A 268,272-nucleotide genomic window follows, 5' to 3' on the forward strand; every position below is an offset into this window, starting at 1 on the left:
GTCAGCACTGTGCAGCTGGCAAACTACATATGTCAGGATACTTCGAATGGAGCAACGATAGAACGACACCAAGGAACTGTTATTGGTGAGAACTCTCAGAAAGTACCGTCTCTGTTGTGCTTTCTTGATGGTGGTTGTGATGTTAATGTTCCAAGTTAAGTCCTCCTATATGTGCACACCGAGAAACCGGAAAATCTGTTACCCTCTCCTCCGATAAATAGGGGTTGAGTGTTTGGGCTCTCCTCTGTGAAGCGTGTGACCGGGTCCTTGGTCTTGGTTCAGAACAAGGTTGTCTGAGCACTGCATTGACAGCTGCTCCACCTCGTCCCGCTAAGCCGACCCGTCTCCCCCAGAGATGAGCCCCACAACCGTGGTATCATCAGCAAACGGGCGATGGCGTTGCATGAGTGTGCAGGGGTTCAGTCTTGCATGTAGAGGGTTTAGAGTACCGGTAAATGAAGAGCTAGACATGTCTGAATGTTATTGTTTATTCCATTATCATGAGGTCACTCAGATACAGCAACTATTTGTAATGACATGACCAATAGTGGAAAGTTACAACCCAGAGTGAAATCACCTTATGAGTAGTTGGTTCACACACGTTTATTGATGTTGTTACAGCAAGTAGTTTTAGGTCGTAGGAGCTTAAACATTTCTACAACACATGAATGGATTATAAAGGAGCTAGCTATTATTCAAGAGAGTATTGAACACCTCGGATCATCTTTTACTTAAAAACTGTTAACAGTCGTTCCACTGTGTTCTTACTCAACTGAACAACAGTTTTTACGTCATTTGTTGATACCAGCCTGGTTGTTCCTCTGACCAGCGACCTAACTGGTATCGTCTCAAAACTATAGCAGCTTAATTACTTGAGAAACTTCCCTCCTTTTCCTAGTTTCTTTAAAACTACATTTCATAATCTGATTTGGGCTTCACGTATTTATTTTAAAGGACTTCTGACTGTCGAGGGGATTTTGCAGTATAGAAGCACATAAGAGCTGTATTGTCTTTCAATATTAAAAAGTGGTGTTTTCATTTTGTTTGATGCTACTACAAAAAAAAAAGATTTATATGAGAAGAGCACTTGCTGCTTTGAGGGTAACTGTATTCTCTACATCGATTTTGCATCGATTCCCATCAAAGAGGTTACTGACATTCACATGATGGCAAATATTCAACAAATAAATAAATCAGCTGTTTAAATTTCCTTGCTGCACAGATTAGCTGTGTTTGTCTTATGATTACTATCATAAAACAAGAGTCCAAGAAACAACATGGCAGGTGCTGCCATGTTTCAAAACAAAGAGAGATTTTTGGTAGAAATGTGTCTTTTTAACAAATACCATAATGTTTCACAATGAATGAAGCACAATGGTTGTGGAAAGATGTGCCAAAACTGCTAATAAAATTTAAATTCATTATATTTTGACATCTCATTCAAGTCACCACATAAATCACATTATGCGGTGTTGTTATGCGCTGATAAAACACAGTGATCCTGACGAAAGGTTTATTTACAGAAATACTCAAGTAGCACAGCCTTTATTACCTGATCAGTCACAGATGTTACAGAATAAGCTCCAGCCACAGCCACACGCAGGTTTCTGGCTCGTGTCTGCTGTTGAACTTGCTCAAGTCAAGAACTGGAAAGACTTACTACATCTTTTGACACATCCAGTCTTTTCGGACTCCGTAAGTAGCAATCAAGCTTTCACAGTTTTAGTCCAAGTGTCTGTAACACAGCACTGAGATGCTGGTGTCCTCCTGCTGCTGAATTACTCCTCTTTGGGTTTCTGTTCCTTGCGAGCGCGAGAGGCCATGAGCTTGAAGAAGAGTGCAGGCCACAGCGTGCGGAGGTAGACGGCCACGGTGGGCAGCGATCCAGCCAAAACCACGTCTTTGCTTCTCTGACAGACAGCCTTTAGGACTGCATGAGCTACAACTGTGGGGTCTTCACCTGTCACTGTGGTTTTATCCAAAACTGAACCAAGACAAGAGACAACAAAGACAGGAAAATCCTTATTAACAAGTGTTATTTTACTTATACGAGTTGTATTAAAGATCCCCTTTTGAGTTCTCATGAAAAGCAATTAGAATTTCCTAGTAATGAAAAGTCTTTGTTCAACAAACTTCAAAACTAATTTTAAATGATTTTCTATAAAATGGATAAGGTACATTTCCTGAATAAAACAGCCCTTCCGCTATGAGCAAAACTATGCTTAAAAAAGAACATTTGCAGATGCTTTCAAGACTTTCACATTTTTTTGTGTGAAGCTTATTTTATATTGGATGTGGGTAGTCTTTTTTTTTTTCTCCACAATTCTTGACTCAGTGCTCCACACCAGCAAAGACAAACATGTTTTGTTTGGAGTGCTTTGTAAATTTGCTTGGAGACAAAAATGGAAATGTCTCATTTACATAAGTATTCAGGCTCTTCACTGCTTAGTTGAAGCACATCTGGCAGCAATGACAGCACCGAGTCTCAGAGTTATCAATCACTGTGCAATAACAATAACAATAATAATAATAATAATAACCACAATCATATGCTGTAACAGCGTACCTCCCAATAAACATGTCTACCTCATACTGCTGCACCTTTCACTTTTTTTAAAATTGTATATATGTTAAAAAGAGCCATTTTGTCTATTTTCTGTTTGCAACTATTTAAATCCGGGTACAGTGAGCGAAATAACTGGAGTCAAATGTTCAAACTTGGCCAATAAAGCTGATTCTGATCCTGATCCTGATTCTGAGTAGTTCTGAGTTTGCAAACAAGCTAAGCAGACTGTTTATTAGGATGTTACCCCAGAAGTTTCACAGTTTCCTAGAAACCTACCCAGTATTTTCCTGCCAATATGTCTTGGGCTGTGCCTCCCAAAAATGCAAAACTTGTTTCTCATCCTGAGATCACTAAAACTCTGGAAAAGATTTTGACTCACGATGACACAATTTTTTTTTTAAATTCATCATTCATTCTACGGGTTGTTAATTGGTCTCTCAGCCTCTTTTGCAGAGAAACTTCCTGCAGAAAAAAACTGCTATTATCCTGTATCACTGTATCATCACTGATGCTCCACATACCGTCTGGAATTGTGTCGTGATACTTGAAATTCCCTGTCATGTGTCTTTTAAGGTTTCACTGATGGAGTGCTAGACTCATGGTATTTCTCTGAACGGTTCTTCTGTCTCACAACATAAACCCATGATCCCATTCTTAGCAAACATTGGTTTGTTGGTTACATGTCTAACATGTGACATTCATCCAGTTACTGTTTGCTCAGGCATTAGATCTAGACTAACATGGGGTTTTAGAATAATGGGGATCATTTTAAGCTTTTTCTTTTATCATTCACCAGGGGCCTCAAAAAGTGTGGGGGACAAAAACATGATTTTGAAAAGTGGGGGGGACATGTCCCCCCTGTCCCCAGTGGAAATTCTGCGTGGCAGTCACGGCGTTTAGCGCAGCAACTACGTGCTGCCACTCACTCGCTTTATTTTATACTATTTATATCCTTTTTCTACTTTTACTGTGACCACCAAATAATGTAGTTTTCCTGTCCTCCAACTCATCCACAACATCTGGATCTCAGTCTCCGTGAAATTTAGTGGGACCGTGGCTCGACACGTCTCAATTATCCTGACGCCCAAACAGGCTGCAGGAAGCCGCTGCGCATGCTCAGCAGGCTCATTCACATGCAAATACTACTTTGCATTGCCCATTTATGGTATGAAGTGGGCGTGTAGAGGGCGGGGTATGAGGCGGATTCACCTGCACAACCTTCCAGCTGGACTGTGATTTATAAAGCGAACATTGCGTGCAAATGTGCGTGCACGCGGTTTTATAGATCCGGATTTTTTTTTGCGCCCGCCATTTTCGGCTTTTGGGTTTACGTGCACTTTTAGTATGGATCCTACACACTCTTTTATAAATAAGGCCCCAGATCTGTACCTTGACAAAAAACACATATCTGCAGACCATACTCTCAACCACATGAGTTATGACCTGTGACACTATCAGGTATGTGTTTTTCTTAGTTATGAATTCAGTTGGCAAAGGTAAACTCAAATCAATTTCCAGAAGGATCAAAAATACCAGTGATTCACCAATGACCTGTTGAGTGATCTCACATGGTCTAAACAGTTATAGAAACAAATAAATAAATAAACAAATAAATAAATAAATACATTTAAACTTTCATTACACCTACTTAAATTAAAGTTATTCTCTTAATAGGTCACCTCACCTCCATACTTGGATCCATCTCCGGTGACGGCGTTGAGTGACAGGTTGGTTCGGATGTACCCGGGACTAATCACCGTCACTGGGATCCCGTAGCGGTCGACCTCTGCCCGTAAGCAGTCGAAGTAGGCCTGGGTGGCGTGCTTGGAGGCTGCATCTGCACACATAGGAAACTAAAATTACTATTGATTATTAACCTGGCACTAAAAAAAACCTTGATTGTAGTGCCCAGTAAAGACAACTTACAGGCTGATCTGTAAGGAATGGCTATCTTCCCCTGTACACTGCTGATAACCACGACATGGCCACTGCGTCTCTGAACCATGTCAGGCAGGAGGGCTGAGCAGAGAGCAAAGAGATAATGACTCGGGAGAACCTGGAGCATTTTTGACACACATTTGACAATCATAGCAAAAGAATAAATACAAATGACATTGGCACCCCTTAATTAAATGGTCCATTCTGTTCTCCTCACTAACTGTACTTACTGGACAGAAAAATGAAGTGAGCCACTGACTTGAGTAAGTGAATCTGAGGAAGGTAGCTCACTTTGATTACCTGGTAAACTGCTCAAAAAGCCTGTACTGACCAGTTCTTCAATGCCGACACTCACGTGTGCAATAAATCTCTGGCACAAGTCATTGTTCCACCTCGCCTACTACGACTAATACTACTGTCATTTAGCAGACGCTTTTATCCAAAGTGACTTTAGACTTAGACATCAGAGAGAACAAATAAAACATACCACTTTGCCTGGGGAGCAATTAGGGTTAAGGGCCTTGCTCAGGGGCCCAAGGTGGGTCGTCTTGGCTGCCATTCCGGGGCTTGAACCTGCTTGGTCCTCCCACCTCCGCCACTAGACTACCAACCCCCTGAAACTAGAAATCATCTGAATCCCCAAGAAAGCCACCACTGGCAGTGTAATGATTAAAGGCAACGTGGACTCACACCAATACTGTGCTCTGAGAGATGGATAAATAACAACCTCCAAACCAGTCACCTAATACCAGTTTGCCTGTAGATGGGGTACGTCCATGCAGGATACCTTTGGCACAGCACCACAATCATCACGCAACCACCCGGAAAACAACACAAGAATCTTCTTCATCAACTACAGCTACAGATTAAACACAATCATCCTGAAAACACTGTTCACTAAACTGTCCTGCCTTGGCATTTTCATTTACACAGTCACCTGGTTTAAAGACTTTCTAACCAAACACTCAAAGACCATCAGGCCTGGATGCCGTTTCTCCTCATCTTTCCTCACCATCACACTGAGCACTGGATCATCACAACACTGTTGAGCCCCACACTGCATTTATGGTATACACCTGGCTACCAGCCCATTATAATATAATAATATTTGTAAATTATACTGTAGAAGCTCATATTATGATAAGATGAGGCACCACACAAGGATGAGGTCCAGAAATTGGTGAGATGGTGATCAGACAATAATATAACACTAAACACAAAGAAAACTAAGGAACTCTCAGAACAAACTGTCAAATGCTATTTATAAATGGTGACCATATGGAAAAGGTCTTGAGCTTCAAATGTCTAGGCGCCACATTACAGACAACCTAACATGGTGTGTTACTGGTAATACTTCAGATGTGATGACAAAGGCTCAACGACACGTACACTTCAGGAAAAGGAACAGTCTAAGTGCACAGTTGCTGGTGATAGTCTACTCTTCTTCTGCTGATAGCAGCCTAGTGTACAGCACGTGTGTGATATGCATTATACACAGACTCAAATACAAGTGATGGATGTTTTACCGTTAGTACTGTTACCATACATGTGCACCACAGTAATAGCTGATTCTTTAAATTTGTACTCACTTTTTACTTGTATTACCATTTGGGTCTGAATGTGTACGGACTAAAGTGAACATATGTGGAGAAAGTATTTAAACAAGTAAAATCTTGATAGAATTATGCTCCAAATGTTGTTGTGTGAAATTAAATGCTTTGTGATTCTGAACCTTGTGTAAGAGCAATGGGTCCAAAGTAATTTGTTTCCATAACGTCCCGTTGAACAGAGATGTGGGTGTCCAGTATGTTGCCACGGTAACTGACTCCAGCATTGTTAATGAGGACATCCACTTGTCCGTAACACTTCAGGATCTCCTCTGCAGCTCTGCCCACCGCGTCTGCATTTGCCAGATCGAAGACAACAGTGCTGGGAGTGAAAGTCTGTTGGATAAGCAAAACAGAGCCGTTATGTTCAGTCTTCATTCATTTCAAAATCTTTAACTCTATAATGTTAGTAGGGAGGTACTGGTTGAAAAGCAGAGTGTAGTTTAAGTTATGTCTTCCATGAAGTGAATATTCTGGTGTGAATTTTTCCCACTCGTTTAACTGGTTAAATGATGAGAGAAAAGTTCTACATTTTACATTTATTATTAGAAAGTAAAGCAAAATATGTCATAGAACCATGTCCTATGGGTGTATCTTGATTGTGTGTGTGTGTGTTTTACATGCCTGCAGCTGCAAGCCTGCTGAACTCTCTGAAAGCTCCTGGACCACCTGTTGCAGTCGGCTTGCATCTCTTCCACACAGTACAAGTCGAGCGCCTGCAGCATGGAAGACTCGTGCACACTCTACAACACAAAATACCCTTCAGTATGGGAAATATCTATGATAAAAAATGATTAAAAAAATCTACCTGTAAGCTTAAGTGAAACATAAATGAATGTGAGACCGACCTTTTCCAAGACCGGAGCTGGCTCCTGTTATGACCACGACAGAACCTTGCACAGAAACTCCTTTTCTGAGACGGACAAGTATCCGGTACAACAGCAAGACTCCCACGCTTGTTAAAACCAGTGGAAGCATTCCTCCTCCCAGGACACGCTCCATGGCTGTCACTAACTCTGCTCAAAACGAAAAACCACAAAACCAAATAAAATCTACTAAAGGTTTTCAGTCAAGTCTTTAAATATAAAAGGCTCAAATCTACTCATGAAGTTTACATTAATAAACCTCATGTTTGAGTATATCTATACCTATCCCCTTTTCTGGACTAATTAAACAGCAAAATCTGTTTATTTGCATCTGTGTTTGTGTTTAATAGTTCTTATTTTTTATTTTGTTTTTCAGTCTGTTTGATTATTTCAGTAATTTTTGAAAGTTTTGAAAAACGTGTTAGTTTAGTTTTGTTTTCGTCTTAGTTTTGAGGAATTGACAAAAAAATCTTGGATGAAATCCTATCAACAATGTCATACAGTACAAAAATTATTTATTATTTCCTTCCAAGTTATGAGAATTAGGAAAAAAAGAAGAATTAGTTATTTAAAAAAAATGACATTCCCAATATACTGTATATATATATATATATATATATATATATATATATATATATATATAAGGCTTGACTCCAGTAATGTAGTTTCGTCTGCTTCATCAAGCGTCATTCCCAATTTATCTGTAAAACTTAAATAAATATAATATATATATATATATATATATATAATATATATAAAATATAATAAATGTAATGTAAAGACAAGACATGTTTAAAATAATAATTTAAGTGTCAACAGGTAGCTCTTACTAATGTTCTCACATTTTGCTGTAAACCTGGATTTGGTGCATTGTCCACACCTCAAATGAGAAACTCTTCATATAATCAATACTGAACTTCTTGCTTATTTATGCCATAAAAGGCTAGGCCAAAAAAAAATTCCCTCTTTGTGTGTTTGTGAAATAATCTCATGTGTTCCTTCTTGCAGCTGTGAATGCTCTGAGAATGAATCAAGGACCTACAAGGCAAACCTTGAACACAACTTTCTCATTTTGTGTATTCATTTCTGCATCAGTTCAAATGGTTTTTTAAGCCACTTTGAAAATAGAAAACGTTTGAAACTTAAATGAATCAATCAGCAAACTGAATCCAATGGTCGTGAAAATAAACACCCAGTTCAATATGTTATGTCAATTCTTTAAAAATATCAGAAAATCGATATATCCGTATGTTTAGACGTCGTATTTACTGGTTTGTTCTGCACTTGAGTGAATGGGATGAAAGCTAATGACCCTAATGCTAACATCTGCTAGCATTGGAATGTAAAGAGTAGACAATTTATACACGGGAGCTGTTTTTAAACCACCTAAAATGCTCACCTGAATTGTGTCTTGTACTATAGAGATGTGGTGTATATCTGTAAAGAATAAACAGACGTAGTAGTTCCGGGGACCGAGTGACAGAAACCAAAGTGTGTCTCCTCTACTGCCTGTCATCGTCGCAAGGGATTATGGGAATTGGAGTTCTCTTAACCATTGACGTTCACAAGGCAATTTTAAATGTCTTGTAAATGTTTTTATTTATTTTTTTGTTATAAGCTCAATCCTGTGACCAATCAGTTACATACCCAAACGGTGCTTTATTTACTGGACTGCGCTTTATGTTTTGGGATTTACCAGGCTGTTTACTTGGTTTGACAATCTAAAGGCTTAATAAGATTACGGTAATGCAAATGAAAAACATCAGGTGGCCTATAGCATGACAGTCACTTGAGAGCAGTCCTATTATTCTAATTATACACGTGATTTCTGGGATATACCTGTACCAAAAGACCAAATAGAGCCTCCCGAAAGTTGTTGACGGAGAGCAAAATTCCTGTGGGACACGATAGTTTCAGCAGTCGCCCCTAAACATAACTTGTTTTTGCAACAAATCAGCATTTTGACAATGTGTTATCCCCAGCCCATATGATCAATATACTCTGGAGATGAAGTAGCAGGGTGAGGTACTGACATACAGTTTTCATAAAGGTGTTTTATTTATTCAAATTTTATAGAGGCCAAGATGCAAACACTTCCAAAAAACTGCATACCTGTGGTTTTCTGCATCCTACTCACAAGCTGAGCCTGGAACATTTTAATTTCAACTTATGTAAATACCTAACCAAAATTAAAACATGGTTATACATTTCAAGAGATACCAGTGTCAACAGCTAAATATTCTATAACTCTTCTCTCAAGTCATGTTTTAAAAATAAAACATACCAACACCTGTTTGTCAATGATTTCTGACAAAGATTATTATTCACGCAAAACTTTCTTCAGATGTGAGCTGTCAGCTTTCACTGTGAACAGTTTGAAACAAACTGAGATGAATGGCAACACTTGTTCTGCTGACAATTTACAAAGGAACTATTTTTAAATTAGTGTCTGTAACATGAGTGCCGTCACCGACTACTCCACAAATTCACCTCTGGATTCCACTTTATTTTCCAGTTGTTATAATTTTTTTGATATATCACAACACATCCTTCATTTCATCTTGACGTATTTTTTCCCCCATCACTGATGGAGAAACCAATTATAAAGAATATGTCAATTACTTGTGTTTTTTTCTGTAGCACTGAACAATTTCTACGAGTCGATTGTCTTTATGCTAATGTGTACACATGTTTCGAAGACATGGAGCTACAACACTGTCTCATATAAACTCACATGGAATCATTAAAACCAGACTTTCAACTTAAACAGTCTCAAAAACAAAACGTGGCTCTTTTCTGAATGTCCCGTTGAATCCATGTAAAAGTAAAATAAAATACAGAAAAAGTGAGTTTGAAATATCCTAATGTTTAATGAAACAATGATGTACTGATCAGCAAGAAAGGGGTACAGTAAAACTACAAGGGAAAGGGGAAAGAGCGTGGTACACAAAACATATTTGTCCCATTTCAACTCCAACTCGATTCAGTCCACAGGAACTGCTGCCATACCCTTTTGCACTAACTTGTGTTTTGGGGATGCAAGTGGGGGGAGCAGGGAAGGAGGCGCAAGAATACTATGGAGATAAGTTTTCTATTGATGTCATATAGAACGAAGGGGGGGGGGGGGGACAATTCCTTCTAGTTTTAACTATAACCCTCTGATCAAAGTTCAAAATGGAAGCACCCACCACCCACGGGGATATCCGCTGGGCCTGATCTTGACTTCCAGTTTTCTTATATTGGGGGTGGATAGGTTCTGTTGTTTTTGTGTTTGTTTTCCTTTTTCTCGTCTTCTTCAGTGCACTCATACCGCATAGAGTTCATAGATCTTCTTGGCACAATATGCCAGGGCAGCTAGTGCTATCGTGTTATGGAGTCTCTTTCTGTGGACATCATCCCTGCGTACCAAAACCACGGGCGTCGAGGAGGTCAGCGTATGCAGTGGCAGCCGCGAGAGTTTTTGGCTGTCATATTCCACCTGGTATTTGCAGCAGGGATCGAACTGCCACGAAATCCCGTAGAGGGCGGCACAGGCCACACTGAGGGCACCAGCGGGCAACGCCACATAACGCGAGTATTCGACGGGAAGTGAAAGTGGAGTCAGGAGGCATGCAGCGCCTGATAACACAGCCGTCTTATGCAGGCAGTTTCCCACCGTAATCCAACGGGCCGTTTCGTCTCCGATCCGTGTGGGCTCAATGACAATGTATTTATACTGGGCCTCCAGTGCCTGCTCCAGCTCATACTCAAACTGGTCTTGCGCATTCTCCCCATTGTAGATTTCGTGCACAATGTAGCAGTCTGACGCTGCCATCACTCCCCTGTACCGAGAAAAAGAGGTAAGAAAAAATAAATACAAAAGGTTAAATAAAGCAGGATAACAGAAAAATGCAAGACTTTATCTCATATCTAATTCAGCTGATGATTTTAGTCTTGGTTTAGACATTTGTCCGTTTTTCACACAGCACTGAAACACTCTTATTATATGACCATCTGACTATTAATTCAAAGACATTACTAGTTTTGAAGCATCCCATTCGGTTTTTTCCCCCCCATGTAAAATTATAGCCATCATTTGATTATTTCCACCTCACATACTCAACTAACTACATTCCAATCAACTCTGATTTGATTATGGTGGACTTAATGGCATGTAGAAAGACCAAAGCACTGCTTTGGGATCAAATAAAAAAATGGAAACCATATATGCAGATCATTTGCTGAAAACAATGGCTTGCAAACCACTTTTGTCAATCTAAAAGGGCATACACAAATATATCAGCCCATCCGTCCCACGGCTGATCTCAGATCTCTCAACTGAAGTCTACTTTAACAGGAAAGGGAAATACAACAGTTTCAAATATCTGTTATCAAAAGCTGTCAATAGCTCTACTTCCAGTGTTGTTTGCAGATTGTCAAACAATTACGGTATTAATTTAAAATAACAACTTTAGAACTGAAGACTTTGGTGGAACAAAAAAATACATTTAAAAAAAAAAAAAAGGGGTTAGCAACTTCTTTACAATGAATGATAAACTATTTATATGTATGAACCAGACAGTTTTCAGAAATATTGCTTATTTATTAGATGGTATTTTTGTACACAAGCCTTTGCAAACTAGTAGTTAAAGCCAGAGGTGTCAAGTAACGAAGTACAAATACTTTGTTACCTTACTTAAGTAGAAATTTTGGTTATCTATAATTCACTGGAGTAATTATTTTTCAGACGACTTTTTACTTTTACTCCTTACATTTTCACGCAATTATCTGTACTTTTTACTCCTTACATTTTAAAAACAGCCTTATTACTCTATTTCATTTCGGCCTTTAAAAAAAACTATCCAGTTAAATTGCTCCATCCGGATAGAGTGAATTTGGTTGTGGTTGTTTCAGATGTTCTTGTCCAGTTTTGTTCTTACATCCGTTCCCTCAGATTCCTGCAACTAAACTTGGATGTACATTCCAATAAAGGTTAGGATAAATGATAACATGCCTCTGAAGTTTGACTTTTTGCACCATTACAATACTTATAGGCAACTAGTCATCATATCTCCTGCTCTCTGAAACACATGTTAATGCTCAATAGAACACATATATGGTTCTTTAATATATTTACATTATACTAAGATGTATTCATTTTCAATGGCTTTTGTTCTTAATGGCTTTTTCCCCCTTACATTACTTTTACTTTTATACTTTAAGTAGTTTTGAAACCAGTACTTTTATACTTGAGTACTTGAGTAAAAAACTTGAGTTGATAGGAAGAATGAAAAGAAGGAATGAATGAATGAATGAATGAATGAAGGGACAAAAGAAGGAAGGAAGGAAGGAAGGAAGGAAGGAAGGAAGGAAGGAAGGAAGGAAGGAAGGAAGGAAGAATGAAATGAAGGAAGGAAGTAGGTCTGGGCGATTTTGGACAAAAATAAAATCCTGATTTTTTTCTCTGAAAACCCGATTTCGATTTTTTTGGTAAAACTACAAAAGACAATGGAATAAATTGTTTCAAATATTTTATCTTTATTTTTAAAGAAAAATAGCAAACAAATTTCCCTATTGGGAATGAAGTGCAACTAAAAGATACTGTAAACCCCCCTTGAGTTTAGTAAAGTGACATTTACAATTTTCTTGACCAAACAAAGATGACTAGACGAGCTCTGTCTGTAATGCAGACAGCTCTCTTCTTCTTTTCCAGCTATATGAAAAAGAGAGAGGAAAATCGATTTTCCTTTTTTTAACATCGTCTTGACTAATAAATCCGATTTAGATTTAAAAATCGATTAATCGCACAGCCCTAGAAGGAAGGGAGAAAAGGAAGGGAGAAAAGAAGGAAAGGAAGGAAGGAAGGAAGGAAGGAAGGGAGAAAAGAAGGAAGGAAGGAAGAAAGAATGAAAAGAAGGAAAGGAGGAAGGAAGGGAGAAAAGAAGGAAGAAAGAATGAAAAGAAGGAAAGAAGGAAGAAAGAATGAAAAGAAGGAAGGATCGGAGAAAAGGAAGGGAGAAAAGAAGGCAGGAAGGAATTCATTTTCAATGGCTTTTGTCCTTCATGAGTTTTTTCCCCCTTACATTACTTTTATACTTTAAGTAGTTTTGAAACCAGTACTTTTATACATTTACTTGAGTAAAAAAACTTGAGATGATACTTCAACTTGTACAGGAGTATTTTTAAACTCTAGTAAACTTCTATCTGAGTAATGAATGTGAATACTTTTGACAGTTCTGGTTCAACAAACACAGATATGGATCAGGCTCGGCGAGGCCTCGGGTTAACACCGACCAGGCGGATAAAACACAGCCCGATGAGAGCGGGATATTGGTACTGGGCGTGTGGGGAAAGTAATAACTAAATAAAACAGTCTATGTCTGCGAGCCGAGGTCATGATGTTCACGGGTGAAAACACGGAGACTGAAGTTGGACTCTAAGTTCAGGTCGTCTCCCAGGCCCAGATGTGAGTGATACATAACAGTCCAGACGGAACATCCCCGGCCTTCACAGGGAAAACACCCCCCCAGCAGTTCTGCGACCTGTGTGAACATTTACAACAACATCGCCCCAGCAGCGAGTTTGTTTCTGCTAACATTAGCTGCTAACAGGAGCTAACCGTGGAGCAAAATCCCCACTTCTTTTGTCGGCTCCAAACTTTGATTTGTAAATGATATGAATTTTCAGAAACCACCATATGTTGACATTGCCAAAATGGTTTGGCCTAGAGAAATATATTTTGCTTAATGGCCCAAATGTGGAGTAACTGACCTCTCCCTGCTTACTGGGACACCGCGCCTCCTTCCCAGCGACGCCATGTTGGAGATGTACAAGTGATTGCATGTGACGTTTCAGAGCGCTTAGCATTCTGGGTATTGTAGTGTCCAAACGTTTTCATTTTATGAGTACGGCGCCTGTGCGGACTACAATTCCCGTGATTCTATGAAGTCAGTGTACCTGCCGTATGTATTTTGTAATAGCACATATAAGTTTGAGAGGTCAGACAACATTCTGTGTGAATGTAGCAAAATGTATGAAGCTGTGTTTGCTTCAGTTATGACAAGGAAGACATTACAACACATTCGAAAGGAAAATAAACGCACAATTCATTTAAGTGTGATATCATTAACTGTGTAAATACACTGTATCCATGTTTACCTCCGTTGCAATATGCCATAAATGTAAAATACAATAGTATAATCCTGCTTTTTTTGTCTAGTGTGGTGATTTCCTGTGTGGACGTCTAGGTACTCACCCATATTGTGCCCTCGCGTCTCTGCGTCCGTGGGTTGATGTGTATAGAGCCCTTTATTTATATGACTGTCCGGTAATCTGACGCGTTGGAGGAACAGCGATAATGGCTCCGTCAGGAATGTGATCTACTGAAACCACACTATGCCAGGGACAATAATGTCAGACTGGGCACGACGCGTGCATCAATACGAAACACACAAACAACCATGCAGCTATTGTGATATAGAAAATATTATTTCTGGGAGGTATTATGTATTTGATTGCCCCTCACAACTTTGATTATGTTTGCATATTTCTTCTGGGAACTAGTTTGCATTGATATACTGTTCAGTGTAATAAAATGCTACAAAAAAAGGAAATGTAGCAAGTAATTTCCCCCCCAAATAATAATGATTACAATGACGATGGTAAAATCTTTCGCTGACTGGCAGCAATAATCTTTGCCTCCCCGCTACACTGAAATAGCCTGATAATGTAATACTTCATACTGCCACCAGATGGCGCCAAAGTAAGGCCTTTTGCAGATCCTGAACGTATTCTCAAATAAAAAAAACAGAGTGACGAATGAATTTGACAGGTGGCATTGGTGTGTAGATGGCATCCAAATAAAGTAAAAACTACTAACTATTTTCAATTAAATACAAACTTTGAAAGATATACCACAGTCCATCATGGACTCTTATTCTTTGAATGAATTCTACATTTATATTCCCATTTTGATATAAACACACTTTTTAATTATCTGGTGCCATCATCTTTATTAGAAGAAATACAGAGAAAAAATATCATGTATAAAACAGTGTAATAAGAATTTCAACATTTGAATGCCTTTTTTATAGTTGTATGCTTAAAACTTACATCAGGCATTGTTTCCTTTTAACAAAAGACAAGCATATTAAAACACCCAAAAAAGACAGAAAAGACAAAATGACTTTGTCCATCTTTAGCTGCGTGCCATCTGAAGAAAAGTTTTTTCCTTATAATAATTATTGCAATAATCAGAAAGTCACCAGAGCAGATAGTTTGCACCAGGGTCTGTTGTGTAGCCTGAGCAAATGTTCTCTTAAACACTGAAGATTGTCAACAGCAGAATTTCCAAAGCTTTTTATTTTTTCCAATAAGAGTGAAATTTTTCTCATGTCATTTTTTATCAGCTAGGCAAAAAAGCCTTGTAGTTATAGTACTTTAAAAAAATCAATTTACAAAAAAGGAAAGCCCAGAATCAACAACTTAATATAACTTTCCTAAATAAGATAATAAAAATCACCACATCAAAGAACACTAATGCCCTTAGTATAATAGTTTGGTTTTTGTTGCTGGTTTAAGCCAAGCTATTTATTGATAAAGAAGTGTTAGACCGCACATTGAAAGACATAAAATCTGATTTGTGATAAGAGTCAGCAGCATTTAAGATGAACTAAGGAGAACCAGAGTTTATCTTCTCAGTTTGGACATACCGGTTTGTGTTGTGTCAATTACAGATCTCTGCACCTTTGATCCATCAATGAATCAATCGAGGACTCCAATAATAGACCACAGGATTTTGTTACAGGGAAAAATGGAGTACACTTTGAGACACATCACTCTTTGGGAGGATAATCATTTTCAAAATGTTAATTTATTTAACTATTATTACCGATAGAAAAAAAAATAAAATCACACTTTTGTATCTTGGCAATAATGTATATTGAACGCTGAGTTTTTAAGATGCATTTGTAATACACTACCTTCTACGCTAGCATTTCAGCACTAGCGAACAGTCACCACATGTGGAAGCAAGATAATGGCCAACATTTGAGGGGGGACACAGAAAAAAAGACAAATATCAAAAGGGATTGCAATATAAAAGTAAATATAATCTGAGTTTATTTAGAGCCCTGGAGCATTGCTTTTCATCCAAACCACCACGTGGAAAGGAGGACGCGATTGGCTACCTTGTAGCTCACAATCAGCTGAAATAAACTGTGGGATTTCACTTGCATGTGTCCTCATTACACGTCTAACCATCGCTTCACCTTTCAGTTGCTTCACCTTACTGAGTCGGGACCATGTTACCGCTGTGGACATAAATGAACCATCGATCCGATATTCATGATCTCACACCCTGCTGTGAGGTCACGTGTCTCTGGATTCACTCAGTGTCACATTTAACGATGCTTGGAAGGTCCTTTGATGAATTTCATCATGTGGCTCCAAAGCATTCTGTCACAGAGCATTTCTCTCCTGAGAGTCCTTTTCTTTGTCTCCTTCTGGTGTCATGCAGGGTCATTGATAGATATGTTCAAAGTACTGAGGCTGAGGATTCTCTTTGACATATTTTTGAATGTACCAGCAGGTCAAGTGAGCTTTCAGGTCCTCTTCCACCACAAAGTCCATGGCCGCCTGCCATCACACAATGCACAAAAACATCTTAATTGATCAGACTGTAACTGAATATACATATGTCTATAACAATAAACTTGTCAAGTTTGCAAGAAATCATCTCACCAGATACATTAATGAGGGGGAATTTTATTTACTTAAGGTGTTACTTTTTTCCATATTAAATAATGTTTGATTTTAAATGCACTTCAGAAGATTGGATCAATAATTTACAATGTTTAAATCAACATTAAAATTTATAATTTTGAAAAAACACAATGTATGTCAATCATGAAATGACCCCCCCTAAATAAATGTCTTATAAATAAGATATTTATATTTGACTACATTTAGTAACCATGTAAATCAAAGAAATATAGAACAAAGGGTAATGTTTGACATGAAAATTACTTACAGACTAAGATGAGTATGATAAAAGATGCAATAAATAATTATTTTGAAACTGATTCCTGAACTGTCAGATTTTGCAGCTTTAGTTAAAACATTGATTCTTTTAAGACTACATTTGAAAGAATCGGCCCATAAATATTTACCTTGGCCAAGTGTTTGGCAATTCCTCTCCCTCTATAGGCATCTGGAACTTCTGTGTGTTGTAAGTCCACCGTCCTCTTTCCAACATATTCATACAGTAGAACTGCGCGATCGTGAGATCCTGGGAACAGACACGGTAGTTGTAACCCAAATATCCCAAGAACTTTACCCCACCTTTCTAAGAGACACACATAATACTTAGAAATTAAGTGTAACAACATGACAATTGACAACCACCTGTAGAATGACATTGAGCTCTTGCAAGCACAAACTGTCTGAACGTTTCAGCAATTAAAACTCAATGAAAATTCAAGAAGCAACTTGAAACTGATACATATGGCTGCAACATGACTACACAATAAGGTAAATATACTTATACCCCTAGATGTTTCTTAAAGACAGTCGTTGGATGAAATAAAATTGATAAAAAAGGTTTTCATTAATAACAATGGAAACAGTGGTTTGCACCATTTTCTTTAAACACATCTCACACAATTAACACTGGAAACAGAAGTGAAATGCTGCATCCATCTGACTTATAGCACATTATCAACCCCCACCAGGAAATGAAAACAGGAGGATGGGATGGGTAGGAAGAGGTTAGGATGTGTGTATTTGAATCTGTGTACCACTTAAAGTTCCACATCTTTCCTCCCAGGAAAGGAGAGATGAAGGAAGTTATACAAGAGGGAACTGCAGCTTTCACCATGATGCTGACTCTTGCCCCAGTTTCTGACAAGAAATGTCGGTCATTCTGACTGTGTGAGCTGAACCAACGCAGCTGTGCCTGAAATGGCAGCTGGATTTCCCCGTCAGGTAACGACTGCGATGTTAGCACTAACGACAGCTAACGTGACAAGCCCGAGCTAACCAGCATTAAGGTTCACAGGTTTACAGCACCCACCATTCAGCCTGATTACAAACTGCCGCCGCCTCTTATCGTGCTCCACCTGGATCTGGGAGCTGCTCGCGTCAAACACGTTCGCCTGTGCTGCTTGTGCCATGGTGCGAGCAGGCGTGAACAATGATTGTAGTGCTGCTGGACAGAAATGGCTACACGAGACGGTGATGAGGAATCGGAGCAAAACACTCCATCCAACCGAATCAGCTGTGAGGTCACGTGACCCGCAGCCAATCAGCGCCGGCGGTGTCAGCGCGGAGAAAACAGTAAATATGGAAATAAAAGAACGAATTAACTTTGGAAAATACTGCTCAACATAGGAGAATCGACAGTTACAGTAAATTCAAACGCTTGTTAAGAAATTACATAATATAAATATGTATTTTGAAAAACAGTTATGGAGGATTTTTTGTGCCAAAATTAAATAAATAAATACATCATTAATTAATTAAAATGGGAATGAAATATATCATTAACTAATTAAACGTGTCAATAATTAATTGCAGTTTTACATTTCATGATTCACACGCAACACGAAATCATTAATTAAATGTGTAATTAATTAATTAAATGCTGAAATAATAAATATATTTTTTTACTTAAAATGAATTGTATTTTAATTGATTAATGACATATTTAATTCTAATTTTAATTAATTAATTACACATTTAATTAATTAATGATATATTTCATTCATATTTTAATTAATTAATGATTTATTTATTTATTTATTTAATTTTGGCACAAAAAATCCTCCAGAAAACAGTAGCCTACTCGAGTTGTAAAAAAGAAATCAGGGGGGATGGATGGTGGATTTTATCATATAGGGACAGATAATTTGTGCTGATTACAAATAATATAAAATATTACAAATAATAGCACTGACCAAAACACCTGCAGAAATACTGCAGGAATGACATAGCAGCAGTTAAATGCAGCATTCTGTAAGCTTTAAATATCCACTGGGTTTACATCAAATACATCAAAACACAAAAATAAAAACTGTTTTCTGAACTTATCAATATGCTTCTGTCCTTCACAGGATATGTAAAATGGATCACTGCAAAAACTCAAAATCTTAACAAGAATATTTGTCCTATTTCTAGTTAAAATGTCTCATTTTAGTAAAAAAAATCTCATTACACTTAAAACAAGACTCATCACTGGAAAAAACAACAATTTTCACCTGTTTCAAGTAGATTTTCACTTGAAATAAGTAGAAAAATCTGCCAGTGGAACAAGATTTTTTGCATGTAATAAGAAGATAAATCTTGTCCCACTGGCAGATTTTTCTACATATTTCAAGTGAAAATTTACTTGAAACAGGTGAAAATTGTCAAATAAGTAATTTTTCTGGTGTTATTTTTCTGGTGATGACTCTAAACGTTGAAATAGCAGTAATACCACATTAATTGATGAAATGACATAAGGGATGGAAAGGGGGGATGGCAGTTTTACAGGGGGGATGATTTTGACCGTTTTCATTTCAGGGGGGGATGCCAACCCCCCTCATCCCCCCTCAACTCCAGTACTGGTAGTAAAACAGACAATTCATCATGTTAAAGCAACGCTATCAGGATATTTTGCGTTAACTCTATCAACATAGTTTTTATTTACTTTTTTGTGAAATTCCAGAAATGCATTTTTGTCAATTTGTTAACAGAAACACTAATTTTGTTTGAGCATGTAATAATAGCAATAAGAGATATGATTTAAAAAATACCAAGGGGGTAAATTGCTTTGCTGTTTGCAGGACATGATTGTACTGTCTCTCCATGTTAAGAATAGGAAGCTACAGTATACCACCTTTCCAAGTGAAACTGTGAGCAATCAAATGTCCTATTGAAAGTGTAGACATAAGAGCTATTTGACTTTCTGAACATAAACATGTAGGGTGAGTTCACTGTGACTTTCACGGTAATGTTGAATGTAGCTATTCAATGTCACACTGTTACTGGGACTCATTATGTCGTGCATATGTATAGGCTACTACATGCATATACAGTGCTTTGCGAAAGTATTTGCCCCCCTTGAACTTTGTTACATTTTGCCGCATTTCAGACTTCAAACATAAAGATATAAAACTGCAAATTTTTGTGAAGAATCAACAACAAGTGGAACACAATCATGAAGTGGAACGAAATGTATTGGATATTTCAAACTTTTTTAACAAATAAAAAACTGAAAAGGTGTGCGTGCAAAATTATTCAGCCCCTTTACTTTCAGTGCAGCAAACTCTGTCCAGAAGTTCAGTGAGGATCTCTGAATGATCCAGTGTTGACCTAAATGACTAATGATGATAAATGGAATCCACCAGTGTGTAATCACGTCTCCGTATAAATGCACCTGCACTGTGATCGTCTCAGAGGTCCGTTTAAAGTGCAGAGAGCATCATGAAGAACAAGGAACACACCGGGCAGGTCCCAGATACTGTTGTGGAGAAGTTTAAAGCTGGATTTGGATACAAAAAGGTTTCCCAAGCTTTAAACATCCCAAGGAGCACTGTGCAAGTGATTATATTGAAATTGAAGGAGTATCAGACCACTGCAAATCTACCAAGACCTGGTCGTCCCTCTACACTTTCAGCTCATACAAGGAGAAGACTGATCAGAGATGCAGCCAAGAGGCCCATGATCACTCTGGATGAACTGCAGAGCTCTACAGCTGAGGTGAGAGACTCTGTCCATACGACAACAATCAGTCGTGTACTGCACAATTATGGCCTTTATGGAAGAGTGGCAAGAAGAAAGCCATTTCTTAAAGATATCCATATAAATTGTCGTTTAAAGTTTGCCACAAGCCACCTGGGAGACACCCCAAACATGTGGAAGAAGGTGCTCTGGTCAGATCAGACCAAAATCAAACTTTTTGGCAACAATGCAAGACGTTGTGTTTGGCGTAAAAGCAACACATCTCATCCCCCTCAACACACCATCCCCACTGTCAAACATGGTGGTGGCAGCATCATGGTTTGGGCCTGGTTTTCTTCAGCAGGGACAGGGAAGATGGTTAAAATTGATGGGAAGATGGATGGAGCCAAATACAGAACCATTCTGGAAGAAAACCTGATGGAGTCTGCAAAAGACCTGAGACTGGGACGGAGATTTGTCTTCCAACAAGACAATGATCCAAAATATAAAGCAAAATCTACAATGGAATGGTTCACAAAAAACATATCCAGGTGTTAGAATGGCCAAGTCAAAGTCCAGACCTGAATCCAATCGGGAATTTGTGGAAAGAACTGAAAACTGCTGTTCACAAACGCTCTTCATCCAACCTCACTGAGCTCCAGCTGTTTTGCAAGCAGGAATGGGCAAAAATTTCATTCTCTCGATGTGCAAAACTGATAGAGACATACGCCAAGTGACTTACAGCTGTAATCGCAGCAAAAGGTGGCGCTACAAAATATTAACTTAAGGGGGAGTGAATAATTTTGCACGCCCAATTTTTCAATTTTTTATTTGTTAAAAAAGTTTGAAATATCCAATACATTTCATTCCACTTCATGATTGTGTCCCACTTGTTGTTGATTCTTCACAAAAAATTACAGTTTTATATCTTTATGTTTGAAGCCTGAAATGTGGCAAAAGGTCACAAAGTTCAAGGGGGCCAAATACTTTCGCAAGGCACTGTATTTTGTCATGATCCTACTAAAATTACAAGAGTAGTATTACCTGCATGACGTTACATTATCATTATTATTATTACTATTACCTTACATTTGTGCAATAAAGCTCCAGGTATGAACATCCCAAGTGGTTGAATTAAAGGCAGCTGGGCTTCCTTTAGTTGGTTCCTAAAGATATTCCCTGTTTCATCAATAAGGCTTTGTCAAGTGACACAAAATCAAAGAAAAAGAGGAAGTTCATTTGCCTTTGAGAATTACGATCACCTGGAGAATTTACGTCAGTCCTAGGTTCCTATTTTACATTTCTTATTACTGGACACATTTTAATTTGCTACAGCTATTTCATTTATACAACTTTTATAGTGTTTTGCTGAAGTGGGATTTTCTTATCAATTTAATATATTATGTTTAAAAAAAAAGGTTGTGAGTTGTCAGTTGTTTTTCCCCCTTGCTGTTAAGTTTATTTATTTTTGTATAGCTTTTATTGATTTGATTTTCAAATCACATAAACAAACAACCGCTAACGACCAAACAAAAGTGCTACCAGACTGGTCGATATAAGAAAAAGAAATGTAAAGATCAATAAATCAATGAGATAATATATCAAACCCTCAGACATTTGTGGTAACAAATATCAACCGGTGCACCACCTGAGTTCATTGTTTTCAATTCAAATGCCAGTTCCTCATCACGTGTGTTCAAATCCAAATCATAGTCAAATTCCTCAAACTTCCAGTGGCTTCGTCCATTTCTGAAGAAAAAGATGCGGTTTTCCACAGTTACAACCTCTGAGATAACTGATTTCAACATTGAAACAGACGGAGCTTCATCCCCAATTCATTCAACCATCATGGCTTTCCCTGCTAGCATTAGAAGTGATTGAATCACATCCTCATTTTTAAAAAGAGGGATAGGAACCCTCCCAGCAGATAAAGAATTTAGTCCGCTAATCACCTGTTGATCCACGGCTATCCAAATATCTATGCACACATCCTTCCAAAACATTTATATCTTTTTGGCATTCCCACAAACAACACAGCCTGGTATTGATGAATAAGTCTTACAACTCGGGCAGTTAGGTGAGATTCCTGTTTTGTACTTATTGTAAATATATGAAGATATGGAAATATGATGTTGTGTTGCAGTTTTTTATATCTGTTGCAAATGGATGTCAGTCTTAACATCTCATTTTATGCAGCATCATCATAACCTTGCCATAAAGTGGAGATTTGTTCACAAATACGTGTAGTAGCTGAAATGTTTTTCTTTTTTTTCACCTTTCAGGACAGGTCAGAGCTCACAGATTTACAGTGACAGCTGTGTTTGTTGCTGTGTGTCCTCAGACGAACAAGCAGTCTGCATATGTTAGACAACATTACTCTTGGAGTTTCTACTAGTCAGCTGTAAAAAGTATTAACGTGAAAGTAGAAGTAGGAGCATATTGAATCTGTGGGTCGGTACTTCAAGTTTGCTAAAATGACTGTGTGGTAATCCGGTTGAGCTGGTGGCCTAATCCCGCAAAACTCTGCATGGGATTATTTGTGGGTGAGTCTCCGTGTGTGTTTTTCTTTGGGACGTGTCAGGTTTAACAGTTTGTGATTTGACCCGTCTGGTTTTTGCTCGACTGTCTGGCTCCTTCTGCAGATGGATATAGCCGTATCAGATAGAAGGTTTCACTTTTATGTTAACAAGCTTCTACCCATTGTATAGCTTAAAATGATGTCCAAAACACACAGGTAAGTCAACATTTACAATCATTTGATTTTACTATTGTGCAGTCAAAATTGAAGATTACACATTTGTTAAAGTCCAGTGTAAGGCAGAAATTTACTAAAGTAGATTTTTTTTTCAGATTCTTTCTTTCTTTCTTTCTTTCTTTCTTTCTTTCTTTCTTTCTTTCTTTCTTTCTTTCTTTCTTTCTTTCTTTCTTTCTTTCTTTCTTTCTTTCTTTCTTTCTTTCTTTCTTTCTTTCTTTCTTTCTTTCTTTCTTTCTTTCTTTCTTTATCACCTATACACACAAGCTATTAATTAGCTGTCTGAGAAATAGATGAAAATAATAATTGAATTTCTTTTTACCTGTTGTGAAAAATGTCCTAATATGACAGAAGACTGTATGGAAAAGTAAAATCGTAACGATGTTAAATATCAAAATGAACCCAATTTGCAATGTTACAAAGGTAGTTTGTAAAATTGCACTTATGTGAAGATGTCTTAACTACAGCAGTTGGCAGGAGACTCGGGTAAACACGAAAAGCAACAATCCTGTGCAGAAGATCAGCAGAAAGGTAAGCACCAACACCTGACCTGAAATTGCTGGTGAGGTCACTTAGTTTGGCCTGTAGTGTTAAGCCACGGATATCTAAATAAAGATCTCTGTGGGTCTTCTTCCACGATTCATGAATGATCTGCATTTTTGTGATTTATCTTTTTTTTGTAAATATGAATGTGTTCATGCACTAATTAAGGGAACAACATGATATATATGAAAAAGCATTTGCTAAATGTCAGAATTGTTGCTCATTTGTGCAGAAATACTCATGTTAAACACATAGAGCATCCTCGATCACAATGATTGGAGCGCAAGTAAATTCAGATTGATCCCTGGCGTATTTTTTGTGAGCTGTGCACTCGGTGTGATTTATGTAGACGTTAATGGCTAAAGATCAAGTCAGTGCAGTTACCATTTGCACAAATCGCTAAGTCAGGACTCCTCAGGCTCCTTCTAATTGATTTCTCTGTCGGTGGAGCCATAAATTCATTGGTTCTGCAGTTGTTGAGGTTGAACTACCGAGACTGGAATAGACCATCTTCATCTGACGGCTCTCCAACGCACAAGTGTGATTAAGTTTAAAGTGTGTGTTTGTGCATGTGGTGATCTGTGGTTGCAGTCTCGGTCAGATGGCTCTTAAGCAAATTAAGAGTACTTGTCAGGATTAAAAGGTTCTCTCCAGGGGGTGATTGGATTGCATGTGTCAAGGAGCCTAAGTTGGGTTTGGGGTGAGCATGAGATGAGCTGTTTGACATATGAAAATGGTCATCTTCAAAAACTTCAATCCTATTTGTCACAGATTTTCTGTAATGCTCACCAAGCCCTTGCTGTCTTGTCTTTTCTTCCTTAAAAGGACTTTGCAACCTCAACAGTACCTGCGTGTGATGGAGCTAAAGCGAGTGCCAGCAGTGCTTCTAAAGCCAGTGTGATTTGCAGAAGGAGCAGCAGTCTCAGCAGTAGAGGAGACGACTCGACAGCCAGCGGCAGTAAAATTAGTGGCAGTAGTGGCATCCTCAGCTACCAAGGTGGCATTGGTCCACAGGCTAAGAGACAAGCATCCCACCCAGCCAGACCACCTCCACGCTGGCATAGCAGCCGAAGCTTTTCATCCCTCCAACCCACCTCTCTCCCTGTTGCTCCATTTAAGAGAAGCAGCCACTCTCTCAGCAGACTTGACCAAAGACCTCCCGGTAAATGCATGTATTTCTAAATGCATGTTTTTTTTTATCATTTTTTACTCCCCTGAACATTTTTAAATGAAAAAGTATGCTGACTAAAGTAAAAAAAAACTCAAGGGCGGTTTTACATTCATCTGTTTTTTCGCTGCTGTCAGCTAAAGATTCAGGTCGAGCAGGTGCAAGTTCACAAGCAAAAAAGGGACAAGCCAACGGCAGGAGGCTGTCATCCTCTTTGGAGCAGATCAGGTTAGTTATAGTTAGTTATTATTGTGATCTAAGATTTCTTGTGCATTTTCCTCTTAAATTCAGTGTGGTAAAGTCAAATCTTTTCCTGCAGCTCCTCCCTGGTTTCTTCAAATGTGTATCATCATCACAACAACAAAGGAAAGAAAGAGGTACTTCTAAAATTAAGATTTTACTTGTGAAGACATCATAGTTTTCTATTTGAACATGAATGTACTTGCAGGCAAAAGATATCTAGAGGTTCCTTTGACAATATACTAAATTTCTCCTCTGCAATGTAGTGGGTTGAAAAAGATTTTGTGTTGGCTGTTATTTTATTGCAAGAATATTTTCTTTTTAACATTTGCATAATTAAAACACTTTTTTGTTCATTTTGATCATTTGGCCACTGAGAAAGTACCAAGCTGATATAATAAGATCTATAACTTTTGGCTCTTTATTGAATTGATTTTAATAAAACATAACTCTAAAACTTGCAAATACAGAAAGTATTATGTCTGTTAACTTATTGCTCAAAGAAAATGTTTCAGTTTTACTTTATATTCTAAATCAAATGTATTTTAACAAATACAATAAAAAAGAAGAAAGAGCAATAAATCACAAAATGCTCAAGTTAAGACTCATGTGATACATAGAAATGAATGAACAAAATTTTTTTCCCACGTTCCCCAGCAAATAACCTACTTATAAATTCATTGTTTCCTCGAAATAGTAAACAGGGTAAAGAATGCAGCACAGGATGTTAAAGGAAATGATCACAATATGTTGGAAAAAAGTCTGATGACTCATTTGCAATAGTTCCTGTTTTGGTCTTTGTATTTTCTTTATGTATTCTATGTAAGCTGCTGTTGGAAGATATAGTTGAATGTTTGTTATGTTAATCTGTGGTGCTAGATGCCTTCTGTAGCCCAAAGATTATGTTTCAGGGCTGAGTGACTGAGATCATGTTTTTGCACTGCACCCACAAACTGATCTTTATTATCTCTATGATATCCTTTTTTAATGTCATAACTGCACAAACTAGTCTTACCCTCTTTTGCACATCTATTCTAGTCACACGTGTTTACTCATTTAAATAGCAAATGCCATTATAGACAAATATTTTGATGTCTTAAGTCATAATGTTTTCAGGAGTATGAAGCAGTTAGATGGGACAATGGAAAGAACTAAAAAAAATTATTGTTGTGTTTACGCCCCAGGGGTCTGTGTTTTTTTCCTTTTGAGACAAACTACCTCCCATCCACCAGTTTTCTTATTGTATCATATTGCTTTCTATTCATATACCACTAGTAAGCTATTATTTATTTACTAGTAAGTTAAAAGTGTGTCACTGAACAGTATTTCTGGTTCTGCAGACCAGAGAACCCTCTGGGATAAAAGGCAGCTGGGTCCAAACAGTTTTGAAGAACGTGCGGTCAAGGTAGACTTTCATGGAAATTTCATGGAATTGGATTCATGGAAGGGTCTTCCTTTTAAGTTTACTCTTCACATAAAGACGTTTTTCTTCTTTGCAGCTCTCTTTCAGAGCAGAAGGCAGAGCAGCTGAAAGAGCAGATCAGAGCCGAGTGGACAGAAGATTCACATCAACTGCAGCATGAGCAGACAACCAAAGAGCCAGGAGAGCAAAGCTCAGTCGCTTTAGACTCTCCATACCCTCATCTACATCTTTCTAATACTACCAATACTCCATACCTGGTGGAAGAGGATAAAAGTGCTCATCATTCAGACCTCCTTAGTGGAAGCACTCAAACTGGTGAGTTGTCAATGAAACTGACATTAATGAGGTGTAGTTCAGTTTTGCTGTAAGTGATCTGAAAACAAACAGTCCAGATTTACAATGTATGCAGGGTCCTGTTATGTTAATATGTAGTTTTGTGACCTTTATCTATATGCATGTTCCTTTGAGCTCCAGATGTGACAGATGCATCCTGGGCTGATGGATATCAAAGTGACAGCTCCGCTTCCACAGTAGTCCTGTTGTCAAATGATGAAAATGTAGAGGAACAATCAGACAATGACAGTACAACTGAGCAGAATCAGCAGCAATCTGAAATCGCAACGCAGACAGAGGAACAGCAGGAGTCCAATAACACCCGTGAATGCTCAAAGTACAAGGAAAAGCTCCCAAATGAGCACCAGACTGTCCAACTCGTCAGAGAGGTGAGAATATTCCTGCAATGCCTCCCAATAGAGAAAGGAAAGAGGCAGTCTACATGTTTTCTGGTATAAATATAATAAAGTGTCACAAATAGAAAATAGCAACCTACTTACACAAATCTCTCATGTGCATTTGAATAAACACAAGTATGAAAACATTTTGCTTGATTTTGTCCACAGTTGGAACAGATACAGAAGGAGCTGTCCAGAGTTCAACAGCTAAACGGGAATCTGCAGGAAGAGCTCCAACAAGAGAGAGAAAGTCATTTGAAGAAGCTGCTTGTTCTACAGGTATGAGAAGTAGTGCTGGGAAGTTTAAATATCATTTGGCATGTTGGATATTTTCCCTTAAATAAAACCCTAAACATTAGATTTTCAACCAAGCCATGAAAGAGCACACACAGAGCCCAATTAAACAAATGAGAGAACATTTTTAAATTGGCTATTTATTTAATGTAGGACATTATCATCATTTTTGTAGCTAAACCTACAAGACATTTTTTTTAAATCAAATGACAGATGGGCAACAAAAGTCTCTGGAGAGCGGTGGCTTTCTCCTTACAGCACTAACAGGCGCACTAACTTTAGTAGAATATTATCCTGAGAACATGCAGGACTCATGTGCAGTACTATACTTTATTTAAACGAATCAATCATTCACACATGATTAGCCCCTGCTTGTTTCACTGGAACACGTATAGCAGTGGCGGCCTCATTTTTGCAGTCGCTGCTGGAGTTTGCTCTTCCAGCCAGGCTCTGCCGCTGACCGTTGTGATTGCAAACCTTAGCCTAACGTTAGCTTGCTTGTCACTTCGGCTTTGTCTCTTTAGTAGCTGCATTCTTGAAGCTTTTTGGCCAAGTATTCTAGCCAAAAGACAATGGGCCATCTCTTACTATCCTCATCATGCATCGACTGTTTGAGTTCATCCTCTGCAGGCTCTTTGCACGACCCTGTTATCCCTTGCCAAATCAGCATTTCACAGTGCTTGTTTTTTGTCTGTTGTGTCTCTGCCACGGCCTCCCAAACTGTCACAGAAGTGTAAGAACGGTGGAACAAAAACCTTAAGATCAAACTTTTCATAGTGATGGATTTATAATTTATGATTTAATTTATAATTTTATTTTAAATCCAAATAGGATGATGCTTCTGACATCATATTGCTGAAACTGCCGACTCTGGATTCTGCAGCTTCATGATACTTGATTTGATATGATGAAAAACATTGGTTTTCCTAATTATTGCTTTTTGTCTTGTAGAACGGCACCAATTCGTCTTCAGAACAACTGCAGAAAGTAAACCACAAACTCAGAATGGAGCTGGAGGTGCTGGAGCGGAGTCTGGAGGAGGCCAAAGAAGCTGAGCTACGGCGAAGGGTAGACTTCCTAGCTCAACAAGCACAGTTGCTGGTTACAGGTGATGCCACAGCACTTGCTCAACTTCAACTGAAGCAAGATCGCCAGCTGTTTCAGGAGCAGCAGCTGGAGTGGGAGCGTTGTGTGGCCTCCTTAAAGTCCCAGCTGAACGTCAGCGAGGAGAAGAGGAGGGACACTGAGTCCCATTTGACACAGATCCAGCAGGAATTACAGAGTCAACACAGTCTCCAACAGGAAGCCGAGCAGCTGCGGAAGAATCTCCAAGAAATGTCGGCTCAGCTTCGAACTTACGAGGACGCACAGGCTGAAAAGGAGGTTCGTCTGCAGAAGCACCTCATGCTGCTTCAAGCGAGTCAAGAGAGAGAGCGAAGGAGCTTGGCTGCTAGCCTAGTTAAGGCTGAACAACACTCGCAAGACCTGCAGGACAAACTGGACAGGACCGAGGAGCAGTTGGAGGACTTTAACAGGAGTCAGGCATTGACCAGAGAGATTGAGGAGGCCCAACAACAGCTGCAGGAAGAGTTGGCGTGCACCGTATCAGCCGTGCAGCAACTCCAGGAGGAAAGAGAGCAGCTCAACCATCTCTGTCATGAGCTGCAGAACCAGTTATCAGAGACAGACAGCGAGACGAGCAGACTACAGGACCGCCTGAATACAGAAGAAACCCACTATTACAATTTGGAGCACTCATACGAGAGAGCTTGTGAAGAACTCCAGGTGGCGTTAGGCAAGGTGAAGCAAAGGGAGACTGAAACACAGGACATACGAGAAGACTACGAGAGACTGCTCGACAGGAAGGAGCAAGAGCTCTGTGAAATTTTGTTAAAGATGGAAGTCTTAGGTAACAGCTTGGAAGAGACAGAAGGCAAACTGGGTGAAATGATGAAAGTTTGCACCTGTGCTCCTTCTCAGATGGAGCCTGTTGAGCAGAAGGAGAGAAAACAGTTTCCTGTTGAACCGTTCACTGTAGACGAGAGCAGGACAAATGCAGCAGACACTTCACAGTTGTCCCATAGCTCAAACATGACTCTGGTAAGTGGCGCTGATCCTCATGAATATAAAAGGCGGCGTTCTTGCTCAGTGGATGCATCATGCCAGTACATTGCCACAGTAGGAGATGATCCAGAAAAGTTCATGTCTACAATCCAGCTGCTGGAAACCAAGCTGTTTGCAACAGAGGAGAAACTGAGGGCTATTACGCAGCGACTCGAGGAGCAGCAGAGCCACATCAGCTGCCAGGATCCCCACCTCTGTTCACAGCTCACACAAAGCCGAGCCACCTCCCAGCACCTCAGCCTCCTGCTGCACAGCCAGGCCAAGCAGAGCCAATGCTTCGCCCAGGAGACAGAGAACCGCTGCAGGATGTTGGTGGGCAGGTTTCAGCTATCTCTGAACATTGTGCGAGCCTGCAGAGAGAGGATTCAATCAACCGCCGTCAATATTCCCGACATTGAGAGGCAGCTGGCCACTGTTGCTGCCTGCCTTCAGCAAGGGGAGAGAGATGCAGAAAGAGTCCAGCATGAGTCACATAATGCAAGCAAAGAAGATGGAAAGATCCTCAGCAAGATGGAGTTAGATGGATCTGAGAGGGACGCTGCTCCTAAACCCACTAATACACACTCCTTACGTGTGGTGCCAAGTGTCGAGAACTGTTTGCTCAGGGAACTGTTCATAGTAGAAAAAATGCTGTCTGTCCTTCAGACTCCAAGTAGTGTTTATCAGATAGATACAGTTTCAAGAGAGGACGAAAGGGATGTGGTGCAGCGTTACAAAAGCATGATCTCCCAAAGACTAGCCTTAAAAATAGAGGAAAGGTTTGAGTCTGGGAGACTAGACTGTTGCACTCGTGAACCCTTAGAAAGCATAATTGGAAGAGTCTGTGCTGAAGCAGAGCTCATTTATGCTGGATTAAAACTCCAGCAACAGCATGAGAGCAGGAGCCACACGGACGGTCAAGAGGTGGGGAATCAAAGGGAAGGTCGGGCTGATATAAGTCTCTCCGAATTAGCTCATGGTGGAGAGCAAATGAAGGCAGGGAGCAGAGGTGCAGATGAACCTGCAAAACTGGTTGAAAAAGAGCCATCTGAAGGCAAAAAGATAAAAGCAGAGAAAGAACAAAGCTGGTTAGGGAGACTTGTGTCTCAGCTGCAAAGAAGGGCTCAGTTCTTACGCCAAGTCTGCCATGAAATGACTGAAAATGACGGACCGCTAAGTGAAGCTAGTCTGGACCTCGCTGGGGACGGTGCGTCTGTAGATGACCTCAATTGTATTCAAGAACAAGTTAAGTTAATTTATTTGTCAGACAGGCTTTATGTTGATTTAGAGCAAGAGTTTCAGCAAAGTGAAGTATTTCAGAGTAAACTTCAAGCTTTATGCAAAGTGCAAGACACAAAGTTAACCGATGAACAGGAAGATTTAAATCATACCTTATATCAGCTTCAGGAGGACAACAGTGTGCTAAGAGAGGAACTAGAACAAGCCGAACAAAAGATAATATCTGTAGAAACGGGGAACCAAAAACTCCTGGAAGACATACAAAAAATTGAGGATTATCACAAGGAACGGATGCAAAAACTGGAGTCAGAGTTTCGAGAGAAGATAGAGGAACTGCAGCAGATCCACGAGGAGGAGATGAAACACTTACACGGCTACTATATTAAGTCTGGTGTTTCAAGAGAGAAACAAGGCAAACCCTGCATGGAAGCTACTTCTCCTCCACCAGAGCAGGCTGTCACAGTAGGAAAACCCCAAGAGGACGTCCAGATAGGTATGCTGGGAGCTGATGCATCTGCAATGAGAGAGGCTTACCTGAAAGATCTGGAAAAACTTCAGGTGAAGACTGTATGTCAATTGTAGTATATAGATTATTTTACATATGTGTGCGTTTACTGTAGCATATAACAAAATAACAGTTTCCTAATCTAAAAACAGGCATCCTGTGATCAGGGGGTTTCTGCCATGGAGGAAATGCACAGGAAGCTGATAGGAGACCTGCAACAGCAGCATCAGAAGCAGGTAGCTGAACTTCTGAAAGAGAAAGACCAGCTCCTGCAAGAGGAGACAGCTGCCACCCTGGCTGGTAAATATATCTTAATTTAATTATTTTGATGAAGACATTAATCGAGACATTGCTGTAATATCAACCCAGTTTTACAAGAAAGCTTGTAATAGGTATATTTGTTCACGTGTCCAAAATGTGGTCGCACCACAATCAAGACATACAGACTATGAAGTGTTACTCTTTTACTTTAGCAGTTGTTATAATGTGGGGTCATTTACACCTCTTACATGTTAATACTCTGTATTTATTTATTCATTATTTTTATTTCTGACCCCATGCTTGTCCCTATCTAACTGTGACTGTCAGTGAAGTTGTAAAGTGAAACATCCAAAGTTTCGCATAGCTTGCATATAAACTCATTATTTGACATGACCATCCAGGGTGTATTGCCACCTTCCACACACTTTTACCTTCTTATAAGTATTTTATAGCACTTTTGTTAAATATCTTATTGGTTACAGTTTCACATTATGTAGAAAAACATTTATGCACGCATTGAGTTAAAACCACTCTGTTTAGCAATATCACTTTTGTCCACATGGGGATATTGATGTACTGCGTTGACAAAAAGCTGCTCCCACTACCTAATAATGCTGTGCTAATGAGTGGGGATATCAGTATTATAGCAAGGATGCTGAGACTGTAGTCCTGAATCTGCAGGTCCAGCTCTGCAGCTCTGCAGCTGCCAGAGGCTGACAAAGATTTATTGTATTATGTTGCCCCCATGTGGCCAGACGTGGTATTGCTACACAAAGGGTTTTTAAAATGCTCAATAATTAGATATTGGGGACTAAAATATTAGTGCTTACGCAGGAAAAGAAAGAAATTGAGAATAAGGAAAAACAAAGACATTTTCCACCATTTATGTGTTTATGTATTTTTTATTACAGTGTATAGTCCAGAAAATGGTCTGATGTCCATGCTATGTTGCAGTATTTGTTTTCTTTAATCATATACAGGGGTTTGGTTGTGGTAATGCTCTTAAATTCATGAGCATGTATAAAATGCTCAGAAAACAAATGTTTCATTTTCACATTAGTACTTATGACCATTCGAAGAGAAAAAAAAATCTATCATGAGAAGTCAGATGAATGTGAGTTTTACTTTTACAGCCATTGTAGCAATGAGAAGAGCACATAAACAGGAACTGGAGAGAAGCAGACAAACCCGGCTCATCAAGGACAGTGGTGACCTCACAGAACTCCACATAGAGTATGAGTAAGTGACCTGTGGTCTTTGCTGATATATGTCTGCATCTTTATACTGTAGGATTTATTGCAGAGCTGTTGTATTGTATCACATAATGATTTTAAGTTCATAAAGTCAAACCTGTAACAGAGTTTTTGGGCCATGTGAGTGGTTGAGGACAGCAATGTTTGCAGCCATTAATTGGTCTATTAATCTCCAAAAACAGCACTTAAAACAGGCCTGTTTTGCTAAGATATAATCAGTGAAGCAGGATTACTTCTCTAATGAACTCTCTGAATGCAGTTAGCAGATCATTATATTAGAAAATGTACAGATCGACAAAAATTATGTTTGTGTGTTTCCTTTTCCTTGTAAAAAAAAAGACTTTTCGTTAATCTTCATTTTTCCTATGACCGGAAGTACTTTCCAAACTGAATGACTTTCCTGCTTTCTATTTATAGATTTATTAATCTCTTATCTGCCACTTACTCCTAACACGATTTCCTCTAAGTTCATGTCACTGTTCAGCCATCCTTTTGCTTTGTCATCACAGGAAGGAGATTCGATTATTGCACCGAGAGCTCGAGGCACTGTCGGCTCAGCACACTGAGAAATGTCTGGAAAACTCTCAGCTCAGCCAGGAGCTGCAGGACGGGAGGAAATCAGTGATGCAGTACCAGAAAGAAAACCAGGAGCTCAGAAAGAAGCAGGTGTGGAGCATCTTTTTCTCACTGATGTTTCTCAGCCAGCGCAACTCAGTGTCCCAGAGCTGTTTTCAATATCTCACTAGTTTATAAGACATCTAACATGCACTGTCTTTGTTTTTCCTGTTATCTTTTAAGACGAAGGCAGATGAGATGTCTCAGCTTCATGAGAAACAGTCACATGCTGCTCCTCAGCTGAACAACCCGTACCAGATGGAAGTACGTGTCTTCCAAAAACACTCAACCTGAGCGTAGGCTTTGTTTAAATTCTGCATCTCCATCCATCCAACCTATGTATCCATCCATCAATCCATCCAGTTTATCCTTTGTCTGAATAGTGTTTTTGAGTTGTTTCTTCATATTTCGTCAAATGTGCTTGTCTGTGCTGCTTTATTATCCTGGACCAGTGCAGATATATTTTCATCATTGCAGATGATTCTGAGGCCTATAGATGCAGAAATCCAGATCCTCAAACAACAAGCCTGTTCTCTCAGAGATGAGATGGAGATTGCTCAAAAAAAAATACTGAAATGTATAGAAAGCTTGTTTTGATTCAATAAGAGTTTAAAGTTTACTTTAATTCCTTTGATTTTATGTATAAAAAATAATGAACAAATTTAAACAAAATAATAAGCAAATATGAAATGCCAACACTTTCAGTTTGGTATTCTTCAGGTGTCGGTTCAGTATTTAAGTGAAGATTGTGTGTGTTGCAGGACAAATTTTTATTGGAGAAAAAGCAGAAGACATTTGGCGCTAACAACCACAACGAAGCCCACCAGCAAGGAAACAAAGATTCAAAGTTCGCCACCTGGTCCACTAACAGGGACACTTCTGCACACAATGTCGGTGAGGCACATTTACCCTTCTGTCTACATATATACATATATCTTTAGTAGCCTACCATGATTTGGTAAGAACCTTTTTCAGTGAAATATAGGTATGTGTGTGTGTGTGTGTGTGTGTGTGTGTGTGTGTGTGTGTGTGTGTGTGTGTGTGTGTGTGTGTGTGTGTGTGTGTGTGTGTTGTTTTTTTTACTTTCTGTGCCGCCTGTCCTGATGTAAATGTTGATTTACATTCCTCATGAGCGTCTCATTCTTTCCTGTTTCCACAGATGATTCCGTAAAATCGAAGAGTAACCCTGCTTTTCCAAAGAAAACAGACAGATCTTTCTTCATGCGTCAAATACGAGGAATTAGATCGAAGGTAAAATAGTGTCGCATGGACATTTCAATAATTCAATCTTTTAAAGAAAAATTTCAATCATTAAAATAAACATAGCCTGTCCAACCTGAAAGGATTTGAATGATGTACATGATTCATCTAAACGTGTCATCCTTATCTCAACTGCTAATCAATGCTAAATGACAAAATGTGCTTTGTATAAAATCACCTCAAACCCCTGTCCACTATCCCTCTCATTTCGTATCTGGTTTGTCCCTTTATTTCTATCTTCCAGAGCTTAAAAGATGGCCTTTCTCTCCAAGAAAAAATGAAGTTGTTTGAGTCGTTTTGATTCAAAGAAGATGAATTGTTGGTATCTATAAAACTTCTGCTGCTTCAGATCAGTTGAAGACATTTAATTATGTATATTGACACCATATTTTGTTATTTGCCTGCGCACTATTATGTTTAACTTTTTACTGTATAAAAAAACGTGTTGGGTGTTTGGAGCAGAACTGTCACGACTTCAAAGCATCAGATCGCCACTAGAGGGCGCAAAAAACACATGATGGTCTAGTCCGATTATGTTATTGTTTACAGTTGAATAGTTTGTGCAGGGATTTTGTAACTCATAGAAATACTGTTTGTGTTTTCAATAAAGTGGTGTATTGCATAATTTTCACAAGTCATTGACCTGTAGATAAAGCACAATGCAATATTTCCTCTCCTTGCAGGAACAGATTTAAACAACGGTGATTTCACTTCACTTTTATCAACATCAAAACTTTAAAATCTGTTCATCGTGGACATGAAGCTCTTTTTCACCTGAATTGTTTATTTAAATTTAAACGTAATCTTTGTGTGTAGTAATTTCCACACTATGACACAATTTCCCGAGTAGGCTACATGTTTTTTTTTTTTTTTTTTTTTTTTTTTTTAACAACCTAATTTTGTTAACTTTAAGGTTCATCTACCCACTCTAATTTTACTACGAACCTATTGCATTACTTAATCTGCTTTGGTCAAAGGTGCAGCCTGCGGTCTGAGTTATAACAGAGGGTTTTCTAATTTTGAATGTAGCCTTCCTAATAAATTACACCAACTACACTTATTTAATCAGAATAGAATAATGAAAGTTAAAAGAAAATCAACTTACTTGTCTGATCTTTCAAAGAGGTGACAAACCCATTGCTTAGACCCCCAGAAATAATAGTACGTTTTGTACTTTTTAAGAACATTGAAAAAATACGATTACTGATTTAATCTCAAGCAATGCATTTTATTTTAATACATTGTGCAGCAAAACAACTTCTTCTAGCTCTCCCTTTTGTAGAGCTCACTTTTGGTGAAATGCTGCTAAGGTTAAATCTGGCTGCAGTTCATGTGTGGGCTGTGCAAAAGAAATGCTAGAACAATATCTAGAAATCTATAAAAAACACTATTTCACTGAAATATAGTGAGGCTGAAGAAGAGAAATTGGATTTGCAACACACATCTGTTTAAAGCCTCTCCACGTAGCAATACCACCTTTGACCAGTTGGGGGCAACACAGAGAAGCTATCGTAGTCATCACTCATTAGCACAATAGATGATTCCACGTCAAATGTTAGAATTACACTATTTGCTCCTCATCTGATTTTAAGGTCAAATTAACAGTGTTTTAATAGCTAATAAAATAATGATCTAAATTGAAGTGACGTAAAATGACACCAAACTACAGATGCCCTAAAGTGTGCTTCATTACACATAGTTTAATAAGTATATTTTACAAAATAGTAGTAATGAGAAATACAATTTTAAGAAAGAGAGAGGCTCAGGGTTTTATTTAAATGCAGTGGTTTAGGCCTACTCTCATATGCCTCAGTGTAGGTCTTGACTTTTATTGCTGTCGCCCTCAGGCAACTGGCCTCATGTTTCCTGACTAGTGCGCTACATGTTAATAATACCAGAATAGTTTAATACGCACACAGGGAGCTGGCAGTCGATGTCTTTCTCAGCTATTAGTGGCCAGCTGCCGTCATGCTGTGCAGGATCTTCACACACTACTGCAGATAGACAGATGAGTGCTATCCCACGGTTGCATGAATCAGAAACACTGGGCAGTGTTTCCCCTGAACCTTTGCTCCACCTTTGACCTGCAGACAGTCACCACATGGACGCTCACATGTAGCTCTCACTGCGCCGGTAAGAATACGGTGTGAAAAATGAGCCAAACAGGAACCAAAACCTCCCCCTGCTGTGTGAGTTTATGTGCACTCACTGACATATTCCAAATCTTTTGCGATCCCATTTAAATGACTTCCTTATTGAATAATGCTACTTCATGCTGTCTTTTAAAACTACTGGAACACACTTCACATTCCTAGAGGTATGATGCAAACTGCCTCAGATAATCATCATAGCTAATCCTAAACTTAAGATGAGCTTCTATGGGTGTCTTATTATAGTGTAGAGTCTTTTCAGATTTATTTTACTGAAACACAGGCCCAAAATTTCTGAGTACATGAATCATAGGTCTCAGTTGTGTTCAGAGGACATACGTTGCTGTGTTCCTTGGAGTCAGATTTCTAAGGAGGAACATCGCGCCTCATTAAAACCCAACACTCATCTTTCTTCCCCTGCGACTCCTGGGGGTAAAGCTCCAGTCATGTGAGCTGACACTTTGAGAGTGCAAAGCTGATTCTTGACGCTATCCATGGGTACAATTCTGCACCTGTGAACTTTTGTGGTGTGTGATGGAAGAAATGACATAAGCACCAATTCTGCATTGGTTCATGGCTTTTACCATGATGATTAGAAAACATCTCTTTCCATCCTACAACTCAGGAATGTATATTTTGACCCATGAAAATAATTGACACAGTGTCCGATTAAAACTCAGAAGCTGTGTTCCTTATCTAACCCTATAAGTTGACACTTTACATACCGCAGACTTTTATACTGAGGTATTCATCATAATTATTATGCAGAGATTTTATTTCGTGAATTGAATCAAATCTATAGGGGTCAGTGGATACTGAAACATCAGCATTGTGGGATCTGCTTCTAAATTAGTCAGATCAGACACGTTACCAGCAGAGTGCAGTGTAATCCTCCTGAGAATAAAGTTTCTGATGTACAGTAAAGCAAACAAACAAAGCCAAAGTAGCTACTATTAGAGATCATAATTTCATAATGATTTATAATTGAACTATCATGTCCCATATTCTCATAGTTCCACTTTTTAAAATGAATTAAGAAATGAAGCAAAATTGTTTTCGTGTGAGTTTGTGTGTGTGTTTTACAGTTGCAGGTTGGGTTTTTTTTCCTATTGGAGCTGCCTTATAAACCAGGTCCTCATGACTGATCAGCGGCTGGTGTAAAAACACCAATGCACCTGCTCCGGTTGCAAAAATAAGTGGCCCATTTAGTCAAGCAAAGATCAATTACTGCAAGGCTGCTGTGTTCTGCGAGCGCGGTTTCCTTCTCCCCTGATACACTCGAGCTGTGTTTACACTGTAGCTGACAGGAAACTTAGTGGGGTGAATTTTCCTCTGGCATGTGACATAAGTCTGTGTCAGTCTTTTTTTTCTCTTCTCTTTTCTTTTGCATCCTGGTTTCAACTACAGTGTTGCAAAATCAGGTCTAGGGCTCTGGCCTACATGTAACTTATTTGCTCAAACTCAAATTTGCCAGTGTTTCCATGACAATGGATATATCCTACATTATTTACTTGACACAAATTTAGCACCAGTGTGGGGATTGGCCTAGCAGCTCAAAAATAGAAGACGATGAGGCGTTTAGATAGTCGGGTAAAGATAATGAGAATAGTGTGAAGGTACAAACAATCATGCCGTCAAATCTGGACATCTTCGAGACATCATTTCTAATCTGTAATCAAATCACATTTGTGTTTTAATATGAACTGGTGACCTGCCCAGGGTGTACCCCCGCCCTATCGTCCAAAGACAGCTGAAATAGTTATTGATGGATGTTTCAAGAACAAACCTGCCATACAGAGTACACAGCTGAGGACATTATCTGCTGTTTATTTTCCACAAAACTGGATCACAACAAGCTCATGACAGATACAGAAGAATGACAATTAGAAAAAATGTTCTTTATCAAAAATTACCTATATATTTTCACTATTTGTTTGAAAGGAGCAAATATCGTAAATATTGCATTTTTTTTTTAAGTGAGTGCAGCTGTCGCCTCACAGCAAGAGTGACCTGGATTCAACTTCCAGTCGTTTCTGTGCAGTGCTCGAAAAGCACAAGGTGTACTTGCCTTATTATTATGAGGTAAGGTATTTATTAGGCCTGTCCAGCACAGATTCACTAACTGGAGCAAGAAGGTTATGGAACAGCTCCACAAAAAACTTATATTTCTTGTTTGCAGCATATTTTTTTGGGGGGTTGGTACAAGACGGCCTTTTTCTCTCTCTCACTGTGTTGCTGCCAACAGAGAACATTTCAGTGAGGATTCAGAAGCACTTTGAAAGCGTCTGCTGTATGAAAAGATAATAACCAATAAATATGGCAGTACTGGTTTACCTTGGTGATGTTACTAATGTTTAATTAGGTTAAAATAGGGCATGGAAACGATGGTTTATACATCAATACTAAAATAATAAAAGGTTAACAATTTGCTTAGTATTATTAGTATTATTATTTCCTTTCTGTCAATCATTTGAACATAAAACATAGAAACCTTTCAGAAAGCAAAAACAAAAGAAAAAAAATAAAGAAACAAAATACAGTCATCATTTTGTATAGGTCTGAGATGATTCTAAAATGTGATTTAAGAGTTGACAGATGTGCAGTTTGTTATTCATATTTATTTTATAAGATTTAATAACATTTCTGTGTGTTTTTGGGGATATATAACTTTTAATGGTATTATTTAATATTTATTTTCATTTATATGGAATAGTTGTATTCAAGCTCGAGTTATTCTTTAATTCAAGCTGCATGATGGTGTAACAGTTGTCTCAGCCGCACCTTTTTATCCTGTTTCCCTCTGTTACCACCCTACCAGTAAAATGAACAGAATGTTTTTACTTCTCAGATAGTAGATCACAATTTAATAAAGGCATGATAATAAATGAATAACCATTTGACTGGACAAACCACCTTAACACCTCCTGTATTAATTTAAGAAATGTAATTCCAAAACTTAAACAAAAACTTATTGCTATAAAACTTAATTGAGAGTTAGCTGCTGGAGACCCGCCGCCACTAAACTCAACAGCTTTTCTAATATCTTACTGAGCTACAAATAAACTCACTGTGAGGTCACCAAAACACGGCTTTGCACCTGTACGAAAGCCACATTCTGTTGGTTTAGAGTTAGCTGATAATTTAATGTGATCAAATGTTTCCGTTTGTCATCTCCCTAGAGTAGTTGAGCCTGGCCCACTTTGTCCTGCCGCAGTGAGGAGGCCTTTAAATAACTCGCTGGTACGAGGCAGCCAGCGGGCTGTGGGCTTCCTCTGTGAAGATGAAACATCCACATCTGATCCCCCATCCCCGAACTGAACCCATAACCCATTTACAGGTGTGACATCATAGTGACGGTGGAGATGGAATCACACGTAAAGGGTCATATTTAGTCCTGTTTGATACCCTGTCAACACCCATATCAAAAGTGTATTTTTGAAAGATTTTTAAGTGTTTAAAACCTGTAGTGAGCTGTGTCCTCCTTCCTGACAAGTACTCAAACGTTTATAGTTATATATGGATTTTAATCTTCATCAACATTAATGTTTCTTCATATTTTAGCCCTATATACTGTATGTGTGCACATCATGTGATGCACATCAGTCCATTGACATCAAAAACCATTGAGCAGTGGTGGCCGGTTTTCAGGAACCAGACCAAAGTGTGTTGTCTTTGCACTGGAATATTATCATTAAGTATGTATTTTTAAATTTACGTCTGCACCACTTTTGCATCACACAGGTAATATTCTCACTACATTTTCTTTACAGCAGAATGTTCACAATATAACGAGGTCTATATTCCTTGCAACACAGTAAATGCCGCAATATGGGCAGAAATATGTGCCACTAGAAACTGAATTTGAATAATTTATATTTGAATTTGAATTGCTCAACTTGAATAATTGCATTAAAAAACAGAATCTGAATCACATAATTTGAATTTTTATTGTTTAATTTGAATCATTGCATTGAAAAACTAAATCTACATTCAGTTCTCACAATTCAAATTCAGTTCTTGCAATTCAATTTAAATTTCACTGTGCCAGACATGCAGGTCTTCAGGAGGAACAGCAATCGAATGCAGATACAAAGAACTCCTTTTCACGTAGCCTACTATAACCTCTATTTTCTTTCAACGATATAAACGACCAATAGGAGCTAGATATTTCGAAACCTATTGTGTTTTCTCCATTCTGTGTAAAAAGTGTAGATTTATATCTTGCTGTTTTGTAGAAAAATGTCTGTTTCTAGTGGCACATATTTCTGCCCATACCGCAACACTGAACTGTAAAATAGCTGGTACCATAACCCAACTATCTTATGAAATAATCACATGATATAAAACTTCCATGATAGAATATTTACTTAAACTCCCATGAAATATGTGATGTCTGAGTTCTTCTATGTAGATTATAAAAGAGTAGGTCCCCCGCTGTTATTTTAACTAGCTGCTAGCCCGGGTACCCAACAGAGTTCAACCCTGATTCTCTGCTCTGTGACCTGCTGCAGCTAAGACACCAACTACTTAACAAGTAAGTAAATACGCCTTCAAAAAGGGTATATTTAGCTTTGGATCTTTCTATCCATTAATTATTCGATCTATTTACTGCACCTATTTCAATTCTATTCAGGGTCACAGAGGGACTGGAGCCCACCCAGCAGTCAGCGGGTGCCATTTGGGTTACACCCTGGACAGAAATCTACGCACTACGTCTATGTTGTATCAGATATATCTGCACCAGCAACACTCTTGCACTGTTCACTTGTTGCAATACTGACATGGTGCACTCGATCTATGTCATAGTGACCTATTCCTTTGTGTGTGTATTTGTATGCATGCAGGTGAGTGTTGAATAAGCTACTGGATGTGAAGTCAGCTGGAATGCTCTCACCTTATATCAGTCACAGTTGGCTATTTTAGCTCAGCTGACATAGTTTATGCTAATCTATTATGCCAATTCATGTCAATTTACATTGATTCTTATCAAATCCACACATTTTTATTCCACATCTGAATTGAGTGCTTCCCGAGCTGAAACGAGGACAAGCAGAGCTCGCTGGACCCCGCGGTCACATGACCAGCCACTGCAGGTCTTGCAGACTCATTGACCGTTGGTTTCATTAAGCGTCCACTTGGCGCGGCCCTGAGAGGATCTGCCACGGCTCCTGGCTGATCCTGAGCTACGGAGCTGCCGGCAAATATTTGCAACAGGATCCCCCATTTCAAATCTTGTTTCAGTGGCGAAATCAGTCATAACCGCTGCATTTAGCCAACACTTAGTTAGCACAAGATGCCTATTCTTAGCTTAGTTTCATCCATGGAGCCTTCCAGGCCAACCCACAACCAGTCACTGTCTTCTGTTAGGACAATTTAACAGCACAACCTAACATATTATGGTTCTATAAATGTGAACACTAAAATTCTGCTAGGTTCTAAGTCACAGCTCAGTACAAAACGCTAAGTAGCAAAAGTAATAACAGCTAACCAATAGTTGGGCTGGCCACCAATCGAAAGTCCAAACCCCTACTTATACATAACTGTATTGCTTTAATATGATTTTACCTAATATAGTACTAAAGATATTGTTGAGTTCCTGAAGTTACAATTTTAGGGAGGTGCATGTCACGACATCTCATCCCTATTTTACTAGAACTCCAAAATTAAATGATAGCAATGAGAAATGGCATAAAATTGACTGTTAAAGTCAAGTTTTTACTTTTAAGCATGCTGTTGTTGTTCAGTAATGCAATGCTTGACTTTACACACGTAAGGTGACATTAAACAGTTGCCAAATGTCCTAATAAGAACAGTTTCTGTTTTCATTCAGACGGACATACCTACGGACACACAGAGGAACGGAGGATTATCAGCAACAAACTGCCTACATGGGCTTGTAAAGGTTCAGTATGTTCAGCAGAAGCTGTTCTACTTTTGACTGAGTAAAAATGGAGAGCAAACCACCCACTATGTGACCAGTTTGCTTAATATAAATGCAACTTTACCACAGAAACTGAAAGCATGAAGTGCATTTTCACAAATATTACAGGAAGAGTTTAACCTTTTACATGAAATATATTCAGTATGTGCCAAAAGAGAGTTTAGAAATAAATATTAGTTTTAAGCAGCAATGCTCACCACTGTTTAGAGAAACTCTGTCACAGAATAAGAAATATTCTTTGGGAAAAGAAATGATAAAATCCATAGAAACTATGTGCTCTGGTCACTCTGGAGCATGTCAATCCTGTGCAGACCAGTTGGTCCTTTCAGCACTGGTGATGATTAGCTGACCATCAAGACTTCACAGGGGAAGAACATGTAGCCCAAATGCCAAGTATCTACAGTGACACCGTGAAAGGGAGGGGGAGGACAAGAGCTGAACGGTGAGCAACAGTTCACTAGATGTGGGATACAGAGTGGGATATGCAGCAGAACAAGATCAGATAGCAGATATACTAAGAAACTGAAAGACAAGTGGAAGAGGAGATACCATCAGCTACAGAAAAGTGGACAAGAATTATTTCTTTGATTGGATCGGGCCTGAGAAGTCTTATAATCTGTTCATTTGGTCTAGCTGTGATCATTTTATTTGGGTCAAAATTATGACTTCAACGCTTCTCTGAAGACATTTTATGATTTCTATCTGCTCATGATCCGCTGGATACAAGTCAAGCAAGACCTTTGGAGTACTCCAAGGTAGAATGAACTGTAATGCTCCCACAATTTAGGGGAGAAAAAGAAGCATTTAAACTAGACAGAGACATGAAGATATTCTGGGAACATTTAATCTGCATCAGCAGGAGAGACTGGTTCTACTGGTTCTACCCATGAGGAAAAATATGCAGCATATTGGATAGAAAACTGGGACATCTGGAAGAAGAGGAGAGTTGAATTCAAAATTGGTCAGGTGCGCGTGCACAAAGGGTAAGTTGATTGTAATTTTTGATTGAAAGACTATAGTTATAGTGCTGCAAACATCTTTATTCAATAATGGACTGTTGCTTGGTGTCGTTTCAAAAATATTTTCAACAAGAATCTTTGTTTTTTTTATGGGGGACTAACATCAGTAAGGATGAAGTCTCATCGCAGCTTTACCTCTACTGTAAGAGTACAGCAGGCAGAGTGTGTCTCCAGAGAGAGCCTAGTCACAAAATCTTTGTTATTAATATCTCTTGGACACTCAATAGTCTGCTTCCTGGCAAGTAGAGAGAAATGAGAAACAACAGTTATTAAACAAGAAAATATATACAAAGCTTTGGTCTTGCACACAAATAAGGACAAACTTGTTTCCTGTTGTTTTACTCTGAACTCTCAGACTATATACACATACATATATATATATGTACTTCCTTTTGAATTTTGAATCTGGGCCCGAAATTTATGCTGAATGTATCACGTCCCAACCTTGTGATGCATCTGGTATACACAGGGTAATATCAGTCCGTAGCTCCAGAATAGCCACAGGGGCATGCCTGCACCGCACGCTGTATGACCCCATTCAGAAACATTCAAAAACTGATAATAAAAAAAGAAAAATAATTTTATCATATTTGCATATGCATATGCACTATAATGTTTCCTGATGTTTATTATTAATAATAATAATAATTTGTGATCATGTTTTCTTAAACGTTAAAATTCATAAAAATGGATAACCAGAACAATAATACAAAATACTGTATGTACAATATTTCTAAAGGGACATTTTAAGAAAGTTCCCTTGATGACCGACATTTCACCTGGTGCTAACCAGCAGCTGAGGGGCTTCTGCTCACGTCAGCAGTGCAATGATGCAACAGCTTCTTATTTCATGCCAAAACATGTTTCTTCAAGGACCACTGACTTAATCTTGTTACTTTGTTACTTTGTTACTTTGTTACTTTGTCGCTTTTGTTGCCTGTGTTGTCTACATTTAATTTCAATAATCTTCAAAAGATTAAGATTTTATCATCAACCATTCAACTACAGCTTCTGTGCGCCACATCTGGAGCAAACTCCCAGAAGCCTCAGATCAGCTGTATAAATAACTGTATATATAACTCAGTTTATTTAAATCCAGGTCACAGACACACCTGTTCTCAGCTGCATTTGAATAAAACTCCAAATCTGTTACTTTTAAGGTTGAGTTTCAAAATTTGATCATATTTAAACTCCAGTTTTTTTCTATTCCTCTTTTTTCATTCTTTCTTTTTGTTTGAATATTTAATCATGCTTTTTATTTTATCTGCTATGTGATTATATTTTAATGTCTCTATAAAGCACTTTTAATCACCTTGTTGCTGAGTTATAATCAGACTTGCCTTGCCTAAATCCAGCCTCAAGTTAATTTGATCTAATAGGACCTGCAAACATAATTAGGTACACCTGGCTTTATGTTAAAATATTATTGAGATTTTTTTCATTACAACATTTGACAGTGAAGTAATATACTAAACGACTGTGTGCCTGAGATTCATTTTGACTAGTTATGATGCCGCGTGCATGTGAGAGTTGTTTAGATTGTTAAAGGGGTTCAATGTCATCTGGAAGATACATTAATTTGGTATATGTCATACACCTGAGCTGAGATAACATGATGGCTGTTTATTAAGATAATGGCACTGTTTATTAAAGAGATGAATGAACTGGAATCAGAAATATTCCAAGCTGCATCCACCCGTACACTGGTTTCTATGTATGTCCTGAGATCAAACTGGCCTTCATCTGTATTTTTCTCGTACAAAAGGATAATCAGAAGGGTTCTAATTTAATTTTCTGGGGGCCTGGTGATACTAGATTGAACCATTGGATCATATCTGCCTTATATTGTGTACTCAGGTTTCATTCCTGGCACTTCGGAATATTTAAGATTGTGTAAATAAATTCCACTAATAATAGGGGGAAGTTTGTTCAAAATCACTCAATTTTCATTTTAAGGCAATGTTATTCTTGCATATTAAGTCTACACAATTGCCTTTCAAAAACCCCGTAATCACATTGATCACACATACTGATGCCATTCTGTATTACACTGCAGTTTGGATTATTTCAGGCACTTTATGTTTGATGTGCATGAAGTGAATTATACTATTGTATGAAAGGCTTTCTTAATTTCAATAGCCAGTTTTGTGCCCCATGTTTTTCAGCCGTAGTACAGTACCTTCCACCTCATCTTCGCAGGGGAATTACACAGCCTGAACACTGTTCTCCAGTGGCTCTGATATTGGTGCCAGCTGGAGGATACGTCACATAAAATGGCAGGGCTTTGGACGAGCTGGCTATTTCTGTACCTTGTTGACGAGGGAAGCGTGTATTGTATATATCACAGTATTTCCAACAGAGGAAACAAGGAGAGGGAGGAGGACAGGGAGAATCAAATAATTTCCATGACAAAATGAAAATGCATTGCTATGGGTTACTGCACCTCTTTAAAATAAGTCTCATTTGGAGAACAAGTCTTCAACTCAGAAGGTAGCTTGAATTTTTTAATTAAAAAATTTGGCATAAATGAATAAAAAATAGTGATTATTATATATTAAGATTAATAATGAGAATCAGTCAAAACAGAGGACACATGTAACAGTATTTGACCAGAAATACATTTAGATCTTTCAATTATTATGACAAATAATAAACCTTTCAAACAGGAAATATTTATCTACATATAGATTTGTCTCTTTAATTTGCTTTGTTTTGCTTATGTTTTTTTTTTTTTCAGGAATATACATTTTATGTATTCTGATCATTTTTTTGTTTTTGTTTTAACCTGTTTGAATAAATAATTAAATGAAAAAAAAATTAAATAAATGAAAAACTTGAGGAATTTAAAATTGTGATGACTGTGTGAACCTTCCACCTTTGAGGAGGGATAACTTTTATTTAAACAAAACTAAATGCCTAAGTCTTAATTTCTTTTTGTCTTTCTTTTGCAGGAGTCTGCAGCTGACCCTCATTTGTCCGTGAGCCTGGTCAGGTTTGCATGAGCCAGGCTGGTAGTGAAGCCCCGTGGCTGCGTCCCACTGAGGCATGAGTGTGGGAAGGACCCAGCGCCACAGTTTTCTGTCTTGTAAGGAAGAAGGTCTTAGACTGAGTACGATGCCTGCCGTGGGCAGCTTTGGCAATGGAAAGATCCACACAAGGCGAAAGAACCGCAACCGGTTTGTCAGCAAGACTGGCCAATGCAACATCCACTTCTCAAACATGGATGAGAAGCCACAGAGGTATATATCTGACATTTTCACAACATGCGTGGACATCCGCTGGCGATACATGTTCCTGCTCTTCAGCCTGGCCTTTGTGGTGTCGTGGCTGACGTTCGGCTTTGCATTCTGGGTCATTGGTCTCCTCCACGGTGACATGGAAAGAGAAATAGGGGATGAAAACTTTGTTCCTTGTGTCATGCAGGTCAACACGTTTGTGGCAGCATTTCTGTTCTCTGTGGAGACGCAGACAACCATTGGATACGGAGCTCGTTGCGTGACAGAGGAATGCCCAGGAGCTGTCTTCTTGGTGGTTTTTCAGTCGATCGTAGGCTGCATCATCGACGCCTTTATGATTGGTGCCATCATGGCCAAGATGGCGAGACCCAAAAAGCGCGCGGAGACGCTACTATTTAGCCACAATGCAGTAATCGCTTTGCGCGATGGCAAGCTCTGCCTCATGTTCAGGGTTGCTAATCTGAGGAAAAGCCACTTTGTTGAGGCTCACGTACGGGCCCAGCTGGTGAAGTCCCGCTACACAGAGGAGGGCGAGTACATCCCCCTGGATCAGATTGACATGAATGTAGGCTATGACAAAGGCATAGACCGCCTGTTTTTGGTTGCACCCCTCTCTGTCATACATGAGATTGATGAAGAAAGCCCATTGTTTGGCATCAGCAAGCAAGATCTAGAAACATCTGACTTTGAGGTAGTAATCATACTTGAGGGGTTGGTGGAGGCCACAGCTATGACAACACAAGCTCGCACCTCTTACCTGCCCTCTGAGATCCTATGGGGTCACCGTTTTGAGCCCCTCGTGTTTGAGGAAAGGAGCCAGTACAGGGTAGATTATGCATACTTTCACAAAACATTTGAAGTACCCTCCACCCCCACCTGCAGCGCCAAGGACATCGAGGAGAGAAAATTCCCAGAATCTGCTGCCAACTCTTTTTGCTATGAGAACGAGCTGGCCTTCAACAGCAAGGACGAGGAGGAAGAAGGAGATGTGGAGAAAGAGCAAGGCAGTCAGGCTTCATCTGTGCTCTCCAAGGAACACAGTCAACCATCCCCTTGTAAAGAATCAAAAATATAACTCTTATTTGTTGACTGAATTGCAGTTTTTGAATGCAGAGCACGTGGAGAGGCCTATGATTGTCAGTCTGCTGGCATGAGGACACCACTGAGGACACATCTGCTGCAGGTGGAGGACCAGCCACGCTCTGTCTCCTTCCTACAAGGGGGAAACTCAAGGAACATATTTGGTTCCCTGAAATGGTTCCTGAGCATTATCAGATGCAAATAGATCTGTATTGGTTTAAATACAGATGATCATAGAAATAAAGCGCATGACAAAAACCCAACTGTAAAAAAACTCATAAAAACATGTGATTTATTTGGATGAAGTGTCTGAATACATCTGTTTCTCATTTATACCTTTTTCATGTTAGTGTGAGGTGAAACTGTCATTGGAGCCATTATTTAGGAAAACAAATAAGTAGAATATTTCTCTGAAGTCCTTTGTTGAAAAGTAAACTTTCATCTAATATATAATGAATTAAAGGACTGAATGTTCAGGATCACATTACCAGTGATGGATAGTTAGTTAGCTGGCACACATAAAACTAACCAACATACAAACGGAAAGGACTGCACAGAGCTTTGGGTGAACATAAGATCATTTTAGATATTCAATAACATAAAGCGAAAACATGCTTGATGGTACATCAGACTTTGTAAATCTTTCTACCTTTTCATTCAAGAACGTTAAGGACAACACTGAACAAATGACTCCCTTCTGTCTGCTCGTTTTGCTACATCTGTCAAACCGTGCTGCTGAACTGATCTCATGTGCAACTCACCCTGATCCCCGTTCACATACTGCATAATGCTATACAGTATGTATTAGTAGTATGCGGCTTTGAAAATGACCCAGGCCAAAATATATCCTGCATCCTTACAAGCTGAATGTAAGGTAGGTACTCACATTTTTTTTTGTTTGGGTTACATATTCTTGTTTAGTTTAGTTGAAACATAGGTTAGATATCTTTAGTAATTGTCTCTTTAGAATCAGGAATAATTACCTCTTCCTAATGCTGGCTGGGGCTGCTGGAATACAAACTAATCCAATAAACTGAGGGAGCTGCTAATACTGATCCTCTCACGTAGCACAGTGAGGAAAAACGGCACAATTGATACAGATGGCTCTGGAACTGGGTGAGGTATCTGCTGTAGGTAATAGCTGGCTGAGCTATTTTCAGAAAATTGTTTTCCAAAGCAGGATTTGAAATCATGCCGGGCAAAAGAAGATCTCCGGAAAACCAAAAGAATCTTTCATGTAAAAAGGCCATCATAAATGTTGATGTCTGAAAGACCACATGAAGGAAATAACAAGGATAATTCAGTAATCATAACAAAGGGGATTGTTAAAAAACTAGCAGGCATGATTTTGTGATAAATATTAAAATGCAAGGCTATTAAAGATGAAGGAAAACAAGAACTACATAGTGTATTCTAGGAGAGTGATGATCTGTGATGTGAGTGATGTCAACTAAGTCAACTAAGTGAACTCTAAGAGTTTTGAAGGTGTGGAGGAAAACAAATGCAAGACGCCAAACTAAGACAGGTGTTTGATTAATATCTGTGTATTGTCATGATTTGATGTTATATAAATGCTTGATGTTATATATATATATATATATATATATATATATATATATATATATATATATATATATATATATATATATATATATATATATATATATATATATATGGGTATTCGAAGACTTGAAAGTTCAATTCAATTTTATCTATAAAGCTATTACAACACAAGTTGTTTCCAGGTGCTTTCCAGGGACCCAGAACATGACCCCTGGGCAATTATTACATAAACAATGGCAGGTAAAAACTCCTCACAGAGGAACTCGAAACCCACAGGAACTACAAAACTCCAATTAACACCATCAAAATCACCTTGCTGTCACATGCATGGCGTTGTATATGGTGCAGCAATACTGGGTTACATGTTTTACTCTACTGAATTTAATTATTATCTATTATTGGAAAATATTATATCTTACTTTTTTATCTATTGCATTGAAAGACCAATTCTAAAAATCCCACAAACAGCACAGAGTGTCTCCATAAACATGTCTTCAAGTACTTGAAAGATCTTTTTTTTCTTTTTTTACCAATTGAATCCTTTGGCTTTTATGGGATAAATTGACTCATGTATTTTTTCCATGCATCATAGACAATTTTTGTCAGAGCAAAATTAAAAAGTTTCTGCAAAACCTTGAATACAACAGGTCATCTGGTGGTTTGAAAGGTAAAACCTGCACAGATCATTATAAAATTAATTTGAAGACATGTCTAATTATCATTAAATCACCCGACCTGAAGAAAACTAATTTTCAAAGTAAATGAATGTGAAGAACTTTCTTAATCATAATCACTTGCATCATAACGACACACAGGACTTTAATATGAGACTCTGGTTGTTCTTAATTATGTTGGGAAGAATAAGCGCCTCCCGCCTCCCAATTTTCAAAATATACAAATGAGAAAATTAAAATGTAACTTTTAGATGCACTTTAAAGAAAAAAGATTGGATCCAGTGCTAAATCGTGTAGCAGTCTGTGTTGTTTTTTTCTATATTCTTGTGACAATATGATTAGCTTTCCTTCCTATTATTGTTAATAGATGAGTAATAAAGATTGCCGGACGGTGCATGTGTAACACTCTTTTCCATGTTTTTCAGACTAAAGGTTTCATGTGGGTTCATTCTGTACACCTGACTGCTTTTTCTGCAGATTTCATTTTGTTTTTACTTATTTATGAATTGTGCTGGAAATAGGAGAATTAGTTCACTCCAGAAAATAAATGTTGGTTCATCTTCATTGGTCAAAGCTTGCAACATGTAAGAGAGGGAAAAACTACAGTTTGTACATATGTCATGCTCACAGAAAAGTCTGACAAGTCATTACATTTTGAGTATTAATTTTTAGGAGAGAAAGAAATTACAAAACTAAATGACGTGTTAAGGATCTGCAACTTAAACGTCTTCGTGCTGTCTTCCACTTGAACTATATAAAGCAGTCGTGACTCTGATTGCATTTTGGTTTCCTTTACTTTATTGTGTGAGACAACAACTGACGAAGAGAAAAGAAAAATCTCTTGTTGATAAATGCAATAAAATGTGTCTGATGAAAGCTAGACTTTTTCCCTTTTTTATTCATGATTGTCAGACAATTGGCTGTGGGAGAATAATCATGCACTGAGCACATTTATTGTTGAGTTTTAACAAATAAACGCGGCAGCAAGGGAGAGTGAATGAGCCGTTTGATAAACAGCAACAGACTGTAATTTATGGCAGTGATTTGGTGGAGGGTGTCTGGTTGGGGTCAGAGGTTTCTCCTTTCACTCTTATGCAACCAATCAGGCACGTCTTTGCATTTATACAGAAAACACTTGGCAGTTCTTCTTGATTTCACTGCCCCGTAACCTTGAGCAGTGGAAAGAGATCACATGCACACAAGCACTCACTCGTGTTTATACTCCCTCTTAACTAAAGAAACCTGACATGAAGCTGCCGTCTCTGTCATTTCTACATTTTCAGAAGGTGACAGATTGTTTTCACTCATCAAGATTTTTTTTTTAATGCTACAAATGCGAAATGTTTACTAAAAAAAGATCTTGTCATGTGCAACCATTACTTGAATGTTAATGTGTTTTTGGTCTGATGGGACACCTGTCACTCTGTGCTTTCCAGAGGTTGTTTGCCTTTTCATATGACCTGACATATGAAGAGCTTAAGACTGGACATCTTTTGACTTCAAATTTGCAAAATAAAAGTATAATTTCCTATTTTCATTGTGCTGCATCCTCAGAGATATGCTGGGTGATAGAAGGAGCTCTGAGAATAAACCCAGGATGTTTCCCTCCCACTCTGCAGTGTTGGAGGATGAGAAGTCACGTAGGGTCAGTCTTTCAGCATGCAGAGTGGGTGCTGAAGGCTGCATTCAGCCTTAATTGCTGCAGCTCTGCTTTACCTCTGCTGCCAGAAGGAAGTGAAGGGTGGGGGAGAGAAGCAATAAAAAGAAAAAAGTAACACCACAACAGCAACAGCAGCAGATGCATTCCAATCACAGATAACAGTAATGCATCTTTCAGTTTTTCTTAAAAAACCACAAAGTGTTAATACTTTACTCATGAAAGTCAAAATTCAAATCCTTATGCCCACATGGACAGTTCTCTCATACTGTAATAACTATGTTGTAACATTATAATATTACAAACTAGTGTTCATTTAATTCATGCATACTTTGTTTGTAAAGCCCTATTTAACAACAAATGTCATCTCACTTAACACTAGAACCAAACCTGCTTAATGTTGTTCAACTGAATATTATCCAATTAAGGTTTATTATAATCTAATTAAATCCAAATCATTTAAAAAAGTTGTAATCCAATTCATTTCAACTGAGTCCGAATTCAAAATTAATAAAATGCCACTTCATAAAACATCCTAAGGAACCCAAGAAAGTCCAATTAATTTTAATTTTGGGGCAATCCCCAATTCTAAAAAAAAAATTATTATGTGGGCAAAACTGAGAAGCTGTGGGTACATTTTGGCTCTTTCTTCTTTATAATATTATTTCTATTTATTACGGTATTTAGGTTTTTGCTAATATACAGTTCTCTTAACCTGCCAAAGCATTTCAATTGGGTTGAGGTCTGGACTTTGACTAGGCCATCGGTAAACTTTGATTATTTTATTTATTGCATAGCTGGATTTTGACCATGCTTTAACTAAATAATATTAATTACAATATTACAATATTTAGAAACATGGAGGAATTCATGGTCAACTCAATGACTGCAAGGTGCTCAGGTCCTGAGGCTACAGAAACACCCCGGCTCATCATCCCTCCACTCCCCTGGTGAACAATGGGTATTAGGTGCTTCTTCCATGTTTGGTTTTCCCTAAACATCTCCACTTGGGTCTCATCTATTAAAAAGGTATTGTTCCATAAATCGCTTTATTTGCTCTGATGAAGTTTTGCAAACCTCCGTTGTACTACCATTTTCCTTTTAGACAGTGGAAGCTTTGGAAATGGGTTCATACCCTTTCCTAATTGCTGTGCTGTATCAGTGGCTTTTCTAAGACCTTGTTGCTTATGTCTTACCATGTTGACATTTTGTTATCACACACCCTTAGGCTGCAGATGAGCAAACTGATGAAATGTCTGGTTTCACAAAGGTCTGCCAGTCGGCTCGGTGGTTATCAACACCTGCCTGCAACGTCCCCTCTTATATCTAATGAAAGCAGTAAAGGGGTACTTACTGTAGTATTTCCTATATGACTTTTTTCTTTTCTCTTTGACTTTGTTTTTATGAAATTACATTAAAAAAGGCTGAAGGAAACATTTTATATGTTGTTCATGTGAGAGTGTACCTAATACTAATTACAATTTACAATTTAAGACAGGGGATACTATCTTTTGCAAGAGTGTAATCACCATGGCAAACCGATATCAGTGTCAATAAAGCTGTTCTGGGTCCTTTTAATTTAATTTCCTTCATAAGTGAATTACACTTCCTGCTTAGTCAAGATTTATGAAAATAAATTTGGGTAGGGCATTTATTTGAAACGGTATTATAAATGAAACCATTGATTTGAGGATGTGAAATATAATAAAACAGGCCACTCCTGTGATTTCCTTATTATCTTATTGCAGATTCTTTTATCATTCACAGAAACATCAGATGGCTTTAAGTGTCATGTTATCCATCTGACGGGTGTGAGCAGCTTAAAGGTTAAAGAAGTGAAACTGTGGATGGAAGAAAAACCCACCCTGTCTGGGAAAAGCTGAGGAAGGAAACTGGTTTTAGAAATCAGGGTGGATGCAAATGTAACTGAAACCTTTATCTGAGTGCTGCACGGGAAGAAGTGCAAAAGTTAACACATGAGAAGATTTATGAAAAAAAAATGTTTTTTTAAGGGAACATATTATAAATTATAAACTTTACACTACATTATTTAAACATTGAAATAAGAACAATACAATTCCCTGGTTTAAAGATGAGAGGCATATAAACACTGAAAAAACTCTTAATAAACTAACAATTAGGTCATATATTCAAATCAAGTTAGATTATATATCTATTTAAAAGTCATAATTTATCACTAGTCCTGTACGGGTGATAGAAAATGTATAAAAGTACTCATGTGACTTTAAATGATGGTAGAAGTAAGTTTAATAGATTCAATTGTCAAATATTGCTGTAAAAAAGCTTCCCAAGCTCACAGAGATAAACTCAAAACCACTACTTAACTTCTTTGTGATATAAGATTTACAGTTATGATTTAATATTATTTAAATGCCACATAATTGTATTATTTAGGTGGTTAAATCAGCAGGGTTGAAACACCTAAACCGTAAACCACTCAACCAAAGACAGAAGGCTGCTGATGCATATTTGGTGGTCATATGTCTGATGTGTCCACTCAATGTGAGGTAGACTTTAAAATGAACAAGTAAATCACATATTTTAACAGTGTTTTGAATCCCATTGAATACATCAGCACTGTTGCATACCATTGGCAGAGTTTGTCTGTCCATCTGTCTCTTGTAAGTCATTCTGCTCGTAGAGACCTTCACCGTCCAGCTGAGCACATCACTCAACGCTACTCACTACTCCAGACTCGGCTGCTGCAGACACGCAGTATTTGATTACAGTGACAGGCTGATTGGATTACACGAGGCACTGACTCGGATACCGTCAGCAAACACAGAGCAGAACTTCCTGCTGGGAACAAGCAAACAAGAGGGAATGCCGAGAACAGGACCTGCCAGGTTCTGCTGAACACTTTACATTAAAAGACCTAATGTCTTCAAAACCCCAGCCTCACTGTCCATAAGGGGTTATCTCCATCTCTCAGATGCTCATCCAGTTTGGAGACATTTTACGGAAACATGGCTGTAAAGTTGGATTCAGGAATATGTTCCCTCAATTCAAAATGTATAGCTCTCACTGAACCATTAAAAACAAAAGTATATTTTATCTGATGTCTCTCAAGTTAGTTCAGGACTTTTCAAAGATTTTCAGTCAGACAAAAGTCTAATTTACACTAATCAGTGAATAAATGTATTTTCCTAAAGGACCACTATCCATTATTCTGTTGTTTGAATATGACTGTTTCATTTCTGTGGGAAAAAAACAAATATAACTATATAATACAGCGGTATCTAGTAGTTAGTGATGATTTTGAAATCTGTTTGTATCCAGACAATCTAGAAAAATAGTGGTCTTTCCTGTCAAAAGTGTTAAATGAACATTAATATTTTTATTGTATCAAGTAAAATTTCCACAGTATGAACGTCACACGTAATCTCGTTCATTGAAATCAAAACTATTCCAACAGTGTTGCACATTTTTAAACATCTTTGCTGCCCTCAACTGGTATATGGACGACACGCAGCGGTATGAAAATAAATACATGAATAAAAACCTGTAACACTTTACTTTAGGATTCCACTTAACTTATAGCATGTTTTTATTTTTTAAACTTGTGTTGCTTTGCCACAAAAGAAAGGAGTCACTGTTATTATTAAATACATTTTATTACATAAATGACATTATTTTGACCATCCTTAAACACAAAGTCCATACTGAGCATTACAGATATTTTGGTTGAGTGGAATCGCACGACAAAGCCTTTCACTCTTTTGAAGCTTTTCCTGTTTGACTTATGTGCACATTTTCGAGAAGTAATTCATCTGAGCATCCGGTCGCCCAACCAGCCTCCCACACTAACCCCGGCAGTAAACCCCATCCCACCCCTCTTTACAGAGTTTTTCTTCATCCCCAGTTGCACAAGTCTTCATCTGTGACGGGCATGATGTCTGTAACCAGGCCGGTACCAATGGTTCTGTTTCCGTCTCTCAGAGTGAACCTCTGGCCTTTCTCCAGAACCATCGGCTGGCGGAGGGTCAGCGTCAACGATGTGTCCTCACCAGGCATCACCATTTCCTTAAACAGCAACAAAGAACATATATATTTATTCATATCAACCTTGTATTACTTATTAAACCAAAATATATGTTCATATTAAAAAACAACATATTTAAAAACTGGTTTATACAAAAGAACACATTGTCATTATCAGACCGTACCTTAACGGTTACAACTTTATACCCATCACTGGATTCACACAGCAGCGCTGTGGCAACCCACAACTCTAGCCAACGCAGTCGTCATGGCCTTTGATTATCTAGGATTTCCATTGGCAATCTGCAAACCCTTATTTTTGAGTGAATTCTGTTCATCACAAGTGTAAGCAGAGAGGGGAATTTCAGGGATGAAGACGTTAGTGGTGAACTGCCTCCATGTTATATGTTCATTGGCTCGGTTTCAGCTGTGTATCTGCAACTTAATTGGCTGACGTATGAGTTGAAGTGAGAAAAGTTAAAAATCCCCCAACTTTTGACGGAGGCAATACGATCATGAATGCAACCGACAATTAATTTTACCAATGGAGGATGTCACCCATTTCAAAGTCTATGAAGATGTTTTTATTCCTTGGATGTACAGTAAATACACTGCAAACAAACCGTAAGAGCTATAAAAGAATAAAATAAAATAGAGTTAGTCTTTCTACATTCATATAAGTTTCATTTAACTTAAATACAGACCGACGCAGCTGCTCGTTCGGTCGGTAATAACAGCTACCGTTAACCACAATACATGAATAACCATGGCAACGAAGCTCAATATGTACATAAATACGGCATAACATTTGCAAAGAAAACAAATCCTTATCAGCAGGTGCTTTTTGTGTCAGTTAGGCTCCACTTTAGCATTCCTGACACTAGTTTGTATATATATAACAAATAAAATAAAAGCCTGGCTTTAAATAACGTTAATGAGACATAAAAACAGATTTATAGAAATACTCATATTAAAGGTAATTTACAATTTCCATTATTTTATTTTTTCGAAAATTATGTTTTATCATCATCATCATCATCATCATTATTATTATTATTATTATTATTATAGAGAAAATACCACCGTTTTTAATGCCTATCTTGTCATTTTATTTAGTTTTTATCAACTACACCTTTAGATCTGGCTGTGAAAATATTGTCAGACATTAAACCGGTCCGCGGTACAGAAAAGGTTGGGGACCACTGACCTAAACTATAAAAATGTAGTCTTAAACACCAATGCAAAAATGTAACCAGCCAAGATGCCCACACTATTAAATTCTTAGCCCTCTAACACACCAAATCCCACCGTGAGTGGGTTCAGTGTTGAGCTGGTCAGTAAAAACCATCCCTTAGTTCACCACACTAGATAAGACCACGTGAAGGAAGGCAGCAGTGACATCACTGAGCTACTGAATACACACCAGTTTACTCACTACTGCCCCCTTCTGCATTGGACAGTCATGAACTCTGAACTTGGCATTAATTGTAAAACCTCAGGAGGAAACCTTCTGCTGCTGGTTTTCGTGTCTGTTTGTTGTATAATCTTAAAAATAAAGAAGTGAAAAGTAAAAGAAGCTGACGCCCACAAACACATACCTTATCACCAGGCAGAGTGATCCTGCAGGCCATGTCCCAGGTGAAGGAAAACATGACGGGCATGAAGTTGGTGACAAACGGTTTGTGTCTGCCTCCCTCCTCCTTACTCAGAACGTACACCTGAAACAACACACACCACACAAGCTATTTACATGGAGGGTTGTGGACAAATATGACAATTAAATTAGAGATAAGTAAAGGTGTCATGGTATTTTGAGGTTTTAAAATATTTTTTATTTCTGCTTTTATGAATTCAGCGCCTATGAAAATCTACACAAAATGGACTCAAAGTTGAGCAAAATGACATAAAACTGCAGACAAATAAAACATTTCTTAAAATGATGCATTTCTAAATTAGAAAAAGAAGCTCCTTATACCATTCTGTTCGCACCAAGGCTTTATTTACATTCATATCACTGAAACACAGAGCTTTACTCATTATTATTTTTATCCTCCCGCCTGCACAAACACTGATAATCTGCCCTTACAGAGGATGAAAATAATCGTCTTTATTCATTAACCATTTCCAAATATGACAAATGACTAAGTAAGAAGTAGAAACTTCATGCTGTTCGACCTGTGCTTTGACTTTCTGGTGAGGCGAGATGGAGCCTGGTTTGCACATCACCATCCCCCTCCTCAAATCCTCCCTCTTCAGGCCTCGGACCAGCGCCCCCAGGTTGTCTCCCGCCTCTGCCCGGTCCAGAGACTTGTGGAACATCTCAATACCTAAACACAAGAGGATTAAACTCAAAAAAATGTATATTAAAATATTCTATGACATGCATGTCAGGCTGAAGGTGCATCTTTCTTGCTGTGCTAATGTAACAATGAATCCAACAGCACCCTAAAATCACATCTAGATTCTTCAAACTATTCACTGGGCCTTCCACAACGACATGTGGATTTTTATCTTATGATCTGATATATTTTGGTTGTGTCCCATCTTCACACACAACACAGGAAATCATGTGTCTCTGATTTTCTGTTACTCACCTGTAACTACAGACTTGAAGCTGCGGTTGTGTCCCACAAACTCACAGTCGTCTCCTTTCTTGATGATACCTCTCTCCATGGTGCCTGACACAACTGTGCCTCTCCCTTAGGGGCAAGGAGTAAACTTTTGATTAAAGGTAATGATCACGTAGGAATTTGTTTCTACACTTTCAAAACACTTCAATTAACAGCAAGCAAGTGAAAGAAATGTTACAAGGAGAAATCAGCATTCCTCTTAAACTGCAACACTAAGACTTTGCACATTTCAAATTTCACCTTTTCCTACCTTGGATTGAATAAACTCCTTCAATAGGCAGAAGGAACGGTTTTTCCATATCTCTTTTGGGCAAAGGAACATAAGTATCCACAGTCTCCAGGAGTTTCATCACTGCATTCACACCCAGCTCTGGCTCCCTGCCCTAAAACGAAGCAAAATATTATCGTTACACAAGATAAACCACATTCAGGCTAAAGCTTTGTTAACTGTTGTTAACTGATCAAAATAAATTAAGAAAGATCAAAGAGCAACAGCTGGCCTGAACTATGATCCAACCGAGTGTCAGTATTTTTCCTACCTCCAGAGCGCAGAGGGCAGACCCGATCACAACAGGAGTGCTATCGCCATCGTAGCCAAACTCAGTGAGAAGCTCACGGATCTCAATCTCCACCAGGTCCAACATCTCTTTGTCTTCCACAGCGTCAGCTTTGTTGATGAAAACTACCACATGCTCAACACCAATCTGCCTGGCCAGCAGGAGGTGCTCACGTGTCTGAGGCATCTGACCGTCGGTGGCCGCCACCACCAGGATGCAGCCGTCCATTTGAGCTGTGCCCGTGATCATGTTCTGAAAGGGACGAGCAGCGTATGATCATAGTCAACATTTGCAAATTTAAGGCTGAATCCAGGACAGGCATAACATTCACTTCATGAAAATTCTGTCCCGTGAAATGAGTCTAATACACGTGCCATTCATAGCCATTTCAACCAGTTCAGAACATATTGATCCGATCACAATAAGGCAGGGATGTACTACACTGTCACATGCACTGTTTCTCTGATCTGTTGCATACATGTGCCATGGTGTTTAGAGACAGTGCACTATAGATCCATTGGTACTGTACCTCAGAAATTAAAGTCAAATCCAGAGGAATTAAACAAATTACCGTATTTTCTGGACTATAAGCCGCTACTTTTTTCATAGGTTTTGGACCATGCAGCTTATACAAAGGTACAGCTATTCTTTGGATTTTTCTTCCACCGCTTGGGGCGCTCTAACCGGAATTAGAATCAAAACTAAGACAAAATAAATGCAAAGAAGAATACGCTACTTGTTCTTTAGCAGATAGAAGTAGGTAGAAGCATATTTCAAACAGATAAATAGATAAATAAATAGCGGTTATTTTCTCTTGGTTCTGTCCCGTTTTAATCAGCAAAGTTGCTGCCGTGTTAAAAGACACTGTTAGGAAAGGATCTATTTAGGTACAAACATGTACATCATTTACAGTTCAAAATCCTTCTGTACATGTAGTAAATATCTAATCTAACAACATAAATATCTGCGGCTTGCATATCTTTTTTTTTTTTTTTTTTTTTTTTTTAAATAGAGCGGATGCGGCTTGTATACAAATGAATGATGAATGAATGAAAATACGGTATTTGTATCACAGAAGATCCCAGGCTGGAATCCAGATAGGAGATAAATTACCTTGACATAGTCAGCGTGGCCAGGACAGTCTGTGTGGGCGTAATGTCTGTTGGCTGTGGTGTATTCAACGTGAGAGGCATTGATGGTAATTCCTCTGGCCTTCTCCTCTGGGGCATTATCAATGTCCTCATACTTCTTGAAGTTTGCACCACCAGCATCCGCAAGCACTGAGGGAGTGGGGGGAGTTAGAATACTCTGATCATTTTTAGTTACTGCATAAAACCAAGAGTATTTATATTTCCTTGAAGGTCAGTAAAAATAACTCATATTGCATGCATTTACACAAACTTGGACTGATTTGACAGCAGGCGCTTAAACATAATAGCTTGTACCTTTAGTGATGGCTGCAGTCAGAGTGGTCTTGCCGTGATCAACGTGCCCAATTGTTCCAATGTTCACATGAGGCTTGTCTCTGCTGTACGTCTTCTTAGCCTCGGCGGCAAAGGTCCGTCGACTCAACGGCACAGTGCACTGCAAAACAAAGAAAAACTCAGGATTTAGAAATAAAACCCATGTTGTACAGTCAGAAAACAACCGTTTGTGCTGATATTTACCAGTCTGAAAGAACTGTGCAGGAGGCTTGGCGAAGAAAGCTGAAGGGCTGAGAACAGGGGAAGAAATTTTCTAAATATAATGTCATTGTTATAAATATTCTCTGAGGCATGTATTGTCGTAGGGAGGGTATTCAAATGATTTTCTTCAAATTAATCACAATTACTAGACATTTTACACTTGTGGACCATTTAGAGTTACCAATATTTCTGCACATACAGGACTGTCTCGGAAAATTAGAATATTGTGATAAAGTTCTTTATTTTCTGTAATGCAATTAAAAAAACAAAAATGTCATACATTCTGGATTCATTACAAATCAACTGAAATATTGCAAGCTTTTTATTATTTTAATATAGCTGATTATGGCTTACAGTTTAAGATTAAGATTCCCAGAATATTCAGATTTTTTGAGATAGGATATTTGAGTTTTCTTAAATTGTAAGCCATGATCAGCAATATTAAAATATTAAAAGGCTTGCAATATTTCAGTTGATTTGTAATGAATCCAGAATGTATGACATTTTTGTTTTTGTAATTGCATTACAGAAAATCACAATATTTTAATTTTCTGAGACAGTCATGTAGAATAGAAAACATCAAATTTTTCACCAAATATTTGTAAATACTGAGAACCAAAATGAGACAATAAGCTGTGTACTTGGTTATCAAATTAAATATCAACATTGAATGCTACAAGACCAAGAGATACGTTCAATTTCATAAACAAGTAAGGTGTTTTGTTGTTGCTCTCATTTCAACTGGATTTAATGAAAGACGTGAGTTAATGTCTCCATTTTCACTCATAATCTCTGAGGCATGTGCCTAAAGCTCTCACTGTTTTGCACCTGAACTGACAACCAGACTCTTCAAATAAATAGACGACAGCAATGTTTCATCTGGTTTTGAAATCACTGCAGCTCTGCAGCAGCTAACGTCAAACCACGTCCAGTTAAAACAGACAGCTGGGCAGAAAAATGACTGTCCTAATGACATTTTGCTTTGTAAAATCTTAATCTTGCAGTACCTAAACACTGGTCATGATGTAGGTCTGATAGCAATATTTTTTCTGTCAATCTTCCTCTTTATTAGCTGTATCGTTAGCTAACTCTCCCTGTAACGTGACCTTGCTCTGCTAGAAAAGGTAGCATCATCTTTCCCTCTTCTTTTAAGAAAATCTCATATCTCAACTGGAACAAAAAAAAAGCCTGTACTATCATTGCGAAAATACATTGTATTATAGCCGAACTGACAACCACAGTTGCAGAAAAAGCACAGAGTTTGAACGAATTAAACTAGTTTACCGGAGAAACACGCACGGAGCCCCACAAGCGCGGCCATCTTGGATGGTTAGACAAACCAAAGAGGACAGAAATGTCAAGAGAAAAGCCTGACCTGTTCTCACGTATCTGGTCCCACAGATACCGCATAGATTCCAGCAAACACAAAGAATAGTGACTAATAATAGTAACATCAATTCATAATGATTCATAATGTGATTCATAAATGAATCACAGTATACTCTATATCAGCGCAAAGCCAAGTAGGCTACATCATAGTTCTTTACAAATATGTTATATCACATTATTTTCAATCAAACATTTATTTTTTACTTTGTTTTTTTTTTATTAGATTAGATTAGATTAGATTAGATTAGATTAGATTAGATTAGATTAGATTAGATTAGATTGTCCTTTATTCATCCCTCAGTGGGGAAATTCGCTTTATGCAGCAGCAGTACACACAACACACACATGCAGCGAAAGAAGGATGAAAAAACTAAAATATATATAATTGCAAAATATAATAAATATTTATAAAGGTATATATAAAGGTATAATTTATTGGTTTCCAACAAGTTATAAGATGTAAACGGTATGTATAGTTAAATAAAATTCATGTTAATACCCCACTCATATTAATACAATGGCTCATTATCAGTGAGATACCTATTTCAATTTCACTCCGCTCTTTGTTACTAAACGCAAACTTGACTGTTTTACCGTAACTATTATTGTACGGCGCAACGCACGCCTGTGACTTTTAAGATTCCATGATTGTATCAATTTCAGCCCCGCATAATACTGTATGTTTGAAGGACTGATTTGACATATAGTCTGTGAAAATTCAAATAAACGTGAGTAGTGGGGAGACTGCATGCAGATGAGTAAAGAATGACTCTAAAACAATAGTGTTCGTTTGTTCACTTTTTACGGTAAAACATGGCGGCCTCCTTGCTCACTCGTGAGATCAGCTAGCTAGAATGTTCTCGTGCATTCAGGTGTGTTTATAAAGGCAGGGACTGAGAACCGAGAGGAATATTGTGTCTTTCATTTCAAATTGCATCGGGGGATTTCTTACAGGTAAGATTAAAAAGAACTCAGTATACGTTATACAAACTAAATTTGTTGACAGCTTTGTCTGAGACGCTTTATATAAGTATTTCACTCCCAGTGATAGAAAAAAAAATTATACCAAACAACAGAAACGTCTTTCACCCAGTCAGTAACAATATCGATCGAGTATATTTGAAGTTGAGTTTGAAACAGTACCCTTGTATTGCTACTTTTGTGTTGTGTTAAATGCCACTAGCTCATTGGCATGTGTGTGCGCAGCTCTGAAAACATGTCAGAAAACAACCAGGACAGGAGGTTCCCCAGGAACCTGCAGGGAGTCCTGCAGCTGGCAGTCCAAGCTGGCTCAGCCGCCGAGGGCCCGGCTCCTCTGGAGCCCATGTCTGAGGAGGTAAGTGTGCCTAAAAATGATCAAAATCATCCCCCCTGTAAAACTGTCATCCCCCTTTCCATCCCTTATGTCATTTCATCAAGGAATGTGGTTTTACTGCTATTTCAACATTTAGAGTAATCACCAGAAAAATAACACCAGAAAAATAACTTATTTGACAATTTTCACCTGTTTCAAGTAAATTTTCACTTGAAATAAGTAGAAAAATCTGCCAGTGGGACAAGATTTATCTTCTCATTACAAGAAAAAAATCTTGTTCCACTGGCAGATTTTTCTACTTATCTTAAGTGAAAATCTACTTGAAACAGGTGAAAGTTGTTGTTTTTTCCAGTGATGAGTCTTGTTTTAAGTGTAATAGGATGTTTTTTTTACTAAAATGAGACATTTTAACTAGAAATAAGACAAATATTCTTGTTAAGATTTTGAGTTTTTGCAGTGATCCATTTTACTTATCCTGTGAAGGACAGACTCATATTGATACGTTCAGAAAACTGTTTTTTATTGTTGTGTTTTGATGTATTTGATGTAAGCCCGGCAGTGGATATTTAAAGCTTACAGAAGGCTGCATTTAACTGCTGCTATGTCATTCCTGCAGTATTTCTGCAGGTGTTTTGGTCAGTGCTATTATTTGTAATATATTATATTATTTGTAATCAGCACAAATTATCTGTCCCCATATGATAAAATCCACCATCCCCCCTGATTTTTTTTTTTTTAACAACTCCAGTACTGGGTGTAGACAATCTATTAAAGATACCTTGAATGTGATGAACACTAGGGCTGAACGATATGGACAAAATTTCATATCTCGATATTCATGCCAGATATCTCGATATCGATACGATACGATATGACTACGGGTTCGGTGAAAAACAAGCATTTTTCAGAAAAATAAAAACATCAGAAATCAAAAGAGTGCAGTTTTATTGATTAGAACTCACTGCCAGTCATCAACATTAACATAAAGTTACTCAATAATAAATAATAATCAAAATATTTTACTGTAGCTCCGCTTTAACGATAAATAACCAATGCAGTTAGAGTTAGAGTTCAGTACATGTTATTGATTGGACGCTGCAGCTGAACGGACTGTCACAACATCACTGCAGTTTCATGACGGAGTGAAGACAGATAACAGATTAAACTCATGTTTCACTCCCAGGTTTCATATTTGATTCATTTTCTGTTTCAACATTTAAATATCTAAAAATGTTAACTTTCAATCTGATCAACAAAAGAACCAGAAACAACTTTCTTCATTTAGTACTGCGCATATGCAGTCCTCCCATTTGTCCAATCCTTGTTTTTCTGTATCCTTGGAAACGAATAGGAAATAGAGAAAAGAGTTTTCCACTCGCTGTTTTAATTCCCAATTTCGATTTTCAAACACATCAACGAAATCGGATAACGGATAATGGATAACGATCCGTTTTCCGTTTTTTATTATCAAAACAAAAGATGGGGAACGGATTATTTTGGTTTATTTCTCTTTTTTTATTTTGTAATTTCAAAACAAAAAACGGATGGCTGCGAAGTACACGTCGCAATTTTCACCAAGCACGACTTGCACAACACCTCGCTCTGGTCGACATCATCCTTTCTAAATCCAAAATACCTCCAAATAATGGAGGATGATTTATGTTTTGGCACAAAATTAGATTCTGCACTGCCACCGGCCGCATTATCCTCCGCACTCATGTCTCTTTTCTTCCGTTTCGATTTCTCCACTCTTCTCCGCTCTCCTGTGTGTGTGGCTGTGTGCGTCTCAGTCTACGTCTCCCTCCCTCCCTCCCTCCTATGTTTGTCATTGGTTGGCTTCAGCTGTCGATCAACAGCAAGCATGAAAAAAGCTTTGTGGTTGGCTGGCCGTAGTGGTGCGTTCAAGGGCAATCTTAAAAGTAATGTTTATGGAGACTGCTCGCGCTGTACAAGCAGGGCGAGTGGAAATATATCGTTTATATCGTTGCTTTTCCGTTATTAATGTCTTGAATGTTCATATCTCGATATAGATACGATAACGGTATATCGTTCAGCCCTAATGAACACTATGCACACATGTGGCTTTGACACAGATTTGCATTGGTATTTCTCAAATACTTCTCCCCTGGTTGTATTCCTATCTTTTTGGCTACACACAGTTTATACAACTTACATTGCACACCTCAGAATCAACCTCTGTCACCACTGGTGTCCCACAGGGCTATGTCTTGGGGGCCCCTTTGTTTATTATCTATGTACTACTCCTGGGTTACATTTTCCGTAAATACAACATCAATTTTCAGATGCAGATGACACCCAAATCTACGTCTCCTCCACACCCAACTCATCATTACCACCTACCACCCTTTCTGACTGTCTTCAAGAAATCAAAGCTTGGTTCTCCTCTAATTTCCTTAAACTTAATAGTGATAAAAGTGAAATTGTACTTGTCGGTACGACCTCTATTCTTTCCAAATCCCATGGCTTCTCCATTCTCACCTCAGGTTAAGAGTCTGGGTGACATACGTACAATACATACATACGTAGTACGTACGTACATGCATACGTCCATCCATCCTTTTATTTATAAAGGGCTTTAACATGCCATAATGCAACCAAAGTGCTGTACAGATATTTAAAAATACAACAAATAAAACCATAAGATACAAATAAGAGAGCAGGTTACGTTGTTACCTGGGCTGCCTATTTTCATTTGCAAAACATTAATTGGCTGCGTTCCTCCCTCACTCCATATGCTGCTGTTATCCTCATCCACAGCTGTGTCACCTCTCAAATTGACTGTTGCAACTCTTTTCTTTTTGGTCTTCCCAATGAGTCACTCCAGAAAATACAGCTCCTTCAGATCTCTGCTGCTTGAATGTATTCTTAATCTGGTCCCTCTCTACATGTCTGACTTGCTCCACATTGCCACTCCCTCCTGCACTCTCAGTCCTCCTCCTTGTACAGCTTACTATTCGCTCTGCCCATCTCAGCACCATAGGAAGCAGAGCGTTCAGTAGATCTGCTCTGGAACGCACTCATACCTGAACATTACTTCAATTACATCCTTTAAAACCAAACTTAAAACCCACCTTTTCAAGCTGGCCTTTTCTCTATGACCCTGACTCTGTTATGTGCGTTTAAGTTTTCTTATCTTACCTGTTTTAACTTTGTAAGGTTACCTTGGGTGAGGAAAGGCAGCAATCAAATACATTTTTTATTATTATTAATAATAATAATAATAATATTATTATTATTATTATTATTCAGGTTTGGTAATGCCTCTCAAAATTTCTGTGCTCGGTGTGATTGTATCTGTTTTTTTCCATATCTGGTTCAGTTAGGTGGTCTAGGACTCAAAGACTTTTCATTTAAGGATTTTAGTTCTGCTAGTCAGGTGGTTTCATATCTTGAATTTGTCGTTTTGTTCCAGAGGAAAACGTGGCTAACAGAAGCTCTCTCAGAGGTGTGCAAAGGCCAGATGGATGAAGTGGAAGAGATTAAGCAGTGTTTGGCTGTTCTGCGCAAAGGTGAAATATGTGAAAACGATAGAGATGGAGAGGAAGCGAGGAAAGAAGAAGAAGAAGAAGATGATGACCATGAGCGGGAATCAGCCTTTGAGATATTGTCAGAGTTATGTGAAAACCTGGACAATGCTAGAGGTTTGTGATGCTCTTAAAGAGATATAAGATGCACACAGACATATGAACTCATATGTACTGACTGGACCCTGTTACTTTACAGATTTTATGACCCTTGGTGGACTGGAGTTGTGCGTCTCCCGGTACCTGTGTCACGTCAAGAGTGGGCTGAGGTGGCGTGCTGCAGACCTTATTGCTTCTTGTGCTCAGAACATGCCACAGGTGCAGGAGCACTTGCTTAATATTGGGGTGTTGCAGAAGCTCCTCCAGCTGACGGATTCAGACCCCCAATCCACCGTCAGAGTTAAGGCTCTTTATGCCGTCTCATGTAAGTAGAGCTGGAGAATATGTACACAATCATACATGCATAGACACACGTGAACCGCATCATTATGCTCTTTGTGTTAATGCTGCTTCCACTGATAAGCTAAAACATTACGTGCACACCCAGTTGAAACAGCTCCTTAAACCCTCAACTCACAGTAGCAGAAATGGTCAAAATGATTAGTCACCTTCAGAAACCTCAAAGGGATGGAGTGTTTTTTTTACGTTGTTATTTTTGGGGGAGTATGTGAAAGGACTCACAGCATGCAAAATGTTTTCAAGGTTTTGGTTCATCTGAGTGTTTCATTGCACAGCTCAGAACAAAAATGTACGTTGTTTGACTTTAAGGCCTGGTTCGAGAGCAGGAGGCGGGACTCCGGGCCTTCCTGTCCTATGATGGTTTCTCAGTGCTGATGAGAGCTATGCAGTCAGAAAACGAGAAGGTCAGGACCAAGTCTGCGTTCCTTTTGCTGAATCTGCTGAGCTCACACCCTGAGCAGAAAGGTATGAATGAAAAACACTGCTGATAGTGAGAGTTTCACTGAATTATTCCTGTGAAATTGTCTTTTATTGTTTAAAAATGCCAGTTTGAATATCTTATTTTTCATCAGGAAGAGGTTTAATTTAGTAAGTGGGGCACATAGCACCTTTCAGTATTCATTTATAGAGTATTATTATCGTGTACAGTTGTGGACTCCGCCCACAGACTTATTCCATGCTAAAAACCAAGGGCCAAATCCACAAAAGGATTGCGCGGCTTTTGCGGCCGCTAAACCGGTGCAAATGAGACAAAAAGAGAGCGACTAATTCACAAAGCACCCGCAAAGGGGGAATTGCACCACAAACTGCGCTGCCAAGCAAATAGTGGCATTGTGCGCCTGTGCCATTTGCATGCATGTAAATTAGGTAATATTCATACATTCGGCGCAAAATTGCCCCCTTTCTATGCAAATAAGCCTCATTGCAAAAACCGCCTAATTCACAAAGGCCAGCGCTATTTGCCACACGCAAAAATAGTGGAGCAAATACCGTCTTTCAGAAGCGTGTATTAAACTGCGCGCAAACTCCTCACTCCCCATCTCTCTGTTTCTCTCTCTCTTCAAAATCATTCAAGCCTGTGTGATACTAAATGATATTAAGGGTGAAATCTATAGTCAGACATGACTGTAAACAGTCAGATCAAGTGGGGGTTGTGGACTTATCTCGGATTTAAAAATAAAAATAACAGGAGCTCAGGATTCATCCTATAAGGGGCTGCTTTATTACAAACTATTCCATATAAACATATAAATCTAGAATGTGTGTGTTTAACAGCTTAATAATGTCATCACATATCACAACATATATCAGACTTATCAGTAGCGGAACGAGTCAGAGGCGGGCCGGGGGGCGGGGCAAAGGACCGGGCCCTTTAAACCCAATGAAGATTGTCAGTTTTGGCGTAGTTCATTAATAAAAAGTAAATGAATCAGTGTGAGAGTTTTTTTTCTCAGAACTTCCTCCTGAGAAGACGTGCGGCTATGTGTCTGATTATAACGTTATTATCACTGAGCCGTCTCCACTTCTGTGCAGGCTGTCACAGGTGGAGACGTGCGCTGCAGTGTCAGTGACACCTGTGATCACCTGTCAGTGATATATATATATATATATATATATGCTATATAACGTCGGACCCTGACATAATTTTGAAACCCACTCACCTTAATTCTGTATTAATGCAGTTTAATGTCCCAGGCTTACTCACCACTATTTAAAGGGCACGCGACGTGCCTTGCGCTCCGCGAACTCATCCACTAGTGCTGTATATCCAATTTCCTCACTCAATCATTTTCTATGGACAACATGGCCAGTCCACTCAGTCTCTCCTGTCCCATCGTGCTCCTCAAATAGTTTTTAATCAGTTTTAGCTTGGAGAATGACCGCTCGGCGGTTGCAACAGTGATGGGAAGAGTCAGAAAGAGCATGAAGGCTGTGCAAACCTCGCTGAATGTGGAAGTCACCGCTGGATGGTTTACAATCAGCACCTTGGCTAGATCCGTGACAGTTTTTTGCTTTGGCATAATGTCCCTGAAACATGTCCTAAAGGACAGCAGCTGGCCATGGAAGCTGGGAGCGATATCCCGACTGTAGTGGTCAGTAAGCCGCCGGGCAGCTCGGTATAACTCGTCATCCTGTGCGTGCTGCAGTGTGCTGGGGTGAATGGCCTCGAACAAGTTTGCAGTTCCAAATAAGCTGCTGAATCTTTGGGACAGTTGCTGGATGATTATATCCAGGCAGGCATTAAAAACGTTTACTCTAAAATTGCTCTCTGCGTCAGTGAGGCGGCTGTCTTCAGAGAGTTCATCAAAGTGACGCTTAATTTTTCTCGCCCTGCTTCTTTCAAACTGTGTTTGACTGCCCCATTTAGTGGCTAGAGCAAGAGAGGTGGACTTTACCTCATCAAATTGCTCCCTGTACTCCATCAAAACACTGACAGCATTTTTCAGTAGAGTAGATGCTTTGAGGATATCAGTGTCTTTCGCTTGCTGCGAGGCAGCGTTTACACCCTCCAAAATCTTGGTCTGCACGTTGACCAAACATATGAATGAAAATTTGCTTATGGCATTCTTGAGGGCACTTGCTTCATCACGCTCATCTTTTTTGTCACTTGTAAGGGATAGTTTGATAAGGGCCTTCATAATGTCTCCATATCTGTGCCTCAGCGCATCGTGGCGAGAGGACCAGCGAGTGGGACATAAGCGCTTTAATGTAATATTTCTGCTCTCTAGCGTCATAAACTCACTGACCTTTTTTTTTAAATACATTTTCAAAAGCATGAGTTTGAAAAGTGGGGAGGGACGTTTTATTTTCACTCGCTTTATTTTTTTATTTCTGCAGTTTTCATTAGGGACCAATGTGTGTGCAGAAATATGGAGAACACTGGAAACAGCTCCGCTCACTTACTCAGACAAGGGCAAATTGCACTCAGCCGCAAAACTTTATGGGCGTGTTTGCCCCGGTATATCATTAGAGCAAAATCTTTTGTGAATAGGACCTTAAGGCGGGGCAAATTGCGGGCGCAAATGCGGCGCAATTCACAGCGCTATTTGCGGGCGCAATCTGTTCTTTGTGGATTTGGCCCCAAATGTTTTTAAATAAATTTTGTTTAAATAGACATTAAAGTATTTGTCTTCCTACAGAAACGGTTGTTTCCATGGGGATGGTGCAGCAACTGGTATCCGTTCTCCGCACGCCACATTCTCCTTTCCATGAACATGTGCTTGGTGCTCTTTGCTGGTAAGAAACATTTTCTAAACATTCAAATTACACGGTCCACGGTCAAGATTGCAAACCTGAAGTTACTCCAATATAAGGGGGGGTTTGAGGAGAAGTTTGACCTTCACTATTGTCTGAGTCTGTGTAGATTAATTGATGGAAAATATTGCAAAGAGCTTTGGAAATCTGTATGTGTTCATTTGGTACTCCAAGCTGTCTATAATTCATTACTTACCATGTCCAACTTTTGTAATGTCCATCTAGTTTGGTAGACGACTTTCCCCAGGGTCTAGAAGACTGCAGGAACCCTGCTCTGGGTCTGGAGGAATTACTCAGACAGCGAGTCAAAGATCTCCAGGGAAAAGATGAAAGTCAGGTATTTAAAAAGTATTTTATACCCTGAACATAAGTATGGTAAAATGAGATTTAAACACTGGGGCAATTCAGAACTTTGTTTTACTGTAGGGGTATTTCTGTCCTTTTTAAAATTGAGTGCGTGTTTTTTTTTTTTTCCCATTAACAGGAAGAACTTGACTTCTGCGAGCGTTTGGTACGCATGTGTTTCCATGGCCAGCAGTCAGATGATGCCGGGATGGATCGTTGAATGCCTTTTCTTCACTCCCATATGTTTTGGTATTTGTAAATGATGTAGAAGTTGAATCATTTGTCTGTTAAGACGGTCCCTTATTCATATGTAATCAAGAGGCTGGATTTTACTGTGTAAATAACTGCATCTTAACATATTCGGCTTTTTTAAATAAAGTTACCTCAGTTCAGTGTTTGTTCTTAGTAAATCTTAAAAGTAATACCAAACATCCTCTTAAAAACACGTATATGTAATGTTTTTATTTATGTCAAAAGTACACATCCATCTGTTTACTCTTTCACTAGGGTAAACACCTCAGCTCCACTGGGGTCAGAGAAATCTTTATTTCAAGTTGTTGCCTCATTTTAAAAGAAGATTAATCATTGAAGTTATCAGATTTATTGACTTTTAGCAATAAACAGACATTCAACAGTCAGTTCACATTATGCTTTCATATGTACATGGTTGACACTCAAAATATTTCACATTAAATTACAGAAAATAAATATTCAGAGCTGATATTCAGTGAGCATTTTTCAGTTTTGTTAGAACTCATAACCATGATATGGGATCTTTAAGGATAAATGTGTATAATTGTTGAGTGCTGATCATTACAACTGAGTTTCTAAGAATATGGTCAACAAATCAATAAGGTCAGGGAAGATGAAAGTGATACCGATTAGGGCTTCTTCCATTTCGAATTGAAGTCTGTGGTCTCAACTGCCTTTATGTCACCCATAGCAATCAGTAGCTGTGCCAGATAGTACGTAACCATAACAACAATCTGACCATTCTGCATTGGCGGCACCGCCTTGAAAACTTGAAGAGCCAGGGTAGCGTCCGAAACCATGAAAGTCAAACTTCCCAAGAGTGTTGCTGTGTGGCGGGTTCTGATCGCTAATCCAGCCATGGCGACGATTAGGACGATGTAGACCCCCACACCTGGAGTCAGTAGATTAGAGTCCGGCGCTTTCCGCAGGAATGGATACAGATAGATGTAGACACCTCCTCCCACCAAAAACAGAATCAGATATAAGAAACGATTCAAGGAGGATGGAGAGGAGTATGTTGCATAACGACGGGACAGGAAGGTGAGCGAGTAGAACAGGTGAGCCACAGCAAACGCCCCCATTCCTGAAACACATTAAAATCGTCTTTATGAAGGAGACTTTCAGTTTTGGTTGTGTATAATTAATTTTTTGCTTATTATTTTAGTGAAATCTGTAGATGCAAGATAATGTTATAACTGTAAAGCCCATGACATATTCTAGATGTTCATTTGAGTGTGATAATCAACAAAATTGCCTATGCAAAAAGGGTTCATTTGCATCTGGAAAATGCTCTAGTGAATTTTGTTAAAAGCATTTAATGTTCTCGCTCATACCGTGAAGGAAAAGCTCAGGCCATACCAAGCAGCAGTCACCAACAGCGGAGAAGATTAGTCCCCCTGCCACACCCAGGACACTCTGACCTCCGTTCCAGCTCAGCACCGCTGCAGCCAGGAGAACGGCCGGTGCTGCTTTGACACCTGCAGACACGAGTGACGGGGGGGAATCAGGGGTCCACAGGTAGAAATAAAGGGCTGAAGACAAGAAGAAAGGCAGCATAGAGAAAAAGATGGCGCAGGACTGGTGGAATGGGACAAATAGATAAGAAAGAAAGGAAGATACCTGTCACAACTTTGCCCAAAGAAAAATAAAGTTAGAATCATGATTCTTGCCAATCTCATCCCTATGTATACAACAGAAGCAAGTAACAAAAGAAATATTGAACAGGGAGGGAGCTGTACCGTTTTTCTCCTCTGCCGCCTGTCAAAGGCATCTGTATCAAGGATGTCCATCTTCTCAGCCCTGTGTGCTCCAGCAGGCTCAGTTGGATGGAAATGTTTTGCCTTCTATTTTTCTTTGCTATTCCAGTTCTGGCTTGTCCGCTTTGATTAAACACACGTACAGTCCTCAGATGTCCTCTTGTACCCCTTGTCTTCAGTCTCTGCTCTGTTATTCGGTCTCTTGATGTTCATGACAATGAACTTTAGACCGAACTTTGCTGCCTGATTGCACGATGATAATGAATATTTTCCCTGTTTCGTGGTCTCATGGACAAATAGTTGACCTTTGACCTCTCCAGCAGTGATACATTGTTGACGTCAGCGCTTCAGGAGCAAAGGTGAATGACGTGTAGCCATTTTAATATAGGGGATAACAAAGACTCATATGACTTTACATAGGAACTTTAATGGCGTTAGTAAGTCTATGTTTACACGTGTTTATTAAACAACTGTAGAGTTAGTTTGTCTGAAAAAGGTTTTGGTTTTGAGTGATATATAAACTTTGTTTTCTTTGTATAATTTGAAAGCAAAAATGTAGTATTTCTATACTTGTATTTGACAATAAATGAGGAATGAGTGATACATGCAGTGTAACAAATATTTGGGTTTGGACTGTGATCAAAGAATGACGAAGGGCTCACTAAATGATACAATTTCTTCAAATGTATATGGAAGTTACTAGTTTGTGGACTTTTTTTATTCTGATCAAGTTATTTCTCACAAAATGTCCAATACGTGTTGCATTTATATTTTTTTGTATATTTTTATTTTAAACATAACTGATCTGAAACTGTTCAGTGTGCAGTACACTCTCAGACTGACAATGATTAACTTAGGCCTCTATGATTTAAACTTTGTACTCTACTTCCCATGATTCCTAGAGCTGCAGCGAGTTGTTGCTGTAGGTGAAATACATCTGTATAGTGTTGGACTATCAGGTAAGCAGAGCAATAAAGGCAGTGACTCTTCGATTGGTTAGGAGGCAATTGAGCGATATCAGGTAAGGCTTAAGGCCAAAACAGGCATGTATGTATGTTTGTACTAAAGGTGAGTTTTCTGCACTTTTATTAGTGTATTTGCTTCCTCTGCACAGAACATGGCAACTGACGCTTCCACCTTGAGGATCGGAGTTGTCGGATATGGACATCTAGGTCTGAACTCCCCTCACAAAGCCCAAATACGCACTCTGAAGATTTATTACATAAGTGTAACTTTATATACTGATAACATCTGTGTGTGTGATTTAGGAGTGTTTCTGGTGGAGAAGATCCTCAGAGACGGACCCCGTCTTGGTCTGATTCTGTCATTTGTCTGGAACAGGAATCCTGACAAGCTAAAGGGTTCAGTTCCTGCCGAACTTATACTTAAAGATCTGTCATCTTTTGCAGACAGGTTCAATCATGCAACTGCACCAACCAGTACTATCTCAGATATGCTTTTGATGGTCCACATTATCCTTTTTATACTTGAATGAGTAACCACTGTATGTTTTACAGGCGGAGTGATGTGATTGTAGAAGTGTGTCATCCACATATAGTGAGAAAATTTGGGGTCCACTTTCTGTCTCAGTCTCACTTGATGGTGAGAGACTCATATTTTTTGCAATGATTTCTGACATCTTTCATTATTAATATTTTTTGTATCATCTTATTATTATTGATACATGTCAACTTGAAGAAGGCTGTCTTGTGGACTTCATTTAAGAATATCAGTAAATGCTGTTTGATGTGCTTCTTAGTTAACCCTTAAATGAAATAACACCCCAAAAGCTTCTTTTTTAAATTTAAAGTGTTGAATATATATTGAACTGGAAAAGCACTTATATATTTAACAATTTCTGAATTGTTTTTTTCCTATTATGAATACATTGGGTTTAAAGGTATAGTCTGTAATGGTATTCAAAAACATTTATTGTTATACTGGGTGAAATGGTCTTCCATCCTGAGAGCCAGTGAATAATGTGTTCAGAAAAAGGAAAGAAAAAAATCTGATCTCTCTGACAGCTTTAATACTGTAAAAACTCTGACCAATCTGTTTTTTGCGCACCGAATGGCACAGATTGGTCAGAGGACCAGAGGATTGGCAGGGGGGAAAGAACCAATCAGATGCCTTCATTTTAAGTCCCGCCCACGCCCCCCTCTGTCCCATGCGCGCACTCGTCACGTCTCTCTGCTTCCAGCCTGCCACTCTGCTTCCAGCTGCCTCCAGCCCCCGTGTCCACTTCCCACGGGTCATCCTCGGCTTAGAGGAGGTGCCACTTTCAAATCTTGCTAGCTCTCCAAAATCACAGACTATACCTTTAATAGTTTTTTTTTTCTTCTATTGTTTCCATTTTGTATAAAACTTTTTTTTTCTTCCTTTTTTGATTATGGGGTGGTTCAGAGGTCTCAGTTAAGAATGAAAAAAAAAACATAGTTGATGACACTACAACATATACAGTCATTAGCAAAGTAGGCTTCTCCTCCAGTTCATGTACTCTGGTGCTCAATTGTGTTAAAAAAAAAAAAAAAGTATTTTTTTTTTTACCTTCCTCAGGAGTGCATACACATCTTACACTCAGAGTGTGCTCAATCAGTGCCCTGAAACTGAATCTTTGTTCACATGAACATAGAGTGCGTTTGTATTTTCATGCTTATATTAGTATAAAATAACCAGTTAATGTGTGCATCCATTGCAAAAAATGTAAGAAAGAAAACACTATGACTGTGATTCTTTTGCATGTTTTCTTCTCAGGTAGGATCTCCATCTGCTCTCTCTGATCCTGATCTGAACCAAAAGCTGTGTCAAGCATCTCTGCAACATGCTAACACGCTCTACGTTCCCAGTGGTGCATTATGGGGAGGCCAGGACATCCAGAGGATGAATGATAGTGGGACATTGAAGGTAAAACTAAAGCTAAGAAAAAGGGGAAGTGGAAAAATCCATGACCTAATGTAAGCATGTAAAACTGATATTGCTAAAAAAAGTGTAGATATGAAGTAGGTTACATTGTTTTTTTTCTATTACATGAGAACATCAGAGCTAGACTTGAATATCTTAATAACCTTCTATTCTCCGATTCTTTTTAGGCGTTGTTCATAAGAATGTCCAAGCATCCGTCCTGCTTCCGGCTGACAGGAGACATACTGACCGACTGGACCGAAGGAGAGGGCAGGCGTGTTTTATTCAGCGGCTCAGTGGCAGAGTTGTGTCCTCTTGCTCCTAACAACGTCAACACCATGGCAGCAGCTGCAGTGGCAGCAGGAACGCTTGGCTTCACTGGTGTTCGGGGAGAGATTGTATCCGATACAAAGTGAGTCATCCTGCAAAACTGAAATCCCAAGCCTTTCCAGCTTGTTTAAATGATCAAGTTTTGTCTCTGTGCTCCAGGTTAAGAGACTACCATGTGGTGGAGGTGGAGGTGACCGGGCCTGATGGTTTCTCAGTAAACACAGTGAGGAGGAATCCAGCCAATCTTGGGGCCGTTACTGGCACTGCGACATACAACTCTTTCTGGAATAGTTTACTCAGTGAGTCCCGTGTGGTTTGTGTACACTCTCTGGATGATGTGTAGCACAAAAATACTCAAAAGTCATGCATTAAGAAAAAAGAGCTTGATTTAAAATACAGCTCTGAGGAGGAAAATGTCATTTTACTTACACTTTTAGCTGCAAAAGTAACTAATAGCATCTAAGCGGTGAAGTATCAAGTTAACTACTTTCCTATATTGAATGAACTAAATGACACCGTGACCTAGATGTACAAGTAAAATCTAATAATCAGAAATAAACATGGAATGCATAAAATCAGCAGGTCAAAGGTTACTTACATGAGCAGCGTGTTGATGAAAATCTAATTTTAACGTCTTGTTCTTCTCAGCTTGCAAAGGTCACGGAGGCAGAGTTTACTTGTGCTGAGGTGGATGGGGTCTATGGAGGATTACCGACGACATAAGAAGCTGATCCCCTGCCAAATTCCAGATAAATTAAACAGTTCATGCTGGATATGCTATATAGACGGTGGATCAGTATGTTACTGAACATTTGCAAACCAACAGACTCAAATAAACTGCAAACACAGAATGAAAAAATCAGAGACATTTGTAAAATGCTAACAGGTATATATATATACATACATATACTATATGTATATATATTCTTTTATTTTATTAAGTTCATCTGGTGCATTGTAACAAACAACTCATACAGGGGAGTGATGATGAGAAAATATGCCTGTTAAAACCATTTCTGTTCTTCCAATACAAATACAAATGATCTAAATGTACCTTAAATCCCTTTCAAGACCTTCATCTTGCCTTTTACTCAACAAAAATATATAGCAAACTCTTTGGAGCACAGTCCTGTTTTTCCTTCGTCTCTCATTCTTTTCTTTTCACAGATAATTCCCACTTTAAGGGAATATCAACATTTATCACCTCCACACAATCAAACACATCCATGGATAAACAAGTGTATAAGGTTGCTGATGAATAATCACTGAAGAAATGGACAAATTAAGGCACGGAAACAAAATGAATTTAAAAAACGACACTTTAAAAACAGATAACTTTTCCGGCCCTCAACTCTGATGCTACTTCTTGTTTATGTGCACTATGCATTTTATTTCCATTTGAAATAACTTGTGTCACAAACAAGCATTTTTTTAAAGGTTGCTACAAGAGGGTGAATCGTTGGGTTTATAGTACTGTGTCATTATCGGGATAGTAGGACAACACGTCTCATGTCTTTCCACTGGCCTTTTCACAGAAAATAATCTTGCCTTGAATGTATAAAGATTACAAGCTGGTAAAAAAGGAAGGTTATGTTGTTTTCCCTGCTCTGACCCACCTTTGAATCAAGTATAATAACCACCTGTAGAGACTTATGAAAACCGTGTTATATTATCAGCACTTTAGACCTATATTATCCAGTGTTGGTTCACTACAAAATCCAGCAATACTTATGTCCTGCACCCCTCCCCACCCCCTCACACAGCTTTGCTGTATTTACTTTAATCATACCACTGGTTGTACTGCTGGTGGAAGTCAAACAATAACAAAACATAATAAACTGGCTGATATATTTAGAGGTTCTGAGGTTTGCACAGGTTGGGAAGACACTGACAGTGATGCAAATTTTCAAAACAAGCCAATACTTAATTCTTAACACACATTCACACAGCTGCACTCATTTGTAAAATCTGTCTTACATTGATGACTAATGATCGCAACACATAAGCTTTCACTAGTGAGGTTCAGCATATACGTGTGTGTGTGTGTGTGCGTGTCAATTTTTCTCGGTTGTTACGCCATTGCTGCTCCCATTGGTTCCCCAGAGAGCGGCTTTGCCCTTGAATGACAAGGGCTGACGGATGTTCACTCGGTCCTTTTCAGCCTCCAGATCCTCATCGTAGTGCTCGTCTTCATCGTCGTCTTCAACGTCACTGTGGTGTGGGGAGGAGTGACGGGACAGAGCTGGAGATGGCGGCACAGAGGCTGGCCGGGGCCAACGGAAACCTGTAGTCTGAGGACGACAATCAAAGTTGGATCTCATTCAGAAGCTGAAGCTTAACAAGATCAAAGTTCTAGAAACACAGTTAATACAATAAGCTGAATGCATCTCCCATCACAGGATGTTATCTCACCGAGGCTTCTTCATGAGGTTCATATACGTAGGTATCAGGGAAGGCTTTTGCCAGGGCCATATGACGGGCAGCGATATAGTACTAAAGCAGAAGAGATAAATTAATAAAGTGTTGAAAAGTAAAAGAGAATCCCTCTTTGGGTTTGTAATCTCACCCTGCCAAGGTATTTCCAGTCCAGGAGGTCACTCAGCCGCTCGGTTCGGTTCCTCTGGATGATCCGCTGGCGCCGGCTCTGCTTGCAGAACTGGAAGAGGAAGGATGTGAGCTGATTGCACGACTCATCGATCCCCCGGAACCGGCGGTCAAGGATGTAAATACCTGTAAAAGAAACATTTCTTATACCTGCTCATCTTTTTATAAGAAAAAAAAAAAAAAAAAAAAAAAACACTGAAAGTTGTGGAGAACCTGAAATGTAATAAATAAAAAGATACACACCATACGCTGAGGGGTCGGCTATGTGTTCCTCCATGAAACAGCCAAAGCCGGACAGGTTGGTTGAGATGGATGGGATCCCCATGACAGTACACTCAGCTGACGAAGACACAAACATACGGCGTGAAGACAGTTTTATTTGATGTTTCAAAAGTTCACACCAGTGGTGGACAGTAACGGAGTAAATTTACTTGAGTACTGTACTTAAGTACATATCCAGAGGATTTGTACTTTACTTGAGTATTAGATTTCTTTGGTACTTATTACTCTTACTTGAATACATTTCAGAGACAAATATTTTTACTTTTACTCGAGTAAATTTCTAGGAAGGCTGAAAAGTACTCGTTACTTTCAGGTCTGCTCTTTTTTCTTCTTCCCTAAAATCATATTGGACACAAGCTGTTTTTGTCAAAGGAGGAGACCTATCACAGTGCACGCTCTCCACTGGGATGTACGTAAAGCGGAAATACGTCAAGCCTCCTCAAAACGATACCGCCAAAGTAGCCTGCGTTTGTCAGGTTCATTTGGTTTCAGTTCATGATTGTTAGTAAACTCTGCATCATCTGCTGTCCTCTTATGATCCCATTCATTTGATTTGTTTTTGGTGTTTCTGCAGGTTTTATATAACATTGTGGTTCTAAAAGCAGCACATCAGTGCAGCTGGTTTCAAAGAGTTAATTCTCAGAAACAAGAGTTAAAAGATCCTTAAATAATTTAGAAAAAATATAGTAATTTACTAATGTGGAAAATAAGAAATTTACTCTTACTCTTACTTAAAGTAAATTTAAAAGCAATTACTTTTCTACTCTTACTCGAGTAATATTTTGACTGAGCTACTTTTACTTGTAACGGAGTAAATTTTGACCAGTAGTATTTGTACTCTTACTCAAGTACTCTGTCCACCTCTGGTTCACAGATAGATACAGCAATATTCAGAAGTTGTACCTGGTGTGTAGCCCCAAGGCTCATAGTAAGATGGGAAGACGCCGAGGTGGCAACCTCTTACAAACTCCTCATAATCCATGGGAAGTAGAGGAGAAGTGGACGAAAGGAACTCTGGATGGAAGATAATCTAATGGATGGAGAAGTCATGAGACAGATATTTAGGATTTTACCAAACCAATAAAACCACAATGTGCATTACAGTACATCTCACACAGTAGACTAATAATCACTGCTGATTGGAGGAGACATGAGCCCTTTTAGTGGTTGTTTCCCGACTTTAATGACAAAATAAGTACCCAGTGAAACAATAAACTCTTTCGTACCTTGACTCGATCAGCAGAGCTGTTGAAAAGGCCGATGCGGCGGACACAGTTCAGGATGGGGTCACTGCTGTCCTCCAGCATGTTGTGGGTGCAAATTGGTGGCTGGCACTGCCTTTGGGTCGCAAAGATGGCCCGCTTCATGATGGTGAGATCATCTTTATCTAGCATCTTTGCGACATCTGGCAGCTGCCCACTTAAAAAAAAAAACAACAATTTATTATTCACAAAAACAGATGAATTAGTACTATCCCCTTGTCTAATGGATTTATTCAACTTCTGAAATCTAACAGCTCATAGCTTTCCTCTATAGGTATTGAAGTCATTTTTACAAAATTGTCTGATACTCTTGTTTGGTTTCTTGATCGGTCACACCCTCCTTTTCTCTTCCTTGCCTCTTCTGTCATTATTTTCTGGCATCTTTGAGTCACCTCATAATGTCCAACTGAAGGAAACCTCTAATCTAGCTTCATCTTGTAGCATCTTTGACGGTCACTGCTCATGTGAGACAAACTGGCATAAAATGATGCGGTTTGGGAGTTCAAAGTTGTTTTGGGTGTTTTTAACTGACAGCGGGAACAGAAGATCACAAAAGCCTGTTGATGTTTCCTGATAATAATCACAAAATATTGCAAATAGAAATGTAATATTTTTACATTTTAAAACATTTCATGGTTAAAATTGTCTAATAAAATTGGTATTGTTGATATTAACCCTTTAAAAGGCAGTCAAAATACATTTAAAAAAGGTTAACTCTTTAGGGTTTTTGGAGAATGTTAAAGGACCTTTTATTTATAATTTTTTTTTTATTTGAACTTATTGACCTTTTTTTGTGATAATCATAGTATGTATTACTTAAGTATGTACTGAAGTTATGAAATATGGTCCCTTGTCCTGTAAAAGGGTTATGCAGTACATCTTTCTAGATGTAAACATAATATTTGATTACATTATAAGACAAAGTCATTCAACTGTTAAAGGATTTCTGTCAACTTACACTAGAAGAGATTCGTACAGTTTCTTTCCAAAGCGCTCCTTCACAGTGTGAGCAGTGTCCCTGTAAGAGACAGAAGTGAAGTATCAACAACAGTTTGGCTGTTGGAATCCCAGCGAACATTTTTAATTAGATGCTTCATTTAGAAAAGGCTTCAGATTCTAAAAACAGTCTCACCAGAGCTGCTTCCTGACTGCTTGGCCCTTCAAAGTCTCCACATTGAAGTTGTTTGTCCGTGCTGGCATGATGAAGAAAGCTATCACAGTCACATCGCTGTGGTTGACCTGTAGACCATACAGAAATATGTAACCCAGTTCTTAACAAATTACTTCCCTCAATAAACATGTGCACCCAGTGAACCAACTCTCCACACACTTACTCTCAGTAGATAGTTGAGTCTGGCCAAAGCCTCCAGGAAGATATCTGCTCCTTTGTTGGAGAATTCATACCTTCCCGCTATGAAGAGGAACAAACACTTGTCCAAGTTGAAGTCAAGGTTCCTGATGGTTGAGACAAGCTGTGGTGAGCGCAAACCCCCAACGTAAATGTTCAATAAAGCCACTTTTCGGTACATTAGCATTAAAACTCTTACACTCAGTGATCTTTATTGGCCTCTTTCTTTTTATAATGTTATTAACTTTTGATTGTGCTGCTGCGCCATGAGTTCTCACCCGTAGAAGTGTCCCCTGACAAACTCCTGAATCCGGTTCTTGCTCTGAGCGTGGAGGTTCTGAAACTCGTGCATGGCTGAGAACTTCTTCACGTTAAGCCCGTTGGGAGTGACAAAGTCTGTGAGGGGGGAGAGATTTAGGGAATTGAAGCCAAACCATTAGCAGAAAAAAAAACAACACAGAAATAGATAAGATTTTTTTTTTATTAAAAATTATGCAACACCAAAAGCAGCAACCAAAAATGCAGCACATCAATTAATCTCTGTGCCAGTAATGACCGTGACAACAGATTCATGATTGAGACATTTTGTGAAAGCAGTTACACAAAGACAATTTCCAGAAATGTTAGAACATTTTATGAACTGTACAAAATTACATATAAATGTATTAAATTAATTTGAAGCTTTGCCCATTTTGATCATTTATTAAGCCATGAAGGGAAATTGCACGTTGCCGTTAGTCAGCATATAATTTTATGGAGTTATTGTAGTACGTTATAACTTATGGCAAGAATAAACTTTTGTACCCTTCTCCAGCAAATTTGAAGAAGCTTCTGACTGCAGACACTCCACTTTTTGATCACTGTGATGTGAAAAGCATGCCAGTGTTTTTCATTTCACATAAAGCATTCGTCTTTACAAAGTCAGATCCAGAGACTCCAGAGCAGACCACCAGCACAGAACCAGCCTTCTCTACTGGGGTTTTCACTTTCTGTTAGTCACCTGCGCTGATGCTTCTACCCAAACAGACAACTGCAGATTACATTAATTTCATTTATTCATATAATAGACATCAGTACAAATCAAATTATTTTCAGATTCTTTACAGACCAGTTCCAATGTATTTAGACAATATGAACAAATCTATAATTTAGCTCAAGCAATGAGAGGAGCTCATTTAGGAGTCAATAATGCTAATTGGAAAAAGGAAGCTGTTAAATTTTACTAAAAACAAGATGTCTTAGATCTCGACTGACTGTGCGTTTTTAATGGGTTGCTGCATTCATCAAATTATAGTTTGTTTTTTTTTTTACACTTTTTTATTACAATAAAGCTGGTCGTGAAGACGGTAAAAATCATTTTCTTTGAACTTGTGTTTGTTAAAGGTTTAAAAGACTGACACATTGCAGGTGGACGTTTTTGTTGTACTAGAGAAAAATGTGTGACTCTTCTGAAAACTTTTTGTTTGTTAGTTGTCCCTTACATACCTGGTTTCCTCTTGAGCAGGAACTCCGCCTCAATCGCTGTAATTTGTGACACCGTGGTGAAGACGTGTGCACAGTGCGACGCCGCTCGCTCCAGACAGTAGCGATGGTAGATTTGACGATCACCAGCTTCTTTATCCACGTTGAACTGAGAAAGATGAGACACAGAATATGACAAAAATAAAAAAAAATAAAAAAATTAGAAAATGTCAACAATACTCTGCTCTATTTAGTGACATGCAATCAAATGTAGGTATGGAGAACACACATACCTCTGCAAGCTTGTTGTAGAAATCTACATTTCCAGCACACAGGTAACGTCCCAGAAGTGTAGCATGAGTGGTAAAGATGGTTGCAACAGGCAGCTTTCTCTCTCTACACAACATCAGGCCCAGGCCGGCTAACCACTCATGGAAGTGGGCCACGATGTGTGGAGGCTCCTCACTCTGGGCTGCATACTACAATATGAGCAAATCTGCACGTTATCCTTCATGCTTTGCACTCTTGACAATTCTAGGTCGGGGTACTCTGAGGGAAAACCTTCTTACGGTACTTTTGTCTATTCTGACATATATTTTACATACTTGGATCATGACTACTGTAATATCAACCTGAATTCTGTCACACACACTCAAACACTGACCTCTCCCAGAAGCCAGGCCGTCAGGAAGCCAAACAGGACTGCATCGTTGGCCTCACGGTCAAACCATGGCACACCAATGGCACAAGTCTCCCACAGCTCAGCCTTCCAGCGGTCCAGAGACCAGGCGGTGAAAGCCACATCAATCAGAATTACATACGGACTGCCCTCAATGAGCCACCGGCCAAAGTAGACCTGATGGAAAAAAGACAAGGTTTTGAGGGGTACGAATATGTGTAGTCACATGCCATCAACAAAGGAGGACATTTAACTCTACTTAGTGGGAAACATTAGGAGAGCTTCAGCTTTAACAGTATCTCCAACGTAATAAAAATAATGGGTGTTCATTGTTTTATCAACATGATTCAGTTTGTCCTTCTGCCTCTAATCTCAGTCTATGTATTTACATAGCATCCCTTTAAAAACATAATTCAACCACACAATCTCATGTTGACCTTGGGCTTGTCTTGACACAAAAATGTAGCTTGTAGATTTCACCAAACTACCAGTTGAGTTGTCTACATTTATGAATATGAGAAATGAAATGGCGCCAACATCTACAAGCCCCTTTAATTCCTGCGTATTCTTCCCCAAATGTACAAGATCGTTTTACTTTCAAGTCATTTAATAGCTCTTGTGATGGCCTGTCATGCATGATTCTAGGTATATGAGCTATAGATGCTTTGTTGAAATGGCCGTCCCATTCAATTAAAAATAGTACAGCTTCCACTCTTCGCCTTGATACATAACACCACAGCAATCCTTGAGTGACGCAGCAGAAAACCTTTAAAGTATCACACACAGTCATCTATTTCTGGATAGCGTCTGCATGAAAGACTGTGGGACAAGACGACACAGATACAACCTCTAACCTTTCTAGGGAAATGTCACCGTTGTGGTCAGGGACAGAAGCTTAGAGGTCAGATAAAAGAGGGGCTTAAGGATCAAATCTGATTATGTTTTATTGCACGCTTTTCAATTCACTCTTCTTGCTCAGCAATCGCTCCTGCAATAAAGAGTAAATATGACATTCTTTGAGTGGGATATATAGACTTTTACTATGCATGTGTGGTAGTACCTTACACCCACTGGCGTTCATTTTGTCAATGACCCTCTTCAGCACAGGGCTGGTGGGTTCAATCAACTCCACTTGAGTGCGCACATTGCTTTCCACGTAGGGACCCACAAGGAAATAGTTCTCCCCCCATTCCTCTGCGGTCAGACGGGCTTTGGTCTGGATGACGGTATAGATGCCTCCAACTATACACATGCAGTAAACAAACCAGAAATACAACACAAAGACAGAGATACCACATGATTTATCCAAAAATAAAACTCATCTTAGAAATTAATCTAAAACTGAGTTAGATTTTATTTTTTTTGCATATTTGCACACACTTGCCTTTGTTAGCGACCTCCCAAGCGATTTCAAAGAGAACAGCATCCTCCAAATCAAACTCCTCATCCCAGTCTTCAAGTCCTGAGAGGGACGTGACGGACACGCTGCGAGCCAATGGCATGCTGGGTAAATATAGAACATGATCCTCTCAGAAGGGGGGACCTCACAACTATGCATACACAAAACATGACTGTCACATGTTGAACTTTATTCTGCCAAGAGGTCCTTTATTGAGCGATTTACACATAGACAGAAGACTTTTACACCAAGACAATTATTCATTCTTTCTCCAGAAATTCAAGGCAGCTATTTAAAACCAAAACACGAGTTATTCTTATTCAAAGAACCAGTTTACCCTAGAAGTGTGACACATAGAAGTGACACATTAAAAGGAAAAAGAAAATGCAAACTCCACTTCACCACACCACTTATGACATTACTTCACGGTGATGTAAACCCAAACTTTCTCCATTCTTTGGTGTTTTTACACTCCTTGAAATACGTTTAAAAAGGAGCTTCATATTACTCTCCATGTACTACATAAGATCGCAAAAAGACTTCTATTTACAATCTTTGAGAAACATAAACAGCACCAGCCCATACATTTTGAATGGTACTATAAATGCATATATCACTCAAAGTTGGTTTTTGAATACTAACACTTTGGTCTTGCGTTTCAAAGTAGATACTGTAAGGACTTAAGCCCTCTCAAAAAACAGTGGAAGCTTTTAAAAGCATAATTCACATGAAAAATTGCACATCTTGTGGTATAAGTGAAATTACAACTTCAGTGATCAGTTCCTTGCAGAGGAGATGGTGAAACCTCACAAAAAAATGGTGAAAGACAGGATGAGGAGTTGAAAAAGGCCCCAGATCAGGTACAAACCTGATCCAGCAGCTTTGCATTTGGCACACGTTAATGAATTGTTGTAATCGCATGAAGTTGACACATGGAAAACTGGAAAAATGTGCCAATGCACACAGGAGCATGCAGTATAGTGGGGGATGGTGCTCCCATCTGAGCAACAGTGTGTCCCACGACTCTGGGTGTTATTTACACTTGTGCTTGCCTTAACCTTTGTGTTTACCACACAACAACAACAAACTGACCACACATTCTTAAGTGTTTTCTGATTAACTGCAACTGTATAACAGACTGAGCTTAAACTCTTGCAAAAAAAGTTGTTGGGACTTTTTGTTTTATTTGATGTTTCACTTGCCTGCTACTTCCTATTCAAGATTTTAGTATTACCATGAACTGAATGGTTAGAATCCATATGATAGGATGGATTGATATTTGTCTGAAATACACCAGACCACCTACATGATCAAGAATCAAAGTATCAACAATGAAAAGTTATTCAGATGTTGATCAAATTAAACACATGAACTATGTTAACTGCATGCTGAAAGGGGGAGTTGTTTGGGGAACCACGGTGATTATTTTTCTGTCTTTTCTGCACACATCTCCCGAGATTGTCTCCAATGAACAAGTCCTCCTGCATCAACGTGAACCAGTCTGTACCGATTCCATCTTCCTCGACCTTGCACACGCCCATCCTCCTCTCGCTGGCTCTCCACAAGGCCCATAATGACCACAAACCGACCCCCGTATCCCAACCAAGATTCAACTGAAAAGCACAATTCACCAAAAGCCCTTTCAGATCATCAGCAGACCTCTGGGGCGCACAAGCAAGCACCCAGAGGTGTTGCAGCAGCCTGGTGGGTGCTATAAATGAAGCCTGAATTATGGTTCCGCGTTAAATCGACGCAGAGCCTACGCCGTAGGGTACGCGGCGACGCGCACCGTACGATGCGTGTCGCCGCGTACCCTACGGCGTAGGCTCTGTGTCGGAGCAACGCGGAACCATAAATCAACCTTGTGTGAACGTGCCGTGCAGCACCTTCTGCACAGCTGCTGAGAGGCCGCAGCCGCGCTGCGAGGAAATCAACTACTTATTATAACGTATGATAAAAACACAAACGTCTAGTACTCACCCTTCTGGTTTGCCCCAACTTCACCAAGACGAACTAAACATTGGCAGCTGCCGCAATCAATCCAAAAAGGAGGAAAACAGTGGAGAGTGAGGAAAGGGGGGCGGCGGCTTTGGTTAAATGTCAGCGACTCTGGCTCTGCGAGCAGCGCCGTCCAGACCCGCAGCTGGCCGCCCATTGGAGGAGGACGGAGCATTATTCATCAGCTGGACGGGAACTGGGTGTTTTCCTCAGCGGAACGATGTGATTGGCTGAGCGGGAATTAAAGGGGCTCTCGCAGTTGGTTGGCGTCATTTCATCGCCCCGTCCATACAAATCAGGGACTCGTGAGCAGCAGGGCGGCGCTTAATGCTGCGTTCCATTTGTCCTCGGAAGTGAGGATTTCCCAGTTCCCAGTCGGAATTTTCAACTAGAACGCCCCTCGAAGTGTGATTTCCCACTGGGAAAGTGGGAGAGTCTTCACCACCCCCGAGATCACATTCCGAGATGGCTGCCCCGGTTGTAAACAGTAGAAGAGAGCTCTTTAAAAATTCGTAGCACTTCATTCTAGTTTTGCTCACACTAAATCAGTCATATACAAGTATTGTTCGGCATATATATGCTGCTATAGTGTAATTTACATTTTTCATGTGGTATATGCGAACTACAAACTTGTTTACCTACTTTGTAACTGGAACGCTGATAACTCGGCTGTGACGTCATTCCCAGTTCCGAGTTACGACTTCCGAGAAAATGGAACGCAGCATAAAGCCTCAATTATGGTTCTGCTTTAAATCGACGCAGAACCTACGCCGTAGGGTTCGGCGTATCCAACGGCGTACGTTACGCGGCTACGCGCACCATACGGTGCAGTAGGCCTGCGTCGGTGTAACGCGGAACCATAAATAAGCCTTTAATTTATTTAATTTATTTTTTATTTATCCTTTATTTATCCAGGAAAGTCCCATTGAGATACAATATCTCTTCTGCCAGGGAGTCCTGGTCAAGATGGCAGCAGAAAAATAAATTCAGTTTCATATAAAAGAAAATACATACAAGGACAAGTAACTTTACAAAAAAAAACCATATCAAAACAAGAAACAAACATAAAACATACAAGGATCAGAAAGCTAAAAAGAACTCATGGCAAAGAATGACACTGTGAAAAATGACACTGTGAAAAATGATTTTAACATATGTTTGAACATGTTAAGAGAGGGTAAATATTTCAAGTTGAGTATGTGTTGTAGCTCATTCCAAGCCTGCGGTGCATAAAAGGAAAAGGCCGATTTACCAACTCTGTTCCAGTGCTTGGGGCCATGAGGGTAATTTTCTCCTTTTTTTCTCTTATTTTAATAAATTGGATATGTACAGAGGTAGTTTACCCAGTAAAGCTTTTGCAATAAATATTAACATACCGGTATGTGATTTTCTCCTTAGACTCAGTGAAGTCCATTCAACCATTGATGTGATGATGATAATTTTACCTTCCAAGATGGGAAAGAGGAAAGTTAATTATCTTAAGTTCTTTGAGGGATAATGAAAGTTTGAAAATGAAACGTCATCCAATGTCATTACACTCTTAACCATTTTCTGATTCAGATTCAGATTCAGATGGCTTTATTAATCCCTTTGGGAGGAAATTGACATCTCCATCTCACACACACAGCACTGTCACAAATCAAACACCTGTTAGGATTTTATGAAATTGTTAAAAGTATGAGGGGTTTTTCTATAAGATTGTACACTGGTGGTTGCTCTCAGCGCAGAACCACCTCCTGTTTTTTATGACCAGACTGAGTTCCTCTTTAGGTGAAGACGGTGAAGAGGAATGGATGTTTAAGTTTAATGGGTCCCCTCCTGTTTTTCCTCTGGGTTTTGGTTGTCGTGGATCTTTGCTGGGTTGGCATGTCGGATTAGAGATAGACAACAGAAAATATATGGCTGAAAGTGTGGCATGTTTAGGTTTCTTTCCCTGCAGTTGGCCTCCCAGATAAGGTTAAACATCGGCTCATATAACGTACAAAACACCTCCCTTTTCAGTATAAATATGACTGGATTGATGACCACAGTGTGCATTTCTCTCCTACCTACTGTATGTGGTTTGAGAAAAAGCGTACCTCCGGCTGGAAAACATTGTGCATGATATAATAAAAGCTTGTATTAATATTTGATTCTGTTCACTGGTTTTCTTATGGTGCACCAGATAAAAGAACACAAGGATCTTTCACACCCTAAAAGCCAAACACCCATATAAAGATAAAAAAATAAAGATAAAAATAAAAGGTAAAAACAAAAATAAAAAATAAAAAGTGCCGTGCCATAAAAGAGAATTATATGGATAGAAAGAAAAGTGTTGTGTAATATTGCACTGTCCTGGTTATTGCACACTGACTGACCCCCCAGTGAGGAGTTGAACAGTTTTATATATTACTATGATAGTTTCAAACATTGAACTGTGTCGCTTACTGTTCAGTATGTTCTTTCAGCCTCTCCCTATACCATCTGTTTAAAAAAAAATTAATTGCACTTTTATTCTGTGTGTCATTAAACCATCCATAATTTAAACCCCCTTACTCCTCTTTAGGGTCACTCCTTACACTCTGGGTGAAAACATGCATACACCCTGGACAGGTCAACAGTCCATAGCAGGACCACATATTGACAAACAATCACACACTCTCTATCCTATGGATATTTGAAAATTCCCAATTAACCTGATTTACATGCTTTTAGACTGTGGGAGGAAGTCAGCGAAAACCAGAATCATTGATATGAATTAACAATAATTTATGTACTTCAGAAGTTGAAGCCGCAAAGCTTTAATATCAACATGAAAAGAGGAACACTTCATAAACCAGATGCTAAATTGAGACGTGTAAAGACATAGCCTTTGTTGTGTGGCCCTGTGGTATTTTGATAAAAATATGTCACAGATATTTCATAAAGACTTTAGGAATTCTTGTCAAATTCTGAAAATAGATATGTCGCATTCAACAAATTTGGAGGTTGGAATTGCCTTAATCGGTTAGCATCCATTTGAGCTGTTACTACTCAGAATTTGTGCAGTCAGACATATGGAAAGGAAGACATGTACACAGATTAAGAGGTATCATCACATGCCTTTTTTACTTATTTTTCTTTTTTCCTTTGTACGGCTAGAATAGGAAGGATCCAAAAAGTTAAGCTTTCCACTGAAATGCTCTAGAAACTCCGGGTTGGCCAGTGATACCATGTCCTGTGGTAATCCATATACCGATTTCTAGTCGCTCTCGTATCTCAAGCCCCTGATCTGCACTCTTGAAGTATTAGATAACAAATCAATTGTGCAAGCAATTTCTTATATAAGAAGGAGGTCTGCTTTCTTCATGTCTTGTTATCTCAGTTGCTAAGATAACATCTTTGGCTGAGTTTAAAATCAAACCCATTGCATATGGTCACAAGAAAACACCAAAATTACATAATGGCAACTGCAAAATAAGAAAGACAGATTTCCTGCATTTTATGAGTATTTAATGTTTGTCAATAGAACACTACACTATGAACTTTTTCAGTCAGGGTCATGTAACTGGTGCCTAACACGCCTGCTACTGGGTACACTCTGGACAGGCCATTCATCACAGAGACAAAGCAATACAAAACAACAGTTTTGACAACTTTAAAAAAAAATGTGACTGGTTGGAATGAGTACAACCAGTCAAATATTCATGTTCAAATATTTGATTATATTCTCATTTGCTCACATTAAGACAATTAAGTCAGATCTCAATATTTGCAGAAAGATGCAGTATAACCTGTGGTACAGAATGCAGAATTTATATGCAATTATCTATAGAGGCAGCGGCAAAAGAGTAACTAACTCAATGAAAATAAAATAAAAAACTGAAGAAGTGAAAGCAGTGGATTACCAAGGCATTGAAGATTTTGCAGCATCAGTTGGAACATTAGTGGCCATGTTAAGCACAATGCAAGGATCTTCATCCTCGGAGCTGAACAAATAAAATACAACAAATCACAAATAAAACAAATCACGTGGTCGCTGGGTTGGAAACAAATGTCTTTCATCTTACTTCCGCATTTTGCCTCATGTGGAGTTTTGTTGCAGTTCCTCGACTGGCCGATAGAGGGTGGTTGCAAAAGCAATATGGGTATTGCCCTCTTGTGTCCAACTTCCTCATTTTTCCTGCGTCCTGTATCCAGAAACCTTTGGTTAGAATTAAGAAACTGGTTATTACTTAGAATAGAGGACATACCAGTCTTTGATATCTCTCATATTTTTTTCTATATAGATAACTTGAAGTTGAATGTATCTGACATAATAAATATAGTTATTCTCATGGGTAAATATCATATTCATTGTAGTAAGTGGAGGAATAGCAAACCGTACTTTGATTGGTTTTTAAATTATTTTAAATTATTCTTCTTATCCCTAAGACAAATAGACTCCAACAAAATGGCTAAAAAGATTTGTGACGATATATCTTGTTTTCTGCTTTTTTGATGCATGCCTCAGTCCTTGCTCCTCTTTTTGGCACTTTTGTTTGCCTGATTTTAAATACCGTGATACTTTTATAGTTTGCACTTTATAAAACCCCCTGTTTGTGTTTTATTTCAATATATAGTTAATTGTTTTACTATATAGCTCTATATTTGACAGCATTTCATATTATGTCTACTAAGTATAATATCATCCTTACGAGAAGATGTTTAATTACTGTTCTATGTTGTTTTATTGTGTTCAATAAAGAAGAAAAAAAATCATAGAGATGGATGGATGGATTTTTTAAAAACTTTATTTAACATTTTAATTTACAAAATTCCTTTGAGGAAACATTAGCTTGCATCTGAAACATTACAAGCTCACAACACATAAGCAAATATGTATACCTATACATTTGTCTTCTACGTGTAGATACATTTAATATATCTTAACAACTTGTAATTGGTAACAGGACAAGAAAACAGGATAAAAGAACCAAGATTAAATTAAATAAAAATAAAATAATCATAGGGGTTGACATTTCAACAAAAGTGCTTAAGCGTATAAAAATCACAAGATTGTAACTTAAAGAGCAAGAGACTTTGACATGGTTTCAAATAAATCATTTATAGACTGATTTTCTTATGATAGTACCTGTATGGATGTTATATAATTTTTTATTTCATTTTTAAAACAAACTATGGAGGGTTTGCTGTTTTTTCATTTATTTTTACATTTTATTTTATATGATATTTTCCCATAATGAGAATTATGTGACAGACCATCCATATAAATCATGACCTGAAACTTGCTAAACAAAGAGTTGTTGAGTTGTTGATCTCAATATTTAACCGTTCTATGTTGATTTATTGTTATTATTATCAATAAAGAAGGAACAAAAAAATTGTCCAACTTCCTCCTTTTTTGCCGCGGAATTTCATCCAACTTCCGCTCCTTCTGTGACGTCACTGGCACGTAAGTTTTCCGCGCGTTTGTCGGCAGATTGAAGAGCAGTGGCGGGAGCTGTCGTCAGGCTCGTGTAGGGAAACACCGACTTTCATAGGTATTTACGTCTTCATTACTAACGAGCACTCGCTGATAGCGGTCACATCAGATGTAATCCAGGTGGAACCTGCATGTTGTGTCAGATTAGTTAGATGGCGCCAGACAGTTTTGTGTTTACAATCGCCCTCGTTAGCTTTCTGTTTAGCTCCCTTTAAAGGAAACGAGCTGCTGTAGTTTTGACCAAGATAGTCACGACTGATAAACCACTGGATCACTGATCCTGATGTATATCTAAAGTAAACATTGAATGCAGGGAATGAAAGAGTTATACAGGCTGGCAGCTGCCTGCAGGTCTTGTGATGCTAATTAGGTTAAGTGTTGTGTGAAGCTGCACTTACAACCTCCTTCAGTGTTTGCAGGCTGTGGGGCTTTCCAACAATCATATAAGGTTATTTTTTAAGACACTTCTGTTTTTCATTTAATAGCTGATGTGATCAAGTGGTCGCTGATTAACAATATTAAAAGGACAATCATGGATGTTTTGCTGCTGCTTTCCTTTCTGCCATGAATCCGTCATGTAATTTACACTGTCGCTCGAAAAATGCCCTGCATTTTGTTTTTATTTTATTTTTTATTCATTACTGGTAGTTCAGTGCTGATTTTAACTATTGAAGAGTATGCTCACCCCATCCAAACCATTGTAGCATATGCTTTCCTGTATGTGCCACAGATATGCATAGTATAGATAATATCCTCCTTCCTTTTTAAATGTGTTTATTTTCACTGTCCTCCATATTTAAAATAACTCATGATTCCATATAATTCTCCATACTCACTCAGACATATGAATTTTCCTTTTTTCTTTGTTCCTACAATTTTAAAAGAGGTTGGGAAAAGATCATTTTATTTTAAAGCTCCATCAGATTGGAATAATCTTCCCCTCTTTCTGCGTTCTATTACCTCTTTTCATTTTTTTAAATTGGCATTATATTCTCATCTTAAAACAAATTGCCTATGTTTTTAATTTATTTATGTATTTTTTTGTGTGTCCTTTTTTCTATTTATTTATTTTATTTATTTTTTTATTTTTTATTTTATCTCTGTTATGTTATATTTATCTCATTGTTTCGGTTATTTAATTAGCCTACTTTGTAACTAGACTTATGTGGGTGGGGGTTGTGTGTGGGAGGGGGTGAGCAAGATGTCTGTTTGTTTTATGTCATGTATGTCTGTACTGTAATGTGATATGTTGTATGTTTTATGGGACCCCCTTGAAAGTTAGATGTTACATCTGAAGGGGCTATCCTTTAATAAATTCTAATATTTTTTTTACCATGCTGTCATCTGCACCTGCATACAACATTTAAAGAATAATTTCTCTCTTATATTTGTCTATATATGTTGCCTAACAAATCATCTTCTAATACATTTTTCTTTCTTTGAATGACTTGTAGGCATGGATTTTAAACGACGTAATGGAGGCCCTCTGGGGGGTTCCTCCCAAGGGAAGCGGGGTAAAAAAGCTGGTGATTGGGAGGACAGTCCATCACAGTTTGAAGAAGAATTGTTAATGTTTGATGAAGCAGAGATGGATGGAGAGGAGATGGAGGGGCAGGCAGGGCATGACGTCATTCCTGTGGGTGAGTTTTACAGAGACAGCACTGGGACCTCTTTCATAAATGTTAACGGTGCAACCTTTACACGGCATCCATAACTTAAGCCAGTCTATATACCAGAGTTTTACTGTCCCATATGTTAAACCAGTGTAAAGTTTGTACTTGACTGAGAACAATAATATTATTAGTTACTCTTCTTAAAAACCTATTATACTGGCGCTACCACTTAAGGCAGATCTGAAATTGTACTTAAAATAGCTGCAACTAGCAGAGAATTAATAACATTTTTTGGTTTTAACTCCTTTATGTTCTCGTCCTCAGGTGATCTTTTTTCAGCAGACCTTAATCCTCGATGGCGGCGGCCTCATGCCCCCCCACTGAACACATCGTCTGATACACTTGTGTTCCAGCAGATTGATCTTGACCATTATTTGGGTAATTATTATAGACACAAAACATTTACACAGTTCTGGATTAAGCTAGACTGTTTTGTTGCCTTTGAAATATCTAGGAAAGGCCAAGTCAAATAAGAGTAGCTGACACGAGAGGAAATGGTTGTTTGTTTCCTTTTCATGTCATGCAGGTGCATCAGTTGCTGGCATGCCCGGCCAGTCACAAGCAAAAGTGCCAATCATTCGGATGTTTGGGGTAACTGACAATGGCAACAGCGTGTGCTGCCACGTGCATGGCTTTGCACCTTACTTCTATGTTCCTGCACCAAATGGTGAGTACATGATGTTATTTTTAATACTTACATGTATTGCTTATGTTTACCACATTTTATCATAGCCAAGTTCATCAATAATTTGGCTACTTTGGTTGAACCCCATCATGTTTTCTGACCTGTCCTATCTTTGAAGTTTCTGTTTTTAGATGGTAAACAATTGAATAAATGTTTGAAATTTTTATAGATCCTAATACTCTTTCTTCTTTTTGAATAGGGTTTACATCAGCGCACCTGGGTGAATTCAAAAGAGAGTTGAACTCTGTCGTTCTGAAGGACATGCGCTCCAATAAGGACAACATCTCCATCACAGTGTTGGCTGTCGACATCACCCGCAAAGAGAGTCAGTACCAGTTGTGTACAGCTGGTTATTGGTTTGTTTTGTTATAGAAAAGTAAACTTTATTTTGATTTTGTGAAGGAATTTTCAATCAATCATACATGGTGTGATTTTTGTTTTTAATGATAAAACTCTTCAACATTGATTTTTTTTTTTTTTTTTAATTACAAAAGTTGGCATCCTGCAGTGTAATCCAGTAATATAAGAGAACATTAAGTTTGTGTTTTTCTTTCTTCAAAGGCATGTATGGTTACCATGGTCAACGCAGTCTGGATTTCTTAAGGATCACCATGGCGATGCCTCGTCTTATCGCGCCTGCAAAGAGACTGCTGGAACAGGGCTTTAAATTTGGACATTTCTCATTTCAAACCTACTCAACCTATGAAGCTAACATTGATTTTGAAATTAGGTGTGTACTTAATTTATAAAGAACAAAAAAAGGGACGATGCTAAGAGTTATGAAGTGTGTGTTTCATTTATCAAGGCTTTTCACAATACTTATTTTTCAGTCTTGTATTTTACATTATTATATATTAAATTTGATTATACTTGTATTGATTAGTGAAATTAAAATTGTACAAATTTGAGTCTTTACAATTTCACGAGACAAACTCACTCACTCACATTTAAACTTCCATGTACTTATTTGAAGGTTTATGGTAGACAGTGATGTGGTGGGCTGCTGTTGGATTGAACTTCCCAAGAGCAAGTACAGAGTACGAGAAGAGAAGAGCACGGGGGAAATGGATTCCCAGTCCCCGGGCAAGGTACCCCCCCCCCCCCCCCCCCTTTTACTTTTCTCTTTTTTGATTAAGTCTGTTTTGCCCTTTGATCAAAGTACAAGGACGATGGCTATACAGGTCAGCAGTTTAGTTCTCTCTCAATACAGGTGTATGACTTTGATGTCTACCTAATGCATTTATGGACGTCCACCTCTTGTGTTTGTCTTGCAGGTGACTTTGTGTCAATACGAAGTGGATATTGGATGGACGGATTTGATAAGTCACCCTGCAGAAGGGGACTGGCAGAGGATAGCACCACTCAGGGTCCTCAGCTTTGACATAGAGTGTGCAGGAAGAAAAGGTTATTATAATTTTTATTGTTGTTATTACTATTATTAGTATTACCCTTAAAATGTTCCTTTACAACAAACAAACGTATTTAAACAACTGACTAAGACCTGGTCAAACCTGATGAAAAGTAACAGCACATTTTGATCCTGGTGTTGTTCTTTCTAGGAATCTTCCCAGAAGCAGACAAAGACCCTGTGATTCAGATCGCGTCTATGGTTCAGCGGCAGGGCGACACGGAGCCGTTCATCCGCACCGTCTTCACTCTTCAGTCCTGCTCCAGCATCGTTGGCTCTCAGATATTGTGCTTTACGCAGGAGAAACAGCTTCTCCAGGTATAAACCCGCCTCACAAAGGCACACATAAAGAATGTTTTGACACTTTCCTTTTTGTTGTCTTTTTTTCCTTTTCAATAACATGTTCTGTCTCTTGGAGAGCAGAGCTGGGCTGAGTTTTTGAGGACGGTGGACCCAGACATCATCACTGGATACAACATCCAGAACTTCGACTTTCCCTATTTGCTCAACAGGGCAGCTACTTTGAAGGTTAGATTAAGCCACACCATGATGCTAAGGTCTAAAATATTATTGGTTGTTAAACCTGAAACATACAAGCCGGTTAAGATTTTGTTTTAAAAAAAAAAAAGCTAAAATTCTCCTTTTCATGATTTAATAAAGTTAATTTTGCTTTACAATTTAACTTGCCGATTCTTTTCGTCGGACAATAATATTAAGGTTTTTAAATACCTGACATATTTCTGCGATTACTTCCGCCTTCATCGGTCACCACACGTTTTCCCTTTAAACCTGAGGTGAACACTTAAGACATACCTTGAGAAAAGATCGACAGCATCGATCTGCCAACAATAACTTGTAGCCAAATAATTCCACTCGTTTTAGTGTCTTGGGTTGTTAATCCCACACCCAGAAATTTCAATTACACAACTGGCTTTTCAAGATACGAGACATGACTAATCTTCTCATTTAGAGAATAAATACAGGGCAGGTAGCAATAAATAAGTCACGCACCAAATCCTGCAATCAAAGAATATTGCTCTCAGCTTTACAACAGCTTTAGACAGAAAGCCATCTAAAATTAACAATCATAACAATATCAATAATCATAGTAGTGACTGATGAAGGCGGAAGTAATCGCCGAAACATGTTGGGTTTTTAAAAACCTAAATATTCTTGTCCAACGAAAATAATCAGCAAGTTAAATCTCCCTTTCATACTTAGGTTAAAACATTTCTATATTCCCCTGTACTCAATGTTATATGTTGTTTTCATTTCAGGTGAATTTATTTCCATACTTGGGTCGAGTGCGATATATGAAATCAGTTTTGAGAGATTCAAATTTCCAAAGTAAGCAGATGGGCCGGCGAGAGAACAAGACCATCAACATGGAGGGCCGAGTTCAGTTTGATCTGCTCCAGGTCAGCTCTTAAAACAGTACATTCTACTTTAACTAGAGTTTATTGTACAGATGACATGCAATATATTGTCTTTATAAGAGGATTGTCCTTAACAAACAAAGCTCCTTAACTACAGTCTGGTTGGTATTTTTCTCCCAGGTGCTTCTAAGGGATTACAAATTGCGCTCCTACACACTGAATGCTGTGAGTTTTCATTTTCTACAAGAACAGAAGGAGGATGTGCAGCACTCCATCATCACTGACCTGCAGGTAACACAAACCAGGGACCTAAATGAATACAGAATATTTCTTTATGTTTTTGGATCTGATTATTATGAAGACATAAATGGGGTGGAGGTTGAAATACTTTATCGGTGCCGTTTTGTCTCATATTTCTCACCTGCTGTTTTCTTCCACAACAGAATGGAAATGAACAGACTCGCCGGCGTTTGGCGGTGTACTGTCTGAAAGATGCGTATCTCCCCCTGCGCTTGCTGCAGAAGCTCATGTGTGTGATTAACTACATGGAGATGGCCAGGGTGACGGGCGTTCCTCTCACGTACCTGCTCTCCAGAGGACAGCAGATCAAAGTCGTCTCTCAGCTGTTACGACAGGTAACAAACACAAATGGACACAGTTACCGTATATAGACTGGAATAGACTTAGAAACTATGCGTGTGTTCTTGTTTAGGCCATGAAGCAGGACTTGGTCATGCCTGTTGTAAAGGTAGAAGGAGGAGAGGACTACACTGGAGCAACTGTCATCGAACCAGAGAAGGGGTAAGTCCTGAAAATCCACAGGTCGTTTATGCCCCCGCTGCAGGGTAGGTTCTCATATTATCTTTCTTTTTATAGATATTACAGTGTTCCTATTACCACCCTGGACTTCTCCTCCCTGTATCCATCAATTATGATGGCTCACAATCTGTGCTACACCACCCTGCTGCAGAAGGGCTCTGCGGAGAAATTGGGGTGAGCTTGTCTTTTTTTTTTTTTTTTTTGGTCTTCAAGCAGTCATCTCAAAACAAAACACTTTGTAAGTCACAAATTAAATAATGACAGTTTCCATCAGCTATTTTTCTTCCAATTCAAATACAGATACTTAAATGTGATGTCCATTTGTTTTACCTGCTTAGTTTGATTCTTAATGGCTTTACTACGGTTATATATCTGCAGCCTGTCACCAGAGGACTTCATTAAGACTCCAACAGGTGATCAGTTTGTGAAGAGCTCTGTGAGGAAAGGACTTCTTCCAGAAATCCTGGAGAACCTGCTGTCTGCCCGAAAGAGGTTTGAATTGCTTCCCCTGAACTCTTGTGAAATATCATCAATTGTGTATAAATAATGGAAGTACCGGGAAAAAATACAAAATGGGCGTATCCGAATTTTAGATGACACACAAACGCGTTATTTGTCCGCTTGTTATTCAGAGAGATAATTTAGATTTGCTGTTATTTATCAGATTATTACATTATTTGTCCACAGGGCCAAAACGGAGCTTAAGAAAGAAACGGACCCTTTCAAGAAGCAAGTGCTGGACGGTCGACAGCTGGCTCTTAAAATCAGTGCAAACTCTGTGTACGGCTTCACGGGGGCCCAGGTCGGCAAACTGCCCTGCTTAGAGATCTCCCAGGTGAGAGCTCTCTGTTTTTGATCGACTATGGAGATCGAAAGGTTATGTTTTGATACCTCACGTTTTGACTGTGCATAGCTGTTTTTCAGCTGGTGCAGTGACCCAGTTGTAATTTTTGGTAGCGTTTTCTTACCGTTGTGCACAGATGGGAAGTTGGTAGGAGCAGTAAAGATGTAAAGTGAAGATAAGTGTTTCAGCGGAAACCACAGAACAGGTGGAGAAAGAAAGTCAGCACTTGTTTCTTTAATGATCTCAGTAACATTTTTCTGAATTGCTTCAAATGAGCCATCTTTAAACTTTAAACTACTTATAATGTACCTGAAGCTCATGCTCTGGTCAGCCGCAGCTCATTCCAACATCTCCTATAACAGATTACGTGATATTCATTGTATTTTTTGCTTTTGTCTCCTCCAGAGTGTCACTGGTTTTGGAAGACAGATGATTGAGCAAACTAAACAGCTGGTGGAGTCCAAGTACACCCTTTCTAACGGTTGTCAAGCTGATGCTAAGGTGAAGAATATGTGTGGCAGCCATCCATTAATACTATGCCAACATTTTGGTTCAGTATTATAAGATTTATGTCTGTGTAATTTTAACACTCAAATGAAGTGATTTCATTTTAACTTTACCTGTTCAGGTCATTTATGGCGACACGGACTCTGTCATGGTCAAGCTTGGAGTTGCAACTGTAGGAGAAGCCATGGAAATCGGGAGGGAAGCAGCTGCGTGGGTTTCCTCTCATTTTACACCACCCATCAAGCTGGAGTTTGAGAAGGTATTGTTCAGTTTACTCTATTTAATAATTAGAGATGTCATGGGATACAGTGAAGTGTATTTGGCAGTTTTATCAAAACGAGTGCCAACTCTCAAAAAGTGACTTACACTTATATGCAAATCTAAAAAGTCTTGAGCTTTTTTTAGTTAAAACTGCACAGGGCATCTTTCATCAACAGTCAGAGTAAATCTTAGTGTCACCGTTGTCCTGTAATGGTGCTGGTATTCATCAGGACACTTTAGTCTCTGTGCTACATAACAACTCCATCTACACATTTTTCTTATTCAAAAGTTTAATATCCAGCCAAAGTATGTTCATTTAATGTAATTCCTAAATCCTGACTCAAGTCTAAAGCCAACCCGGCTTTACAGTCAGGTCTTGAAGTCCCTGAAAATCTGAGGCTTTAAGATTTAATATCATCTTTTTCCCCACATATTTTATAAAAAGAAGCTCAGTGTTTTATTAACAGTTTGTCTCACTTCTATTCTTAAGGTACCTATTTTATCTTTGTATGTGGCCCACAAGTGTAGATGCGTTATTAACATCATGAAACGTTTAAGCTCCGGTTCAACTGCTCAACACTGTCTTTTCAGACGTGTTTCATAAATTATTTCATAGACAGGAGAGTCCTTTTCCTGAGTGTTTAAAACATTTCTGGCTGAACTGTAGCTCAGGAAAAAAATTCAGTTAATGACTGCTTATTTTTCTTATCACCCCAGGTGTACTACCCTTACCTGCTGATCAATAAGAAGCGCTATGCAGGCCTGTATTTCTCCTCTAGCGCAGACAACTATGAAAAGATGGACTGTAAAGGCATTGAGACTGTCCGCAGAGATAATTCCCCTCTGGTGTCTAACCTCATCAACACCTGTCTGCAGAAAATCCTCATCGACAGGTACACACTCTCACTCACTACATCAGTTTATTCAGCCTACAGACCTAACAGGTCCTTTCAGTTAAAACTAGGGATGGGAATTGATAAGATTTTTATGATTCCAATTCCATTTTCGATTCTGCTTAACGATTCTGTTCTTTATTGATTCCATTATCGATTCTCATTTGGAGGAAAAAAAAAGCACAAAAACATGGCACTAATATGACAGGCAGTGTTCCTTAGTTAACTTGTTACCTGCAGTATTATTAGCCAAGAACATGCTCACGTTGCTGCTGGGCTGAGAATTACTAACGTCGGTCCAGAGCGGATCTAAAACACATTTATTGATTGTTATTGCTGCCGTGTACACTATTGTTTTTGCATGTTCGTAGTATTTCCTCCCTTTGACGAAATATTCACTTGGCAAGTATTGCAAGTTGCCCTGTTGTCGTCTTTCTTACTGAAATGTAACCAGACTTTGGAGCGTTTGTATTGCTTGGGTTTACCTTACAAACGACTGGAATTGAAAAGGGAATCGTTTGTAAAACTTGCAAACGATTCCAAGGAATTGAAACACTGGGAACCGGTTCTGAACAAGAACCGGTTCTCGATTCCCATCCCTAGTTAAAACTAAACTTATTTACAAAAAAAAAATCTCTAAAAACAATATTTTGGATCCTTAAAGTGTTGTTTTACCATTTGGGTGTGTAGAGACCCTCAAGGTGCTGTGGAACATGCTAAAGAAGTGATCTCCGACCTGCTGTGCAATCGTATCGACATCAGCCAGCTGGTCATCACGAAGGAGCTGACGCGTACGGCCCAGGAGTACGCCGCCAAGCAGGCACACGTGGAGCTGGCTGAAAGGTCCTTATTAGTAAACACTGACACGTTTCAAATATCATTTAAAGGGAACAGACTTGTGTGTGAACCTGCAATGTGTGTGTTTGTTTTTTTTTAAAGGATGAGGAAAAGGGATGCAGGCAGTGCCCCAAACCTGGGAGACAGAGTTCCTTACGTCATCATCAAGGCTACAAAGGGAGCTGCTGCGTACATGAAGTCAGAAGTGCGTTTTCTCAGCTCTGTCTACAATGTTCCCTTCACGTTCCCCCCGTCCTTAGCATATGCATTTACTACTGATGATGATCTTAATTCTTTTGCCTGTTTCAGGACCCCATCTATGTGTTGGAGAACAATATCCCCATTGATACACAGTACTACCTGGAGCAGCAGCTGTCCAAACCTCTGTTGAGAATATTTGAGCCCATTCTGGGGGAGAGCAAGGCCGAGAGCGTCTTGCTAAGTATGTAAACGCAAAAGCATCCGGATCTCTCATGGCTTCTTTGCATGATCCAGATATAATTAGTTTTTTTTGTCAATACAGAAGCACTTAAAAGGCTAACTTCATTAAAACTGTTATTTTGTATAATATAGTTTGTAGGGCTGCAACAAATATTCAGCCTATTCGACAAATATCCATGACAAAATTATTTGCTAACAAATTTCAGACTCAGTTATTATCACGTGTCCTTACCTCAATAAAACTCTCCATAACTCTCAGTGCTCAAAGCTGCTATTGGTCACGCAGGGAGCACTTACTGTAATGTCACTTGTATCATACGATATACCATCAGTAAAGCTCTTTTTTTCTAACTTTAGAAACCTTTTACATTTTTGATTTGCACCAACCATTTAGGAGTAACTATAACGAGAACATGAGAAATATCTGACCATAGAGTATAAATCAGTGTTTGACATGCTGGTGAATGTTTTGTGTGATTGTCTGTGGTGTCTCCATAAAGACCTGTATATGCGCGCAGAACTCCATTTCTCTGCTTTCCGCTCTTCCTTCCCTTTTCCTTTTGGCTGTTCCCTCATCCATCTCCATCTAATCATGTCTTCTACATCCTCTTCTCTCACACGAACTCACTTCATGTTCTCTTTCACTTCTTTCAGTTTTTGAATTTCTTAGATATTCGATTAATCATTTCAATAACTGATATAACGGTTTAGTTGCAGCCCAAACATTCTCACTAACAAAGCAATCAGCTTCTTATTTGAGCAATTTTATCCAGAAATCTAATGTTGAAATGTAGTGATGAAGATTGTATATTAGTATAACCAAACGAAAGCAAAGAGGGTTGTTTATATTTTGGACACCATGTTGTTTTTCAGAGGGCGACCACACTCGTTGTAAGACTGTCTTGACCTCAAAGGTCGGGGGCCTGATGGCTTTTGCTCAGAAGAGAAGCACCTGCATCGGCTGCAAGGCCGTGCTCAAGAATGATGGTATGTTAGTTTGTCTTATTTGTTGTTTTGCTATACGTTGATATTCACATTTAGATGATGCCTGATCTTTTTGCATTTGCATAAAGTCCCCTTATAGCTCAACACAGTTATAATCATCTACCCAAGTTATATTCGCAAAAAAATATATGTACTTAATGTTTAATGTGTCATTTCAGCGGCTGTGTGTGACTTTTGTAAGAAGCGGGAGTCTGAACTGTATCAAAAAGAGGTAAAGAAGCAACCGGATGAATTTGTCTTGTATGATGTAATTGCCTTTCAACTGAAGCAACTGAAGAAAACCCTCTACCATTAAAAATGTCTATTTATTGGAAGCAACGGTGCCCTCTTGTGGCTTTTTTTATGTTACACAAAAGTCATTAATCTAATTTGAGTTAAAAATTCTCTCTGAGTTTTCAACACTCCTGCTGTAAATTCCAGATCTTCCACCTGAACTCATTAGAGGAGCGTTTCTCTCGTCTGTGGACGCAGTGTCAGCGCTGCCAGGGCTCCCTCCACGAGGACGTGCTCTGCACCAGGTACACTCACACCACATGTGCTTTCAGCTCATTACAGCTGTGGACAGTTCACTGCAGATTTATAGTAACGCGGTGCATGTTATCTTCTCTGCAGCCGGGATTGTCCCATCTTTTACATGAGGAAGAAGGTTCAGAAAGATCTGGATGACCAGGGCAAGCTAGTCTCTCGTTTTGGGTGGTGAGAAAGATGCGCTGCTGGGCCTCATTTCCTCGTAAATTGGACTCCCATCCTCCCAGTCTTTTGTATGTTTGTAAAAATGCATATATGTACCCTTTTCTATGTTTTCTATTATCAGTAAAACTACATGTAGTGTCTTTTTGTAAAATAAAGTTATATGGTTTATTCCTTTTGGACTGTCTTGCATGGTCATTGAATACTGGAAAAACATCCGGATGGTGCAGCAGGACACTTACAGTGGGTTAACCTGATGTTTCAGTTTTACGTCTTATTCAAAAAATTGCAAACTTGCAGAGGTCAAGAGGAACTTGATAATTGATGATGTCTGACCTCAAACCACATCACTTCCACCTTTCTTTCTCTGTAAGCTGCTAAATACCATAACTATTATCTTTCACGTAACACAAACTAGACAGGGATGTATTTAATTTAAACTGCCTGGTCAACCACTAACATTTGGTCGGAACACTTTCAGATTTGATTATAGACTCTAAAAGAATATGTATTGTCCCAACGCTTAACTTTGCCCATTTCTGTGATGGTGAAACTGATGTCTCACCCTTTCTGAATCACCTTCCCTCAGTTTGAACCCACTGAGGCCTAAAATTGTAGGCATTGCAATATGTGCCATCCGGGAAAGGAAAAAAGAAATCATGGCGGTGATTCACTTGGCTGTTTCGGTTAGTTTTTTTTTTTTAGTTCAACCTTGATGGACCCAACCGAAGACACCAGATTCTAATACTCAAAACAACTCTTGTGCCAGCTGAAACACAGTATTACTGTACTTTTCCCAAATCAAACCTCTTTAACCTCTGAATAAAAAAAACTCCATACTGTATTAGTGAAGTTGCACCATTTAGATAAAATAAATATCAAGCTGTAAATATTTATTTGTCCAATACAGAGTGCATAACAGATTTTACATAATTGTGAAACAACTTAAAAGCATTTTTAAATAGAAACACTCCAAACACCTTTTATATAATTGTAGATATTTCAGCAGGTGTGAAGGTGTGTGGAGCCTGCTGGTTGGATGAAATTGAATTACAATCATTGAAATTAGGACTTATTTATTAGACATTTGTTCTTACACAGGAGATGCTTTCCATAGTTCTAGAAAAATAGAAAATTAACAACCCATTATATCTAGGGTGACAATTATCAGAGATTTAGCATTAACAAAGTTCCACTATTGAATATCGTTATCATCCAGCATAACATACAATCTGACATTACTGTTGGTTGCTATTAATGTTGCACATAGTACCACACATCTTTAACTTCATGCTGGTGTGATAGTGCGGTGCACCAAACGGAGTTATGGCTGAAACTCACACTGAGATGGTGTGAAAACCATGTTAAAGGGGAGATGGAGGGAGGGATACAGCGCGACTGGTGACAATCGCAGATGCGCCAACTCAAACATTAAGTTGATGAAAAATTGACAGAGGCATCAGACTGCTGATGGAGCCCAGTGATGACTCAGCGCCTGTTAAAGTCATTCCTGAGTACGTTTTTAAAGTGGCACTAATGTTAAGTTTTATTTAAAAATTACAGGAAATGATTAAAGTGCATCCGGGGGTCTGGAAAGGCTGCAAACACATATATATGTGTATGCATGTAAAAAAACATACATATATAGAGAGAGTGTTAAGTTCCAGATGCTACAACAATGTATCAAGACATGTCTAAACGTCTCACGTGCTTTTGAGCAGTAGCCTATTCTGTCAAAATGTTTACACGGGAAAAATAAAAAGTATTCAAGCCATTTGCTCTCATGGAAGTCAGATCAGAGTTTTTACATGACATTTTATTAAACTGAGTATTAAACTTCAGTTCATCTTTTGTGACTGTGCAAAGTTCAGTGCAAAGTTCAGTGATGCTCAATTTACGATGAAATTCTTTTCAAGAACACAGACACTGCACATGGATGAGTAAATAAGACTTGTGGAAATGTGAAAAGCTCAGTGGAGCTTTGTGGTGACGAGGGGCAGTGAAACGAGTGCTCTCAGGGAGGCTGCCAGTGTGCCATTGCTATTGTAAAGTGCAACGTCTCTGAGAGCTCTTCTTGCTTTTCTTGTTGCTGCGGTTGGTCTCCTTGTATCTTCTGATCTCCCGCACTAGCGAATAGAACGCGTCCTCCACACCCTGCAAGACAGAAAATTGTGAAATGTAGGTCACACTGAAAATTTCATAATCACTACATAATTACTGTTTATGTGCTTAAAACATGCTCATGCATGAACTGAAAATATCGGTCAAGTAAAATATGAGCGTTTCCATACTTGTCTAGTTTTGGCAGAAGTCTCCACGAACGGTACGCCGTAGCTTCGTGCCAGCTCCTGTGCTTGTTTGGCGTCCACTGTGCGGCTATTCAGGTCGCTCTTGTTTCCAACTAGCACCATGGGAACGTTGTCACTGTCTTTCACCCTGTTGATCTGCTCCCTGAGACCAACACACATGCAACAAGCCGTCAGATACTGAGACTGATCAACAAGGTGAACAGGTGGTTACAGTTACTGATCTGGCTCAGCTGCATCACTTGCCCATGAGATTAGCAGTATCTCACCCCTAGCATAGTGCAGTGTGTAGCATAGTGTGACTTTGGGGTGTATTATCGGCACAGATGGACGTGCAGACTTCCAGACAGTGTCATCTACCTACATAGTTGTAAGAGTTCTGCATACCTACCAAGAAATGCATCGCCCATTGTGGCGATGTGCAGCTTCAACGAAAGCTATTGAACCTTCTCATATCTTAAAAAGTGGCCATATGGGGCTAATTTCCAGCCATTTTATTTTGATACTTCTAGAGTCGTTCTGCAGACAAAATAACTTCAAGGCTGAAATTATCAGAGCAAGAACAGCTGAAAATTACAAGGAGAGAGACAGTTCTGCATCAGGCAGAGCAGAGTTACTTAAGTCTTTCAGCCTCTTGATTTGTCAAATTCCTGTAGGAACATTCATCACATGGAGACCATGCTCTTAAAATAATGTTTAATGCAAGACAGAGCCACCACTCTGGCAAGGCTTTGGTAAACTACGGTCCGCAAGACTTTACAAATAATCAGGCTCTTCTATAAAATACATTCACCTTATTTTTCTGAACTTTGAGTCGCATTTCTGATCATTCATCTTTATAACATTTTAGAGGAGTCAGAAAACAGAAAAGCATATCAAGGCTCCTTTAAGTTATGGTTTAAAAATGTGATAAATCTTTTTGGCTTGATTGAAAATGATAAAAGATCAGAGATCTACAGTATAATTTTAAAAGAAGCTATTCATAAGACTGATTAGATATTTGTATTTTTTTCCCCCAAACAAACATTTCAGAGAGTTTGACATTTCTGCAAATACCGTTAAATGTCCAGCAGTTTTTGTTTTAGTTGTAAGTGTTCCCGTGCTCCATTCCTCACCACAGATGCAGATCTGAGGTCTGTTCTCAGCTTTTTACATATGACTGGATGAGTTTTTGCTGTCCTCTGGAACTAAATATCACCAATATATGAAATGAGACTGCTTCTATTTTGCCTCAATTAAATTTCCTGCTTCCACAGTGATGCAAATATGTTTTCCAATGCTGATTCAAATGACACATGCTTAGGAGGTATCTGTCACACGTATGCCATTTCAGAGCACTCTCACATTCATATTCAAGTCTGATGCAACACACTTGTTAACATCAATGCAAACTGTCAAATGGGATATTTGCCAAAATAAGAACTGTATCAGAATTGGCTGAACATAGCATTTAGTTTCACTCCACCACAAACGAAGGTCATTTCTTTTCTACAGCAGAGTAAAGATAAAAAGGTCCAACCACTAAAACACTGACAACCAAAAGTATCCAACGCCTCAGTTTGTCCCACATTGTGTATGAGAATGTCTTAAAGTGATAACACCACCACATAACATGTAGACATGTTTGCAAAGCACGTATGCACCTATGCATGCAGAAACATGTTCAAGCCCTAAACTAGACATGTGCCATTATTTGCATACCAATAAATGTCAAAGTGAGGGACTGATTCAAAACACTATATAATGTGTAGGCAGAATAATGCAGCCACTGTGACTATAAGGATGTAGCACTTCTTGATGACGAGAACCAGAATAGGAGTCATCTTTACATCACACATTTCCTCTATGTTGCTTTAATCAGTTAAAAAAATGTCCAAATGGCCCTTTAGACCACGTAACCACATGCAGCTGATGTGATAGATAACTATACAGTTCCTGCTAATTAGAAAACAGCGCTGCTTAAACCTACTCTGTATGCTGATGTCTTGACTGTGGCAGGTTCAACATACTGTATGTGGTTTAATTTCTTTTTCCACTTTTGCTGTACAGCAGTCTGAGCTAATGTGTGCCGGCGTTATACCTGTAAAGGTGAACATCCTCAAAGGACTTGGCGCTGTTGATGGCAAACACACAGAGGAACCCCTCTCCCGTCCTCATATACTGGTCCCTCATGGCGCTGTACTCCTCCTGACCCGCCGTGTCCAGGATGTCCAATAGGCAGGTCTCTCCATCAATTACTACCTGTTTTCTGTACGAATCCTGCAACAAAATATTGAAGTGTTCACACGATCATCTGCCAAGTGTGGATCACAACACTGGGATCCCAGCCCTTTCTGCTGTTAGATCAAGTAACAACAAGAACTTCTCGAAGGGAAGGTTTTGTAATAAACTTGATGAGACTTGAATTCTTTTAAGAAATTTGTACTATCACACATATTCGGGAAAAGAAAAAAAAGGATTTACAGTTAAGGAGAATTGAAATATAGGACAAAGACAAGACGGTGAAAGGTAGCAGTGCTGATTTATGTTGATTAATGACAATAATGGCTTGACTTGAGGGCAAGCTTTGTTCTTTAACTTTTATCACTATTTTTCTTCTTTTAAACCGTTTGTTCTGATTAGTGACAACATGATTGATCATTCTGGTACAGCATGCATGATGGTGTCTTCTGCATCCATCCAATTGCTTAATTTATAAGTCAAATCAACAAACAAACAAACTTAAAACCCACCTGTTTCTCCAAGCTTTTAAACATTAGTAGTGAGAGGATTGTTTTACAACCACCATGTTGATTTTATGTACTTTTATTCTAGGAGCTTTTACCTCGTTTTTAAATCGTATTTCTACTTTCATTGTAGTGTTTTATTTGTGTTATTATTTACGTTTTATTTTTTGTGTGAAGCACCTTGTGACATTCGTTGTCTGTGAAAGGTGCTATATAAATAGCATTTACTTACATTACAATATTTTTATATTAAATGATACTTTAAAAGTACTTGTGTTACATTTGTAATGATTAGATTAAAGAAAAAAAAAGCAACAAAATATGTTTACTTCCTGTCCCTTTTAAATGTGCATAACTAAGCATTTAACAAATTGATGCTGTTAAAATACACAATAACTTTTAAAATAGCCCTTAAACTTTAGTTTAGTGCAGGACAATCATTCTGAACAATATTAAATAGATCGTTGCACTTTTAACAGGCACTAGTCATGTCTGTTCTAACTTATTTACTGTTTTTTTATTTTTAATGTATTTTTTATGTATTTATTCGTTTTCTATTGTAATGTGTCTTCATGGGAATGTGTGAATGTGGTTGTGAGCCCTGTCAAAGAGGAATTTCTGTCACCATTGGAACAGACGTAAAGTATTCTATTCTATAATGTCATAGCCTTTATTCTAGTAAAAATACCCTCAACCATACAAAACAAACATATCGACTTGCCTACCTTTAAAAGCACCTGGGTCATTAAAATCTGACTCAGAACAAACAGAGCCATGTCAAGCTTTGTGCTCTCATCCATCAGACTCATAAATAGCTGATTTACGCATTTATTTTTTGTACCCGCTTTTAAACATATTTTTAAAATTATTGTATTCATTATGCACTTAATGGGGGACTTATTTTTATCTCTTCTCTCTTATTTTATCTACGCTATGGACATCTAAGTCCAGCAGTACTTGTGACTGCCCAATGGATGTTGCTTTGCATTGATGTGTGGTTTGTTTTTGTGTTGTCCTGTTACATATCCGTGCCATCTCCTGGACTGAATTTAAGTCACCTACTCCCATCCGTTTGCCCACTATGGTATTCTTCGCCTCAAAGAATATAACTACTTCTACAATGCGTGTACAATATATCAGGTGGTCTCAGGTTTGAATCCCAGATTAACTCAACTCATCCCAATCTCCGTCCCCCAGCACACCCACAAAACTAGACACAAACACCTCATTATAGGGAAAAAACGTAAACTTGTGGGAACAAGTATGAGTGTTGTGTGTCGGGGACCACAGATTTGGAATGAGCTGAATGAAATAGCTTTAAAAAGTCACAGTCCATCTTCATATTCAAACGGCAGTTAAAGAATCAATAGTTAAGCTCATATATATAAATGTACACTCCGGGATCACAAAATGTTTCATGTTAAGTGTTTTTAATGTGATATGTTGTATGTAAGTGGTAGTCTAGTATAATGCGCATGTTGTATTGTTTTGTGTGTATGTATGTATGTATTCCTGTCCAGAGGTGTCAAGTAACGAAGTACAAATACTTTGTTACCTTACTTAAGTAGAAATTTTGGTTATCTATACTTCTATACTTGGAGTAATTATTTTTCAGACGACTTTTTACTTTTACTCCTTACATTTTCACGCAATTATCTGTACTTTTTACTCCTTACATTTTAAAAACAGCCTCGTTACTCTATTTCATTTCGGCCTTTAAAAAAAAAAAAACTATCCAGTTAAATTGCTCCATCCGGATAGAGTGAATTTGGTTGTGGTTGTTTCAGATGTTCTTGTCCAGTTTTGTTCTTACATCCGTTCCCTCAGATTCCTGCAACTAAACTTGGATGTACATTCCAATAAAGGTTAGGATAAATGATAACATGCCTCTGAAGTTTGACTTTTTGCACCATTACAATACTTATAGGCAACTAGTCATCATATCTGCTGCTCTCTGAAACACATGTTAATGCTCAATAGTCACATATATGGTTCTTTAATATATTTGCATTACACTAAGATGCATTAATTTTCAATGGCTTTTGTCCTTAATGGCTTTTTTCCCCCTTACATTACTTTTACACTTTAAGTAGTTTTGAAACCAGTACTTTTATGCTTTTACTTGAGTAAAAAACTTGAGTTGATACTTCAACAAGAGTATTTTTAAACTCTAGTATCTATACTTCTACCTGAGTAATGAATGTGAATACTTTTGACACCTCTGTTCCTGTCTATGTATTTATGTTCATTGGCTCCTACCATAAGCTTTTTCAAGCTTCTCCAGGAGACCAATTCACATGTGAGTGTGAATAAATAAATCAAAATCAAATCAAAAATCATATGTTTGCTGTACACGCACTGATGCTGATGTTGATGGTTCCTAACGGATAAATAAAGTTATGTATGAACTATCTAAACTCTGCCTGATCCTGAGAGGGTCGGATTGTGCTGGTTCTTCTCACCTCGATAGTCGGGTCGTATTCGTCCACAAAGTGGTTCTGGATGAGCTGGATGGTGAGGGCGCTCTTGCCCACCCCCCCGGCCCCGACCACCACCAGCTTGTACTCGGTCATGCTGCAACACAGTCAACAGGTAGACATCATGATCATTACAACACCCAGCCATCATAAACCCAGCTCTTCCTCTCTAAAGAACGAGGGAAAAGAAGAAGCGACATGGCGAAGAGACAGTCCCAGATTTATCCCTGACTTTAGCTGCTTAGATGTTAGTTATGTCTTCTTTATGTTCGACGTCAATGTGTACGTTTGAGGAAAAACACAATGGGCGTTTACTCACCTGAGGAGGAACTTGTAACTCTTGAATTAAACTTGAGTTTACGACAGATAACTGAGATTAGCTTGCGACATTACGTTAGCAAGGTTTCCCTGTTCAAAACACTTGTGGAGATGTTTAAGTATCTGTCCGCTACTTCTTTGTCAGGCAAGAATAACGTCTAAAAATATGAGCATGGGGTACCTCTGGATTTAATGTGCAAAAATATTTCTTAAAGTTAGAAATAAATTACAAACACAAATCCAAGAAATCACCTTCTCACTGCAGTTCATTCGCTAAACGAGCAGTTCTCACGTTAATCCCCTTTTAACAACCAATCAGACGATGACATGCAGACAGACGGGCGGTTAGTCCAATCAGAATAGAGATTTGGTTCTTAGCCCCGCCCATATATGGCCATCACAACCAATCAGGAACAGGGATGTTTTATTTGGGCGCGGCCTTTCACTCAACAACGTTATGTGTCCTCCTGTCAGAGTAGCCAAACTTGGAACTGCAGGCTCAGCCCAGGCAACATGTTAAACTGTTGAACAAAACACTTAAGCACCTTAAAGATCTGGGAGCCAAAAATGGCTGTGAAGGATACTCGAGTCCTCTGAAGATGTGAGCTGATATATGATCACTGTCAGTAATCATCAGTAGAATACCTAGTAATAAACATTGTCATAATGATTAGAAAATAAAACATTTTGATTATGATTATTATAATTATATTATTATGATTATGATTAGTATTGTTATTATTATTATTATTATTATTATTATTATTATTATTATTAATAATAATAATAATAATAATAATAATAATAATAATAATAATAATAATAATAATAATATATAATAATTATTAATAATAATAACACTTGCCTGGTCCAGCTGTAGTGATATATCTCATCTTCTTGTGTGGTAGACAGTAACATATAGGTAACTGCTACCCCGCCTGCTTGCCTGCCTTTACATCATAGACTGTACAGGACTGTCTCAGAAAAATTAGAATATTGTGAAGTTCTTTATTTTCTGTAATGCAATTAAAAAAAACAAAAATGTCATACATTCTGGATTCATTACAAATCAACTGAAATATTGCAAGCCTTTTATTATTTTAATATTGCTGATTATGGTTTACAGTTTAAGATTAAGATTCCCAGAATATTCAAATTTTTTGAGATAGGATATTTGAGTTTTCTTAAGCTGTAAGCCATGATCAGCAATATTAAAATAATAAAATGCTTGCAATATTTCAGTTGATTTGTAATGAATCCAGAATGTATGACATTTTTGTTTTTGTAATTGCATTACAGAAAATCACAATATTCTAATTTTCTCAGACAGTCCTGTATAAGGCTGTATGCAACTTCCATGACTTTCTATCTGGGTGATACCCCCAGTGGTGGAGAAAGATGGAGCACTAATAAGCCAACCACTGTGGTGGTCAACTAACGCCAACTAAGAGCAGTGGTGATAGACGTGGCAATCCTAAGCAACAACAATATCAAGAAGAGGGAGCATGAGGGAGCAACAAAGGTTAAAGGAAGAGATGGAAAATATATGGAAGGTGAAGGCAACAATGGTAGTTGGGGCCCCTTATGACCCCCAAGCTTGGAGAATGGCTCCAGCAGGTCCTAGAAACAACTTCAAATATCTCAGTCCAATAGTGCACAATCTTTGAAACAGCAACAATATTACTCATTGATCCCCCAAGCCCCCAAGCGTCTGGTGGCTTGGCTCTGGTGGAGAACCTGAGCTTAAAGAGGGTTATTGCTCACAGAGGAATGGGCAAGGATGGAGTTTTTAAAATACACTCGGTCGACACTTTATCATTTTATTTATATATATATATATATATATATATATATATATATATATATATATATATATATATATATATATATATATATATATATATATATATATATATATATATATATATATATATATATATATATATATATATATATATATATATATATATATATATATATATATATATTTGGAGCAGCGTGGGTCCAGCAGCTCCCAGGAACAACATCAGATATCTCAGTCCAAAAGAATACAGTACTAGGAACAGCAAAGATACTGTGCAGAACCTTCAAGCTCCTATGCATCTGGTAGAAAACCTGAGCTTCAAGAGGGCATCTGCCCACAGAGGAATGGCTGAGAGTATATACGTATATGTATTGTGAGTGCAAGCGTGCATGGTTGTTTGTCTATATATGTGGCCCTGTGATAGACCGGTGACCTCTGTACCCCTGCCTCTCACCTGTAACGAGCTGGGATACGCTCCAGCAGACCCCTGTGACCCTACAAAAGATAAAACGGTTATAGAAAATGGATGTATGCATTGAGAAAGAGACAGGAGAGACAGAGAAAGAGGTTAGGTTTCCCAATATGAATCTTTTCTGCCCTCTTGTGGTTATATTGGGTTAATGGACAATTTAAGGATGCAAATCCAATTTCAATGTCATCAATTGGTCATGGGGGGATAAGATGTTAATACTTCCCATTATGCTAACAAAATAAATTCCAGACTTGAAAAATATTGTTGTGAAAATATTCAAATCGCTTGGAACTTCATGTAAGGCTTTACAAGATCAGACTTTTATGAATCTAGAAAAAATAATTTGTATTAATGTGCATTAAGCATTCCAATTTATTACAACATGGTCTCCTTATCAATTGAAAAATACAAAAATCCTCAAGGAAGTGCCTTTGCATTGACCAAACATATATTACACTCAACCCATTCATGTCCCACCCTCTCTCTCATCATCCTCACCTCCCTTGTCATCCGTGTTGCTCCCTCACGCTCCCACTGAGTGCATCTGCTCTCCTGTCTAATCTTTGCCTAAAATCACAGAGATAATCCTGCATCCATCTGTCCTTAGAGAATGGCAGAGAAATACATTGTGCTCGTCATAGAAAACATTATTTAATGTGTCACAATATAGTAGGCCTCAAAGTATGAATTCAAATCCTGGTGGCATGATTGTGCTGAAACATTGACATGGTCTTAAATTGCTTAAATCTTTATTTTACACTAGGTTATTTCACATGTACATTTTTTACATAAAACGTTACCCTTTTTTTTTTTCCTTTTTATACTGATTCCCACCAGTAAACCACACATTTCATCATGAGGGGCAATGACAACATTGGAACAGCCATAAACTGAGACAAAGAAGAAGCTTGATTAAAGATACACTGATACAACACTTAGAAATAAAATTGTTCACAGGAATAATCATTCATGTCCCAACAACGGTATAGTCAAAACAAAATGATAATTTGGCATTCTTCCTTTAAAAACATTAATTGACAAATGTTCAACATATTTTACCATTATACCTGTATTTGTGTCAAATGTATCCCTTTTAACATTCTTTTTTCTCACAAATGGGATTTGAAAAAGAGCCACCTAGAGGTGTACTTTCAGACTTAAAAAGAAATGATTATGTGTCGCCATAACCCTCAATTTCAAGATCTTTACAAGATGTTTACAGGAGTTGTATGTGTGAGTGTGTGTATGTACATACGGATGTGTTTTCTTTAGTCTAGCTACTCTATGTACTATCTAAGGATTGGAGCGCTTCATTATTTATCTGTCACTGTCACAATATGGAGAAGGTGCTGCTTTTTTAGGGGGTGAGATGAGCTTTGTAATCAACCAAATTAAACACATTCTCACATAGTGTTTGATGTTCTTATACCTCCTATATTTTTCATATACCTCATCCATGTGTGGCCATGGGCTCCATCTTCCAATGAACATCAAAAAGTGTGTCACCATTCTCTCCACACTGGCGTCCTTGCATGAATTTCTTTGTGTGTTGTGATTAAAAGAAAGAGGACTGGCTGGCTACTGCACAACTGTGCTCATCATTACATGGTCACTGCACTTAGGTTTTAGCACCTGCACCCATCACGACAACACACTTGATGTCACACATACACACACCCGTACGCACAGTCTGAAAAACTGACCCAGCAACACACATGTGGTTGACATTTAGTTACCAAGGATGTTGATGGAGATGAAAACCAAGAGCGGCCAATGTATGAATGCAGATAGAAGCAAAAAGAGCTTGTGCTTTGAGGCCTAAGAGTATTTGGTCTATTTTTTTCTGTGCTGGTTAAGCAGTGCAGCAGTAAAAGCAACAATCACACTCTACTTGCCATCCGGGGCCACCTCTAATGGGAGCAAGCACACCAAATGGAAACTCATGGAAAGTGTCAGATGAATACTGTGTTGTGGCCCATCAGCCAGACACCACAGGCAGCTTTGTGCATAAAGTCAAGCTCACGCCATTGTTCATGCACACACGCAAGGAGCCTGTTTGTGCAGGGTTTACCAAAGCACCTTATTTTCCTCTCAAACAGGACATGACCGATAACGAAATGAACCAACGCCAATGGCCTGTCATCTTGTTCCAGGCAAGTTTGACCAAAATCAACGTAACTCCTAGAAATACATTTGGTTTCTTTCTTTTTAGAATTTATCATGTGATCAGTGTGTTTTCTATTTGATTTGAACGCCTCAAAGGCAGTGACCTTACTCTTTTTTCCCTACCTCATGATGCAGACACGGTTTTGGGCTCTAAAGTGTTTCTGAGGAGATATCCCACAATAAATAAATAAAAATCTTGCGTAAAAAATTAAATGCAATTTAATGCCAGTGGCTTGAGTAAAAACTGCTGTGCATGCAGAAGGACCTCCCCCTCACTCCTCACCAACACTGAGGAAGCAGAAACCTCGACCAATCACGTTGCACTCTGGAGCAAGAAGGAAGTCGGGGTACGTGTTCATGTATGTCTATTGATTACTCATCTGTTTCTCCACAAACAACACACACTCACATGCACACTCACACGGAGACAAAACATATGCATTAATATATGCATGTGTGATTAGTGTATAAAAGCACACAGCAGGTCTTGTCAGTACAGCAGTGACTCTCACAATCCTTTCCAAAAACAATCTTCTTTATTTTTATTTATCTCATTACTTCATCTTTTTTTTTTTTTATTGTGTGACTTCAGTCTTCTATGTCAGCTCCTTCTCCTTCTCTCCCCCATACATGTAAGAGTTGTATCCCGGTGGCTGCACATACTCCTCAGACTTATCCCAGTCTGACACCCATCCTGCCCCTGCTCCTCCACCTCCTCCGTTTGAACCAACCGCCTGCTGGTTCATGGCTCCGTACTGCCCTCCTCCGCTGTACATCTCCTCCGTCTCATTGGCCAGTTCATCCTCATTGATTATACCACACTTCTCCTCGCTTGTGTCCTCTATGTCTGCCCATGGCTGCTTTTCTCCTGACGCAAAAAGTCCTGAATGAAAAAGAAAAGGAAAAGAATCAGTATTTAGACTGAATCTGCAGCACAATACTCATTGATTGCTGTAGTGTCGAAACCTTACCATAGAAAATCACTCCTCCATAATGAACCATAGATGCTATAAGGAAGACATACTTCCACTCATCACGTGTCTGAAATGATTTAAAAATCCGCCTTTGTGTCATCATTCAATAAATAATTTACATCGTCAGTTTTACACATGCATTTCATAAGATGAGGAGTCACCTTGTGTTTGGTCATTGCCCCCACTATGAGAGGACACACCATTCCTGATAATGTTCCCACTCCGTTTGAAATGCCCATCAGTATGCTGGCATATCGAGGTGCAATATCCAAATGATTGACGTTAAACCCTGAAATACACGATAAATATATATATATGTATTCCTACAACAGTTTCACTGAAACAGATCATCTTGTAACACATTAGTTGATAAAAACCTATAAAAATAGAGGCATAAAAACAGTGAGAAGGACTGATATGTGTTAGAGAGAGATATTGATGTGTAGTAACACTGTTGCTTGCTTGCTTGACTTTCAGAAGACTAATACATAAAATATGTATGAGCAAACATCCTCTTGAATTTGTTCAGAGTAAGACTGACTGAGTGCTCTACTGAGCACCACAGGATGCTTACCCAGATATACTCTTAATTCACTCTGCTTATTAATTCATTTTTATAACAAGCTATAAACATTCCAGTAAACTCAAATTTGAATTAAACACATTTATCGGCATTATATTGCTCATCATCTGCTAATTGACTGCAAGCTTCTATAAAAACATTTCATTTAACATTTTAAGAAGGCTTTCTTCTTAAAAAACTTCCATTGCGTGGCTTAATGTTCACTGGAATATAATCTCAATAATCTCAATTGATGCAGTTATTTGTATACCTGATGCATGCATTTGTTTTATGTATTAGTTTTTTCTCTCTCAGCATTTCTTGTGTTCTTATAAACAATCTTCAGTTACATGGAGAGTATTGCTGTCGCTTCAATTTTTATTTTTTTATCTGTAATCATATTTGTCCCAGAACTCCAGTTTAAAATGAACCAAATATCTGTACTTTCATTTTACTTTGAAATGGGTAAAAGAACAGAAAATATTCAGACCTGAAGTGATAACCTCAGGTCTGAAAATGCAGTCAATGCTTGGTTGCTAAAAAATGCAGACTCAAATCAGTCAACAGCAGTAATGATGTTTAAAGCCTTACACAAAAAACACACCATTAGTCTTCTTTACAATTTTTTCTGTTGAATAGTACTGGATGTGAACTTTCAGTGTAAAGCTCTGCATTTGTGAAGTGATTTTCTGGTCTTATTGTCCACTAAAAGTGTTTTACAAGACAAACCACATTCATATTCACACAGCAATATTACATTATACAATTCAAGCTTACAGTGCCACACCGACACTGAAACATGGATGATATTGTACCTCAGAAACCATTTGGCATTCTTTATATTGCCAAAGAAATGATTTGATTTGCTTCTGGAGGCCACTGACCTGAATTAATTAACAAACCTCCTGAGACCACTCCCACCCCCAAATATTGTAAACCAGGCCCATAAAGGCATAAAGTGATGAAAATTGAAAGTAAGTTTTCATTTTTCATGTGGCTGGTTTAATTAACAAATGCATGCCGCATTTATAACTCAGTGGATGTACATATATCAAAAATAGCGGTCTACAAACCAATCAGTGACATCACTGTGTCTATGTCTGTCAGTGATCAAAACCTTTTGAAATGCACTCTAATCTTCATGTCTATAAAAGGTGACTTCACAGCACAATCAGTTTGAGTTTGGTTTAGAGCTTAACGGTTTTTTGTATTATCACTTACCTGAGATAGCAAAACCGCTGAACCCTACAGCGAGGACCAAGAAAGAGATGGCAACACCCTTTGTGTGAGAAAATCCCACCACCAGCAGGAGGGTGGCCTCCATCCCAAAACCTGACACATGGAAACCAATGCAAATAAACCCAAGAATCAGGAAATAAAGAACATTGGCACAACCTCAATCTAAGTAGTGTGTAATAAATATCTTGGAACTGGCACATGGTTTTTGCACATGCCGATATGACCTTTGAGTTGTGCTAAAATATTAATACGACTCTAATCCTGCCAGATGATGCACTTCAAAAAGTCTTAAAGGAACGGGCCACACAAATGGTCACGTAGTGGTCAGGTGTTTTCACAAGTGCTGAGTTTGCTTTAAGAACTGGAGAACAAGTCTTCAAGGTGGAACCAAACTATCAGTTCTTTTCTCTAAAGACACATGTTGCAATACATTTTTACTGAGCAAAGCCAATACTCTCTCACACTCAAGCAACAACATTTTTACTTCTATATTATATCAAACTATACAGCTCTCTCTCTCTCTCTCTCTCTCTCTCTCTCTCTCTCTCTCTCTCTCTCTCTCTCTCTCTCTCTCTCTCTCTCTCTCTCTCTCTCTCTCTCACTCTTTAGTACACTCTTTCACAAACAAATTCAAATAGCAGTTTGGTCAGATTTCATTTTCATTTCTCATCACACTCTTCCACACTTCTTGTTCTTCTCTTTTGTAACATGTGATCCTCTCACCTCCACAGTTCATGAGCTTCCTGACGTTAGTGGTGGTCATGAGGTTGTGAGTTCTCAGGTAATCCGCCAGCTGGCCTCCAATAGGCACGATGATCGTCATCACCAGATGGGGCAAAGCTGACACGATTCCCACCTGAAAGACAAATGCAGAGGGATGGTGAGAGTTTTGTTTTTGTTTTTCACTGATATTAACACTTCAATAGTTGCACTTATGCCTGAAATATCTATTTGAACTAAACCAAGATATGACGCTTATCCTGTGATTCTTGTGAAGGATAGTCTTCTTTCTTTCTTTCTTTCTTTCTTTCTTTCTTTCTTTCTTTCTTTCTTTCTTTCTTACTTCTTGGTTCCTGCTTTTATTTATATTTGTTATCAAGAAATACGGCATTGTAAGTCCAAAATGGTTTATGAGGTGTAGATCTGCTTGTAATTTCTGCAATGCTTAAACAAAATGTGCTTACGATTTTAAACTGATATCTACCTAGTGGGCTTTTTTCACAGTTTTTCTGGAAACATAAAAACTGAACATTTGTGTGTTACTGACTGTTTAGGGCGTGAAGTTCTCATACAACTATACATCACTTGGGTGTGATGTATATTAAAGGTGAATAATATGTGTCATAACAAAACACAACATTCAAGTGGTTCAAAAAAACTGATATTGGAATGATATCCAATTACTTGTGTTTGTCTTAATACAAAAAACCGACAAACAAACAAAAAACAACACATGCACGCATGCACCAAAAAAATCACATGAGAAAAAATCACCTATTTTATAATCTTTCTCTTTATATAGTATTTTTGTGATCATCACTTTTGTTTGCAAACATTCAGAAAATTATATAGAGTTTGGCAAGAAAATGTGAACATGGCAAGCAGTATATGCCACCTAAAGCTGAAGAAAATCTAATTTCACTTATGATAATCACAAGCGCCTGAAATCGTCATTGCAAGTGTGGAAATAAGAGTGAGGCAGAAACTGGGTTTTAAGGATATTTCAGTTTTCAACAATATGCAGCATGTAACAGCTTCAGCACCGGGTCTGGTGCCGTTTACACAAATATGGAATTTATTTTTTGGGGGATAATTTGTAAATTTTTTTTGTTTTGAATAAATGAATAAGATCAACTAAAGGATCAACAAATAACAACACAGAAATGTGTCTTTCCATAGAAATTGTAGTTATTTGATAATTGTAGTTAATAAGTAGTTATTTAACAGTTTGCCTTGAAATTGAGAATTTCATCATGTTAAGATGTAAAGAGTTTTTTACAGCTCACAGATAAAAATACGTAAATAATGCATACCTCTCTCTTGGAATGGGATTTGAAAATATTTGAATTATTGCCAAAATATTTGAATTAAATCATTATACTGTAGTTTGATGCAAAAATCTCACCACATCTCACCACAGGGTTTTCAGACAACTGCTGCAGTTATTTCAAAACTCCTCAAACACAATCGGAAATAAATGGTAACTATTTCAACTGACCTTTATTTTAAATGTTAGCCCCTCCCAAAAATTCAAACTAATAGTACGGCTTGGTGAAGGAGATTTTATGTATCAGGGTTCTTTTACGGCCTCAGAAATAGAATTGAACGTTAAGTTTTATTGTTATATATAATGGCTCTGTCTTATTTTACTCAGATAAATCAGACATATTGTAGCCTACATATAATGCTGATTGCTCTTTATCTGTGGGCATGTTGCTGCACTGTTTGCATGCTAAATACTAGCACTTTTATGAATTAATAACATTCCAACAAGTAAAAAATGGTTTGCAGCAGAATGGCTGCATGTGAATGGCTGTATGTGTGATGTCATTCCCAGTTCTGACTTCTGACTTGTGAGGTCAATTTAATGCAGCATTAAACATCAAGTCCTTTCCAACTGATTTGATTTTAAAAAAAATGTACCGGTACAACAAAATGAATTCAGATGAATTCAAAAAGCAGCAGATGTAGGACACAGTCAACATGCAGTAGTTCTGCTATTTCCATTTGTGCATGCTTTGAATAGTGCTTTAAAGTTTTATTATGTACATCAATGAACAGTTAAGAAGCCATTCAATCAATAACCACAACAGCAAATTCTTCACTTGTTACTCAGTGTTGTATGAGGGAGTTAAACAAGCAGATATTCAATACAACCCTCACACATAGCAACTGACTTTTCCTATGGATTTTTACTGTAAAACAACTGTAAAATACAATGAAACAATTTAAAACTGTATATTTTCCTTAGCAATAGGCCCAGTTTCAAACAGATTTTTGTAGGTTTTTTTTTTGCCATTTTCTTTGTTCATATGTTGACATTTTCCTATAATCATGGCCTCACCTTACTGATTTCAAAGCCAAAGACTTCTTCAAAGTAAGCAGGCTGGCTAATAAGCAGCAAGTAGAAAGTCCAGCTCCTGCAGAAGTTGGCCACAATAATGGCATAGACTGGCATGGAGGTGAAGAAGTGTTTCCATGGGGTTTTAAATTTCTGCAGAAAGAAGAAATAAGATATTAAACCCATCTGTTGAACCCACTGGGATTGAATTCGGACCGAACATCACACAGAAGCATACGTGGAGAGGATTGAGAAACGATGCAGACTCTCCAATTGCATCTTCGATGTATTTCCTTTCTTCAGGTGTGATGGTGGGATGGGCTGCGGGGCTCTCATACGACACCAGAATCCAGAACAAATACCAAAATATTCCAAAACTGCCTAGGAGAGCAACAAAAAAGAGAAAGAAATGGGGACAGAGAAGGAGTGAGAGAAACATAGTTAAAAAGGTAAATTACTTATATATAATATACAACACTGAGACAGATGAGAGATTCATAAAAAGCACTTTAATCTGAAATCTATCACTGAATTAATAATTTGTCTGAACAGCTTCAACAGTGCAGTAATTAAACACACCTAATAAGGATAAGGGTACTAACCATAGACATAAAATACAGAAGACCACCCAATGTATTGCACCAGTATCCCAGCTAAAGGCATAGCCACTACTGCCCCTGCATAGGATCCTGAGAGAGACACAAAAGACAAGGAACAAATTAATTTTTCCAGCTTAACCATGCCATGATTGCTTTACTTCAAGTGCCTTACTCATTATCAAGCTTCTATCAAGCCCACATACCATGTTAAGTCTATCCCATCCACACAACTCCACAGAGCTTTCCAGATTTGAGAAAAATCTCACAGCAAAAATGTAAAAGGTTTACCACAAAAGGCTGTTGTGGCTAATCGACTTCTCTCAAGAGGAGGCGCCCACTTGGCCCAGATCCCGTGGCAGGCTGGATACGATACACCCTGAAGGACAAAGTCGGGTCAAGGAAATGCTCATGCATGTTCAGCTAGAATATGTGCACACGGACTCATACTTGTTACCTCAACAAGGCCTTGGCATATCCTCACAAGTATGACACAGCTGTAATGAGTGCGAGCCGCTGATGGAATCAGCATGTTGAGTGTGGATGTGGCCACTATGGCAAAGCCAAACACTCTTAAACACACAAAAGACAAACAGACTTGCTCAGATTCAACAAAGATACAAAGATAACCCAAAATCAGAGAAAGTTAGGATGATGTGGACAATAGAAAAAACAAACACTTAACATTACTTTTATTTTTTAGCACACTCAAGATATTTACTGCTTTTTCTTGTGAACTTCATTTCATATCTAAATATAAATAAATGTTTGCTTTTTAGGCCTACAGCCACTAAAGAAACAAGCTAGTATGGGAACAATTTAATGCTAGAAAATTCAAGTAAGACAAAAGTAGACAGACACTAATCTGACGCCTCAGACTGCAACTGCATGAAGAGGCATCATCCAACAACAGTTAATATAACAGGACGGGCAAAGCATTATTTGGGGAAACCACAGTTCACAAAAGCCACCTAAAACTTTACTGTGCAAAAAAAAGAGAAAAAAAGAAGGCTTTAGGTGGCATCGTCGTCTCTGAACCCAGAGGCAACTGGGATGGGCCACCACATACTGGAAACATGTATGAAACAGATCACATGGGCACCATGTGCCACCACCATTCAAACTGTCTCCAATAACAAGTCTGAAGCCAGACTCTGTGATGCTATGGGGTAGCATGATCACGACCTTGGGGAAGGTCATTTGCAATTCTGCGATGGCAGCATTAAAGTAGCCATCACAGACGTTTCGACATCAACAAGACATTCCAAAACCCCAGTCTGCACACATTACAAAGGCATGGCTGAGATGTACAGTAGGTGCTGGGCTTTTATGTCTGCAGTTTTGACATGTCCTTAATAGATGTATGGACAACTTGGAAATGAATAATGGGGCGATGATAATACTGTAGTGTTGCCCCTCCTTGAACCGCCAGCCCCTCCTTGAACCGCCACCTTACCGTGGTGGAGGGGTTTGAGCACCCAAATGATCCTAGGAGCTATGTTGTCCGGGGCTTAATGCCCCTGGTAGGGTCTCCCAAGGCAAACAGGTCCTAGGTGATGGGTCAGACAAAGAGCGGTTCAAAGCCCCTTATGAAGAAGAAAAGCAAGGAAGTGTACGCCGCCCGGACTGGCGTTACCGGGGCCCCACCCTGGAGCCAGGCCTGGGGTTGGGGCTCGCAGGCGAGCGTCTGGTGGCCGGGTCTTGGCCCACGGGACCCGGCCGGGCGCAGCCCGAACGAGCGACGTGGGCCCGTCCTCCCGTAGGCCCACCACCCGCGGGAGGGTTCACAAGGGGAAGGTGCCGTGTGATTTGGGTGGCAGCCGTGGGCGGGGGCCCCGGCGACCCAATCCCCGGACGACGACTCTGGCTTTAGGGACATGGAATGTCACCTCGCTGGGGGGGAAAGAGCCTGAGCTTGTGCGGGAGGCTGAGAGGTATCGACTAGAGATAGTTGGGCTCACCTCCACGCACAGCCTGGGCTCTGGAACCCAACTCCTTGAGAGAGGTTGGACTCTCTTCCACTCTGGAGTTGCCCAGGGTGAGAGGCGGCGAGCTGGTGTGGGCTTGCTCATAGCTCCCCAGCTCAGCCGCCATGTGTTGGAGTTCTCCCCACTTAACGAGAGGGTCGCTTCCCTGCGCCTTCGGGTCGGGGATAGGTCTCTCACTGTCGTTTCGGCCTACGGGCCGAACGGCAGTGCAGAGTACCCGGCCTTCCTGGAGGCCCTGGGAGGGGTGCTGGAAAGTGCCCCAACTGGGGACTCCATCGTTCTGTTGGGGGACTTCAACGCTCACGTGGGCAGCGACAGTGTTACCTGGATAGGTGTGATTGGGAGGAACGGCCTCCCCGATCTGAACCCGAGCGGTGTTTTGTTATTGGACTTCTGTGCTAGCCACAGTCCGTCCATAACGAACACCATGTTCGAGCATAAGGGTGTCCATCAGTGCACGTGGCACCAGGACACCCTAGGCCGGAGGTCAATGATCGACTTTGTAGTCGTGTCATCTGACCTCCGGCCGTATGTCTTCGACACTCGGGTGAAGAGAGGGGCTGAGCTGTCAACTGATCACCACCTGGTGGTGAGTTGGATCCGCTGGCAGGGGAGGAAGCTGGTCAGACCTGGAAGACCCAAGCGTATCGTGAGGGTCTGCTGGGAACGTCTGGCAGATTCCCCTGTCAGGGAGGTCTTCAACTCCCACCTCCGGGAGAGCTTTGACCGGATTCCGAGGGAGGCCGGAGACATTGAGTCCGAATGGACCATGTTCTCCACTTCCATTGTTGACGCGGCCGTCCGGAGCTGCGGCCGTAAGGTCTCCGGCGCCTGTCGCGGCGGCAATCTCCGGAACACCGGAAGTAAGGGATGCCGTCAAGCTGAAGAAGGAGTCCTACCGAGCCTGGCTAGCTCGGCGGACTCCCGAGGCAGCTGACGGGTACCGGCAGGCCAAGCGGACTGCAGCCCGGGCGGTCGCGGAAGCAAAAACTCGGGTCTGGGAAAAGTTCGGGGAGGCCATGGAGGAGGACTACCGGTCAGCCTCGAGGAAATTCTGGCAAACCATCCGGCGCCTCAAGAGGGGGAAGCAGTGCTCCGCCAACACTGTTTACAGTGGAGGAGGGGAGCTGTTGACCTCGACTGGGGACATCGTCGGGCGGTGGAAGGAATACTTTGAGGATCTCCTCAATCCCACTGACACGCCTTCCGTCGAGGAAGCAGAGGCTGAGGATTCAGAGGTTGATTCATTCATCACCCAAGCTGAAGTCACTGAGGTAGTTCGGAAGCTCCTCAGTGGCAAGGCACCGGGGATGGATGAGATCCGCCCTGAGTACCTCAAGTCTCTGGATGTTGCGGGGCTGTCGTGGCTGACACGCCTCTGCAGCATCGCGTGGCAGTCGGGGACAGTGCCTCTGGACTGGCAGACCGGGGTGGTGGTCCCTCTCTTCAAAAAGGGGGACCGGAGGGTGTGTTCCAACTACCGGGGAATCACACTCCTCAGCCTCCCGGGGAAAGTCTATTCCAGGGTGCTGGAGAGGAGAATTCGGCCGATAGTCGAACCTCGGATTCAAGAGGAACAATGCGGTTTTCGCCCTGGCCGTGGAACGCTGGACCAGCTCTACACCCTCCGCAGGGTGCTCGAGGGCGCATGGGAGTTTGCCCAACCAGTCCACATGTGTTTTGTGGACTTGGAGAAGGCTTTCGACCGTGTCCCACGTGGCATCCTGTGGGGGGTGCTCCGAGAGTATGGGGTCGGAGGCCCTCTGCTGAGGGCTGTACGGTCCCTGTATGACCGGAGCAGGAGTCTGGTTCGCATTGCCGGCAGTAAGTCAGACCTGTTCCCGGTGCGTGTTGGACTCCGGCAGGGCTGCCCTTTGTCACCGGTTCTGTTCATTATTTTTATGGACAGAATTTCTAGGCGCAGCCAAGTGCCGGAGGGTGTACGGTTCAGGAGCCACTTGATTTCATCTCTGCTTTTTGCAGATGATGTGGTCTTGTTGGCTCCCTCGAGCCAGGACCTTCAGCATGCACTGGGGCGGTTTGCAGCCGAGTGTGAAGCAGCTGGGATGAGAATCAGCACCTCTAAGTCTGAGGCCATGGTTCTCGACCGGAAAAAGGTGGCTTGCACCCTCCAGGTCGGGGGAGAGTTCCTGCCTCAGGTGGAGGAGTTTAAGTATCTTGGGGTCTTGTTCACGAGTGAGGGGAGAACGGAGCGCGAGATCGACAGGCGGATCGGTGCGGCGGCCGCAGTAATGCGGTCATTGTATCGGTCAGTCGTGGTGAAGAAGGAGCTGAGCCAAAAAGGCAAAGCTCTCGATTTACCGGTCGATCTACGTTCCCACCCTCACCTATGGTCATGAACTCTGGGTCACGACCGAAAGAACGGGATCCCGGATACAAGCGGCCGAAATGAGTTTCCTCCGCAGGGTGGCGGGGCGCTCCCTTAGAGATAGGGCGAGGAGCTCTGTCACCCGGGTGGAGCTCGGAGTCGAGCCGCTGCTCCTCCACATCGAGAGGAACCAGCTGAGGTGGCTCGGGCACCTGTATAGGATGCCCCCTGGACGCCTCCCTCGTGAGGTGTTCCGGGCATGTCCCACCGGGAGGAGACCCAGAGGAAGACCCAGGACACGCTGGAGTGACTACGTCACTCGGCTGGCCTGGGAACGCCTTGGAGTCCCCCCGGAAGAGCTGGAGGAAGTGTCCGGGGAGAGGGAAGTCTGGGGATCCCTGCTCCGACTGCTGCCCCCGCGACCCGGACTCGGATAATGCGGTGGACAATGGATGGATGGATGGATGGATGGTTGCACATTGACATTTACGCCTGACACTCTTCATTACTTGATATTCTCAAAGCCACGCACCTTTACAAAAATGATGTGAAAGAATGGCATTACGAAGCATTAGTAAGCACTAAAAGTGTTTCTGTCTCAATTTCTTCTGTAATGTGTTGCAGGTCAGAATTGCAAAAATAGACACGCTAGGAAATTAATCAAAGCAAAACAAAAACAAAAAATGTGCTTATTTTGCATGATCTCAACTGTATTGGATCTTGGGTTGTACAGTCCACCAGCTGAGGATTGTGGCTGCTGGTGTAGTCTTTTACTGTGCTGCTATAACGCCTTGATTTCTGTTTAAACAGATCACACTGTTTAAAGCTCAGAAAGTGTTTACAATAATTAACAGATGTATACCTACTTTAGCTAACAAATCAACAAATTGAAACTGGTCCACGCTACAAATCTGTAATTTTAGAGACTGTAAATGTGTGAACATTAACCTGTTGGCTGCAAATTTTCGACATATAAATCCACCCGGGATTTGTGTGACTATGTAGCCCCAGAAGAAGGAGCCATGGATCATTCCCACCGTCTCCGGATCCCAGGTGAACTGAGCAGCCTGGAGGGAAGGAAAAGCACTGTTATCCTTTATCCTCTTTTGGATATTTGATGTTCTTTCAGTTTTATTTAATATACTATATGTTATTTAAATCAACTGATATAATCCAAACAAAAAAACACTAAAAATGACACAGCAGAAGATATCGTTTTAAGTTTCTAAACATGTCAAAAAACTTTTTTGCAACTTACCACAAGTACTTCCTTGTTGCCTTTGTAGACAGTATGGTCATTGACCATGCTTACGATGGCCACACCCAGGTTACACCTGATACCGAAAGAGATGCAGAATCCCAGGCCAGACAGGATGGCGATAATGTAGCGCCTGGGCAGGCCACAGCAGGTACAGTCTACCACGGGCAGCTCCTTCTCCTCCACCAGCTCAGGTCGGCCTTCTGCTGATAACTCAATCGTTTCCCCATTGGGCTGGCGTTTCTCAATCAGCCTGGGAGCAGATTGCAGGGAGACAGGTAGGGAAAAGCAATGAAGATCCACAAGTGCACTTTGTGTGGATTCAAATATCTGCAAATATGTTTGAAGCTTTGTGGCAAACTCTACAGAGTGATCCAAAGGCCAATATTTTATAACTCATAATCTACTGCCAGAAAAAGAATATACTATGGATTATTTTGAATTTTAAGATAAAGTTCTGTGGTTTGAAACATCACCACAGTGAAGCGGCCCATCAACTGGCTCCACACTGACTCAGAAATCAGAATTCATAACTGATGTGAACCCTTACTGACCACATCCCAACTACAAAGTTGGAAAATGAACCTTTCAAGAAGCTGGACACATACAATCAGCAGCATGATCTCTGTTAAAGAGCAAGCGGTGCTGTGTACTGTGAATACAATAAGACAGCATTGCTCGGGGGTCTTGTTCTGGGTCTCTGGAAAGCGCCTGGAGACATCTTATATAAATAAAATAAAATTCAATTGTTATAAACACTAAAATTAGTTGCGCTTCCGTTGTTGATGTGAAACGCAGCCACAGTGGATTCTGAATGTAGGATAGGTTTGGTTTTTATGACTCTCTGAGTGGAACTCTGACTTCAGGGGGCAAATTGTTATTTATTACTTGGAACTTCCAACTGAAAATCCAACACACAGCGATTTTTATTCTTTAAAAATTAAATTATTTTTTTTCCAATGCTTTCTAAAACGACTCATCAAGATCAACAGTAGAATTATTCCCATTATTGTGTTTACTGTTCAGACCTGACTGAAACTCTGAATGTATTCTTGGTCAAAATAGTTTATTTATGAACAGCCTGCTGAGAAAGGTTTGAAGATTCAGAATATTTTTCAAATCCAGTTACCTGCTGGGCGCTTTATAAAGAAATAGGTTAGGCTGAAATAGATTTGAAACATGTTGGGAAACGTAGAAGGGAAAATTCACATGTCATCATGTATATCATGGAGATACAACTTTACTAAGTTGTCACATTCATTTGAGGCAATAACTTACAGTTTAAAGGTTTTTCTCAGGCTTTCTTAAGTAAAATTGTATCAATAGAATTATTAAAAATACAGTATTCCATTACTGAGAAAATCTAATCAAACAAGTTTTGGAAGACCACCAGGCATATTTCAACATATTGCATCTTGCATACAAAAATCAAATAACTTTCAACAACAGTAGTTACAAAAACTATAGATTAAATGTGTGTAGTCAACAATTTAGGGTGTATTGTCTTGTAAGTTTTTGTTGCTGTTTAATCAAAAGTCACATGAAGGGAACTGCTGTTCCAAAGCAAGAGGAGGATTTACCAAAAAATATTATCTTCCATTTTGTATTTAAACAAAAAGAAAACAGACAGAATAAGGAAACAGAATCATTTTAGCTCATCTTTGATAAAGGATAGATGCTATATGAGCGGTAAATCAAACTTTAATATAGAGATAAGATAAGATAAGATAAGATATTCCTTTATTAGTCCCACAGCGGGGAAATTCGCAGTGTAGAGCAGCAAAGGACTGCAATTTTTAGTTGACATATTTCCAATATACTGTATAAACAAAATGTAATCAAGTGTCGGTGCAAATGTAACTGTAATTTATTCACACATTCTACAAAGTGAAATAGGATTGTAGTAACACATTGTTTAGCGTCTGATTCCACACCTCCAACTATCGTCATCCTTTACCCAACCATGTGTTTTCTCTTCATTCAGGTTTTTTATTTCAAAGATTTAAAAATGAGAACACAATCATTTGTTTTTGTATCTTCAAAAATTGTGAAAGTATCAACTGGCTTTTGGCACCCTCCTTTTGTAGAACCAGTGATGAAGTATCTTAAACAGAGGAACTTTTGCAACTATTTTGGTCCCACTTTAGTTACTTTTGAAACACGGCCTCTCTCATTTTCTGTTCTGACATTTTACTTTGTTGAACTTCTTAGTTGTATATTGTCTGTGAGCTAGTTTCATTAATGTGTGAGATAACACTGTAAACGATACTCAGTCATCTGACCAAGAGAGGAACTGGAACTGACTTTGTCTGATTTTTTTTTTAGATAGCAGGCACGTTTGACTGCTGGGCTGGACAACATTTTGTAAAAGTAACCAAACATTCCTTCAAATAAAATTGAAAGTGATATTTTGAAGCGACCATAAGTCCTTTCCTCTGCTTGAAGGCTGATTGTTCAACAAAGGATCATGTTATAATTCAGGAGCCAAATGCAAGAGAGGAGCAAGAGTAATAAACAACAGAGTCCTTTATGTTCAACTAAAAGGGCTGCTAGCTCTCCCCCAGATGTTAATAAGACACACATGAGAAGGCAGTCAAATCAGAACTCATCACACAAGGAATTAGACTTTCAACTAAAAGAGGAAGTAAAACTAAACACAAATTGGGAGTCAAAATGAAGTAAGGAGTGCAACAGCTCCAACTTAAAGAGAACTAAACCATACTCTGTTAACCTAACAAGACGGTGACAGATCATACCATCCGTGTGACATAAGACAAACTCAAGATACATCACTTTGAACTGTTTCCCGAGCACATCTGCCAAGTAGAAAGCTGCTGTGCTGGATGCCACCACTGTAATTGTTTCTTAACTGAGATGTTCCTTGAGCTTATTGACGGAGACACTGTGCTGTAGTCGTATGATGTTGGCTGTTACGTTGTAGAGGTACTGTAGCCACAGCCATCTGGCCAACACACTTGGCAACGATAACGCGAGCCAGATCAGAGTTTACTGGTCCAAAACTGTACCACTTTGACCAGAAAAGAGCTAGACCGCTCAGTGGAAATCACACACTATGCAGACAGGATGCACCACGTTGGAGGTGAGTCTCAGTCAGTGACTCTCAGCATGTGGACAGCTGTCACTGTGAAGAGCTACATTTCTTTAGTGTCCACTCTTTCAACATGGATGAACCTGAAATGCCATGCTGGTGCACAGTGGTACTGGTACTGGTACTGGTACTGGTACTGGTACTGGCACTGGTACTGGTACTGGTACTGGTACTGGTACTGGTACTGGTCCTGGTCCTGGTACTGGTACTGGTACTGGTACTGGTACTGGTACTGGTACTGGTACTGGTACCGGTACTCAGCCATTCTCTCTGGAGACAGATATCAGCTCTAATGTATTAAAGCCCAGGATGGACCAGCTTCTGCCGTTACATCACACATTAGCTGGCAGACAGATGAAAAAGCAAGAAAATGAAAGTGTGGACATATGAACTTCTATGATGTCATCAAGGCAGCCTGCTTAACAAAGCTGAACAGTTTCCACCTCTGAGTTACGTAATATCGACTCTGCTGAACAGCCATGAAATGAATTTTCTTGAGAAAGATCTAAAAACATTTATGTGCTCATTCCCCTGAGTGAAAAGGAAGTTTTATAGATATATTAGAAGCTTGTAAAATCTTGCTTCCTGGATTGGCAGTGGATGTCACAACAAAAAAAAAAACTCACTGGGTTTGTATGTGTATATATATGTATATATATTAAATATAGTAATAATGCACATATATATGCCTTAGGTTTTTACCGGCATGGTATCAACCATTAATATGTGTGCAGACAAGGTAGAAGTAAAAAAAAAAAAAAAAAAAAAAAAAAAAGAAGCTTGTAAAATCTGCGGTTAAAAAATACCAAATAGGGTGTAATAGATATTTCAAAGGTCAAGTACTTCAAAATATGCCCTTTAATTGTAATTTTCTGTCTAAAATGTTGTTTTTTTTAAATATAATCAAAACCATTTCCCACTTTTTTCACGGTGGATATCAACAGCCCTTGTTATTTTTGGATATTACTCAGTTTGAATGGGTTCTTGCGTATGAAACGGCATGTTCCAGTCTGTTTTTCTTCCACAGGAGTCAAACAGAGAAGTCAGAAGAGCGGCCATCTGTGTATCACAGCCTCCATACCTTAACCAACACTCCCCTGTGCACACACACATGCGCACACACACACACACACAGTAGTAGTCAGCACACGTTGGTTCTAGACACACATGAAATCAGACACAATGCCACAGTTTTCACTGCATTTCTGTTTTAACGCTAGTGTGTTTCTGGTTATGTTTCAGTTCACTGCAGCGCACAGGCATGCATCAGCCATCCACTTTGCATCAGGCTGATCCAATTAGTCAATGAGCTGGAGAAATGGGCACAATCAACGCTAGGATTTGTATGAGGTGGGAGGATAGATATGTTTTAAAAAGGTTTTTCAAAACTGGCCTCCAGTAAGTTTCCTAAAGTATCCTGACTCAGCCCCCTGAAAGTCCAAGATAACTTATTCACGACCGTTAACACAAAACAAGTCTGGCATCGGTTAATTATTGATGTGTTTTTGAGTCAGATAAATAATTTACTCCAGCTTTTACACCATAATCTGTCACTATCTATCTATCTATTGTGTGTCTTCTTCCTTGCACATGCAGTCTGGCACTGACATATCATTATATTTCTTGGATCTGCTTGTGGATTCCATTCCCTCCCCCCATTCCCACATAGCAGGTTCTGTAATCTCTTTGCCCAATCCACACAATCAGTAAATACACTGACCCCCCCAAAAACCAGTATAATGATAAATTAAATCTGAATCTGTGATCCTACTTGTCAAATATGACACAATGGACAACAGAAAAGTAATACTTTGTGAAGCAACGCTTTTGAATCTGTAAGAGATTAGCAGAAACGCAGCCTCTCGCTCCCGGTCTTAATCTGTCGCAGCGTTCAGATTAGGATTACGAAAATGATTTACTTCCGGAAATGAATATGGAGCGGCAGTCTGACACAAGGCGAAATTCAGTATGTTTCCCTTTATTGTGTCATACTTTTGAGTTCATAATGATCTTTGAATTAATTTGACTGAAGTATTTTAAAACTACAATTTATTTGAAAGTATTTAATGTTGAGTAAAATTTCCAGGATTTCCCAGACTGACTATAAGGTCTGTTACATGCCCGTGTTCATTATTCTAACAGATACAGCTCATTGACAGAAGGTATGCTGGCCACGGGGCCATGCTCTAGCATGTGTGCCACAGTCCCCCATGACCAGGAAAAAAAAGAAAAAGACCACTTCTGCAACTCTAAAGTACAAAACGACCAAACTGCACATGCATTTTGGTTGCACTCAGCCTGCTTTCCTTTTGTGCTTACACAGTTGTGCTGACTCGCCTCCTGAGTGGAGCGCTGAATCTTCCTTCAGAGTCAGTGGAGGCTGCAGGAGCATCCTCATTAAACGTGCAAACAGACTGCAGCCTGACACCTCCACAGATGCTAGGAGCTAACGAGGCTAGCCCACAGCACAATTGTTAATTACTGATGCCTCCTACTAAAGTGCAATCTCAACCCAGTGTGTGTGTGACAGCGTCCTACAACTCGCACAGCAGCGGAGGGTCTCCCTCTTCAAATATACAGGACTGCCTCAGAAAATTAGAATATTGTGATTTTCTGTAATGCAATTACAAAAACAAAAATGTCATACATTCTGGATTCATTACAAATCAACTGAAATATTGCAAGCCTTTTATTATTTTAACATCGCTGATCATGGCTTACAGCTTAAGAAAACTCAAATACCCTATCTAAAAAAAATTGAATATTCTGGGAATCTTAATCTTAAACTGTAAACCATAATCAGCAATATTAAAATAATAAAAGGCTTGCAATATTTCAGTTGATTTGTAATGAATCCAGAATGTATGACATTTTTGTTTTTTTAAATTGCATTACAGAAAATAAAGAACTTTATCACAATATTCTAATTTTCTGAGACAGTCCTGTAGTATTGAGTTAGCAGAGAGGTTTTCTGGTACTTTAACTGGACACACAGATGTAGACCTGCCAACACACAAACATATTTTTTTCAAATTGTATTGTTGGGTGAAAATGAGAAGGTTCCTGTGCAGGTGGAGCTTCGGGGCACAGGACAGACGTTTGCTCCGGTTATCGGTCTTCATTTGCAGCTCACAGTTGTGACGGAGAGGAAGCCCTGTGGAGCCCGTCCCGTTAGCGGAGTGAACAACTGACTGGTCTCAGCTGGCAACGATTAATGAGCCAGAGAGCATGAGCAGGCAGGAGCCCCGTGACCTCAGGCTCTCGGAAATATCGTTACTACTACAGGAACAGGCTCCGTGAAGACTTACACCTCAAACTGAGCTCATGTTCTTCAACAGACAACCAAAAACAACAACAAACAAAAAAAAAAAAAACAGTTTAGCCCACCAAAATCATTCTGGACCAACTGTTTATTTCAGTCCATTATTAAGATTAGTATTTAGACTTAAATATATAACCCTGTCACAGTGAGTGAATAATGATAACCACTGTATATATTCTTATTAATCAAATTATATTTGAAAAAAAATGTAAATATATCTTTTTAAATTCCCGGCCCAAAGTTACAAATCTGATTTTATTTTAATAAAAGCATAGAACAAGGTATTTACTTCATATTTAACTATTAGAAAGGGATGAAAACACTGTCATCTGTAACCAGTTATTTTGGATGATCTTAAAAATGTCCAAATTTACTGTTTTGATGTTCAAATATAATTATATTAATAACCCAAATATGAGCATCAATCTGTCCCATTTCTGGACCTATTTCAATCTATTCAGGCCAGGGGCAGATCTCAAATGGATCTCAAATGTGATCAGAAGAAGAGCTACTGTAGGTACAGACAGGTTTCCAGTCGCTCACAGGACCACACAGACACAAACAAACAATTAAATGTTTTACATGTTGAGTGTAAAACTCCTAGAATGCTCCAGTGATATATTTTAACATTTTCTGTTAATTTCACAGTTAATATTTAAAATCTAATGATTTCTTAATCAATTTCCCCCCCCGTGAAAAAATAACACTGTGATCCTCACGTGCTGGCCCGTGACCTTGGACTTTTGCTAGTCCATGTATTAAATTCACCCTTTCACAGACTATTCTGCATAATCCTCTCATCTATGAGGATGACGGAGATAGAGCGAAGCAAGCGTGAGGGGGTAAAAATATTACATAACGTCAAACGTCCCAGTCTTTGTTTGTCTGCAATTGTGCTGAATTGATCGACAATTTATTTCTCTTCTTATTCCAGCCTTATTTTGAAATATACAAGTCAGCGCAAGATTTTTTTTTTCTTTTAAACAGAAAATCATGTTGCTATTTTGTAGTTTTGATAGTGGTGTCTCCCTCCTTCTTTGTGGGCCTCTAACTCTCCCTGAAGAGAACAGATTGGGTCTCGGTGGGACTGTGTCACCCAGGGAGACCCCCTCCCTCCCCATCCTGTCACGCTACTTTTTTTTTCCCTTTTTCCTGCAAAAACACAAACACACACACAAACACACACACACACATGCAACCTTTATGGACTTATTTTTCTAATACTAACAAAACACTGTGTGAGCGCTAACAGTGTATGCACTCACTAGTATTACTTGTATACCCAGAGTGGAACAGGTAACAATAAACTGTGTCAGACACAGTCTGATTGCCAAGTTATATACTGATACATATTTTGAAATATATATCTTGCTGTGGATGTGACACTATATTTAAAACTAAAACCCAACAACAAGAGCGCCACAATATACGCTGAAATTAAACTGACGTCACGCACTCCAGCAGCACTGCTGCCAAAAACCATCAATGCAGGATGGTTGCAGATGACTCTTCCAACTGCTCAGTTCTGCTAGATGCAAATGCTTACGTAAATACACATGTACTATGATGGGTTTTTCTTTTGACATTATTTGTCTTCAGAACTGTCGAACAATTTAATTGTGGACTCTTTGTATGGCGTTAACATTAATAGTCATAGATTATGTGCAAGTGAATTATGCAAAAGTGACTGAAACGAGTTATTCACAATGTCTCCAAATCTTTTCTGATGTGCAACAGCAGACACTAAGGTGTCAGATAATTACTGCAGGTCATCTCAGCATTGTTTGAATATTTTACCAAGACCATTTCAAACCACGTTATAATAGAAAGTAAAGGTTGGTAACAGAGAAATGCACTCCACTCCACTGCAAGTAAAATGGATTAAATATGGATTACCTGTTATATTCAGTGTGGCCTTGTGGAATGAAACATAAGCTTTCAGGAGCCGAGCAATTCTGCAGATGCATGCGGCGGCCTACTGATTTAAGTGTTTTGATAAACTAGTGTGAGACATTTTAGTGAAAATGTATTTGGCATGCTAACAGTAGTTTTTACAAATATTGTAGATTTAGGACAAAATTGAATCCGTATGATTATTGTTCATATTCAGACGTGAGATCATTCCTTAGCGTTGTTAATAATGAGCAAATCTGATTTTTTTAAGGAGTTCATTCAAGCATGTAAAAGTAAGGAATGACCATGACCTTACACGGCTGGAGCTTATGCTTACCTAGTAGGGTTTAATATAGAAACGAAGGATGCATTCTGATAGAGCAAGAGTTTAAATAATAGATGAACTCCTGGCTGCTTTCATCAGGGGATCACGATTTTGACTGTGCAGTGGTGAGATTGCTCTCATCCAGTTCCTCAGTGCAGCGATTCAAGTCAATATATTTTGCATTTTTACATGGCAGTTGCATAGTTCAGCATGTAATTTTCCATCCATTTTTGTGCTTTTTTGTTTAGTAACCTGTAACAGTAATTAAGACTACTGTGACTTAAAGAATAAGTCAGTGGTAAAGCTGAGGAAACTCCCCTGAAACCAATCTTAATCCAATCCAGGACCTCACATTTCTCACAGCCTCAGCTGTGGCTGTGTTGGCTCAGGACCAGTAAGAGAGAAAAAGCCCCAGATTTGTCTGCTTGTTAATCTGGGAGACCCCAGCAGGTTGAAAGTGTCCTGTGCTGGTGCTTCAGTAGATGGAGGAGGAGACAGCGGCTGGAGGAAATGACATGGACTGGGATGGAGTGAGTGGGAGGGGAGAGTTTAGGGATTTGCGTGGCTCGACAGCTGGACTGAAAAACAGGCTATTTCAGGACGGGATTTATACGTTTGGTTGCTACCTCAAATCCTGAGAGAGCGGAAGCTTAAAGCGATGGTTATTGCATGAGGTTCTATCAGTGTTGTTAATCTCTCTTCTTTCACTGAAATATTTTCACCACACCTTGCTTTTCACAAAGTTTGCAATGATTTGCATTTTATCTACATATATCCAGCATCTGGGTAAGTTCACAGTTGTAGATGGGGTTACAGTTAGGGTTAGCTTTTCTCTTAACTTTAAAATGTCATTGACAAAGAAAGATACAGGTGAAGAGCCTCTGTGCATATCAAGACTGCAGAGGTGATACAGGCATTTACAGGGTATTTCCTGATGTCAAACATTTAGTTTTATAGTGTTTTTCCCACTTAAACTACAATCATTTTTTTTGGTTGTAAAAACAATACATAGCCTATATTTGCTAATAAAATCTAGTAGTAAGTTGAACAAAAAAAGTTAAGACAAAATTAGTAATATTTTTTGCTAAAAAGAAAAGCTTGTTTAATCCACAAACCAAGTTTCAACCATTTCAGGTGACTTATCACAATCACATATGACATCAACTGAGCTGAAAAACTGAATGTCCTTGATCAACTTCATCAGCCCACACTTTAGTCCATCACTCGGAGAAAGATGTAGCAGCTGTAAGAATGAATATTTACAAGTGTTCAAGCTCCAAACATTAAGAATTAACTCAGACTCAATCAGTCAGATCCAAAAAATTAACAAATCAGCATAGATAGATAGATAGATAGATAGATAGATAGATAGATAGATAGATAGATAGATAGATAGATAGATAGATAGATAGATAGATAGATAGATAGATAGATAGATAGATAGATAGATAGATAGATAGATAGATAGATAGATAGATAGATAGATAGATAGATAGATAGATATACAGACAGACAGACAGACAGACAGATGTAAAGCTCCCTGTAATGATTCCATCTGGCCAGCGCTCATATTTAGCCAGGTCATGCAAGTGATGCACGGAAACATTACATAACCAGACTTTCTTCTCATCTGAGACACCACTTTCAGTTGGAGCAACTCTCTAAAATGTCATAAAGCATCACAAAGCATCAAACCGCTAAAAAAGGGAGATAAGACAGATGTAACACTAGTTTTTCTCAACCCCTTCATGTATTTTCACACACTTCTGTCAATCCCGGCGCTCCACTGAGCAGCGCGTAAAACTGGACTTTTGCAGCTACCCAAAATGATCCTTGCGGAGTAAAGCCATCACTGGCATCGCCCATTAATTAAAATCTGCAACCTTTTTTTTTTTTTTTTTTTCCTCCTTGTGGAAGTAAATGTTTGGAGGACACTGGCAGGCTGGAAACTCGCGGCAAGACGCGTCGGTGTGTCCCGCAGAAAACCAAAACGCGCCAAAGCTGCCATAATTCGGAGCTGGAGTATGGATGTTCACAAAAGATCTGTACCTGTGAATTTTCCCCAAAGTTTTTCCTGCGGCTGCCTTAAACCTGTCTGGTCGGATCTCCATCCTTGCAGTTCCTTGACCCGGCCGGTGTGCTGATGTCCCGTGCGCCCTGCTGTCCTGGCTGAACTGTTCTCTCCTCTTCTCTGCGCCTCCCTCTCATCCCTCCCTACACACCACACACTACTATGAGCCCGACAGGTGGAAGCCTTTCACCTTCACTGCAGCTCCGAGCAGCATTTGCTCTGTTTTGTTCAAATGATTATTTGTGTCTGTGTTACCAGAATTATAGTAGGATTTTACCAGATAATCAGCAGCTGGAGAGCCCTCAAAGTAGCGACTAATCTGTCAAAATAAATAATTATTGTACAAAAAACAGGACAATGTGGTAAGATGATAATAAAGTGTTTTTAGGTAGACCCTTTCCATTCATCATATAATGGCTGTTAATAAATGACAACTAATATGGCACATTAAAGTAAAGTATCTGAAATACCAAGAGAATTACTGTTTGTTTAAATCAGAATCCTCATTGGACTGCAATTTGATTCGATTTTTTTTAAATTTGATTTATTTTATTTTTGTACATGTAAAAACAACACTTAAAGAGAAGAAAAAAGAGAAGTTTAAGAAAACAAAACAACAAAACAAAGAATTTCATCCTTTAGCACTTGATATCTTAATTTACATGTGCAAAAAAGCAGTAGGAAGAAGAGTAAATTTATTTAATCCTACCCCCATTCACTAATCATTTAACCCATATTTATAAATATTCACACACTGTACTCACACTGCTAAGTAACTATTATTATTATAATTATTATTATTATATACTGTAATTATACTCACGCACATACCTATACATACATACATATAGTTGAATATTTCTATATATTTGTACACACATGCCCATATAAATATTTATATAAATATACTTATTTACACTATACTGTCTCTATTAACTGAATCTGCTCTATATCTATGTATATATCTACTTACACACATAATCACACACACACACACACACACACATATATATATATATATATATATATATATATATATATATATATATATATATATATATATATATATATATATATATATATATATATATATACATGCATACATACACATAATTAGCTGCCCATTTCTGTACAATGGATTCTGTGCAATGGGTTTTCAAGATCTGGCAGGCTCTTGAGTGGCCGTGCATTGTTTTCCTTTGCAGTGACATTTGACACGATGAGTAGCCTTGACATTGGAAAGTTTTCCAAAGACCAGCTAATGATCAGGAAAAAAGGATCTCCGATCATTTGAAGAAGGAAAGCTCAAGGATGTAGAGCCGAAGAAAAATGGATAACAAAAAGGGGGAGGTTCTCAACGCTTTGACCCTTGATCATCATGGAGAGTGTGAGATGGGGATGGGATGATGGAGCTTGTAGGGAGTGTTGTGTTTTTCAAGACCTAGCTCCAGGAGCATGTCTGACTCCAACATTTCTTGACATGGATTTTTGATAATGAAGGAGGACAACAAAACGTCAGATTAACAAAGTGGGGAAGATACTGTTATCTTGGACATGTGACTGTGAAGTGGTATCTCTGAATCCCAGATGGCTCCATCCATCTCCATGAACCGTCATCATAATGGTTTTTACAATGGCAAGTGACAAACACAACACTCAAAATTAATTCATGATGGTCTTTGGAGATTTCAGCCACACCTACTATCTAACAATTTTCAACCTCATGTTTTTTCATTTTTTCACTTCTATTGGATCATATTTTAAAAGGAGCTGTCTGTAAGAAATGGCCAAAACTGGTACTGCAGTCACTTTCAAAATATTGTTGAGCGGCGTGTACCTTCCCCCTCCTCCCCCCGACCAGAGGTTGCCAGGTAGGCTGCAGAATGCAGCAGGAACGTAGGCTGCCATGGCTGCGATAATTAGAGCCGAGCTGGCAACCCGGATGCCGAAACAATACTGACTTGGTGATTGGGAGATAGGTGGAGGGTGGAGCTTCAGAAACAATACTGACTTGGTGATTGGGAGATAGGTGGAGGGTGGAGCTTCAGAAACAATACTGACTTGGTGATTGGGAGATAGGTGGAGGGTGGAGCTTCAGAAACAATACTGACTTGGTGATTGGGAGATAGGTGGAGGGTGGAGCTTCAGGCCAAAACAAAAATGACAACATAAACATCAGTTGAGGGCTGCAACTCCTCTTTTTAAACTGGAATATCCTGGCTTGAGTGCTGTTGTCAGTGACATAAGTATTTGAAATGAACATGATTTTTAAATGTCTGTTGACATATCGGGGTCATTTTATGATTCGTTTTATTATTGCTCTTACATACAGCTCCTTTACATAAAAGTTAATATATTTCCAAGTAATTCACACTGAAACAATTTAATTTCCCTTCGGGGATTAATAAAGTATTCTTCAATTCAATTCAGTTCTCTTAAAGCTGGTTCCTAAAGAAAATGTCTAACAAACACACTGCATTTGAATGTTTTTGAAAAAGTTAATTCTGCAACAAAGCTCTTGTAAACATAAATAATGACAGTGGTATATTTCAGTGTCAGAGGTGTTTTTCTTCTCTGTCAACTTGAGTCTTTTATTTTAATTACCATGCAAACTGATAATCACAAAAATACTATGTCTTATCCATCACCTATTTAAAAAAATTAAAACAGCTCACATCTTTATCACAAACCCCCAACATAGTTTACAGTATTTTACCATTTCTGGGACACTAAACAAAATGATGAATAAAAAGATTGAAAGAAAAATTGAAAGGAGTTAATGTGTAATCATAGGAAACTAGGTGTGGCTGCTGCCATGTGGAGTTCTCAAGTTCCCATCATGCACTGTTCAACACTGATACAACAATCATTTAGCTTGAATGCATTTAAAATATCTGCTATGGTTTCATGAGGTAAAATTATACAAATATAAAGTTATCTTACTGTCACATTTTTATTTTAAAACCAAACTGAAACTTCACAACAGAAGTTTCCAAGCACACAGTCACACAATCACATCACACGCTCTCAAGGTAAAATGTTTTTCTTGCAAACTGTAACATGTTTAGCTAAAAAATACTTTTCATAAAGCTTATTTTATCAGCGGCTACATTACACTTTTCACCATAAAGCTGGTCAAAACAGGTTTGACACGTTTATCATCTTTCTTTATCATCATCTTTCTGATGTAAAACCTTTCATATATTCTCTTTTTCACCGAATACAGTAGTCCATTTATACAATTCCAAGTATTTATATTTTCTGAGGAGCATGTACTTGGTTCAGGGAGCTGATGGACGGCATACTGGGAGGAGCCGTTTTGACTGCTGATGTCTCACCAGTTCCATAAAGTAGGTGAAATAAACTTTGTCTTATCAACAACTTAGTGTTTGCTGAATACAAATATATAACACATATACTTCCTCTGTTAAAAAAACCCCAAAAAACAAATAAAAACATTAATGACTTTTCACAGCTAAGTCTGCTTTCTCTTTTTTGAATCTCAGTTTTTCCACTGAGGTTTAAAAATGTTGTCCCTTTCAAACAACCCTTAAACAGCCTGATCAAACTCCTGTATCCTGCTCGTCATCCTCCTCCTCTTCCTGTTGGGATAAGAGCCTGTAGTGTTCATTGCTCACTGGCAGGAAGACAGTCCTGGGACGAACCTCGTCTTCATCAGGGCGTACTTGATTAGAAACGTAATCCAGCTGATCACTGGAGTTACATTTGCTGTACATCTCACGGTGCATCTCCTGGTCGGGTCCCTCCTCGGAGACAGTGTTACGGAGCCTGCGGTTTTTTATTGTGGAAAGGATGTAGCCAACAGGCACGGGTAAGCTGGCAAAGACTATGAGCATGACGATCATAACCAGGGCCCAGGCCGGGTACTCCAGAGTCGTCTCAGAAGCCTGAGGAGATAAAGAGGTAGATCATGAGCACAGAAAAATGAAAACAGGAACAGAGATGCTCTGGAGACTCTTTGCAAAGTAAATTATGCAAGCACTTTGACAGTTATTCAGCTACTATGGAAAACCCCAAAGTGGACGTCAACTATGCTATGTTTATGATTTCTCCGTAGAGTTTGTAGGAGAACCAAAGATGAAATACTGTCTATTTCAAACTGTTTCCATACGTTTCAAAACATCTTTTACAAAGTTAAGAGAATAGGTGCAGATAAACCCATTTATGTGTACGCCACAAACAGCCCAGACTCTGGTTACAGTTTGTTTATTTGTTGTGCTTTTAACAAAAGAATGGTGTCTACATCAGATCTTTTTCAGAAATTAGTTACTTGGCTATAATTCTTTTTTGGCAGATGTTTGCTAGCTATATTTTTCTACATCAAGCGTCTCACAAGTTATTCTGAATTGATTTGTCGCCACTCAGATAGAGGCTGTCTGCATATATGAAGAATGAAAAATAGGCCATGCAGGTAAAAATATGATAATGAGCTGAAAAAACAAGTGGGGAGCTCTACCAGCATTTACTGTAATGGACAGCTAAAACTGGGGGTTTCAATGCTAATAGTAGCCATGAGATTAATGCAGCTATGTGCAGGGAGGGTTTCACCCAAACAGATAAAAATTACATGAGATTTTCAGAGTGAACACTTGAGATATGCGGTTACTGGCAGAGTCAGACATGCAGTCTGAATTTGAATTAGATGTAGTTGATTTTTATAGAAGAAAAAGAAGATTTTCAAGCTAAAAGTGGAGACCCCACAGCACTGAAGGTGAAATCCTGAACAACATTGCTATGGAAGACACAAAGAGTCTGCTTGAGAGTCTTTTAATGATTCTGTTCTGTAAAGGACTTTATATTAATCAGTTCATTTACTCGACCGTTAGGAAAAAAACAAAAGACCCAAGTCTTGCACACACTTAAATTTAAAAGATTTAGCTATTTCATGTTCTATCAGTCTATTCTATCATATCTAGTCTATCATATGTCAAACTGTGCCATGAAGAACCAAAAAAGAAAAATCATAAACATCCTGGAGTGAAAATCTTAATTCCCAACTGGGTGTTTTGACTTTAACATCCTGGATATAAAAATATATAAAAATATGCAATTATGCCTTACTGTGTTCTGGTCCCAGGCGGTGTACGTGGGTCTTTTGAAGACCATGCGCAGGAAACTGGCAACCAGAAGGCCAACCATTGCCAGTAAACACACATATTTCCAGAGATACTTGTACACCACTGGAGGTCGCCATTTGAGCATGACTTCAATATCATCCAGGAAGCTGCGGTGATGGAAAGGAGCAATGCACGTTTTCAAAACAAGATACAAAGATAATGAAATAAATACAGACCTAATCATTTAAAAATAAAAAAGCCAATGCTTACCGATCTGTGCCATAAACCCATGACACGCTGAAGGTTTCAAAAATGACAACTATGACTAACGGTAGGGTTGCAGAGTAGTCATCAAACATAGCCACAAAATAGTTCCCAGAGCGCTGGGTGAACAATAATCCAATTATGAATCCCAAAACACAGCTGGACACTGAAAAACAGGTGAGAATAAAGACATTATGAGACCAATGACAAAAGTGTAAGTTTAACGACAAAACAGTTGTAAAAAATAAATGAACATTCACTGAATTTATTCTTGGATTATCTAGCGACTCAATGCTTTCTACATAGAGAGTAGTGTTTGAGTGTGTGTTGGCTGTGTAGTACCGGTGAGTATGGTTCGGTGGCGTCCCAAGAGGCTGAAATTGTCCATGAGAGGTGTGAGGATTCCCTGCATGGTCCCAAACATGGTGCTGAGGCCCAGGTTAAGCAGCATGAGGAAGAACAGCACGGACCAGAAGGGGCTGGCTGGGAAGAGGGCCATCACCTCAGTGAATGCTATGAACGCCAGGCCCGTCCCTTCAACACCCTGCCCACACACAAACAGGAGAACATACACATACTGAGGATATATATGCACAGATTTTAAATAAAATAAACAGTCAGGAAACCATTTTTTTTTCTCATCACCCTCTGTTCCTTAGTTTCTCCTTTCTTTCCTGTATTGCAGCAAAAACAAAACACAATGTTCTATATATTTCATCCACTTCCCTGCTGGATACTATATATATATATATATATATATATAGGACCTCCCTAAAAACCTGCAGGGCTTCTAGAAACATCAACTATTTTATTTAAATTCAATTTTATTTATATAACGTCAGAAGTCATCTCCAGGTGCTTTCCAGAGACCCAGAACATGACCCCCGAGCAATTATTACATAAACATAACATAAACAATGGCAGGTAAAAACTCCCCTAGTGGGAGAAAACCTTACACCAAACAGTGGCAAGGAAAAACTCCCCTTTAGGAGGGAAGAAACCGGGACCAGGACCTGGATTATAAGGGGGGACTGTCCTGCTGAAGACCAGCTGGGCAGAGCAGGAAGAGAAAAAACAGACATAGAGAATGAAGAACAGAGAAAGGAGAGACACAGACACAATGGCTAACTGGTGCACTACAGAATATAATTTGATAATTATGAAATAATTATAAAATAAAATAATTTGATCCCTGATTTGAGGTCACAAAGTAAATTACCTGCAGTACTTGCACGTGCAGTAAAGAAAAGCAGTTATATCCTACTTTTTTCAATTTATTCTAAATTCAAAATACTGTATCAATCCCTGAAGGGGAAATGAATTGTCGCAGTAGTCATGATTAAAGTCTCATCAAAGAGTCATTGTATTTGACTTAATCCTGGCTCTCATGAAGTCCTCAATCATCTCTGTTGTCTTGTTCACATTTAAGATGAGATGATTGTTTCCACACCACGCTGCAAAACTGTCTACCAGTTCTCTGTACTCACTCTCTTGTCCATCACTGACACATCCCACAAATGCAGAGTCATCTGAGTATTTCTGAAGGTGACAGGACTTTGACTTGTACTGGCAGTCAGCCTGTGGTGCTGCTGTGCTGCTGACCACCTGGTCAAACACACAACCCTTCACTCTCAAAAACGCTGCTCTGTTTTTCAGGTAGTCAGTAATCCAAGTGATTGTGGAACATCCACCTGTATCTTCTGGAGTTTGCTACGTAGTACTGCAGGCTGGATGGTGTTAAATTCCCTAAAGAAATCAAAGAATGCGATCCTCACAGCGCTGCCTTTTTTTTCCCAGATGACTGTTGGTTTGTTGAAACAGGTGTATGATGGGATCTCCAACCCCAATATCACAACCATAAAGCAAACTGCAGTGGGTCCTGGAAGGGGGTTGTTTGCTTATTCAGGTGGGTCAATAAAAGTCTCTCCAGGACTCTCATGATGTGAGATATTAGGGCTGTAGTAATTTGGAGAAGATGGATTAGATTTTTCGTACTGGTAAAAGGCAGGATGTCATCTACAGGACTGGAAACTCCTCCTGGATCAGGCTGAAGTTGAAGAGCTGCTGCAGTATCCCACAGTGCTGGGCCGTACAGGCTTCAGGACTCTGATGCTGATGCCATCTGGACCTGCAGCCTTGTTCCTATTCAATTTCTCTAGTGGCCTCTTCACCTAACTGCTAGAGGCAGACAGGTGGGAGGGGAGCCTGAGGGGAGCCCAGCATCTCATGATGTGGTAGGAGACAACGATGGAGCAGCAGCAAGATCCAAGATGAAAAAGCTGAAGTGTGATGGGAAGCTGTGGATCAAGGGAGGACGGGAGGTCTGCTTAGCTGGAGGCAAGAGAGGAGGATGCTGCGATTGTTTCTGAACCTATTGAAGAATGTGTTTACTTCATTGGTTCTGTTAAGACTTCCATGAAAGGAACTTTTTGATTCTTATTGAGGCAAGGCAAGTTTACTTGTACAGCACATTTCATGTACAAGACAGTTAAAGGTCTGGAGGCTGATGCACACCTAAAAAAGACTTGGTGAAACAGGTGCGTAGGAGTAGGTAGGAGTGAATCAAGGAAAAAAAGGGGGGTCTCCCGCACACTGTAAAGTCAAATGCAAAAAACTTTAATAGGGTAAACACCGACCGTGGACCGAAACGTTGCTTTTTTGTTTACCCTATTAAAGTTTTTTGCATTTGACTTTACAGTGTGCGGGAGACCCCCCTTTTTTTCCTTGATGTACAAGACAGTTGAAAAGGCTTGACATAAAAAGATTAAAAAAGAATAATCTGAAAGTGAAAGAGTTTAAAAGCAGAAAAGTCAGACAGAGATAAGTTAAAAAGAAATAAACGCAGGAGATGGAAGAAATAAAGGTTGTAGTGCATTTTGGGAGATTACTGAAAGGTAACAGTAAATACAAAGTTCTCCTATCTTGCCGTAAAGCAAATGAGCGTTTCAGCAGCCCTGATGCATTCTGGGAGTTTATTCCACAGGTGAGGAGCATAAAAGGTGAACGCTGCCTCACTGTGTTTGGTTTTAACTCTGGGTACCGAAAGTGTGTGTGACCCTGATGACCTGAGGGCTCTGGTTGGTTCATCATGGACCAGGAGATCGGAGATATATTTTGGTCCAAAACCATTCGGAGAGTTATAAACCACCAGCAGGATTTTAACATATATTCTGTGACAGACAGGAAGTCAGTGTAAAGATGTAAGAACTGGAGTTATGTGTTCCATTCTCCTGGTCTTAGTGAGGACTCGGCAGCGTTCTGGACTAACTGCAGCCGTTTCCTGGGTTTTTTAGAGAGACCCGTGAGAACAGCGGCACAGTAGTCCCGTCTACTACGGATAAAAGCAAGGACAAGTATTTCTAAGTGAGAGACATCAGTCCTTTATTGTTGATATGTTGTTTAAGTGATACTAGGCTGACTTCACTACTGTCTTAATGTGGCTGTTAAAATTCAGGTCTGAGTCCAGAACCACTCCCAGATTTCTGGCTTGGCTATTTGTTTGTAGCTTTACTGCTTGAAGCTGAGTGCTGACGTTTAATCTTTCTTCCTTGGCTCCAAATACTATTATTTCTGTTTTGCCTTCATTTAACTGAAGAACATTCCGCCACATCCATTATTTAATTTGATAAATGCATTTGATCAATGTTTGAATTTAATTATAGTCTCCTGATGAAATGTTTATATAGATGTGTGTGTCATATGAATACCGGTAGTTTTTTTTCATAATTTGAGTGGGAGTGGGAGCATAAAGATGTTAAACAACAGAGGCTCCAGAAGTGCACCTTGAGGAACTCCTCATGTTATTTTTGTTAGCTCCGATTTGTAGTTTCCTAAAGAGACAAAACAGTCCCTGTCTTTTAGATAGGACTTCAACTATGCAAGTGTTGTGCCAGAACGTCCAATCAACGTTCTTCAATGCGTGTATCAAGATGTTACATTGATAAGGAAGCCTAATGACAGTACGGTATATGCTTAACTCATTGATAAGGGGTGGGATTAAATAAGTATTACCTCTTCCCACTCATTTTCAGATAGATGAATCAATTCATTATGTCTTGTCTTCTTTTTTTATGTATTATACAGTTTTTCTTGTCTGTCCACTACTGTGTGATTACTTTTCAGTTTCTTTCTTATTGTGTGCATGTTTTTTTTTGTACTGCCACTACTATGATCTACCGTGTCAAATGCAACACTGAGATCAACTAAGATCAAGACTGAAATGTTGCCACTATCTTTATTGGAGTGAATGTCATCAATGACCTTTCTCAGTGCTGTGGTGTGGCTGGAAACCTGGCTAGAAGACATCAAAAAAGTCATTTAGTGTCCAGAGGTTATACAGCTGTTGAAAAACAGCCTTTTTCTCTGATTTTACTAAGAAAGAAGAGATTTGATACGGGCCTATAGCTGTTCATAACTGGCCTGTCTAGACTATTCTTTTTTAAAAGTGGCTTAATGACAGCCGTTTCGGGGCATTTGCTTTATCAAACCCTTTTTGTGTTTTCTTTGACCTGTATGTTACCACAAAACCCGCAGTTGAGTCTGCAGTTGTTCAAGGAAGACTCATACATGACAGTACAGGTACACAGGTTATGGAAATGATTAGGTTTGAAAGTACCCTGTGTTCTAATGTTGATGATCTGTTAAACTCTTACACACCAAGTGTTTTAAAGGTTTTGGATACCATTGATCCTGTCATGGTTACAATGGTTAAAAGTAGGCAAAATACACCATGGAGAAAAGAGGACTCAGTCAGGGCACAGGCCCAGGAGCGCCAGAGAGCGGAAAGGAAATGGCGCAAGTCAAAGCTCCAGATTCATTATGAGATTACAAAGAAAAGTTATGCATGTTCAACCAGACTTTCCATAGAACAAGGGAGTTATTTTTCTGAAATCATTACAAACTGCAGTAACAACTCTCATGTCTTGTTTGCTGCAGTAAACAGATTAACAAACCCTCTGGGTTTCACTGCCCATAGAACCCACTTCTACATCTAAGTGTAATGAGTTTGCAATATTCTTTGATGATAAAGTTCAAGGCATTTAAAATGCAATAATTTCCATAACACAAAACTCCTCTGCAGCCAGCTAGACACGTAGAGCAGACACATTTCACTCACTGACAAAACAGTGGAAGAGATCATCTGTAGTCTGAGTCCATCAACGTGCTGCCTTGATAATTTGTCTTCTAGATTATTAAAGTCTGCGCTGAGCAGTTTGTAACTTGCTTATCTCGTCAACATCTCACTTCAGACTGGAACATTTCCAAGACTTTAAAAACTGCCGTCATTAAGCCTCTTCTAAAGAAGAGCAGTCTTGATGCCACAGTTTACACAGCTTAGTTGTTTTTGCAATTGCCCCTCGGGGATAAATCAAGTTTTTCTGAATCTGAATCACAGTACAGAATCAGCCCATATCAAACCTGCCATTCTTGGGCAAAGTCCTAGAAAAAGTTCTATACCAACAGCTTAATGACTTTCTCCTGTCTAACAATGCTTTGATACTTTCCCATCAGGCTTTTGGCCCCAGCACAGCACTGAGACAGCTCTGATGAAGGTCACAAACGATATCCGCCTGAACACAGATACAGGCAAAGTCTCTGTCTTAGTTCTTCTGGACCTGAGTGCTGCCTTTGATACAGTTGACCATGTGATCTTATGGCGCTTTTGCATTAGTACCGCCTTAACTCGGTTCTACCCGCCACGGACCCGTTTTGCGCTTTTGCACTAGGGGCTGAGGCGGGCAGAGCCGCTCCAAGCCGATACTATTTCTGTAACCATTTCAGCAAGGTTCTAATCAGGGCTGAGCAGGGACTATTTCTGACGTCACCACCCTCCACACCTCTGATTGGTCGGGGGGCGGGCCCGTCATCACCCTCCACGCCTCTGATTGGTCGGGGGGCGGGGCCGGCAGAAGTTTGAATCAGGAAGCGGGAGTCAGAGCGAGAGCGACCCGCGGCTCGCTGCGATTTTATTATAAAGCGCAAAACGTCTGTTTGGTGATCCAACTCTGAGGTGCAGATGTTCATAAACCTGGGGGCTGACGAGAGAATTAAAAAAGGGATGTAGACGGGCTGTTTTACTCTCAGCCGCTCGCGGCTCCAGCTGATTTCTGATCAGCGCCGACACGAACAAAGCGGTTGCGCAATCGAGTACGTCACAGCAGCTTCACCCCAACCTGCCCACTTCTCCCCTGGCTGTGAAAAAACACACGGGTAGAGACGGGTAGAGGCGTGACGAGCCGAGTCGGGCCGAGTAAGTCCTAGTGCAAAAGTGCCATTATTACAGAGGTTAGAAGACTGGGTGGGAATCTCTGGTCCTGCTTTAAACTGGTTCAGGTCCTATCTTGAGGACAAGAGGTACTACCGTACGTTGAAATTGGTAACTGTGTCTCAGACCAAATGGCTATGCCTCAATCCTGGGATCCCTATTATTCAATCTCTACATGCTTCTATTAGGCCAACTAATACACAGCTATAATGTGTCCTACCACAACTATGCAGATGACACTTAGATCAACGTGTCACAGTCGGCAGGACAACATGGGCAAGGACGATGACAGTGTGCCACTGCTTCAAACAAATCAATGTGTGGATGCAAAATCATTTTCTCCAGTTAAACTCAGACAAAACTGAAATCATTGTCTGTAGTCCACAGAAACAAAGAGAAAGTGTTATCAGTTCCTTGCGACTCTCTCTCTAGAGCCTTAAAATCAAGTTAGAAATCTTGGGGTAATATGTGACTCAGATCTGAACTTTAACAGCCACATTAAATCAATAACATCAGCAGCTTTTCACCATCTAAAAACATTGCCAGAATCAAAGGAATAGTGTCTAAACCAGCTTTAGAAAGACAAATCCATGCGTTAATCACCAGCAGGTTAGTCTACTGTAACTTATGGAAGCTTCTGTTGACATGAATAAAACTCAAAGAAAACACAAGAATGGTCAGACAGGGCAATATCTGTCACCAAAGCCTTAAAGATGTTCAGACCGTAGGAAGTTATAATGGCAAGACAATGTCCTTTGTCGTACATTTTTTCATTAACCATGTTGAGTAAGTCCAAAATTTTCAAGAACACAAAATGATTCCTTTGCTCATACTGTATGTTGTGAGGTCTATCAACATGGATGTTAAAATCCCCAACAACAATTACACAGTCAAAATCAACACAGATGACCGACAGCAGTTCAGCATCAGCATCAGAGAAGGTTGCATGGTACTGAGCTTGAGAAACAACACACAAGATGACCTTACTCCAGATCTGTTGAGGCAGTGTCTGTACAGCCGCCCGGATGAGCTAGAGTGTGATGTGACTTCTACGAGACGTTCAGATTCGGCGCATTTTCTTTACGTAACCAAAATGCAAACCACGCCCACAACTATAAAAGCGTGTAACTGCATGCGAGCGTCCGACTATCGCGTAGCACTGTCCATCTCCCTCCAGCCAGCTGCCACTTTATTGAGGTTTTTGTAGTGAAATGAGGAGGAATCATAGAGATAACTTCTCATTTCAACTAACTGGATCAGCCGTTCCTCATCCGTGACCGTTTCCTACAGCGCTTTCAACCGGCTTTCAACGCAAGCGACAGGAAGAAAATAGAAGCAGGGCGTCCGACAAATGTTCAGGTCAAAACGGCACGGAGCGCAGCGCTGCGTCCAGTTAGGACAGTCCAATAGAAAATAAAGCAATGGAATTGATTTTGTCGCTGACGCTTGCTCGCATCACATGCAGTTATGATACGGTGTAATAACTCCGCCGGCCGGAGATTCCGCCATTTTTTCGTAGCGATGTATCGCGTCATTCAGGCAGCCAATCAGCACAGAGCCTCATTATCATAGCCCCGCCCACTCAGAATCCTGCATAGATAATGAGGTTAGAGAATGAGATGATAAAGACATGGTTTAGAGGCTGAATTTCTAATTTATTTAGCAAAAACAATCAAAAGCTTGTTTTTAAGACATTCAAGGCCTGTTTAAAATAAGGATTAGATGCCATAATAGGTCCCCTTTAAATAGAGCTGTGAATTGCAAACGTCAGGTGGATATCATTATTAATGAATGACAGCTGATTCTCAGATTTGGAACATTTTCTATTTTTATTTATGATAAATGAAAATTTCAGGATAAAACAATAACCTACTGTAAAATTGATTATCATTTAGGACGTTCTATTTTCATTGAATGTGTGAGTAAGTCATTTGAAATGCTGACTTAAAAAGCTTGTTTCAGTATTTTAATCCTTTCTCCTGAGGGCATTTTCTGCTTCTTCTTCGATTATGGAACAGGCTCTTGTGACTCTTGTTATGATACGTTTTTAATATGTCAAACATACCTTGTTCATCTCCTCCTCCAAACTGCAGTCAGTGATTTCAGGGCCCACCATGGGGCTGAAGTGATGGTACCACTCTCTGTAGTCAGGAATGGAGACAGATGTTGGGTCTGTCATGTTGAACCAAGGCCACCAGTGCTGGCTGGATCCATCTGTTGCCTTGAGGTTTAAGACAGCAAGATTTCTAGGAGACATTCAAAGTGAAAAAGAAAAACACAAACGTAAAAAGACAGGAAATACTCCCATGATAGAATATAAAGGCAAACATCACACCTTTCGGTCTGAGAATAAAACAAGGCGAAGTGGGCAGCTATATAAAGCAACTGGGAATGTTTTATTCATGCACACCACAAATACACAAATGCATCTGTACTCAGCCACGCAGCGCAGTGCGATGTTCTTGGCACGGAAACCCAGCACGACAAAAACCACTAGTGAGGCCAGCACAGACGTCATAAAGTTGATGCAGGAGACCATTAGCGCATCTCTGTGGCAGTTGTTGTGCACTGGATTGTAGGAGGAGTAAGCGATAACGGAGCCGTAGCCCAGACCCAGAGCGAAAAACACCTGAGTGGCTGCCTGACGCCAAACCTGAACATGACCCCAGATCTCCAGCTGAAAAATACAACAAAGCAAAGTCTCACTAAGCCATCAGTTATTCTTTTACATTTTTAGTTTGTCATTCATCAGATAATTCAAGTTAGAAATCAGAAACTATATGTCCAATATATAAAACATTATGACAAATGAAGAGCGTAACAGGAATGTGACAACTTTGCTTACTCTCGGATAAAACATGTAGGTGATCCCTTCCATGGCACCATCCAATAACAACCCTCTGATGAGGAAAATGAAGAGCACCACATAGGGAAAAACTGAGGAAAAGTACATCACCTAAGATTGGAAGAAACAGAGAACGGTTTATGTGCCAGAAAACTTTTTTAAGAGGGCCCATCTTGGGAAATATGCTTATGTTTGACATATCTGGAACATTATGAAACAAAATACATACAACACAGGAGAGCACAGAAACCAAATTGCTGAAAAGCTAAATCTGTACGTCTAGAAATTGTTAGAAAATATATGTTTCCCTTAAAACCAAAGCAGTTGGTGTCTTCAGTTCCTTATTACTTAAAAAAGTGTTGCTAAATTATGAGGTGAGGGAACATTGTGGTTAAATATTCTCAACACCTGTTTGCTGGAATCAAATCTAAAATGAGAACAGTGATTGTTCAAAATAGATTTCAACTTCTCAGTTTCAATATTTTATGTACAGTAGTTCCTTCCCATTTACTGTTAAGTAGAGGCTTTAAATGGTTGGCAATCCATTGCGTTCTGGGAAGTGTTAGTATTAACTTCTGCCATTTATTGACCCATTTTCTTGCTATGTTCCAAACTATTTCTTGGACAATTATTTTGATGTGCAAACACATACATTTAGTTGACTTGCACCGGAGGGAGGAGAGCCATTTGTCATTGTTTATAGTTTTTTGTTTAGCACCAATCCACAGGGAACAGGACAGTTAAATTCAGCTCTTCCACTCCCTCCATTTGCCTTGACTTTTAACCGACCTTTCACTTGGTTCACTTGGTTCTTCTACATACAACTTTATTTTTCACTATTTTATGAGCACAAATGTGTGAATCAGTGATGAAACATTTGCTGTTGTTATAGGAGTCTTTTAGGTCAGGTTTCTCTCACCTTTGCAGAGGACTTGATGCCCTTGATCATAGCCAGCGACACAATTGCCCAAGCGGCCAATAAACAACCCGTCATGATGGGGTTGAACTCTCCAGATTCCTCTATAGAATTTGTGATGTTAAGAGCTCTCCGAAACCAGAAATATGACGTTGGGGAGCTACTCGAACATTCCTTTGCTGTTGATTGAAGACAGACAACACTGTAGGCAACGGTCTGGCTTTTGTTTTTTCTTTTTTTTAACTTCTCTATTATAAAAGTACCTGTATCATTGGTGCCGACATCGGATGGACACTGTTCCCATGCCAGAGGATACTGAAAGGAGTTACCCAAGTAGAAGAGGCTCCATGCAATGATGACATTGTAGTAAAGAGCCACATAAAAACAAACCTAGACAGGAAGAAATTCCTTAATTACTTCATGAATATTATTCAATTAATATGTATATTACACACTCACTGAGAATGTATTTAAATGGCAATAAATCTAAATATACAATAGAATTCAGTTGTGTATCTGTTTGTCTTTATGCATTAAAAGTTATGGTTAACCTGTTGCATCTTTTGTAGAAAAAAAGTGGTCAAGATTACTTTTCACACTGACTGAATAGCCAATTTAAGAGTCTTTGTGTGAGCAGAGACGGCTTACAAACTGTGTATTCAGCTTGTCTTGTCTGTAGAGAAAACCGTTATGCAACAAGCAGCCTGCAAAAAAATTCCGCACACTGCCTCTCAAGTTACAGCATGACATGATGTCATCACCATCCTTCAGTATACACAGAGTGCTGCCAGTGATGTAAAAAAAAGAAAACTGTGTACAGAAAGGTGATAAAAGAGGTATGGTATTTAATGAGAAACAGTAAAAAGGAGGCACTCTGAATTATTTCTTTGGAGGGGTTTACAAGTACTGATCAGAGTCGTACCTTGAAAAATCATCAGGCTTTACCACTTCTTCTTGGCTGCTTCTTTTGATTTAAGTTGTGAATTTGATCTCAAATATATGGTTAAAAAAAAAAAGTAAAACGAAAAGAGACAAAGCTCACAATGCAGCTGGAGTAGCCGATCCCCGCCAGTTTTGGGGAGATGTGTTTCCATACGCCTATGCTGCCCTGTCGAATGCTCTGGCCTGCTGCCAGCTCCATAAAAAACAGTGGGACTCCCACAATCACCAGAAGAAAAACATAGAGGAGCATGAAGGCTCCTAAAGGAGGAAGGGAAGACAGATTTGTTTTTTAAATTTCGGGCCACTTTGCCTTTACAAATTTAGTTCAGCAAAAGATCTTCTGTAAATTGTGCGTTACAAGCCACTTACCTCCTCCATTTTGGTGGCAAAGGTATGGAAACCTCCACACGTTCCCCAAGCCCACACTGAAGCCCACTTGAGCCAACACATACTGAATCTTAGAATCCCACGCAGGCCTGTCCTCGTCATTGTCTTGGACCCCATCAGAACCGGACAACGTTGTGAGCTGCGTTTCGGACTGGCCCTCTCCGAGCCAGGCTCTGTCCTCGTCGCAGTCCAGTTCAGCTTTCTCCATCTGCTCATAAACAGAAGAAATAGAAGGAGAAATGTATAAATGAACGTTATCTTTGACATGGGAAAATTGACATGCAAAATTTTGGGGTCAACAAACTTAAAAGAGAATGACTTGCTGAGCACCCTCAATGGTATAAAGCTAAGAAAAGTCAAAGAGGATAAAAACAAAAGTAGTAGGGTCCAGCCTGCACTATACTGTCTGTTAATTTTGATTTAGTTAAGGTATAGTTGATTATATTTCAAAGAAAGTAAATTGGAGTTGGCCAAAACTGATGTCAGTGGTTTAAGCATTAAAGAAAAATCTGAATCTGGCAAGAAAATGCAGTTGGTTCAACGTTGTCTTTAAAAATTTAATTTACAAAAAAATAGGGAGCCTTCAGGAGCTGTTTACAAAAGGATCAACTCTTGTGTTCACGTGTTCGCGTGTGAGTTGAGCTCCGGCTTCCACCCTCCAGCTCTCACATCAAAACAGAAGTGATAAAGATTTGCCCTAACATGCAACAGTTACAGTATGTATGGACTATATAGCACAGAAGAGTAAGCAATTTTAAAAGGATTTTCACTGCATCTTACACTGATATTGATACTTTTAATCCTCAACATTTTTCATCAATAACTGTTCTCTTTCATAGATGCCTTTAGTGTTTCTTTTAAATACTGTTTCTAATCTATTGCCAATTAATTAGAAGGCATTTTCCCACACATCAATTTTCATTCCAATATTTTTTTTAGCATTTAGTTTTTAATATGCGTAGTGACATTTTTGAAACTAGGGTTGCACATTATTAAAAGTTCGGACTACAAAGGACTGCATGGTAAGTCAAAATAAACCAACAACACGTTTGAAAAAAATCAAAAAAGTTGCAAAAAAGTAAACCAGTGACAGAAATAATGTCAGGTTCTGACAATTAATTCATACGCAGCAACTCTTCTGACAGCCAGTCGAATCTCTAGACCACCGGACACTCACTAAGTCAGCTGTGTTGGATTGCATCCAAAACGGCTTAATGTGAGCCCAATGGGCTACAGGACGTGACTGAGCAGGCTCATTTCTATGTGCCCTTGTTGGTATCAGCTGGGGAGAATGGAAAATTACAAGAGGTGTATGACCTAGAAAAAAAAGCACATGGCTGTTCAAGACACATGGCCAGATGGGGCAGGTGGTTTCAGAAATACATACACCTAAGCAGAGGAGTGAGAGACTGCACCCAAAAAAACAGGAGGGGAAGTAGGGAGAGCAGCAGCCATTCAGGGATGAGTGGGTGGAAGTGGGAGGGAGGTCCGCTGGGAAGTGTTGGGTTTACATTGGCCCATGTTGTGGGTGGTGCTGCAGTGCATGAGGGCCATGCAGAGGGTACGCGACAAGTCAAGACTAATCCACCTGGACTTGGTTTATATAAAAACTGACAGTTATGATCAAAACAAGAGTTTCATAAACTTTACACATCCACATTTTTAGTTTACAAACTATACAGATTACAATTTCACAGTTGTGTTGTAGGAATCTTATATTAAAAAGCACTCAGAATGATTTTAAATTATGATTACTCCTTCATAAGTTATTGATAAAACTTAAATTGAAACTGATTCATCTTGTAAGTTTTTTAGCACTAAAACTAAAATTGCTTGTCTAGACGTTTGAAGATGTAATTTCGGTAAACGTCGGTGCATGAGTTGATGTTACGAGATGTTAAGATCCTGCTGCCACGACCTTCTGATTTCAAAGGAAAATAACGTGAGAATAGACGAAAAAACATGTCAAGTAAATTTATTGACATGGGTGTGTACATGAAAGATGTTTAAATGTTTCCGTTATTACGAAATATCCAAACCTGCTTTAAGGGAAACAGCAAACCTTTGTTATTACAGTTGTTTAAAAACCAACATTAATTCTATTAAACTACATTATTTGTGTTCACATATACAATTTGCTTTTAAAAGAGACGATCTTGCATGTCAACATTTTGTAATGAGCTTACAACCCTTAACACACTTAAAATACCATAATAATTCTCCAGTGCCTCCTGTACAGTTCTGGTGCATAACTAAAAGTTCTGCAAAAGAACTACAGTATATTTTTCTTTCCTTCTCTTATTCTATATTTGGCTAACCCTTAAATTATCTTCTTGCCCCATTGGGCCATTTCCCCCCAGCATAAACACACACCGGCGGGCACAAAGCACTCATACATAGAGGCTGTAAATTTGTGACTATTGGTCAGTTAGGTGCTATCTCTGGGTGTGTCTAAAAAAAAAGGCAACCGCACTTCATATCTGGGGAACAGAAAATGAACAAGAATATGCAGCAGTGGGCCAACTTACCTAAGTAGAGAATGTAATTAAATCTGTTTGTTTTATTCATTAACACAGATATTTATATTTATTTTTCTTAGCAACTAGTCTAGTTATGCCATATTTTACCCTGGATCTAAAGTACGTTGTAAAAATGAAAAAGTACAACAAGAAATGCAGTGCAAAAACCCACAGATGCATGTACTTATTACCTTTAAGGCTGAAGAATCAGCTAGACATAAACATAAACATATATACTTGTACCACACCGAGGATTCATTAATAACAGGCACCATCATTAATGAATCCTTGGTGTGGTACAAGTATATATATGTTATCTCGCTAAATATCGTGTCCTTCGTCTTGCAGTTATACAAATAAGTAGGAATAAAGCCCCTTTCACATGTACACTCCTACATGTCCACGTCATGTTTGAAAAGGAGTGGGAGTCTTTTTTTCCTCCTCTCTGTTTACTTTGGACCTACATCTTTCTGCCTTGTGCGAGGAATAAACTAAACAATTGCCAACTACATAGTACATTCCTAACTTTTAACTTTCAAGTCTGCTCACAGGATCAAATTGCAAAGCTGCCCTAAGAGTGTAACAGGGCTTATAGAAAGAAATACAGCTTAGCCAGAACTTAAAGAAAGCAGCACATAAGATCTCTTGCAGCACTAAATATCATTTTTTTCTATGCAAAAATGAGTTAAGAACATTGGATTGGTTTATGATGATGGGATATTGTGGAGATGTAAACCATATAGAGTTGAACATAATATCCTCAAACCATCAGCACTGCATAAGGCAGATGACAATCATGAATACAACCACGCCCCACCACTGCACCCACCCATGACAGACTGCTCCTTAACTCGAATTAAATCAATTATCACAAATTGAAGGGTAATTTGTAACTCATTATTAAAAAAAAAGAAACAATAATACTACATGTGGGCTTGAGTTGAGGTTTCATATTGATCAGAAGTGCAAGTGAACCCAGTGTATGGCAATTATTGTCAATATTAATTTTGTGGGGCGAAAGGTGAGGAAATAGAAAGGTAGTCTACTTGAGTGTTTGCACAGTGTGCACAGACGACTACGATCAGTACTGGAATTGAGGGGATGGGATTCCCCCTGAAATAAAAACGGTCAAAATCATCCCCCCTGTAAAACTGCCATCCCCCCTTTCCATCACTTATGTCATTTCATCAATGTATTCGATATTACTGTTATTTCAACATTTAGAGTCATCACCAGAAAAATAACTTTTTGACAATTTTCACCTGTTTCAAGTAAATTTTCACTTGAAATAAGTAGGAAAATCTGCCAGTGGGACAATATTTATCTTCTCATTACAAGCAAAAAAATCTTGTTCCACTGGCAGATTTTTCTACTTATTTCAAGTGAAAATCTACTTGAAACAGGTGAAAATTGTTGTTTTTTCCAGTGATGAGTCTTGTTTTAAGTGTAATGAGATTTTTTTTTACTAAAATGAGACATTTTAACTAGAAATAGGACAAATATTCTTATTTTGAGTTTTGCAGTGATCCATTTTACTTATCCTGTGAAGGACAAAATCATATTGATAAGTTCAGAAAACTGTTTTTTATTGTTGTGTTTTGATGTATTTGATGTAAGCCCAGTGGATATTTAAAGCTTACAGAAGGCTCCATTTAACTGCTGCTATGTCATTCCTGCAGTATTTCTGCAGCCGTTTTGGTCAGTGCTATTATTTGTAATATATTATATTATTTGTAATCAGCACAAATTATCTGTCCCCATATGATAAAATCCACCATCCCCCCTGATTTTTCTTTTTTACAACTCTAGTTGTAACTGTACTACTAGTACTGACTACGATACACCGCTTATCCACTACTTCCTGTATCTAATTATGTGCAACAGCTGTCTTGTTCTGCAGAAAAGTTTTGACAGTTGTTTTGACACACATTTTTCAGCATATTCAGCAGTATTGCATGCACAAGATGCACAAAAACTCGGGTGAGGAGGGAACATTATCCAAAGTTTGGTAAACAGTCTTGAAGCATTCCCGTCACCTTTTGGATCACAAACAAAGAAGTCGGTTAGTTGTAAATGATGCCAGTGTTAATATAAAGGTTTTCCCCTGACAATTGAGATAAAAACAAGGAATCAATGAATGAGTTGTGCAGACGAAATCAAAGCACCAAAAGCACGTTAGTACGCAAAACAAGGATGCGTTGTGGACGTACCATGCTGATGGCACAATCCCACAGAGGAGTAGGGTTTCCAGCAGTCCTGGAAGGAGTTGCTCTCTCTCTCACGGTGCTCTCAAGGCTGCGCTGGAACACTTCCTTTCAATAATCTAGTTTTTATTACTTACAAAGTTACACTTTACTAGGAGTCAAAAGGTTTCAGCGGGCAGTTCTGACAACTTGAGAGCCCACGCTTCGAGCGCTGGAGTTAAGTGTCGTCCCCAACTGGAGAAGAAGTGAAGGAGAGATCACAACAGCTGAGCCAATAAGGAGGCGGAGGGGGCTGAGCGTCCCAGCCTGATCCATGGTTCCGCGTTACACCGACGCAGAGCCTACGCCGTAGGTTACGGCGTAGCCTACGGCGTAGTGTACGCAGCGACGCGCACCGCTATGTGCTGCTGTTGTCTGCAGAGACGTCAAAAGCAGTCGTGTGTATTAATTAAAGCTTGACCAGGGCTTGCAGAAGCAGCCCTGATTGTGTGGATATTCATTTAATACAGCCATAACTCAGAGCAACACACAAGTAATCAAGTTCTGACTTATTTTCCATACATGATTAAAAAAAGAAAAGAAAAAAAAGGTGGAAAATTACTGGAGAGAGAGAGAGCGAAGACAGCTGTTGTCTTGTAGTTTATAGGTTAGAAGTGGAGATGCCAAAAAAGGTCATGTTACCAGAATTTCTAGAACTGCATCCAGCATTAAACAAGTATTCAATGACACAGAATGGGAGCACATGGTATGCATGTGGTGCAGAGACAACAGCAACACATCACGAGAGGGGTTGCATGTAGATCAGCTGTAGCCATAAACACACCATACATACATAACATACATAGAGGGAGCAAGTTCATGCAGTTCATGCAGGGGTGACTGTTATACACCTTTACATGCCCATGTGCAGCACTGGGAGACAGCTGTGGGACTCATTTAAATAAATACTAATGCTAAATGGTCTTTGAAATCCGATACTGACGTGAAAAAGGGATTCTGGTGTCACACAGCTGAGTCAAGCCAGTGAGAAGCAACTTAACTCTCCAGGCCACGTGTTGCTGGGTGGATATGAGGAAACCCCCCCTCTCCCTCTAGTGGAGACAATGTGCCAACATTACAGCTGAAATTTCACCTAAATAACTGTATTGGGCATAATATACTTTATAATAATAACTATCATTATTATGCTTTCACAGTTAAATCTTGTATTTACGTGTGAAACAAGAGAAGTGAACTTATGTTTAGTTTAGTTTTTAGTTTAGTTTAGTTTATTGTTTTGCACAGTTTTAAAAATATACAGGAAATATCAAATATAAATACTATAGGTGCAGGAAGAGGCAAAAAACCCAATGGGCTTATTTGAAGCCTCCACCAAAGTTATTAAAATTTCATGTGTTATAAAGAACACAAGATTAACATACAAAAACAAAAAGTATAACGACAAAAAAAGTGATGGCAAACTAATAATGCGATATATAAACAATAAAGAATAAAGACAAAAAAATAAGTGTGTGTGAGTGTGCATGGGATATTGTTTTTACAACTTATATTACTTATATTGACTCCAGAGCAAATAAGACGGTACATGTCACTATGAGTGAAACACATATATTCCACAACTTGTAACAAACAGCCCCTTTTAAATCAGTAAAATACATACATTAATATATCTTTGGGAAATTTCTATGAACACAGAAAATTACATAAAGATTAGATTAAAAAAAAGGCAGTGCCTAGCAATCCTTCAATAATATGTTTACATTTGATTTTACTAAACTGTTGACCGTGAAATTGCAACAACTTCCACATCAGTATCATTAGTGATTGTTGATTGTAAATAAAAAAAAGGAATGAAAAAGAGGAATGTTTCTGAACATGAAATTATTCCAACTTTATGGGAGACAGTGTATGTAAGAGGGACCTCAAGACAACTTAACCTAAAGAACATATAATAATAACAAATAATAACATATAATAATGACAAATAATAGAAAAAGAGACAAATTGAAAGTGTTTTACAGGGGGAAAAGAAGGAAACGGAGTATCAGAAACAATAAATAATACAACCAAACAATAAAACCATTTAATAAAAATAAAACACAAGACAAAGATTAGAAGGGATAAGGAAGGTTACACATGTACATGTAACATTATGCGACCGAAAACTTCATTTATGGAGGCATGGGCAACAACACTATAGTTTAACTTACAACTGCTTGGAGTTGGAGGACATTTAATATCAACATGAAGTAAATTTTGTCTGTGTGCAGCAGCAGTAGCTTGTTCAGCCTTTTTGTTTCTAATTGGTTTATAGAGATCAGGAATATATTCTGTCTGCTCTGTAGGTCACTAGTGTTCATAATTTAAAGTTCTCAAATAGTAAGTTATCAAGTAAGTTATAATGATTTAAAAAGTATCATTTATGAATTGCAGTTCAGAGTTGCTACTTATTCTGACTTTGAACTCTCATCGAAAACAAAATGGGACACTTAAAGCTCACAGGTCAGATGCTTTTTGAGGTGAAAGCATAGGACAGCAACCACAACCACCAATTCACATCGTAAATATGCATTTATGTATAGATGAATGCAGGGTAAATAGTGTTTGTATACAGTCGCATATAACTGCACATAGCAATAATAACTCAGGTATCTGCTAATTTATGCTCAGGTATACCGCAATATAATAATAATAATAATAATAATAATAATAATAATAATAATAATAATAATAATAATAATAATAATAATAATAATAATAATAATAATAATAATAATAATAATACATTTTATTTGAAGGCGCCTTTCTAAACACTCAAGGTCGCCGTACAATGGTTAAAAACAGTGTAACACAGTAATAAAAGCTAGGGGGTAAACAAATACTCAGATTAAGTTAAACAAAACCACGACAACGACACAGTGCAAGTGGGGTCAGAGGGAGAAGGCATATATATTTGATTTGATTTGATTTAGGCAGCACGGTGGCTTATATATATATATATATATATATATATATATATATATATATATATATATATATATATATATATATATATATATATATATATATATAATTTGCTGCCCATTTCTGTACATAAATATACACATAAATATACACATAAATATTTCTGTACATAAATATACACAGATCTACCCATTCATCTAGTAGTGTTATCTGCAGGCCCCTAAAGGCCTCTAAACCCCTTCCTCTTTGTACCTCGTGAGTATCATGTTTTTATATTTGTTTTTAAACTGGGTAAAATATAGTTAAAATATAGATATACTGTGTAAAATTCTTACTATTAATGTGTGTAACTTCTAAATATGATTTTTGATATCTATTACTGTAACGAGGGTCCATCTGAAAGAATAGTATAAAGTTCATACGTTTTTACTTTTTGAACATGTCAAGACTGCTGCTGCTACAAAAAAAGTGTCTTACACTACTATTGTGTTTGAAATAAAGACTTTTGAATTAAATTGAATTGAATTGAATTGAATAAGGAAAGCTGTAGGGTTGGATGCAGCCAGCTGGTGTCACCACTCACCTGCATGACAGCAGTCTCTTTAACTGCGCTCCTGGGAAAACAAGGGGACTACGCTCCGTGAAATTGTACGTTTATCTCGTTGACAGCTATTAACATTCTTACAGTATTATTAACATTTCTGAAACATGGAGGTTTGGTTGTGGTTACCTCTCAGAAAACCTTTCAGTCACCACATTTATTGTCTATACAGCAGTTGATGAAAGGTGTGATTATTGGTTTCTCTCAGCCAATAAGAGTATTTTAAACCTGTCAAATTTTATGTGCTTTTTCAATCGATTTTCTTTTCCACGGAGCGTCCACATTGCATGCATTACATTTCTGATATGGGAATCCTTCCCAGATAGCAAAATATGTTAATTCAATATTGAATTATGGTCAAAAGGGTTGATTTTTGGTCAAGGTGGACGATTGATGAAGGATCAACCCTCAAACAATCATCCAATTCTAATGCCAACATCTAATCAATGTTGAATCAACATATTCTGTTTGTCGCCGACTGGGCCTCAACAGCTTCAACGTGGATTCAACGTTTCTGCCTAACCAGATTTCAACGTTGATTCACTCATATTGAATGCTATTGTAGATTACTCTGACCTCATGGGACAATTGTTGGTGTAAATGTTTGTCACAAGAAAGAAGAGACCAATTGAGAAGGAATGAGAACTGAGACGAATGTCAGGGAGTCTGAGAGAGTGTGTGTGTGTGTGTGTGTGTGTGTGTGTGTGTGTGTGTGTGTGTGTGTGTGTGTGTGTGTGTGTGTGTGTGTGTGTGTGTGTGTGTGTGTGTGTGTGTGTGTGTGTGTGTGTGTGTGTGTGTGCTCTGGGAAAGCCAGACTTGTTTTTCTTGTTTTGCAGCATCGCAAGAAGGCAGGACATCTGCGTGTAAGTAGCTAAGTTCAGCTCAGGTACAGCTGAGCAGGAGGACGGATGTCTGCGTCTTGGATTTGAAGGATCAGAGCAAACCAAAAGGTATGGCGGTGCATTTCGATTTCAAGTCTTAACCTTATGTTAGGTGTGTGTATGTGTGTGTGTGCGAGAGAGAGAGGGAGATTTAGAGGTGAGAAAAGAAAATGAAAGAAGAAAGACAGACGCTCATATGTCAGAGGTTAGGTTATAGACAGCTGTCTTGTGTCATTATACACTACAGAATCAGTCGAAGCTGTAATTCATTTAATTACTTTAGAATATGTAGTATTTGTGAGTGCATTTTGTTTTCCTGTAGGAGCATTTTATAAAAATATATCCTGGCTTTAAAAAAGTTTCCAGCTTTGTCATCATAAAAGCTATTACTACATATGTAGTTTACCATCACCAAGTATGAATGTAATAAATGAATAATACCACCATTGTGAAGCATCATTGGGTACCTAGAAAAGCGCTATATAAAACCTATGTATTATTATTATTATTATTATTATTATTATTATTATTATTATTAAGAAACAAACAAGTGTGAAGAAAATAAATCGCTACAGTGTTACAGCAACTGTAATTATCTGGGTTTTTTGTTGAGTTTGTGTGGTTCCTCTCAAAACTATGACGATGGTGGCACCTGCATGCCTCCTGGTGACAGTGGTTTTTCCTGTATTATATGTCTGTCACTTATCTGTGTGCAAACCCCTGAGTGTGCGTGCACAATACTCAGAATTCTGACAAGTGCATGAAGTTTGAAAAAAATGCAAGGCATGATTCAAACTAAGTGGAAATTAGTTCGTTTTATAAATTCTTGGAGGTAAGGCTTCAGATATGAGGCAAAATTAAATTCATGCAAATAATAATTTGAAAAATTAATATTAAACGTGAATGAAAACCAATCCTGAACTATGACCTCTACTCTGTTGTACTGCGGACACTATTTTGCTGGCAGTTTGAGTCCACTTGTCCCCTTGTGATCACCTCAAGCATGAAAATGAAATTAATCATATAGTATGAGCTATGAATTCAGCAGATCTTAACTCAGATCATTTATTCCAATGTGTCAGGCAGCACTCTCAAATATCTTCTTCCCTGCAGTCAGGCGCTACTTGTAGAATTAATGCTAAGTTCCACTGAAACTGTCAAGTGCATATCACATGCTCATTTGTACTCTAAATCCACCAGATGTCGTCTCCTCCTCCAGTGGTACCAAGAAAGCCTGCAGGTGGTCGAGCACTCATCCCTTCTGGTGGGCTGCCCATCCACAAAGATGCTGCCAGAGGTATATAAGCCCGTGTGACTGCCACACAAGTGTTTTGAACAGTTTCCTTGCTGCATCTAGCAAGCGTGACACATCATTTCTCTACATCTCATGGTGTGTTTGAATGCTGTGGTGGTTTTTTGTCTGAACAGAGAATGGTGTAAGTGGGAAGTGGAATCATATGGCTCTGCTGAATGCAGAAAGAGAAGTGGTAAGTACTAATGATCATTTTAGATCTTACTTCTATTATTATTGTTGTGTATTGAGGCTTTAAATTATATATATATATATATATATATATATATATAAACAGCCAAGTTTAAGCTTCATGGGAACATTTCTGCATAGTAAAGTAAGACAATATTGATTATGCATGACAGCAATGAAAATCATGCAGACAAATTTACCTGTAGTATTAATCCAAATGAAAAACAGTAATGTAATGAAAACATGTAAAAGGAACAGAGCTGTAGCATACTGATGAATTAACACAAACAAACCTCATTTTTTACAATCAATTTAAATTAAGGTCATAATTGATATTAAGATGTGTAGGGGGTTGTTTGATCTAATTCTCTAAATGTCTCCAAGAGTCTTTTAAACATCAATTCTCCCTGATATGAAGGAGAATATAAGGATTTTCCTGTTTAAATACCTTTTGAAGATGATGATTCCTGCAAAAACCATTACCGATTGATAGTTGTGACACTCATTTTGCTTGATAACACATGGATATCAATTCATCAACATGTTGATTTCCAAGGCTGGGGTTTGTAGTAAAGTGTAGCACTAGATTCTAGATTGCATATGACAAGTCAACAGAATACCTACTGCATATTTGCTGTATCTAATGGTGGATCCAAATAAACAAACAAACAAACAAACAGCCACTGCTGAATAACACCAAAGAATGTTATCAGTAAATCTGCTTCTTGTTTACACTGTCCTGACTATTCAGTCATTTCAGCATTATGGAATAAAGTTATCCACCGGCAGGTGGATTGCTTGTTTTATTAAGTTTGTGAAGTTATTGTCCAGAAACTGCCCAGATAAATGACTCAAACATCCATTATGTGTGAAATGTCTCTCAGGAGATCCTGAACCACTGCTTTGACGATGTGGAAAGATTTATGAAACATTTGCAGCAGGCGGCTGAGGCCAAGAGTGTTCTCAACCAAACCAAAAAAAAGAGAAGCACAAAAAGAAAGAAGAAGGACAACCAGAAAGGTGAGAGTTGGTTTTCTTTTGCATCAACTATATAGTCAAGATGACAGAAATACTCAGCTAAAATTTCAGAAGTTATATGTTTTCAATGAATGAAGTTGGCTTCACTATGCCTTCACATGTGGAACCAGAATCATAGAATCAGACTATATCATTCATCAGATGACATCTTTCAGGTGTGTTTGATGCTATGATGACTGTAAATGAGCTGCTGAGCCAGACGTACAGACTCTGTGTTTTGATTGCAAGATTCAAAGATTATTTTCCGGTTGGAACACTGCTTCATGCACTGGAAGCAAGCCAGTACAAACATTGCCAAAAAAAACCAAAACAAAACAACTCAGGTGATTCAGAAACATCCTCTGATGCAATGTCCTGTGTATCAGAGGCAGTCCTACCTGCTCTTGGACCACAGTTGGCTGACATGGGCTGGTCACTCAGTTATGAAGCTCATCTGGGCCTTCCAGTTTGCATAAGCTGCCACATGGTCAGTGTCATATTTTCTTTTCCATTCACATGGCATGGGTTTTATGTTTACCCATTAGATACTTACGCAACACATCCATTTACTGCTGGTGTTGCTTTTTCATGGTATGATATGTTTCATATTTGCTATCCATGAGTTAAATACATCCCATGCAAGGAATGCTTGTTGCTGAAGTGTCTAAGAATAAATTTACAGCTGATGCAATCCAGGAGATTAAAGACACAGTTCAGGGCTTTGTATTGACTATGCATGTGATATCAAGTGTAATAATCACGGGAAAAAAATATATCTCATAATGCAATCCCATAAATAAACTCTCTGTAGACCTGAGGTCTGCTCCAACTGTCAGCTCCTTTAAATCAGGGCTAAAAACATTACTGTTTACTCAAGCGTACTCCTAAATTAAATACTTACCTGCTCTATTCTACTGCCCTTATTTTTAACAGCTTGTGCTTTTTATTATTTTACTTCTTTTCTTATCATCTTCATTTTTTCAATCTTATTTGTTATTTACTGTCTAATTATGTCTTGCCGCTTTTAATGTCAATGTAAAGCACTTTGAATTACCTTGTGTTGAATTGTGCTATACAAATAAATTTGCCTTGCCTTGCCTTGCCTAAATAGTTAAGATATAATACAGAATACAATGATTTGCAAATAATGTATACAGTATATAAATGATAACAGTGAAAAGACATAACATGTAAAAAGCTGTCTTTTGAAACATAGAAGCTTAAATTGAATGTCAGCAACATGTTTTCTAAAAGTTGGGACAAGGGCTTTAAATGAAAAGGAAAAAGCCTTAATTTGAAACATTTTATGTTCAAAACTACAGCAAATGGTGTTTTCAGTTCCCAAACATTTAAAGAGTAGAAAAAGAGAGGATGCAGCCAACATTCACTCACTTCTTTAAGAAGTGGTGACTGTTTGTATACTTTATGGGATGTCTGTTCAATGAGAAATGCAATTATGAAATAGAAATCTACAAATGTTAAATTTTGACCATGACCTGAATTTCCATAGAGAAGCATAAAAGTGAAGTGTAGTCCTGGCCCTGATTGTTTTTCAAACTTTATGCCTCTGTGCACACCTGGACGTCATAGCAACAAACACACTTCCCATGTCTATGACCAGAGACTACTGGGCCAGAAGGGCTGTGTGTGTGTGTGTGTGTGTGTGTGTGTGTGTGTGTGTGTGTGTGTGTGTGTGTGTGTGTGTGTGTGTGTGTGTGTGTGTGTGTGTGTGTGTGTGTGTGTGTGTGTGTGTGTGTGTGTGTGTGTGTGTGTGTGTGTGTGTGTGTGTGTTGATAGTCATTAGCGCTGCCTTTACATTGTACAATATAAACCTGTTAATATAAACCTATCAAACACTATGTTGTAGTCCTGTTGTTTTTATATTTTTTCCTTTTTTTAAATATTAACAAAAACCGCTAGTATCCATGTTGTACTTTTTAACGACCATAAACAGTGCACTAAATTATTAGCAATTATATTTTATTAGTAATATTATTTTATTAATAATTATATTTGAAATAACAGTGCCGGTGTAAAATCTGTGTGCATTTCACATTTACTGGGTAACATTGTTTTGATTATGTGTGTTTTTTTTTTACTCTAGATGATATGTTGACTATGAAAGCTCGCCCCCCATCTGAGGAGGATTTTGTGGATCTTTTCCAGAAAATCAAGTACTCCCTCTGTCTGCTGGTGAGAGAAAGCTACACATAGTTAACCACAGAATAACAAAAACAATTTAATATATAAAAGACTATTTTTTGTTTTATTTAGGATCGTCTCAAGTCTTCCATCTATCAGCCAGATGCTCCAGAGCTGCTGCACCACATCTTTCTGCCTCTCGGACTGGTGGGACTTCTCAGTGGTTCCTCTGCTTGTATTTCTGTTGCCTTTGCTACAGTAGAAATCCTCTTTGTCTTTTTCATAGATTGTGAAAACGACGGGAGGTCCAGCATTAGGGGCCTCTGTGGTCAGCCCAGCTATGACCAGCGGAGCTGTTTCACTGCTCCAGGAGCACCTGACCGACGAGGAGAAGACGCTGTGGACGTCTTTAGGAACCAACTGGACTTCACCCTGGTCTGTGTGTTTATGCGTCCCCATCAATCTGCTTTGACTTGATTTTTCACACTTTTCTTCATGTTTCTGTGCTCACAACAACCCATGCTCTCTCTTTCTCAGCTCCAACTTCAGTGCATCTGTTCCACCGTACTCTCCTGTCTTCTCGGATGGGTGGCAGCCTCAGGCCTACGACTCGGCCGGCCAGCTGTTGGAAGATCCTATTCAGCTGCAGCACAAACACGATGCATTCAGAGAAGGCAGACAGGCACAAACTGGACAGGAGCAGGCTGGGTCTACAGCAGAAGGTCACGGGGAAGGCCCTGATGAAGGGTAAGACTGCAGACACTGAAAAATGTATCTTATAGTTAGATTGGGTGGTTTTTACGTTGTCCTTTCAGAACACATCATTGTTTTATGTTTGATTCATTGAACTGGTTGCAACCCAAATCTAGACGGCAATTTCACTGGCTTCAGTTCCTTTTTAAATGTGTTTATTTTCACTGTCCTCCATATTTAAAAGAACTCATGATTCTATATAACTCTCCATACTCACTTAGACATATGAATTTTCCTTTTTTCTTTGTTCCTAGAATTTTAAAAGAGGTTGGGAAAAGATAATTTTATTTTAAAGCTCCATCAGATTGGAATAATCTTCCCCTCTTTTTGCATTTTATTACTTCTTTTCATTGTTTTAAGTTGGCATTATATTATCATCTTAAAACAAATTGCCTATGTTTTTAATTTATTTATGTATTTTTTTGTGTCCTTTTTTCTATTTATCTATTTTTATTTATTTATTTATTATTTCTTTTCTCTCTGTTATGTTATATTTATCTCATTGTTTCGGTTATTTAATTAGCCTATTTTGTAACTAGACTTATGTGGGTAGGGGTTGTGTGGGAGGGGGTGAGCAAGATGTCTGTGTTTGTTTTATGTCATGTATGTCTGTACTGTAATGTAATATAATATATTGTAATGTTGTATGTTTTATGGGACCCCCTTGAAAATGAGATGTTACATCTCAAGGGGCTATCCTTTAATAAATTCCTAAATTCCTTTTATTGATAGTCGGGATGAAAGACCACATGAAGATAGATGACACATCCTAAAAGTAATCAGATATTATTCCAAATGAAATTGAAACTGGTGTTTTAACACGACAACACTCCCTTCTGTCAGTCAAAGAAAGAAAACTAACTACCAAAGACCTCAGGATATTGAGTCAAATTTTAGAAGAAAAAAAAAAAGCACAACAAAATGTGTTGCATAACGTTTACGTGGTATTTCATTTTCAGAGATAACAGTGGACATCCACCAGAGGGGGAGAGACTCTACTGCTGCAGCTATGATTTTGTGGCCAGAAACAGCAGTGAACTCTCTGTGCTTCATGGAGAAACACTGGAGGTATTTATCTTCACTTGAGCGTCATAGGAGGTGTATCCATCATAAAGATTCTTTACAAGAAGAAACTGACAAAATCGAGTGCTTTTTCTCAGGTCATTGAATCATCGAAGCGTTGGTGGAAGTGTCAGAATCGCTTTGATGAGATAGGATTTGTTCCCTCTAATATCCTAGAGCCTCTGTCTGCTCTAAACGGCACGGAGAGAAACAATTCAGTGGTTCGAACAGAGTCTAAGGTACAAGTGTAGTCACAGCGGTGCAGCTGTGCAGAATTTTCTTTATGGTTTTCTGTTTCATGCCACCACACAGTTTTCTAAGCACTCCTGTCTTTTCCACAATAGAAAGTAGCTCTCACTCCTCGGTGCTTCTCATATCTTTCATCAAGCCCAGATGGGATGAGTCCTACAGCCATAAGCACCACACTGCGGCCTCAGAGCCTGATTCTGCCATCTACAGCTTCGTCAGGAGAAATGGCTGATCGGCTGGCAATGCGACCTTATAGCATGCTTGCATCGCCTGCAGGAATGTCGGGAGAAAATAGTGACCGAGGTAATTACACCCATCCATACTTCAGTCCAGAGAATGAGTGGCATCGGTGCGACCCAAGGAGCTTCATGTCATATTCATGTAGTAAAACTGTAAAAAAGAGTGGACATTAACTTTCAGTTTTGGTAAATAAAACTTTTCTTCCTTTTTAAAAAAAAACATTTTATCAATAGTTCTAGCTTTGGAGTGAATATGAACCTATGAATAACATAACATTCATAACATATGAATATGAATATATGAATATATGGGTTTAATTAATACAGTTCTTTGATATGTAGGGGTTTCAAAGTAACTAGATATAAGAAGAAAGAACATTGATTAAATGTTGACTTTTCTTTGTCCGTTGCATCCAAAATCTGTCTGGAGTGAAAAGAAATAGACATGAACTCCTTTGTAATGCTTTTCCAGACCTTTTCTCCTGCTGTCCTCAGTTGTAGTTTTTATGTTGAGGTTCTTTCTGCCTTTAGTTTTGTCTTTAGTAAATGAAATGCTGCCTGGTCATTGAAGGAAGCAACATATAAAGGGGCAACGCTTTTCTACAAAACAGCTATTAAATTTGCTGTCCAATTACATTTGAAGCCTTTTGGAGTGCTGAATTATTAAAACATGAATTCACTTTTGGATGAAACCATATTTAGATTAAATTAGATAGTCTGCCAATGAAAATAATATTAAACCACACGGTTTTACATTTTCCAAATATTTTTGGAATATTTTGAAGCGTTAAGGAAAATAATAATAATAATAATAATAATAATTCATTTTATTTAGCGGCGCCTTTCAAGTCACCCAAGGTCACCTTACAGAATAAAAACAAAAACAAAAATACAATAGAAATACAAATACAGGAAAAACAATAGAAATACAATAGAAATTATAATACATACACATATACAATGGACAACCGAGGTGCAGATACAAGATAACAGATAACGCAACAGTATGGTGGGAAGTAGTGTGTGGTGACCGGTCAAAGTGAATGGGCAAGTTTAAACAGGTGAGTCTTGAGTTGCGTTTTGAATGTGGTGATGGAGTCTATTTGTCTTATGTATGGGGGGAGGGAGTTCCAGAGTCTGGGTGCCGTGCAACTAAAAGCTCGGGCACCCATGCTGCTAAGGTGTGAGGTGGGAGTGAAAAGAAGTCCAGCAGAGGTTGAGCGGAGGGTGCGGGAGGGGGTGTATTATTTCAGTAGGTCACAGAGGTAGGTGGGGGCTAGGTTGTGAAGGGCTTTGTGGGTAAGGAGGAGGTTTTTGTAAATGATACAGTATTGGACTGGGAGCCAGTGGAGTTGGATAAGAACGGGGGTGATGTGGTCAGATGACTTGATGCGGGTGATGATCCGGGCGGCCGAGTTCTGAATGAGTTGTAGTTTGTTGGTGAGTTTAGTTGGGAGGCCAGTGAGGAGAGCATTACAGTAATCGATACGGGATGTGACGAATGAGTGGACCAGAATTTCGGTGCTGGATTGGGACAGTGCTGGACGGAGTCTGGAGATGTTGCGGAGGTGGAAGAATGCAGTCCGGGTGATGTTGTGGATGTGAGGTGCAAATGAGAGTGTATTGTCCAGAATGACGCCGAGACTCTTGACGTGGGGGGAAAAGGGTACCGGGAAGCCGTTGATGATGATGGGAGGGGCGGGAGAGGGTTGTGACTTGGTGAGGGTGGATTTGGAGCCGATGAGAAGAGCCTCAGTTTTATTGCCGTTGAGTTTTAAAAAGTTATTGCTCATCCAGGTATTGATGTCGTGTAGGCAGGTGGTGAGGGAAGCGGGAGGAATGGCAGCGGTGGGGTTGGAGGAGATATATATCTGAGTGTCATCGGCGTAAGTGTGAAAATGGACCCCATGGTGACGGAGAATTGAACCTAGGGGTAGGAGGTAGATGGTGAAGAGAAGTGGACCCAGTACTGACCCCTGGGGGACACCCATTGTGACACCCGTGCACCCGGATTTATGGTTCTTTAGTTGGACAAACTGTTGACGGTCAGTGAGGTAAGATGAAAGCCAGGAGAGTGCAACACCAGTGATCCCAATGCCCGCCAGGCGGTCCAGGAGTATTGGGTGAGAAATGGTGTCGAAAGCTGCGCTGAAATCCAGGAGGATGAGGATGGTGAGTAGGCCAGAGTCAGCTGCACGGAGGAGGTCGTTAGTGATTTTAACCAGGGCTGTTTCAGTACTGTGATTGGGGCGGAAACCGGATTGGAAGGGTTCGTGGAGGTTATTTGAATTGAGGTGGGACTGTAATTGTGCTGCTACCACCTTTTCCAGAGTTTTGGAGATGAAGGGAAGGTTGGAGATGGGCCTGTAGTGATTGAGGTCAGATGGGTCTGCACCTGGTTTTTTTAGGGTGGGTGTGATGGCAGCTAGTTTGAGGATTGGGGGAACGGTTCCAGTGGTGAGGGAAGAATTAATTATTTTGGTAATCATAGGGGAAATGGATGGCAGACATGCTTTGACAAGCAGGGTGGGGATCCGTTCCATCCCTGGCAGACGCAGCTGGTTTAAATTTTTTTTTAGCTTTCAGACCCCAAGTGGGAATGGATTAGGGGTGTAACGATACACTAATCTCACGATACGGTACGATACACGATATTGAGGTCACGATAACGATACGATACGATATTATAGCAGTATTTTTTAACAACCTTGATAGAGGAATAAATGACTGGAAAAAATTGTCTTTTATTTGAAAGACACATAATACAAAACAATGCTGTGTGTTTGCCCTATTGTTTCAGTTTGTAATGCTTTATAACTGTTTAAGTTTTAAAGAGAAAGCCAGGCCAACCATTTTCCACAAACTGAACTAAAAGTAAATGTCAGGTTTGCATTATGCATCTTCAGTTTCATACAATACAAATATTTTGCCACAAACTGAATAGTTTCTCTCATGTATGATTTGACTTTTTTCTTTTCCAGAAATTTAACAACTACAATTTAATAAATAAATACAAGTAAATAAATAAATACAATTTTACATCATGAAAAAGATTGATTCATGCTCACCTTATAAGTGTAAGAGGAGATTTATTTTTGTTAAGAAGGTTATTTTGGTAATTCAGGGTTCATTATTTTATAAATATATTCTTTATATTCTGATGTAAATCAGGGACTATAATTACACTAGTCAGTTAATCTGTAGAGTTTAGTATGTTTTAGATTGGGCGGAGTGATACAGCACTAGGTGCTGTGTTGATGTTCTGAAATCCTACGCTGTTGAGCGGACATTGAAGTACACGCAAACTCACGCAGAAGTTGTCCCGTGTTTATCCTACTCACGACGCCAAAAAGGTTTAATTTAATAAGGTAAGGCTTAACTCTACACCAGACTTAAATAAGTAAAGGTTCAGAGCTCAAAACAGGACCGCAAAACGGGACTAGTTTCTTGAGAGCGGAGTAAGATTTTGGTCCGCGCGGTCGCGGCTGCGGCCGCGGTCGGATGCGCGTTTCTAGTCACCACAATAGATTAATATTAATAACCCAATATCGCGATACAGGTTGTCACCTCCACGACACGTATCGTGGCGTTTTTGTATCGCGAAATTTCGTGGCACGATATATTGTTACACCCCTAGAATGGATTAAACACTCACTCCAACATTTGGATTGATGCTAATGTTGTTGTGGTTTGGTATTTTAAAGGACCCAAGTGCAGGGAGAGAGAGGGAGGCCAGAGGCAGGAGTTCTCAAAAACAAAAGGGTTTTAATCCAAAAAGGTAAAGCAAAGCGCTGCAGAGCAGGATAAATACAAAAACAGGATCAGGACCAAAACACGAGGAGACATGGAGGAGAGAACAGTACGGACCGACAGGGAACCAAGGAATGACAAGACAAGATATACTGAGGGGATAACGAGACAAGACGAGACACAGGTGTGGACACAATCAGGGCAGATGGGACACAGGCGGGGCAAGACAGAACTGAAAGTTACAAACACTGGGAGGAAGTGTCAAACCCTGACAGTACCCCCCCCTCAAGGGACAGATCCCAGATGTCCCCAGAGTCCTAACCCAGGGTGGGCGGAGGGGGCCTGGAGGAGGGCCCAGGCCACACACGGCCAAAGTTCCGGGGGCCGACCTCGGGACCGGGCAGACCAGCGAGACCGCTCGGGGGGGCGTCCCCGAGGCCTAGGCCTGGGTCTTGGCGGGGGGCGTGACGGGGATTCTTGGTGTGGCTCGGGGGCTTGACAGGGCTCGGGAACCTGACGGGGCTCGGGAACCTGACGGGGCTCTGGGACCGCCTCAGGAACCGAGGGCTGCGGGACCGCCTCAGGAACCGAGGGCTGCGGGACCGCCTCAGGATCCGGAGTCGGGGCTGACAGGAGGCGGGGAGCCGGAGTCGGGGCTGACAGGAGGCGGGGAGCCGGAGTCGGGGCTGACAGGAGGCGGGGAACCGGAACAGGAGCTGACAGGAGGCGGGGAAGCGGAACAGGAGCAGACAGGAGGCGGGGAACCGGAACAGGAGCAGACAGGATGCGGGGAACCGGAACAGGAGCAGACAGGATGCGGGGAACCGGAACAGGAGCAGACAGGATGCGGGGAACCGGAACAGGAGCAGACAGGATGCGGGGAACCGGAACAGGAGCAGACAGGATGCGGGGAACCGGAACAGGAGCAGACAGGATGCGGGGAACCGGAACAGGAGCAGACAGGATGCGGGGAACCGGAACAGGAGCAGACAGGATGCGGGGAGCCGGCGTCGGGGGGCAGAGGATCCCCGGAGCTGCCCGAGTGGGGACCCGGGTCCGTGGCGCTGGCTGCGGGGGTACCCGGGTCCGAGGTGCCGGCTGCGGGGGTACCCGGGTCCGAGGTGCCGGCTGCGGGGGTACCCGGGTCCGAGGTGCCGGCTGCGGGGGTACCCGGGTCCGAGGTGCCGTCTGCGGGGGTACCCGGGTCCGGGGCGCTGGCCCCCCCTCAAGGGACAGATCCCAGATGTCCCCACAGTCCACATCCAGGGCGGGCTGGGGGGGAACACGGGTCCTCGGAGCTGGCTGAGGGGGGGCACGGGTCCTAAGAGCTGGCTGAGGGGGGGCACGGGTCCTCGGAGCTGGCTGAGGGGGGGCACGGGTCCTCGGAGCTGGCTGAGGGGGGGCACGGGTCCTCGGAGCTGGAGCAGGAACAGGGGTCGATGCGTCCAGGACCACCGCTAGAGCAGGAACAGGGAGCGATGCGTCCAGGACCACCGCTAGAGCAGGAACAGGGAGCGATGCGTCCAGGACCACCGCTAGAGCAGGAACAGGGAGCGATGCGTCCAGGACCACCGCTGGAGCAGGAACAGGGGGCGATGCGTCCAGGACCACCGCTGGAGCAGGAACAGGGGGCGATGCGTCCAGGACCACCGCTGGAGCAGGAACAGGGGGCGATGCATCCAGGACCACCGCTGGAGCAGGAACAGGGGGCGATGCGTCCAGGACCACCGCTGGAGCAGGAACAGGGGGCGATGCGTCCAGGACCACCGCTGGAGCAGGAACAGGGGGCGATGCATCCAGGACCACCGCTGGAGCAGGAACAGGGGGCGATGCATCCAGGACCACCGCTGGAGCAGGAACAGGGGGCGATGCGTCCAGGACCACCGCTGGAGCAGGAACAGGGGGCGATTCGTCCAGGACCACCGCTGGAGCAGGAACAGGCTGGGGCTGGCGCTGGCGCCGTCGCTTCCCCTGGGGCTGAGAACCCCCGGACCCGCCTCGAGCCAGGCGTGTTCCCCAGAAGGGGGGAACAGGCTGGAATGCGTCCAGGACCACCTCGGGAACAGGAAGAGGTGCGTCCAGGGCCCCCACCGGAACAGGCTGGGGCTGGCGCTGACGCCGTCGCTTCCCCTGGGGCTGAGAACCCCCGGGCCCGCCTCGAGCCTGGCAGGTTCCCAGAAAGGGGTCCCCATTTTTCTCTGCCTCTCGGCGGAAGAACTCAAAAAGAGTAATATACTCTCCCGCTGGGTCCATGTTGGTCGGTCCGTTCTGTTGTGGTTTGGTATTTTAAAGGACCCAAGTGCAGGGAGAGAGAGGGAGGCCAGAGGCAGGAGTTCTCAAAAACAAAAGGGTTTTAATCCAAAAAGGTAAAGCAAAGCGCTGCAGAGCAGGATAAATACAAAAACAGGATCAGGACCAAAACACGAGGAAACATGGAGGAGAGAACAGTACGGACCGACAGGGAACCAAGGAATGACAAGACAAGATATACTGAGGGGATAACGAGACAAGACGAGACACAGGTGTGGACACAATCAGGGCAGATGGGACACAGGCGGGGCAAGACAGAACTGAAAGTTACAAACACTGGGAGGAAGTGTCAAACCCTGACAAATGTGGAATAAGAAAACCTGCAGTTCTTTGACTGACCACTGGGGGCTCCTAAACCACGTCAATCTCCTTTGACACCATGTTAAAATGTCCAACTTTGAAACAGAAATGAAAATACAGTTGGTTGGTTAGATTTCACATCCATGACAATTTTACACGGGCAGAGTGTTCCATATCTAAGAGAGTAAGCTTTATTTGTGCTGTCAATTGTACACCCAGATCACCAGGACTGGCTGTGGGTTGGGCAGGAAGGGTCTTAGGATAAGCTTAGCTAAACTGTAAGCAGCTTGTGCTAATCATGCATCAGCTAAATGCAGCGGTCATTTCTGATGTTGGCACTTAAACGTCATTTCAGTCCGGAGGTCCAGTTTGGGGCAGAGTTCTGCAGCTCTGTTAACCACTCCACTGTGGTGTGGCTAAAGCAGGTGGTAGCCACAGCAAATTATTTTAGGAAACCTGCAAGCACAAGTCTGCTGGGACCTGAAGGCAACGTGCTGATTGACTTGCTGCACTGCAACACACTCAACCCTGTAGCACGGTTACACCTGGCAGCACAAACTTCAGATGTTGTTTTGGTTCTCGACACTTCACATTAAGATGGACAGAATGGATCAGAATGAATATAAAGTCAAATCAAATAGCATCATAGGTTGTCATAAATCAACAAAGACAAGCAAAAATGGCTTGTGAGAAAAATAAGGTTGCCTTGTTCCAGCCGGGTTTCAGGTCTTTTATTTCACCCATTTGCAACATGATTCCTCACATTATGAGACTACAGCACTTCAAAAACACTCTTCAGAAACCCTGTGGGTGATGTCTCAGAGTCTCTGTCCACTTTTTATTTGTGTAGTTTTTATTTATTTTTGTACTTTATATGACTTAATCCAGTGTTAGACAAGAAAAACATCCGTGGCATGAAGCCTTTGTTGGAGAAGGTGGTTCTATTTCGTCCCTACTGACCGCCAGGCGGTGCTGTAAGCACTGGATATCTCCCCCTCGCGCATGCGCATGTCGAGTACAATACCAACAATGTCACGTCACCCGTGACCCCTGCATGACCCCCGGAAGGGTATATCTTCCGGCGTCAGCATGGGATCGGCTCCTTTTTTCTTCTCGCATCGCGCGTCTGAAGTACAGGACGGAAATAGGAGCTTTGTGAAGCTCCTTTTTTTCCTCCCTAAAACCGCCGGCCTCTGTGCAGCTTCGTGCCGTAAGGTAGGAGTAACGATCTCTGTCGTCCTCCGAGAGGCTGTGGCCACGCGGTATTTATTGGTGTTCGTTGCGGCGGCGGCGGCGTCTCCCCGCCCCGCCCCCCTGCCCAGCTGACAGAAGGTAAGCTGTCAAGCTGCGCCTGACACCTGATCACAATCTGCGCAGGGAGACAGCGTTTCGCTTCCTCTCCCCACTTATTAATGTGACAACATTATTTTTTCCTTGCAGATTATTTTTTTCTTTTGAAAAAAAAAAAAAAAAGAAGACAGAAAAGGATTATTTTTTTCTTTTGAAAAAACAATACAAACACCTTTTTTGGTCTTTCTTACAGCCGTGGTGGACGCCCCTCTCCCACCGGCTCATTTGTGGTGACGGCAGCGTTTCGCTCCCTCTCCCACTTTATTAATGTGACAACATTATTTTTTCCTTGCAGATTATTTTTTTCTTTTGAAAAAAAAAAAAAAAAGGAAAAAAAGAAGACAGAAAAGGATTATTTTTTTCTTTTGAAAAAACAATACAAACACCTTTTTTGGTCTTTCTTACAGCCGTGGTGGAGGCCACGCCCCTCTCCCACCGGCTCATTTGTGGTGACGGCAGCGTTTCGCTCCCTCTCCCACTTTATTAATGTGACAACATTATTTTTTCCTTGCAGATTATTTTTTTCTTTTGAAAAAAAAAAAAAAAAAAGGAAAGAAACGAGAGAGGATTGTTCTCTTCTTTTTGAGTAAAGACGCCTATTTTTGCCTTTTCTCATAGCCGTGGTGACGGCAGCGTGGCCCTCCCCTCTCCCGCCTGCATATTGGCGGTGACGGCAGCGTGCTCGCTGTGGTGACGGCAGCGTTTCCGCTCCCCTCTCCCACTGACACACCTGTGTTGACGGTAGCGTGGCCCTCCCCTCTCCCGCCTGTATATTGGCGGTGACGGCAGCGTGCTCGCTGTGGTGACGGCAGCGTTTCCGCTCCCCTCTCCCACTGACACCTACGTGGTGATGGCGGCTCGTCCGCTACCGCTCCCACCGACACATTCGTGTGGACGGCAGCGTGTCCGCTCCCCTCTCCCACTGACACATCCGTGCTGACGGTAGCGTGGCCCTCCCCTCTCCCGCCTTCATATTGGTGGTGACGGCAGCGTGCTCGCTGTGGTGACGGCAGCGTTTCCGCTCCCCTCTCCCACTGACACCTACGTGGTGATGGCGGCTCGTCCGCTCCCTCTCCCACCGGCACATCCGTGGTGACGGCAGCGTGACCGCTCCCCTCTCCCACCGACACATTCGTGTGGACGGCAGCGTGACCGCTCCCACCGACACATTCGTGTGGACGGCAGCGTGTCCGCTCGTCTCTCCTACCAGCACGTCCGTGGTGACGGCAGCGTGTCCGCTCCCTCTCCCACTGACACATCCGTGCTGACGGTAGCATGGCCGCTCCCCTCTCCCACCGGCATATTGGTGGTGACGGCAGCGTGCTCGCTGTGGTGACGGCAGCGTTTCCGCTCCCCTCTCCCACTGACACATCCGTGCTGACGGTAGCGTGACCGCTCCCCTCTCCCGCCAGCATATTGGTGGTGACGGCAGCGTGCTCGCTGTGGTGACGGCAGTGTTTCCGCTCCCCTCTCCCACCGACAACTACGTGGTGACTGCAGCGCGTCCGCTCCCCTCTCCCACCGGCACATCCGTGGTGACGGCAGCGTGACCGCTCCCACCGACACATTCGCGTGTCCGCTCCCTCTCCCACCGGTCGCTGTGATGGAGCGTTCATGCCCAGGGTGCATGGCCGCCCTGGACCCTGCGGATGACCGGGACCTCTGCGTGTCGTGCCTCGGCCCTGAGCAGCGGGGCCGTTGGCCAGCCTCCCCTCATCTCAGCCGGGGTCTTCTCTGAAGCGATCGGCAAAGAGAGTGGTGGGGGTCCCCAAACGACGGCGGATGACGAGCCAGCTCTCCTCGAAGGTAGATCGCTTGGCTGCCGACATGGAGCAGATGAAGGCGCCCCTCCTCAATCTGCAACCTGGTACTGGCCAGGTGGAACCTGCCATGCCAGAGTTTGCTCTGGGGTCGCCACCGCCGCTGCCGGAGGACGCCATATCCATTGCAGCCTCGGCGAGCCACTTCAACGTGTCATCAGGGGACCCGGCCTCACAGCGCTCGGGGTTCTCCTCGCACTCATCTGCCCAGAGCTCTCGGGAGGGGACGGTTTGTTCCTCCGTGCAGAGCATTATCCGCACTGCCCTGGCACACTTGCAGCCGAATGCACCGCGTGCGGAGGTGGCCTCTAGCGCCTTCCACAGGCGCAATCCTTCTCCGGTGGAATTCACATTCCGTCTTCGTCGGATTTTTTTGAGGGAGCTGCACTCATGCTGGAGAGATGTCACAGCCGGCTGATGACCGTGCTCTGACGGCGATGGAGGACGCTGCTGTGGCTGGTCTCCACCACATGCCCCCCCCCCCCATCGAGCCCTCCATCGCAGCACTGATAGTGGCTCCTGATGAGGCTCTGAAGCCAGATCCCAAGTGCCCCTCTACCCAGAGTAGGGTTACTGATGGGCATATTTGTAAGGCTTATGAAACAGCGGCACGCATCGGCCGGCTGGGGAACACCCTTTTTTTTTTTCATCTGCTACTGGCTCTCTCCACCTCCCTGCAGGATGCACAGGTGGATGATTCCACACAGGACATGTGTGACATATCCCTACAGGCTTTTTGCCTCCCAAACGAGGGAACTGGGGCGGCTGATGTCCACCCTGGTGCACACGCGCCGTCATGTCTGACTGGCGCAGTCACCCCTGACGGAGACTGCTCGTAGGGTTCTTCGTCAGGCACCGGCAGAACCGGGGGAGCTGTTTGGGGCAACTGCCCTGGAAGCTCTGAACCGCACCGCCCTGGCTGATGAGACCAGGCAGCGGCTGGTGTACCTTCACAGGGGTGCGGCCGCCTCCTGTACACCGGGAGGCCCTTCACCGGCCCCCGGGCCTCGCCCCCGGCCGCCTGCCCACGGCGGCCGGCGCGGCTTTCAGCGGTCTGTGAGTCAGCCTGCTGGTGACTTTCGCCCCCCTGTGCTAGGACCGTCCCACCAGCGTCGGGGCGTTGATCCCGACCGTCGCCCCCCCGGGACGTCCGGAGCCCGGGGGAGACGGCGCTAAGGCCACGGAGCCGGTCGTCAGCTACTTTTCCGGCAGCAGCTCGGTTACCGGGCTGCCTGCTCATTGGGGCCCGGGTGGTTTCCACCCTAGCCCAGGGGTACGTATTGCAGTTCCGACACCGGCCTCCTCTCTCCGGCCGGGTTGAGATGACCATCGTCAGAGACCCGGCAAACATTCCGGCTCGGGCTCAGGTGTTGCCCGCCCTACTGGCCAAGAGCGCCATCATGCCGGTGGACCCCCCGCCGCGGCCTGGGGGTTCTACTTGAGCTACTTTCTCATCAGCAAGAGAGACGACGGACGTCGTCCCATCTTGGACTTGAGGGACCTCGACGAATACATGAAGGTCCTGCCCTTCCGGAGGCTTGACCACAGCAGATGCTCTGCGTAGGTCAGGAGGAAGTGGTTGGCAACTGTGGACCTACAGGGCGCTTGTTTCACGTGCCGGTCGCGGCACGTCACCGGTGGTTCCGGGGGCTAGCCTACCGGGGCCACCGTTGTCGGTTCAGGGTGCTCCTGGGCGGGCTCTCCCTGTCACCGAGGATTTTTTTCACCAGGTGCGTGATGGCAACCCTTGCCCCTCTTATACCTTTGGGCCTGCTGTCGCTACGCCCCCTGCAATGTGGCTGGACAGCCTCGCCTGGATGCCAAGAGGCACAGGCGCAGGCTGGTCAGGGTTTCGCGGGTGTGTGTCTATACCCTTGCACCCTGGAAAGGCGGGACATTCCGGCTGAGGGGTGTGCCCTTAGGCGCTGTCCCCTCCCTGCCGGGAGGCTGTCATCAGTAGTCCTCCCGGGTCCGCACGCGCCACATCAACGTGCTGGAGCTCTGGGCTCTGCACTTCACACTAACATTTTTTGCAACTCCTGTGGGGGAGGCACGTGCCGGGTCGGTCGGACAGTGTGTCCACTGTTCCTTGATCGGCCACCAGAGGGGGCCCCGACTCTGCACAGCTGCTGCAGGTGTCCCAGGGCCTCCTAGCGTGGACAGCTCCTCGCCTGCCCGGCCTTCGGGCGATGTTCCTGCCTGGAGACAGGAACCGGGTGACGGACTTCCTCTCCCGGCGCAAGCCGCCTTTGCAGAGGGTCCTCCAGAGGGCTCACGGGCTCCTCTTGGTGGCCCCCTTCCGACCGGGGAAACATAGTTTCCACTGCTGCGGAGGCTCTGCTGCGACACAACATGACGCCCCCCAGAGGGACCGTCTTTTCCAGCCGGGGATTCAGGTTTTGCACCCCGACCCCGTCGTTTTTGGCTCTGAGTCTGGCCGCTGCGGCGCCCAACCCATTGTTGTCAAGCTGTCCTGAACCTGTCAGGGCTGGCATCTCGAATGCCCATGTGCCTCCCACCCGCCTCTGGTATGAGTGCGAGTGGGGGAGATTCTCTGCCTGGTGTGCAGACGGGGCAGAGGACCCTGTTCTTTGCCCCGTGGCCACGATCCTGGGGTTCCTTTCGGTCCCTCCTGGATGGTGGCCGTGCTCAGTCCACTTTAAGGGTGTATGTGGCGGTCATTTCATCGCAACATGCCCTGGTTGAGAATGCCACCGTGGGGTGCCACCGGCTGGTTTCTCTTTCTCAGGGGGGCTCTGAGGCTGCCCCCCCCGAGGAGCCCAAAGGCCCCAGTTTTCGATTCCATTCGATTTTTATATAGCGTCTAATACAACAGATGTTGTCTCTAGACGCTTTCCAGAGAACCTGAACATAAACATGAATATAAACCCCCGAGCAGTGTGGGACCTGCCCATGGTGCTCGGTGCCCTCTCTTCTCCACCCTTTTGGGCCCTTGGCCCGGGTGGGCCTGAAGTGGCTCTCTACGGAGATAGCTTTTCTCCTCGCCATGACATCGGCGAGTCAATGAGTTACATGCCCTGTCAGTCAGCTCAGGGGCTATGTTGTGGCCGAACGTGGCGTTCCTGCCCTAGGTCCTGCAGAGAGTGGGCCGAGCCCTTTGTGCCCCGTACGGGCCCTTGCTGCTTATGCTACCGCGCCTGTGCGACGGTCGGAGCAGCTTGTTCTCTGCCATGGTGGCCCCAACAGGGGGCGTGCTGTTTCTGGACAGCGCCGTCCCACTGGGTGGTGGACACCGTCGAGCGCGCCCACAGGGCCAGTGGCCGCCCCTTACCAGTGGGGGTGAGGTGCCACTCGGCCAGAAGCGTCGCAGCTTCTTGGCTGCCCTGCAGGGGGTGCCTCTGGAGGACATCTGCACCGCGACTTCGTGGACGTCGCCAGACACGTTCTCCAGGTTTTACCGGATCAATGTCGCCACTCCCCAACCATTGGGCGTGGTTCTACTCCCGGGTCCTTCTGCCCCTGATCAGTGTGGTATGTGACCGGGATTCTATGTGACATTGTTGGTATTCGTCATCCAGTGCTTACAGCACCGCCTGGCGGTCAGTAGGGACGAAATAGAACGAAAGTTACGCCTGTAACTACGGTTCTATGAGTCCCGGATGACCGCCAGGCCTGCCGGTCACTCCGAATCCTCGTGCTCTCGCGAGAAGATTCTAGGAGCCGATCCCATGCTGACGCCGGAAGATATACCCTTCCGGGGGTCATGCAGGGGTCACGGGTGACGTGACATTGTTGGTATTGTACTCGACATGCGCATGCGCGAGGGGGAGATATCCAGTGCTTACAGCACCGCCTGGCGGTCATCCGGGACTCATAGAACCGTAGTTACAGGCGTAACTTTCGTGTTAAAACATTGAACAGTCAAATGCAATGTGTTTCAGAAAGGTGGGCTGGTCAAAGCAGGCCTTTGCCTTTCCATAAATATGCATCCCATTTAGATATAAAGCACCCCATGGGGTTGGGGTATCTTGAACTTGAGAAGTATGGTGTATTGACTTACATATGACACTGATCCAGTCCACGTTTGCATTCAGATCCATTTGTGTGTTTGTGTGTGTGTTTGTACAGTCCTGATCATGAATGATGAGCTTCTACAGAAACTGGCTGCAAAGAAAGACTCCATTCGTCAGCCGGGGGTCCCTCAAAGTCCTGACACCTTTGCCCCCCTGAACTATCACTCTCCATCGGCAGAGGTGGAGGCCTGGCTCACCGCTAAGGGCTTCAGTCAGCAGTGAGTGTTGGAGGGACGTCAGTGAGAGGATTCAGAGCAAGAGGAGTTTGTTGGTTCACATAAGCCACATCTATTGTAGTGCTTAAGATAAATCTGACAATAGAATCATGCATTTGCTTCAAATAACTCTAATTTCAACAACTAGAGTGTTCTTCTTAAGATGCAATTCTGTTTTATTTCAGAAATTCTTGATTTAATCCAGGGATGAAAAGGATATCTGAATGTCTAATTTAAAAGGTTTTGGAATGGAAACATATGACAAACACGTTTTCTTGCTCCCTGCTCTCCTGGTAGGACAATCCAGAGTCTGGGAATTTTAACAGGAGCACAGCTGTTCTCCCTAAACAAGGACGAGCTCTGCACAGTATCACCTGAAGAAGGAGCAAGAGTTTACAGCCAGATAACGGTTCAACGGGCCTTTCTTGAGGTTTGTCCAGTGTTACTTGGGAGGTACTGGTGTGTTTGTACACTTATGTTTGGGTCCATGTGTCCTCAGGAGTTTGTTTGCCTTGGTTTTCAGCCTTGACTTGTGTACAGACTTACATCATTATACAAATTTGGTTCTGACCTACATTAACAAACCAACAGGAGCAAGAACAATTCACTCCTTTAAAATAATGTGTAATTGCTTTTAAATGTTTTTTTGTCAAAACAGAAGTTAAATGAGCTATAATCTTATATTTAGAACAGAATATAATCAGTTTTCCTCATATTACGTTGCTCTTTTAACTGAAACCAGGAGTTAGTAAACAAATAATTCAATCTGTGAAACAAACTTGGTGGTTTGTGTCATAGTAATAATCCGTTCATCATGTCTTGTTAAAATAATTAATAGTAATAAATCTAATTTGCATAAAGGTGTAAAACATTGCAAACCAGAGTAAACAATAATTCACTATTATTACATTTTTCAGTCTTGTCAGAGACTTAAAATAGATTTTTATTTTGATGTAGCTCCTTTATCCCCTGAGCCAACTTGATTACCATTTCGCTGTAAACATTTTGCTTTTAACTTGTTATGTTGTTTTGGTCCCTAACTTAAGTTAACGCTCCCTAGCATCTAGTAATAGACCAATGCTTGTTTTAACTCCAGATTATTCCTTTAACAAGGATGACCTTTTTTTTGTTAGTGATGTGACATAATTGCTCTGTGCAAAGGGTCACGTTTACCGCTACATCTGCCATGACTGATAGCATCTGCAAATGCACTTACCCCCTCTATAAAGAGAACCTTAAAACCCCGAGCCGTAGCACAGCAGAGAGGGAGGGGAAGGATTTGTTCTTCCAAACTCCTCTAACATCTCCCCAGAGATTACTAAATTCTGAAGTAAATGCATTTAATCAACAGAATGCATTTGGGTTAGTTTAGATTTGACCTTCACCAAAGAACATTAAGCAGTAGACTTACATATCAGATCCTTTTAAGTTTTCTTAAAATACCGTTTTGTATATAAAATTCTGTTGGTTAAAAAAAATGTTGTCTTTTCTTCAGGATGTGCACAAATCTTCAGAACTAGAAGCAGCGATGGAAAAGCAAAAGCTGAAGATTGACCTGAATGAAGAGATTGACATGTGATTTAGATATCAATATCCACTAACACAGATGACACTTCAAAGCTCATTTGATTCAAAGGTTATATTAATCTTTCAAGTATACACGCTGTTAAATCTTACATGTGAATCCAATTCAGAAATAGAAGATGTTCTACTACTGACACTGACATACAAACCTTGCTGTTTCTGACTTTTCCACGATTTTAAGATAACCATTACATATGTTATTCTTATTGTTTAGATTTGATAATTTCTATCATCATCTTTCTGACAGCATTTGTTTGACATTTTAAGAATAAACACATTTAAATGGACTTGCATACAACCTAAAATGGATACAGTGCTTTAAAACTCATGAAGTGTCCATCGTTTCAAAAATCTTTAACCAGGAGCAGCCATGTCTGATGGGGTAAAGTTTCTATGACTTGTGCATCAGTCGTTAAGGACAGTTTCTGGTGATATGGCAAAGCTGGATGCTGTTCAAGTCCAAAAACACATCAAATATATGGTAAAGTTCCACTCTTCCTAATGTGTTTTTTAGTCAGTTAAATGTTTCAGAAGGACACTGTTTATCCTTGTGTAAAACACTACAGTATAAAAGATCAGTCCTTTAGTTAGTAATTAATTATTTTTTTTTCTATATCTGACATGGAAGTTCAAACCCCACATTTAAAAAAAAAAAAAAGAAAAGAAATGATACAAACAAAGCTGATAGTACTTCAACCTACGGATAACAGGTGGAGGTAAACCAGCATCATGCAGAGGTTTGCAGTTAAAATCATGTAACTTTAATATTTTTTACAGATTTCTACAAATGACATTCACTCAAGGTCAAATTCCAGGTCTAGCATCACTCCCAGTTTTGTGCTTATTTTGAAACAGTCTTTCTAGTAGATTTATTCAGAGGTAAGAAGATTTATGTTTTCAGCTGCTCTTATTTATTTCATATAAATAAACACCATTAAAAAATTAAATAAAAAATAATTTCATGGCAGAGTTCAAGTACATTGTTACATTTGTTTCATGTATTTGTTCATTTTGAAAAATAAAATGAAAAACGTATCTAACCATCATACAGCAGTTACAGAGGTGTAACATAAAACAAATAAAAGATGTAGTATGTAGATGTAGTGAAAAATAACACCAAAAACTGACATTATGGAAAAAAGTTTGTTAGATTAAAGGCACCCTTTTTAGGCTTGTAGTGATTAGTGACTGCAGTCCCAGCTTTTTTAAGTCTGTCCTTCCTCTCCTGCACTGCATTTATGTACAGTTTTTATACCTGATCTGAAGCCCTTGCTTAGATTTTTGTTTCCTAATCAAAGATTTAAAACACTGATTTCCCAGTCCCAATTAAACGCAACACTAAGTTTGTTTTGTCAGAAGAGGTTGTTTGAGAAGAGATTGCAGTAAGTTACACATATAGTAAGTACTAGTAATTAATTAATCTGTTACTTTAAATCGTTTATATTTTAAGAAACAAACAAACCTTCACACATGTAGCTGTGTGGTTGAATTCTACATGGAGATCCATTTACTGCCACATAGTATACGTGTGTGTATAAGATAGAGAAGGGGCTGATCCAATCCAATATCGGAGTACTGGGGGCTGATACTGGAATAATACACTTATCACATATACAGTATCAGACCTTTAAGTTTTTACTGTTGCAAGAAGCCTGCTTGATTTATCATATTCAAATGAAGCACTGTTGTTTTTTACTTAACCGAAGGGTTGACTAATGTAGGTGTATATTTTTTACTACAACTTTTGAACTGCAATTTAAAAACTAAAAATAACATCGAGCCCCAAATCCCTTCCCTTATTTGGATATTGAAATCACTATTTGTTGTCTAGAGGTACAGTATACATTGGGATTGTCTCATAACTGAGAAAAAAGGGGATAGGTGCATCCCTGGTATAATTAAGTAATGTCAACTGACTGCTTCTTTAAAAGTTCTATGTGCTTGAAAATAAGAAGAAACCATGGAGAACAGGTGTGTATCTGTAGAGAAATACACGAATGCACACTTCTACTGGGTCTTAAGACATAGTTGAGAAGAATTCAACATTACTCACTCTGTTAACTTCTTTGAATATTTTACATTGTATAATTTCTTAATATTTAACTGTTAAACATTTGCAATAATGGGTCAGTAAAAGAAAATAATAGTATTACATATATATACATATATATATGTTTATGTATTTACTAATGTAATTTGAATTGTAATATCTATCTAATAACATTTCAACAAAAATCTTTCAACTCTGAGTGCATTTATTGAGGTAATTTTCTTACATGGAGCACTACTTATAGCTCATCCTTTTTGATCACTGAGGCCACACTGTCAGAAGAGAGAGACTTTTAAGCAGCAGGAGAAATGATAGTATGACTGATTCTTACTGCCTTCAGCTATGAACATCTTCAAACATCACTGGTGCTTGTCTGGTCGCAGCAGTCCCAGTCCAGGAGGTCGTTGGCTTGAAACCACAGCTGGATCTCCCTTTGAGCCCCCTCCAGTGAATCACTGGCATGGACCACATTTCTTCAAATGATCAACATTAAATGATCATGATTATGTTATCTGCTAGCAGAAATAGTTGTCTTGTAAGGTTTTTGTTTAATGGTGTAATGACATCAGATTACCTGCTGACATGAGTGCTGAAATCTCCTCTGACGGTGCCTGTCTGGGCCTCAGCCGGGTTAGTATGTCCCACCATTATCCGAGATGTTTGGACAACGTTGTGGCCTTCCCACACCTAAACAAAGATGAAGAAACATGCATGCATTCCAGAGGTTAGCCCACACCATGGACACATATTAAGAAAAGATCATGTAAAAACCAGAAATATCCCACAACAGTGCATACGGAGGAGCTCTCACCATGGCAACCACAGGCCCAGAGGTCATGTAACTCAGCAGACTGTGATAGAAAGGCTTTGTCCTCAATTCACAATAGTGCTCAGACAGAAGATCCTCAGACGCCTTCATGAAAAATACAGCGACAGTTAAGCATTAGACAGCGAACTTTTGCATCACACAAACACATTCAATGGTATTTATTTCAGACCCATGTACCTTCAGCATCTTCAGACCGACCAACTTGAAGCCTCGCTGCTCGAACCGCTGAATAATCTGTCCAACAAGCCGACGCTGCACTCCATCTGGCTTTACAGCGATGAGAGTCCGCTCCCTCACATCTGGAACATCTGTCGAGGCAAGACGGAACAGAAAAGAAATCAGTGTTAATCATAAAACACCATCAGCGCAGTGCCTACAGTGACTTACAGAGAAGACACACGATAAACAGAGCTTGAGGGCAATCGAACAAGCACATGTGCAGGTGTATTTACATTACTCCAGCAGGTGTTACACACTCTCGAAGTCATTGCATTGCTCGTCATGCTTTCCATTTCATAGTGAGTGAAACAGTTTTTCAATGTGAGACGTATGCAATAGAGGAAACACTTACACCACTGAACTGGACGTACTGTATCACACAGACCTGCAGAATATGGTTTGGCATTGCCTCTTGATATGAGCAAGGCTTTTCTTGAAAAATAAAATGACATGTTGCACCAGAACCCTTTAGATGACATTCAGCATTACTGGTGGATTCAGACTTACAGTTAGCTTGTCCCATGTGCAACAGGGTTCAAATGTTAGAGTCCTTTTTGACTGAGAGCAATCAGAACGGTCCCTTTAGACTTCAAGCTGAAGGAACGCAGCCAATGAGTTCATCCACGATTACCAAAAAATAAATAAATAAAATAGTTTGATTCACCTTCACCATATTTCAAATGGAAAAAATGAATCCTTTCAAATGCATTGTGTGTGTGTGTGTGTGTGTGTGTGTGTGTGTGTGTGTGTGTGTGTGTGTGTGTGTGTGTGTTTTCCACTATCATGGCCTTCAAAAAGGTTCCTGAACATATGTGTTTAATGCACAACTGACTCATTTTGTTGTCAGCGCAGTGTTTGATGTTTTCAGGCTCGTCCCAATGCATACAGAGATTCATACAGATTCTCAGAATATTGAAGTCAGGGAACATAGAGGATAAAGTCCACATCCTTTTTTTGTAATGCCACACTGAGGAACTGTTAAATTAGTGACCTAGTGGTCCACACAGTCTTATAAACCCTTCAATACTGACCTCACCAACACTGGTGACAGCTTCTCCTGTGTTGTCTCTGTAGGCTACTATTTTGAGTGAAATCAAAGGTTCTATTTCTAAACTATTTGCACATGTTTGTATTTTATTTCCCACAGTACTTTGCACAGACTGCTTGTTTTAAACAGGCCAGTGTGCTGCAGTTCTGCACATGAGCTCGTGAATGACTGCATGGAATCAATTAAGTTCACGCATGACCAGCAACGTGAAGAATTCCGTCTATTTGGACGGCTGTGTCAGTGGGGGGGCAGAGATTTGACAATTATATCAAAGTTGGGGTGTGCTCGGTGGTAATTTGCAGAGACATTTGCGCAGGTTTTGGTTAAAACTATAACCTCTCTTGATGTTTGCTGTTGTGAGCCTCTAACCTTTTGAACCACTAACGTTTGAGCCTCTAACCTAATTTTGGTTCATGACCCCATGCATCTGGCAAGTGGATTTGTCTCAAAGATCCCCGTTTTGGAGGAAAAGTTGCGCCTTGTGCGTAAATGCGCTGACTTGGAGTGGTCCAGCAAGAAGTTTCTTTAAAAATATATATAGGCCTATATATAATCTGAAAGAATATGAAGTTTTTCAGATGATATTTCACCATCCACCATCACAAACGCGAAACAGATTGAGTTAAACTGTGAGATATAAGTGAAAGATCGGACATCTCACATCTCATATTTGAGGAAAACAAGAAAAACGCGCACAAGTCTATAATCAGAACGGATGAGCCCGCTGTCCAGACGGATAAAGGCTGATTTATGGTTCCGCGTTACACCTACGCAGAGACTACGCAGTGACTACGTAGAAACCAACGGCGTAGGGTACGGAGTAGGCTGTGCGTCGATTTAACGCGGAACCATAATTCAGGCTTTAAATCGAGAAACCTACCCGATTTTGTCCCGTGCCAGGCAGACCTGTGTCCGTGTTGCAGCGGACAGGGAAAGCCAGACAGCAAACTTGTCTCGGTTTGTTGAATCCTTGGACAGAAGTGGGTAAGTGTGTGAAACAGTCTCCGCCGCAGCATGACCTCGCTGTGACGCTTCACTGCTCAATAACCGCTCACGAGTCATCCCGTCCCTCTGCCTTTATATGTCACTCAAATTCAAACATTTAACTCAAATGATGCCACATCTGTCCCCTCCTCTTAGCCTCTAGTAAACTCCTATTTGCTAGGGGACTAAAAGTTTTGCAATCTGCACTTTCTGTCGCACTAGACACGTAAAACTCACTTGTAGTCTTTCTGCAGTTGTGTCATTATGACGTTGTGACATCATGATAAATAATTTTGTATGCCACCCACAGAATGCAACTTCCATAATAATATAATATAATCAAAATAAATAATAAATATAATAGTAATGTTTCTAATTTAAAGACATGCCATATAGTTTAAATAAATGCCATTTTAATGATAAAATAGCTCTGGTCAAACTGGGGCGTTAACTTAATCCAGTTTCTTCTTGCAGCCTATTTTCTATAGGTCCACCAATCACATCATAACATTAGGGAAAATCACCCCTTTTTTTTCTTTAATATTCAGACAAACCTGTGAAATAAAAAGATATTAAAAAACATATATATTCAGACAAACCTAAGTTCTGGAGTTGTTAATGAAATGCTTGTGACATCTTCCCAGATGTGCTAGTAGCAGCCGGTTTTATGGGGAGAAGTTGGAAAACATGGAAAAACATGAAATGATGCACACTTTTAACTCTGACCCAGTCCTGGTTGTCACAGTAATCTGCATATCATTAAAACTACCACGGTTAGAGACAAAAACAGCTTTGTGTCCCTTTTTAAAGCATTTCCACCTTTCTCAATTTCACACGTTTTATCCATAAATTAACCACTCAGTTGTAATTACAATTTATTTTTCCCCACATGGCACATCATAATGTATATCAAAATAAAATACAAATCACAATACTTGTAAAGTTCAAAAAAGAGCAGTAACTATATTATTATAATTAAACTATTGTAGTTCTGTCTTTCAAAAATACTTAAGATACTTTCCTGATGGAGTAGCGCTCCCTAGCAGGAAGAAATGTGGTTCATTACTAGGAAGACAGAAGCATCAGTGATGGACAAAGCTTCACATACAGCTGCATGCTGGTGAGTATACTGGTAGGAAAGTGACTGGGTTGTGTAAAGCCAGTTTTTAATATGGTTGTCACTTGGAACATCCAACTATAAGCTGTCGTGAAAAGAAAATGTTTTCATGTTCCATCCCAGATCAAAGTTGAGGTCTGCTGTTGGCTGTTTTACCACACAGTTGAAACATGAGGTTGCTTCTTTGCAGGTACCATCCACACAATTCATGTAAGAGCACATTGTAGTTCCATCCTCACTTACTTGCTCCATTTCATACTTGAGAGTGTATAGTAATGCTTACTTGTTAAAACTTACAATTCAGTAAAGGCTCAACTACTTTATATATTGACTCGTTAAAAATAAAACAAAAAGAACACAAAAGAAAAGTAATTCTGCAGCTTAAGTAGACAACTTTGAGAATACCAGAATTTTAAAAACAGTGCTCCCGAAAAGCATCTTTTTAAAATTACATGCGTGTTCTCCAGGTACTCCAGCTTCCTCCCAAAGTCCAAAAACAGGTGTTAGATTAACTGGGGATTTTAAATTACCTGTAGGAGTGAGTGTCAGCGGTTGTCTGTCTACATGTGGCCCTGTGATGACTGGGTAACTGTCCAGTGTACCCACCGTTTCCACCCAGAGACAATGATCGTTGGGTGGATGCTACTGAAAACTGGGTAAAAGAAAAAAAAAAGTCCCTAATATTGTTTACATGTATAAATCAAAGTAAGGAATAATGACTCCACACCCTTTACTAAAAAAAGCACTTTATTAATCAAGCAGTTTTTCTCGTTTTCAGAATGGAATGATATGAAAGATCTTAAGTTGACAGTCTGTCTCCTTTGGAGATGAAAAAGGCAAAATGAATAAAAGCAGACATTTAAAAAACTCAAAATGAGTTGAAAGTGCTCAGTCCCATCTCAGCTTTGTTGTGGCGGCGTGGGAGACAAGGCCTGGCTCAGACTGTTCCAGGTCTGGGCGGATGCCGACTGCAGACCGGATATACATTTCTAGCCAACTTATCATTGGCAATACTTAAGGAGGGCACTGCTTTGAAAAATAATAATGTGCCAACCTTCTACAGTAGAAATCAAAAGAAATCATCAGCAGCATCGTCAACCTCCAATTACTCAACCAAACCATGTGTTGCTCCTTCCTGTTACTTTGATAAGTGCAGCTAAGCTGAACTAGAGGAGTGTTGGGCAAAGTGGTCAGAACGGGCAGTCTTTGCAGATCATTGATGATGTGAAGACTGTTCAAGCAGTCAGTGTGCTATAGCTTGATGGTGCCAGTGGGTAAGCTACTATTGCACAGTCTATAGTAGCGAAGGTCATTCACCAGCCGCTGCACACTTTGAGTGAAAGAAGGCAAGTCCTGAACAAAGAAGAAAGAAAATTGAGTAGTTATATTAAATAACAGGAAAGACAGGATTTGACATTGGTAAGATTTGCAACTAAGAGATGGGGCAAGCAAGTATCTGCTACTAATCTCCACAATGACCCAAAGCAGATAACTCTTTTGAATGAGCCTGTCCTGTGGGAAGATTATAGTAATAATATAATAATAAAACTTTATTTGTATAGCACATTTCATACAAGAATTGTAGCTCAAAGTGCTTTACATCAATAATAAGGCAAGCAGCAAGTGCAGTTTAAATAAAGGGAAAGGTATAAAATAACAATCAACATCATATCAGATCCTAGTGTTCTAATAGGTTACTTGAATTACCATAATCTCATAACGGAATATAAACAGTGACAGTTAAAAAAAATGTAAAGTTTAAAAATATAAAAGTTTAGAAAAAATTAAACAGTAGTGCGTACAGTGCAGAGTAAGTTAAAAGTGCAAGTCGGTGCAGTAAGAACTGGAACAAGTATTTAGGGTATTTAATGATGAAGGTGGGTCAAGGTGGTGATGAAGGTGATGAGGGTGGGTCAATCAAATGCTTTGGTGTACAGATATGTTTTAAGCTGCCTTTTGAATATCTCTAAGGTGTTTGCTTCCCTGATATTTGAGGGTAGTGCATTCCACAGTTTTGGGGCATAGTTAACAAAGTCTGCATCACCAATCTTTTATGACTACTTCTGCTGATCTCTAATAGACCTGCATCAGATGATCGGAGTGTTCTAGCTGGTGTGTAGTTTGTTAGGTAGTTTGCAATGTAGCTTGGTCCTTGTCCATTTAGGGCTTTGTATGTGAGAAGGAGGGCCTTAAAATCAATTCTAAAAGTCACAGGTAGCCAATGTAGAGTAGCTAAGACTGGACTAATGTGTTCTCGCCTCTTGGTTTTGGTTAATAGTCTAGCTGCAGAGTTTTGAATAAGTTGGAGTCTTTCAGTGGTTTTCTTAGGGAGACCAGTGAAAAGTGCATTGCAGTAGTCCAGTCGGCTAGATATGAACGCATTAATTTTGTGTTTTGTTTATTCCTATTTATTAGAAGGTAATTGTACTTCTTCATAGGGGTGGGCAAAAATATTGATACGGCAATATATCGCGATACATAGTCTCCCGATACGATATCGATATTCAATGTATGTATCGCGATATATTGCTGTATCAATATTTTTGCCCACCCCTAGTTGCACTTTATTTTGTGATTTCAGTGTGGGTGAGACACTGCATTTTATTTTTGTCATTTTAAGTCAGCGGCAAGTAACTGTACTGTATTTTTGTGATTTCAATTTCAGTGTGGGTGAGACACTGCATTTTATTTTGAGTATTTTGTATCTAAGAATAATGCACACACTGCACTTTTCATTGTGTGTTTTTTCATGCAAATATGTTGCATAATTAAAATGGAAAGTTTGAATTACATTGTTTGGACTCATTCTGTCCAATGCATTATCACTATCATCTGATGTACATATATACAACTTGGATTTTAAGATGTGTAATGCATTTTTAAATTTTTCGGTGAACTATGTAGAATATCGCGATATATCGCATAATCGGGATATCGCAATTTGTATCGTATCGTGGCTCAAGTATCGTGATGCGTATCGTATCGTGAGGTCCTTCCCAATACCCACCCCTACTTCTTCACCCTCCTTATTGATGCGAATGCTTAAGATGAAGATGCAGGAATGAATTAAACTGAGGCCTCAGTACAATCTGTTTCCTTATTAGCTTGCTGTTCATGAATTGGCATTATAGGAATAACATAGTATAGTGGATTGTATTTGATTGTATTGTATCAAATTTCTTCCCTTTATCTATGAAGCGTACTGAGATGACAGAATATTTGCTATATAAATAAAGAGAATTTACTTAGTATATGGCTAGGCAAAGCTGTATAATAAATGTCAAAACATGACCGGCATTAAAGACCTTTTACTCGACACACAGAGATTAGAGAATTCTCAGAATACCTATAGCATTTATAATAAATTAATTCTATTGTTAGCTGTTAAGGAGAAATTTAAGGTATAGTTGTGCAAGTAACAAGTGGTTAATGCCGTCTCTGTCTTATGCAACATACAGTCCTTGTCTCCAGCCATATCATGCATAGTGGACTGCTATTTTCCCTATTAGAAAAACAACAACATATATTATAATACAGCAACAATAATTGTTCTTACCCGTTCAAGCTTGAAGTTGCGTGCGAGGACAGTTCGTTGGCTGGTGTCGACGCCCTGACAGCCATTGAGGAACTCTGGCATGAAAACTGAGTAGAAGGCATCGAAGTCGACAGAGGCCATGTTGTAAATAGCAAGAGTGATTTCCTCCTGAAGGAGGTCATGACTTTTGTGCAGAAGGACCTGCAGCAGCACGTTGATAAAGTGGAAGAGCATTGAGGTCCGGAAAAGCTTCTGAAACACAAATACGAATGAAAAATTAATCAACATGTGTGTTAAAAAGACGCGCTGTTGATCACAATGATGGGATGGCATATTGTAGAACAACTTATTTAATTTCTGTCAGATTTTCAAGAGACAAATCAAGGTACTGAGGCCAATTCACTGTTTCTTTAATTATTTTCAGGGATTATGAGTGAAATCATAAAATATCAAAAGAGTGATATCTATGATGTACCAATGAATGGAGACAAATGTTCTCAGCACTGTGATGTTGAAAAGAGACCTTGAATTCATTAGCCATTGATGTGTTTCTCCAACTTGTGCAGGAGTTCAGATGTTGAAGGATTTCCACATCAGTTCCGAAAACTGAGATTTATGCTCAATGGATTGAGGAGCCCAGTTAATGATATTGTACTGCAGCTGTCAGAAGACTGTGCACACCAGTTTATTGAAGTAAATAGGACAGATTATTTTGCATAAAGCCAAAGCAGGATCGTGGAAATTCAGAAAATGAAGAAGCTTGTTTTTTTTCTGAAATGAATATCGGCACCGGGTATAGTTTTTGTGCTGCTGTTCAAAGGTGTTTGAACATTTATTTATAGGCATTTGAACATTCATCTATCTCATTTCAAAAACTTATAAGGACACATTATTTTAGATATGTAGTGATATGTGAAATTTTAGGAATTAGAGAGGGTGTGCCTTTTTTTCTCCTTCATAGGAATAAATTCCAGCTTTACTCAGACCTTTAAGAAGAGGCTTCATGAGCCACATTTTAGTCTGAAGATATCTCTATAATCAAAGATAACAACGTGACGCCATAACTTACTCTGTGATATAACTTGTGCTTGCTGTTGAGTGACTCCAAATAGGAGAGATTTTGCTTGAAGATGTGGATATCGGGCTGCAGGAATGACTGTCCAAAAGCCTGAAAAAAGTTGTCAACACAAGTCAGAAATATAATGACATTAGTAGTCAGCACTCTTTTATAGCCATAAAAAGGGTAATCATGGTAGTTATGATTTCAAGAGCACACACACGGCTATTTGGTGTATATGTTTCACATTTAAAGTTTCCTGTTGCATCAATTCACAATTAATTTAAGGTAGTCTCATTAACAAACTCAAACAAGGTAGTACATCCAAAAGACACACCTGCATGGCAGCTGTGAACTGGGCCTGGTTTTCCATGGTGTCTTCAGCAGCTCCTCTTTGGACACTTGTTAAGACTGAGGTTTTAAAGAAGTATCTCCAGTTCTGGTGAAGTATTTGGTATAGCAACTCAAACATCTCAGCCTTGACATCTGGAGACGACCGCTGTAAAAAGACAAGATTCAGAGACATGCTGTCATCCCGAAAATATGATCAATTTAAAAGATGTAAAAGATCAGCAATAGAGGTTATAACATTATTAAATTAATGAACACTTTAACTTTAAAAATATTGCAGTGATATCTTTGCTATTTAAAATACGTTTGACTTAAAACATTTTTCATAATTTCAAATAAGGACATCTGCAAGAAATGCTGTTATAAGCAGCTAGAGAGCAGCAACCGACCTCAGCCAGCAGCGGGTAGACCTGCTCCATACACAGAGAGAGGATGCTGGGCAGGAAGGGCTTGAAAGCCTGACCAGGTTCTTGCACCACCACCTGCAGGATTTTTAGGAACTTTTGCACCACCCTGCCTCCGGCACTCCCCTCTTGCAAAATACTGGCTGCCAGCTGTTCCCTGAAGCAAATAAAAGTGAAATTACTTTGCACGCCCCATTAGGATAATATGCAATGCTATATCGACTAGATGTTATTGAAGTAGCAACTGTTTGAATAGGTCTGTTTGACCCTTTTACCTGGTAAACATGCTGAGAAAAGTGTGGATGATCTGTCCTGTGAAGGCGACACCCATCTGGACTCGCAATGCTTGAAAAAGTGTCAAGAAGAAGGCCAACATCTCATCCGTCACATCTGGGACAGAGAAGGGACAGTTACCAAAGTTTGCCAGTCAGAGAACCTTTTATAGGTAAATTATTTGCCCCTTTAACTGCAAATGATCATAAAATATTTAGATTTAAGCAGCACTGTTTGCAGTATTGGTGATTAAAACATGTCTATTAATAAGCAAATTAAGGTAAACAAATACTTCAAGATCTGACAAATAAATGTCCATTTTTTTTTTCTGTGCCATTTCACACCAGCTATCATAAACTAACAGACTATATCCATAGATGTCAGCAAATGCAACATATATTATACTACTAAACTGAGGTAAAAGACAAATTACTTCATAATGGAGAAAGTTTGTCTTGCAAACACTGGTGGGAGGTGGAAAACATCCACAAGTTTACAAAAGTATGTCATATACACAGTTCATGGTAAAAATGCACAAGTTACAAAGGTGTAAAGCATAGGGACATTTTTTTTTTAAAGATAAAGAATGAATTTCAATGAGATCACAGTTCATAATCAGGTTAAATACTGGATTGAGGAGCAGAATGTTGATGCTGAACTGACCTGGCTGCTGAATAAATACAGGGAAAAGGTTCAGGGACACTTGGACAGACTCCTGAAGACTCTGGTAAGAGATCTGTCGGGATTTAGTGGATTCACCGGAGATGCTGTCCACAATATCTCTGAGCACAGGCAGCGTCTGTTGTATCACTGCTTTCACTGGAGTGGAAGAAGAGGTTGAGAAAAGAGTTAAGGGAGGATTAAAAGTGTCCAGGAGTGAAAACCTGTGATGAAATAATAAATATAAAAAAAACAACTCAGAAGCAATAAAAAAGCAAATTATACGCACTATTATCAAGACCAGGCTGTCGTTGAGTTATGTTCACAGTCCCTCTTAAAATCCGGTATTCTCGAGTGAGAGCGGCCAGCAGACTGGCGTGGTTGCTGGAGCGCGTTTGCCATTGCTGCTCACTCTCTGGTAAGTTTGGCCACGGCAGAAGCAGCATGTTTGATAACGCTCTACACACAAGCATGTGAGCCTGCGGGAAGTACAAAGCAAAACCAATCATTGTTAGTCACTGAGAAGATTTCAAAAAGTTTAATCTTTTAAGTAACAAATCTAGTTCATTATGCTCTGTAGCAGTTGACTTTAAGTAGAATTTTAAAATAAAGACAGAAGAGACATTTCTAAAATATCCATCCTGAAAATGACTTCAGAGCTAATGTCAAAAATTGTGATGCATTTCCAATTGATAATATTATTGTATAATCATCAAGATACAGTATAGAAAAAATAAAACAAACCAATCTTTACCTCTTGGGGAAGTCTGTGGTTCTGACTTTCTGTGGTAATAAGGTTGAAGACATTCTGAACTGCTGGCAAAGTGACCAAGAACACGGGCCTCACTGTCGAGGTGATGGACACCATGAGATGGCTCGCTGAGAGCAGCAACTTCTCAGGTACCTGGAAGTAAAGGTGGAATTTATATCAGACAGTTATTAAAATGACTTTAGTCTGCTTCAGGTGCATTAGTGATCATTACCATCCATAGCTCGTGTTTTCTGACTCACTCCCACTGGATTTTTTACCTTTACCTTGAGCCCCACACATTCTCATCATTTACTGTTCTCCCACCACTTTCACTATTTTGCGGACCATAAGGCTGCGCATTATAAGGTACATCATCAATGAATGGGTATATTTTCATAAACAAGCCGCATGATAAAACATATATAAAGCGAAGCAAAACACTCTGGTAAGTTGAACTTTATTCAACTCATTCACAATAACTCAGAATGTCGTTCAGTTGTAACTAATACAGACAATCAATCAAGCTGAGAGGTCAACAAGGTCAACAAGAATTCATACAAATGGCGCACCTGATTATGAGGCACACTGCCGATTTTTGAGAAACATGTAAGGATTTTAAGTGCACCTTTTAATGTGAAAAATATGGTAACTTGTGCTTTTTCCTGTCTTCCAGGTAATGTAGTAAACAAAATGAAAACATACTTGGTTAGCGTCTTGGCTCTAATGTTATCACACAGATTATAGCGTCATTGATTTTGTGATTTTGAGGCTACAGGTGTATGTTTGGGTGGAGTGGTTTAGCAGTGGAAAGATAGGTACTTGTGCAAGAGCTGGCAAAGGAGAAACTGGAATAGATTTGTACCTTTAAAAATAAGCCAATGAACTCTGTAAGTGCAATGAACAATGTAAGAGGGGTGTATACCAGCACAATATGTTGCCAAAATGAATTCACAGATGCTTATTCCTGCTCTGAACCTCATTACTCACGCCATCATTGTGGTTAAAGCTAGTTAAATACCCTCGTCTGTCTCACTGCAGTCTGGCAGATTAGGTTTTGAGTGGTCATGGTAATGCAGCCATCTGCATCATGCAGTAATTCCCCATTATTAAAGCACTTAATCAACATAAAACCAACATTCAGAGAAAGATGAAGGTGCTGATTGTGGTACCATTGTGACAAAACCTTCACGTCACAATAGTGTAACCCAACGAGGCTCCATCCATGCATGACTATGCAATAATTTAGATATTTATGCATTGAAAAGGGAGCGCTAATAGGCGTGTTTCCACTAGCAGGAGTTCCAGGTAGCCCTGTCAGACACGAACCGCCAACAGGGCTGACCGTCTTCTCAGCCCCTTCAGCCGGCGTGTCTTTTACACTGTAGTACCAACACAAGAACCGTCGACTGAAAAAATAACACAGCCGACCACGAGGTGGTGGTAATGCAGATTTTTTGTTGTTCGCAAAACGGCCAGCTGCATACAAAGAGACAAAAAAGAACGCAACAAAAACAAAAAAAAAAAAAGAGGGAAAAGAAAAACGCGTAAACAATGGATGCTATTTGTTTTGTTTTTTTAAACATAGGCCGCGGTTGAAGCGTCTGCAATGAAAAGAAAGGCCCCACCAGACATCTGCATAATAGTATCCCAACAAGGCCTGAACCAACTCGCCGGTCCATCTATCATTAGGGCCCGAGCACCTTCAGTGCGAAGGCCCTATTGTATCTGTAGGAATTCTTCGCGTTATTATTATTATTTTTCTGACAAAAGGAAGGCCTTTTTGCCCCCCTAAACGTGCCCAAAAAGTCACCAAATTTTGCATGCAAGTCAGGCCTGGCGAAAAATTTGATATTTAATGGTTTGCATTAATGGGCGTGGCAAAATGGCTCAACAGCGCCCCCCGGAAAACTTTGTGCCTCAAGCCCCACAATGCGGTTTGTCGTACATGCACGAAAATCGGTACACACCTGTATCATGGCGCAACTTAAAGAAAAGTCTCTGGGCGTCATGTCGAGAAACCGAACAGGAAGTCGGCCATTTTGAATTAATCGTGTCATTTTGGCGAAATGTATGCCTTCCTTCGGCAGTTAATACGGCCCGAACCGTAACGTGCACCCAGGTGTGTTATACATCAAAATGTGCGTCTCCATCCTCTGACACCACGCATTACTTTTCTCTTTAAAAAGCGTTACCGTGGCGACGCTAGACACCAAAAAGCACGCCCACCCTTCATCTGATTGGTTCGGACAGAAAAAACTTTGAGCCTCAAGCCCCATAATACGGTTTGACGTACATGAACGAAAATCGGTACACACCTGTATCATGTCGCAACTTAAAGAAAAGTCTCTTGGAGCCATGGCCGAAACCGAACAGGAAGTCGGCCATTTTGAACATTCTGAATTCATTGCGTAATTTTGGAGCAATATATGCCATTCCTTCGAGAATTAATACGGCCCGAACCGTATCGTGAACCCAGGTGTGTTATACATCAAAATGTGCGTCTCCATCCTGCGACTACGCGCATTACTTTTCTCTTTCAAAAGTGTTATCGTGGCGACGCTAGACGCCAAAAACCGCGCCCCCCTTCATGTGATTGGTCCATATTTGATAGTTCCCCAAAAGTCACCAAATTTTGCATGCAAGGCAGGCCTGGCGATAAATTTGATATTTAATGGTTTGCATTAATGGGCGTGGCAAAATGGCTCAACAGCGCCCCCCGGAAAACTTTGTGCCTCAAGCCCCACAATACAGTTTGATGTACATGCACGAAAATCGCTACACACCTGTATCATGGCGCAACTTAAAGAAAAGTCCCTTGGAGCCTTGGCCGAAACCGAACAGGAAGTCGGCCATTTTGAACCGTAACGTGCACCCAGGTGTGTTATACATCAAAATGTGCGTCTCCATCCTGCGACACCACGCATTACTTTTCTCTTTCAAAAGTGTTACCGTGGCGTCGCTAGACGCCAAAAGGCGCGCCCCCCCTTCATCTGGTCCATATTTGATAGTTCTCCAAAAGTCACCAAATTTTGCATGCAAGCCAGGCCTGGCGATAAATTTGATATTTCATGGTTTGAATTAATGGGCGTGGCCTAACGGCTCAACAGCGCCCCCTAGAATACTTTTATCTGCCATAACTTTTGAATGGTTTGACATAGGAAGTTGTGGGTGATGTCATGGGACTCTGTAATGAGTCCTTAAGCTTCGTTGGCCTTAATTAGCTCCGCCCCTTCTTCTGATTGGTTGTCCCTTTTTTCTACTATAACTTTTGAATGGTTTGACATAGGAAGTTGTGGGTGATGTCATGGGACTCTGTAATGAGTCCTTAAGCTTCGTTGGCCTTAATTAGCCCCGCCCCTTCTTCTGATTGGTTGTCCCTGGTTGTCCCTTTTTTCTGCTATAACTTTTGAATGGTTTGACACAGGAAGTCTTGGGTGGTGTCATTTCTGATATGCTTATGGGGGGGCGGTGGCCGTGAGTGCGAGGGCCCGTTCATCGCTGCTTGCAGCTTTAATTTTTCTTGTTATCTCCAACTTCATCAAATGCACTTGTAACAAAATGTCCAAATGGTTCAGATGAGTTATGGTCACATGATTTATGTTCACTTGAGAGTGCTGAATGTCATTTAGAAATACAATTAGCAAAATCTAATCGGTTATGCTTCTTAATCATTTAAGCACTCCTGAAATTTCCTCAGTGTTTACTTGATTCTGTGTTGACAACGGTTTGAGGAAAGACCTTTCCCTTTTGTAAAATTCAGAAGCATAAACCTGTTGTTATGACTGCATTGAGTCTAGTGAAGGAAAGAAGGAATGTAAGGTCGACTACCTTAGTTGTGATGAGTGGGCTGGTAGCATCTACTGCAGACGTAATGAGGTGGTTGAACTGGCTCTGGTTTTGATTGTGGACTTCATTGTAGAACTGTGCGAGCCAGTGAGAGTAGGCTTGCAAAGCAGCAAGGGCCTGTGCATGCCTGAAAACCAAGAAATTAACACATATACACATTTACACAAGCGTTCTTTTACAATGCACCCTTAAAAACAACAAAAGTATTTTTTCTAAACCCACATAAAAAAAAAAAACAACAAACAAAAGGCCTGACCTGTCATACCCACTCACTCACAACAAAAAAACAAATACCTGCCCCTCCCATTCACAGCCATTCCCACCGCCAGCTACAACAGTGTGTGTGCGGGCTTTATGCAATGACCCACACATGACCGTCCAAGAGCAGCTTTTCTAAACAAAGATAGCTGTTGTTGACATTGAGTGATTGCTAAAAAAAAAGAGCTCTCACCCCTGTCCTGAATGACCAGGAAAATATAAACTCTTTAAATCAGGTATCAGCACCAAAGCCCTTCCTCTCTAAGGCAAAGGGACTGCAGTCCTTCACTGGCATTCATACTTCCCTCCTCACCATTTTTAATATCTTTATCTGATACTAGGTCTGGTTATCACCGTCTTTGTCACACACTTCATTTCTCTGACTGGTTGCATGCCTACCCAACAGTGTCCACGGGCAGTATATTTGCCCTTGATACTGAAGTCTGGACACCAAAGTCAAATCCAGAAGAACCTGAATAATACTGTGTATCAAAAGAAGAAAACAAGACTGCTGCCAAGGCTACATTTACAAAGTTACTGCTAAGTATTGGAAGTTTTAGAGGTATACATTTTACCTGGGTGGATACATTTCTGATCAAAAGTAAAATGTAACGCTGAATGTAATGCTGCCTTGAAAGGGAAATATATTATCCAACTTGACACTAATGGTGCTTTTCCACTAGCACCGACTCGGCTTGACTTGGTTTTGGCACTTTCCCACTAGGGGTCTAACCGTGTATATACTTTTCTGTAACTGCTCTGCCGAGGTTCTAAGCGGCTGGGTCGGGCTGTATCTGACGTCGTCACGCTACAGGCCACAGATATTCAGGGGGTTGACCAGTCAGACTGAGTCAGGACGTGACATCAGCGAAAGAGCGACTCTGACGGCGGATTCTTGTTCATTTTACTCAACCACCAATGGCAGCGCAAAAGTCTGTTTGGTGATCCAACTCTGAGGTGCAGATGTTCATAAACCTGGTGTCTGACGAGAGAATTAAAAAGGGATCTAGACAGGCGATAAGGAACGACCAGATCTACCAGAAGCTTTGTCACTTCATAGCTGCTCACGGCTCCCAGCTGACTTTTCAACAGCGCCGAGACAAGCTAAAGAAAAAAAAAATATAGAAATCCTTGCCGTTTGAAACTTCTCTCACTCTCATTTTTTAACTTGACATTGAACACAAGCCACAGACCCAACAGCACATATACCATCTGCTTCCTTCTTTGTTTGTGTCACACACTCAAGTACGTCACAGCAGCTTCTCTCCCACCCCGCCTACTTCTGTTGAAAAGAAACTAGGCCAAACATGCTAACTATTCACACTTTCAGTTCCACACTTTTCTTACAGTTTTTTTCCTTCTTTTTTGTCTTTTAACTTAACACTGTGATAGTGGGTTTTAGTTGCCTTTTTTCCTTTAAGCATGTGATACTCACACGTCAATGAGGTCGGGCTTGAGCACAGAAGGCACAGCTGTCTCCAGGTCATAAAGGCTGGTCTGAGAGCCGTAGCAAGTGACTTCAACCAATCTGAAATGGAAACAAACGCTCCATTATATTTAGCATATTTATTAAATACCACAGCCAGTTTTAGTACTGAAAACTTAATAGCTGAAAACACGAAGTCATGTAAACAGAAGTAGAAGGAAATGTCTTCTCATGAGTGACAAGTGTCAGTAACAGACTTTAAAATATGCATAGATGTTATCAAGTGCAGCCGTGACAATTCCTCTTGCTTCTGAAGCAGAACACTGACCTCTCAACCACAGCCAGTGCATCAGTGAAACGGGCAGCAAAGATCTCTCCTATGAAATGCTCAGCCAGCCGTCCTACAGCTTGAAGCAGCGAGCTGAGGTCCCTGAGAGAGCAGTGAAGTCTACGGCAGTCATTCTCTGCTGTGATATTCAACCGCCGACCTGGGATATTCATTATAAAACAATTTCAAATAAGCATCAAGATAAGTTTTTCCTCTGATTTAATTTATGAAATTACCATTATAAGTGCTGTGCATATTACTTACTTGAGCCAGTGGTGACAATAAACTGTTGCAAACCCAAGTATACATCCAAATTTTCTTGAAGGACTGGAAACTTGAAAGAGAAAGAACAGGAATAAAATTAGACTGCAAAATACTTTGGGATATATACATATACTTTAACAAATGCTCTGTTATCTCAGCTCTCTGTTTTGAGCTGTAACATTTTTCTGAGAAGTGTACATGACAGAACTAGAAAAATAAAAAGTTACCCAACTGCAGAATTGCATGCCTTGAAGCACAGCTTCATAAACATTGTTGAAGATAATTTTGTGGCTAACAGGCACTGCGGTGCAGGACTGAGATATTAGTGCATCACTTTGGGTGAGTAATACATGACAATGAGATCGCTGAATCATGGTCACGTATTACTAAGACATGAGGGCGAGTTATGAAGCAAGATTACGTGATTGAAGAACATAAAATAAAAATTGCCCAATGACTGTGCATTGTTTGTTTCAAATCGTACATTTTGAGCAGCTGACTTCAGTGTATTTTGCTGATGACTAATTATACACAAAAGATAAGTGGATATCATAATTTACTCATAGATCAGAATTAATTGAGTAAATTATTATTCTTTTTTTTTTTAAACACACTGATGACTTTGAAGTTGCAAGCTCTGTTGCAGCTTTTACACAAGTAGTTTTGCACATTTCAGTCAATACAGTCAAATGTGAATATTAAGAAAACTAAATGACAAATGATGGATTACCAGGGTAGAGAATGCATGGGATGGGAGCAGCTCCATCACCTTGGCAACCACCTCCAGACTCTGACGTAGGTACCTTTGCCACTCGGTCTGTTGCTATAGTTATAGAATGAAGAAGATAGATCAGACATGCGTCTTTATAACATGTACACAAAGTATTAAAAAAAAGGAATAGCTAAAATATATTTTATGTCAAATATATTCTTACATCATCATCCAGAGTCTCATCATCCAGCTCTTCCAACTGGGCTTGGTTGTACCTGAACTGTATGCGATTCAGCACCTCCCTTAACAAAAGAACTAAGGCATCTTTGTACCTAAATTAAATGATAAAAATGAATATGTCACAACTTCAATTTAAAACAAAGCCAGCACAAACAAAACAGCAAATGTTTTATATACTTGGTTGACCATATGTGACTGCGTTAGAGGTCAGTAATCAGCTGTAGCTTAACTGACATCTCAGAATCCAGTCCATTAAGCAACTTACCTGTTAAGGACACTTTCTCTGTCTGCAAGTCTGCTTTTGATTTTGGTTGTTAGAAAATCCAAAAACACACTCCAAATGTCCAAACAGGCAAAGTATCCCTCATGGGTAGGCTGAAAATTCAATAAAAAGAAAGTTTGCATGATACCACTGGCAAACATCCCATGATGTAAAGCTTACATAAATGTTTGACAAGACAACTGTTACCTGGTTGAAAGTGTACTTGAAAAGCAGGGCAAGAAACTCCACAATAGGAAACTGAGGACTTGACTCAATCCTCCTCAAGTGAACACTGACAAACAGGCGCAGAAAATCTGTGAACTTTTCCATGTAACTATAAGATTAGAGAAAGATCATAAATACAAAACATAAGTTACAACATACATCTTGCTGATAGGAATTAACAGACAGCTTACGCTCAATATTATCATTCCTGAAGTCAAAGATGAACTTCCAGTGAGCTTATCCAACTGTAATATACACTCTGATCACAGACAATGACAATATAATCAGCCTCAGGACCATCCATATTGTGTTTGTTCAATAACAAATGAGACACGAATGAGGAAATAAAATGAAGATTAATGACTCGTATTTGTGACTGCCAAAGAGGTAGATCTTAGAGACATTTGATCAGTCAAAGATACAAATAAACCAAAACAATGCAATTTTAAAGTGTTTTTAAAGATAGTTGATACGCTTTTGTGCATGGATGTAGAGGACGTGTGAAGAAAAACAAAGTCATAAAAACAAGGTGGGACAATGAGGAAGTATGACAGCGCAACTTCTGATCTCATTTGCTTTGATATACAAAATAAATATGACCATTAAACATTTTTTGTAAACTTTACACATTCTAAAAATTAGCTTATTGACTGAGCTGTACCTCTCATCGAGTTCCTGTAATCGGCTCTTGACAGTGTGAGCATTATTTTCTCGTGTCAGCCTTTGCAGGAGAAAGAAAGTCTGCTGGAACATTCGCAGCAGATATTCCTCAAAATCCACTGGCACACAGTTCTTTGACACCAGTTCATTGATGCAAGTCATGGCAAGCACACCAAGTCGAGCACGGTCCACCTTGTTACTCTCATTCTGCTGCCCATTTCGCCCCTCTCCATTTGATGTTGGTGGCATCGTCCCAGGATTAAGTTGTCCATTAGAAGAGGGTGAGATAAAAGATCCCGTCTTGGCCTTTGTCCGTAGATCGCAACCAAATCGTGCGAAATGGAAAATGGATGCCAGCAGAGTGGGTGTTATACTTGTGGACAGAGGGATCCAGCTGAACAGGTGAGCCAAACACTCCAAGACTAGACAACAGAGCTGATGGCTATCATTGTCCAAAGCTGCCATGGGCTGACAGAGCAGCTTTGAGTATTGGCTGCCTTGAAACAAACTGCCCAGCAATTCCACTAAAGAAAACAAAATTGTAAAATCAATACAGTGTACAACACAATGTAACTCCAAGTCAATCACACTCCATTTGCACAGGCATGTGGAGACTACACACACTCCTGAGCACCATTTTGACATGTTTTAAGGACATTACATCAAAGTTGGATCAAAGTTGGATCAGCCTGTAGTGTGGTTTTCCAACTTTAATTTTGAGTGCGACTCCAAATACAGACCTAAATTATATAAAAAGCAGATTTAAGAACAGGGGAACATCACTCACCACTTTCTCCTGAGGTGGGCGAAGGAGGCGGGGTAGAAGCTATGACACTGTGCTTGTCCCAGTAGGTCTCTAGGATACCTAAAAAAAAAAAAAAGAAATATATACGTATAAATATAAAAAAAACGTATAAATATATATATATATTTTCTTAAATTGTCATGATTTATATAATGTTGAATCTCATTTAGCTTTTAATGCAGGAACTAAACTATTGTTCACATCAGGAAAATGAGTTGTACTGTACAAGTCCTTGAAGCAATTCTCACCAGTCAACAGTCCAAGCACTGTTGGTACCTGCTCCAGCAACAGTTTACGCAGCTCCTCTTTCCTGGCAACACTAAGATCTTCTCGAGGACATGCAAGTTCCTCTGATGTGGTTTTTAACATCACCAACCCCAATGGAGCCAGAGTTGGGGTCTGGATCAGCTGCATTTCAGAGATGGACAAGCAACATCTCAAAAGGCGAGAACATTTTTCTGACCAAATCATATCAAGTCAGTTTTTCACACTCTAGAATCCTTAAATTTTATAAACGTGTGGCATTTGGAGGGGCATGGGAAATTTCTGAGGACTTATTGGACAGACTATCAAGTCAGCTCTCTAAAATCTTTCTAATGTGTGCATGAAGATGGTAGTCAATTTTCAGAGACATTACCTCCAAGTGTATGAGAAACTCTACAGGTAATGGTTGCTGCTTTATGGCCTTTTCTGCGGACATGCATGTTACTATCTACTTATTAAACTCTACCGTGGACATGTTCAGATACATGCAATATCAACGTAAAAACACATACATACATAGTTTTTTATTTTCTTAGATAACATATTCAGTGTGACAGAAACTGTGGTTTTAGAGGTGTTTTCATGCAACTTCTGTTAAGAACTAAACAGATCATTCAGCGTGCATTGCTGATCATGAAAACTTCCACTGCAAGTTTCAAAAGCAGAAGAGGATTTAACAGGACTTACCTGAAGAGTATTTGAAAAAAAATCATGGTAGAACATTGGCCAGTCTTGGCGACCAATGTCCACAATGACTTTGCAGAGTTTGTTGCGGATGAAATAGGGCACCGATTTGTGATGAGCAAGTAGGAGCTTGGGCAGACAGCTGCGAATCTCCATCTTGTCTTGTGAAGCTACGCCAATCCACATTTTGTTCACTAGGTTCTAAAAGCAAGAGAAGACTTAGTTGTCAAACGCATGATTGAAGTAAACAACACATTTCTTTACACACAATTGTTAATCTTGCTTATATAAATTCACAAAATTAAAAAAAAATTAATAAAAATATACAGGAAACATTCATTAAATAAATCAAACACATCTTTGTGTATAAAATAATCTCACTTTAAGAGGTGCTTAATTTTCTAAGCATAAGAACCTTAACAGTACTCTAAACTTAAATATCCCCCCTGCAGGACTTACTTCAAATACTGTGAGACTGAACATCATTACATACTCATTCCGAGTATTGGAGAGGAAAAACAAGCAATGGCGCCATGCCCCGGTCTGCTGTGCAAAGTTATTCAGCACCTCTTCTGCAGAAAAAGGAAGTAGACATCATCTCAACAACACTGCAATACTCAACTCACAGACAAACCGAAAGTAATTCCTCGCAATACAGGAAATGTATGAAAATGCTATTCAAATTTTTTTTTTTTTTAATAAAATCAACAAATATCTTCAAGTCACAAAAGGTCATAAGAGGAAAGAAAGAAAGTCTTTAGACATGACAGCTTGTTATAACAACAAGCTTTGCAATGTCTGCATTAAGTTTGACACAGGAAATGAGGAGGCGGTTACAAACATGCAGCAACGGTCTGTGCAGCCTATATTTGAAATGGAGGTGGGTTACTGAATCATAATTAAGGTAATTATAAGCTACCTTAAGTCCAAAGTGACTTAAGGTAAGTCGCTTTGGACAAAAGCGTCTGCTAAATGAGAGTAGTAGTAGTAGTAGTAATCCACAATTTAAAATAATTGGGGATTATCTTAATTTTGCATATAATCTTATTTTGTAAGAGAATGCATAGATCTTGTGATTAAATACATATTAATGCTGGTCAAACTTTAGTATTCTCCCTGACTTAAGCAACAGCATGACTGGTGGTGAAGCAAATGTGATGTTCAATGGATGCACCACATCCTTTGGTGTTTCAAACTGTTAACTAACTAAAACTTTTGGTATAAGCATTCTTATCAGTTTTCTGAAATGTTAGGGGTAAACCAGCACCTCACATTTAAAAGTTGCAATGCTAAGATCTGAAATGTATTATTTTTTAGGTTGCATTTTAAGAAAAGTTCAAATGTGCCCGTCACAAACTATCACTACTTAGCATCTGTTGATCAAAGAGCCATCCTGTTATGTTGATGTCTATACTTTTCCCCCAGTTAAGTCAGTGATCATTAGTTGCTCTGTGAAAAGATAAAACTATCCAGGGAGCGATGAGCACAGCTTTTAATGAAATCACGAGTTTAACGCAATCTAAGGAGAAAATTGTGATTCAGACTGTAAATTGGGATTGCATATCAAAAGACTGTCATGTGATGTTTTGGACTGCCCCTAATCTGGACCATGGAGAAGTATGTCATATGGACACCAACCATAACACTACCAAAGTGCCTCTTAAATCACTCTTCATGACTTTGGTTTAAGCTAAACCCTTAAATTATTGGAACAAGTCCTTAGCTTGCATACAAACTTAAACTTACCTATTTCCCTTTTCCGTTCATTAGTTGTGCAGCTGTGAAAGAATTCTGTCATCAGGTTTTCTAATGCACGCAACGATGCCTCCTCTGAACCCTAATTGATGATAAAAGGTGAAGTTTAGTACAAACAAAATATTCAGTCTATTTAATAAAAAAAAGTTTTCTGAACAGCATAACAAAAATCTGTTCATTTGACATGTATTGGCATAATGAAGTACAAGAAGATGGCTCTCCAAAATCCATCCCCACATTCAGTATGCCAGTTTCTCATACAAACATTTGTTTATAGACAATTACATTTTTAAACCTATTTGGGTTCGGGGAATTCACTTAAGGAGCTGGCAGCGTACCTACTTCTACATGTCCATACATGAACATTTTATTGTTTTCTTGTCTACATTGTCACACGTATCTCTGACTGGTTCTTGTTTGTTTTCTTATGCACAGTTTCACAGAAATATAGATATCTCAGCTCTACCACTCAAAGCTGCTCACTTGCTTTCTTGTGTGAAGGAAGGTGGGCCCTTGCTTACAAAACTGAGATATCAAAATGAGATTTTTTAAGAGCAGCTCCTGTGGCAGGCAGGTCTGAATTCCTCAAATAAGCCACAACTTGCCGTGGCTCAACACTACTCAAAGAAAATATTTGGTTTTGCAAGATGGGCGTTTTGTACCATAAAATGGCTCAACGACCTGTCACATCCCTTGAAACACCTATCCGTAAACCGTTAGATGACACAAGAGAGAAGACGGTCCAGAGTACACCCAATCATGGGTTATTACCTGAATATGAGGAATGTATTTAGCTGATGTTGCAGCTCAAAATACAAGAATCAAATTATCATGAGTTGGGTCTTAGAACAACAGGGAGACAATCACTCGCAAAAGTAACTTATATGTGCAAATTATATATATATATATATATATATATATATATATATATATATATATATATATATATATATATATATATGTATATACATACACACATGCATACACATACATACATAGTGTAAATAAGTATATTTATATAAATATCTATATGGGCATATGTGTACAAATATATAGAAATATTCAACTACGTGTATGTATGTATGCATGTATAAGTATGTGTGTGAGTATAATTACAGTATGTAATAATAATAATAATAATAATAATAATAGTAATAATAATAACAACAATACTGTTACTTAGCAGTGTGAGTACAGTGTGTGAATAATTATAAACACAGGTTAAATGATCAGTGAATGGGGGTAGGACTAAATAAGTTTACACTTCTTCCTACTCCTTTTTTGGCACATGTAATTCAAGTTAGCAAGTTTTAAAGGATGAAATTCCTTTTTTTGCTGTTGTTTTCTTAAACTTCTCATTAAGTGTTTTCTTTTTTTTTTTAACATGTGCAAAAATAAAATAAATCAAATCAAATACTTACCATGCTTGGCTGGCTCAGATGTTTTTTTCGTCTTACTTAAAACGTTGATTAACTCCCGTAAAAAGGCAACATGAGTGAGTTACCTGCTAACCCGTTAGCTCAGATATTGGGACTGAAACCAACGGGTTTTCATCCTGGCCCGACTCCTGCCTACAAATTACTACCAAATAACGCTGGCCTTTAAACACCAAATGCAATATCGCTCTTATGTTTCCCGTCGCTCGGATAAAACTGGTGTTGGGTTACCAGGAGACCAGGCTGGACATGGAGCAGCTCCAGCAGAGCCAGGCTGAGCTGCCCTGCTCCAATCACAGCTACTGCTAAGATTCTGCCCTGCTGTCCGTGTGAGGATCTGCCAACATTGACTCCAACACCGCCCGTGAAGTGTGCAACAGTAATCAGCGTTCACCGTCAGCCATTTCGAGTGTGATTGCAGGTCCCGGCGCTGCAGCGGATGCTAAGCAGCTAGCTGCTACGGGGATGAAGGCATCACTCCGCAGCTAAATGTCAGAGAGCTGCTGCTGGCTGCGGACACTACACTCTGCCGTTTCTGGTTTCAAAGCGGATGAATATGCATATGCGGGTGTAAAGCATACAAATTTGTTATAACACTAGATAAAAGTATGCGCGCTTGTTCGTGTTATTCCCCTTTTAGGGCGGCTCTCAGCTCCAGCTAGCTGCAGGCTGCTCCCCTCGCTGCTTCCTCTTCTGGAGCCAGCGACCAATCAGCGGCCGTCAAGCTACTGACGGTGCAACAGGCTTACTTCCGGTTGCGCCTTTCAAATTAAAGCGCGCCGGCTATCTATTCTACCTTGTAAAAATGGTAATGTCGAGTATTAAGTTGAAAGGAAAGCAACTCACGAAAGGTAATTTAAACGTTTTACATACACATAAATATTCAAATCATACACAATGTTCATGCAGTATATAGTAAATATATAGTTGCTTCTTAAAGTCCTAAGGAGCTGTAGTGCCAGTCATCTGTTTGTTAGTGTTGGAGTACCAACTTGTGCTGCTGTGCTACTGAATTTGATGTACAAATTTATATGTAGAGTATGTAACTCTTTAAATAGTATTATTACCTGCTTAATGAATCCTGCACTTAGCTCAGTCAGGTTCACATCTATGTTGTGGAACCACTGGCATTCATGTCTCTACACTTGCGCCTGACACTGTTTTCTTTTTGCATCACTGTTGTTTTTAAGTCTTCTGTATTTTGGTTTTTGTTGTCTTTTAAATCGTGTATGTTATATGTATAATTTTTTATGGTACTATGGACCTCTTCTCGAGATGTGTCTCTAATAAAGTGTGAATTGAATTGAGTAAACTAGTTTGTGTGCTCCACTGGTTAGACTCAACTAACACAAGGGATCAAATATTTGTCAATTGACTGGCTAAAAGAATGAGTTTTGTAAATTGTTTAATTTATATATGTTCTCTGGTGAAAAAAAAATCTGAGTATGTCCAATATCTAAAAACTAGAGCTGGCAAATGTAAAAAGTACTACATTTCTCTTAGAAATGAGAGCTAAAAAAGGGGCACAAAAAGATCAAAGTCTAAATACCTCATAGTAGGTAGACTTCCACACATTCCACCACACCTTCCACACATGAATTAGTCTGATGAAGTCACAATTGACACTGTGCATGACAAAGGGGATTTATTGTCCATTGATAGAACAGAGTAAAATATTTAATACTTTAAGAGCACATACAAGTATATAATATGTATATAGTGCCATCTATGCCATACAACAAGAAACGCAAAACAGCAACTTGTTTTATTACAATATGTAATAAAATAATTTGATTTGTCATATTTAAAATTATTCCAAGGATGAATAAATACATAAAAAAGTATAATAACTGTTATTTCAATAATACTTTTTCCTTTGGAGTTTGTGAATGTGTTATACTATAAGTTACATCACCTTTGACCATCGATGAAAAAAGCATTTCATTTTTATTTTCAAGAGATACATCTGTATCTCTACAGCTGTAGAAAGCTGCATCATTAAATTTAGGATTTTATCCATCTAAAATCTAATAGTAAATGCTTTTGGTTTTCTGGCATATATGTACACAGTAAAAGCAAATAAACTTTAACATTTAAATGCTGGTGTACATTCCCAGTCATTGCAATCACTGTAATCCTAAATGCTTAAATAGCTTTCTATCCTTAAAAGGCAATTACAACATTTTTATACCTTCTTACAACCTGAACTGTATATTTTGCTAATGATTTTTTTTTTGGATTTACAGATTGTGAATAACCAATTAAAGAAACAGCTATTTAAAATTACAGATGATAGCATTTGTGCATGGATTGCACTATTATTTCAGGGTAACTGCAAAGGGGAACAAGAGTTTGTTCAAAATCCAATTTTGGAGATAGAATTAAAAAGTAGTCAGTCAAATTAAGATTAAAGTCTTCAGTAATTCAATTCAGACATTTTTATACTATAATCAGATAAAATCAATTGATTTCTTTTGTCTTGGTTATTTCATTAACAGGGTTGTTTCCTGTTGCCATGAGATTATCATTTTTCCTAAAAGTGTGTTGTCTTTGCGCTTGCATGGTATACGCCCATGCTCTGTCCACACCGTGTCCCTCAATCCTGCAGGGTTGCCAATCTGGGAGGGGAAAACGACCAGCTATCACTAAAGCATCATCAGGAAGCTCAGCGTGCAACTTGTCCTGTAATAATGAAAGCTATAAACACAAGAGAACAAGAAGTTACAGCAACACAAGCCATAATAATGCAGCTATTCTATGGGTGTCTTGACATAATGACAATCATGATATTAATAAAATGAATTATTATTCTGTTCATAGCACACATATAGCTCCAAATGATCCTCTTCAGGAGGCTTGCAGGTTGTCCAGATGTGACTCTGCAAACATAAGTCATGTTCTGATGTTCTTTTCAAAGCAAGGTGGTGTCCTTTTGGCAGCAACTTCAAATAAACTTTATTTGAACAGCCTTTTCCCAAATTGTTCTTAAATGAATTGTAGAGTTGCACATCTTACTTCATTTTCATTGCCAACTTTTTTTTTTTTAGATGATTGTAATGTTGCAATGCATGCAATGTAATGTTGGGATATCCAATCCTAAGAGGACTGGAAATTGTCCTTGATATTTATCTGTTATACATAAAGTTTCTCATTATAGAATGATTTATTCCAATTGTATGGAAATTACTTGGATAAAAGGGTTGCGACAATTCCTTTCTAAGATAGGTGTTCATGTCTGTCCTTCCTGACAATGTGTTCATAAACTCCACAAATGGTGAAGACCAAACTGCCACATTTCTACTTTTATAAAAGTGCCCCACTATCCTGAGGAATAAATTAATCATACTGTTGTTTACAGTGACAATGGGACAAAATTAAAACTTGCATCCCACTTTGCCTGGCATCATCAATGTCCTGATGCCTATTAATTGTCGTGAAAGGGAATGCTAAAATTCTAAAGTAGTAAAAGTTTAATTGGCCCAACTTTGGTTGCGGTTTTTGTGGGCCTGAAATGCAAAAGTTGATCTATATTAACTAGTTAAATAAGGTTGATTTTACAAAATATTTACGGTTTTGTCTTTTTCAAATTTGCATTTTTTATATTATCCCAACTTGTTTGGCTTTGCATAGTTGTAATTCTTATGTAAGCGCCACGTATGTATCCAGTTCTTAAACTATTCTGAAGCAGTAGTTTTTATTACGCAAATCATGTCAATGTATTATGTTATTTCATATGCCTTTTACCTGAGGTAGTATTGATTTCAACATGTAGTGAGGACCATATTAACTTTTTATGCGTTGGAATGAAAAACTTTAGACTTCAAGAGAGTGGAATTTTTTCAGAGTTGTAAATGTTAATCATATTACTCACCACACTGGGAGCCAAGAACACTGTCACGTTCTTGCATTTTGACAAATCTACCTGTGATGAGATAAAAAGTACAATGTAAATAGACCAAAGGCCTTAAAGTTGAGCATTTCTGCTACAGCCGATTTAAATATGAAATAAGATGCATTTTACACATTCAAAAGACTTCACTGAGATATTTTGTTAGAAAAGTATTTACTCCTCAGTTATGCTACTTGAGTGGAAGCAAAGACCTCTGTTGAAGTGCGAGAAAGAATTTGCAGTGGGGCACCAGTCAAAAGATTGTACACAAATGCCAATTTCTTAGTTTTAAAACTTTTGTCTTACAAACATAGGATACAAAATGTTTTGGTCTTCTTGTGCAATTTTCGTTTTAATAATCTTCTTTTAGTATTTTTTACATTTTTATTCCTTCGTGCTTTCATAGTTATTTTTATGGCTTAATTGTGCTGTAAGTTCAGAAGTAAAATCTTCAGTCCTTTCAAGTTACACTTTTTGCACTGGAAAGCCCTTCGCGCTGCACTTGAACCTGACTACTGCTACATAAATAAGACCACTAGCAAGAATACAGACAATCAGAAAGGAAGGGATACTAAAAAGTAAACATTTGCAAATGTCCAAATATGTCAATGTTGGTTCAGTTCACACCTGTTTTTGTATTAACAATGGCTAATAGTTGGAGTAAAAACTGTGAAAATGTGAATGGTAGTGTCATAATGCTATAACAAAAGTGAGAAAGGTCAAACCTTCCAGAGATCTTCTCGTCGATAAAACACTTTTCCTTGTTGCCCTGATCTCCAGGCATAAAAGCGGGCTAGGCGAATGAGCCAGGGGTTGAGCTCATAACCAACAGCAGGACTGAAACCATGCCGGTGGGCTTCCAAGACCTTTAGGATTAAAAACATCATAATTCAAAACCTCTTAATCAGTGCATGAATTACGATTTCTTGGCCATGTGCGCAATCTTACAATCCGGCCATCTCCAGATCCCAGATCCATAAGGCTTCCCTTCCGACCTCTCAGCAATGTCATCACATTATTTACTTGGGCTTTGCTGGCAGGAATGTAGGGGACCTGGAAGAGGTTTGAAAGAGTTGATAAGAAAAGGGGTGATGTTTGTCAAGCCTTTTAGATGTACACAAAAACCTGCACAGAATACTGAAGGTTGTAGATCGTACCTGAAGCCTCAAAGGGACTTTTCTGAAGCCTGGCTGAAGGATTCCCACCCACATAGCATATACAGCCAGGCCAGTACCAGCAGTGATCTGAGCAACACCCCAAACTCCAAGCTGCCTGGATTTTAGATCAGCTAAGGCCTCGTCTGATGTGTCGTCCTCCATTAGATCTGTTGTGTGGAGTTTAAAATTAAATGAAAAAAAAAAGTGTACACACACACACACACACACACACACACACACACACACACACACACACACACACACACACACACACACACACACACACACACACACACACACACACACACACACACACACACACACACACACACACACACACACACACACACACACACACACACACACACGACTGTCTCAGAAAATTTGAATATTGTGATAAAGTTCTTTATTTTCTGTAATGCAATTAAAAAAAACAAAAATGTCATACATTCTGTATTCATTACAAATCAACTGAAATATTGCAAGCCTTTTATTATTTTAATATTGCTGATTATGGCTTACATTTTAAGATTAAGATTCCCAGAATTGAGTTTTCTTAAACTGTAAGCCATGATCAGCAATATTAAAATAATAAAAGGCTTGCAATAATTCAATTGATTTGTAATGAATCAAGAATGGATGACATTTTTGTTTTTGTACTTGCATTAAAGAAAATCTCAATATTCAAATTTTCTGAGACAGTCCTGTATATATACACACATATATACAATTGAATTTAAATGAATGTATCGTTAGATTCAAATTACTACTTCACTTAGGCTCTAAATGCACGCTAATTTATGTTTTTATTTTTACAATTAAAATGACAGAAATACCTCTGTAGGCAGTTTGGCGACTCACATTCACGGGGCTCTTACTTTACAGTGTTACGTTACCGTAACCTTGATTGCCTAAAAATAAGTATTTACATATTACCTGGAAAATTCCTTAATTTGAACTAAGTCAATAAAAAAAGAAAAAGTTGAAGCCCCCGTTGACCTGCCAGCAGCACAGCCAGCGGAAATATTAGAGTGTGGGACCTGTCCGTCTGCCAAATGTGCTGTACATCTAAATACTGACAAAGGTTCCGGATCAAGTGCGAACCCGCGCGGCGGGAGAGGATGGGAAGAGAAAAGAACAAGATTTAGCTGTAGGATCCACTAGTTGGTGCTGACCTACTGTACCTAGGATTCAAACCAACAACCTTCTTGTAGCATCAGTGAGAATGACTCCACTTCCTACGGTGCAGGGAGGGTTTGAACCAGAGTGGTCAACATGCAAACCTTCTGGAGGACGGTGCTCTGTCACTATTTGATCCCTGTATTTTTTGGTGCTGTGCTTAACTAATATAAGTTAATTCCTCTGTATGACAAAACTTTTATTTTAAATTGAACAAATATAAAAACATGTTAACATTCCTCTCAAAACATCATTTGTACACAACGTTTAAACAACTTCATAGAAAATGTTTTAGAAAATACGGTGTCAATTGTATTAAAGTAGAAAAGAAGAAATTAGATTGCAGTATCCACATCCAATTTTACTGGACACAAAGTGAAAGCGAAATCGTCCCTGTTAGTCACTGTCTGCATCATCGCTGATAATGCCATGCAGATTGTTCCAATCTGAAATTTTTTTGCGTCCTCTGTGCGTATTGCCTTCATCTTCACTTTCAGAGCCAGAATTCAAAGTCCGCTGATAAGCAGAGGATGGAGGGTCCTGTTGTTTGTTCCAACCTGCAGCTGCTCCACGCTTAGGTCGACCTGAAAGGGATTCACATCAGCTAGAGTCACTAATGAACAGTTTCTCCTGATGGAGATGAAACGATGACACCACAAAAACAAACCCTGTTGTACTCGGGGAATGTGGCTGTTAGCCATACAATACACAATTTCATAAACCAGCAAAACAAACTCTAAAAAAATGTAATCATAAAATGATTGCTTTTATTAGAAATATTACAGCTATCCTATGAAGCCGATTTCACTTACACTGCACATCTGCACTACATTACCAATTTTAGTACAAAAATCGATTAAGATGCTCTTGTAAAAGAACACATTAATTCACATCTACTAATAAAAAATTAAAATTAAATAACAGACTTAAAAAGCTTATACCTTGTGTGGTGATGATGTTTCCAACATCAAGATCAGCCAGTTCCTGAGCTTCTTCTCTCTTCGTTTTGATTTTTTTACATTTCTCAATAGATGGCAGGCCTACATTTAAAAATAAACACCAGAACAAAGGTTTATCTGACAACAACAATAAATACATAAATTACTTTATAAAAATGACTAATTTGATCAACTAATGAAAGGATTTTATCTGGGCTGAAATTCAAGATCAAAGTCTAATTGCAGCAGGTTCATGTCTGTACAACTTTAACATGTTGAAAATAAGTTCACCTTTTTAACAACACTGTAGCATAGCCTTAATAGTAATAATGTTTTCAGTTAGTTTTACTCCACTTTTAAGCAACTAAATAGAAATCAGGTTTTAGGAATGGTAAACAAAGGCTGAAGTGAGAAGTAATTCCTACTGACCTTTGACACCAAGATCTTCCAGCTCCTTCTTTAGAATAGCGACTTCAGATTTAATGGTACGGCAGTCTCCCAGCAGCTTCTTATAGTTTCTTTTCGCACCACACAGGGCAATGTAGCGTTTGAGTCTAACAACTGATTTGTGATCACCCTGCAGGATGAAGAAAACAGGTAAATTGTGAGGAGAGGATACAATGTGTAAGGATGGTCTCCTTTGTCTAATTGGCTCTAATTTGGCTCCTTTTCTCTGTTCTCCTGACTGAGACCTGCAATTCAACCTCTGAAAAAAACAAACAAAACTGTTAGATGCATAAATTCCTTCTTGATGTTACTTTTCTCTCAGTAATTGTCCGCTATATTATACGCCATTCTCTTTGAAGTGAGATTGTGTGAAGTACTTCTGACTCGATAAACTACTGGTTCTCCAGACGGAGCTCTGTGATCTATTTTTTTCAAAATAAAATCCAAAATCCGAATTTGTGACACAAGTAGTGCAGTGTTTCTCCAATAAACGTAACTCTCTATATCTTGCTTCAAAACAATGAAAAAGAAAATTTCAATGTTGAAGAAGATGGACGGAAACATCTTTAGTCTCTGACAAATTTTTGCGATTTCTGCTACTGCTGTTCAGAGCAATAGTCAGAGGATGAAGGCAGCAGATCATTCAGAGGCAAAGCCCCATGATGATAAAAGTAGTGTCATCGCATAATTACATCGTATTAATGAAGCCAAAAACGGCTGGAAACTAGATTTCGATGAGTTCAGATTGACAGGCTAGGTCACATGCAGCGCTGACAGGAATGTAGAAATGCATAAAAAGCATTTCCGTTACACTTTTGTGGTAAACTGGATTATCACTACGCTTAACAAAACCACCTTGTAAAAGTGTAAAAAGGTCTTTGTGATATTTGGGAGTTTAAAAAAAAAAAAAATCCTTTTTTGATATTTGGGTTTTGCACAAATATAGGGGTAATTGAAATGCAAGTATTGTCTTGGTTAGGTGCATATTTACTCAAAAAATTTTTTATAATAAAACGTTATCCATAAAAACATTTCAGTTGCCCATTTGCAATATATGAAAATACAGAAACTGATCTAGTTTTTATTATCTTATAAGCTTCTTATGATGGCATCAGCTCTACACTTCAAACATCATTGACTTCTCAAAACATTTCAAGCTGGATTCTTCTGCTTCGGTTTTGATGAGCTCACCTTCTGCTCTCTGGCAGCAGCATCTCTTTTTCCTGTTTTCCTCTTATTTTTCTTTTTGCTTTGTGGTGCGTGTTCTCCATCGCTGTCTTTCTTTTCCTCCGAAGAAGATGAATCCGAATCATTATTTCTCCTTTCCTCTGAGGCTTTGTTTCCTGTGTGACAACAGCAGGTATAAAATGCTTTTATCAAACACGACTGAAATGATTAAAATACACAGTATAGTATTAATTTGCTTAGTTACCTTTTTCACTGTCAGATGAGTCACTGTTATTCGTGTTGTCATTCTTTACTGACTTGTCTTCATCACTCTCATTGCTTTCTCCTTCTGGTGCTTTCTTTTCTTTGCTTGCTTTACCAATTTGTGTCTTTGTAGCAGGTACTTTCTTTTTCATAATTTTCTTTGGACTGTCGTCGTTACTCTCATCCTCTTCTTCTGATTTGTTAGTTTCCTCATCTGTAGACTTGTCTTCATCACTCTCATTGCTTTCCCCTTCTGGTGCTTTCTTTTTTTTGCTTGCTTTACTGATTTGTTTCTTCTTGATCTTTGTAGCAGGTACTTTCTTTTTCATAATTTTCTTTGGACTGTCGTCGTTACTCTCGTCCTCTTCTTCTGATTTGTTAGTTTCCTCATCTGTAGACTTGTCTTCATCACTCTCATTGCTTTCCCCTTCTGGTGCCTTTTTTTTGCTTGCTTTACCGGTTTGTTTCTTCTTGTTCTTTGTAGCAGGTACTTTCTTTTTCATAATTTTCTTTAGACTGTCGTCGTTACTCTCATCCTCTTCTTCTGATTTGTTAGTTTCCTCATCTGTAGACTTGTCTTCTTCACTCTCATTGCTTTCCCCTTCTGGTGCTTTCTTTTTTTTGCTTGCTTTACCGATTTGTTTCTTCTTGTTCTTTGTAGCAGGTACTTTCTTTTTCATAATTTTCTTTGGACAGTCGTCGTTACTCTCATCCTCTTCTTCTGATTTGTGAGTTTCCTTATCTGTAGACTTGTCTTCATCACTCTCATTGTTTTCCCCTTCTGGTGCCTTGTCTTTGCTTGCTTTACCGGTTTGTGTCTTTGTAGCAGGTACTTTCTTTTTCAGAATTTGCTTTGGACTGTCGTCGTTACTCTCATCCTCTTCTTTTCCTGATTTGTTAGTTTCCTCATCTGTGGAGTCCTCTTTTATAACCTGCTTATTACGGTTTCCATTTGTCTTTTGTTCAGATTTTTTCAGTTCTCGCTTTGCACCATTAGATTGAGAATCAATCTGTTCTTCATCTTCATGCTCCATTTCACACTCCTCTTTCTCCTCCGATTCTGTAAAAAAAAAACAGAAAAAGAAAATGAACGTTTAATGAAGAAGTAACATTACTGAGACAAACACTGGGGGGGGGTTACTTTAGGTTTACTTAAAGTAACACACTTAAACCAAAACACTGGACCAAACATAATTATGCATCTTCAGGACTTCTATCACTAAGAAATGACAGAATTAACTGTTTATTCAGTTGCTGAAATTCAGTCTTGGTGATAGTGATGATCAGATGCTGTATGGATAAGTTCCTGCTCAATTTGCAATGACCAGTGACCGACAACTCAGGCTCTGAGAAAATAAATTGTACCTTGGGAAAGAGATCCTTGATCTCAATGGGCTACTACCTGGTTAAATAAAATAAATGCATCCATATGCACACCAACCCAACGACACACAGTGGTGTGCAAGTATGGCTTTACGTTGATAAGAGTCGACACAGTTCAGTTTTTTTTTTGTTTTTACTTTGAAGACACACAAATTATTCAGGTGAGACTTTTCAAAAATGAACAATAAAAAAATGACAACTACGAGTTATGAAAATCATTACTTTTAGCTCTAATCCTACTGTTAATGCTGGTTTTGGACATTTTTGCATCGAGTAACATCATACAAGAATATGCCTATTAATGAAAGTAGGTAAATCTAAAATCCATGGTTATAACGTACCTGATGATGAGCTTGAAATTTTAGATCGGGATTTTTTTGTTCTGGATTCATTTTCACTTTCAACTTCTTCTTGTTCCCTCTTCCTTTTGGTTTGAGGTTTCTTGGTCTCAAACTCACTTTCATTCTCGTCATTTTCCTAGTAAGAATAATAATGTTAACACTGCAAAGTACAGTAATATGTCAATCACACAAAATATAATATATTATAACAACAACAACAATAATTATTATTATTATTCTTAAATGCCCAAAAGTCATGGGGAGAAAATCAAATCACTCTGTCCTTATAGCGAGAGTTTCTGGGTGGGCTTAACACGATGACGACAGAGCAGCGATGTTGTAATCTGGATGCAAACAGTGTATATGTCTGCAGCTGTGGATTAATGGCCATTTGAATTAGCTTTGGCATTGAAAGTTAAAGATACTGTCTTTTTCTTTGAAAATTGAACAGAAGATGATGCTCAAATCTTTCCATTGCAATGTAGATCTATATGCTGTTTTGCCGACAGGCTGTGGCAAAAATCAGTACTCGTCAGGCACATGAGCCCTGTGATTCCTCCTAAAATTGTGACCACTAAGCTATGATAGAACTACAAAATACAATCTTTCTAAAACGTCAGCACAATGCTAAAGTGGACAAAACTGCAGACAATGGCTCATTTGACACCAAAATTGACAGGTGCTGCATTAAAGCAATACAGAAAACTTGTTATTTTGGTGTTGGCTGGCATAGAGCTTGTAGTTAGCTAGCAACAAACCATCATTGTGTGGCACAAGTGTTTGAAACTAATTGGTTTCAGAGCTAGCCGTATGGATACAGCACTTGGTATTAATGAGGCATTAGGCCCTAGCCAGGTAAATTAAAGTCAGCCATTTTTAAAATGTGCATCTGCACCAACTGCATGATACTACTGGGACCATTCAACAATACCCCATCCAGGTCAATCACATGTGGCTACTTTCCTTCAGGGTCAACAACTAAATCAGATTTCAGCAGCATCACAAACTGCTGCACCCCGTACAGAAAATAACTTTTTAGTGTTATAAGATCTGACCATAGCATTAACTTGTCACCACAAGAGACGTATTTTGATTTTTCACTTTTGTTTTGACACATACACACCAACATTTTTTTACATTGCAAACTATCCTTTTATTCATTAAGATGATAAAGTTCTCAAAAAAATATTGTTCATCATCAAATACATTTGCTCTGATATATGCTTTAAAAATTACAGAAAAATCTAAGATTAAATAAAAAATGTATCAAATACCTGCATTTTTATTACTTCCTCTTGGACCACCTGTTTCATGTATTTTTTCACTGCAGGACTTAATGACTCACATCTCTGCCCAACCAGGTATCGTCTTTTCAAAATTCCCAGCGTCAGTTTGCTGAAATAAAACAGTGGAATGAAAACATCAGTGAGGGTGAAGGAAACAACAATTCATAAATGTCAGCACACTGCAAAGTACATCCAAAAAATATACAATCAAGTGTATAAAGACTGTACTTCTCATGAAGACAGATTTTTGTATAACATGAAATTAATGAGTAAAGATATATAAGCAGAGAAAACAAAGCAAGAAAAGCACTCAAAAGTATGAAATGTGGAGTTCAGGAACATTTGGAAATCTGATAACCTTTCACTGGGCCTGAAAGTTCATTACATTAATAAAGTTCACAACTTTATCATTTGACTAAAGCGTTACAAAATGTCATAATGCTTTAGTCATAAATAAAATAAAAGAGAATTTGCAAGAACAAAAGAAAGTCTCTATTTAAATGCAAACTGAATACAGGGAGTATTTATTGTTACTTTCCGCCAGTGAATCAGAACATTTCTAAAAATCAACATAATTCTTCTTACTTATTGAAGCTGGGAAGTTTTTCCCTCTCCAGTTAATTGCAAATACTGAAGTTGCTTTCAATATCAACTCAAATATTGTTTAAACGTAAATCCTCTATCAAGACTGTTACCTTTACTACTACTGTCATTTAGCAGACGCTTTTATCCAAAGCGACTTACATTTGAAAGAAACAACACAAGCAACACATGTACTGTATGTATTTACTTGTACACACACACACACACACACACACACACACACACACACACACACACACACACACACACACACACACACACACACACACACACACACAGTTATCTTGATCGATACTACAGTCTGTCGTGGTTGATTAGTTTCTGCCTGAGACGCCCGACAACTGTTTTGTACACGGTTTCAAACCGAACCGGGATTTGACTGGAAAGGCAAGTTTATTTATAGAGCACAATTCAACACAAGGCAATTCAAAGTGCTTTACATCAACATTAAAAGCGGCAAGACATAATTAGACAGTAAATAACAAATAAAATGAAATAAAATTATGAGAAAAGAAGGTAAAATAATAAAAAGCATAAGCAAAATAAGGGCAGTAGAGTACAGCAGGTAAGTATTTAATTTAGGAGTACGCTTCAGTAAACAGTCCTGGTTCCCGTCATGCACCGTGTATACCGTGGTGTATACACAGAGCAGGCGTGGAGGAAAGGGTTTGCTGTGCGTTTGCTTTTAAACCCCGTACAAGCATCTTAAAACGAAGAGTTTCACTGTACCTTAGGTCTTGCTCATTTCGAAGTTCATGAAGCACAAACTTGCGAATGCTCCTCTGCTCTTTTTCTGTCATCCTAGCAGCTCGATGGCGCCAACTGGTTTGACGTACGGCGGAGGAAGTGACGTCACACCAGCCGCCACCACAGACTTTTTTTTTTTTTTTTTTTGGGGCAGAAATGCATCTCTGGTTACATCTGGTTAATATAATACATCCGTGGGTTACATCCATCCATCTCTCTGGTTACATCCATTACTCGAGTTGTAAAAAAGAATCAGGGGCGGTGGTGGATTTTATCATATGGGGACTACGGTGGCCGACAAGGGCCAAACACACTGCAACGGCCTCGGGATGTAGAGAGACCGAACAGCTGACTGAACCAGTGTTAACATCCATGGTTTAAAGGAGCTGTATGTATGTATGAGCAATAATAAAACAAATCATAAAATGACCCCGATATGTCAACAGACATTTAAAAATCATGTTCATTTCAAATACTTATGTCACTGACAACAGCACTCAAGCCAGGATATTCCAGTTTAAAAAGAGGAGTTGCAGCCCTCAACTGATGTTTATGTTGTCATTTTTTGTTTTGGCCTGAAGCTCCTCCCTCCACCTATCTCCCAATCACCAAGTCAGTATTGTTTCTGAAGCTCCACCCTCCACCTATCTCCCAATCACGAAGTCAGTATTGTTTCGGCATCCGGGTTGCCAGCTCGGCTCTAATTATCGCAGCCATGGCAGCCTACGTTCCTGCTGCATTCTGCAGCCTACCTGGCAACCTCTGGTCGGGGGGAGGAGGGGGAGGGTACACGCCGCTCAACAGTATTTTGAAAGTGACTGCAGTACCAGTTTTGGACATTTCTTACAGACAGCTCCTTTAAACATACGTACGGTAGCGCCCCCTGCAGGTTTGGTAACCGGTTATGAAGCGTTTTTCTTTTGAAGATGGTTTCTTGTTTTATATCGTTTTGTGCTTTGCATCGTTTCTCTATTTGCAGCACGTTTGATGAATTGCTGCATTTGTCTGTTTTTTGCAGCACGTTTTTTCATTTGCACCACTTTCCTCTTTCTGTACCTCGTTTGCTTAAAGGAGTATGAGGCAGGATTTATGAAAAAAAAATTGTATACATTTCAAGTTTTCTAGTAATAATGTCAGATGAAGCGTTCCAAACCCAAAAGAATGAGCCCTCTAGTGTATCTCTCCGTTGCCTTGAACAGGCTGTGTGCTGCAAAATGTGCTGCAATTCGGTCCCGAATTTCCCGCGCTGTCCTGCGGATGTGACGTCACATGACGCTGCATGCGCGTTCTCCCCGTTCTCCCGTGCCGGCTTCACTGTTGGCTGCAGTACCCCCAACGGCCGTCGTGGTGAAGGGTGGCGCTAGAGAGTCTCATTTCTTAAAAGGAGCCTCATGGTCCTTTAACTGAGACGCATTAGGCCGTTGCAGTGCGTTTGGCCCTTGTCGGCCACCGTAGGGGACAGATAATTTGTGCTGAATACAAATAATATAATATATTACAAATAATAGCACTGACCAAAACACCTGCAGAAATACTGCAGGAATGACATAGCAGCAGTTAAATGCAGCTTTCTGTAAGCTTTAAATATCCACTGGTCTTACATCAAATACATCCAAACAACAATAAAAAACAGTTTTCTGAACTTATCAATATGCCTGTAAGTAAAATGGATCACTGGATCTACGTGTATACATCTATGACCCATAAAAAGATACATTTTATTTGATATAACATTTAACTCCGAATTTACTGGTGGTACGTGCAATTTCATTTTAAGAAGGGCTAAAAAAAAAAAGAAAATAAATATTTCAAACCGTTTGTCAAACTTGGTCAAAATTTGGATTAGCAGCAACTGACTACAAATTAAATAGTTAGCCACAAACTAAAAATATCAAATCTGAACATTACTTCAAAACAGAAGCTTGAAAAGAAGTTGGAAAAGGAAACATTGTTTTTATTTGAAGTCACCAAACTTAAAAAATATAGGCTATAAAATACATTTTGCATTTAAAGTTCTTCAAACTATCCATTCTACAACACAGTGCAACATTTTCTCCATTTGAACATTCACATTTAAGCCATAATGCCACCATCAGTGAAAATTATTTCCTGATCTGGAATGGCTGGAAAACTACAACTGTCTTGTTTTATGAAACATGCATGTTTATCAGCCCATTGCTTTATAACACTTAAGGCAACAAAGCAAAAATGAGACAGGGAAGTTTAAGTAGGGTTTGTAAGCAATTTATTTAAAACATTTCCATGACCAATGGACGGATGTTACAATAGTGCATATTTCAAGGTATTCTACTGTTAAGGGTTTAACATAGATATTGCTCCCATTCAATGTTGTTTGCTTTTTCTTTTCACCTTTAGGAGTGCTTAGATTTACACAATTTCTCAGAGAATATTGAAAGAAAATAACATATCCTCTCCCTGAGGCAAATAAATACAACTCAGTCTTTCCTACCACCTGTGTGACAATGGCCAGTTCATTTCAGCTAAATTTTGTAGTTTGGTATAAAACAAAGCAAAAGTAAAAGTATTGTGGCTCAGAATAACATTCATCATCAAAGAAATGGTCACAGTTTTACTTGAAACATTGAACTGAAGTAGAAGTTTGTGATTTATTCATAGGACGAAACTAAAAATCTGATCTGTGCTGTATACCGCACTCTATTGTTCCAGAAATAAAACTAAATTTGAGCACTAAATAACACAAAGATTGGATTCAATACAAAAGTTAAATACCAAACAATAAATTAGGTTCATAAATTAATAAAAGACATACTTAAACAACAGCTGTAATAATTTAAATAAAGAAATTGAGCTGCTCAGCAATATCCTTCACTGACAACCTCACTAAAAATGTCTATTTTGTTTAATTCCAGTGCTAACATGCCAAGACTCGACTTCACCAACATCGGAAACTATTCTGCAACAGAGCCGAGGAATAGGATGTTTCCCAACGTAAACAAACTGATAATATTTCCTAAAAGTTAAACACAGAAGAGGCTGTCAGTGCATATCAACTCCCACACAAGCAGAGGTGGCCTGCTCTAAGAAGAAAAAATAAAAATAAAAATCCGCCTGCAGGTTTGAAGTTTTCACCAACTTGTGGTTGGTTCATCAACATATTTAGGGCAGTTTCAGTCACAGTTAATTTCACATATTTCCTGTTTAAAGAATTTACACAATTTATTTTCTTGTAAACATTTCCAAGCTGTAACCTCAGTTACAAATCAGTCATCGAGCCCAAAATTTCTTCAAGTGTGTTAAATAAATGAAAAAAAAACGTAATGAAATAAGTACCTAGCTATTGCTGTGATCAAGGATATCACTTTCATTCTTCAAGCATTCAAAAAAAAAAAAAAAGCACAATAAATCATTTATAAATCACTCTCCCATGCCTTCATTTCTCATGCAATTAGTCCTTGTACACAGTTTGCTGGCCGGGTCCCCTTTCATCGTGCATTATGTGCCTCCTTACGTGGATCCGTCTGACTCGTCTCTCTCCTCCAAATGCACCCTCTTCCTCCGACTGACCAGCTCCCAGATTTGAACCTGAGCCTCTTGAATCTAAAAGGTGCAAGCCTCCTGGACCAGATCCTCGGTTATTCTCATAGATGAGGATATTGAGTGTTTCTTCAAATATCCGTGCCTCAGGAAATTCAACCTAAAAGCAAACATGTCTGCAAGTGAATAGGGGCCTATGGATTTAAAGGTTTTATTATTCATATTTTCTATAATAAATATATTTTTTAACTCCTCTTAACCTTTCAGCCAGCTATATTTGAACTGCCTTGACAACTGGCTTTCTTTGGAAAAATGTGATGTGCAATATTTGTGAAGCGACACTTACTTTGGTCTGTTTTTTCTCTGTCGCATAGACAATGGAAGTACAGCACACTTCTGCAATCTTGCGGCCTTCGCCGTAGAAAGACCAACAGCAGATCTCATCCCCAAGCACGTCTTTGACAAACAGGACGCGGCCATTAAATCGAAGTACGAGTTTGTCAAACAGCTCGATGTTCTTCAACAGGTTGTCATCAGAGTTGCTGGTCACAAGAAAAGGTTGACAATAAATAATTACAAACTGTGTAGACACTACATTTAAAAAGTGCAGCTAAAAAGTAAGGCTTTTAAACGATTAATATGTTTAACTGCTATTAATTACACAAGCCCAGTAATTGACATTACTTTATTTTCCTCCTTTTTTGAAGTCTGATTTTCCCTAAATTTAAGATTTTAAAAATATACTCCATAAAAATACACATTCATTACTGAAGTCGTTCACTTTATGAGAGTTGTATAGTTAACTGTAGTCTATAAAGAGGAAAAAAACAAAACAAAAACAATAGTAAAGGTTTGCAAATGTGGATTATAGTCATTAAATTACTTATAATTAGCATGAGGTGTTTACATGAGCTCATACTCCGGAATAACTATTTAAAATGGTGTCAACTATATTCTTACGAGTGCCAAAGTTAATATTATGTTTAAAAAAGTTAATATGATGTTTAAATAAATACACCAAACACTGTTTTCAATCCCATCTCTAACACACTGGTCTAGTCAGTATTTTTACCTCGTGTAAGAATATTTGTTGTTTCCTCTGTTGTTCTGCAACTTTACTACCGGCTGTGGAGGAAAAACAAGATTCAATTCAGGAAACTCAGTAGTTAGTCTCTACAAATTGTACAGACAGAAAGTACTTAATGAAAACATTTAGAGAAAGGCACGGGCCAAGTTGGGGCAGATGACGGTCAGTTTACCTTTTTGCATGTAGTGATCATCTTCTGCTCTTCTTTGGGTGAGGTGATCATGGGAATGCGGCACACACTTTCAAAGACATCTTTCTGTTTCTAAAAATAGAGAAAATACGTTAATCTATGCCTGTAACTTACCAAAAAAGTATATACAAAATAATTTTATGAAAATAAACCAATTTACAATAATGAACCAAACAAGCTTTGTACAGTAGTTTCTAAAAAGTAACCCATTGGTTTGTTGTAATACAAACCCAATTCCAAAAAAGTTGTGACACTGTACAAATTGTGAATAAAAATAGAATGCAATTATGTGGAAGTTTCAAATTTCAATATTTTATTCAGAATACAACATAGATGACATATCAAATGTTCAAACTTAGGAAATGTATAATTTTAAGGGAAAAATATGTTGTTTTTCAATTTCATGGCATCAACACATCTCAAAAAAGTTGGGACAAGCCCATGTTTACCACTGTGTGGCATCCCCTCTTCTTTTTATAACAGTCTGCAAACGCCTGGGGACTGAGAAGACAAGTTGCTTAAGTTTAGAAACAGGAATGTTGTCCCATTCTTGTCTAATACAGGCTTCTAGTTGCTCAACTGTCTTATGTCGCCTTTGTTGCATCTTCCTCTTTATGATGCGCCAAATGTTTTCTATGGGTGAAAGATCTTGACTGCAGGCTGGCCATTTCAGTACCCGGATCCTTCTTCTACGCAGCCATGATGTTGTAATTGATGCAGTATGGGGTCTGGCATTGTCCTGTTGGAAAATGCAAGGTCTTCCCTGAAAGAGACGACGTCTGGATGGGAGCATATGTTGTTCTAGAACTTGGATTTACTTTTCAGCATTGATGGCGTCTTTCCAGATGTGTAAGCTGCCCATGCCACACGCACTCATGCAACCCCATACCATCAGAGATGCAGGCTTCTGAACTGAGCACTGATAACAACTTGGGTTGTTCTTGTCCTCTTTAGTCAGGGTGACATGGCGTCCCAGTTTTCCAAAAAGAACTTCAAATCTTGATTCGTCTGACCACAGAACAGTTTTCCACTTTGCCACAGTCAATTTTAAATTAGCCTTGGCCCAGAGAAAACGCCTGCGCTTCTGGATCTTGTTTAGAAATGGCTTCTTTTTTGACCCATAGAGCTTTAGTCGGCAACGGCGAATTGCACGGTGGATTGTGTTCACCGACAATGCTTTCTGGAAGTATTCCTGCGCCCATTTTGTGATTTCCACTACAGTAGCATACCTGTATGTGATGCAGTGCCGTTTAAGGGCCCGAAGATCACGGGCATCAAATATTGTTTTGCGGCCTTGACCCTTACGCACAGTGATTGTTCCAGATTCTCTGAATCTTTGGATGATATTATGCACTGTAGATGATGGCAACTTCAAACTCTTTGCAATTTTTCTTTGAGAAACTCCTTTCTGATATTGCTCCACTATTTTTTGCCGTAGCATTTGGAGAATTGGTGATCCTCAGCCCATCTTGACTTCTGAGAGACACTGCCACTCTGAGAGGCTTTTTTTATACCCAATCATGTTGCCAATTGACCTAATGAGTTGCAAATTGGTCCTCCAGCTGTTCCCTATATGTACATTTAACTTTCCCGGCCTCTTATTGCTACCTGTCCCAACTTTTTTGAGATGTGTTGATGCCATGAAATTGAAAAACAACATATTTTAACCTTAAAATTATACATTTCCTCAGTTTGAACATTTGATATGTCATCTATATTGTATTCTGAATACAATATTGAAATTTGAAACTTCCACATAATTGCATTCTATTTTTATTCACAATTTGTACAGTGTCCCAACTTTTTTGGAATAGGGTTTGTACAATAAATGACTATGATGACAAATAAATAACAAATAAGAATTAACTCATTGAATTATGATTTCATTAACAATTTAAAACTTATTGTTTAGACATTCTTTAATAAAAGAAACTGATAAACTGCCAGAAGTTCAGAAATAGCATATAGATGGACATGTAACTTGTAGCACCACTAGTCCTCAAGTACAAATAAGTTCAAAATCATCAAATATATAATCACAACAAAAACATTTTGGATGGATTTTCTTGTATACGAATGAATCCAAGAAAAATGCTCTCATTTGTTTACCTGCATGGCGCTGAGGCAGTGCTGCACCAGTCCCTGCACTCGATAGTACTGGGCCTCCTTTAGGACCTCGTCCAGTTCTCTGTGCTCTTCTGGAAGTGGGACTGAGCCATCTCGCAGGAAGTTCAAAACCAGTCCAAAATGTCGGCCACACCTGTCCAAAACAACCCAACCTGCAAGGACAAGAACATTTTTCTCAGTCATTTCAGTTTTATTTTAATCTCCATGACTGACACAGCAGCGGACCATCAGTTCATCCTTGTGCTGAATCCATTAGGTATTTTGATAACACCAACTGACCTTTTGCCATCATCCTCATTATCAAACTTTATTTATATAGCACTTTTCCTGCATATATAAAAATGCAACACAAAGAAAATGCCACAAGAAATACAATGTAAAAAACCTGAATTCATTGGTTTTAGAAGCTGATTAGTAACTGGAAACGCTAGGCTGCATCGCAAAGAACACATACATTTTGTTCCTGTACTGTGGTCCTCTATACTAGACTTTAATAATAGAGATTCAAATGATGATGGGAAGAGATGTTTGATGCAGCACAGTTATCTGGATCTGTGACTTTGGAAAAACAGTCTAGCACCTGGCTCCAGTACTACACCAACACCATCACCATGTATTTCTTGAGGGAACTGAATTTTTTTTTGTTTTTCCAATTAGCTCTGAACTGAAAATGCAAAGCTGGAATATTGTTTCTTCATCATACTGAGTTTTTATCAAAAACAATACAAAGTTCACCATAGTTTCAATATGTAAGCAACATTTCACAGACGTTAGAGATATATTACTTGCTGTAACAAGTTTTTTTTTATTTTGCTGACTTCATGTTATTGAAGAAACACATTTTCAATATCAATCACTGATTAAACAAACTCCATATTCATGGTTTTTACCAAGGGCAGCCAGTAATTGCACTGCAGCAGCTCAGCAATACTAACAAAACCAGCAGCAAGTACCAATGCAAGAAGAGAAGAAAAAACATAGTTCATGATTGCTTGACAGATGTATCTACTCACCTTCAGAGTCTATGGTAACATCTGTCTCCCCGTTGCATATGCTTCGCAGCAGACTGTCTTCCTTGCTTAATGTCTGGATGGTTGTGTAATGCAGTGAACCACCCACATTTAACTTGACATACTTGCTCCCCAGCAGACCCTGATTTCTCTGCTCATCTGTGTTGTGGTAGGCAGGCTGGGGAACAGCAGACTGGGCAGAGTCGGCAGCATGACTGCCAACTGAAGCCTCAGCAGACATGTGGCTGTAGATTCTCTTTCTGACTGTAATGCACAAGAAAAAAATATTAATACTTTTTAATCTTTGCACTTAAAAAGGGACCTATTATGGCATCTAATACCTATTTTAAAACAGGCCTTGAATGTCTTAAAAACAAGCTTTTGATTGTTTTTGCTAAATAAATTAGAAATTCAGCCTCTGAGCCATGTCTTTATCTTCCCTGTTTCTAACCTCCTTCTCTATGAGGGATTCTGAGTGGGCAGGGAGGTTATGATAATGAGGCTCTGTGCTGATTCGCTGCCTGACGCGATGATGCGAATGACGCGATTCACTGCTACAAAAAAATGGCGAAAAAAAAGCCCAACCTTTGGCCTCTTACTAGGGGCCTGACACCTCTGTCATATGAAGAATATTTTGCCTAAATGGTTTGACGTCCTGTGTCCCTTTGTGAAAGCAACACTGTAAATCAACACAAAAAATTTCAGAGTGATGCACTTTAATCACAAGATGTCAAATCTCTATCTTAATGTCTAGTCCGGTTTGAAAGGCTTTGATGGCGTTACCTTCATAAAACATGAAGGAGTGCTGAATAGTTTTATAAATATGAAAAGTATGTAAATCATAAGCTAAAATTAACACCTGTAGGTGATTGTCGCCTGTCACATTTGCAGTGCTCCCAACCATTATTAGGGCATCATAAAACAAGGAAATATGTTTGGGAAGAAATGTGTTTTATCTTACAGTCGAGTTCAAAAGACCTGAAGACAATCGTTGTCGGGGGATACTGATGCTATTCTGGGGGTTTGCAGTATCCCAACACTTTGCTGATATGTCTCCAGTAGATGTTGATGACCAATTATTGGTAGGCTGATAATATGAGCCAATGTTAGCTATATAGTTATTATGTCGTTTTTAAATTGTTTGTTTTAATGTGGATTTTAATGGAAAGCACTTTGGTCACCCTGTGTGTTGTAAAGGGCTTTATAAATAAACATTGATTGATATGAAGAGGTAGTATGAGCATTATAATAGCTGTTGAATAAAAAATTTAAAAAAATAAAACAACAGAAATATGAAAAGGGCAAAACAAATAGCTATTACCATGTTTTGCCTGTTTTTCGTTTCTAAATCTGAAAGTTAATATTTTAGAGTTACTTATCAAAGTTTAATTTTTTTTTTATATATCTTGCTGTTTTTCAAAGTGATTTGAACTGTGCTGTTATCTCTTAGTGACTCAAACTGACACATAACTATCACCAAATGTTCGTGAAAAAAATCCTATCTGTCAGTCTCTGGCATAATCGATTTCAAGTGCGAAATTAATGAAGTGCCGATTTCTGGGACTAAGTATTGTCTTAAAAAAAACAGCAAAATGTTGTTATTTTTCATAAGCAACACAAGTGTCCTGTCCTGACAACTCATCGCTTATACCGTTAAGGTTAACAGAACAATGCAGGACAAAGATAAGAATAGTAAATTAATATAACATATCAAAGCTCTGACTATGAATGAATGAATTTTTATTTCGAACATGTATATACAAAAATAAACAGTAACATCTTCATATTCACATATGTTCGAAAAAAGGAGTAGGAAGAAGTATACACTTTTCCCTAGTTCCTACCCCTTTATAACTATGAATTTACATTATTGTTATTATTATATCTACACAATATCCATATAAATATAGTCTATATACTACGTAAACATGCCTATTACTACATAATTATCCATACAAGTATATAGAAGATATAAATATTACATAAATATTATATCAATATATAGAAAATACTAATATTATATAAATCTATATACATATAAACTACATAAATATCCCTATAAATATATATGCTACATACCTAATAAATATATAACATATATTACATAATTATAACTATCCCTCTCAACATATATAAATACTACATAAATATCCACATAAATATAAAATTTTTCCCTATTTTATTTGTTTCTCACACTCCTCGTTAACCTATTTCCTCCTCCATATACCTGTTTATAAATCATTTTTTGTATCTCTTTTTAAACAGATTTATGTTAGTACTTTGTTTCATTTCCTGCTCCAAACTGTTCCAGAGAGTCACTCCACAGTTTGATATGCACATGCTTTTCATTGTTGTTCGTACTTTATGTTTTCTAAAATGTAGTTCTCCCCTTAGATTACAGCCCCTTTCTCTCTGTGAACATTCCTCTGATATTTTTTGGTAGTAGATTATTACTTGCTTTGAACATTATTTGCGCTGTTTTGTATTTAACCAGATCCATACATTTCAGTGTGTGTGATTTTTATAAACAGTGGGTTTGTGTGTTCTCTGTATCCAGCATTGTTTATTGTCCTTATGACTGTTTTCTGAAGTGTGCACCCAGTATTGACTAATGTCCATGTTAGTCCATGGGCCAGAGCCCAAAATTTCACTGGTCAGTACCATTCAAGGAGACAAAACTTACTTATGATTTTTGAAAATATCCATGTCTATATATGATATTTTGGTATGATAACCCTTCCTGAGTGGCAGCTGTATCATAGTTATCAGCTCATGAAGTCACCCACCCCCTTTTAAATTACATTTTAGATGCTGCTGCATATCCTGGTTTAGACTCATGTACAGGATATCTGTCAATGTTTCACAATATTGTCTTTGGTATCATTTTAAGGGGACCTTTTAAGCATTCATTCAAGCTAAGATGTGCATCTTTCTGACCAACATAGAGGTCACTGCAGCCCTTTAAACTATAAACAACACACATTTTTACACCAATTTCGCCTAAATGATATACTATCTTTTATCCCTGTGTCATCTAGGAACAACAGAGACACAAAATACAAAAACTGGAATACTCACAGGACCATAAGGATTCAGGAAATGTATAATATACCCATACTATATCATTGTTACAGGTCATTGTGAGCCTTAAACTAGAAGAGCATCGTTAGGCTCCTATGAAACTATAACAGCCACAAACTGGTCTTTATCATAAGGAACCAGTTTCCTTACTCAGCAAGGGTTTTCATACCAAAATATCATTTATACACATAGATATTTAAGAAAAGTATAAGCAAGTTTGGTCACCTTGAGTGGTGCTGATATCTGGTCTGGCCCATGGATTATATGGGGTGACAAACACAGCCAAGCCTTTAAACGCAAACTGTACTCACCACACTGCACATCCGAGGGTGCTGGAGGAGTAAAACCTGCTGAGATGATCAAATGTGTAGCGTTTGTAAGGTAGGACTCGAGAATCGGGCGAACAGCCGATATGAACAACAATAACCAGCAGAAATGGTTTTAAACCGCAGCTCTGATCAGACTCATGTTCCCAGCTAAGCAGCTAACAACAACCACTATCTCCAAACAGACACCGATCATCTGCGCTGGAGCGCTCAATCTGTGGCGAAACAACACCCACATGGGCGCATTAAAACACGAGCACTGAAAAACAAGGAGCTAACAGGTCCATCGTTTGATATGATGATTATTCACTGACGATAATGTGAGGAGCTAACTGGGTCAGTCGGAAACGAAACCAAAGACTGCTCCACTTCCGCTCACTTCTTCTTCTTCTGCGTGTTTTACTGCCACGGTTGGAAAACTACAGACATATTTACGTAGACGTTTTTGCCCCCTGCTGCGATACGTCAACGTCGCCGCCATATTGGATGTGGCAAGACTGCGCTGTAAACTAATACAAGTAAATGGACTTATTTTCATAAAGCGCCTTTCTACAAAGAAATTTACGTTTTACGTCTCATTTATTCATTCACACACGCACTAATATACTTGGGAAACAGTTAGGCACCAAATATAATATATTTAATTTTCTCAGATTGCAAAAATAAGAACTTTATTGATCACACATAGGAGTAATTCATGTTATATCAGGAACAAGGTAGTGCCGAAAAAAAACAATATACATCCCCCCTCACAAAAATAAGAAAAATAGAGAAACATATTTTCTTTTAACAGATTTAACAGATTTTTTCAGTTATTTTATTGTCTGAAAAATGGTTCAAATGTTATTTTATTGTCTGAAAAATGGTTCAAATATGTTATTTTGTTATTTGAAAATTTTTAAATTTGTTTTGTTGATGAGAAAATTTGTTTCTCTATTTTTCTTATTTTTGTGAGGGTGGATTTATATTGTTTTTTCGGCATTACCTTGTTCTCCATAGCTGATATAACATGAATTACTCCTATGTGGGATCAATAAAGTTCTTATTTTTGCCATCTAAGAAAATGTAATATATTATATTTGGTGCCTAACTGTTTCCCAAGTATATTAGTGCGTGTGTGAATGAATAAATGAGACGTAAAACGTAAATTTCTTTGTAGAAAGGCGCTTTATGAAAATAAGTCCATTTACTGTATTAGTTTACAGCGCAGTCTTGCCACATCCAATATGGCGGCGACGTTGACGTACGGCTCAGCGCTCGATGGGGCGTCTACGTTTATATGTCTATGGGAAAACTATAACAAATAAATACATCAAATGATGTTGTTTTGTGTTTGTTGACTGACTTGCAGTATTAGTGTCTTGTTAATGTCTATAAACTTCGAAAACAAGAAAACACTAAAAAGGCTGTCAAAGTGTTTTTTATAATTTAGAGGATGTACTTATTCGGAGTATTCACTGCCCTCTAGTGGTTACAATGAGAAACAGCAACACTGAAGGATTTATCAAATCATTGGCATCTGTCATTGACGCGTCTAAATGCCCATAAATAGAACACAACTCTAAATTTTCAGAGGGAACAAAAACAAAAATCACAGCAGTTCACAGCACAAAATCGTAATGTAAATCATGTTTATATCTACATTTATAAGAACAAATACTTTCCGATGATTTCTCAGGTACTTTTTGATGGCAGGGTGACAATTTTGTTGAATAAAAACCAACCGAAAAGAACAAGAAAAATCTGATATTTAGACAAGCAAAAGGGATCATCTGTGAATTTGAATTAGTTGCATTTCTGATTCAAAGTCAGATGAAGTCTAAAATATTATTTCCAAATAATTTATAACATTACTTTGCCATTGTTGTTGAGAGTCACCTGTTTTCTAATTTGAGCACATGTTTTGTGTCAGGGCAAATGTATATTTGAAAGTTACTTAAAATAAAATAACAATTCCACACTTGTTACACCATTCAACAGAGACTTTATTTCCAATTCAGCAAAAGATTCACTGCCTTCAGAAGAGTGTGTTTATATATAAAGCAAAGAATTGCTACTGATGGTAATAGAAGAATTAATTCTACAAAGCAACTGTCTCCAAGATTCTTCATTTGGCACAGTGAACGATGCTACATTCACCATCCAAACAATCATTTGTAAATAAATACATAATGCAGCACAGCAAGCAGCCAGATTTGGAATTTTTCATCAACATAGTGCATACAACATCAAATTCGATAACAATGACAGCTGTCAGTAACTTTAATGACTTAATGACAATGGTGAGATTGAGCAGAAGCAATTTCATTTACAATCAGTGCATGCTTGAAAGCTTAATGACATTCATGTCCTCACCTTTTCTTATACAGGATGTGGTGTGACATTGGGTGATGACAGAAACAGCAGAGAATAAATGAAAAACACTGCGTCTGTAAACACCATTTCAACAACAGATGAGACACTTAGGGACATTAAATTATTTAACATTATATTTTGGCACTGAATTTTCATTATATGTATATAATGAAAATATACAACCTCCCGCCACCATGTATGTTTATATATATATTTGAGGCTTATATATAATTAAGTATATATATCAACCTCAGCCAACATGAAGTCCGATATTTACATTCAGTTTGTGTGACTGTTTTACATACAGTGAGAAAAAGTAATGAGAAGAAAATGGATGCTGATTTAAAACTTCCCACTGTGAAAATTAAAAAAAAAAAAAAAAAAAACTAAAAGCCACTTAAGATAATTAAAGAGAAACATTCAGTTTGTATTATATGGTCATGACTGTAACGTTTGATTGTTACAAATAAAATATGGCCATGCTCTCTGATGCTTTGGCCTCATAATGATTTAACAAAATAAATTATTAAATTTCCTTTTAAGCTCCCCCCCCCTTTTACCAGGGCTTAATAATCTTTTTTTTTTAACCCATCATAAGGCACCAGTCCTAATGAAAGAGAAAGTTTGACCAAGAAGTTGGACTCACATTCAACTTATCTGTACAGAGAAATCAAAATACTCGTGAAGCACTTCCATGACTGATAAACTAAATTCACAGAGCTGATGAATACAAACATAATAAATAAATAAATAAATAAATAGATAAATAAATAAATAAATAATGAGGGGGGTGAGGCCTTTATTGATACAAAAGAATTTCATTAAGAATTTGATCCTTCTGTGGTTTGTTATTCTCACTGGGACGATTTCTTCTTAAATGGACACTTCATATTCCCGCGTATCCTGTGATCATCGTGTAAAACAGAAGATCAGCTTTAATCTTGGAAAAGGTAAAATGCACAAGGGTCTAAACTGAAACAAAGTAGACAAAAATGAATAAACTTGACAGTGTCACACTTACCCCTGCTTCATAGAGAGGGTTGTTGAAATCTGATTCAACTGTGATGGGACTGTAGGAGTGTGTGTGAGAAAGAGACTTCCAGAATAAAGGCTTCCACTCTAGTCTGCAAACGCTGCAAATGGGAAAAGTCAACATTACAGTTTCTGTACATTTTCCATTGGAATGAAGAACAGACAAAGCCAAAATAAGTCTTGAAGCTTCTGCGTTGCTTAGAAAATATATGTGTTAACACGTTAAGATGAAAACTAACACTTACTTTGTGTAGTACATGTAGATTCCTCCAATCAGGAGGATGACCAGGACGATTGGAAGAATTATTGCCAAAGCGATGTTTTCACTCAGGATCTGATGGGATGGTTCAAATGAGTGGGACACTGTAAAGCAACGAAAAGGTCTTTCATCTACTGTGATGATTTTGTATGAGAATTATGAGAATTCCTGATGAACCAGAACATTTATTTGGCCTCTTATATATTATAAAGAGAAAATCACCTGATTTGTGTTCATCCAGAAGCTCCTCATATGCCACTGTTTCAGATTAAATGAAATAACATAGATTATCAAAATGTATATATATATATATATATATATATATATATATATATATATATATATATATATATATATATATATATATATATATATATATATATATATATATATATGTGTGTATATAGTACTGTTGTATATAAGTACTGTGATGATAGCAACAACCTTTACCTTTGCAAAAGGGCGGCGGCCTGTTCCACTGAGATGGATGGCCGGGAATGCACGTTATAAAAACATCCCCAATGAGTTCATAACCCTCATAACAGAAGAAACGCAGAGTTTCTGCAGCCTGGTAGCTGTGCTTGTACAAAGTTTGATAACCATTGTCAGGGACTCCGGGGTTTGGGCACGGGTCGTATTTCACTGCTCAGAAAAAAAAAACAAACACAGTCACATGCACCGAGTTAAATCTGGATGTGCAGAAATAAGCATCACAAACAGGTAACAATGCCTGGATGAAGGAAAGGGGCCTTACAGACACACTTCGGGCTCCGGTCACTCCATTTGGGGTTGCCAGTGTCTCGTCCGTGGCAAGCGATTTGGCTGGGACCTTCCAGCTGGTAACCCTGGTTACAAGAGAAACGCACTACTGTCCCGACAGCAAAACCAGCCTCAGGACGCACAGAACGTGCTCCGTTCACAACCTCTCCTGGATCAGGACACTGCTGGACTGTGAGGGCGAGAAATGGGACGTGTGACATTTAAGAACATATTCCACATTCAGAGGCGAAGTGGCTACTCTGATAATCATAAAGCGAAGGGATGAAGGTGAAATGGTCAGTCTGCTTCTTTGTCTGCACAGTAATTTTGATGCTATTGCCAGCAGCCAGTCAGTTTTTCTAAGGGATATTTCAGCATTTTTAAGTGGGGTTATGTGGAAAATGTATGAGTAATTACCGGTAGTGTTCAACCTGCAGTAGTCAGTGAAGATTTCTGCTTTTTAAAAGTTATTCAGAGTGAGGGATATAAAGGAGTAATGCCTTACCATCTAATACAACACAAACAATTAAACAGTAATTTCATGGTTCAAACAAATGCTGCATTAAATGTATTTACACTACTACTACTGTCATTTAGCAGATGCTTTTATCCAAAGTGACTTACATCTGAGACACACACCATGCAACAATTAGGCTTATGAGGCACCAGACTATCACCCCACCTACTACATTTGTGTTGCAACAAGGACTTTCTCAGCTCCCAGGAATCCTTCTACACACTAAGAGAGCTGGGAACGTTGTCAGCTACATCCTGGATAAGTCACCAATCCAGAGGGTGGCACAAACAACAGGAACAAATATGCCATCTCGCACACTCTTATGAACAATTTACAAACCTTTCAGAGTCAACAATCAACCTTACAGGCATATTTTTGGACAATAGGAGGAAGCCAAAGTATCTGAGAAACCCAGGCAAGCATGGATAAATCCCAAACTCCAAACAGAAAGTCAAAGTTAAGCTCAGAGTGTCTCTATTAGAGCTAACATAATCATCATATATGATGCAGGGAAAAGCATACTTTTAACAAATAAAGAAGGTGTCACTTAAGAAGATGTCTGGTTCCCAAATATTATGGTTGCTGGGATTAAAAATTAGTAAACTGACCAAGGTCGGAACATGGTCCACATGAAACAGTTTGTCAAACTCTCAAGAACTACCATTCGAGAAGTGCAACACACCAATATGATCATCAGCTGAGCTACAAATGGGTGAAAACACTCCCACTGTGCTTTTCCAGTAACATGGGAGAAGATCCCTTCATTTCGTCTGGAGAAAGTCAGGTGCAATGCTGCACCAAATCATTTCTTTCTTTAAATATTCAGTAGTTATTTTTGACCTGGATTCAGCACAAATGGCTGGATAACAGAAAATATTTGTAGCAGGCTCATACGATATTGGACAAATGTTGAAAAACTTTGTCCCATTTAAAGGAGCATGAGGCAGGATTTATGAAAAAAATGCGTATACGTTTTAAGTTTTCTAGTAATAATGTCAGATGAAGCGTTCCAAACCAAAAAGAATTAGCCCTCTAGTGTATCTCTCCGTTGCCTTGAAGAGGCTGTGTGCTGCAAAATGTGCTGCAATTCCGGGCCGGAATTTCCCGCGCTGTCCTGCGGATGTGACGTCAAATGACGCTGCATGCGTGTTCTCGGCGGCGCACGAGTAAACATTGGATACGCGTTTGAGTCATGGATGCAGCTTCAACTTGAATTGGGACTGAAAACAGATGCTGACATGGCTCATTTCCTACTGACCAGGTACGATAACATTGTAAGTCATATTTAGAGCTTGATTTGAAAATCACATGAGATTACACACGCGCTCCCGTGCCGGCTTCGCTGTTGGCTGCAGGAACCCCGACGGTTGTCGTGGCGCTAATGAGTCTCATTTCTTATTCTTGCCTCATGCTCCTTTAATCATTTGGATACAGAAAACAGCAGCTAGGCTTATCAATTTACAAATGTTCCTTAAGCTTGTTAACCCCCCTTGTGCGTCACCTTTAACACAGGTTGGTGGAGTGCTGCTCCAGGACAGGTCCCACTGGCAGGTGATGATGTCTGAGCCACTGATGTCATAACCAGGATGGCACTGATAGGTCAGCACGCTGCCTCTGACAGGGGGGGAGTGGGAGGAGCTGATCCAGCCAAATTCAATTTCAGGGAGGGTGGGGCAGGTGTCATTAGGCTCAACCTCTGCAGAAGAATGAAAAACAGCAATTTAATGACAACAACTGAAATAAGTAGTAGTACATACAGCCTAACACTGACCAACTTCATATTCTGAATGGTCAGAATAAACTGTTGCATTTTCAGCTCCCTTACCGCGATAGTGGATGAGGAAACCTTGACTCATGATGAAAGTGGAGTCATCTGGATCGCTCTGAAACTGTATGGTGACTTCTGACCCACCGGATGTGAGGCGGAAACGCTCCTTGGAGCCCAGGTACTGCCCCACCGCGCGGGACATCAGATCACGGCCATCGAAAACTGTCAGCACATCGGTGTTGCGAATATTTAAACTAAAGAAGAAAAACAAGAACAATAATAAAACTAAAGCTGCAAGCAGCGATGAACGGGACCTCGCGCGTGCAATTTTCACCAATTGAGGTCAAGGACTCAAAACCAAGTCTGATGACACCACCCACGACTCTCTATGTCAAACCATTCAAAAGTTATAGCAGAAAATAGGGACAACCAATCAGAAGAAGGGGCGGGGCTAATTTTCACCAATTATGGTCAAGGACTCAAAACCGAGTCCGATGACACCACCCACGACTCTCTATGTCAAACCATTCAAAAGTTATTGCAGAATCACATGTCGGCAAATCAGCTACTAGTATCACTTCCTGTTTAGCGTTTAAGTTTGACGCGGCGCCACGGCCACGCCATTTCACGAAAACTCACGATTTTGATAACTTTTCATGGGTAACGTCTTTTGTGTCTCCTGAGCGAGTTTTATGTCGAACGGACGATCCTGCTAGGAGGAGTTCGTTAAAGTACGACACGTGCAATGGCATAAAATTGCGCCAAAAAGACACGATTAATTCAAAATGGCCGACTTCCTGTTCGGTTTTTCGGCCATGGCGCCAAGAGACTTTTCTTTAAGTTGCGACATGATACAGGTGTGTACCGATTTTCGTGCATGTACGTCAAACCGTATCGTGGGGCTTGAGGCACAAAGTTTTCTAGGGGGCGATTGAGCCATTAGGCCACGCCCCTTTTTGACACTATTATAATACGTAATTTTTCGCCACATGGGACGTGCGTGCCAAGATTCACAACTTTTCGAGTAAGTTATGCGCCTCAAAAACGCAATTGTTTTCGGATAAAACAATAATAATAATCTTACCGATTTCAATAGGGTTCGCACAAGCCTTGCTGGTGCTCGGTCCCTAAATAGTGTTTTTGCCTTACAGAGATTCTGCTTTTTAAGAGCGCTGAGTCACCCACCTGATGCATTATTTTGGTCAGTGTAGGGGGACGTGAGAAAAGGCAGTAAAGGCAGCAGATTACGTAAAACTGCAACATGATGGTACTTTTCCTTGCTGCTTTTGATACTTCTACTTTTAGAAGAACCATAGGCTATTTACATGCTGGTCTAAGACATTTAAAATGTCTACATGTGTTTTTCAATGTAAACCTGATGAAGATCAGAGAGAAATGAAAACCAAACAACTAGAGTGGGTATTGAACTGTACATGTTGTTTACTCCAGAATGAATGTCACCTCCAAGGGCTGATTAAATAGATTTCTATCTTTACATATGTATGCCTTTCATTATCAATTTAATGACTGCTGTCGCTCCATGTAATTTGAAATTTAATAACAGGTCTCACCAACTTTTCATTAGAAGTAAGCAACATTTTAAATCCAGTTTTCAAAAAGATTTTTGATTCTTATTGATGCACACTCCCATGCTGATATGTTTGTGTAAGATTTTCTTAGTTTAACAGTGGACTAAAACACTTTGTTCAGGAATAACTGTATCATAATGATATCTTATAAAAATGAAATTCATATTTTCCTAATTTTACAGGCCATTATAACCCTTTAAACTGAGTGGATATTGCAGTTAAACTCTATTAGGAACATCATGCGTCTTAATGGTGAAACAACTGGAACAATAATCAATTATTGAAACTGCTGTTTAGACCCAGTTCAGCTATTTTCCGCTGCTTCAGCGCCTTACAGTAGATGCAGCTCTTTGCACACATGTCAGCACTAAGGTGCCGTCTTCACATTTGCTATTATATCTCACCACAGCTCTTCTAACACCCTCTTGATGTGTCGTGCTCAAAACACCTACAATTTATAAAACAGCTGTGTGGATTGGGAGCACAAAGAAACATTTACTGGAGAAACCTGGCTCACTTATACTGCATGATATCATCACCCTGAAAAAATGTTTCAGAAAACAACAAACTAAGCCAAATAGCTGGTTATGTTGTTTTTGCTTTTTCCAAAAGAAAAATACGACTTAGATCATTATAGTAAAAGGGTGATGATATTTGAATAATTATACATTTATGACACACTGTTAGGATTGTCTTAATACTACACAGTTTGTCATATTATTTCATTTGATATTTAAATATTTCTGTTAATATATAATTACAATTAATCCAAGAAAAGTAAAGGCAGCACTTAAAAACAAGTTTCAGTGTGTTTCTTTATTTCTTCACTTTTATGTAATTTTTTAAAGTGTGTTTGAGTATGTGGACACAGTGTTATCTGCTCCATCTTCTTTAGATATTTGTTCAAGTATTCTTGACTTTCCTCCTAAATTTGCTCTTAAGTGAAATGATTTCTGTGTCCGCAAGCCCTCTGGTCTCATGCCCTTTAATGGGACCCACTGCTAAGTGGCTTGCAAGCAAGTGCTTGCAAATTATGATTCAGCAAGAGATTCTTTTTTATAAGAATGCTTGTGTGAGCAACGTCTGTCTATGCAGGCACTTGACTTGTCTCATGAATTTTCCTGAAAGGAACATTTGAGACAAACACTGTAGGAAGATGGGATCTGAGAGGATATTGGAGAACATTTCCACATTTTTATCATCTTTTGCTGCAAACATTTGGCATATACGATGATAATTGTATTTATTGTACAAAATGACATATAGAAAGCTGATATTTGTATTGACGTCTGATCAAAGCTGAAAACATTCATGATTTAGATGCATATCTGCATTGAAATTGGGTTAACATTTTCAAAAAATATTCTTCCAAGACTGAAATGTACTCCTACTGATAAAGACGACAAATTAGCTTGTGCTTTGATTCAATTGGAAATAAAAGTATGAGGCTTTGTTGCTATGGATATACATTATATTATTAGGTGTATGTGAGAATCTTTTTTCTGCAGGTACAAATTACAGTACAGTGAACTCAAGAAGGGCATTGAGAGGCATGAATAAAAGTGCAATGATTTTTGGAACCTTCCAGAAAATCTGGGGGCCCTTTATGGATCTTCTGCCTTCTCTGGACATGACCACGTGAGATGACTCTTCCTGGACCAAATCCATCTTTAAACTCTGTACTGCACTGATAATATTTACTGGTTCTTCATTAGTATTGCACTATGTAGATTTATGATACATTTGTGTGTGGATGTGTAGGTGTATGAATGAAAGGTAATAGAGAGCCATACAAGAGAGGTGGGTGGGGGGTGGGATGGGAAGTGTTGTGTTTGTATGTGTGAATAATCCTCCTTACATCTGACATGTTTGTGACCTGTTATTTTTTAATAAGAGCCTTCTACATTATTTGACTGAAGTCATTGTTATCCTGTCTACATGTATATTAGTTTCCTTATTGTGTTCAGAATTATTTTATTATTTGTCTTTTCCCTTCTTTCTTATTTTCTTGGAAGCATATGTTGGCACGTGTTCTCATATGTACATGCAATTTTTTATTTGTTTATTTTTTATTTCCTATTTTTTTATTTTATTTGTTTTCTTTTGTTTTTTGCTTTTTCTTAAAATATAAAGCAGGTATTCTTTGCGCAAATTTGTATTGCTTGATGCACAAACATGTTGTAATGAGAAATAATGTTAATAAAAAAATATAAAAAAAAAAAGTGCAATGATTTAAACAATTCTTTCTCTATCCCCAAAGGCAACTTATATGTTATGACACAATGCGATGCCAGACGATACAATATTATATTATATTATATTATATTATAATATATATACTCTGATGGTGGACAACCTGTGCAATAAAAAATATTTTATCTAAGCATATTCTAGTCTTTCGTTACCATGCTCCAGCCAGCCTTCTATCACGTTTTTTTTTTTTATAAATATTTTTATCCCCGATTTTCTTCCCCATTTTCATCACCCAGTGCTCTACCTAAGTGACAGTCCTGGGCATTGCCATCCTTTACCACTGAGCTCAGGTTTCCTCCTTAACCTGAGGAGTGAGCAGGCGCTTCTTTTCACCAGACAGGGTGGGGTTTCTCTGGCCGGACGTAGCGCGTGGAAGGATCACGTTATTCCGGCCGGATCCTCCCCACCCCAATCTGGTGCCCCGGCTGGCCAGAGGGGGCAGTATATAGCCCAGGACTGTTGCATGTTTTTGTGAGGGTAACTCACATTAGCTATCCAAGGGAACACGTGGAGAACATGCAATCACTTCTATCACGTTTAATGAAATCTGGCTGACAGCATTTTAGACAAGGTTGCTTTGAAAACAGTCAAGCCACACTCAGATCTTATCATATTAGTGATACTCACATCTGGACATCCAATTCAATGCGCTTCTCCTCGTTGCCGTGGATCTGCCACACACAATCTAGCCCTTTAGAGTAGCTCTGGGGCCAATCAGGGGACAGGATAGTACCCGAAGGCTCAGTCAGCTCCCCGCCGCAGAGAGCTTATCAGAGCAGATTAGAGGAGAGAAAGTGAGGTGAGTGTGTGATTGATGAAATGGAAGGTGATAAAATAAAAATAGAAAATAAAACAAGAGAAGAGAAGAAGCTGTTAGAGATATGTTTTGTTAGAGACACATGAATTGCTTATACTTTACAGCTAACCTTTAAACCAATACAGCAAACTGTGACCCCAATAGAAACCACCCAAACCAAGCTCCTTGGAAAGAAGCGCCTCGCTTTCATGTAAACGTACAGTTTCTGTCATTAAAACACTTCATGTGATTATGCTTTTAGGAGCTATTGCTGACTTTCTGACTACACTTTAACAACATTTGCCAAAAAGGTATTTCAATGACAGCAGATCAATATGAAGTTGTTAAATCAACAGGCCTCAACAGTGATAAACAGCTGAGCTCTGAGAGCAGCTACAGTTCAATCCAGTCCAATCACAGATACAAGCCCTCAGCAGCGCCCATAGATCCGTCAGTTTGAAAGCAGTCATAATTTTTCCTCTCTGAGACAGAGTTTGCCAAACACACATGGATGCTCAAGCCCTCAATCCACAGACATCCCACTACTCAACTCCCTAAATAACTATGGATGCGAGATGCTTGTGCTGCTCTGGAAGCAAAGATACAACACAGCGTATGGCTTTGAGAGTGTGAATATATCACTTTAACGCTTGGTTGAAGCTACACCACCTGTGTTTCCAGGTGGTCCATGACCCAGTGCAGAGCCAGTTTGGTACCAGTTAACAGGCTTTGCCACTTTCAGTGTGCTGCAGACGACACAGTCAGCTCGTCATCTTGAAGCTTCAGGTGCCCTCGACAAAATCCAATTTGAATATTCATGACAAGAATGACTTCCTCAATTTATGAAAACACTCTCAGAACAGCAGGGGATATATATATAAATATGGATCGGTGACGTCTATTTTTAGTTGGATCAAGAAAAAGAAGAGTGATTTGCTGCACTTGAAAAGCAACCAAAGCTCAGTCAGAGAGCATACCTTTGCACACGGGTTCGCTGTCGTTCCAGTGGGGATTGCTGGGGTCAATACACTCAATAGTCCCTGAACCTTGCTCCATGACGAAGCCTGGAGAGCAGGTGAAGGCAACAGTGGTGCCCAGCTGATATGTGATGTCACTGGTGCTGAAATTCCCATGAGGCATGTAGGGCTCCCAGCAGTGCTCGTCATCAAATGCTATTAACAAGCAGAGAAAAAGAGTGAAAAAGTGGGATTATGTTTGCATGTAAATCATTACTGTAAACCACGTTAGTCAACTTTATTGATTTAAAATGTGGTTTAAAAATAATTTGTCCTTTGACCTTGGACTAATCATAGTGGTTGATGTCTTTCTGGGTGAAATTTTGATTGAGAAAGTAGCAGAAAAACCTCTCAACTGGAATGACCCAGAAAGTCAAATATACTTTGCTAAAAAAGAACCAAAGGTGAAGCACTAAAAGCTCTGGGAGTGCATGTCAACAAATCCATAAGATAAAATCATAGCAGAATGTGGGCAAACTGTAAGCATAGTAATACAATACTTGCAATACTTTTGAATTCTGTAATGAATCCTTACTACATTTCTGGACAAAAAGCTGACAGCTTCTGACGACTGCACAATAATTAGGTTACATGGGTATGCAGCTCTGTTACTGCTGTTTTGCTGAATGTGGAAGAGACCTCATGTAAGCAAATCATGCAGACTGAGTGTGTGAAGTCTCCGGCTCACCTTCATATCGCAGCGCCAGCAGCAGGGGAATGGAGGAAGAGTCAGCTGTGAGCTCCAGGTACAGCGTTGAGCCCTCGCTCAGCAGACCACGCTCTGGGACGTCATCCAGATCTGAGTCAAACAGCGGCGGGGACAAGGAACTGTTTCCACTTCGCACAATTAACCTAAAAGGGACAAACCATAAATACACCAGGTGGTAAGTTCTAAAACACAGAGATCTTATTATGCTCAATGTCTAGATAAGTTACGTGCATAGAAAACAGATTGAAAAATCGATGACTTTGGAGAGACTTTGGGGACTCAGGTGTGGAACAAATAGTTTTTGCATGATTTAGTATACACAGTTATAAGAAAATCCGGAATCCATTAAAGTTTGCTCGTACCGCTGGTGAATATAATTACTTATCTACTGTGCCCTTTATTGTAGAACGATAGTGGGCATTATATGTGAGAGAAAGGTACTTAAATTTACATATAGGTGAGTCTTTTAAAGCAACTTAAATGTGTGGAACAACATTCAAGATTGACTTTAGTACGAAGTGATTTAAGTGCAACATCCACTTAAATCTATGCAAATGACAGGGTGCAGGTACAAAAGTGTAGAGTAAGTGTAAGTTGGACCTGTTAAGATGAGGTGAAAATAGGTGAAAATAATTTATTCCTTAAAGATATACGTTTTCACGTTATTTTCCCGAGTAGAGAGAGATGCACCTCCTGTGATGGCATTTGGCAGCTGTTTTCATCATACAACCACAAATAAATATAGTTTGGATAGACAACTCTGACTGAGTTGAGATAGTTGGTGCAGACCCTGCAGTCCCACTGAAGACAAGCTTTAGTGAGTTGAATTTCCAGTGAGACATAAGACAATATGTCCCCTTTTTTGGTTGCTCAAACACCACAGACATATCAATATGTTCTGGATCATCTCTAGGAATTTCACAGTGCATATTGAGAAACCTGCTGGAAGAGCATTGCAGTTGTCAGAGTGAAAGATAAGCATGGTCGATACCAAGATTTAGGAGTAATGAGTGACAAGGCTGGAAAGGTCAAAGGGCATCCGCAACATGGAGGGTCAACTGGTCACCAATCATCGTTGCTTGGTAACCTTTGAACCTGCGTTGGGGAGATGATTACAGAGATCATTTTCAAGTTGATTTTGTGAGTGGGTGTCAGAGATTGAAGTTTTAGCTGGCATTTCTTCCTCCATGTGGTTGTGTCCACAAAGACAAGCTGTTCGTGCAGAGACAGAGAATTCACCTGGTGAGAATGATCAAGAATTACAGGGACAGCTGGCTGTCATCAGCACTGCAGTGACGTGGAAGGGAAAAATAAAACAAAACAAGAAAAAAACAAACTCACCTTTTGACGAGACCTTTAAGCCCAAGACTATAGCATTTGGTATTAAAGATAATGCATTTCAATTTAGTCCAATTTAATTAAATTCTAGTTTGTAAATCCCAGGAGGATTATGTGTAATACAATTATTCTACAGTAAATTAAATTTAATGCAGGTGGCAGGCTTTTTAGAGATATATGACAACGTGGAATTCATGAAAAAAACATTAATTTATTAAGTTTTTTTCTTTTATTGTTATTGCACAATTTTCATTTGGGGTTTTTAGTTCCATCATTGTGCAGCTTTATAACAGATTACTAGAGGTAGCAAACAACTGAACACTAGGGGAAGGTGGGAAAAACAGAGACAAGGCTGCCCAATTCTGATCGTCTCAGAACACAATATGAGCGTATGTTTATAGAATAACACCAGAGAAGTATACACATTTTGAAAAAATAAATGATAAAAAAAGTAATGAATAAGGTAAAACTAGCAATGGATACTTTACAAGAGTTTTTAAAGGAGAAGTATGTAGGATTCGGTAACATCTACTGACAAGATTGCAAGCAGACTCCTACTTCTGCCCACTATTTCTGTAGCTCCCTTTTCCGAACTTCCAAGAGACACTGTCTCCTGTAGAAATAAAGTTTTATTGGCTTCTGTCAGTTGAAGGGAGACTGAAGTATCTGACGTAATGGATCTTACTTTCATGTGAGTTTTACATAAATAAAAAACCTAGTTATTGTTTTCCATTTAATCACCACTGACTTCAAGTTTCAGAGAGCATATTCTGTGAGATGAAGGCACAAAGGAACCACTCTTACTTATCGTCATCTTCATCCAGCGCAATCCTCTCAAAGTGTAGGTGGACTCTGTGTCCTTCCTTGGCTTCTATTAACCAGTGGCAACTCAGATTATTTCCATTACTGTGGTTGGAAGGAGGAGGTGGAGACAGTAGTCGTCCAACAGTTGCATTATGAATCCACCCTCCGCAAGATACAACTGTGAAAAAATGACATTCTGCGTATTATTTTCCAAAATTCACCACCTCAACACTTGCAATGTGAAAGGCTAGGTGGTGCATGTGATCCAAAGTGAAGTGATGGTACACACCAACACACTGAGGTTCAGGAGTGCTCCAGCGCGGTTGTGTTGAGTTGAGACATGTTGCCACCTCATGGCCACGAATCTGGAAACCCGGTTCACAGTGGAAGTGTGCCAGCCCTCCGGGGTGGATGTCAGTCACCGTCACTCCGCCACCCTCCGGTGACATGGGGAACGGGCAGGACAGCAGAAAGGCTGGTCATGAAGGTTAAACAAGTTAGACAGCTCAGCTTCGGGCTCAAAATGGATCTTTCTCACAGCAGCTTATTCACCTACTGTTTTTATTCTTCCATGTAGTCTTATAATCATTTTATCTTCTACATTTTGCACGCTGCCATTATTCACCAGTTTCTCCTGGGTATTGATCTTTAAAACATTAGATGTCCGTGATTTAACTGTTAAGTCTTTCCACCATAATAAACCGTTTATCTCATACAGTAGATTCAATTTTCTGTCTTCCTACTTATCATCATTGCCATATTTTCTAAGCAGGATATCACATTAATTTCCTACTTAACATTGCTATTCATCTTGATCTGTCTCTCTACAGTGATCTATTGATACAAAGCAAACTAAATGAGTAAAATTACACTTTTAGTCAAAAAAAGGATAAATGAAAGGAGAGTGTCTTGTAGTCTTTTGTTAAAAAGAAAACAAGCATGCCTTCATTTCATACCTTTTAGCTTATAATTTGCTCATTTTTGCACCACTGTAAACACACACACACAAAACAAAACAAAATAAAAAAAACTCGACCCGAGTAGTAAATTGTTAGATGGCTACGATACTGGAAATTTAACTGCGCTTTATTCTTGTCACACGGAGAATCACACATTTGGACCAAACCCAGAATGAATGCTCAGAGAGCAATCCTCTGAGTGCAGACTTTATAGCATGAGAAGGTGGTGTGGAGTCTTATCTGATCAGAGGGCAGTTACAGGCAATTCCTCTTTCAATTAAAGGGACGCTCATTCATTTATAAGCGTCACCTCTTTTCGCCAAGCAGCTGGCTTGGACTGAACCCACAGTTGGTCTTAATCAGCACATTCTCAGTTTATATTTAGCTCATTGGTACAGATCAGGGCGAAGATTGTATAACACGATGAGGAATTTAACTATAAAACAGGTTGGGTTCATTTACCTTGATAGTGGAGGCTGAATGTGCCATGGTTGGACTGTCGGAGACTGCGATAGTGAATGTACACCTGATTAGTCGTGCTGCGAATCACCTGGCCCTCTTTCATCAGGGTCTCATTGGCTAACAGCTCCGGTCCTGAACCTCTGTAACCCATGATCATCAGAGACTCTTCCTTTGAGAGGTTTGTCTTCTTCACCTAGGGAGAAAAAAAAAGATGAATGGGGCCTGTATTCAATAAATAAACTTGCAACAATAATTCAGAAACTACATAATTCACTGGGTGAAATGGAATTGATTCAGTGTAATAAGGGGCCTTATTTTCCCATCTTGATACATTTACAGTTCAGTGAGTTATCGAGGCCTCTAAAGTTAACTCAGTATTTCCAAAACTAATTAAACATCAAAAATAGATGTTGAAGTAAAAAGGGATACATTTTAATATTATATATGCCAAAGGATACCGAACACATTACCTTAATTTCCACACCATAACCTGGATACACAGTAATGCTGTAGGTGCATTCCAGAGGGGAAAAAGAGGATGATGATCCAGGATCTGGTGATTCGACAACATCCTCCATCGCTGACAAAGTGGCATTGCATTGTACTGTAAAAAGGGGGGTATGACAGCAACAAAACAATCAAAGATGTTAGTCGAGAAATGCATATTATTCTTAGAAAACATATTTCATACAGACAAACTTTTCCTAAAACATTCTCATGGCAGAAAGATGACTTGTGCAATTCATTTTTCTTTTGACATGTTTAGCTATTAATTATTCCTTTGCTCTTCTTTGACTTGACAACCAGTCAAAGGATTCTTTAGTTTAAGGTACACTGTCTGTATGTATGTAGCTAAGTGGGATGGTATGCCTTTACATGGTATTTATAACAAATGTGTGTGTGCAGCTGTGGACTCAGAGTTCAGTCTTTGTTTGATAAATAAAACGGAGGAATAGGGAATGAATGAGATTATAATCACTACACTTACAAAATCATTCTCAAGAAAATACAGAAAAAAGAAGCAGGAAAGTATTCTGCATCTAAGTACCCTGCTTTTTGATTGAGCACTGGAAAGAGTTGATACAAGACAAGATTTAACTTCTTTTTTTTTTTTTTTTTAATAAACTGTTCCATACGTTTGTGTGTGTGGATGCTCTATTTGTTCTAACTAAATACATAAGAAGACGTCTGTTTACTAGCAGCATTACAAATGCATGCACAAGCCTAAATCTAAATCTTTGTCCATTTATTGAACAGATCTGGTACTGGGTGCTGATATTAAAATGTTTTCTGAACATATTTGTCCAGAAAACATTTTTACATTTATCTAAAAACAATTTTATATTTATGTGCTTACATTATGCTTACGTATTTATGCTTAAGTATTTACATTTTGTGTTCCAAACTCTTAACACAGTACTCTAATTATGCTCTGCAAAATGAAAGTATTACATGAATAAATCAACAAAAGTAGTGACTTATTGTTTTTAGCTGTTAAACAAAAAACTTTTTTCCAGTAATTTTCACTGGCATTAGTCAGTGTCACTTCAGCTGCTTCTCATTTTCCAGTTCTATGTAAAGCAATTGCTTGCTGTAGTCTCACAAGTTACACAGCTTTACAGGCACCAAAATGTCTCAAGAAGGGAAATGAGAACATTTTCAATGTGTTTCCATGACTTCTGACCATGTTTGAGGTGCATGTTTACAGCTTACAGAAGGTTAGAATTTGAAGTTTCCAGTGAAGACACAATTAAACTCAAGAGTAATGAGGTGATGCGCCCCCCCTCCTCTATTTCTCTCTCACACACAGACTTCACAGATACAGTAATTAGTCTTGCATGACATTTCTCTCCACATATCTGGTGTAAATCCGCTCCTGCTCAATCACATTTTTTCGTTGATTCTCAATTGTAGCTTTGGCTGTACAGCTCTCAGATTCAGTGAAGGCTGCACAGGCTCCTTAGCCAATAAGAAATCCTGTAATGGTGTCTCATTTAGGTGCATTTGTGATAGTCATTTGCACAGGTTACTCTCTATTATCCCATATTAGTAGGCTGGTCATGAGGCCATACTGACTGACAGATTTGTCACAGGCAGACAATAATTGTACTGGTATTAATATTTATAAGTTAATGTGATTACTCTTTGGCAAGTATGTTTTGTTGTAAAAAAAAAAAATCGACCTTGCTGTGAATGTTTTTCAGCCTTTTCATGTGACAATGTGAACACTGACAGTGAATGAGTCTAATGAAAACAGACGTTAATGAAACCCTTCAAGATACAAAGCCATTCACTTTGTTCATATTTCATATCTCAATTGTTTCATATCGCATATCAGTTCAGAAACAAAGTCCTGTCCTCTGGGACTGATCTGGACTTTATAGGGTACTAAAGTCTCCTTAACAAGACAAGCCCTCAGTATAGTTCATAGTGCAATTACAGTCTTTAAAGATTCAGTGACATTCAGCCTTAATGACAGATGATGAGCATCCGTTCCTTTAACCCAGAAGACTCAACTGTCTTGGGCTCCCCAGACTATCATCTGGGTTAAGGACACATGCCCTTGTAAAGCACATTTCTGATTCCGCTAGCTGGAATCGTCAGGAAACAAGTCTGTGTTCTTGCTTTGGGTTATTGTGGACAGTAAGAGGGGAATATCTGCTTTATTTGTTTCATCTCTACTCAGAGTATTCATTCCTTTGAGTTCCTTAAAGGCATAAAAAAAATGATCTTGCAATATGGAAAAGCAGCAGATTTGCCTCCTGGAATAAGACTGCCTGCAGATTAACATACCCATGGTTTTGAAGAAACTATTACTTTTGTCAAACATCTACAAGAACTTCACTTCAACTGGTAGCTAAAAAGGTTATATCAATTTCTTTTAGGGTAAATAGTGGGATTTAGGGAATGTACTGTGACATTTTTACATAATGGATTGCAACAAATTTAAAATGATGTCACAAATGGAAAAACAAAAAAATCCTTAACAATTAAATTGTATTTGAAGTAATATTTATTATGCTTCATTATGATTTTCTATGTTGCTTCAATGGTACTTTGCGTGTCAGCATCTTCTTTTTATTCCCTATTCAGATCAAGATTTATAAGAGAAACTGTTAAAAGTTTTGATTGTGCGAAGTATGATTCTGTAAGAGTTAGTTAGTGTTGCAGCTGTAGCTAAAATATGAACAGCTCTTAAACTGCAGATGAAATTCAGAATAATTTGTTAGAATTTGTATTTACTGTATCATACTATGTTGGGACCCTATCAATCAACAAAAAACTTCAGATTCAGGAGAATGACTGCAGGTGGTGACATGTAAGTACCTGGCATGTGCATTGTGGTTATGGTCGTTGTGGTAATCAGAGTAGTGGTTGTTTCCTCTTCTATGGGCAGCGAAGACATGGGATTCCTCAATCCTGACTGGCTAGCAGCAGAAGAGGAACTTAACACTGTGGTGAGTAGCCCTGGTGATATGCCTGTTGCTGTTGACTCAGTCTGCCCAAGTCCAGGCACAGCCTGCGTTGGATTGGTGGTAGTACCTGCAAAGCCGAAGTGGTCAGTTCACAGCAATTACCAAGAGATATCACACATACTTTAAAACAGCTGCTAATTTAAAACAGCGGCATTTCAACATTTCAGCAACATTTCTGCAACATTTCAGCAATGAAATGGGTAGTTAGTGTACCTGTCCCGGAAGCCTGTCCTAAGTATTCTTTACTCTGCAGAGCAGCATGGATCACGTCCCCCAGTGGTAAAGAGTCTGGGGTTGATGTTGGTGGTGTATCAAGCTCAGGAGTCAAAAGGCTTCTACCTGAAATAGCCAGTATTGTCCACTCTCAGTTTTTTATTTTCCATTAAATAAATAAGAACACAAAAAAAGTCAGACATGCACCAGCACAGAAAGTGTGTTTGATGCAATAAACATAACACTTCTCATTACAGAGGTAGCACAGAGGTAGCACAATAGAGAACACAGCCACACACACTCACAGGCAATTACCTGAAACTAGGTGAATCATGGTGACAGACAGCATCACAGCAAGGCGCGTGAACCCCATGGTTTAGGATGAAACTAAATGACCTGAGAAGTTGAAAGTGAGCAGACCAGTTAGCAACTGTCATGTGATTGTGGAAATGCACAGTTATTGTACTGTATCTGCCATTGTAACGATCCTTATAGTTGCTGCAAAAGGTACAGGAATCCAGAAATGATCATGGATAAAAATGTATTAGTCCCTGCAAATTCTTTCTCTTCACTCAGGTTGAGCATGTTTACATCACACAGGCCACAATGACTCGAATCGAACGATCCTTTCAAATTGATGCAGATGCAAAACCCATTTTGTACATTTATTACATTCATTTTTCTATTCATTTGACAAAGTAAATACGCATGAATGGCAAACAGATTAAATCGTTTCACTGACCGAGTGAAAAAGAGAGAAATCAAAGAAAGAATGAATATACATCGAAAACGGTGGGCTATGGACTGAGGTGAAATATTCAGTCTTCCTTCCCCCCCAATATATTTTCTCACCAAAATCTGCAACAGCATGTCGAAAATGCGCTATTTCGAAATACAGCAAAAGAGAAATCCGTCAATGCAGGTAGACTCTGAATCCTATATTATTTCCAACTTGTTAAAGGTTATGTGTCAAAAAAAAGCAGTGTTATTCGAGGCGTTTCCTCGGTGCAAAAAGCAGTCCGGTGTGTGTCAAAATGATGGGGCCATCCGAGCAGCATCACTCGCACCTCCCCCGGCCCTGCTTGTGCGGAGGACGCTTTCTGACATCCATCATCACCACGGTTAGACAAGCATCTCAGCAACAATGAAAGCTGCAAGCTGCTTACCTGCCTTTCAGCTTGCCTTCAGTATTTTGTGCCTTTATTTTTCTTTCTTTCTTTTTTTTAGTCTTGGTATGAATCCTGTTGCTTTAGGCCGATCACACGGCGGGGTTTGTGCTGGTGAGATGCCCCCGGCTGGTCACCGTGTGGTTGACGCATTCGGCTATGATGTGAGGGCATTTGTGTTGAAGTGTCAAGGCTGATTTATGGTCCCGCGTTACACCGACGCAGAGCCTACGGTGTACGGTGCGCGTCGCCGCGTAACCTACGCGTACCTACGCCGAAGGCTCTGCGTCGATTTAACGCAGAACCACAATTCAGGCTTCAGGCGCGCCCTAGTGGCGGAACGGCGGAACTGCAGCAGAGCGAATCAGATCCGCACATTTTGTCTGTGGTCGTTGGAGGAGCTGTCCACCAACACGGTGCTGAAGTGCGTCCGACACAGCGCTTCAAGGTGTATCGAGGTAATCAGAAAGAGATGTGAGAGACAGCAGACTGTGGGTAAAATATTGTTTGCTTATTTCAAGGCCTGCATGTGCCATACAATATGCATGGCAAGCATTTTGTGCCAGATTTTTTCCTGGAATGGTGGACGTTTGAGCTAACATGGACAATAAACATGAGCCAGCTGAGATGTGGGGGCTGGTGCAGAGCAAACACAAAATGAATGCCAGGGCTGCTGCAAGAACATCGTCCACAATTTAAGAGTAGTCCCATCTGCTGCAGCATTCAATGTTTCCAATATTGTCCAACATTATCCATGTTGATGCAGCCATGAAACAAATCTGCTGAAATAATCTCATGAGGGATCAGCCCTCCCATCCAAAACAAACATGCATGCACACGCTTGCACTCACGTGCACTCACATGTACTTCTGTTCATGAGTAAGAGAAAACTATTTTATAAGAAGAAAAATCTTTTGAACCTTGCTCTTCCTAAAAAATCCCAAATACAGACACATGTTTACGGTATATTTATTTGATAAAAGTCAAATGAAGACTGAATTTAATTTCAAAATTAAATGCCTACCCAAATATCCTTGTTTTTATTGCCACTGACAGAATGACTTTTATACTAATCAGCACACTTTAAGCATCCCTTGTACAGGCCACTACTAATATTTAGCTTAACAATTATCTATTTCTTACATATCATGTTTGCTACCCCCATCAAATGCATCAAATAATGTACCCAATCCCATTTACAGAACATTTGGAAGGTTTCTGCTTAAATATGTAATTTGTTTGGACCTTTATTCAGCAGACAAAAGAACAACATATATTGTTTTCAGTGCCTTCACTAAATAACTTCTTTGTATTTACAACAATTTTACAAATGTCGAATTTGTTTATTGATAAACACAGTTGGGAGTGAAGGTAAAAAAAGTAAAAAAGAAAATTTAATTGATAGAAATTTTACATTGTTGTGGAAAATGTTATCATCTTATGTTTAACTCAGTCAGTAAGTAAGTTGTAAGTAGTAGGTATGTTAGTTAGTAAGTAAGTAAGTAAGTAAGTAAGTAAGTAAGTAAGTAAGTAAGTAAGTAAGTAAGTAAGTAAGTAAGTAAGTAAATAAATGAATGACTTAAATACATTCAAATAACTTTTAGTGAATTGTTCAGTGGCTGCAGTCCGTAGGTTGTGAACAAGTTCATCGCAACTGCTGGAGGAATGTTACCTTAAAATTAATTTATTTGAACTTTTGTCTATTAAAAAAAACATCCAATATAATCAGATGAATAATGTCATTTTTTGTTGCATTTTAGAAAATGGGGTTTGTAGATTCCAAAAATAATCGGCAGCAGGTACAACTAAAAGTAAGTGAGCAGACACTACACAGGCACAAAACAGACTACACTAGTATGTTTATAGAGCAAAGGATTAGGATTTATATGATACTATGAGGGCAGCACGGTGGATTAGTGGTTAGCACTGTGGCCTCACAGCGAGAAGGTTCCCGGTTCGATTCCCTGGCCTGGCGGAGGTCTCTCTATGTGGAGTTTGCATGTTCTCCCCGTGCTTGCATGGGTTCCCTCCAGGTGCTCCGGCTTCCTCCCACATTCCAAAAACATGCGTAGTAGGTTAATTGATGATTCTTAATTGCCCGTGAGTGTGCAGAAGTGTCTATATATGTGGCCCTGTGATAGACTGGCGACCTGTCCAGGGTGAACCCCTGCCTCTCGCCTGTAGTGAGCAAGGATAGACTCCAGCAGACCCCTGTGACCCTGCAAAGGATAAAGTTGCTATAGAAAATGGATTGATGGATGATACTATGAGGCAACTTAACCAAGGCTGCAGTGCTGAATCGCTGCTTGGGGCTGTCTCCTACATTTTCACTATTTTACTCCCAGTGCATGCTGAGAAAAGCTTTGGTCCACACTGACCCTGAAAAGGTATTACAGTATGGAAACAAAAGTTTTACGTTTAAGATAAAGACAGTTCATCTTGTTCTTTCAGCTGTTATATAACTTGCAAACAGTGCAAACTGCAAACTTTGTTGATTTTATTATTAAAATGAGATAATATTCCACTGATTAAAAGTAAGTACAGGGAATATTAGGTTATTTCTTAACTCATTGGTAAAATAATAATTTGGCTCATTAAGAAGTGATTATTTTATTTAGCTACTTTGCTATGCTGACATCAGTGTATGCGTTATTGTTTCCCAATCTGTTTCCATTTCAGGCATTCAGTGTCTCCCAAATTCAAAGGATGCACTGGTCTATGAACACACTGCCTCTTCCTCAGTATATTGAACTGGGCGTCCATTCACTGAGTGGTCTTTTATGGACTCTACTACTTTTATTTCTGTGGCACTGTTATCGGATTGGCTCCGATTTCCCAGGCCATGCTCATGCTGGAAAGATAAAGTCTAGCTCAAGACGGTCCATGATTTCCCGTGGCGGCGGCTGCACTGGGACAAAGTGCAATGCACGATCCAAGCTGTCCAGGAGTGATCAAATCACTCCTTTCATTTCCATGGAAACAGTGGAAGATGAGGAACGGGGACAGGGCTACCTCACACCAGTGCTGAGTCATGCCTTGTTCCCTGCCCAGGCATCTGCAGAAGCCAAGAAGCTGTACACAGCACTGAAAGAGTATGCCAAACGCTACAGTTGGGTGGGCATGGGCCGCATTCATAAGGGTCTCAGAGAGCAGGTAAGTGAGTTCTGTGAGAGCACATAGTAGGAAATGTTGCATAGAAAAAACGTCTTACTTGTTGTTTTTCCTACTTTAGGTCAGACTGAATGATCTTTCCACCATACAGAGGCCACATCTCTTCTTCCTGCCAGACCTCCCAAGTGTTCCCTTTTTCCCACGCGATGCTCATCGGCACGATATTGAGGTTTTGGAAGCTAACTATCCTGTAATCTTGTCTGAGTTCCAGACTGTTTACCAGCGGGGCATCGATTCCAAATTTGGCTGGACCTGTGTGGGACCAAAGGTACTCAACAAAACCTTGAGGGATAAAGCAGTGAACACTCATGTTTCCAAATCCTATCAATCCCCCCCTTTGGCTCAAAACTCAAGACAATTCAACTGTCATAACTACACAACTATAAGGCTCAAGCATTGGGTGCTTAGAGAAAATACTTTCCCATGTAAGCCTGTTTAAAATTGCATTCATATGACTATAAAGCTATCAGTGTCCCTGAATGGATTCAGAGTTTGTTGATAGTTCAAACCTCCGTTGAGCAAAACAAAAATAAGAGACCTAGATTGTGAAAAAGGTATGTAATATTTTTAATCATTAAGATCTAATAGCTGTAAGTGGAATTACTGAATAAGTAAGTATGATTTGTTTATCTAATCTTTCTAAGACTCAGACTGTTGTCTGTTTCAGGGCCATGCAGTGTTTCCCTTGTACAGCGCAGGTGTCTGTGTGGCCAGTAATTGCCGCTCCTGTCCCTGCACCTACCGCATGCTTCTTTCTCTACGAACTTTTATAAACAGCAACTCATTGGGATCTGCAGGATTTTGGCTGCTGGGGCCTGGAGCTACACTGGGGAGCTCTTATGGACCCACAAATACACGCCTTCGTTGTCATCTTGGTATGTAAAAGAATGACATTCTTTGTGATTTATGTGCTTTTGTTGCATGTTTTGTACTACAAACAGGTCTGAAAAATGTCACTGAATCTTGATACAATGGTGTTGCCATCCCATATCACACAAAAACTGAATCACAAGCAGTAATACTGAACTCAAAGTTATGTAAATTATTAGTGATGCTTTCGCAGAGGGTCGAAAATACAGGACTGTCTCAGAAAATTTGAATATTGTGATAAAGTTCTTTATTTTCTGTAATGCAATTAAAAAAACAAAAATGTCATACATTCTGGATTCATTACAAATCAACTGAAATATTGCAAGCCTTTTATTATTTTAATATTGCTGATTATGGCTTACAGTTTAAGATTAAGATTCCCAGAATATTCTAATTTTTTAGATAGGATATTTGAGTTTTCTTAAGCTGTAAGCCATGATCAGCAATATTAAAATAATAAAAGGCTTGCAATATTTCAGTTTATTATTTGTAATGAATCCAGAATGTATGACATTTTTGCATTACATAAAATAAAGGACTTTATCACAATATTCTAATTTTCTGAGACAGTCCTGTAATATCTTTCTTGTTCATTTTGCATTCTGACCCATATAGCTGTAATCCTCTCAGTTTTAAACACAGACTAGTATGGAGCTCATGTTGTAGTTCTTTTTGAAGGTAAAGCATTTCTGTATATCTTGATGAAAGCTGTTAAATAGATAACATTTCTACAGGTCTGCAGACTCCGCCTTTGTGCGAGTTGGTGGTGGGTGGGGAGCCTCAATGCTGGTCAGAGGGACACTGCCTCCTGGTTGATGACTCCTTCCTTCACACTGTCTCACACAAAGGTCAGTGAGTTGAGCAAAACCTTTGTGGTCATATTTTAAACATTTCATAGTATGTGATTCTTTTAGTTCTTTTTCTTTAATTCTACCCGTTTATTATTCATATACAAAGGATGCATCAAAGAGCTTTTTTTCTTGTTTTGTTGTTAAAGGCCCTCCAGAATCTGGACCCAGGGTCATTTTGAGTGTGGACCTCTGGCATCCAAATGTGGCTGCAGCAGAGAGACAAGCTTTAGACTTCATGTTCAACCCTGATCTCTGAATTTGCTCCCTCTCTACCTGTGTGCAATATGCAGGGATGCCTTAACTTAGCCCTGCTTGTGCCAGGTCATCTATCTCATTCCTGTCAACAAATCACTGTGTGAATTTGCCCCTGAAAATGATGCAATGATGCAATCCATTAGTAACAAGTATTGTTGAATGCTTGGCTTGTAGGAATTGCTACAACAATGCAGTGTTAGACAATGCTATATGTTAAACAGTGTGACTGCAAACTAAAAAACAGCCAACAGCTGCAAGTACAAGGAGTAGAGCTCTTGCAAACATTATCATACTAAAATTATTTACTAGTGCATGTAAATTAAATGTACCTGTTATGATTACTGGACTGTGATTTGAGTTGTTGATGCATGTGCTCATATTGTAGGCTTTGGCCACAAGAATGTTAATGGTTCTCTTATTTTGAAGAGAAAGTTCCCAATGTTTCAACCAAAAAAACTGTGAAAAACATGACGAATATATGAAAAGATTTAAATGCATTTTTGTTTACAAAATTAATGCAAAACAGCAATTAATTTAAATTTACTGTCGTTTATTCTTGTATTACAATCCTCTTGTGTATGCTGGAATGTTTCTATTTAGAAATCTTTTGCTATGAACTATATATTACTATTCTTAAAAAAAAAACAATTTCTCTCTTATTGTTGACTTGGTTGCCATGTGCTGTATGTATTATATGAAGAAGTATGCATAAATCAGTTTTTGCCATTTAATTTATTTATTTTGGAAATAAACTGTCTAATGGCGTTAACCGTATAAATTCATGTTTTCAACTGGTTTCACACAAATAACTTAGAAGGAAAAGATGCAGGGAAACATAACATACAAATTATAAAAAGGCATAAATAAATGGATGAATTGTGAATGAAAAATTGCAAAGTAAAATCTAGCTATTTACTTATCAAAACATTGTTATTGTGTTTCGTTTTAATTTCTATTAAAAAAACATAATGATCAAACTCAGTATAAACTTTTTTTTTAAATTCTGTGAAAATTATTCATGACTGATGTTCCACAAAATTACTGCAGCAGGATTCAATGTTATTTTCTTTCAAATTCAATTATCAAATTGAAAACGTATTCTTGTTCATCAAGCTCTTGTCACTCATTTGTGGGTACTTTTTTCTGACATGGCAGATGAGAATTAGTGTGTTGGTTTTGTCTTATCTGCCATCTGTTCATCTGAGGGTCCATGCTGGGGATTAAAGACTCTGAGCTAATCCACCCCAGACAGGCAGATTATTCCTGCGACTGTTGACATGGGTTTATATGTGGGTTGTTTCATAATGTATGATTCATTTGTCACTGGGTATTTAACATATTGGGTGTGTGAATGTGATGGGGAGAAAAAAACAACAAGTCATGTTCATTGTGAAATAGCGTGACTCACGGCTGAGTGAGACAGTTATATGTTGACATCAGGGGATGGACGGAGATTTTCTGAGCACTGTGGATTCAAAAGTTAAGGCTGCATTGGAGCAAATGTTTTCAAGCCAACAATTACATGTGTAAAGCCGTTCCCTTCGAAATCTTGTTATATCACTCAAAACCTAGTTTTAAAATTGGATAGTTTTGGCCTTATAATCACAATACACAATACACAATACAACCAGCACATTTATTTGAAGGAGGAAAACAATGCTTTCGTGCTTTTGTTTAATTACGCAACAGCATTAGCTGCAGTAATACCAAATGATCATAATGTTTAAAAAAAATACATGTATTCCTGCCATTTTTACCACTGACAATATTCTGTTAATAGCTTTTTTTTTGTTATTTTTACCTAAACGTTTTTACTGCATATTTACACCAATCAATAATATTTGTTCCATTAGGCATTATTTCCTTGGTATGTACAAACATTTAAGTCCTTTAAGTTTCTATATTTATCAAAACATGACCAGGACTTAATGCATCTCTGGTTGTATATTGAAATATTAGGGCCTGAGCACTGACAGTGTGAAGGCCCTATTGTATCTGTAGGAATTGTTCTCGCTTTTATTCTCATTCTCGTTTTTATTTTTATTTTTCTGACGAAATGAGGGCCTTTTTGCCCCCCTAAACGTGCCCCAAAAGTCACCAAATTTTGCACACAAGGCAGGCCTGGCGAAAAATTTTATATTTAATGGTTTGCATTAATGGGCGTGGCCTAATGGCTCAACAGCGCCCCCTAGAAAACTTTGTGCCTCAAGCCCCACAATACGGTTTGACGTACATGCACGAAAATCGGTACACACCTGTATCATGTCGCAACTTAAAGAAAAGTCTCTTGGCGCCATGGCCGAAACCGAACAGGAAGTCGGCCATTTTGAATTAATCGTGTAATTTTTGGCGCAATTTATGCCATTTCTTCAGCCGTTTCTTCGCCCGAACCGTAACGTGCACCCAGGTGTGTTAAACATCAAAATGTGCGTCTCAATCCTGCGACGATGGGCATTACTTTTCTCAGTCAAAAGTGTTACCGTGGTGACGATAGATGCCAAAAAGTGCGCCACCCCTTCATCTGATTGGTCGATATTTGACAGTCCCTATTTTCTGCCATAACTTTTGAATGGTAGGACATACATAGTCGTGGGCGGTGTCATCG

At 39.5% G+C, this 268,272-nt stretch overlaps 22 protein-coding genes across 34 annotated transcripts; 7 read left to right on the forward strand and 15 right to left on the reverse strand.

Annotated features, from left to right (window-relative positions):
* Window positions 1-478: 478 nt before the first annotated feature.
* dhrs7b (dehydrogenase/reductase (SDR family) member 7B) lies at window positions 479-8,524 on the reverse strand. Its single transcript, XM_061711023.1, has 7 exons — window positions 8,377-8,524; window positions 6,960-7,127; window positions 6,736-6,854; window positions 6,237-6,447; window positions 4,493-4,585; window positions 4,251-4,403; window positions 479-1,984 (listed from the first exon to the last, which is right to left on the reverse strand). Exons 2-7 carry the CDS (start codon window positions 7,111-7,113, stop codon window positions 1,779-1,781), a joined length of 936 nt encoding a protein of 311 aa, XP_061567007.1. The 5' UTR covers window positions 7,114-7,127; window positions 8,377-8,524; the 3' UTR covers window positions 479-1,778.
* A 1,303-nt stretch (window positions 8,525-9,827) lies between these two features.
* tmem11 (transmembrane protein 11) lies at window positions 9,828-14,330 on the reverse strand. Of its 2 annotated transcripts, none has more exons than XM_061711025.1 (2): window positions 14,212-14,330; window positions 9,828-10,798 (listed from the first exon to the last, which is right to left on the reverse strand). In XM_061711025.1, exon 2 carries the CDS (start codon window positions 10,789-10,791, stop codon window positions 10,282-10,284), a length of 510 nt encoding a protein of 169 aa, XP_061567009.1. In that variant the 5' UTR covers window positions 10,792-10,798; window positions 14,212-14,330; the 3' UTR covers window positions 9,828-10,281. The 2 variants fall into 2 exon arrangements, with proteins under 2 accessions (XP_061567009.1, XP_061567008.1); XM_061711024.1 differs by lacking the exon at window positions 14,212-14,330 and adding an exon at window positions 13,728-13,822.
* A 640-nt stretch (window positions 14,331-14,970) lies between these two features.
* natd1 (protein NATD1) lies at window positions 14,971-18,192 on the reverse strand. Its single transcript, XM_061711740.1, has 3 exons — window positions 18,028-18,192; window positions 17,126-17,244; window positions 14,971-16,592 (listed from the first exon to the last, which is right to left on the reverse strand). Exons 1-3 carry the CDS (start codon window positions 18,125-18,127, stop codon window positions 16,476-16,478), a joined length of 336 nt encoding a protein of 111 aa, XP_061567724.1. The 5' UTR covers window positions 18,128-18,192; the 3' UTR covers window positions 14,971-16,475.
* Window positions 18,193-23,024: 4,832 nt separating this feature from the next.
* Window positions 23,025-35,616, forward strand: LOC133422409 (trichohyalin-like). Its single transcript, XM_061712384.1, has 17 exons — window positions 23,025-23,388; window positions 23,859-23,937; window positions 24,775-25,111; window positions 25,255-25,345; window positions 25,437-25,494; window positions 26,698-26,762; window positions 26,857-27,095; window positions 27,249-27,502; window positions 27,680-27,790; window positions 28,757-31,714; window positions 31,805-31,952; window positions 33,047-33,152; window positions 33,676-33,832; window positions 33,965-34,045; window positions 34,543-34,675; window positions 34,941-35,032; window positions 35,286-35,616. Exons 1-17 carry the CDS (start codon window positions 23,369-23,371, stop codon window positions 35,340-35,342), a joined length of 4,986 nt encoding a protein of 1,661 aa, XP_061568368.1. The 5' UTR covers window positions 23,025-23,368; the 3' UTR covers window positions 35,343-35,616.
* A 7,972-nt stretch (window positions 35,617-43,588) lies between these two features.
* kcnj12b (potassium inwardly rectifying channel subfamily J member 12b) lies at window positions 43,589-50,026 on the forward strand. The gene is made up of 2 exons (XM_061711466.1): window positions 43,589-44,115; window positions 47,103-50,026. Exon 2 carries the CDS (start codon window positions 47,197-47,199, stop codon window positions 48,460-48,462), a length of 1,266 nt encoding a protein of 421 aa, XP_061567450.1. The 5' UTR covers window positions 43,589-44,115; window positions 47,103-47,196; the 3' UTR covers window positions 48,463-50,026.
* Window positions 50,027-55,977: 5,951 nt separating this feature from the next.
* Window positions 55,978-62,574, reverse strand: tufm (Tu translation elongation factor, mitochondrial). The gene is made up of 10 exons (XM_061712264.1): window positions 62,520-62,574; window positions 61,218-61,264; window positions 60,996-61,134; window positions 60,664-60,830; window positions 59,533-59,802; window positions 59,244-59,376; window positions 58,958-59,062; window positions 58,539-58,690; window positions 57,962-58,081; window positions 55,978-56,405 (listed from the first exon to the last, which is right to left on the reverse strand). Exons 1-10 carry the CDS (start codon window positions 62,554-62,556, stop codon window positions 56,235-56,237), a joined length of 1,341 nt encoding a protein of 446 aa, XP_061568248.1. The 5' UTR covers window positions 62,557-62,574; the 3' UTR covers window positions 55,978-56,234.
* An 866-nt stretch (window positions 62,575-63,440) lies between these two features.
* Window positions 63,441-72,678, forward strand: hspbp1 (HSPA (heat shock 70kDa) binding protein, cytoplasmic cochaperone 1). Of its 2 annotated transcripts, none has more exons than XM_061712454.1 (8): window positions 63,441-63,578; window positions 63,831-63,960; window positions 67,373-67,601; window positions 67,684-67,908; window positions 68,253-68,408; window positions 71,084-71,180; window positions 71,424-71,535; window positions 71,683-72,678. In XM_061712454.1, the coding sequence occupies exons 2-8, from the start codon at window positions 63,841-63,843 to the stop codon at window positions 71,761-71,763; spliced, it is 1,020 nt and encodes a 339-aa protein (XP_061568438.1). In that variant the 5' UTR covers window positions 63,441-63,578; window positions 63,831-63,840; the 3' UTR covers window positions 71,764-72,678. The 2 variants fall into 2 exon arrangements, with proteins under 2 accessions (XP_061568438.1, XP_061568437.1); XM_061712453.1 differs by having other exon boundaries at window positions 63,450-63,578; window positions 63,808-63,960.
* Window positions 72,129-73,832, reverse strand: tmem86b (transmembrane protein 86B). 2 transcript variants are annotated; one of them, XM_061712457.1, is made up of 3 exons: window positions 73,535-73,832; window positions 73,130-73,424; window positions 72,129-72,879 (listed from the first exon to the last, which is right to left on the reverse strand). In XM_061712457.1, exons 2-3 carry the CDS (start codon window positions 73,350-73,352, stop codon window positions 72,425-72,427), a joined length of 678 nt encoding a protein of 225 aa, XP_061568441.1. In that variant the 5' UTR covers window positions 73,353-73,424; window positions 73,535-73,832; the 3' UTR covers window positions 72,129-72,424. The 2 variants fall into 2 exon arrangements, with proteins under 2 accessions (XP_061568441.1, XP_061568440.1); XM_061712456.1 differs by having other exon boundaries at window positions 73,130-73,373; window positions 73,535-73,831.
* A 589-nt stretch (window positions 73,833-74,421) lies between these two features.
* Window positions 74,422-77,943, forward strand: aspdh (aspartate dehydrogenase domain containing). The gene is made up of 8 exons (XM_061712455.1): window positions 74,422-74,573; window positions 74,667-74,724; window positions 74,821-74,965; window positions 75,070-75,154; window positions 76,307-76,456; window positions 76,642-76,865; window positions 76,943-77,082; window positions 77,432-77,943. Exons 2-8 carry the CDS (start codon window positions 74,670-74,672, stop codon window positions 77,467-77,469), a joined length of 837 nt encoding a protein of 278 aa, XP_061568439.1. The 5' UTR covers window positions 74,422-74,573; window positions 74,667-74,669; the 3' UTR covers window positions 77,470-77,943.
* On the reverse strand, window positions 77,652-87,946 carry gys1 (glycogen synthase 1 (muscle)). Its single transcript, XM_061712452.1, has 16 exons — window positions 87,799-87,946; window positions 85,804-85,922; window positions 85,480-85,661; window positions 84,405-84,596; window positions 84,034-84,219; window positions 83,765-83,909; window positions 82,558-82,675; window positions 82,266-82,386; window positions 82,064-82,170; window positions 81,890-81,949; window positions 80,896-81,088; window positions 80,573-80,699; window positions 79,631-79,726; window positions 79,350-79,513; window positions 79,196-79,276; window positions 77,652-79,074 (listed from the first exon to the last, which is right to left on the reverse strand). Exons 2-16 carry the CDS (start codon window positions 85,919-85,921, stop codon window positions 78,838-78,840), a joined length of 2,127 nt encoding a protein of 708 aa, XP_061568436.1. The 5' UTR covers window position 85,922; window positions 87,799-87,946; the 3' UTR covers window positions 77,652-78,837.
* Window positions 87,947-93,247: 5,301 nt separating this feature from the next.
* pold1 (polymerase (DNA directed), delta 1, catalytic subunit) lies at window positions 93,248-104,875 on the forward strand. Its single transcript, XM_061712044.1, has 27 exons — window positions 93,248-93,317; window positions 94,714-94,899; window positions 95,197-95,310; window positions 95,459-95,599; window positions 95,817-95,942; window positions 96,179-96,347; window positions 96,591-96,705; window positions 96,892-97,021; window positions 97,177-97,343; window positions 97,449-97,553; window positions 98,303-98,443; window positions 98,582-98,692; window positions 98,845-99,036; window positions 99,114-99,202; window positions 99,278-99,394; window positions 99,599-99,712; window positions 99,908-100,055; window positions 100,470-100,565; window positions 100,693-100,830; window positions 101,550-101,725; window positions 102,416-102,568; window positions 102,665-102,767; window positions 102,872-103,004; window positions 103,877-103,990; window positions 104,167-104,219; window positions 104,429-104,526; window positions 104,621-104,875. Exons 2-27 carry the CDS (start codon window positions 94,716-94,718, stop codon window positions 104,706-104,708), a joined length of 3,315 nt encoding a protein of 1,104 aa, XP_061568028.1. The 5' UTR covers window positions 93,248-93,317; window positions 94,714-94,715; the 3' UTR covers window positions 104,709-104,875.
* A 701-nt stretch (window positions 104,876-105,576) lies between these two features.
* zgc:55558 (GTPase KRas) lies at window positions 105,577-112,816 on the reverse strand. Its single transcript, XM_061712046.1, has 5 exons — window positions 112,527-112,816; window positions 112,193-112,304; window positions 109,085-109,263; window positions 106,990-107,149; window positions 105,577-106,852 (listed from the first exon to the last, which is right to left on the reverse strand). The coding sequence occupies exons 2-5, from the start codon at window positions 112,301-112,303 to the stop codon at window positions 106,739-106,741; spliced, it is 564 nt and encodes a 187-aa protein (XP_061568030.1). The 5' UTR covers window position 112,304; window positions 112,527-112,816; the 3' UTR covers window positions 105,577-106,738.
* A 2,552-nt stretch (window positions 112,817-115,368) lies between these two features.
* slc17a7a (solute carrier family 17 member 7a) lies at window positions 115,369-139,839 on the reverse strand. The gene is made up of 13 exons (XM_061712045.1): window positions 139,673-139,839; window positions 128,975-129,227; window positions 128,665-128,783; window positions 123,857-123,971; window positions 123,691-123,778; window positions 123,406-123,492; window positions 123,042-123,184; window positions 122,807-122,956; window positions 120,466-120,598; window positions 119,725-119,835; window positions 118,103-118,230; window positions 117,939-118,008; window positions 115,369-117,850 (listed from the first exon to the last, which is right to left on the reverse strand). Exons 1-13 carry the CDS (start codon window positions 139,732-139,734, stop codon window positions 117,564-117,566), a joined length of 1,746 nt encoding a protein of 581 aa, XP_061568029.1. The 5' UTR covers window positions 139,735-139,839; the 3' UTR covers window positions 115,369-117,563.
* A 2,402-nt stretch (window positions 139,840-142,241) lies between these two features.
* On the reverse strand, window positions 142,242-161,338 carry slc6a16a (solute carrier family 6 member 16a). 2 transcript variants are annotated; one of them, XM_061711173.1, is made up of 12 exons: window positions 161,121-161,338; window positions 156,374-156,599; window positions 156,105-156,262; window positions 155,326-155,452; window positions 155,066-155,241; window positions 154,147-154,257; window positions 153,737-153,978; window positions 153,367-153,547; window positions 145,379-145,580; window positions 145,043-145,202; window positions 144,777-144,939; window positions 142,242-143,602 (listed from the first exon to the last, which is right to left on the reverse strand). In XM_061711173.1, the coding sequence occupies exons 1-12, from the start codon at window positions 161,121-161,123 to the stop codon at window positions 143,258-143,260; spliced, it is 2,094 nt and encodes a 697-aa protein (XP_061567157.1). In that variant the 5' UTR covers window positions 161,124-161,338; the 3' UTR covers window positions 142,242-143,257. The 2 variants fall into 2 exon arrangements, with proteins under 2 accessions (XP_061567157.1, XP_061567156.1); XM_061711172.1 differs by having other exon boundaries at window positions 155,066-155,452.
* Window positions 161,339-165,517: 4,179 nt separating this feature from the next.
* On the forward strand, window positions 165,518-189,992 carry eps8l1a (EPS8 signaling adaptor L1a). Of its 3 annotated transcripts, none has more exons than XM_061712321.1 (14): window positions 165,518-165,629; window positions 166,761-166,857; window positions 166,989-167,047; window positions 167,928-168,063; window positions 170,165-170,253; window positions 170,335-170,409; window positions 170,489-170,637; window positions 170,740-170,949; window positions 171,915-172,023; window positions 172,116-172,256; window positions 172,362-172,569; window positions 186,125-186,287; window positions 186,582-186,714; window positions 187,780-189,992. In XM_061712321.1, exons 2-14 carry the CDS (start codon window positions 166,761-166,763, stop codon window positions 187,861-187,863), a joined length of 1,653 nt encoding a protein of 550 aa, XP_061568305.1. In that variant the 5' UTR covers window positions 165,518-165,629; the 3' UTR covers window positions 187,864-189,992. The 3 variants fall into 3 exon arrangements, with proteins under 3 accessions (XP_061568305.1, XP_061568306.1, XP_061568307.1); XM_061712322.1 differs by lacking the exon at window positions 165,518-165,629 and adding an exon at window positions 165,809-165,848; XM_061712323.1 differs by lacking the exons at window positions 165,518-165,629; window positions 166,761-166,857; window positions 166,989-167,047; window positions 167,928-168,063 and adding an exon at window positions 168,404-168,547.
* On the reverse strand, window positions 187,909-193,098 carry nme4 (NME/NM23 nucleoside diphosphate kinase 4). The gene is made up of 5 exons (XM_061712324.1): window positions 192,895-193,098; window positions 190,925-191,055; window positions 190,730-190,831; window positions 190,493-190,605; window positions 187,909-190,391 (listed from the first exon to the last, which is right to left on the reverse strand). The coding sequence occupies exons 1-5, from the start codon at window positions 193,028-193,030 to the stop codon at window positions 190,271-190,273; spliced, it is 603 nt and encodes a 200-aa protein (XP_061568308.1). The 5' UTR covers window positions 193,031-193,098; the 3' UTR covers window positions 187,909-190,270.
* Window positions 193,099-194,638: 1,540 nt separating this feature from the next.
* xpo6 (exportin 6) lies at window positions 194,639-214,999 on the reverse strand. The gene is made up of 24 exons (XM_061712320.1): window positions 214,297-214,999; window positions 212,867-212,957; window positions 211,580-211,692; window positions 211,124-211,321; window positions 210,421-210,580; window positions 210,155-210,232; window positions 209,369-209,891; window positions 208,690-208,816; window positions 208,486-208,595; window positions 208,204-208,312; window positions 207,999-208,091; window positions 207,269-207,338; window positions 207,005-207,164; window positions 206,686-206,778; window positions 204,975-205,119; window positions 201,150-201,299; window positions 200,685-200,874; window positions 200,399-200,554; window positions 199,738-199,852; window positions 199,448-199,619; window positions 199,045-199,206; window positions 198,720-198,818; window positions 197,672-197,902; window positions 194,639-195,468 (listed from the first exon to the last, which is right to left on the reverse strand). Exons 1-24 carry the CDS (start codon window positions 214,297-214,299, stop codon window positions 195,367-195,369), a joined length of 3,450 nt encoding a protein of 1,149 aa, XP_061568304.1. The 5' UTR covers window positions 214,300-214,999; the 3' UTR covers window positions 194,639-195,366.
* Window positions 215,000-215,941: 942 nt separating this feature from the next.
* antkmt (adenine nucleotide translocase lysine methyltransferase) lies at window positions 215,942-220,394 on the reverse strand. Of its 4 annotated transcripts, none has more exons than XM_061711739.1 (6): window positions 220,294-220,394; window positions 219,358-219,524; window positions 219,149-219,253; window positions 218,926-219,066; window positions 218,183-218,233; window positions 215,942-217,008 (listed from the first exon to the last, which is right to left on the reverse strand). In XM_061711739.1, exons 2-6 carry the CDS (start codon window positions 219,517-219,519, stop codon window positions 216,772-216,774), a joined length of 696 nt encoding a protein of 231 aa, XP_061567723.1. In that variant the 5' UTR covers window positions 219,520-219,524; window positions 220,294-220,394; the 3' UTR covers window positions 215,942-216,771. The 4 variants fall into 4 exon arrangements, with proteins under 4 accessions (XP_061567723.1, XP_061567721.1, XP_061567720.1 ...); XM_061711737.1 differs by having other exon boundaries at window positions 219,358-219,520; window positions 220,193-220,368; XM_061711736.1 differs by having other exon boundaries at window positions 220,194-220,367.
* A 376-nt stretch (window positions 220,395-220,770) lies between these two features.
* hirip3 (HIRA interacting protein 3) lies at window positions 220,771-227,803 on the reverse strand. Its single transcript, XM_061711735.1, has 8 exons — window positions 227,695-227,803; window positions 226,351-226,471; window positions 225,077-225,212; window positions 223,354-224,412; window positions 223,113-223,264; window positions 221,904-222,051; window positions 221,478-221,576; window positions 220,771-221,120 (listed from the first exon to the last, which is right to left on the reverse strand). The coding sequence occupies exons 1-8, from the start codon at window positions 227,763-227,765 to the stop codon at window positions 220,933-220,935; spliced, it is 1,974 nt and encodes a 657-aa protein (XP_061567719.1). The 5' UTR covers window positions 227,766-227,803; the 3' UTR covers window positions 220,771-220,932.
* A 2,137-nt stretch (window positions 227,804-229,940) lies between these two features.
* On the reverse strand, window positions 229,941-239,415 carry kctd13 (potassium channel tetramerization domain containing 13). The gene is made up of 7 exons (XM_061711044.1): window positions 239,035-239,415; window positions 235,646-235,906; window positions 234,615-234,784; window positions 232,488-232,577; window positions 232,301-232,353; window positions 231,575-231,770; window positions 229,941-231,388 (listed from the first exon to the last, which is right to left on the reverse strand). The coding sequence occupies exons 2-7, from the start codon at window positions 235,881-235,883 to the stop codon at window positions 231,140-231,142; spliced, it is 996 nt and encodes a 331-aa protein (XP_061567028.1). The 5' UTR covers window positions 235,884-235,906; window positions 239,035-239,415; the 3' UTR covers window positions 229,941-231,139.
* A 1,607-nt stretch (window positions 239,416-241,022) lies between these two features.
* sez6l2 (seizure related 6 homolog (mouse)-like 2) lies at window positions 241,023-260,657 on the reverse strand. 2 transcript variants are annotated; one of them, XM_061712187.1, is made up of 19 exons: window positions 260,521-260,657; window positions 259,670-259,750; window positions 259,355-259,480; window positions 258,993-259,208; window positions 256,136-256,269; window positions 255,666-255,858; window positions 254,534-254,719; window positions 254,245-254,422; window positions 252,082-252,245; window positions 251,355-251,549; window positions 250,209-250,347; window positions 245,797-245,993; window positions 245,473-245,667; window positions 243,450-243,644; window positions 243,146-243,337; window positions 242,918-242,953; window positions 242,682-242,799; window positions 242,426-242,537; window positions 241,023-242,307 (listed from the first exon to the last, which is right to left on the reverse strand). In XM_061712187.1, exons 2-19 carry the CDS (start codon window positions 259,725-259,727, stop codon window positions 242,278-242,280), a joined length of 2,664 nt encoding a protein of 887 aa, XP_061568171.1. In that variant the 5' UTR covers window positions 259,728-259,750; window positions 260,521-260,657; the 3' UTR covers window positions 241,023-242,277. The 2 variants fall into 2 exon arrangements, with proteins under 2 accessions (XP_061568171.1, XP_061568172.1); XM_061712188.1 differs by lacking the exon at window positions 260,521-260,657 and adding an exon at window positions 260,207-260,342.
* Window positions 260,658-260,915: 258 nt separating this feature from the next.
* On the forward strand, window positions 260,916-266,534 carry asphd1 (aspartate beta-hydroxylase domain containing 1). 3 transcript variants are annotated; one of them, XM_061711779.1, is made up of 6 exons: window positions 260,916-261,011; window positions 263,200-263,673; window positions 263,753-263,959; window positions 264,359-264,566; window positions 265,296-265,409; window positions 265,559-266,534. In XM_061711779.1, exons 2-6 carry the CDS (start codon window positions 263,227-263,229, stop codon window positions 265,666-265,668), a joined length of 1,086 nt encoding a protein of 361 aa, XP_061567763.1. In that variant the 5' UTR covers window positions 260,916-261,011; window positions 263,200-263,226; the 3' UTR covers window positions 265,669-266,534. The 3 variants fall into 3 exon arrangements, with proteins under 3 accessions (XP_061567763.1, XP_061567765.1, XP_061567762.1); XM_061711781.1 differs by having other exon boundaries at window positions 260,933-260,978; XM_061711778.1 differs by lacking the exon at window positions 260,916-261,011 and having other exon boundaries at window positions 263,003-263,673.
* The last annotated feature ends 1,738 nt before the right edge of the window (window positions 266,535-268,272 follow it).

This window comes from Cololabis saira, chromosome 21, assembly GCF_033807715.1.
Source record: "Cololabis saira isolate AMF1-May2022 chromosome 21, fColSai1.1, whole genome shotgun sequence".
NCBI classification, from domain to species: domain Eukaryota; kingdom Metazoa; phylum Chordata; class Actinopteri; order Beloniformes; family Belonidae; genus Cololabis; species Cololabis saira.

Coding starts and splice junctions, on each gene's coding strand:
- dhrs7b (XM_061711023.1), bottom strand. CDS start 7,113: ATGGAGCGTGTCCTGGGAGGAGGAATGCTTCCACTGGTTTTAACAAGC. Junction 6,855..6,959: donor CAGCTCCGGTCTTGGAAAAG/GTCGGTCTCACA, acceptor TTTGTGTTGTAG/AGTGTGCACGAGTCTTCCAT. Junction 4,404..4,492: donor CATTCCTTACAGATCAGCCT/GTAAGTTGTCTT, acceptor CTATGTGTGCAG/ATGCAGCCTCCAAGCACGCC.
- tmem11 (XM_061711024.1), bottom strand. CDS start 13,774: ATGGCGTCGCTGGGAAGGAGGCGCGGTGTCCCAGTAAGCAGGGAGAG. Junction 10,799..13,727: donor GTCCCAGTAAGCAGGGAGAG/GTCAGTTACTCC, acceptor TTCTCGGTACAG/GGGAGTGATGGCAGCGTCAG.
- natd1 (XM_061711740.1), bottom strand. CDS start 18,127: ATGGCACAAGCAGCACAGGCGAACGTGTTTGACGCGAGCAGCTCCCAG. Junction 17,245..18,027: donor GTTTGTAATCAGGCTGAATG/GTGGGTGCTGTA, acceptor GTCTGTTCCCAG/GATCTCACGATCGCGCAGTT. Junction 16,593..17,125: donor TTGCCAAACACTTGGCCAAG/GTAAATATTTAT, acceptor GTGTGATGGCAG/GCGGCCATGGACTTTGTGGT.
- LOC133422409 (XM_061712384.1), top strand. CDS start 23,369: ATGATGTCCAAAACACACAG. Junction 27,096..27,248: donor TAGTGGAAGCACTCAAACTG/GTGAGTTGTCAA, acceptor TGTTCCTTTGAG/CTCCAGATGTGACAGATGCA. Junction 27,503..27,679: donor CTGTCCAACTCGTCAGAGAG/GTGAGAATATTC, acceptor TTTTGTCCACAG/TTGGAACAGATACAGAAGGA.
- kcnj12b (XM_061711466.1), top strand. CDS start 47,197: ATGAGTGTGGGAAGGACCCAGCGCCACAGTTTTCTGTCTTGTAAGGAA.
- tufm (XM_061712264.1), bottom strand. CDS start 62,556: ATGGCCGCGCTTGTGGGGCTCCGTGCGTGTTTCTCCG. Junction 61,265..62,519: donor GCTCCGTGCGTGTTTCTCCG/GTAAACTAGTTT, acceptor CCCTGTTCTCAG/CCCTTCAGCTTTCTTCGCCA. Junction 59,063..59,243: donor AGGAGTTTATTCAATCCAAG/GTAGGAAAAGGT, acceptor CTTGCCCCTAAG/GGAGAGGCACAGTTGTGTCA.
- hspbp1 (XM_061712453.1), top strand. CDS start 63,817: ATGTGTGTGCGCAGCTCTGAAAACATGTCAGAAAACAACCAGGACAGG. Junction 67,602..67,683: donor AAACCTGGACAATGCTAGAG/GTTTGTGATGCT, acceptor GTTACTTTACAG/ATTTTATGACCCTTGGTGGA. Junction 71,181..71,423: donor GTGCTTGGTGCTCTTTGCTG/GTAAGAAACATT, acceptor ATGTCCATCTAG/TTTGGTAGACGACTTTCCCC.
- tmem86b (XM_061712456.1), bottom strand. CDS start 73,585: ATGGACATCCTTGATACAGATGCCTTTGACAGGCGGCAGAGGAGAAAA. Junction 73,374..73,534: donor GGCGGCAGAGGAGAAAAACG/GTACAGCTCCCT, acceptor CCATTCCACCAG/TCCTGCGCCATCTTTTTCTC. Junction 72,880..73,129: donor GCCTGAGCTTTTCCTTCACG/GTATGAGCGAGA, acceptor AATGTGTTTCAG/GAATGGGGGCGTTTGCTGTG.
- aspdh (XM_061712455.1), top strand. CDS start 74,670: ATGGCAACTGACGCTTCCACCTTGAGGATCGGAGTTGTCGGATATGGA. Junction 75,155..76,306: donor TGTCTCAGTCTCACTTGATG/GTGAGAGACTCA, acceptor TTTTCTTCTCAG/GTAGGATCTCCATCTGCTCT. Junction 76,866..76,942: donor GAGATTGTATCCGATACAAA/GTGAGTCATCCT, acceptor TCTGTGCTCCAG/GTTAAGAGACTACCATGTGG.
- gys1 (XM_061712452.1), bottom strand. CDS start 85,921: ATGCCATTGGCTCGCAGCGTGTCCGTCACGTCCCTCTCAGGACTTGAA. Junction 81,089..81,889: donor CTGTACGAATCTCTTCTAGT/GTAAGTTGACAG, acceptor TTTTTTTTTAAG/TGGGCAGCTGCCAGATGTCG. Junction 80,700..80,895: donor GCTCTGCTGATCGAGTCAAG/GTACGAAAGAGT, acceptor TCCATCCATTAG/ATTATCTTCCATCCAGAGTT.
- pold1 (XM_061712044.1), top strand. CDS start 94,716: ATGGATTTTAAACGACGTAATGGAGGCCCTCTGGGGGGTTCCTCCCAA. Junction 97,554..98,302: donor ACAGGGCAGCTACTTTGAAG/GTTAGATTAAGC, acceptor TTTTCATTTCAG/GTGAATTTATTTCCATACTT. Junction 101,726..102,415: donor CAGAAAATCCTCATCGACAG/GTACACACTCTC, acceptor TTGGGTGTGTAG/AGACCCTCAAGGTGCTGTGG.
- zgc:55558 (XM_061712046.1), bottom strand. CDS start 112,303: ATGACCGAGTACAAGCTGGTGGTGGTCGGGGCCGGGGGGGTGGGCAAG. Junction 109,264..112,192: donor AATACGACCCGACTATCGAG/GTGAGAAGAACC, acceptor ATTTTGTTGCAG/GATTCGTACAGAAAACAGGT. Junction 106,853..106,989: donor CTTCTGCCAAAACTAGACAA/GTATGGAAACGC, acceptor TCTGTCTTGCAG/GGTGTGGAGGACGCGTTCTA.
- slc17a7a (XM_061712045.1), bottom strand. CDS start 139,734: ATGGAGATCCGACCAGACAGGTTTAAGGCAGCCGCAGGAAAAACTTTG. Junction 123,493..123,690: donor AGCCACAACAGCCTTTTGTG/GTAAACCTTTTA, acceptor TGTCTCTCTCAG/GATCCTATGCAGGGGCAGTA. Junction 118,009..118,102: donor GGGCAATGACCAAACACAAG/GTGACTCCTCAT, acceptor AAATCATTTCAG/ACACGTGATGAGTGGAAGTA.
- slc6a16a (XM_061711172.1), bottom strand. Junction 145,581..153,366: donor TGGAGGAGGAGATGAACAAG/GTATGTTTGACA, acceptor GTGTGTGGGCAG/GGTGTTGAAGGGACGGGCCT. Junction 144,940..145,042: donor TGGGTTTATGGCACAGATCG/GTAAGCATTGGC, acceptor CCATCACCGCAG/CTTCCTGGATGATATTGAAG.
- eps8l1a (XM_061712321.1), top strand. CDS start 166,761: ATGTCGTCTCCTCCTCCAGTGGTACCAAGAAAGCCTGCAGGTGGTCGA. Junction 170,254..170,334: donor AGTACTCCCTCTGTCTGCTG/GTGAGAGAAAGC, acceptor TGTTTTATTTAG/GATCGTCTCAAGTCTTCCAT. Junction 170,950..171,914: donor GGGGAAGGCCCTGATGAAGG/GTAAGACTGCAG, acceptor TTTCATTTTCAG/AGATAACAGTGGACATCCAC.
- nme4 (XM_061712324.1), bottom strand. CDS start 193,030: ATGCTGCGGCGGAGACTGTTTCACACACTTACCCACTTCTGTCCAAGG. Junction 191,056..192,894: donor CTGGCACGGGACAAAATCGG/GTAGGTTTCTCG, acceptor TTGCCTCGACAG/ATGTTCCAGATGTGAGGGAG. Junction 190,606..190,729: donor CTGGGCCTGTGGTTGCCATG/GTGAGAGCTCCT, acceptor ATCTTTGTTTAG/GTGTGGGAAGGCCACAACGT.
- xpo6 (XM_061712320.1), bottom strand. Junction 210,233..210,420: donor AGTGCTTGGACTGTTGACTG/GTGAGAATTGCT, acceptor TTTTTTTTTTAG/GTATCCTAGAGACCTACTGG. Junction 206,779..207,004: donor GCACTGGCTGTGGTTGAGAG/GTCAGTGTTCTG, acceptor TTTCCATTTCAG/ATTGGTTGAAGTCACTTGCT.
- antkmt (XM_061711739.1), bottom strand. CDS start 219,519: ATGGAGGACGACACATCAGACGAGGCCTTAGCTGATCTAAAATCCAGG. Junction 219,067..219,148: donor GATCTGGAGATGGCCGGATT/GTAAGATTGCGC, acceptor TTAATCCTAAAG/GTCTTGGAAGCCCACCGGCA. Junction 217,009..218,182: donor TGTTCTTGGCTCCCAGTGTG/GTGAGTAATATG, acceptor TTGTGTTTATAG/CTTTCATTATTACAGGACAA.
- hirip3 (XM_061711735.1), bottom strand. CDS start 227,765: ATGACAGAAAAAGAGCAGAGGAGCATTCGCAAGTTTGTGCTTCATGAA. Junction 223,265..223,353: donor CTCATCTGACAGTGAAAAAG/GTAACTAAGCAA, acceptor GTTGTCACACAG/GAAACAAAGCCTCAGAGGAA. Junction 221,121..221,477: donor AAACATCATCACCACACAAG/GTATAAGCTTTT, acceptor AATCCCTTTCAG/GTCGACCTAAGCGTGGAGCA.
- kctd13 (XM_061711044.1), bottom strand. CDS start 235,883: ATGTCTGCTGAGGCTTCAGTTGGCAGTCATGCTGCCGACTCTGCCCAG. Junction 234,785..235,645: donor TGTTACCATAGACTCTGAAG/GTGAGTAGATAC, acceptor TTGTCCTTGCAG/GTTGGGTTGTTTTGGACAGG. Junction 231,771..232,300: donor AACAAATATTCTTACACGAG/GTAAAAATACTG, acceptor TCTTGTGACCAG/CAACTCTGATGACAACCTGT.
- sez6l2 (XM_061712187.1), bottom strand. CDS start 259,727: ATGGGGTTCACGCGCCTTGCTGTGATGCTGTCTGTCACCATGATTCAC. Junction 251,550..252,081: donor GCTGGCGCTGCGATATGAAG/GTGAGCCGGAGA, acceptor GCTTGTTAATAG/CATTTGATGACGAGCACTGC. Junction 242,538..242,681: donor ATCTACATGTACTACACAAA/GTAAGTGTTAGT, acceptor TCCCATTTGCAG/CGTTTGCAGACTAGAGTGGA.
- asphd1 (XM_061711778.1), top strand. CDS start 263,149: ATGCTGACATCAGTGTATGCGTTATTGTTTCCCAATCTGTTTCCATTT. Junction 263,674..263,752: donor ATAAGGGTCTCAGAGAGCAG/GTAAGTGAGTTC, acceptor TTCCTACTTTAG/GTCAGACTGAATGATCTTTC. Junction 265,410..265,558: donor TCACACTGTCTCACACAAAG/GTCAGTGAGTTG, acceptor TTGTTGTTAAAG/GCCCTCCAGAATCTGGACCC.